General features: G+C 33.0%; 31 protein-coding genes, 1 non-coding gene and 3 pseudogenes across 46 annotated transcripts; 19 read left to right on the top strand and 16 right to left on the bottom strand.

Moving 5' to 3' along the window:
• Positions 1-1,940: 1,940 nt before the first annotated feature.
• Positions 1,941-3,581, bottom strand: LOC114411768 (pheromone-processing carboxypeptidase KEX1-like). Of its 3 annotated transcripts, none has more exons than XM_028375453.1 (3): positions 3,142-3,581; positions 2,762-2,926; positions 1,941-2,662 (listed from the first exon to the last, which is right to left on the bottom strand). In XM_028375453.1, exon 3 carries the CDS (start codon positions 2,659-2,661, stop codon positions 2,227-2,229), a length of 435 nt encoding a protein of 144 aa, XP_028231254.1. In that variant the 5' UTR covers position 2,662; positions 2,762-2,926; positions 3,142-3,581; the 3' UTR covers positions 1,941-2,226. The 3 variants fall into 3 exon arrangements, with proteins under 3 accessions (XP_028231254.1, XP_028231255.1, XP_028231252.1); XM_028375454.1 differs by having other exon boundaries at positions 3,187-3,581; XM_028375451.1 differs by having other exon boundaries at positions 2,762-3,581.
• Positions 3,582-9,378: 5,797 nt separating this feature from the next.
• Positions 9,379-10,597, top strand: LOC114411767 (cysteine-rich and transmembrane domain-containing protein WIH2-like). Its single transcript, XM_028375450.1, has 3 exons — positions 9,379-9,538; positions 9,678-9,831; positions 10,089-10,597. The coding sequence occupies exons 1-3, from the start codon at positions 9,502-9,504 to the stop codon at positions 10,132-10,134; spliced, it is 237 nt and encodes a 78-aa protein (XP_028231251.1). The 5' UTR covers positions 9,379-9,501; the 3' UTR covers positions 10,135-10,597.
• Positions 10,598-16,322: 5,725 nt separating this feature from the next.
• Positions 16,323-21,202, bottom strand: LOC114411766 (probable serine/threonine-protein kinase DDB_G0291350). The gene is made up of 6 exons (XM_028375449.1): positions 20,789-21,202; positions 20,124-20,266; positions 19,049-19,192; positions 18,520-18,705; positions 17,955-18,079; positions 16,323-16,868 (listed from the first exon to the last, which is right to left on the bottom strand). Exons 1-6 carry the CDS (start codon positions 20,991-20,993, stop codon positions 16,643-16,645), a joined length of 1,029 nt encoding a protein of 342 aa, XP_028231250.1. The 5' UTR covers positions 20,994-21,202; the 3' UTR covers positions 16,323-16,642.
• Positions 21,203-23,554: 2,352 nt separating this feature from the next.
• On the bottom strand, positions 23,555-25,397 carry LOC114411764 (H/ACA ribonucleoprotein complex subunit 2-like protein). Its single transcript, XM_028375448.1, has 4 exons — positions 25,089-25,397; positions 24,939-25,008; positions 24,758-24,863; positions 23,555-23,920 (listed from the first exon to the last, which is right to left on the bottom strand). Exons 1-4 carry the CDS (start codon positions 25,204-25,206, stop codon positions 23,759-23,761), a joined length of 456 nt encoding a protein of 151 aa, XP_028231249.1. The 5' UTR covers positions 25,207-25,397; the 3' UTR covers positions 23,555-23,758.
• Positions 25,398-27,831: 2,434 nt separating this feature from the next.
• LOC114411762 (inorganic pyrophosphatase TTM1-like) lies at positions 27,832-36,879 on the top strand. Of its 2 annotated transcripts, none has more exons than XM_028375445.1 (12): positions 27,832-27,958; positions 28,260-28,624; positions 29,914-30,028; positions 31,142-31,337; positions 31,452-31,565; positions 31,658-31,831; positions 32,792-32,986; positions 35,073-35,195; positions 35,270-35,382; positions 35,539-35,662; positions 35,889-36,164; positions 36,363-36,879. In XM_028375445.1, exons 2-12 carry the CDS (start codon positions 28,291-28,293, stop codon positions 36,579-36,581), a joined length of 1,983 nt encoding a protein of 660 aa, XP_028231246.1. In that variant the 5' UTR covers positions 27,832-27,958; positions 28,260-28,290; the 3' UTR covers positions 36,582-36,879. The 2 variants fall into 2 exon arrangements, with proteins under 2 accessions (XP_028231246.1, XP_028231247.1); XM_028375446.1 differs by lacking the exon at positions 27,832-27,958 and adding an exon at positions 27,997-28,119.
• A 924-nt stretch (positions 36,880-37,803) lies between these two features.
• On the top strand, positions 37,804-39,651 carry LOC114411763 (H/ACA ribonucleoprotein complex subunit 2-like protein). The gene is made up of 4 exons (XM_028375447.1): positions 37,804-38,128; positions 38,209-38,278; positions 38,354-38,459; positions 39,293-39,651. Exons 1-4 carry the CDS (start codon positions 38,011-38,013, stop codon positions 39,452-39,454), a joined length of 456 nt encoding a protein of 151 aa, XP_028231248.1. The 5' UTR covers positions 37,804-38,010; the 3' UTR covers positions 39,455-39,651.
• A 1,038-nt stretch (positions 39,652-40,689) lies between these two features.
• Positions 40,690-42,358, top strand: LOC114411761 (protein STRICTOSIDINE SYNTHASE-LIKE 12-like). The gene is made up of 3 exons (XM_028375444.1): positions 40,690-41,006; positions 41,166-41,456; positions 41,788-42,358. The coding sequence occupies exons 1-3, from the start codon at positions 40,762-40,764 to the stop codon at positions 42,278-42,280; spliced, it is 1,029 nt and encodes a 342-aa protein (XP_028231245.1). The 5' UTR covers positions 40,690-40,761; the 3' UTR covers positions 42,281-42,358.
• Positions 42,359-43,495: 1,137 nt separating this feature from the next.
• LOC114411760 (phenylalanine--tRNA ligase beta subunit, cytoplasmic-like) lies at positions 43,496-52,420 on the top strand. Its single transcript, XM_028375443.1, has 20 exons — positions 43,496-43,649; positions 43,754-43,809; positions 43,950-44,050; positions 44,579-44,708; positions 44,796-44,911; positions 45,654-45,720; positions 46,134-46,175; positions 46,386-46,427; positions 46,614-46,690; positions 47,667-47,793; positions 47,887-48,054; positions 48,534-48,662; positions 48,780-48,911; positions 49,201-49,335; positions 49,954-50,028; positions 50,773-50,880; positions 51,148-51,243; positions 51,357-51,440; positions 51,806-51,893; positions 52,074-52,420. The coding sequence occupies exons 1-19, from the start codon at positions 43,511-43,513 to the stop codon at positions 51,872-51,874; spliced, it is 1,893 nt and encodes a 630-aa protein (XP_028231244.1). The 5' UTR covers positions 43,496-43,510; the 3' UTR covers positions 51,875-51,893; positions 52,074-52,420.
• Positions 52,421-53,560: 1,140 nt separating this feature from the next.
• LOC114411759 lies at positions 53,561-56,077 on the bottom strand (annotated as a pseudogene).
• A 2,035-nt stretch (positions 56,078-58,112) lies between these two features.
• LOC114413773 (tetraspanin-11-like) lies at positions 58,113-59,800 on the top strand. Its single transcript, XM_028378317.1, has 2 exons — positions 58,113-58,772; positions 59,480-59,800. Exons 1-2 carry the CDS (start codon positions 58,113-58,115, stop codon positions 59,798-59,800), a joined length of 981 nt encoding a protein of 326 aa, XP_028234118.1.
• A 1,284-nt stretch (positions 59,801-61,084) lies between these two features.
• Positions 61,085-64,669, bottom strand: LOC114411758 (protein CHAPERONE-LIKE PROTEIN OF POR1, chloroplastic-like). Its single transcript, XM_028375441.1, has 5 exons — positions 64,324-64,669; positions 64,106-64,191; positions 62,531-62,913; positions 61,571-61,647; positions 61,085-61,475 (listed from the first exon to the last, which is right to left on the bottom strand). Exons 1-5 carry the CDS (start codon positions 64,380-64,382, stop codon positions 61,325-61,327), a joined length of 756 nt encoding a protein of 251 aa, XP_028231242.1. The 5' UTR covers positions 64,383-64,669; the 3' UTR covers positions 61,085-61,324.
• A 1,414-nt stretch (positions 64,670-66,083) lies between these two features.
• On the bottom strand, positions 66,084-68,941 carry LOC114411757 (calcium sensing receptor, chloroplastic-like). 2 transcript variants are annotated; one of them, XM_028375440.1, is made up of 6 exons: positions 68,553-68,941; positions 68,211-68,435; positions 67,290-67,482; positions 66,978-67,119; positions 66,571-66,702; positions 66,084-66,450 (listed from the first exon to the last, which is right to left on the bottom strand). In XM_028375440.1, exons 1-6 carry the CDS (start codon positions 68,787-68,789, stop codon positions 66,210-66,212), a joined length of 1,170 nt encoding a protein of 389 aa, XP_028231241.1. In that variant the 5' UTR covers positions 68,790-68,941; the 3' UTR covers positions 66,084-66,209. The 2 variants fall into 2 exon arrangements, with proteins under 2 accessions (XP_028231241.1, XP_028231240.1); XM_028375439.1 differs by having other exon boundaries at positions 68,211-68,456; positions 68,553-68,936.
• A 9,896-nt stretch (positions 68,942-78,837) lies between these two features.
• On the top strand, positions 78,838-79,722 carry LOC114411431 (ethylene-responsive transcription factor ERN3-like). Its single transcript, XM_028375119.1, has one exon. It carries the CDS (start codon positions 78,924-78,926, stop codon positions 79,536-79,538), a length of 615 nt encoding a protein of 204 aa, XP_028230920.1. The 5' UTR covers positions 78,838-78,923; the 3' UTR covers positions 79,539-79,722.
• A 14,125-nt stretch (positions 79,723-93,847) lies between these two features.
• Positions 93,848-94,825, top strand: LOC114411756 (probable calcium-binding protein CML15). Its single transcript, XM_028375438.1, has one exon. It carries the CDS (start codon positions 94,179-94,181, stop codon positions 94,662-94,664), a length of 486 nt encoding a protein of 161 aa, XP_028231239.1. The 5' UTR covers positions 93,848-94,178; the 3' UTR covers positions 94,665-94,825.
• A 1,069-nt stretch (positions 94,826-95,894) lies between these two features.
• Positions 95,895-103,041, bottom strand: LOC114411754 (putative phospholipid-transporting ATPase 9). The gene is made up of 11 exons (XM_028375437.1): positions 102,194-103,041; positions 100,386-101,716; positions 100,157-100,267; positions 99,772-100,048; positions 98,778-98,866; positions 98,584-98,692; positions 98,052-98,261; positions 97,652-97,777; positions 97,423-97,521; positions 97,066-97,257; positions 95,895-96,940 (listed from the first exon to the last, which is right to left on the bottom strand). Exons 1-11 carry the CDS (start codon positions 102,584-102,586, stop codon positions 96,260-96,262), a joined length of 3,618 nt encoding a protein of 1,205 aa, XP_028231238.1. The 5' UTR covers positions 102,587-103,041; the 3' UTR covers positions 95,895-96,259.
• A 15,343-nt stretch (positions 103,042-118,384) lies between these two features.
• Positions 118,385-130,188, bottom strand: LOC114411753 (G patch domain-containing protein TGH-like). The gene is made up of 16 exons (XM_028375436.1): positions 129,875-130,188; positions 129,142-129,232; positions 128,959-129,053; positions 128,062-128,165; positions 126,411-126,472; positions 126,264-126,338; positions 124,271-124,422; positions 123,484-123,559; positions 123,321-123,395; positions 123,116-123,193; positions 121,859-122,048; positions 121,103-121,589; positions 120,434-120,718; positions 120,225-120,353; positions 119,858-120,076; positions 118,385-119,555 (listed from the first exon to the last, which is right to left on the bottom strand). The coding sequence occupies exons 1-16, from the start codon at positions 130,007-130,009 to the stop codon at positions 118,764-118,766; spliced, it is 3,045 nt and encodes a 1,014-aa protein (XP_028231237.1). The 5' UTR covers positions 130,010-130,188; the 3' UTR covers positions 118,385-118,763.
• A 2,487-nt stretch (positions 130,189-132,675) lies between these two features.
• Positions 132,676-137,101, top strand: LOC114411752 (protein Dr1 homolog). 2 transcript variants are annotated; one of them, XM_028375435.1, is made up of 6 exons: positions 132,676-132,837; positions 132,936-132,998; positions 133,631-133,720; positions 134,662-134,756; positions 135,626-135,694; positions 136,538-137,101. In XM_028375435.1, the coding sequence occupies exons 2-6, from the start codon at positions 132,944-132,946 to the stop codon at positions 136,697-136,699; spliced, it is 471 nt and encodes a 156-aa protein (XP_028231236.1). In that variant the 5' UTR covers positions 132,676-132,837; positions 132,936-132,943; the 3' UTR covers positions 136,700-137,101. The 2 variants fall into 2 exon arrangements, with proteins under 2 accessions (XP_028231236.1, XP_028231235.1); XM_028375434.1 differs by having other exon boundaries at positions 136,535-137,101.
• Positions 137,102-137,508: 407 nt separating this feature from the next.
• On the top strand, positions 137,509-139,264 carry LOC114411751 (protein MIZU-KUSSEI 1-like). Its single transcript, XM_028375433.1, has one exon. It carries the CDS (start codon positions 138,022-138,024, stop codon positions 138,838-138,840), a length of 819 nt encoding a protein of 272 aa, XP_028231234.1. The 5' UTR covers positions 137,509-138,021; the 3' UTR covers positions 138,841-139,264.
• Positions 139,265-143,343: 4,079 nt separating this feature from the next.
• LOC114411750 (kinesin-like protein KIN-8A) lies at positions 143,344-148,119 on the bottom strand. Its single transcript, XM_028375432.1, has 7 exons — positions 147,103-148,119; positions 146,298-146,571; positions 146,021-146,071; positions 145,814-145,906; positions 145,176-145,541; positions 144,365-145,051; positions 143,344-143,855 (listed from the first exon to the last, which is right to left on the bottom strand). The coding sequence occupies exons 1-7, from the start codon at positions 147,795-147,797 to the stop codon at positions 143,823-143,825; spliced, it is 2,199 nt and encodes a 732-aa protein (XP_028231233.1). The 5' UTR covers positions 147,798-148,119; the 3' UTR covers positions 143,344-143,822.
• A 3,390-nt stretch (positions 148,120-151,509) lies between these two features.
• On the top strand, positions 151,510-157,051 carry LOC114411749 (DEAD-box ATP-dependent RNA helicase 27-like). 2 transcript variants are annotated; one of them, XM_028375430.1, is made up of 12 exons: positions 151,510-151,906; positions 152,057-152,242; positions 152,373-152,558; positions 153,190-153,273; positions 153,720-153,761; positions 154,099-154,170; positions 154,251-154,550; positions 155,197-155,235; positions 155,341-155,445; positions 155,721-155,789; positions 155,881-156,006; positions 156,569-157,051. In XM_028375430.1, the coding sequence occupies exons 1-12, from the start codon at positions 151,571-151,573 to the stop codon at positions 156,740-156,742; spliced, it is 1,719 nt and encodes a 572-aa protein (XP_028231231.1). In that variant the 5' UTR covers positions 151,510-151,570; the 3' UTR covers positions 156,743-157,051. The 2 variants fall into 2 exon arrangements, with proteins under 2 accessions (XP_028231231.1, XP_028231232.1); XM_028375431.1 differs by having other exon boundaries at positions 151,796-151,906; positions 152,008-152,242.
• Positions 157,052-157,250: 199 nt separating this feature from the next.
• LOC114411748 (piriformospora indica-insensitive protein 2-like) lies at positions 157,251-161,097 on the bottom strand. Its single transcript, XM_028375429.1, has 4 exons — positions 160,442-161,097; positions 159,171-160,202; positions 158,150-158,258; positions 157,251-157,759 (listed from the first exon to the last, which is right to left on the bottom strand). The coding sequence occupies exons 1-4, from the start codon at positions 160,652-160,654 to the stop codon at positions 157,407-157,409; spliced, it is 1,707 nt and encodes a 568-aa protein (XP_028231230.1). The 5' UTR covers positions 160,655-161,097; the 3' UTR covers positions 157,251-157,406.
• Positions 161,098-169,232: 8,135 nt separating this feature from the next.
• On the top strand, positions 169,233-175,354 carry LOC114411745. 2 transcript variants are annotated; one of them, XM_028375426.1, is made up of 8 exons: positions 169,233-169,588; positions 169,912-170,128; positions 171,081-171,204; positions 171,284-171,621; positions 172,975-173,745; positions 173,930-174,065; positions 174,262-174,461; positions 174,954-175,354. In XM_028375426.1, exons 1-8 carry the CDS (start codon positions 169,509-169,511, stop codon positions 175,044-175,046), a joined length of 1,959 nt encoding a protein of 652 aa, XP_028231227.1. In that variant the 5' UTR covers positions 169,233-169,508; the 3' UTR covers positions 175,047-175,354. The 2 variants fall into 2 exon arrangements, with proteins under 2 accessions (XP_028231227.1, XP_028231228.1); XM_028375427.1 differs by having other exon boundaries at positions 169,571-169,662.
• LOC114411747 (peptidyl-prolyl cis-trans isomerase CYP26-2, chloroplastic-like) lies at positions 175,288-176,951 on the bottom strand. The gene is made up of 2 exons (XM_028375428.1): positions 175,720-176,951; positions 175,288-175,546 (listed from the first exon to the last, which is right to left on the bottom strand). The coding sequence occupies exons 1-2, from the start codon at positions 176,778-176,780 to the stop codon at positions 175,444-175,446; spliced, it is 1,164 nt and encodes a 387-aa protein (XP_028231229.1). The 5' UTR covers positions 176,781-176,951; the 3' UTR covers positions 175,288-175,443.
• A 5,219-nt stretch (positions 176,952-182,170) lies between these two features.
• LOC114413772 lies at positions 182,171-182,888 on the bottom strand (annotated as a pseudogene).
• Positions 182,889-184,644: 1,756 nt separating this feature from the next.
• On the top strand, positions 184,645-188,868 carry LOC114413771 (annotated as a pseudogene).
• On the bottom strand, positions 188,802-190,465 carry LOC114411744 (peptidyl-prolyl cis-trans isomerase CYP26-2, chloroplastic-like). Its single transcript, XM_028375425.1, has 2 exons — positions 189,234-190,465; positions 188,802-189,060 (listed from the first exon to the last, which is right to left on the bottom strand). The coding sequence occupies exons 1-2, from the start codon at positions 190,292-190,294 to the stop codon at positions 188,958-188,960; spliced, it is 1,164 nt and encodes a 387-aa protein (XP_028231226.1). The 5' UTR covers positions 190,295-190,465; the 3' UTR covers positions 188,802-188,957.
• Positions 190,466-192,610: 2,145 nt separating this feature from the next.
• Positions 192,611-195,265, top strand: LOC114411742 (single-stranded DNA-binding protein, mitochondrial). Its single transcript, XM_028375423.1, has 4 exons — positions 192,611-192,907; positions 192,985-193,211; positions 193,298-193,398; positions 194,888-195,265. Exons 1-4 carry the CDS (start codon positions 192,695-192,697, stop codon positions 194,968-194,970), a joined length of 624 nt encoding a protein of 207 aa, XP_028231224.1. The 5' UTR covers positions 192,611-192,694; the 3' UTR covers positions 194,971-195,265.
• A 922-nt stretch (positions 195,266-196,187) lies between these two features.
• Positions 196,188-200,091, top strand: LOC114411743. The gene is made up of 4 exons (XM_028375424.1): positions 196,188-197,473; positions 197,629-197,750; positions 198,697-198,849; positions 199,706-200,091. Exons 1-4 carry the CDS (start codon positions 197,252-197,254, stop codon positions 199,800-199,802), a joined length of 594 nt encoding a protein of 197 aa, XP_028231225.1. The 5' UTR covers positions 196,188-197,251; the 3' UTR covers positions 199,803-200,091.
• A 5,924-nt stretch (positions 200,092-206,015) lies between these two features.
• LOC114411741 (arogenate dehydrogenase 1, chloroplastic-like) lies at positions 206,016-211,090 on the top strand. 4 transcript variants are annotated; one of them, XR_003666523.1, is made up of 4 exons: positions 206,016-207,260; positions 207,750-208,679; positions 210,093-210,251; positions 210,626-211,090. XR_003666523.1 is itself a non-coding variant. In XM_028375422.1 (3 exons), exons 1-2 carry the CDS (start codon positions 206,131-206,133, stop codon positions 208,675-208,677), a joined length of 2,058 nt encoding a protein of 685 aa, XP_028231223.1. In that variant the 5' UTR covers positions 206,016-206,130; the 3' UTR covers positions 208,678-208,679; positions 210,093-210,493. The 4 variants fall into 4 exon arrangements, 2 of the variants coding, with proteins under 2 accessions (XP_028231223.1, XP_028231222.1); XR_003666524.1 differs by having other exon boundaries at positions 210,785-211,086; XM_028375422.1 differs by lacking the exon at positions 210,626-211,090 and having other exon boundaries at positions 210,093-210,493.
• A 5,813-nt stretch (positions 211,091-216,903) lies between these two features.
• Positions 216,904-217,933, top strand: LOC114411740 (oleosin 1-like). The gene has a single exon (XM_028375419.1). It carries the CDS (start codon positions 217,178-217,180, stop codon positions 217,667-217,669), a length of 492 nt encoding a protein of 163 aa, XP_028231220.1. The 5' UTR covers positions 216,904-217,177; the 3' UTR covers positions 217,670-217,933.
• A 5,803-nt stretch (positions 217,934-223,736) lies between these two features.
• On the bottom strand, positions 223,737-224,494 carry LOC114411739. Its single transcript, XM_028375418.1, has one exon. The coding sequence runs from the start codon at positions 224,434-224,436 to the stop codon at positions 224,008-224,010; it is 429 nt and encodes a 142-aa protein (XP_028231219.1). The 5' UTR covers positions 224,437-224,494; the 3' UTR covers positions 223,737-224,007.
• A 9,302-nt stretch (positions 224,495-233,796) lies between these two features.
• On the bottom strand, positions 233,797-234,721 carry LOC114411738 (protein FON2 SPARE1-like). Its single transcript, XM_028375417.1, has one exon. The coding sequence runs from the start codon at positions 234,326-234,328 to the stop codon at positions 233,972-233,974; it is 357 nt and encodes a 118-aa protein (XP_028231218.1). The 5' UTR covers positions 234,329-234,721; the 3' UTR covers positions 233,797-233,971.
• A 1,792-nt stretch (positions 234,722-236,513) lies between these two features.
• On the bottom strand, positions 236,514-245,161 carry LOC114411737 (transcription initiation factor IIE subunit alpha-like). Its single transcript, XM_028375416.1, has 10 exons — positions 244,893-245,161; positions 244,617-244,739; positions 244,048-244,168; positions 242,750-242,878; positions 242,443-242,552; positions 242,155-242,338; positions 240,554-240,745; positions 238,498-238,734; positions 238,184-238,379; positions 236,514-236,946 (listed from the first exon to the last, which is right to left on the bottom strand). Exons 1-10 carry the CDS (start codon positions 244,910-244,912, stop codon positions 236,843-236,845), a joined length of 1,416 nt encoding a protein of 471 aa, XP_028231217.1. The 5' UTR covers positions 244,913-245,161; the 3' UTR covers positions 236,514-236,842.
• A 2,602-nt stretch (positions 245,162-247,763) lies between these two features.
• On the top strand, positions 247,764-267,120 carry LOC114411736 (transcription initiation factor TFIID subunit 2-like). Of its 5 annotated transcripts, none has more exons than XR_003666521.1 (25): positions 247,764-248,077; positions 248,233-248,575; positions 249,796-249,941; positions 250,064-250,130; positions 251,558-251,757; positions 251,859-252,012; positions 252,164-252,248; positions 252,360-252,451; positions 252,956-253,081; positions 253,212-253,265; positions 254,312-254,380; positions 254,651-254,748; positions 254,840-255,184; positions 255,266-255,353; positions 259,615-259,740; positions 259,825-259,881; positions 260,470-260,549; positions 260,637-260,679; positions 261,616-261,702; positions 263,157-263,246; positions 263,596-263,654; positions 263,739-263,829; positions 263,908-264,073; positions 264,525-264,733; positions 265,580-265,716. XR_003666521.1 is itself a non-coding variant. In XM_028375413.1 (25 exons), the coding sequence occupies exons 1-25, from the start codon at positions 247,959-247,961 to the stop codon at positions 266,775-266,777; spliced, it is 4,071 nt and encodes a 1,356-aa protein (XP_028231214.1). In that variant the 5' UTR covers positions 247,770-247,958; the 3' UTR covers positions 266,778-267,120. The 5 variants fall into 5 exon arrangements, 3 of the variants coding, with proteins under 3 accessions (XP_028231214.1, XP_028231213.1, XP_028231216.1); XR_003666522.1 differs by having other exon boundaries at positions 247,765-248,077; positions 264,555-264,733; XM_028375413.1 differs by having other exon boundaries at positions 247,770-248,077; positions 263,908-263,977; positions 264,550-264,733; positions 265,580-267,120.
• Positions 251,050-251,122, top strand: TRNAF-GAA. The gene has a single exon. It is a non-coding gene; the product is annotated as a tRNA-Phe (tRNA).
• Positions 267,121-271,225: the final 4,105 nt, after the last annotated feature.

Here is a 271,225-nt window from a genome sequence, read left to right as displayed (position 1 = left end):
ATATCCCAAACATGCTCTAAAACAGTCATAATATCACCTCATCATATTTATTACTTATTTTACATATACTTAATTATTGACTTACATTTGCACACTTAAAAATAAAAGGACAGTAAAATTAAGAAACAACAATGGTAAGGAGAAAAAAGTGTAACTCAAACATATCATTTTCATAAATGTTAAATCATAATGCTATTTATAGTGATGTTGTTGAACGAGATGTTTGGGTAATGTAATTTATGTGATTTTGCTTAATATATGCGTGTCGTGTCTCTTTTGACGCTATTCTGAATAGCTTATGGATCCGAAAAAATGATTCTCAATGGATATTTTTTCTGGTTTTCAATTTTATTTCTTTTTCACCTATCCATTCTCAATTGCATGCGTCCCATGAAAAGGAGGAATTGAGCAGAAACGTACTCACAGATAATAGAAAGAATACAAACAATGAACTGTGGAGAACTTGGAAAGCCTTGCAAAGAGTTTCAGATTTCAAAATCAAAACTCAAAAAGTTGTGGGGAACTTGATAGTAGTAGACAACCCTTTGCGGTTTTCAGCAACACTAAAAGGAAACCCATAAGGATAAATGTCCATCTAGTATTCTTATGGATGAAGATAATTAATTCATAACTATGGTCGGACTCTATTATAAATTTCTAAACACATTTTTCATAGGGCCTACTATTTTGACTCATTCTATCTCACTTTTCTTATAAAAAAAATTATAGTAAAATTACTTTTATAGAAATTAATTTTAATTACATAGTTAAGTTTTAATATATCACAAATTATTTTTCATAATCTAATCTTGCGGAAAGTAGTTTTCGTAATCTAACATTATTTTTGTGTTATATTAAGAATTATTGGTCTTTTATGTTTTTTTTTGTCACTTCACTACTTTATAAATACATTGTTATGATAATTTAGATTGCAAGTTTTTATTTAGGCAATGTATTTTATTTCACAAGCTAATATTTTAATTATTAATTTTACTATAAAAATACTTGTTATAAACCTACCTATTTTTAAAAAAATTAATAATCAGCATATCAATATAATAATAAATAATAAATAAAAATACACAAGATATGTACAAATAACCAAAACTCATTTTGATAATTACATACTCAACCAATTTTGATTCAAAGTATTCAAACAACATTCTCTTAAAAAATTAACTCTTTAATATATGTTATCCAAACAAAAATCATGTTATTTTATAATTAATTTTGATTATATAAAATCAATTTCATTCAAAATCAATTTTATCATCATCAATCTAAACACACACAAAATAAGTCATGTCATTCTATCATCTCATCATCAATTTAACATAAAGTTAATCTTGACTTACATAATTAAAATAGTGAAACATCAAATTTATAAAATTGAGAAAATGAAGAGACAAAAATACAATTAAGATTAATAAATAATGACACGCCAAAATATTAATTTAATAAATTAATTTAAAGAGTGTGATATTAATATAAACAAGTAAATTTTACTTGAGTCATTTGGGGTTGTGTATCCTTTACGATTATGATTATGTATGATTTGTGTAGGCGTGTTATAGTACAGTATGGTAACTAATTAATCCGAATGGTTCACTTTCAGTAGCTATAAACCCTTGCGTAGAAGACTTTTGTCACGGTATACAATTAGGACAATCTAAACGAATCAAAATTATTTTAGATCTTGTGAGTCGTCATTTTTCTAGAGAATCTTGGTCCTTCGAAGATGAACATATGAAGACTTCTTGTTTCTCGACAAAACTTTCCCCTTCAAGCTCCTCTCTTGACTAAATCAACTAACCGAATACCATAAATATTATTCAATTCTCTACAACTTGGTGGAGTCTCATGCAATTGGGGAAGCTCTACCTATGCCTTGTTTTACGAATATCAAAGTCTAAACATAAAAATTATAATAATAATGATAATAATAATAATAAAAACCTTCAATGTTTGTAATGCTTATAGACAGCGTACAAAAAGTAACATACTAGTACATATCTGAACAACATATTTCAGAACTAACCAGATATGCATCCATACCCTTTAATCCTTGCATGCTGTAGCTAATATAGTGAAATGGCCATTACTATCACAACAACTATGGAAATGCAATTGACTACACAGTAATTGCAGCTATAAATTAATTATTTAGTTCAAAAGAAAACCTAAGCAACAAATTAACCAGCTGTGGAGCAGGGAAGGAAATACACCCTATTTCCTTTTCCCCACAAAATAATTTTTTCTCACCTTGCCACAACCCTGAACTGGAGACTTATCTTTGCTATCAACCGGTAACATCCCTTTCTTTTCCACCTTTTCCCCTTCCATTTGCTTGTGTTGGGTTTTACTTGCTTTCTTCTCAAAGCAATACTTGTCATGATTTCCCTCTTCAGAATCTCGCCGGAAATCCGCAAAGCCATGATGATGACTTGGCCCAGAAGACGCATCAGAAGCCATAGAATCATCACTTTCATCATCATCTTGTGGATGAGCTTGAGTACCTTCTTCTTTGTCGTCGTCGTCATTGTCATCATCACCATCACCATCATCAGTACTATGTCCACCAGCATCATCTATAGAGGACCCAATATACATGGTCCATCCAGATTCACTGCTGTGACATTCCTCTGCACCGAATGGCTCCATCCTGAGGGAGTGCCAAGAAGGAGAATGAGAAATATTAATGGTAAAAACCAAAGAGCTTAAAATAGAAAATTAAAACAAGTATGTATCTGTTGATAGACACCTGAGAAAATACCACCACTTGAGATATGTATGTATGTGTGTATCAAAGACTCAAAGCAAAACGATCGGAATCTCTTTAATGACCTTGGGACAAGTCTTCACCACACAACACCACCTGGAAGTGCATTAATTCTCTGACTTACCCAGCACCAGACACAGGTAGAAGCTGTCAATGAAAGTGAAATTAACCCTCAGAAAGCATAAATACCAGAGTTTTATAAGGACATAGGGGTTGTTCAGTTAGTCATTGGGTTCCATAAGAGAAGATGCAATCATCATTATTTCTCTGCATAGGTCATTAAATATGAAAGATAGATTAAATGCAGAATAGGTGGGAATGCCACAGGGCACAGGCTACAAAAACTTGAGAGAATATAAGACCTCTTGTTTAGATAGTACACACATGACCTGATTCAGCTTTCAAACCTTTAATTCTCTTGTCCTCTCTTGAGAAACAAGCGGGACTTTTTTCACTTCACAAAAAAATGGCAAAATCAAACTATGCGTTTCAAAGGAGCTCTCTCTGTTTGAAGAAAAATTAAAATTCCTCTGCTTCTTTTTTGGCTTGTCGGGGGAGTAATCAAGTTATTATGATTTCATGCCTCAATTGTTTTTTTCTTTCTTGCTTTGTAGAAAGACATGGTGGCAATAAGGATTCTAATGTTGAAAACTGACTTGTACGTAAGCTTTTTATGATAATAGTATGTATCTAGGAAAATGTTTTATGCGACAAGTTTCTGAGTGACTAGATTGTTGTGTCTATCTATTGGGGAGTGCATGGTTATATAGAGATGCTCAATCCTAATTCCTGTTATGAGAATTCACATGCCCCACGTTTTATTCTTCTTCTGCAAACAGTGTCCCACCCACACCCTAATAATGTCTTCAAAGCTACCCAGAACGGAAATTAAAATAACAAGTATCTGTTTATAGACACGGATGTTTTTTCCATAAACTCATTTTGAAATTGAACTTTGAATAACAGTGTAGTTCATTTGATTGATCCATATGCATAAATTATTATAAATTTCCGATGTCTATCCTTGATTCTTAAAAATAAAAAAGAATTTGAGATTAACAAGGATGCATTAAGTGACAATAATTTTCAGTATAAAAATTTGATACCTTTAAATATTTATGTTGATTATATAATTATATGATTACTTTAAAAAGTTATGTGCATTTTCTTTTTAGCTTTAATTATATAAATAAAATTTAATAATTTATATTTATAATTTTCCTTGATCATAATAAGAGATGTTCTCATTTGACACACACTTGACATATTTTTAATCTAGTCCAATATATTTTTTAAAATCATTCTCATGTTTATCTTTTAAATCATAGTAAGAAGTATTCTCATTTTTAAAAAAATAGACCAAAAGTAGGCAATATTAAAACTTAAACTTGTGATGACTAATTAAACTAAAATAATTTTGTATCAATTAATCTTAATCCTCGCACTTAGTATAGAAGTGTTCTTATTTGATGCACACTTGGAGTATTTTTAATTTTATTCTAATATATGTATGTATATATATATATATATATTTTAAATCATTCTCATACTTATGTTTTATTTGGAACTAGTTTAGAACTGCTATGTAAGTTATGAATTTACATTTCCCATTTGAAAGGACATGTGTTTGGTCGCTCGAATCCCAGGAGCCTGAGCCAAAGTACATTATGAGAAGAAACCTATGCTTGAAAGATTTGCTCAGCTGTCGCCTCAATATGGTTTGGAAGAATACTTGGCACTTTGGCATGCAATCAGCAGTCCCCCACCATATTCTGGTGCTAATTGGCTTCTCCAAGTCACAGGAGGAGAAGGAAGTATCGTTGTGCATGTGCAAATGATAAAGACATGGGACCCTTCGTTGGTAGAAAGAAGGGAACAAAACGAAGTTTTAACAAGTCACAAAGGAAGTAGGTTTTGGACATGTCATACCCCACTATCGCTTTAGGATAGACTTAAAAATGCATTCTTATGCTTCGAATGGGTTAAAATGCTCCACTTACTATTAATTCCATGTGTTTGCCTTCTAAATAGCTCCACCTGCGGGTTGAAGATTTGGCTCTTTTCAATCTGGACAAAGTTTTCAACTTTTTTTCTTCGGTGCTAAGTGTGTTCCATGTCTTAGTTACATCTTTATCCCCGAAATGAACATGTTACAAAACAAATTACCGCCATAAATCGGAACTTTAACCACGCAAGTGTCATATTGTAGTTTCATCCTTATAAACATACTACTAATTTTAGCTAGTTTCTGTTCCGACAAGACAACACAGTCAAATCGTAATTCGTATTTGCTATTTGAAAAAAATTTATGCACCATTCGAACAGTCACGTTACATATATTGAAGTTAAAACTTCAATATAATTATTGTTACTTCATGCACTTTTTGTGTGTATCAGACACGTCATAGCTTGAAGTTGCAACTAATATTTTCAAACGCTTTTTCTGCACATTAGTCACGCCATAACATGAAGTTGTAATTCGTGATTGCAACTTTAGTTAAAATCCTTGATTAAACCTTTGTTGTCCAATTTAACGTGCCTCGACTTGCAAGTCATGTCCTCCATTAGCTTTTCTTTATATATATAAAAAAAGATATGTGTCTATGTAACACTAAAATCACGGATTAAAATTACAGTTTGACCTGACTTACGATTAAAAAAAAAAGTCCTGCCAATAATTAGTTTTGTAACATACCCATTTTTAAAATATAATATTTGCAAAAGTAATCCAAATGGGTCAATCAAACAATTTTACAATCTTACAAATTTTCATTTTTTTTACAAAATTTTCCCCTTTATAAAATATTGTGAAATTTTTCCGGTCGTAGAAAAACTGTTACTATTATGACAATTTTGTTGTGATTTTTCCGTTGAATTACGACAATTAAGACAAATTGTGATTCTTTATAATTTGAGGGGTAAAACTTATGAGAAAAATCATTGAAGAAAGAATTCACAAGTGTATAAAAAATATAATTAAGTCTTTAAAATTTTAAATTAGTATCATGTGGACATACTTGTAAAAGGCATTTTTATATCAAGAATTTTTTAAAAAAATAGTGAAAAGAACGATAGTTATGTTTTTATTATTCCCTAATCTCTAAAAATAAAATAAAAGAAAATAATATTTTACAAAGATTTATAAAAGATATCATCGAGAATGTAAATTAACTAACAACATTATATGCATATGATACAAACTTGACGTTACTTATTAAGTTAGAATAATTTTGTGTCAATCAATTCATATTCTTTGTGGCATTAAGTATTTGTTTAGAATTTTAATGAATTAACTTTTCACTGTGTTAAAAGAATAAAAAAAAAAAGTATATGTTATTTGGATTGATTAAAATAAAGTAAGAAAAAGCATTTGTTTACTTTGCTCTACCACCACTCCTAAATATTCAACTATAAGCCATGGCCACCACGATACCATCTCTAAGCCATTATTCATCAATCCAACTATTGTCCAATCACACATGCATAGACCAAAACCTCTGTGAAGCACCCCTCAACCAACACAGAATCAACCAACAAAATTTATTAAAGAGAGAGAGACGTATTGACGAAGAAGGAGAGTTTTGAATAGAGCCAATGAAGGAGAAGAGTGGGGGAAAGTTGATGAAGGCAAACACACCCACAAGACATGGGGTGAAAGTAGTGTTGAAAGCAGAAGAAGTAAGAGCAAACCCAGGGCATCCAAGGAAATGAGTGAAAAATCCAATTCCAATCCAATGAATAAATGAAAAAAAAATGAAATTGATTAATAATTTAATTAGGAGCACATTAAATTAAATAAAAAAAGACCACGATGAAGAATAAATGACTCTCTGGAACTTGTATAATTTTCTTTTGATTTAACACAATTATCCTTGAAAGCAGACCTGTTCAAAGTACCATTCAGTATTAAATGTGCATTTTTATCAACAGAAATTCCAATATTAGTTCTTTACGTTATGAGATGTGAGTCTCTTTTGGTATACTCAACCCCATTGGTTTAAATTTGTATAATTAAACTTATTATTCTCTCCATTTTATAATAAGTGTTGTTTAAAACGAAAAAGAAATAAATCTTAGAACAAGTGTCATTTTAGTTTTTCAAGATAATATTAGTTTATTTTTCATTTATAGCCTTAATAATACTTTTTAGAATATTGTTGTAGTAATAAGATTATTTTCGTAAAACTAATACACACTTTCATTTGCTTACTAACTTTTAGTCTGTGTAAAAAATTTAAGAGAATACTTATTATGGAACGAAAAAAGTATAACTGTTATCGGATAAATGTATTAAAATATTAGTTTCATACATATTTTCGTAGAGTTAATGAAAATATTTTTTAGGTCTGGTTAACTAGTGTTTTTTTTAAGGAATTCAAAATATTTTTTATTAGAATTTACATTTAAAATGCATTAGAGATCATAATAATATGTACTAATATTATTTTTAATAAAAAATTTCTATCCTTTAATTGATATCTTTATGTCATTGATTAACAATTGTCTACTTTTTATTCAATGAACTGTTTTTCTTGAACCTTGTCAAAGTTCCTCACACGAGAGAAACATTAATAACTAAATGCTCGTGTCAAAACTATAGAATCAAAAACAAAATACTCATGTTTTTTTGTTTGGTTGCTGAAAAATTGGAGGGACGAGAAGGATGAAATTTTTTTATTGTTCGGTAGGAGGAACAAAAAAGAGATAATATACAAATAGTAAAGCCTATTGTATTTTTTTTTTCTCTATTTTTACTTATATCGATCTTTATCTTTTGTCTCATCTTTTTTCAACTAAACACTTTTAGTTTATTCTTTATTTTTCACTTATTTTTATTTTCATCTATTTTAATTATCTTTTCTTTATCAAACACAGGAATTACCGCGTAATTCAAAAGTCAAAACCCTGACCTATATGATTTCATTAGGCATTGCAAGTCTGCACTTTGTATCATTACACAAATTGAACGAACTATGGAAGTACATTATCCCCTTTTGCTTTTGTGAATCCATGCCACCAGCTGTCGAATGTTCTTCATGAATCATATGCCTCATACTCCATTAATAGAATTTAGAACCATGAAGAACACGTGTCATTGACTTATTTGGTAAGGATTTGTAGTAGAAATTTCAACGAGAATGAAGAACAAGAATGAGGGGACTTAGGGGACAAAGTTCACATCCATTGTTCACACTTTATGATAATCGAGTGCTAAGATTTTCTTTTTTTAGTGATTAAAAGTATAAGATTGTCTTGCAACTGTTGCATAAAAAATAAAAATAGTAAAATACGCCCTCTGTCTCAGAATAAATAAATAAAAGACTATAGAATCTCTTCTCTGTTTACAATTTTACATCAAACCTCCTCTATTTGATGATGCATGCACCAAATACAACTACTCCGGTACAAATAAATAAATAAAAACTATATATTTAACTAACCCACCATATGATAGAGCTGATTAAATTGATACTTTATGTATAAAAAAAAATTAAAATGATACTTTTAAAAATATTGAGATTGCATATAATTTTTTGTTCTTTTTAACTTTTGCTGTAATATTTCCCTTTTGTATAAGAATATAGGGTATATCGTGTTTCTTGAGTAATAAAAGTGAGTCACTACACTATAAAAAGTGTTAATGTAATACATTTTAAAAAATAATTAACGGAGCTTTTATATGTATATATAATATGGATAAAAAAAAAAGAGGATTGAAGAATTTTGACGAACTCTAAGGAGTATTTGTGTAATTTATTTTATATTATAATTTGTAACTTTCTATATTTATTATTTATAATACCCATGTATGATGTTTTGTAACGGTTTATATTATATATATATATATATATATATATATATATATATATATATATATATATATATATATATATATATATAAAAGTATTTGACAAGTGTATTGTACTCAGTAAAAAAAACAATTGTATATTGTACATGATAAATATTTATTTTGATATAATTCAAATTTACAATACTTTTAAAGTATATAAGTTATATTCTAATTTTATAATAGATAACTTAAATTTAAATATAAAATTATTTTTAAATTGAAATGAATAAACAAATAAGAAATTTAAATGTATAAAATAAAGATAAAATGGTAATGTTTGAGATGATGGATAGAAATATTTTTTTTATTAGTTGCAAGGAATAAAGGATAGTGCATGAAACGCACCCCTGTTGGGTGTCCCCAAGTAGCAAAAGGAGAAAATATTTTAAAAAAATTAATTAAAAGAGTGAAAAGATTAAAAATTTAACTCTTCAAGTTGTATATTTCCATTTATGGTATAGGAGTAGATTGCATACCTAATAATATTAAAATACTTCGTAACTATTATTTTAAGTAAAAAATTAAGAACATCTCAGTAAAAATATGTTGATATTATTAGATGTTATTTTATATATGTATTATCATTTTTTTTCTCTTCTCATCTCATTTTAATTTCATGTTGCTGTGTTAACAAAACTGTATTAAAATGATCTCCTTTATTAATGTCTAATAAGTAGAAGTTTAGAAAGTCGATCTTATCTCTTATCAGCAACTTCAACCACTCCACAAAAGTAAGATCATCCCTAAATATAATATTAAAGTAAACAATCTCATCGCAATTAACAGATTTTGTTCATCTCCGACTTGTGTTTCTCTAGCTTTTCACTTCACACGTGTTGATCGAAAACAGCATTCTTCAAACTAATTAAGGATGAGTCATAGCAATGATCAAAATTGCCAGCCTCAAGGTACTTAGCATATATATTTCCATTAGACAAGGACGTGTTAATTTGACAACACGTTTCCCTTGAGATCTATATCAATATATTTGTACTTTTGCACTATATATTATATATTCTAATGCTGAATATTCAAACTTTGGTTTAGGTTGGAATTCTAGTTTAGCATATGAGCCGAAGGACATTGCACCGGGTCCTAATTATCAAGCTCCGCCACCTCCACCTGCTATTATTACTCACGAGGAGAAGGTTCCTCCAAACGGAGAAACTAAATTCAAGGGTGACGGATTCTGGAGAGGATGGTAATTATATCTCTCTCATTTATATATGCTTTCTTTCACAACCTGTACTTACCACCTGTTAGTGAATTCAACAGTGATATTTGACAATATTATAGAGCGTCAATAATTTCTATACAAACTATCATTGGATTCTAAATTTCTAATCTAACCGATTTCAAATTCAGACTAGTTATATTTCATATACTCACGTTTTTAGTTACTGTGTTAAAAAATATATGTATAACTAATATTACTTATTAAATTTAATTTCTTGGCAGTTGCGCTGGAATGTGTTGCTACTGTTGTTTGGACATTTGCTTCTGAGATTTCAGGAATACTGTGAATATATAGTATTGGTGTGTACTGATCCTGATCTACTACATGTTACATAGATTGGGTGAAAGAAAGGTATAATGTAATTTTTTTATCATTAAGTATAATGTGTTAGAGTATAAATTTGAGGTCAAATTTTATGTATCGTGTAAGAATAAAAAGTTTTTAAGTGTTATATAAGTAAAAATAAGATTCATAGACCCAACCGATAATAACCCTTATAAATATCCAATAATAACCCTTAGATATCCTAGTTCAGTTAGTCATTACCACCCTGGTTCATTTAGTCATTACCACCGATATGGTTTAGTATCTTGTGCTTTAGTATCTTGTAGCGTTTATAATGTAATTAGTTAGCTAATAAGATAGTTCTGCATCTCTTTTTTAGTTTATATGTAAAAAGTATGTTTGAGTGTGTACTGATATTATATAATATATAAGGTTTGGATATCTATACAATTTGCGTGTATAACTAAATTTTACTCCGGGTGTTTCATATAAAAATTTTCCCGTATCCTAAAAAAGGTTTACGACTATTTTCACATTTGTAATTTATTGTTAACTTTACTCAATTGCACATGCTTCTAAATAAATTAGGGTTGAGAAATGAATTCATTTGTTTATATGTAAAATTTAATCCAATCCATCTAGTTGTTAAAAGAAAGACTATGGTTTTTCTCTCCTAAAAAAAGACTATGGTTTATATAATTAAATGAATGGATGATAATTTATCCTTTCTTATTTTCAAACCTAATTAATACTTTGTGGATGAGTATTTAATTTTGATTGATTTGGGTGCAAGTTTAACCAAACTCAACCAAAAATATTTTTTGAATATGGATGAGAGAATATTTTGAAATAATTATTTTTAAAAATAATTTTACAGATGGATTGGATATCCATTAAAAAGAAATTGTATTGATTGGATGATTTTCATTAAATAGATCATAGACCAATTAATTTTTTTTAGTAATTTTTAATAATTTTTTTAAGAATCATGAATGAATCAATAAATTGTTTTTAAGTTATCTGTTATAATTTCAATAAAAAAATATACAATCTCATACTTCTATTCTAAGCGAAATATGACTCCGGCAATAAAAGTGTAGACCAAGAATATCTCGGGAAGTGTTTGATTTGACCGTTTTCTGTTTTTATTTTTACTGAAAATAGAAAATAATGATCAAAATGTGTTTGGTTGAATTTTTGAAAACATTTTCAGTGAAAATGAAAACAAAAAATAACTAGAAAATGAAAATAATAAAATCTCGTTTTCAGGAATCTCATTTTGAATAAAATGAAAATGCGATGACAAGGAATGTAATTTTAAGCAAATCTAAAAATACAAAAAAGATAAGTCAATATATAATAAATTTTCAATGTTTTTATTTCCTAAAAACAGAAAACAAGAAGTTAAATCAAACATATTTTTAGAATTCTAATCTTTTGAAAATGAAAACAGTTTTCAAAAATGAAAATGCAAACCAAGCACACCCTTAGGGATGTATTGGATTAAGATTTTAAATGATTGTTTTAATATAAATTTTAAAGATTATGTGTGAATATTATAATTTATTAGATTTCTTTACAAGACTTTTATGATAGTTTGGATTTTAATGGATTTATATCATAAAATTTTAAAGAATTTGAAAGGATTTTTATAGATTTATAAGATTTGAAAAAAGTTTATAAATTTTTAAAAATACATTCAAAATTACACGAGTTAGTGAAAAAAATAATAAAAAATGATGAGATTTGGGTAAAAAAAGTAAATCAATATAATTTTTTTAATTTCTTAATAGCTATATTGATTCTAACTTTATCTCATCGTATAATAATCTTTATTTCAACAACATCTTCTTATTTTCACTTTTGAATTTGAATAATAGATTTAAAATTATATGATAATTTTTTGGTTTTTTAATTATTATAATTATTTTATGATAAATTTAATTACATGTTTAAATGGGTGAAGGATGACTATCATGAAAATATTTTAATTATTACAATTATTTTATGATAAATCTAATGACCAACTAATAAAATATCATATCATCATTTAATGGACCATGACTTTCTTTATAAATCAAACTTTGTGTACATTAAGTACACTGCTAGTTATTGCCAAAAACAATACTAATAGAAAATGCAAACTTTGTGTACATTAACTACACTGCTAGTTATTGCCAAAAACAATACTAATAGAAAATGCAAAATTGCGGTCAAAATTAGCAATTAAATGCTTCGGTCGCTAATAGCGACGAATTTAGAGACGACGTACTTGGAGATCAAAATTGTTGCGTAGGAAAATGTCAATCTCTAAGGCAGTTGCAAAATGCTTTAATTTTTAACCAAACCACCAGTGACAGACTAATTAATAATAGCAACTGATTAAATAAGTAGGTCGCCAGAAGTTTAGCAAGTTAGTTTATATGGAACCATACTTTTCATCTAAGGACTATTTTCCAAGTTAGCCACTGATATTTTCAGTCACTAATTTCTTCTTATTACACCTCTCCATCTATCTTCTCATTATGATAGTGAAATTCTACAAGATTTAAGATGCATTCACTAGTTCTCGGAATGCACTTCCCAACTTTTCATCTACTTACATTAATATTTGAAAATTTGGATTGCAACAGATAAAAAAGGATTATTCATTAAGGGATTGAGTTTAATGTAAATTTGTATACTTAATTGTGAAATACATCAATTGAATTAAATTCTAGAAGAATTAAAATTATATTAGAAGAGAATTAATAGGACTCTAATACCATCATTAATAGATTCTATGAAGTTCATTTATAGTTTTTTTTTTTCGTTACAACCGTCTAAATATTTGTATTCTATTTCCATGCTTCTGAATATCCATTATACTTTTACCTTAGAATAATCATATAAATACTCATTTCAAGATTAGTTCAATTCGTAAGTTTTTGATAATAGTTGGTAATTGATGTCAAAGTCTTCGAGGAGTTATCTTTTATATATCATTGTATGATTTGTTGTGTTTAATGTACTTGCCAGATTTGGATTACACACATTTTTTTATTAGAAAAAATTCTTATAAAATTTAATCAACTTTTCTTTTTTAAAAGAATCGTGTGAAAAATATAGTTTCCCTTCTCTCTTTATGTTCTTTTCACACTCTCTTCCCTTTTCTTCTTGTTCTCTTATTATCTCTTTCTCTAGTAATCCTTTCCTCTCTCTCAATTTTTTTTTGGGCTTAAATGCAATTTTATTTTTATATATTTGTGCAATTTTGGTCCCATATTTCTAATAGAGTATTTTTTAGATATATGTTAAAATCAGTCCCTTTGTTAGTGTCACATTCAAATTGTAACAAAATTTATTGATATCAACCATTTCTTACTAATTGACATACTAATACAAGTAAAAAATTATTCTTTTCTCTATGAAATTATTCCAACCGTGAGACGAAGACGATGTGCACAAGAAAAGAAAAGTGAAGAAACTCGCATAAACTCTAATATGATTTTCTTTTTAATTATTTGATACGTCAAAGTTTCCATGTTCAATTACTAATTATACCTTTTTATTGATAAATATTAATTATTAGTTTGTTAATTTTTATTAGTGAAAAATTTGAACCCACTACCTATCTCTTCCTCCCTTCACCCTTTACTTACACATAAGTTGTCAATTAAGTAAAAAGATGGCTAATGTCAACATATTTCATTAACTTTTAGATACAAGACTAATGAAGGAATTAATTTTAACATATAATAAAAAATTAAAGGAGTAAAACGGGACAATTAGAAATATGTGAAGTAAAAATAGGAGGATCACAGTTATATTTAAAAGTCTTTTTCTTTTAGGTTAAAAATTGATATTTCTTAATCAACTTATATTTTACTTCCAAAGCTCTTATTTTGAATAATCAACTTTTGAATCGAATAAAGCTGGACAAACATAAGAAAAGAAAGACATTAGCACGGCAATTAATTACAATATATGTACGTATACATATACAAAAAAATGTAATGAAGCAACTATGCAATGCAACACGCAACTATGGTCATACAAAGTCATGTCATGGTAACGGAAACACAACAACTATGAAGGAGACAGTAGCAGCAGTGTCACAAACTCACACGGATAGGGGCTTTGCCAAATGAGTTGGGTGCTCTTCTCCGGCTAGGATTACCAAAATGTTTGGCCTTTCATCAACTTGAGTTATGTTTGTTAACTCTCTCGACCTGTTCACGTCAACGTTACGCACTGACTCTGTTGTTGTTTGAGACCTTCGATGACCCCTTGAACATGCTAGTACAAGCAACGCTACCCCAATCACCACAAAAATGGGTACTAGTCCACCGTACAAAAATGAATCTGAGGAGCTCCAGCTCCACCGCAACCTCCCCTCGCCACTGTTACCTATCGTGTCGTTCATCTATCTACTCAACCAAGTTTTACCTTTAACTTTTTGTGTTCTTGATTTCTCTAGTAGTAATGAGGTATTTTAATTGCGGTTTTGTAGGGAGGAGGGTATGGAGACCTATTATTTAATTTAGAGCAAGGGTTGAGAGATTCTTTTTACATTCTTGAAAGACTTTGTATGGATTATTTTTTAAATGTATAGAATCTTAGTGTAATTTATTTATAATTTTGGTGTGGCAGATTTGTGGCATGACTTTAGGAGTTGATAAAGGTTAAGAAAATAAAATAAATCTGTATAATTATTAAATATCTGCACTTTTCTTTCTATCTGTAATTTGAATGATGATGTGATGTTTGCCTCACCACAAATACAAGAGGACAATTGTTTCGTGCATCACGGTATTTTTATTTTTCTTTTGTATCTAACAAATTTTTGTAAAATTCGAAAATATTCTTAGTAATAAATATACGGATTCCTAATCTGTATACTTCATATGAATGGTAAATTCATATCTCCATTTAAAAAAATAATGTTTTAAATAAATTTAATTATAGTTTTTTTTATAATTATTACATTAAATAGATTTTTTATTTGGTCTTTTTATAATTAATTTTGATTTAATAATATTTTTTTTACATATATCAATTTTAAATAAAAATTATAGGTTTAATAAAAATTTATATATGTCAAAAAATTAATTATTAAATCAAAATTAATTGTCATAAAATTTATTATGTAAACTTATATGTGCATTAAAATATATTAAAAAAATTAGTGTTATATAAAAAAATTAATTATTTTATAACATAATTGATTTATTAGTTTAATTGATTAGAACGTCGTGTTAATAACGCAAAAGTTATAAATTTGAGTCCTGATATGATACAGATTGTCAATCTGGTAATAAACTTGTATTCACAATCCGTATGAATCATACGAATTATAAATCTATATGTTTATTAGCAGGAATGCTTTCAGAATTTTAAAAAAAAATTGTTGGGTACACAAGAAAAATAGTGGGTGCACGTAACAATTTTCATCCAAGACACTTGATTTGGACATTTCACTTGGGAATCTGGCTAGGATGGGAGGTTAATTGGGTACAGATAAACTTCGGTTTGAACTTCAACAATCTAGTTTTTTTTATATGGATAAATTTATTCATTTATCAGTTTTTAGAATTTGACCTTAATCCATTTTTTGATACTGTCCCTCTAAAATTATTGTAATGTATTTTATGCTGAGAGGAATCCACTTATCCACGTACTTAGAGGCGATGGAAAAAATTGAAGCCATCGTATTCTTTTCCCACTTCAATTTTTTATTCCATTTCAATGACTAGTCACGTGCTATGTTCCTTTTCTATTAGATTTATAATGAATTTAAGTTTCATACGGAAAGCAATAATGAGAGTGTTGGTTCCATGATGCAGATTGTTTTCACTCTAAAGCTGTAGATGGGTTCTTCTTCTGCTGCTGCTGCTGCACTGCAGCAAGCTCTTTTCAACAAGCAGGAAGGGTGGATATCAGCGAAATCTCTGACACATTAGTTTTGATTGGAGGTTAAACAGAGTAGAATAAGCGTTATGACTGGTTGATGAAATAGTGTTGTAAGCAGATTTAATAGAAAAATTGTTAATCTTAGAAAGACTTACTCTCTTGGAATCTTATTTGGAGAATTATGCACAAAACCCTTGAGATAGCCATATTGACATCCCCATTCCAACGTTAACGAAAAGTGATGGTCAAATACTTGCTCATTGAAGGTAGGCGAAATATGAACAAAGAACGTCAATAAATAAATGATATTCCATTTATGCTGATAAATTCTGAAGACACAGGGAGATTGGCCATTTCATAAATTACAAGAAACAAAATTATGTAGAAATGACAAACAATACTTTAAAGCCAACGCCCGACTACCTAGACTACCACCAAAATCGAAGATACATATAAATATATGGTTAACTCCGTCAGGCGAGGAATTGCTATTGCTTTTCTATCCATTAACATATAACTGGACGGCAAATGCACACGAATTTTTTTAAACGACTGCAACATAAAAATCTCAAGCCCCACTTCTCACTTCCATAGTAACTCATTGAGAGAACTTCGCAACTAACTTGTCAACATGGATAATGATATCATCTATCCTGGGCCGCATGGAAGCCGTTGGCTGAAGCATCCATGACACGAACTGATGAAGAGCTTCTGGATATGGAGGCTTGGGTCCTGCTGGCCATTTGACCTGTGCATTTACAATAGCCAATTGCAGGCTTCCACCAGACTCTCCAAGTGCATATTCAAATGGAGATACCCCATACCTGAAAATTTCAGCCAGGAGATATATAATAAACAATTAAAACGTGCACTGAAGTAGCCAAGATATAATTCTAACACAACACACACCAGGAAGAAAAACAACATTTACAGACAAGAATCATTATGATAGTACGAATGGAAGTAGTTTGTTGACCAAGCTATACTTGAAAGAGTAATATAAAATAGCACAATTATTTGTCATGAAAAAACACACCTCTACCATTTGATTTCTCTAGAGAAGAATCAATGTATAATGCCAAGGGAATAATCATGAGACAACAAAGCCAGTCTAGTGTGCACAGCCATAAGATTTCATTTCATGTTGACTATCAAAAGTAGTATTTGATATGAGCAATTGCTCCAAATCAATAATCTATGCAGAGTGACCCAGTGACTTTCACAGTTACACGTGTGTTTTTCTTTTGCATTTATTATTGTTGGTTGAATAACATTACTAAGAACAGTAATATTATTTGATAAGTTTTCTATTTTTATTACACAAATATACCAAAATTTTAAACCAGAGGCTCTGGCTCATAAGTAGGATTTTCCAATAAACCAAATGGCAGTTGGTCCCTGGCTCCTTTTTTTGCGCATAATGCTCTTAACAACGTATCTTTTATGACAAAAATTGGTCAGGGCATAACAAATAAAATAACTTATTCTTCTACTCCCCCTTCTTTTCTCCTTTTTTAGGTTACAGTTACAATCAAGGAACAATGAAATGTGAATTGACCAGATGTTGTTTCTTCACTATAAAACAAACCAGAGTCTGTCGTTGTTTAGTTGAAATTTTTGAGATTATATCTCACACACACACACACACACAAGTCAACAACCTTCTTCACAATATTTAAAAAATCATAATCTATATGTTAATCTGTAGGATCTACATGCACATCAAGGGTTCCAAATCAAATGCATTGAACATATGAAACTAATGATTTTGAGGAAACAATTAGAATTTAAAGAAAAGCCAATAAAAAATGACCAAAAGATGGTTATTATGTTGTATGAAGGCACAATTGGCAAAAGTTCTAAACATAGAAATTAGCACAATCACATGTAAAAGAAGGGTTAATACTCACATTATTGCATATAATGTGCATCCTAGCGACCAAATGTCAGTCCTCTCATCTATATCAGCTTGGCTTGGGCAATCCCACAGCTCAGGAGCTCGGAAAGGAGCAGAGCAATGTTCAGATGCCCATTCCTACATAGCAAGACAAGTAGCAATTAGCAGGTTAGAAAATCCAAACCAGGTGACTGAAATGAAACTTTGATCCTTCAAATTTGTACGACATATTCAAAACAAAAACAATTAAAGAATTAATATTGCCAACATGGAAACATAAGCTAAGCAATTGAGTATTTTTGAATGAAACGTAGAACTGGTTAATGTTCAGTAACAATTTAAAAGGTCCATTACAAGACTGATGGATCCTATGCACCTCTATCATATTAGGAAATACAATTTCACACACTACATATGGAGCAAAAACCTCTAAAACATTCTAAAATATGATATACTTTTACGCACCACATATTCTGAACTGTGTTAAAGAAATTCCCAGTAAGTGCTAAGTCATTAAAACGGTAAACAATCTTTATCAATAAACAACACTTCGTAAAAAAGTGGGAAGAAAGAAGCACCTGCAACTGAAGGGCCTCTGACCTGGAGCTAATTTGCTTCCTTGCAGGACGAGCACTGCCAAAATCCATCAGTATGGCAAGAGGTGGTTGTCCTTTTCTGTGTGTTATGAGAACATTACCAGGTTTGACATCATTATGTGCATAAGGAGGATCAAAACTGTGCATGTGCTTGAGTCCTGCACAAAGCTGTTGATTTTACAGGGTTAAAAGAGTTTAAGAACAATGCTTTTTTTTTATGTAAATTAAAAGCAATAGTAAACCCTAAAATGTCAAAAAGTATATTGAAACTATGGCAAAAAAATTGCTCCTCAGATTCTAAAGAAGCAGACCACAGAAATCCATTTCTCTTCTAAAATATGATTCTTAAGACAACAAATAACCCATGTCACAAGAATTGCTAGTTTGATATTAAAATATGTGTAAGGGTATGAGAAACCAAGAAAGGATATAATATATGTCAAACAAGATATTTAGCACTAAAAATGTTGAGCTGTGATGACAAAATGCATAATGGAAAGATGATTCTTACCTGACGAAATATTTGAAGCACATCTGAGGTGGAATAGAATTCTTTCTTGGCTTTCATTATTTTGGCATTGTCTAGCAATGTTCCATCCAAATGAACTGGAAACAATAAATATGCTTCATGGTTCCAAGATGTTTCATGGGTAGGCTGCTAACAAAAAGTACATCTTCAATGTTAATTAAAAAAACACAGAAATTGAAACAGTAGAAGGAACAGAATTAAACCAAATCTTTAATGGAGGAAATCAGAAAAACTAGACATTCCCACTTTAAGAATAGTGTTATTCCCACTGTAACAGATTGATCACTTTAACAGATTGGAACCCTTAAAGAACTATACGAGCAATGCCACATCACAAAACATACACAGTTCCCAACCAAGTTAAGAAAACCTAGATTAGGTGTTGCAACGTTAGATACAAGTCGGGTAAAACAGTACCAATGGTAGCTCTGGTACATAGATACTTTAAAATTGATATCGCATTTGTATTGCACCCATACCGGACACAAATGGAATCAACAGAAACTTTAAAATTGACAGCATATCTGTATTCTACTCAATACCTGTTCCCATTCAAATAGATTGGTAGTGATATTATATTTTCATAAGATATTATACTATACCAGAAGCACAAAGATTACTCTTACTGAATTGATCAAATTGTAGAATAATAACTGGGACCAACTTGACCATGACATGCAAAACTTCACCCAGTACCCAACCATATGAAAAGTTGTAATGGTGCCTTATTATAGTCTCTTCACAATCACATATCTCAATAAAAGAAGGTAAATGTTCATTAGGATTGTTGACGAAGGACCAGGTATACAAACTTCCAATATATCCAAGAATGACATTTTTTTTCAGATAAGCCCCAGGAAAACAATACAGCAAATTACATAATTTTAGTTCAGGAACAAATTTTTAAGTGACAGACCTTAACAGAAAGGACATGTGTCTTACCTGAATGAATCAGTGATACTCTTATTCTAGTGAACTTTTGTTAACGAAAAAAAAAAATCTGAACTGTGATATACCAAGGAGAGGAGTAAGTGTTTGCTGCAAAAAACCACTTTACCTTGACAGAAATGATTGCATGCTCAAGAAGCGGGAGCAGATTGGGATGATTGAACAGTGATGAAACACGGATCTCCTCCCTGACCAACTCCAGCTGTTCATTGTTCTGAATGAGGACCTTTTTCATAGCATAAGTTCCATCATCTGATAGTATAGTTAATGAATTAATTTCAATCCACAGAATAATACGGTACCACCGAATTTTTTTAGTTTCTACAATAACACGGCACCTTCATCACTGATAATCGAAATTGAACTCAGATTCAAAAAGACAGAACCTCCTATTTTTCAATTGCAGCAAGGAAAATTAAACGCCATATCAATTACTACCACCAAAGCGAGAAATAGGACATTCATCACATCTTACAAAAATAATTTCACGATTGCTGCAACAACAACAGAATTGCATAAAAATCGCTAGGAACAAGCACAAGCTCCAACGACAGAATTCGATAAACATTAAAAAAAAAAAAAGCACGAGTCAGACAGATCCGAAAATGAAATATCCACGGGGAGACGATTCTAACATTTGGCCAAGGAAATGCCATCACAGATCGAGAAAAAAACGACACAGATCAAACAGATCAGGCCTAACGAGGTCAATTTCAGAAAATAAATAAGAAAAAGAGTGAGGGAAATCGAAATAGGTTAAGGAAGGAAGCTGACCGGAGAGATGAGAGGAGCCTTTGAGCTTCTTGGCGAGGCCAGCGGCGGCGGAGTCGTCGGGAGCCTCCTTGACGAGGTAGACGTAGGCGAAGCCACCTTCTCCGAGCTGGCGCACGATGCGGAAACGGTTCTCGTTGATCCAAACATCACCTCCGCCGTTCACGGAGTCGTAAAGTGCGTTCAACCCGGAGAATGAGCACCCCATTTGCTTTGATAGTGTGTGTTTACAAATACAAATAATAATTATTGAGAAGAAAAAGAACTGAAATCAGGTGTCCAAAAGGTGATTTTCGTAGACCTGATTTCACGTTAATTGAGTTTCGTAAAATGGAAGTGTCAACCCCCCCTTTCCCTCTAATTTATTCTTACGCGCCCCTCTATTCTCAACCCAACGCCTGTTTCGTTTATTTGGTGCACACATCCCCTATTTTTATCCATCCATCATACATTTATTTACCTTCTATTCTATAATTTAAATTTTATTATGCCAAATTCTTCACATTACTATTAATTAATGGGTAAACAGTGACTCTGTACTGATATTCTAAACGGTCAACTATTTAAAATCACTTTATAGAAATTATTTTAAAAATTAATAAAATTATTATATATGATTATTTTTTATTAACTGACGGTCGACTTTGTAAAATCTATTTACATTGTAACCCATGTATCATTTACTCATTCCAAATTGTTAATTATTATAATAATTACTTTAAAAATAATTTTAAATTAATCATGTGTTTAATTTCTGATTACACAGTTAATTAATTTTAAAATGTTGATAATTTTACTAATTTTCACAATAATTACATTAATTTATTTTTATTTCTGATTAGTTTATATGTTAAAAAAAATTATACACTGTCAGCATAGATTTTTAACTCATTTTGAATTATATGATAATTTATAATTAATATTACAAAAATTATAATTTTATTTTATATTTTTTATATGTAGGAATAAAAGATAATTATCAGAAAATTTATAAGAACTCAAAGAGCTTAGTTAATCAATTGAGTTATACCTCTTAATAATTTCAATTTACTTTCTTCGAATTAAAATATAAGAAAAAAAATTGAATCACACTTATCAGAAAAATTTGTTAATATCATTTAATTTTGATAATTTCAATAAAAAAGTTAGCTTATTTTTTAAAATACCCTCTACATTAATTACACAAGATAAAAAAAGAAAATGTTGTTGGAAATAAAATTTTAATTAAATGAAAAATATTTTGAAGATACTATCATTAAAAGAGATGATATGATTTTATTTATATTTTAATCCAATACACATTGAATTTTATTTTTTTCCCTTATACTTCAGTTCGGAAGAAATATTTTAGTCCAATTTTCAAAATTCACCTTATTTGTCTATTTTGTTTTAATGAAACTTGCCCAACTTAGGTTTGATTCCAATGTTACGAGTTCAAGATCAAGATTCAAAATTGATAATGAACCCAATAATAATAACTGTGGACATGCACCTATTCACCTAAATGTGGACAACATTCTACAGACTATACTTAGCAATTGTTCAGAAGGATTCACTAATTCAACCGCTGGGTGAGTGTACATCAGTCGCATTAATATGCCCAAAACAATATCTTAATTCCAAAAAAAAAATATAGAACAAAGGCTTCATTGAAGAATTAAGTATGTGTTTTAATATATATATATATATATATATATATATATATATATATATATATATATATAAGTAAAATAAAATTTAATACAAATATTAATATAAAATTCAAACTTAATTACAATTCTCTGTTTTTATTATTTTTATCATTTCTATCAAATTCCTCTAATTAATTGGTATATTTAATAAATAAATATATGACATTCAATCACATGATTTAATTTCATTATATATTTCATGGCATTCAAGTATAAATTTATATATAAAAATAATTCATTTGAAAAAGCAACCCCGTTTGCTTCGCTTTCTCCTGTGTGCGTTGTTGTGTTTACATTTAAGAAAATAATTTTCATATATAGGCCAATTTTTATTAATTAATGGGTAGGCACGCCAAGGCCCGAGATTCAATGCCCAATAACCACTTTCTATCTTATTCTTAGGTCTATGCACCGACACGGCGAAAGATTTTTTATACAGGCAAATAATTAAAAATAATATTAGAAGTAGATTTAATATAATTTTAATAAAAAGCCAACAAAATTACTGTAAACGAATTTTTTTTAATTAGTTGTTAAATTTATTTATTCTATAAAATACTGGACTTATTTATTATAATTGAAAGTTATTAGATGATATAATAATTAATAAATACTACAAAATTATAAATATTTTAAATATACACTAAAAAAATTACTATTATTATTTAAAACATGCTTATAAATAGAAAAAATAAATGTATACTACTAAATAAATAGATTAATAAATATATAAATTTTTAACATTTTATCTCTTAATTACTCTCCTAAATTAAACTACATACCTTGTCAGACATTAAAAAAAAATTACTATTCATGTAATTTTGCATAATTTATACAAGTCATCCCTTTCCCTCTCTAACCGAACCACCAACTTATAAAGGATTAACAATCTCCAGTAATTGAGGAATGGTGAAAAAATCGGTCTTTCTTAATTCACCACACATCCAATAAGCTTCTTTCAGAAACATTTACCTCGACAGCCCACCCTCTAGATGCGATTACGAATCAAAGAAAGAAAAAGAAGATCAAAATCCTAAACCCTGTAAATTGTAGAGAACTATGACCAAAGAGAAGATTCTAAGTTCTAATCAAGATTGCTTCAGCCATCCTCATGGTAAAGCCATGAAGTTGTATTGATCAAGGCAGTGGTAGACTAAATGACAAGAAAATGATAAGCAAGACAGAAAAATAATAAAATCCACACATCAATTGATTGTAAGGTACACTAATACCACATGTTAATCCAACTGGAACAAACAGTACACATACATGTGTGCTTGTTTCAAAATAGTGAAGTTGTAAGCTCAGTAACTTCCGACACAACTTGATCATAATCTGACTTTAGTTTCTCTTGTTCCCCTTGCTCTATTTCTCCCTTTGCAGGCTTTGTCTGTACCAGAACACAGCAAGTAGGCCTCTTTGTTGCTCCTGCGCCTGCAAGATCCTGGAAAACAATATAAATAACAAAAGTTAAATGAATTAGCATAGTAATTGGACTTTCTTGAACATGATATATGAGATAGCATGAACAAAAATAACCACAACAGTTATAGAAAAATATACTTGTTTCTCCACCTCTTACACCCACATTTAAAATGAAATGATAAGTGATAACATAATGATATATTGTGTAGGTTACAGAAGCAACAAAGAATGGTATTGTCAGTAGCACTTTAAGATAGGTATGTTATTTAAAAATTCCCTACAAGGTTCAAATCAGTTGAAAATTGGATATGCAGGGGCAACTAACAAGACCCTTTGTTTCGTAAACTGAGTTAAAAGTAGTTTAGTTTCTTCTTATTATGCAATTCACTGGGCTGGACGGTAGGTGAATACTCTTCTAGTTTAAACATTAGTTTGTTTAAGAACAGATGCCAGAGATATACAATTCAATTCACCGTAGGATGGGTATGTATTAAATTAAAAAATAAAATAAAATTGGACAGGTCAGTTGTGCCGAATTCATTATGACAATTACATTAGTGTTGCTATGAGTGTTAGATGAACAACTAAAAACATGCATTCATTCAAGTTCCTCCAGTAGATGCATCTCACTCTTATTTGGTGCTTCAATATTTCTAATTTGGGAGGGATAAACATCAATGAAAATAAATTGCAAATTGTAATACTAAATTAAACAGAGAAGACATACGAGTAAAAACTAAGGGAAAAAAATATAAGAGAACAATACGAGTAGTCCCTAGAGTGAAATAGGTAAACAAGAGCAAAAGCACATATAAGCATAAACATAAAGATAAGGAATGTAAAGTTGGTAGCGTACTTCTTTAGATGGGACATAAATATAAGGAATGTCAGAGTCTTCACAGAGAATAGGAAGATGAGTGATGACATCAATCGGCGATATGTTCCCAGCAATCACACACAATCTGCATTCACAAAACAAGAAAATTAGGCTAAGGCACAGTGAAAAATGACACATGGGAGAGAATGAGAAAACAGACCCTTTATGACCTCTCCTTATGCTTTTAACAACCTCCTTCACTCCTCTTTTCAGGCATTTGTGTTCGGCAGCTGAAAGAACAGAATATAGTTAACACGAAGCAAATGGAGAAATAAAAAGGCAAATTGAGAATGCGAATGGATAAACAAACCTCTACGAACAAGTTTTAGGGTTCGCTTGCAAAGCTTCTTTCCGGCAAGGGGTTTAGCAATGGGAGCGAGCGCAAGCATCTTCTTCTTCTCCTTCTCTGCCTCGCTGTCACTCCCCATCTCTCTCTGCGATCTTAATTGGAGAAGAAGAAAGAAGCTTCAGAGCTTTAAACCCTCTCCTCTAGCTAGGGTTTAATTTAGGATCACACGCTATGGCGCCGCGCGTGACTTATCAAATGTTTATCACTCGCCCCACTCCATGATTTGATCAGACCCAGCCTCATATTCGCTAGGTGTGGCAACCGGCCCGAACTCGTGGGGTCCATCCTGATTTTGATGAGAAAAATTTGAGTTGATTAGGATCGTTGCGGGTCAAGGATGAGATTATTAATATCAGCTCCCAAATCTATATATATCAATGAATCAACCATGATTTCCTTGTGCATATCATGGTGAGATTCATTAGCTAAGCCATGGTAATAGCAACATCCTGCCATGATTGACACATCAACAATATCAACAGGAAACAAGTTGGCAATGTGTTAAAAGCTACTTCCCCTAATTATAAATTGTCCAAAACCATAGTTGACTATACAACATCCAAACAAAACTCACAAGATTGCAAATATTTAGCTTAGGTAACTGCCAAATTCCCAAGTACTTTGCAAATTGCAAATAGTTGAAAAGTAGCAAACATGTGCAGTAACTTTGGCAGGTATAATTAAAATCTTCGAAGGGGGGCTTGCTAACAAAATTTGTGCCAGATTTCTGTCCTCGTGAAGAACCATCCTTTGTTAAGGAAGCATCTTCAAAATGATTCCTATAATAAGATGATATAAGAATCAAATGAAGTCAAATGCTCTATGACCTATAAAATCAATTATGGAAACAGGAGCAGGAGTCAATTTTGGAACGACCTAGCCAAATCCCAATTAAGCAATAACTCCTAAATAAAGTCTTATTAAAATAAGATAAGTTCCAAAAATCACCAAAAATAGGAAATAACAAAATATTCCTAAAAGAAATAATTGTTCAAAATAACAATCTTGAATATGACAAAAATCAATAAAAATAAATGCAACAGAACATACCGAAATCTTTGTCTGTGTTTGTTACATGAAATATTCCATTGTATATGGATCCATTTTTCAGCTGGACTTCCACCTGGTGCCCGATAAGACATGTTGTTACATATACTAATCGGTCATGTGAAGGGCTTTCATAACTGCCACCTTTACTGCCAGTCACTGCACCTGCGGCAACTAACAAAAAAAATATCAACATTCTGAATGTTGTGACAAATAAAATAATAATAGATTATGCAACTTAGAACTTTACCTGTATTTGTCAATTTGTTGGCATTTAATTTCCCAGAAAAGATCTTAATGTTCATATAGTAACCAAGAACATGGTATGGGTACATCATGAAGTTCATTATAGTATGTGGTTTGTCACCTTTTACATTATTATCACAAGTCTTTCTTTAAAGTGAACCTAGTAAGCAGTACACAAGATGGTGAATTCAGTATCTAGGATACAAGGTTGTTGATAGAACCCAATAACCATTTTTGCAATAGTAAAGATATATGGGAATTGGCATTCATGCCATTGTTAAAATCACCACTACATTCATTGATATTTTATAGTAGATTTAGAAGTATTTAAGTTAAATACAGTATTTCACGTAACTTAATTTCAATTACAATAAATCATCAATTTGCATAATAAAATTCTTCCAAATATAAGATATAAACCAGATCATACAAAAAATCAAACAAATGAAAAATGTGAGGTGAAAAATGCAAAACCAGTGAAGAAGATGCACATGTATCAAAATTTATATTTATATAACTATACAATTTAAAAATTTACTTGTAATTCTAATTGACATTTATTTTTGAACAAAACTAAGGCAATGAAATTATAATTGCCATTTCTAAATGGTCTTTAGCGAGGCTTACATGGCACATGTTAAAAAATAAATGACAAACACTCTGACTTAGTGGAAAACTAGAGGGTTAGGGGGGAAGTATGCCTTCCCATACACGACGACAGTGCGAGATTCAGGGCTTTCAAGGCAACAAGGGTTGGACGCGAGACTACAGGGTTTCAGGGCTTGGGTGCCATAGTGAGATCGAGTTAATAGTTCAGTGATTGAGAACGAAATTAAAACCTGTAATTTTTAGAGAAAATAATCACGATGATTGCTCTAAAAATCGTTCTTAACTCATGAAATAGACAATTTTTTTAAGACAATTTTGATAAGAGAATGGTTAATGTTGTGACATGAAAAATGTTTTATCTAGTAGGACTATTCAGTTTTTCTAAATTGATTGGAGTATTGACCTAACCAATATATTAATGATACCATTAATTTGGCAAGTATTTTAACTGAAATTTGACAAACATTAATTTCAATTTCTCACGCTGATTCAGATGATACCATTAATTAAACGAAAATTAGGCAGATTATGCTTTTATGTGCAAGATTAATTTACTAATTCTCGTTAAAATAGATGGGAAAATAAAAATGACATAATTATCCTAGATCTACTTCCTTTTAATGTAATGTAAGATATAGCTGACAAAAAAAAAGAAAGAAAAAACTTAAATAAAATATCTTGAGATAATCAGAATTTATGATAGACGGGTTGTTGGTGTGACAGGACAAGCTAAGGTATGACTCGTGTCCTTGGGTCATCCTATGATGGCATTCCACGTGTTGTTTTCTAACGAAAATAAAAAATAAAAAAGCGAGAATCCAACAGCCGCCGGCAAATTCCGTTCAATTCTGCTCATTCCTTGGCACCAACTTGACTTGAACTCAGGCATCTCTATTCCTCTTAATATTATATTATTATTATTCCAAGAGGTTCGACTTTGCTGTTTCACTTTATCTACTACCTTCTTTTGATTGCAGTTCATTCTATTTATTTAAATTGGTTCAATATTCTGCTTCATTCTATTTATTTCAATTTCACGTTCCTATTTAATGCGTCGTTTCGTTTGGTTGAAGACTTGAAGTCAATTCCTGTAATGTTTTCCAGATTATTATTATTTTAAATCCATAACAAAAAATAACTGTAATTTATGCAGTTTTGAGTCATCATTTGTCCCAGTTTGGTTCCCATCTTTGCCGTATCACTTTCATTGCAATTTTCCTTTTTCTGCAGCACATGACTTGAACATCTTTGGCTTCCCCTAATGGCACAAGATACTGTTTCTGGAGTTGACTCGCCTCGGGGACGTCTATTACGAGATCAGGTTCAAGTGGTTAAAAAAAAGGATTCTGATCGCTATGAAATTGTTCCTATCCAAGATTCTTTGTCATTTGAGAAAGGATTCTTCATATTTATCCGTGCATGCCAGTTGTTGGCTCAAAAGAATGATGGAATCATATTAGTAGGAGTTGCAGGTCCATCTGGAGCAGGGAAAACTGTTTTCACCGAGAAGGTCCTCAATTTTATGCCAAGCATAGCTGTCATAACAATGGACAATTATAATGATTCTAGTAGAATTATTGATGGAAACTTCGATGGTAAGTTTTCTCTTCTTCTATTTACTTATACATAATCTATAATGACTGCATGCATTTATTTTTCTTGTTACCCGTGACTTCATGAGTATATGAATTTGAACTTGTATTTTGCCAAAGTTATTTCTGCTGCAGCAGCATTATTGCTATGAAGTTCAGAAGAACACACATACACTGAGATAAGAAGTATGGGAAAAAAAAATTAGGGCTCAAAGTGATATTTGTTTATTTCTCTTTATGTTCTCCCTATGACTGTGTAGTAACTATAATATAATGTTATAAACTTATAATTTCCGATTTATTAGTCGTATTGTATCTTTTTTTAAAGCAATGTTCAATGATCTCACTGTATTTTTTTGTCTTCTCCAAATCTTGAAATGGCTTTATGCACATTTTGTTGATTTTCCCTGGACCAATCTCAAGCTTTTTTTTGTTAAGTGAGGGCTAACAATAGCATTTTATATCTCTAGCTTAGCTTACAGGTTCTCTATAGCTGGTGGCAGAACTAGTGTCAATATTTTTTTGGTGTGTGGGGGTTGGAATTGATGAACATCTAGAAGAGGTGGGTGGGGGTTTCTACTTTCTTGGCACATAGTAGATTGCAAGGCCTCTGATCTATTACATGTTCAACATATATTTGAGTTAGAAATCAATTGGCTTTAATATGAAACAATAACATCAATGAGAAATCGTTACATACATTATATATTTAACATAAGTTATAAAATTGGTTTGGTGGTTGAAGGCGAGAAGGAGGGAAGGCGAGGTTGTGGGTTCGAATTCTTCCCACTAACAAAAAAACTAACAAACTAACAACTAACATTTTATATATTTAGAAAATTTTGAAGTAGAATACAATGATGGAGTGAGGCAAGACAATTGCTAAAATCCCTGACAAATCACCACTACTCTCTACGGCCATCTCTTTTTGCTGTCTGGTTAATAATACTAAAATAATTTTACCACACTTAGATGGAGCAACTTTCTAATCATTAAATTTATTGACAGCTGTAGAGATTCCAGATACATTGCCATAATTTCCATGTCACATATGGAGGCCTAGTAGTAAATATTAATTCTTTTGCATCCACTACACAACACACACACACACACAAACAGGCTTATCATCTACTATTGGTAATATGGACGAGTTTCCCATAGTATCTAATCTTATTTTACTCTTCTAATTTCTAAGAAATACTTTTACTCGTTTATCATATTAGTCAATATTCAAGAAATAGGAAGGGATGTTATGCAACACAGTTTTCTAATGTCATTTTTATTTGAAACAGACCCTCGGTTGACAGATTATGATACCCTGCTCGAAAATATACAGGGTCTTAAAGCAGGGAAGCCTGTTCAAGTTCCAATATACGATTTCAAGTCTAGTTCTCGCATAGGTTACAGGTTGTGTACCTTTTTAATTTTCTCATTTTTAGAATATGCATGAGTCCATTTTGTAGCTGTGCCACCTAGGTTTAATCTCACAAATTAGGGAAACTTGGAAAGGAGAAAACAAAACCTAATGGATATGTAACTATGTTTACTATGGATCAAGTTATTAGATTTGAAATGCTTTACGTGAAGAATTGGAAAATCATGGTAATTTCTGCTTCTCTTTATGAGAGTATATGTTTAAACTCTTTGTTTAAAAGGTTCACTGTCTAACAGTAGACCTGTAATAGGCTAGTTTTTCTTCTATAACTGATTTGTGTCTCTAGTTAGTTATTGAGTCTAGTCAGTGCTGAGTAGCTTCTTTCGCACTCTTTGTGTAGCCTATAAATATCTGTACGATCCTCTACTCATTATAGAAAATAAAATACACTCAAAGTTAGTTTTAGTTTTTCTGTTATTCTGTTTGGATCTTAGATTCTTTTAACCTGCAATTTGATTATTTTTGGATTATCTGTGAATAAAAGACTATTCAATAATAGAGTGTGATAAAATCAGCTTCATGTTTGGATATTGTTGAAAGCATTGCCAAACACCCGCCTAATTAATAGTTCACAAAGGCATGTATATTATCAAGAGGCAACATATTGTAGTTTGCTCTCTCTCTCTCTCCCCGTCTCTATCATTAATCATGAGAATCTCTCTCTCTCACTATTATTATCTACTTTGCATGAGTAAATATGCACCTATGTGTGAATTCACCTTTGAACATCCACATACATGCACAGAAATGTCTATTGTGTGGACAGATGAGGTGTGGGACAAAATATGTAAATATGGACACTCATTAGCACTAGAAATGTCATCATTTATTCCAACTCAGGATGTTAGTACTTTTATGTTTATTTGGTTGATTTCTTTTGTACTGAGGGCAAACCCTGTCGCAACGGTAAAGTTGCACCTTGACCAGTTGGTCATGGGTTCGAATCCAGAAAAATCTCTTTGTATATGCAAGGGTAAGACTGTGTACAATGACCCTCTCCCCTAGCATAGCAAGGGCCGAGGAGCCTTTTGGCACTGGGCTATGTTAGTTTTTTGTTGATTTCTTTTGTACTGTTTTCCTTACAGGACTGTTGAAGTCCCTGGCTCTCGTATTGTAATCATAGAAGGCATCTATGCCTTAAGTGAAAAATTACGACCTTTGCTTGATCTTCGTGTTTCTGTCACTGGTGGAGTTCATTTTGATCTTGTCAAGCGTGTTTTGCGGGACATTCATCGTGCCGGTCAAGAGCCTGAAGAAATAATTCATCAAATCTCTGAAACGGTTTTTCACTGATCCCATGTTAGATTTGTTGTCTTTAGGAGTTTTGAAAACTTGCATCTTTAAGACCAAGGCACCTGCTATAATTCTTAACTATTATTGTGTTTCCTTTTGTAGGTGTATCCTATGTATAAAGCTTTTATCGAGCCAGATCTCCAAACAGCCCATTTAAAAATTATTAACAAGTTTAATCCATTCTCTGGATTTCAGAATCCCACCTACATATTGAAGGTGAGCCTATATTATGTTATCATAGTAAGATTCTTTATATTCTCAAGTGTCTTTTTGATGATACATTACATTGATTGTTTCTACCATTTTAGTCAGCAAGAACTGTGACAGTTGATCAAATAAAGGCAGTTATTGCTGCAGAGCATACTGAAACTAAAGAGGAAACATATGACATATTTCTTCTACCCCCTGGGGAAGACCCCGAAGCTTGTCAATCATATTTGAGAATGAGAAACCGTGATGGAAAGTACAATCTCATGTTTGAGGTTAGGTGATTGAAAACTTTTTAGATTGTTATAGTTATATTATTTTTTAAGAGAATGTCTAGCAAGGCATAAATTTGAATTTGAACTTATGAAAGAGGCTTAAGACCTTCCTATAAGTTCTTTTCAACTTATTTCAATAAGTTTCATGTAAAAGCTTATCAAAGTTCTGTTTAGCTTATTTTAGTAAACTTCATAGTCAAGCTTATGAATAAGCTCTTATTAAATATGTGCTTAATCAAGCTGTTCACCCAAATGTTGTCTAATTAGCTAATATTCATTTATTTCATGCTACCGCTTCACTCATGATAATGTCATATTGTATACTTAGTTAAAAGTTTTTTAAAAACCTTCTGCAAGGAAAAACATAGCTACAGCCACTCCATGGTATTGTGACACTCAATGATGATGAACTATGGAAAGAAAAAAGAAAACACTGATAAAATTTTCAAAAGCTGCGACTCAAACTTTTTTTTGTGGTGTATATACCTGCAACAGCTTCTTTGCAAATTGAGTCCTTGTAATTAATGAAACATGTATTCCTGATTTCCTACTTGTTTCCCTCCTTTTACTGCCTTCAGTATGTTTGTCTCAAACCTCTTTCTTTGGTTGATGCTTTTTCCAATGATTTGTGGGTTATTCTCTTTTCTTTCTACCTTTTTTGTTTTATCTCTATGGTTGTGTTATGCCTTTTGTGTGTATGCATATGTGCTTCCAAAAAAACATTGGATAGAAGAAGCATGAAGATTGTTTCAAGAAGTTTGACAAATATTTGAAAAACCCGTGTTTCACAATAGAGCATTGTATTGACATTGCAATTTTCAATCTCAGGGCTTTGCAGATCTTATCTTTCAACATTGTTCCTACTCCTGCCTTCTTGAGTTTGAAATTTGCGGAAAAGTTTGCAGTTAGAAGCAAAATTACTGAAAAACCTCTATAATGTTAGTGCATTTTTGTTTTCAGGAATGGGTGACAGATAGTCCATTCATAATATCACCTAGAATTACTTTTGAAGTCAGCGTGCGCCTTCTTGGAGGGCTGATGGCCTTGGGATACACAATTGCAGCTATTCTGAAAAGAAGCAGCCATGTCTTTCATGATGATAAAGTGACCATAAAAACTGATTGGCTAGAACAACTTAATCGCACATATGTTCAGGTATAACAGCATATCGTTCATATCATTCCCTTAACATTTTTTTACACCTGTTGATTCTGTGATAAGTTGTTTTAATCTACCCCTACTGTTTGTTGTCCAACAATGGTACTATCACCCATACATTCCTGTTCTTTATCTGCAGATATAATTTGTAAAAGATTAAATTTTTCAGTACTAGCTGGACCCTATTTATGGCCTGCTATACACATATACATCTGGTTTACTTTCCCCTTTGCCCCCCTCCATTCTTCTGTTGAGTGTTGTCCTCCCACTAGTTAACACCCTATTTCTCCATTTTTGTAATTAAGATTTGACCTGCTGGTCACGATTCTAGTTGTGGAAACTGCTTCTCCATTTATGAGGGCAAGGCTTTTTAATCCTCCCCTAGACCCCACAAGGCCACAATAGTGAAGTCTTTTGCCTTGGGCCTCCGTTTTTGTTTTTTCTTTATTAACCTTCATTATTGTAAATCACATCTTGCCTCAGGATTTTGTTACATGTGCTACAAACAATAATTATCAGTGTTCACTCTCTTTTCCTTTCTTTATTGGCTTCCATCTTCTCTGCCATATGCCTTTGATTGGGAAACATTTTTAATATATTTATGTGGTGAATGTCAAACAGCTGGTGCTTATGAAGTACATATGGAAGAAGGACCGAATGCCTGTCAAACATATTTGTTGGTAGTTCATAGTATCTTATTGGTTTACCAAAAGAGGCAAAGTATCTTGTTACTAATACAACATCTTACTCTAGAAGATATTGATATATTACTTGTATAAATTGACTTTATTTAGAAAATATCAACTATGATGTGTTTCCTTTTGTAGTTTCCATGGTTGATTCACAGCTTTATTTTTTTTTTTTGATACATTGATTCATATTTACTAATTACTATGAGTAAAGGTTTTAAAAATATGGTCTCTGTTCTGGGTTTCTGTTATGGTCTGGTCCCTTATATTTTTGGTTATAGGACCTTGAACAGTAAAGTGTGGCTGTAAATCACCAGATTTCCTACTTCTTCGTTTGTGGCCTATTTTATTAGTAAAATTTGGGCTTGTTAAATTGAACCAATGATCTCCAAGAGTAATAAGTATTCGAGAACTTTTCTGAAAATTTCTGCACGTCTTATTTTTGCTTCAAACTAGTTAATATTAATATACATCCAAAACCAACTGTTCCAAATTGTCCATCCTAAGAAATAAAAGTTATAGAAAACTGCCCTTCCTAAGTAAAATTAGTTATAGAATTATTCAAACATAAACTGCCATACTAACAGGTGATTGTATCAGTCATTCAGTCTAACACACTAAATTATTTATCATCAAAGCATAAGATTACCTAGGAATAATAGTTTATACTTATTTCTTCAATTCTTTCATTGCCTTCGTTGATAAACCTTGTCAAAAGGTACTACTTTAGCAATCGAGTTTAATTGATCAGAGACCATAACAGTTCCATTCACCGATACGCCCTCACCTGTTTCCTCTCTGAAAATGCATCAACTGTTTTAGTTTCAATATGAAAAGTTATCTCTGAATTGAAATTAATAACAGATGTGATCTGTTCTGTTAAAATGAGCATCTTGTTTGTTTACTGTTGGCAATATTCTTGTGTGGTTTATTGTTGTTTATGTATAAATATCTTTCGTCTATCCTTATTGTTTTCTTTTCTCATGTTTGTTGTTGCCATGTCACCTTGGTTTTGATTAGAGTGGTCACAGGCTAGGTTTAAACATTAAATTAACACTACAGCACTAGCCTGGCCTATATCTAGCCCTGTTTGTGTGCGTAATAAAGCCCAATCTTGGCCACAACCCAGCCCTTATAAATGAATACATGTATACATGTGTGTGTGTGTGTATGTGCAAAACATTATATGTAGCTCAGGTATCCCCTGTTTGTAAATTAGCTCAAAATTAGGCTATTTTTTTTAGCCCTTGGGGACTTATAAACCCAGGCACTTAAAGTTTTTGGATTAGCCAAGTTGTTCCATGGAGCTCGGGACAAATGCCCATACCTATTACATGTTTGTATTTGTTTCTTTTATTGTCAGTAACCAAATTCTTGTTCATGTTGTTTTTAAGGTGCAAGGGAAAGACAGAAACTATTGCAAATTTTTTGCAGAGAAACTGGGGTTGGATGGTTCCTATGTTCCTCGCACTTACATTGAACAAATTCAGCTAGAAAAGCTTGTAAACGATGTGATGGTATGAGCCATCATACAACCTTTTGCTTGTTGTTTACATGTTGTATACTGAATAGTGATCTGATCAAACTGCAGGCATTGCCAGATGATCTTAAGACAAAACTCAGCATAGATGATGACTTGGTTTCAAGCCCCAAAGAAGCCCTTTCCAGAGCTTCTGCAGATAGGAGAATGAAGTATCTTAATCGGTACTTATTAATTTTCATTACCTAGACTTGCCTTATGAAGAATATTGATATGTTTTCTACTTGCTTTTCATGTTTGGGATAAAAAAAATTTAATCTGATTAAAAATTTGTTAAAGTAAGGTTCTTGTGATTTTTTTCTCATGTTTGTCTTCTGCAGCGGTATTTCACAATCCTATTCAACTCAAAGGGACAAGATTCTACCTAAGCTGACTAAACTTGCTATAAATAACAGAAGATTTGATGGAAGAGCACTAGAATCCCCTGCACCAATTGCTAACCAAGTAAGATATATTTGCCTTGAGAAGTCATTCAATTAAAATAATTTTGGCTTCTTCATTCATCAATGTATCACTTAATGTATCTTATTTTGTGGAACATGGAAAAGCTACTTGTTGAAGGTGCTACAATTGATAAATGTCTGCTTTTGTGTCTAAGTGGTTTAATTTTCTGTTTATTTCTCTGCTCATCTAAATTATTCTTCTACTGATATTTGCTCGAGTTGTCCAGGGAGTCATCACTCAACTTTCTGATCAAATTTCAACATTAAATGAAAGAATGGATGAATTCACCTCCCGTATTGAAGAGCTGAATTCAAAGTTCGCTATCAGAAAAGATTCAGCAGGCAGTCAACAAAACTTGGCTTTACAGGCTGAGGCCTGCAATGGCTCAGGCCCCACTTCCTTCTTTGTAACTGGACGAGGCAATGGTTCATTGACTGGATCATTGCTACCTAATTCATCATCATCTTCTCAGTTGGCTAAAGAGTCTCCCCTGATGGAAGAGGTAGGTGATATATCCCCTTATTTCGAATTCACATGACAGTAATAGTGCTGTAAATTACATTTATACATAGTATTTGTTAGAGCTATACGTTTACTAGTCAGTAGAAAAATTTGGAGTGGTTTTCTACTTTGAAATTCCACCCAAGACAATAAAACATATTCGGCTTTTATTTTTATCATTATTATTTTGTCAAAATAGGTATTAGTGATTGCACGAGGACAACGTCAAATCATGCATCAACTAGACACTCTGAGCAATCTTTTGCATGAATACTTTGGAGAAAGGTCACGCCTGGGAAGACCAGACCATACAGGAAGAATGCGTGAAGCTGAATCCGTCGCCGTCCCCCTGCTTCTGACTCTGGCCATTGGTGCTGTTGGTGTGCTTTTGTTCAGAGGTTTGACATCCCAAAAATAATGTGCATATATTTTGTTTCTTGTAAAATTGTCATTACCATTTAGGAGAGAAGCCTCATAAGTATATCTAATGCATAAAGGGTTTATGAAAACAATTGCCAATCTGTGAGGGGCTGCCTCACATTAAGTGGTAGTAGTAGTGGACGACGACCTTAATAGGTATATTTTGGCATTCACTTAAGCTGTAATATATAAGCTTCTGTATATCTTTTTTTTTTTTTTCCTCGTTAAATAATTTGTCAACTTGGTGGAATACTGAACTTGCATATAGTATTATAATTTGTTCTTTATTCTCATTAGCTTTTCCAGTTGACATTTCATTTTATGACTTATGTGAATAGACGAACCGCTTGATTGTTTTAGTAGCTCACCATTCTAGTAGTTTGTTTGCATTTTTCATTCCTTTGCAAACAGAAAAACACTGTCGACTTAGTTTTTTTTTTCTTAGGCGCAGTTCCTTTTCTGGTCGGGGGTTGTTGTTCTCGCCCCATCTCTTTTTACCCCTTATTTTTACAAAAATGTAGCAAATTACCATTTTACTAGCCATTATTTTCTCTTTTCTTTAATCCTTCTGCACATCTCTTGTCCGTCAAAATACATAATCAAAATATATTTTCATTATGTATTGTTCACATGGAAGATGTGCTTCCATTGTATTAGGGGTGCATCCTCCATACACGATAGTGTTTTTATTGTACATAATATATAAAGGAAATGTGTTTTCAGGGCACACCTCTAATGAGGACAATTGTCCATCTTTATACATTTGATAAAAAAATTGCCCCCATAAAAAAGCAAGTGTTGCACCCTTAGCCAAATCTAAGAGATTAAAGAATGAATAATTTGATACCAATTTTATCATTTTATCTTTTTAATTTTTACCATTTTGCTCCTATAATACTAAAAGCATATAGAAAGTTAGCAGCAAATATACATCTTGACTCAATTGTAATTTGTAAAAGCTTATGAGTAAGTTGGATTTTTTTATCATAAAATTGTATATTTTCTAAAAATTTGTAATAATTTTCCTCTTAAAAATGTAACATATTGTTTTCTTGCTTTCACTAAACAAATTTTATGGATCCGCCCTTGCCCCTAATACAAGTATACAACGGAAACACTTTGTGTATATTGTATAACGGAAAGGTGGGGGTATTTTCAGAAAAAGAAATAAAACAAAATATAATGTGAAAATAGCAAAATATTGGGTTGGAATCGCATAGCGCTTTCTGGTCCATTAGATAGGCCCAAGTTTTAAGGCCGATATGAGGCTGGGTTTGATCAAATCATGGAGTGGGGCGAGTAATAAACATTTGATAAGTCACGCGCGGCGCCATAGCGTGTGAATCCTAAATTAAACCCTAGCTAGAGGAGAGGGTTTAAAGCTCTGAAGCTTCTTTCTTCTTCTCCAATTAAGATCGCAGAGAGAGATGGGGAGTGACAGCGAGGCAGAGAAGGAGAAGAAGAAGATGCTTGCGCTCGCTCCCATTGCTAAACCCCTTGCCGGAAAGAAGCTTTGCAAGCGAACCCTAAAACTTGTTCGTAGAGGTTTGTTTATCCATTCGCATTCTCAATTTGCCTTTTTATTTCTCCATTTGCTTCGTGTTAACTATATTCTGTTCTTTCAGCTGCCGAACACAAATGCCTGAAAAGAGGAGTGAAGGAGGTTGTTAAAAGCATAAGGAGAGGTCATAAAGGGTCTGTTTTCTCATTCTCTCCCATGTGTCATTTTTCACTGTGCCTTAGCCTAATTTTCTTGTTTTGTGAATGCAGATTGTGTGTGATAGCTGGGAACATATCGCCGATTGATGTCATCACTCATCTTCCTATTCTCTGTGAAGACTCTGACATTCCTTATATTTATGTCCCATCTAAAGAAGTACGCTACCAACTTTACATTCCTTATCTTTATGTTTATGCTTATATGTGCTTTTGCTCTTGTTTACCTATTTCACTCTAGGGACTACTCGTGTTGTTCTCTTATATTTTTTTCCCTTAGTTTTTACTCGTATGTCTTCTCTGTTTAATTTAGTATTACAAGTTGCAATTTATTTTCATTGATGTTTATCCCTCCCAAATAAGAAATATTGAAGCACCAAATAAGAGTGAGATGCATCTACTGGAGGAACTTGAATGAATGCATGTTTTTAGTTGTTCATCTAACACTCATAGCAACACTAATGTAATTGTCATAATGAATTCGGCACAACTGACCTGTCCAATTTTTTTTTTTTAATTTAATATATACCCATCCTACGGTGAATTGAATTGTATATCTCTGGCATCTGTTCTTAAACAAACTAATGTTTAAACTAGAAGAGTATTCACCTACCGTCCAGCCCAGTGAATTGCATAATAAGAAGAAACTAAACTACTTTTAACTCAGTTTACGAAACAAAGGGTCTTGTTAGTTGCCCCTGCATATCCAATTTTCAACTGATTTGAACCTTGTAGGGAATTTTTAAATAACATACCTATCTTAAAGTGCTACTGACAATACCATTCTTTGTTGCTTCTGTAACCTACACAATATATCATTATGTTATCACTTATCATTTCATTTTAAATGTGGGTGTAAGAGGTGGAGAAACAAGTATATTTTTCTATAACTGTTGTGGTTATTTTTGTTCATGCTATCTCATATATCATGTTCAAGAAAGTCTAATTACTATGCAAATTCATTTAACTTTTGTTACTTGTATTGTTTTCCAGGATCTTGCAGGCGCAGGAGCAACAAAGAGGCCTACATGCTGTGTTCTGGTACAGACAAAGCCTGTAAAGGGTGAAATTGAGCGAGGGGAACAAGAGAAACTAAAGTCAGATTATGATCAAGTTGTGTCGGAAGTAACTGAGCTTACAACTTCACTATTTTAAAACAAGCACACATGTATGTGTACAGTGTGTTCTAGCTGGATTAACATAGTCAGCAACCTGGGCCTATATTTTGTAATTTTTATTCAAAGAGCAAAGAACCAAATGAAGTGCCATGAACTCATTATTTAGTGTAACTCACAATGCAGACAAGCAAGTTGACGAAGAAATTTTGCACCATCATGTTTTGTCATCCAAAATTGCTATATCACCCATTTAAAAAATTTGAGGGAAAATTTTAAGATAGAAATGTATTCTTATAAACTTGCAACAGAGTAGAATAAAAAACAATGAAAAATAGATAAATCAGTGGTAGATTTAACAATGAATTTGAAGTTTGTATCTTTCGGAGACTATGATAGCACACCAATTAAAATTTATGTTCAATTGATGTTTATTTGTGAGATATATGGAAAACCAGAAGCATTTTGGATGTGGCTGGTAACTGTAACGTGTAGGGCTCCTCTTCAAACTTTTTGCAGATCCGAAATGGTCCATAGTATGATAAATTGATAGCAGTATGGAGCTTATTTCTGGTTGATCCTTTGGGCCAGAGGTTGTTTTCTTGTGGGCGTAGAGTTTTAAGATTGTCCGTTGTGGGTTGATGAATAGCATTCTTTTTAAATATACATCCTGATTAAATCAATATATTTGTTCAAAGTGCAAATTTCCGAACACTTATTTAAGGAGAAATATTCTTATTTTTAAAGGAAAAAAATTCCAATCTACAAAACAAGCTAAACCAAACATATACTAATATACTATAATGACCAATATAATATGGTTTAAGTGGTTTTTTATTTGATTTTCTTAAATAAGATTTTAGATTTGAATAAGAAAATATATTTGAGAGAGGAGATTTCACTAAAGTGATAAAAAAATACTATAAACTTTAATGGAGGACATTTTGCGTTTCAGTGTTGTGTACGGCACGAGAGAAATTAGCTCGTTGGGGAGTTACAAGGGTTTATGGATCTGCAACAAAACTACAAAACCGACAATCTCTACTTCCTATTATCGATGCTTCAGTTCACATTTCATTCAATGCACAATCTACACATATTCTACTTTCCCCATCGATAAATCCTTACTCACAACAAACTGTGAGCGTTTCTGACAGTAGGCCTTGCTTAATTGTGTGTCTTGTCACCACTCACGAGGTTGTTACAAGGTTGTGCTCTTTCACGTTTCCTACTATTGCCTATATTGCGTTGCATATGGCATTCACATCACATATTGCCTATAAATATCATCATTGAATACTTAAGTTTCGTGCCTTACATCAAACATTATTGAATAGTATTAAGAATATGTTGTCAAACATTGCAACAATGATAGCTATCTCTGCAATTTTTATGATTTTCTTCTTGTGTTCGCCATCAGTGGCTATATTAATCAGCAGGTTACCACTACCGTCACCGGTGACAGGCCCTGAGTCCGTAGCATTCGACCGGAACGGTGGAGGGCCATATGTTGGTGTTTCTGATGGAAGAATTCTCAAATATGCTGGTCCAGGCGAGGGTTTCAAGGAATATGCTTTCACTTCACCAAACAGGTAAACATTAGTAATAATTAAGTGATACACATGATTCATTCTTTGGTCTCGACTAATCTCTATGTGACACGTGCATTTTCTAATTTACGAGCTCTGCTCTACTACATGTTATGCGAAGATTAATTACTGTTTTTTTTTTTTTTTGTTGGTCTAATTCAGGAACAAGACAATCTGTGATGGGCTTGCTGATTTCTCAGAACTCCAAGCAACATGTGGGAGGCCATTAGGATTACGTTTCAACCATCAAACAAACGAACTATACGTAGCGGATGCTTATTCTGGGCTTATCAAGATTGGACCCAATGGAGGGGCTCCAACCCAATGCTTTAAAGATATACAACCACAACAAGAGAATGTGAACACTACTCTTCAGTTTCTCGATGGCTTGGATGTAGACGTCAACACTGGAATCGTTTATTTCACCCAAGCTAGTGCTAACTACGGTTTCAAGTAATCAATTAATTCCTTCCTCACACTTCACTCTTTTTTCTTTCTTTTTTTCTTTTACTTAAGAGAAATGCTAGTTGAAACTCTTTTCAACACTTGTTTTGTGATCAGCTGAAAATTATTAAAGATCAACAATTTTAATGAGTCTCTCTTGTCATTAATGATTCTATCTCCTAATTTAAATATGACATCAACCAAAGTTGGTGATTATCAACAAATTTTGGTCAATCACATAAACAGTGTGAGGAAGAGTGTCGGTAACATTCTTCTTTACTTAGATACTAACTTTGGCCTAGGCTAGTAAATTAACAAACCTGACACTTCATTTTTACAGGGATGCTCAGGCACTACAAAGCAGTAGAGACCAATCTGGGAGCCTATTCTCACTGGATCCCAAAACGAACCAAACAAGAGTGTTGATGAGGGGTCTTGCATTGGCATCTGGGGTGGCAGTAAGCAGAGACGGGTCATTTGTGCTTGTTAGTGAATACTTGGCAAACAGAATTCAGAGATTTTGGCTAAGAGGGCCAAGAGCAAATTCTTCTGAACTATTCTTGCAACTCACTGGTAGACCAGACAACATTAGGAGCAACCAGAGAGGTCAATTTTGGGTGGCAGTGAATGGTGTTTTAGGACCAAATCCACCTCCTAGGCCCACTATTTTACCTGCTGGAGTCAGAATTAGTGAGAACGGTATCATTTTACGGATTGTTTCTCTTGTCCAGGAGTTTGGTAGTGAGGCAGTGAGTGAGATTCATGAGCATAACGGGACACTCTACTCTGGCTCCTTGCAAGCTTCCTATGTTCCCATTTCTGCTATGATCTAGTTTTTCTACATATGCTGCCTTTGTATGTGAGGGGAACTTCAAAATTATTAATGAATAAAGAATCTATTGATCCATATATTCTTTACTCCTGGTCTGATCATCACTCGCCATCTTTGACTATTTTGAGAACACGTTAAATATTAACAAATATAATTATATAACTATCACATGAATGTTGACTATCATTCAATTGAAAAACAAATATAGGATACACAACATCTAACTATGAAAAGTGAAACTAACATTCACATCATAGAGCTGATTTTGAGTTGTGATTATTGAGTACCACTTTGTTAACAAAGAAAACCCATAAAAGAGTAAAATGAAGTGCAATAAATTTTGCGGCTATGCTGGATAGTATCAATATAATAGTGATCATAAATTGGCAATATAACATAGTTTTACTGATGAAATATTGTTGGTATAAATTTTAAGATAATTATTGCAATTCAATCTAAAATTAAAGACAATTTTTATTTTAAATGTTTGACAAAATTAGCTGAAAATTAAAAAATTATTTTATTGAATTATAAGTGTTTGATAGATTTATCTGTTGAAATAATTAAAAAATATAAAATTATATAAATAGACATAATTTTTTTATACAAATTTTAACATAACTTTTTTAATAAAAATACATTTGTAGTATTTATAATTTTAGTATTAAAGTAATTTTAAACACCTGTAGCTTTTTATTTGTAAAATATATAAAAAAAAACTACATAAACTTATTATACATCACTATCTATATCATATAATAAAAAGGTAAAAATGAGAAAACCCTATCATATATAAAAAAAAAGGGGTAAAAATAATATATTTTTACCTTAAATATAAAATATTAAAAAAGAAAATTTAATAAATGTTTGAAGACAAAAAAGAAAAAAATATAAAAGGCTAAATTTAACGTTTTAAAAAATGCTACTTTAAGTAACATTTGAAAAAAATGCTAGAAACTACTAAAAAGATCATTTATCAAACAAGTTTTTTCAGTTATTTAAAAAGGCTAGAAGCTTACTGAATGTAAAAATTTACATTTTAAAAAGGCTATTTTGGAATGTAAAATTGGAGGTACAGGGAGAAACATTGGTAGTGCAGGAAGCAATTGCCCGCCACGCCTTGGTGGGAACAAGAAGCCCAAAGACAGTGATACCCAGGCTCGCATTGAGCCTAAAATATTCGGCCGTATCTAATGAACCCGAAAAGAGGCCCATATAAATACCTAAGGCAATGTATCCATCGGATTCTGAACATCTCTTTCTCCGTCGTGGTTGCACTTGTACTCACTCAATCCGAGACCAAAACGGCGCCATGCCTACCGTCAGTGTGGGGCGGGATCGCCTGTTTGCGGCTCTAGGAAAGACTTACAGTGAGCTTCCATTCTCCATTGATCTATCTGTTATGTTATCCCTCAATTTTCACAAGGACCTCACTGAAACGTGCATTTTGTTGTTGCTTTTTTTTTTTCTTCAGCGCAAGAGGAATTCGAAGACTTGTGCTTCAGTTTCGGGATCGAGCTTGACGACGTCGTAAGCACTTCACCGCCTTTATTCTCATCCAAACATTTAGCCTCAACTCAACCATTGCGCTTTCCAGCTAGTAATTATTAATTGATAATTATAGTAATTATTATCACCATCATCTGATGAATTCAGTGTGATTGTATCAGACGACGGAGAAGGCAATTGTGAGAAAAGAGAAGCATTTGGAGGAAGAAGAAGCTGATGAGGACGAAGAAGTTATCTACAAAATCGAAGTTCCTGCCAACAGGTACCACTATGATGATATCTTTGATTATTTTTTTTTCTGCATGTGGGAATTGAGAAAATGTTTTAATTATGTTCACATTTTTGTTTTACTTATTCTGTTTTTGACTCTTATGGTTTAATTTACTTACTGTGCTTCCAGTCTAGAGAATTTAATGATTTTCTTGATTTTTCATGCTAATTTTCTTTTTGGATTTGGAATTGTTAGTCTATTGCATCATGAAATCAGCTTTGTATACTTTAGTGGGAGATTCACAAAAAAATTCCAGCGTGTTGTTTTTTCAATAGGAATTAATGCTAGGTGGATTATATACTGTATAAAAACGAAGTTACAAAAGTCATAATGAATGATGTGGCACACCATTCTCTTATTGCAATTGCAAATCCACTGAATTTTAAAACATGCTTGTTGGTTAGTGTATAACCATTCAAAGCATGGTATTACACCTTGGCACAATTCATTTTTTTTTCTGACAAATATCATTATCTTTATTGCAAAAAATGGTTCTATTTTTTATTTTTTTTTGCATAGATATGACCTCCTGTGCCTTGAAGGGCTTGCTCAAGCCCTCCGAGTTTTCTGTGAGTTCCAGGAGATTCCCACTTACAAACTGTCCAAGATCAGTAAGGATGCAATGCTGAAAATGCACGTGAAGCCGGAGGTACTTATGCCATGCTTGTGCTTTTTTTTAGTATGGGTCTTTGCTAAGTGGAAGATGACATGTTTCTTTTCTCTTGAATCATTGTAGACTTCTCTGATTCGTCCATATGTTGTATGTGCTGTATTAAGAGGTATAACTTTTGATAAAGCAAGATACAACAGCTTTATCGATCTCCAAGACAAGCTTCACCAAAACATATGTCGGTAATGTGATTTGACTTCCTGCTTTGTTCATTTTGAATAGCCTTTCAAGTTTGAATGCACCGAGTTTTTGATAAAATAGATGTGTAGTTTTCAGGATATAAAAAAAATCCTCCATGTTCTAAGATGAGTTTGATTAATACTACCTCCGGTTTTTTATATAAGAAACAATTACCTAATTCATCAAAACCAATAAAAGAAGTTAGGTTAGTTAACTTGTCATAAATTTTAATTTTATTTCAAGACTACCCATTACACTAATGATTAAAGAGGGAGGTTATTTTTCAAAAGATAAATTTTCAACCAATGAGAATGTCTTCTTTTGTTGACAACTCAATAAATGCACTCACTTTCATGGGAAAATGAGTGTAATCATTAATAGGCCTTACAATTAATTAGGGGTAAAAAGGAAATTTAGCAATAAAGTAATCCTATGTTTCTTATAATTAGGACCAAAAAAATATTTCCTTTTGTTTCTTATATATAGGACTGGAGGTAGTATATTGTATATTATTTTTTGAATCTCATGCTTTGCCATCTTTCGTAGAAAAATTGAAAAATCCCTTGTGCTGGTAGGTTTTGGTTTACTTTTATTTCCACATTATTCTGTTCTTTTCTAAATTATGTTTTCTTTTTCTCCATCAGTTTATCTTTATGTTGGTTTTGGTCATCTCATGTCACAGCATACTTAAATTTTCTCAATGAACTTTCAGTTGATTTGTTTTCATTCTTTTCTATGTTTTAGCCGAAGAACCCTTGTTGCCATTGGAACCCATGACCTGGATACATTGGAGGGGCCTTTCACCTATGAGGTTAATTTCTTTTATCAAATTGTGGAACATGAAAATTAAAATGATTTAAATTGTGGATAGATAACTTACAACTTTAGGATTTAGATAGAACATTTGGGTGCTATGTTTAAGGAAGCGGGAAGCCTACAGCCTAGTGCTCATTAGAAAAGTAAGTTGTTGCCTTGGCACTTTGGTTGATTGTGATGGACATGCATCACTGTGCTTTGACTCTGAAGTTATTGGTGTCAAAGGAATCACAGTGCTGCTTGATGTGATGTACTGCTGTTTATGACCCAAATGATGTACCTGGATTTTTCTAAAACCAATTAACAAGAGAGATCTTAATACTTAATGACCATTTTCTTGTGTAATTTAATTATCTTTAATTCTCTACATCTTCAGTATCAATGACTTCAGTCTTATGTAATTTCCAGGCTTTGCCACCTTCAAGTATAACTTTTACGCCACTAAAGCAGGTAATATGTTTTTTTTTATTACCTTCAATTTCTTGGTAATCAAATGTTTGAAATCAGGTGTTGCCTCCTATAGTACAAAAGCACATGATTCAACTCATACTTTCTCACCTAATACTCTGCAGATAACATTATTTACTGGACTTTGAATATTTAATGTGAATTGCCAAGCTCATCTTTAGTATTTTAATCCTTTTGCTTTTGGCATGATAGGAAAGAAACTTCAGGGCTGATGATCTAATGGAGTTCTACAAAGTGAGTTTTGTGTGATATTTCCCTTTCTGTATATCAAAAGTTTTTATAAACATAGCAGAAGTAGGCTTACAAGTTATTATAGGCCATCAAACCCAATTATGTTTTTGTTTCATCCGTGATTATCTTTTTCTGTGTGGAAGTGCTTCCTTTGAGATGTGGCTGAATATTTGTTGATTTGTTTGACAGTCAGATTTGAAACTCAAGAAATTCTTGCATATAATTGAGGATTCCCCTGTTTTCCCTGTTATATATGACAGTAAGAGGTATGATGTTTTCATAGAACCCTTATATTTAAATTTTCAAAGATCTGAAATCTTAGCTCTCATTTGCGTTATGCTATGAAATAGTATTGTCCAAGATGTTATTCTCATTTATTCTGGTTATGAAGATTTGAAATCTTTTATCTCTCATTTGCATTATGCTGTTAGAGTCTTGTAAAACTCTTCAGGTTATGTATTTTGCACAGAATATTTGTGTAGTTTTAAAAATTTAAATTTAACAATTAAAAATAAGATTATATATATGTATTATATTTCTGGTTCATATCACATTCGGATGGGGATGGCAACCCTATGAGGCTGTTACCAAGTTGGGGATTTGGGGAGGGTAGATGTATGTAGAGTTACTCCCAACAAGCTGTTTCCAAGGGTCAAAGCAGTAGCTATATTGTTGTGCCAACTGCCAGTGCTCACCCTCAAAGTTGAGGAAATATGCGGAGAAAAAATTCAGTTAGAGAATGTAAAGAATAATGATAGAAATTCTGGCATGATAATAAAAGATTACATTTTTATATGTGATTGATCTGTTGGCTACTTAGCTGTCTCAAAGTTATATTTAGACATCTTATAGGTTGAAATTCTAATTTATAAAATTAACTGACAGATTCTGAGCATAAAATAAACTCATTATATGCAATATTGCAATGTAAAGGTGTTGGAAGTTATTCAACAAAACTCTCATATTAACTCATGAAACAAGCACACCCATGCACACTAGCCAGTCGCCTTTGTACGGATGCATAAACTGAAAAGAACTTTCATGTTTTCATCAACGAGATGCATTCCCAGTTTTCCACTTAATTTTGATCAGGTTAACTTGCTGAAATGCTTTTATAATTGCTCCTTGTATAATTTCTATTATTTGTGCGCTTTATGAACAGAAAACTACTGTTGTCAATTTTCTCTAATATTCTTCTTACATGTTGAATTCAGCTATTAATATTCTATAATGTTTCGACAGAACTGTGTTATCCTTACCCCCAATTATTAATGGTGCACATTCAGCCATCACTCTGGAGACAAAGAATGTATTTATTGAATGTACTGCAACTGATCTGACAAAAGCGAAAGTTGTTTTAAATACAATGGTAGAGTAGTGAGTTTCATTGTATGTTTTTCTATTTGCATTTTGTATGTGATACAATTGGTTAGACGATGACAGAATATTTTGTTTTCTTTAGGTAACAGCCTTCTCAGAATATTGTGAAAACAAATTTGTCATTGAACCAGTTGAAGTTATTTCTTCTGATGGCAAGTCAAACATATACCCTGATTTATCTGTCTACAATATGGAAGTTTCTCTATCTTACATTACTGGATTGATTGGGGTATCATTGGAAGCAGAAGAGGTAATTATTTTGCTGCTTCATATGAGTGGCGTGATCCTGTACTTGCAAATTGACTATTCATAAATCATTTAGGCTTATTATTAACATATTTAATATCTGACATCTGAGACATTCATGTTAAAATAACGAATACAATTAAGACAGCTTTCTGCCCCTGTTCTTTCCAGATTTTAATTGTCATTGGAAATTTGCCCATGTTAATTTATCTTAAGGATTTAAATTCTGTACGTATTTGAACAACCAAGTTTTTTTTATACATTTACCAGGTGACTGCTTTCTTTTATGCAGCCATTTTACTTCTGTGGTTGAGTTGTTCTTTTGTTCATGTGAAATTTCCTTAATTTCTATCTAGTTAATCTTTATATTGCAGTTACTTGTCTCTAATGCAAGATTCAATGCTCTCATGTTTGTTTTTAACAGCAAGTGAAACAAATATTTTTAACTTGTTATTGTTTGATAATCTTCCCACCTTCCTTCAGGTCACTAAGTTCTTAAATCGGATGCAGTTGCATGCCAAACTGTCTACATCTGATAATAAGCAGTGTAACTTTGTGGTATCTGTACCTCCTTCTAGAAGTGATGTTCTTCACCCATGTGATGTTATGGAGGTATTGATAGTGACAGGCTCTGTCATTTCTGAATGCATATTGGATCTATTATGTCATTGTGTGTATATTTCACTGACAAGGCATGCCTTTTTTATTCTTGTTTTCTTTAATCTATAGGATGTGGCAATTGCTTATGGATTCAATGCTATTAAGGATCAAGCAGTAGTAGATAATAAAGGCTCAAAGAGGTTGGCTGCTTCCTTGACTCTACTTCCTCTGAATGAGCTCAGTGATCTTATCAGAAAAGAGGTATAAATCAAAATAGCAGAACACATTACTCCTGTTATTGAAGCAACCAAAATTCATTTTTTTGTTAGATTTTATCACATTTATTTTTGTTGAATTCTGTGAATGAAAACGAATAGTTCAGTTAATATTTCATGCTTTAATTTTTCTGAAAATGTGGATCATTTTATTATCTTTGATTAAACTGATGCGATAGAATAAATTACTATAGCATAGCATATTCATGAAGGTTACTGTTAATTATTTGAAGTGCCTAATTATCTGAATCCTTTTATTCATAACTTGTTTTCAGGTTGCATTGATTGGTTTCACAGAGGTCTTGACATTTATACTCTGCTCTAAAAAGGAAAACTTTGCCATGCTTAACCGCAATGATGATAAATCTAAAGCAGTTATCATTGGAAACCCTAGGTCTTCAGACTTTGAGGTTCATACACTTTATCTTCCTTTATCAATGACAATACAATGTTAAGGTTTATAATGAAGTTTATTTAATTGCAATGAAGAGATTGCATGTCTTAAAAGAGCTTTTTTTTGTGGCATAGTTCTTGCAAGAGGTTTTTATTCTTTCCAGTCATCCTTTCAAGTTTTTACTGTTTCATTTGGGTAACTCTTCTGAGTTCTGATAGCTTTTATTTATATTAATATTTACTTAGATACACTAATCGTGCTAAATTCTATTTAAAAAATAAAATTAAAAATAATAGCATGTCACAGCATGTATCTTAGAGGATAGCAGTGCTGATGCATCCAGGCTGCCATCTAGAAATCAATGTGACAGCTTACTGATCATCTTTACTCATTACATCAGACTGTTTTATTTGCCTTTTTTGTCTTTATGCTGCATGGACATGGATTATGTTCCCAGTATTGAATTGCAATCTGAAGTTGCGCATTCCCAGCTTACTGAATTTGCACCTATATTTTGTCTGCTGTCTGCTCTTTAAGTTTTTTAACTAGGATAAAAATGATATATTGATATTATTTTCTTTATTTTTTTACTTGAATTCATATAATTTAATTTTTAAATTTAACATGTATTCAGGCTGTGCGGACTAGTCTTATGCCTGGCATTTTGAAAACTGTTGCTCACAACAAGGATCATCCAAAGCCCATAAAGGTACTTTTTCAGTTCTTCCTTTGGGTGATTGATCTTTTTATCACCGGTCTTTTCGACGACCATATTTTCTATGATGGAAGTGTGATCCTCACATGGTAATTCAGTTCTAGTTATAGTAAATTATATGGGATTGTTGATTTTTGTTATATCATTTTTAATGTTACATTTTATGAATGTTTTAAAAATTATTTCCAAATCATTATGTAATTTTCACATTTCTATGATTAGAGATAACATTGAGCATGCCTTGGTAACCTGAATCCAAGGTTATCGATGTCGGATAGAGGAATATCACATTATCACAGAAATTCCACCATATAAATATGTCATTGCGGCCTATTGTGCCTCTATAGGGGGCCACTCAGTCCAAATTTTACCATGCATTTGATATTCAATGTTCTTGCCGAAAATGTATTTTTTTGCTTCTATCGGGCACATTTTGTATAAATTGTTGGTGTGTATTAACTAATGCATATTAGTATATTGCCTTGTAAGTCTTCTGCCAAATACAATTTTTTTTATTGGCTCTAAATTGCCTTAGTCCAGCAATCAATTGGTAACCAAGGTAGTCTAGTCTTTTCTCCTCAAATGAGTTGTTAATTAATTAACATGTGCAATTCATAGTCCTTGTCATTACAAAATAAATTCAATGCCTAGTCTCTTCTAAAGAAAGATTCAAACTTCAATGCCTACCACTTTGTTGCTAGTTTGTAAGTATAAATTTCTATTATAAAATTGTTTCAGATTTTTGAAGTGGGTGATATAGCAGTTTTGGACGACAAAAGAGATGTTGGTGCAAAAAATCTTCGCCAACTTGCTGCTCTGTACTGTGGTGCTAATGCTGGATTTGAGGTATACTAAATAATGAGTGCATGGCACTTCATTTGGTTCTTTGCTTTTTGAATATAGGTTGTTAAATGTGCAGTATTTGATGTATCCTTATCATCACGTGATTAATCAGAGCTCCAGAAGAGATTAGAATTTAAACTGGCTTTAGTCGCAACAAAAATTGATATTGAAAATAAATATTACTACTCTTCACAGTTAGAACTTATTCTTTCTATACATGGTAAAAATAATTTGATGATTGTATTTTAATGTTTATCCAATGATATGCAGATAATTCATGGCTTGGTCGACAGAGTAATGGAAAAGAATGGGGTTCCCTTTGTTTCACCTGGCGATAAATCGGGTTATTATATTGAGCAGTCAGATGTAAGTGTATAACACTGCATAGGAGTTGTCTGTATTTTATTTTGTCCTTCTTTTGCAAGGAAGATTCGTTCTGCTTCTGATAATTTGTGTATGAACTCATTTGCCTATTGAAGGAGCCTGAGTTTCTTGCCGGTAGACAAGCTAGAATCATTTACAAAGGAAAACATATTGGCACTTTTGGCATTGTTCATCCAGAGGTACTTTTGATCCCTGAAATTATTGTCTGCCTTTTTTAATATGACCAATTGTTAGCTCATAATTTTCAATTCCTCTGTTCTTTTAATATTTTCTCTGTAGTCAAAAGCTATATGTAATAGGGATATTTTTTGTATGCGTAAAATAATTGCTAAATAGGGATTTGCAGAATGAAAATCAAGTGATCCATATTTTTTGTCGAATGGTTGTTTCTTACTGGCAATAAATTATCTGTTACGCACGAACCTGGCACTGTTTTCTTCCTGTGATTTTCCTTAAAATATCTTGTAACTTATTCTTTCAAAACGAAGTATTCTTGGAGTAATATAATACATTTATAATAATTGTGCTTGTTATATATTTTCAGGTATTAAACAACTTTGACATTCCTGATCCCTGCTCCTTTGTTGAACTTAACATCGAAAGTTTCCTATAAAGATTATCTGTATCAATTGGTAAGTGTATCCATCGAAAACTATTTCCTTAGTCAGTCTGTCATGGTGCAGTTTGTATTTTCTCCATGCTGTTGCTCGTGTCATTCACCTTTCTTCCCCTGACTTCTACACTACATTATCTCCTTCCTCGGGGGTAATTTTGGTTAGGCTGATTGCTGATATGATTTCATCTCTCTGTAGGTAGGGAATCAAGATGCTCAACTGCTTGAGTGACTATATGGGAATCAAAACACTTCGTGGAATTTAGAACTACACTATAGCTGGGGAGCGGAATGTTACTGATGTGCCCTAAATTTGGGTGTTTAGTTTGATTATATACCCGTAAAATTTTCCTAAGTTTCTCCGTTGTTAAATGTTTAGAACATCAGAAGCTACGAATTGGTTAGTAGGGATAATCTCGACCATAAATTATAGTTATTTTTTAAAATAGTTGATTTTGGCCTTAAAACCAAGATAGCAAGGATATTTATTCGTTTGAAAATTTTGTCAATACAAAAGTGAGTCACAAGCCACATGTCTACTTCAGCGATAGTTTGTCATCCTTGTCTTTTGACTCTTGGATGTTTTATGTTTGATAAATTTATATTGACGTGGCAAAACTTAAGCGTTGTCTTAAAAAGATGTTATGGTTTTTAGGGTAATTAAAAGTTTTTAAACTAGCGTGTCACCAGTATAATAATTTTTCCATATATGTGGCTATAAATCAAGTAATGATATAAACTTTTAATGACATCAAGTATTACTGTTTTGAAATTGAAAGTAAATCTACATGCTTGTTCAATTGTAAACTCAAATGGTAAGGATGCTAACGAGCTAAATTTTATCTTTTTTTTTAAAGGTTTAATGCATAACACTAGAAACAAAATACTACTCGTGGGATTGTATAGGTAAGAATCAACAAAGTATTTTTTTTTCAAGTAGTTTGGACACTTGTTCCAAAATGACTTTCGTGCCCATTCTTTGATATTGTATATTTAGACAAGTTTTTTTTTTTTAATTTATTAGTTTTATGCCTTTTTATTCACATGATTTTTTAAAATATTTTAAAAGTGTTTTAATCCATATAAATAACTTATTTTTAATGAACTTGAATAATATGCACATATTATCCAATAAAACAATACTTTCAGAATCTAAAGAATATGCGATCATATCTTTTAGCATAAATATATTTTTGATTTATAATAAATATTTAATTTTTACGTTTATTTTCTAATATTTTTTGTTGTATTAAATCTTATTAAAACAATATTTTTGTTTTATCATTGATATTTTGATTTATTCTCCCAAAATTTAATGATTTTTTTGTTTGTTCCATAATAAATTAACAAATTTTATTTTATTACGGATTAATAACAAATAAATATTTTTATTAGGAAACGGAAATAAAATTGACTAATTTATCAGAAACTAGAAATAAGTGTCAAGAATAAAAAAAAAAATTGTTATTTTATTAAGTACTCAACACAAAACAAAAATTTATTAGAAAATAAACACAAAAATTAGATATTTATTAGATATCAAAGACATTCAAGCCTAATTCTTTTTTATATGCTTGATGACTTAAAGCTTTTCAGCCCGTTGTTGGACTAATATACTTCACTTATAGCACAGCTTTATTGAGAGGACAGCAACCCACACTGCAAGTGGAACTGGAACACCTTGCATTTAGAATGAGCAACAGAAAGTTCTGCTTCATAAACTCATTTAGCAACCACTGAATAGTTTTAATATACAGTATATAAATCACGCAAATTCAGTTTCATAATTAAATTTGTAGGTAGTTATACGATTCATGAAATTGCCCACAATCGTTTCAGCATTATTGGGGCAAATTCCAACGATCAGCGCGGAAAACGATTAGTGTGTACAACAATGGGTAAAACAGGCAAATTCCAGTCCAACTAGATTGATGAAAAAGACAAGTTCACATACTCTTCATAACACTTACAAAATTCTTCAACATCGTCTAACTTCATGTTTGAGAGGCCTGCAAAGAGGAATGATCAATTCTGAACTAATGAGTTCAACCAGCAAAAGTTAATGCAAGTTGTACTACAATGAGGAGTGTTTTGGTTACCTTTAACAGGATTTATAGCAGATGGATCCATTTGTGTGCTGTAAATCCTTTTAGTTTTTGTTTGGTCAGTCTCTTCAATCATGCTGGAGTTTAGCTTTCCCATCTTCGTTCCAAGTTCTGAGGCGGTCGTCACAATCTCTATAGGAATCAATAGTTTAAAGATGTCAACCTAGACACTTAATATAAATATCAGCTATATTTCGACAATAATTTCAACCAGAAAATACAAAATTCTCCCTGCCTATCTCTATAATATTTCAATCCATGGCACCTAGTGTGGTGCCCCCTAAATACTTGATGCGGCTTTTAAGAAGCTATAAGGAAATAAAGTAACTTTGCTTACATTAGATAAGAAATGATGTATAAAACTCGGAATAAAATGACAGATGTTGTCATGAACGTACATCATTTGACAAAATGATAGGGTATGTAAAAGAAAAAACAAAAGGAAACGACCTTTGCAAAGACTCCTAAAAAAGAATTTCTAAATAATCAAATCACATTCTAACTTAACTGTATGTATCCTAAGCATTCGATGTTCTTTTGCTTCATCAAACTGCACATAAAAAGCAACATACAGCTGTTTTGAAACACAGATACAGTTTGAAATTGGAGTATCCCCTGCTTAATTATAATGGAAAGCATACGTTTGCTATCAAAATAAGTTCAGTGGAACAGGATTGTATATATTGAAGGTCAATATATGAACAAGAAGATGGTGAGCAGCTCTTTAATTACCCTGAAACACCTCATGCATTGAATTTTGCTCATACAATTGTACAGCTTCATTGATATGTCCAGCTGCATTGACAATAGACTTTCTTTCTAATGCTTGAATTTCTTGATTAAGCATTTCAGACTCCTTCCCCACCTGACAGTAATCAGTATCAAGATAAATTAAATGAGAAGCAGCAATAGTATCAATTCTGCAAAAGAAAGAATTTAGCAATCAGCATTGCAGTTACCTCAATTAGTTTTTCTCTCAATGAATCCAACTGGGCATCTATATCTGGATCAAAAGGAGCGCCTGAATCAAGAGCATTCTCATTTGCATCATCCTGGAAGTACACATTCTTCCAAGGTCAGATAATCAACCAAGAATGAAAATCTATACTAAGGAAGCAATATTTCTCAACTAGAACATATACTTGTCATATTAAATTGCATATATACTTGGCAGGAGAGAAAAAAAATTAAAAAACTTTGTGCCAAAACAGCATGAAATAATACAGAACAAGTTTCTTTAGCATTATGATATCTTTCCTATGTATCATGCATTTAGGATTTAGAAGTCTGGTTTTCTGGTATGCACTTCAAAAGAGACATCCACCATAGTCAATGCTGCTTATGTAGTTATGTAATCTTCTCAGAATCCTACTCCTCTATGGTGCATATATTATTAATTTCATACATCAATATCGAAGAAGGCATATATGATCCTGGGTCATATTGACAACCAAATACTATGGCACTGTATAAATCTGACAGGAATTTCATCATAGTCTATTGCAATATCTCAATCACAAATGCTATAAAGGTCAACATCAACAAATAACATAACATACTGTGTTTGGCACACGAAAACCTTGGGGAAGAGCAAAACAGTGACGAAGGATGTAACTCTCCCAAGTAGCAAGCTTTTTGTCCAAAACAGATTGAACTCTCTGCCGAACGCAATCAACACCCTTTCATAACACACCGTTATAATTAATTACCCTAATTATTGTGTCCAATGCAAAAAAAAAAAAAAAAAAAAAGACTAACCTTTTTCAGAAGCTGGGACCTTTGGGTGCTTTCGATGTTGAGCTTCCTCGATGCGTCCCTGCAAAGTCGTATGATTTCCCCAACCAAGTTAAAAAAAAAAAAAAATAGAAGAGAAAAACAAAAGAAAGGAATTGGGGTGCTACTGGAAGAAGAAATTGAAAGCTTCTTGGAGCACATCGTCGATGATGTTGAGAACTTCGTTACAGAAGAGTTGCGGGTTCAGATAAAGAGCACCAAACACGGCCTCACTCTCACTCCCTTCCATTCCCGCCAAACACTTGTGCGTGTAGGGCTCTGGAATGAAGTTTAGAAAAAAAAAATGAGGGAGAAGTTAGAAATTTAAAAGCTTAACACAACAATTATACCATAAATTCATTATTCAGATAAAATATGTTTTATTTTCTTCTTTTTTTTTTAAATGCATGATTGTTGTCTTTGAACTTTTCGACGACGGATATTGATCCTCAAACTTTTATTCCGTCATATTATTTTAGTTATTTTGGTTTATTTGAATGAAAAGTAATGACGTCACATTTATTTTATTATTATTTTACTGTTTCATTTTTTGTGGCTATAATTCGTCACGAATTGGTTTATGAAACTGTTTAGTGGAGAGGTTAACTGCACCTTGAATATTACTAAGAACTAAAGTTATAATAAATCCTTATGCAATTAACTTTCTTAAAATAAAACATACGTAATTAACTTGCATTGAAATTAACAATGATTTGAAAAGAATAGTACTAATGAACACCGAATAACTGGTAAAAATAATCTAACTCATGATCCCATCGACAATATTCACATAAATCAGCATCATAATTAAGCATCGTCTAGAAATATCCATCGACCTTTCTTCACACTCCACCAGCATTCCATTATTTTTCCATAAAGATTTTGCAAATTGTTCTACCTTTTTCCTACATTTTATAATACACTTGTTTTCTCAAATCAATCATCATCTTGGGAGCAGAATAAGATCATACCATACACATATTTTGCTTCTATATGACCCTTTTCAGTTGCCATCTTCAGTTCTAAAGGCCACTAATTAATGTTTCCTTTCGGATAATTGAAAAATTCCCGCAACCCTTCTCTGTACAAGCTTTCAATATTGTTGGTACACACTCTTTTGGAAGTGATTTTATAGGAGCTGAAGAAGAAGATCCATTAATACAAGTGTGTCGTATCTTGTTGCTTGTCTTCTTCATCATTCTTGAATTAGTCGTGTTTGGATTATATTGAGGTTGAAATTTGAAACTCACAAGTGAGAATTGTACGTTGTGGAAGGAGGGATTTGGTGTGTTTATATTTAGGAGGCTATTTGGACGTTGTAGAAGAAAGGATTTAGTGTGTGTATAGATAGGAGGCTATTTCCTTTTTTACATGGAGATGTTAAATTCTATATCTTATCTTTTATTTTATTAAAGCTTTAATATATCAATAGTTTATGACAAATAGATCCCGTTAATCTTATTTTACCAATTAATCTTTATGATAAATTCTATCGTACCTTATTTACCAAATAATATTTAAAATAAAATAAAAAACTGAAAAGAGAAACAAACATACGTTAAGTTTTTAATAGGTTTCCAAAATATTACTAAAATTTATAACTATTAAGACGAAATTTTCGATGATCAGCATGAGCAAAACTCCATTGATGTTCCTGTCTTTTCTTCAATTTCTCTGTTGAATAATTAAATCCGAGCACCCAATAATTTAAATATCCACTAAGATTCATCATTTATCTTTATATCTCTCTTTTTATTACAATATATAATATATTATACTTATATTTCTATTAATCAATTTTCTTCTCTCGTTCCTGCTAAGGTGTACATTAAGGAAAATGAAAACCATTATACGAATAGGCATAAGAAGAAAAAGATACAAACATAAGTAATATAAAATAATATTGGGTTAGAATACTCGACCGACATCCCTAATAAAACTAATAAAAATTAATTTAATCGGTAAGGATTAAAAGATTAATTTCTGATCATGATGATTCTATTATCAATATAAAAATTCTTTTTATGAACAATTTATAAATATCTTATTTGTAAGTTTTTTTGTGAGTATTAAGATATGTTCTTACTTGATGAGACTCCGAAATTCAATTTACTTAAATTTTTAATTCAACAAAAAAAAATATTTGTCAGATTAAAAAAAGTACTATAACTTGATGAAAAAGAAAGATGAAAGAGTAAAAAAAAAATCTTTAAAAAATTAAGGAGAACAATGAAATGAAAGCCCATTCTTTCTGACCCAACCCAAGGCAATAGTGGACTAGGAGAAATCATACAATATAACTGACATTGCTGACGTGGTTTATCCAGAATGTGCCACCTAGGACACCCCACACCATCACCATGCAACCGCTTTCGTTCCTTCCCACTTATAAAACAGTTACTATTCCATCCACAACCTCCTCTTCTCTTCTTTCATGCAACAACCCTAACTTCATTTACTCATTCCATGCTTTTGTCTCCTCAACCATATCACATCCTCGTTTGTTCCGATCGAGCATGTTCCGCATAAGTAACACCGTGGTCGGCGCCCTCAACGTGCTGTCCCTGCTGCTGGGCATCACCGCCGTGGGCTCCTCCGTCTACATCCACGTCCACGGAGGCTCCGACTGCCAGAAGGTGCTGCAGGTGCCGCTCCTTGTTGGCGGCGTCTTCGTGGTGCTGGTCTCGGCCTTGGGAATCGTGGGGTCGCTGTGCCGCGTAAACGGGGCACTCTACGCGTACCTCTTCGTGACGTTCATGGTAATCGTGGGGCTGGCGTTCTTCACCGTTTTCACGCTCTTGGTCACCAACAGGAAGGTGGGCCGGCAGGTTTCCGGCAAGGGCTACGGCGAGTACCGTGTCGGCGACTTCTCTCAATGGCTGCAGCGCTACGTGGTTAACAACGAGAACTGGGACGAGGTCAAGAGTTGTTTGATGGACACCCACGTCTGCCAGAACCTCGCCCTCAACGGCGGCCGCAACAACGACTCTCTCATTTTCAAACACTTTTCTACCACCCAGGTTCTCTCTTATTTGATTTCCTTTTAAGTAACTGAGAATAATGATAGACAAACATCTATATTTTAAAGATCCAACCAACGTCCATAATTTATTTCTCTCTCAACATGTTATGTTATAATATCTATATTTATTAACTTAACTAATTTCAGAATAACATATATAATACATGCATTTACACCATCATCTATGATTACAAAGTATCATATATCATGTATATGATAAATTTGTTTATACATATATATATATATATATATATATAAACTACTTTATATGTATGGTTCAGTGTATAAATTTTTATATATTTTTTATTGTTTAGATTCTTGTAATAGTTACTTAGTTTTATTGTTTAGATTTTGAGCAATAATGCTCCGTTGTAGAAGTCTTATGATACTTGGGACAATTGTTGCAAGAATTGAACTAACGAACACTGAATTACGCTCTGATTTTTTCAAACTTGCTATTCTTTAATTCTTATTTAATTTTTGGCTAATAAAATATAAAAATGTGGCTTTTTAATAAAGGAGTCTTTGAAAGGAGTACTCTAAAATTTTTGAAATGGATGTCTTAATAAGAAATTAAAGAAAGGAAATCTAGTGATTAATGAGTATGGTTGTGACATGCAAATATATTAATTTGAATTTCCGGTTCTCTCTCTATATATACGTAGCGGTTACTTAATTAATTAATTTGTTATTTAATTTGGTCAGGCTGGGTGCTGTAAGCCACCAGCGTATTGTGGATTCATAATGAAGAATGCTACGTTCTGGGAAGTGCCAAAGAAGGGTCCAGCAGTGAATAATAATAGTGACTGCAACACTTGGAACAATAGGCGGGAGAAACTGTGCTACGATTGCAATTCATGCAAGGGAGGAGTGCTGGCCAACATAAGGAACCAGTGGAAGCGTCTCACCGTATTCAATGCATGTGTGCTTCTGCTCGTCACCGCCATATACGCCTTGGGCTGCTACGCCATCAAGAACAACAGATCCCACTCCCACTGCAACCACCGCAAAACACCCATCCCTTGATTAATTAATTAATACATGCATATATATATGTTGATGAAGCAGAAAACTAGTTTTGTGTCTTGAATATCTATCTAGGTTAATTAATTCATTAGTTATGTTTCAAGTATATTCAGTCGCTTTTAGGCTTCATGTATTATGTGTGTATGGCTTTGCGCTTTTGTATGTTGGATCTAGTCATTCGACTTCTCTGATATTTCTTAACATTGGTGGCATTTAGCGCTTAGATCGGTTAAGTTTGTAGTATTGTGTTTCTTCAATTATTGTTCAGGTTCAAGATTTCAATCAACGCTAGATAAATAGAAAATGTTTAGCGTTCGTATGTTTTCTACGTAAACTCCCCATGCGTCTATCATATTCATGCATCTTTCATTTATTTATACATGATATCATGCAAGTTTACGTTATTAAATTAATCATTTAAATGACATCAGATTAGTTCACTCTGAAAGAATAAGAATGGACATATTAATTGCAGTAAATAAAAGAATCGACATTGTGAAAACTTTTTTTTTAATAAAGGACATTGTGAAAACTTTTTTTTTTAATAAAGGACATTGTGAAAGCTGAACGAATTAAATATAACTTCGTCCAAGAATTGAAATGCGAGTAACAAGCTATGGTGATCTTTCAATTACCTAAACGACATACCTTGCCCTTAAAATTGATATTGAAAAACTAAAAATGCTTCTTAAACATTTGAAAGTTAACACCAAATAAATCTTTCAATACAATAACTGTTGCTCGACAAACCTAGTTAATAATCCTAGCAACTACTTCATTCATTTTCCATCTTTCTTTAAATTGCATTTAAAATATTGCGGGCGTCAGCCTACAAATTCCATTTGTGCACAAGTTATTTCTAAATCAAACAACCAAGTTACGGGCAGAGAAAGGAATATCGGCGATTGGAGGTTAGGAACTCGTTATTCACCTCCATCTGAATAAAATTTATACTTCAATATCTTTTTATTCTTTATATTTTAATATATTTTTTATTTTAATCCTCATAAATTATGTTTATTTTATTTTTTTATTCTTACAACATTTTTTTAATGTTCAAAGTACTATCTAAAGTATTTTAAGGGTTAAAAATAAAACAAACATAACTTACAAGAATTAAAAAAAAATTATAAAGATAAACCTAAAGATTACAAGATATTATAAACCTAAAGATTAAATTACAAGATATTATAAACATAAATTACAAAAAAAAAATTAAATTACAAGATATTATAAACCTAAAGATTAATGCTAGTTAGTCACAAATTAACAGAAGAATAAGAATAAGATTGAAGTCACAAACCACGGTGGAAGAACTTCTTGCCCCGTAACCAACGGAAATTTAGGCAAGGAGTTAAGGCTCGGTAATAATATATCTGCTGAATATTGGCAACTCAGACAATTGTTTTCATAAAAAAAGACGACACTAAACAATTTGGCTCGCTACAACAACAAAAACAAAAAAATTGTTTGATCACCTATAAACTCATCACCGACTATAACGTTGAAAGAATAGTTTCCACTTCACTTAAGAAAAGTACAAGCAACGAACAAGAACAAATAAACTACCAATGACGTTAAGAGTTCAAGTGTCCAAGTTGGCCGCAGCAACATAGATGGAATATTAGGTACCAGCAATGAACCAGAGACCCATCCAGCCACTAGAGCTCCAAACCTATAACAGTGCAAAAATAAAACAATGTAGACGGTGATGGCGAATAGTAAAAAATCAGAGGAAAAACATAAGTTGAATTAAGTTACACCACTTACCCAATAATGAATGCTCTAGCCAAGCTCTTTGTCTTTTCGTTGAGAAAATATATGCAAGCAGCCAAAGAGATTGCCACCTGTAGCAAAACAATAGTTCAGTCAACAAGCAACTATTCATGCCACAAAGGAAGCAGGAAGAGGAGGAAGAGGAGAGACAGGCACAGCAATGCAACTACTTCAAGTCTTCAGTAATGTTCCCTGATTACATGTATCTTGTAGAACATAATCACCTTAATATGTCTTAAAACACTTGTGAAAAAATGAAAGGATAAGTAGACATGCATTGACAATGGTAATATTACCGAAGTTGATTGATCCAAGTAGAAAGCAAAATCTCAAGTTCAAGTCTTTTATGAATGGGTATGCACGCACACAGAAGGAGCACAGTGTCGCTTAAATGGGCCCCCACCTGATTCTATTTGAATTAGTTGGGACCCAAAGTGACTACTTATAATACTCAGGGTTTTAGACCAAAAAAGACAATATTGACACTTTATTGAAAATACTGAAAACCTTAAATATGGGAATGGCCAAGCTGCAAATTAAGAATAAAATTATGCTTGATGGTTAAAGTACTAAACACCATAACCTGAAAGTCCGGTAGGCAGAAGACATAATCTGAAATTACTAAGCAACCTTTGACGATAGTCAAAGACATACCTTGTGTATACCAGGCATCCTATAGCCTTTCAAGCAAGGGTGAAGGGTATAATCTAGAGATTGGTAGTTGACTTAATCAAGCAGTAAGGAGAAAAACTCTGTTAATACATGCCTATTGATTAAATAATTTGGTTCTCTTTTAAAATTTATGGTTGTCACAATCCATATGTTCTTATAGAAAATGACACCTACAAAGTTTTTTTTCTTTTTGAAAAATAAAATACAGTTTTATTCTAAAATAATTATGCATTTGATTATACACCACAGAGAAGTGAAAAACATAAGAAATTCAGAGCAAACCTGAAAAGCAGGTCCAGTTTCAGCAGAATTCATAATACTCCAGCCACCCATGAAGCCAAAGAGAAACAATCTTCTGAGGATAACTTCAGTTGGTGGAAGTTCAACAAAGCTTAGCAAGTTCTTCACCCATGGTGGAGACTCTTCTACTTTCTTTTTCAACTTGCTTTTCAAATTAATTTTTGTTTTCCTCCTCTGTACGAAACTTGCCATCAATATTTTTTCAAAAGCTGCTTCTATTGATTCTTCACTCCTCTCGTGCCCAGAATATTGTTGCAACAGAAAATTTCTTGATCCCCAGATTTCTTCTTCAGAGGCATCAGGGCTAATACCAAGGCGTCGGTAAGGATTCCAGACATTGATTCGAGGGAATTTTTGGGCATTCCCTGCGGGCAGAGAAGAATTACATATAAATACACATAACAATAGTTTAATCCACAAGGTGGAAAATAATAAACATAAAAATAAACTAAGTAGCACAAATGCAGACTTTACGAATTAATATGAATCATGATCCAGTTCAGTTAAACTTCAGCTGTCAGACAATGACCAATGACCTAAAAGTTATCAGACCTTTTCAAATCATTCAACTAGCTATAAGAAGGGGAATAGTACTTAGTAAAGGCATGCAGTACATTGGATCAAGTTCTAGAGCCAAAGTTTTACTACTAGGTGCAAAAGATATCTCTCAAGAGTTGAGACAGAAATATTTATGTATCTAATCGACTCAAGCCTGACTGAATACTCATACCTATATGCCCCACCCCATCTAATCAAGACGACCAAGCTCCCCTTAAACAGAGAGACAGTTACATCCCACAAAAACTCATAGACAATGAAACTGTAGTGTTTATTTTTTTGGTGAATCAACACTACCTTATTTCCCAACCATTGTGTCTCACCTCAACCTTTAGAGATGAAGTTTCTGGTGAATGTTTCTATAAGTGCCGTCCACCTTAACTTGGGCTTTTGCCAGATCAATTAACAGTGACATTCATTACTTTTCTTTATTTCTCACCATGTATTTAGTCAGAAAACAGTAATACATCTGAAATAGTTCAGGAACATTGCTGAAAATTCCAAACATTTTAGTAATTAATATATTGAAAAAGGAAAACTGTATTAATTCATATTAAATGTCAAAGTTCGAGTATAACAGTTACATCTGAAGGGGAAGAGAGGAGAGGGGAGAACAGAGGATGACTTGTTATTGGAAGTCCTATAAATAGGAATACAATCCATCTCAAATTCCCATTTCCCTACCAAAGCAAAGCAAAGCCTACCTTGGATTTTCCTTTTACTTATGCACAAAAGGGAACCTGGCTTAAGCTAAAAATAAAAAATAAAAAAATCAGAAGCTTAAGCAAGGACTAGAAAACTAAAAGAGTGGACAACTGAATTGAAGCCTAAACAACCCAGTGAATAAACAAACACATTATGATGTACAATAGCGAAACCTAACTAAGAAAGCAAATTTACCAGCTCGCGACTATCTTATTAATAGGAAAAAAATGTTATACAATTGATAGAGTTGGGTGTTTAATTAAATGAATAAATTTGAGAGGCTTGAGGTGATACCTCCATAGGGCGTGTCCACCGCGCATCTAAAGCGAAATGAATTGTTGCGAAAGGTCGCTAGCTTCACCGTGTGTTCTCGGGGAGGCCTAAAGAAACCCAAATTTATGGGTTATGGACGAAACCGAAACAAATAGAATAAAATCAAACACAGATAAATTTGAAAATTAAAGCCAATCGCGCAAAGGAAACAGAGAGAGAGAGAGAGAGTGGCAGCGTACAGCTTCTTTGCGAGGAGAGCGGTGGAGAGGCTGGGAGATGAAAGCGAGAGAACAACCATGTTGGCCGTTGTTGAAATTAACGGAGCGAAAACAAGAAGAAGCCCTAATTCCTAACCCTAATTGAATAGCATGGTGGAGTCGATGGAAAGTTCGAAAAGCAGAGGGAAAACCGAACGTCTTCTTCGTTTGGTTCCACCAGGCAGGGTGGAGCAATAAGAAGAAGAAGAGGAATAACGATAACAGAATACTTGTAATCCACTTCCTGCTAGGGTACGCACTACGCACCCGTGCGCAAACTACAACAAACCTCCTTATTTCTTAACAAAATTATATATTATGTTTAATCTCTTTAATGTAGTACTGTTTGATTATTACTAAATATATTTTCTTATTGATTTGTCGCCATTTTAGTTTTATTATTTATATTTTCAAAATATATCAATTAGTTATTTTTTTATTTTTTCGTTTAAAAATTTGGTATTCTCTTAACATTTAAATTCTGGAATAATTATTTTAACATCGCCACTATCTTTGTTTTACTCTACTTCATTCATCCCAAATTAAAGCAAAACCAGTAGCACATGGTGCGTCGGGAACAACAAAACGAGAAAGAAAGGAGTATGGACTTGCGGTGGTGCGAAGAGTAAGAGGTTGCGGTTCAGGGTTCGCGACGGTGGACAGAAAGCGGTGCTAGGAGGTCCTGCGGCGGATTGCGTAGCGGCAACGGGATGTTTCGGGGTTTCAAATCGGGCTCTGATTGTAGGTTGATAGTTCTATTGCGTTTTTGGTTAGATCTGTTGCAGGTTTTGGCTATGAGTCTTCCATTATTTTTAATTACATTTTTTTCTTGATAAAAAAATACACTTAATTAATTTAGGATTTTTTAACCATTTTATAAGAAAAAATACAATTGAAATAATTTGTATGTTAAAAAATTAATTTGTATGAATTTTAATTATATGAAAATAAATAGTACCATTGTAATTCACTTTTGTTAACATACTCACTTATTTTTTCTAGAATGAACTAGCTCCACGTACAAAAAAAATATTAATTTAGGACAAAAAAGATTGTTTCTTCTCTTTTAGTTAATTTCTTATAGAGATATTATAGTAATTTTAAAATTTTAATCTTAAAAAAATATTTCTTTCTTATCACTCTAGTAAACATGACCTTTTAGATGTTTTATCTTCAAATGCACATACAATTAATTTCTTTTAATTATTGCAATGGGACACAAGGCTTACATAAAAAATCATACGAGGGGTAGAGACCCTGGAACTATTAGTTAAAAGCAGTTGCCTCGAACAAGGCAAAGGCTGCTATTACATCATAAACTCAACTTCCAACTCGCCTGCATTTCAATTAGACTAATTAAGTTACTCTGCCTCCGAAAACTCATCACCATTTTAGTGTTTTAGATTTCAATTAAACTACATTTCTAAATATCCTCTCATTCGCAATCAAGTCATCAATCAACCATTCCTCAAATACACAAAGTGGTACAGTTGGGATTTCAACTCCAACCCCTTGGTTTAATATTAGATTGAACGGACACACATTCTTATATATGTCTTGTGAGAATTAAGAATTTGAAGCTTTTGATTCAACGGCTGTTTGGAAACCTTCCAGTTTTAAATCAAACACACACCCACTTAAACATCATCAACTTCAACCTTTTGGCATTCTCCACAGTCGTTGCAACTTAGGGGAAGACCACGTAGCCGTAGCCACTCAAAACACCCACAGAGGGAAAAAGGTTGGAAATAAAAGACTTAGACATTGATGAAATAATTATGGGAAATAATCAAAATAAATATATTGGATGACTCAAGCATGCACAAGAGTGAATTTCTATTTGCACAAGATTTTAGAACAGAAAAAAGTTAGTCAGCCCCAGGAAGAAGCTTCGTGCTAGATTGGCTGGTTGTGCCAAAACTTCTCACAGCCGCAGGGATGACCCTAGACGGTGACAGCACCTCTGCAAACGAGAAGTTATACGAATCTGTTCCTAATCTACTCTGCAACCACCCTTTGTTCCCAGAGAATCCATCAGCAACAATCCATGTGTTCTTAAAGCCAAGGCTGGTTAGCGTTCTTCCAACTGTTTTTGCTACGTCCGAGTACCTAATATTATCACAAAAGGATATAAGTTGATATGAAGAAGAACAGAATCCACCACAAAGTGAAAATGATGAAAAGCAAACTTGGATGGTTAAAATAGGGTAGACATGGAAGGGAACTCACGAGTCCAAGATCACAACATTGGTGCCTTTGTTGATTTTCTTGAGATATGAAATCTTCAAAGCGACTATTTCAGCTTCCAATTTCTTAACATTCTTGACCTGCCCCCTGAGCTTGCTTTGCAGTTCTTCCAAACTGAAAGGCCACAACAAGTGATAGTGGGTGTATCATGATAGAGTTTTGATTATTTTTTTGTCCTAGTAAGTGCTTGGTAGTAGATAAGGAAATAACTCAAAAGCTAAAGTTTTAGACCCTGATTTAAATTTTTCCACAAATACTTATTGACGAAGAAAATAAGAAGGTAAAATGAAATAAATTTGTCTTCTAAGCTAAAACTAATTTCTGCATGAGTTAAAATTAACTTTTAGATAAACTAAATGAGAGAACTCCTTAGTATGAGTAACACTTACGGAATGGCAGCCATCCTGTTTTTAGCATTAGAGGGAAGGCGAGGGATACCAGCCCTGTCCTTATCTTTCTCTGACCTAATATCAATCAAAACGTAGTTCTGTGTAGATATCAAATCAAGGGCTTGAGCAGGAGTTAGGTCTCCTACAAAGTAATAGAAGCAGAAGTGTTAGACTCGGTTAAAGAAAGATAAAACAAAAACTAACATTAGTTACTCCATAATGAGGTTGTGGGGATTCAAAATTCATCAATATGAAACAGTTTTGTTCAACCATAGAAACACGGTAATTTGCATCAAATCATGTCTAAGGTACCTTTGTAACCACGAAGATTAGACAAGATGACAGACCCGATAGGAGGAATTAGGAGGTAAGCAACAAATAGTGCTCCTGCTGTTCCAGCAATCACAGTAGGGTCTGAAGAAGATATGGTTTCGACGGTTGAGGAAGCTATTGGCTTGGCAACTTCAATCACCTTGGTTGTTTGTTGTGCAGCATCTGCCACTGTCTGAAATCAAAGAGAGTATCCTGATCAAGTTGATAAACTTGGTTCTTCAAATGTCAAGCAAATTACCAAAATGGTGAAAACTTTCTGAAAGTTGAGACAAGTCTTTTATTGGGTACTTGGCCTACGCAAGTTCAATTGTTCTACAAAGCCTCAGTTATAACTATTGATTAAATCAATTGTTAAAATTATAATAAAATGCACACATATAAGATATAAGTATATAACGAATAAAAAAAAGTAAATAGTTTATACAGCGACAGTGTAAAGGATATTTACATTGTAATTTAATTACAAATTGTCATTAGCTTAAGTTTATTGATTTTTACTTATCTTAAAAGTCATATGTATCATGATTTTTTATAGGTTCGAATTGTATAGAAATTAAACCCATTATCCTCTGAAATGCATCTCTTCATTTTAGGAGAGTAAAATTAAAAAAATAATAATAATGGTTTATCCAAACTTATTAGGGTGTAATTGGCAGGCACAACTAAAAGTAGAAAAATGGACCTCAAAACCCATGATTGGTTTCCATTTTCCAACCACTAAAACCACAAAAGGGGAATGTTTTTGCATCCCAAAAAATTATTTAGTACACATCAACAATGCAAATATCTATAGTTCAGTTAGTGCGGATACAATCATACAACAAATGTTCCTATGAAACAAAGCTTAACCACAGAAATTGGGCTCAAATAAAGTAGAAAGAGAAAGTTGAGGAATAAAACCTTAGCAGCAGTGATAACAGGTTCAGTATCAACACCGGAGCTTTGGAGTGCTTCTTGGGCCTTCTTGGAAGCTTCGGAGATGGCAGGGGAAGCAATTTTCAAGGCCTCTTCTCCAGCCTGCTGCACTATCGGCAACGCCGTTTCGATGCCAGGCTTCAAAGCGTTCCCTATCACTTCAGCAACACGCTGTGCCGTGTCCAGCACACCCGAACCCATTTCCTGAACCTGATCCAGCGTTTTCTCCACCTATAAATAAATTTAGAATTTTTTTCTAAAATAAATAAATAAATGAAATTATATTCCTTCTGGCTAATGGGTATGCGTGGAATTTGTTAGAATTACTTGGGTGAGAGAAGAGACAATCTGGTCCTTGGCGATGCTGACAGCGGCTTTGGCTTCGTTTGGAGGGGCGAAGAGAGCGAGCAATGAAATGGTGGTTGAAGTTGGTAGTGCTATGTGAGAGCGTCTGAGTTGAGGTTTGCTAAAGGTGGTGGTGACTACTGTGTGTGGAGAAGTGGAAGGAGTTGGAAGAGAAGGTCGTGGAGGAGTAGCTGAAGAAGCCATGGCAGTAATTTCCATTGCTAGCTGCTACTCACTCACTCACTATTCACTGACTTTGGAGGCTGGTTGGTTGATGAAGAATGATAGATCAACGAAGTGGTCTATAGAGTGATCAGAGATGTGTGGCCAAAATCCAAAGGGCTGCCAGAGTTTTCATTGCTTTTTATGTCCACCTATGCACCATCTATATTTGAGGCTCCAAAACTATCACCACTCCACATGGCATGCTCTTTGGTGGACAAAGGAAAATTCTAATATCCAACTTGGAATAGACACTTGTGCCAGTTTGAGTCTTGATTATATATTAATATATTTTTGTTTTAGATAATAAATATAAAAAATTGATCTAAAGCTAAAGTCTTGTGTTTTGATTCTAAAATCTAAAGCTCTTTACAAGGCTTTCAAGTCTTGTGTAGTTCGTTGCTCGTACTCTTTTTATTACACGTGGTGAGTGTGTTTCTGCTCAACTTTTCCTTCCCATGAGACGCACGCGATTGAGAATGGGTAGGTGAAAGAGGGACAAAATTGGAAATCAGAAAAAAAATATTCAACGAAAATCGATTTTGTCGGATCTATATAAGCTACTCAGAGTAGCGTTAAAGGAGATGCACATGTTTTAAACAAAATCACGTAAAAGGAATTACTTAAACATCTCGTTCAACAACATAACCCATGTTTGACTGAGATGAACGCATGTTTAATGGATAGTAACACAGAATCAAACATACACTTAACTCGTTGTTGGTCTGCCAATGGAGTCAAGTTAGACTAAAAAGATATTGACTAAATAGAATTGGGTTTAATTTATTTGGGCTACTATGACCTTGTCGAGCTAGATTAGGCTCAAGAAATATATGTTTGAATTTAATCGACCTATTTTGTCTTTAGGTTGACATATAGACTCCCAAGAGATAACATGTGTCTTCTTGAGGTTCACATCACTACCCCAAATGAAATCTTTGCAAATTTTCTCAATGTCTTTACACACCAAGACTGGCAACTTGGACGCTTGAAGCACCTATGCAGGAATATTAAACAAGCAAGCTTGTGCCAAAGTTACCCTGCCAGTCGTGGATAGGATCTTAGCTTTCCAGCTAGTAATTTTTCGCCAGATATTTCTAATATGGGGTTTAAACAGCTACTCATTTCTCTTATGATCCTATACTAGGAAACCCAAATAGGAATCAAGATTATTAGTAATAGTCACCTGAAGCTGTTGACTAAGCTCCCTCACCTTAGCTTATGAGACATTAGTTGAGAAGAGAACCTTTGATTTGCTCATGTTGATCTTCTGGCTAGATGCATTAGCAAAAGGGTTTAATATCTGGTTGACTTCCCCAGCTGCTACACTGAAGCTTCAGCCACCAAAATCAGATCATCCGCAAAGAATAAGTGTGAGACATTAACCCACCGAGAATGGATGCGAGTTACCATTCTGAACTGAATCTTGGATGAGATGTGCCAATCTCTGAATACACAACACAAATATATAGGGAGAGAACGGGTCCCCCTATCTTCTCCCACACATGGGGGTGAAAGAATCAAAGGGAATACCATTCCAATTAATCGCCATAAATGTGGAAGACATATGAACATGAATGGCATTAGCCATCCAAGGCGGAATACCAACCTTGCTGAGGGTATCAAGAGTAAAATCCCATTCCACCTTATCATACGCCTTTTGAAGGTCCAAATTCAACACCATGTAACCCTCCTTACCACGCAAATTCTCAAAATTAATGAAGCATGACAAAAAGGTTAATGAGTATTTTTTTTTTCAACTTTGGTTAAATGATATAATAAGTTTTGGGGGTCAAATTCCACTACCTAGATTGCATTGAATTGCATTCCAGTACCATGCAGTTGTTCTGAAAATGTGGAGTTATAGGGTTGTTTTAGTTTGCCGATTTTCTATTTCCATTTTCTCCGAAAATAGAAAACAAGGTTAAAAATATGTATAGTTCAAATTTTCAAAATGATTTTAAAAAACAATGGAATTTTGAAAACAATAAAAATTGACGTTTTTGGAATTTTGACTAGAACGTCAACAACTCAATTGAAAACACGGTGACATTTAAAAATAAAAATTATTTTCAGAAAATGAAAATAGAAAATATTTTCTCAAACTAAATAATCCTATGTTATCAAGGCTAGTTTGTACTGTATTAATATCAATCATTTCGAGATACATCTATATAGGATTTTAGGGATATTCGGGAGTTCAGGTCCAAATATACAAAGTTAGATTTTTGATGTATTAGATCTATCTCAATTAAGATCAAATCATAAAAAAGTTAAGAAATATTTTTTTTTTAACTCGATCCAACCTATATCATATAATTAAATTTATTATTATATATAAATTAATTATTAAATATAAAACACCTTAATTTTTAACTCATATAATTTATTAAATTAAATCACATATGATTTTTTTAAGTTGTTGTTTTTATCTCTTTCATGATTTTGTTTATGTTTTTTTATGTTAATATAATACTTTATTTTTATCTAAAATTAAAATATCGTATTAGCATTGAAATCATTTATTCTATTAGTTAAATATGATCAAAATTTGATTTCTTTTGAGTACATTTAGTCATTATATAATTATAAAGTTTTAGGTAAAAACAAATGATTATTCTAATTTTTTGGTACAAAATAAAAAAATATTTTTAAATATGTATACCTAATTAACTCAATTCATTGGTTTGGATTGGATTAAAAAAAAATTACACAAAACTAACATGTACAATTTAACCAAATCCAACCGTGATAAATGTCGAATTTAACCAATGGCGGGATTTATACACTAATTTTAGGCTCAATAAAAATTTATTTACTCGATGAACACGCTTGCTTTAGATTTTGGCAGAAAATCCGGTGTGTATTTGACTTGAAATGTAAATTTGGACCGAACAAGTCCGTGATAATAGTAATAATAATAAGATAAATAAAATGAAATAAATATAGATATGATAAAAAATGATTGGATTTAGTGTAGTTAGGTCTGTAGTTCTAATGCTATGTTGACCAATAATTTGATTACTTTACCACGCGTTATAGCATTTTATTTTAGAGGATGGGTACTAAATTTTACATAGTTTTTAGTTATTCAATTAATAAAATTTTAAAACTATAATCTTACTAATAAACAGTAATATAAAATATACTATATAATAATTTAATTTAATAATAAATATACTTTAAAATAGTATGAAGTTTTTTTGAGACCTTAAATGATTTGGGGGCCTAAGGCAACTGGGGCCTTACAGTTGCCACCGCCCTGACTATTATTGGACTTGAGACCTGGACATGCATGAACCTAGTCCACAGCTTTGTGGAAATTACTTTGCGCACCCAAAGCTTTTCTTGTACATCCAACACTTTTTCATTTTTTTCAAAATTACCCCTTTTTAAAAACAATTGGATTATGAATCCGTATGAATTATATGGATTTGCAATCCATGATGGCAAATCCGTAAGGCCATTACCTTTCCCACCTCCTCCTCACCAACTCCGCTATGCCACCTCTGTCACACCCCAGCACCGCCACCTCCTTACCACTGTCATCGCCCTTCACTCCAACCTCACCACCACCACCACCCGTTGCTCCAACCTCCGATGCGCCGCATCACCGCCACCTCCTTCATGGCCATCGCCCTCCCTCTGGTCTCGCTCAATAACATCACCACACGGGAGTCGCTCGAGGCTACTGAGGTCACTGCCAGCTCCTTCATCGTCGTGTGAGATCACCGCCACCTCCTTCATCATCGCATGAGGTCACCTCCTCCTTCCTCATCGTCGCATGAGCGCCTCCCCCTCACACCTCGCCGTAGAGTGTCTCCCTACGCTCCAACCTTGCCGTGGAGTGTCTCCCTCTAACACCACTTGCGTACTTTGTCGCCACCAACCTTGTCGCAAAGGTCCATGGTCTTACGAATTGTGAATCCGTAATGACCTTACGGATTGACAATATGTATAGGTCATACATAAGAATGTTTTTTATTTTTCACCCTAAATGCTAAGTGTACAAGAATAAATGCTGGGTGTAAGAAGAAAGAGGTCAGCTTTGTGCATCCTCGGGAGTTTCTCTTTCCTTCCAATATTCTTTCTTATATATATCACACATATAGAGAGAGAGAAAGAATCATAAGTTGTTCAGATTCAATTCGTTTGCCATACAGTGCCATTTAGATGGCTGGAGTTCTTACTCTTTAGCCTGCTTGACCAATTGGAATACTGATAGTTTTTAGAGTTTAGCTATCATATATATATATATAATTTTTTTTACATTTATTCTATACAATAAATTTAAATACTTAATTTAGAAAGTGCTATTCCCAGTCACATCATCATTTTCAAACTTTTTTTTTACTGTTCTCTCTTTTTCTTTAGAATATGCGTGCATTTATGATATTATCTCGTAATTAATAAAAAAAAAACCCTCTAGGATCATCTGAAACAAATATCTTTTCTTAATTAACTATCTATACAATTAAACTTAAAAATAACAAAGGTTAGATTTATTAGAAGGGATTAGTCTCTCATAATGTGATGAACCAAATCAAAAGGTTCAAATCTCTGGGAAAAGAAATATTCATATTTAGTGTTTAATTATATCTCAAATATAATTATCTCCAAAGGAAAAAACTTGTAGGAAACAAAAAAAAAACTTAAAAATAATCTTATACCACACTATGAATTATTTACTATAAATGTAAAACATAATCTTCATATGTAAATAATTATTTGTTATGAATTTTAATAACAATATAATATATGAATAAAAATATTTATTTATTATGAATTATATGTAATTATATAGAAATAAATATTTCTATCTTATACGATACATAAATTAAAATACTAGTTATTATAAAAATTACGTAAAAAAAATTATACTAGTAACATGTTAAAAGGAAAATCTAAATAATATATTGTATATTTTTTTCTAAATGCAATGATAAATTAATTAGTATGAATTAAAAATTATAAATCACTTTTTTTTTTCTTTTGAAATTCCTAATATAGAAGAAAAAAGAAGAAGAAATCATTCTCTGTCTTCTCCTCTTTCTTTCTAAATTGTTAAATAAAAAGGTTTCCAACCAAATATTGAGTGGAACAAGAACATGGTAATTAACGTAGAGCTACTAATCACTTAGTGCTTGCATTAATGTCTAGTGGTTCTCGACTACTCTTGTGACAACGACTGGGAAGAGCTAGGGGATTAGAGTAGAGTATAGGTTATTAATCTATCACTATCAATACTCAAGAGCATTTCCTTAGTTCTATGCAACGTCGTTTTGTGCTGCTCGTTCTCTCATGCACGCATGACGCATGGATATGGTGCATGATGCATCTTCAATCAATTTATAAATTGTTACAAATATTGATGCGAGTTTAAAGACAATTGCTTAGTGATGCTTGATCAAGGGTCTTCATCTCAGCGTACAATGATAACACAAATTAATCATCTGAATTTAAGAATCTTGTACAATTGTCACAAGCTCTCGAGATTTGCTTTATTTCTATTTCATTAAATTTCGCATTGTTAAATTAAACACTTCTAGAGTATATGAATTAATTAGAACTGAATTCATTTTAAGTGAATGATTGTATAATTAAGAAGGTTAGTCTTTCCAAGTTTGTCAAATGTTGAGGGAGAAGAGAGGTCTTCATGACTTCTACTATAGGAACTATCACTCATTGTTTATAAACCTAATTTATAATATTTATAATTTAGTCGGTCCAAAAAATGTTGAAATATCATTTTCATTTGGTACGATTTTACATTTTTTTAGGTCATTTATGTTTTAATGTTTTTTTAATAAGATTTTTTATGTTTACGAAAAAACTCAAAATGATTGTTCTATCTATTAAATAACAATGTGACTGTTAATTTTATTAGTATTATTTCATTATATTTTTTACAATTCATTTTCTATCAGATCAAAACCATAAAGAATTACTTGTCTGAAGCATTTGATAGGTATTAAAAAATTTAATTAAATTTAGAGTATAACAATTTTCCGTAATTTTTAATCATAATAAAATAATAAAATTAACACCACATTATGAAATTAATGGAGGGAAGGACCATGTTAAGTGCATTGGGCAAACATAAAAGAGCAAGACAAAAATATAATCAACCAAAATCACATCTTAGCGGATTAAAAATACTTCTTTGGTCTTTACACATTAATTTGAATAATAATTATACCCTTAAGCTTTTAACTTTAATTCTAAAATATTTCACTTTATTAAAGCCTATACTATTTACACAGACCACAAAAAATTAATAAATGAATGATAGAGAGTGATAATTTTATAAAATTAACTTTATTAAATAAATGAAACACAATAATATTAATATTAGATTCAAAAAATAACATTTATTAGGGGTATTGGTGGAAAAAAAATCCATTAATGCTACATTGCAAAATCAAATGCAAAACTTATTCGGATAATGTTTTTTCCAAGTGCAAAACTTATGATGAAGGAGGGAAAAATAAGATTAAATTATAGTTTTGGTCCTCTCTCATGTCAAATTCATGATCTTGGTCTCTTATTTCTAAATTAGCACATTTAGTTTTTATATTTATCAAAATAATCAATTTTAATCCTTACTTGATCGTTTAAAGTCAAACATTAACTTTGATACGATGCATTGGTGTTGCCATAAAATTTATGTAAGTTATTAACATGACACATATGTGACACTTATATAAGAGTTGAACTCATGACCTTTTTTATTCAGATAAATTGTAATAAATTACTAAAATACTTATTTTATTTAGTTAACTTTATAAACATTATCTTGTATGTATCATAAGTAATGAGTTATTAATTTATTTTTAATTATAAAAAATTATAAATAAAAAGATGTTTAATATAAAAAAAATTTAATTTAATTTTATATCATTTTATATATTTTTATTTTGAATAGTTTAAATATTTTTATTTTATCAATTTATAATTAAATTTCATAAATTAATATATAAATTATTTACATAAATTTTTATGAACTATTTTAATATACAGATTATTTTTACTCTAATTATATAAATCAATATAATTGCATAAATGAATATATAAATTATAAAAATTAATTAAATTTAATTTAATATATAAATTATTTTTATTCTAATTATATAAATTAATAAATTTTAACATTTAATGTTTTAGGAAACGCACGTGTTAATATTTTCGTTTTAACCATGAAAATTATTTAGTAAATAAGTTTTTCAATACCAATTATATAAATAAAGAAAATTAGATAAATTAATAGATAAATTATTTTATGTAATTTATAAAAATTATGTAAATTTATCAATGTATATAAATAATACATAATTTTATTTTGACTATAAAAGGAAATAAATTTTTAATTTTTTAGATTATTTAAATATTATTTTAAATTGAATAATTTTTTAAAAAATAATAATAGAAAATAAAATAATTTTTGTATATAATAATTTATTTTAAAAAAAATTATAACAAAAATAAATATCTTTAAATATTAAGTATTTCATTTTAATTTATAAGCTTTTATAATTTGAAAAAAAAAAAGTCTTCACTAATACATATAAAATAATATTTAAAAAATTAACTAGAAAAAAAATAAGTATTTAATGATTTTGTTTATTTGTTTTTAAATAAAAGGTTATGAGTTTAATTCCTACTAAAATTACAATTTAGTCTTCTAATAATTGCAGAAGCTGCCACACATTGAATTTAATTCCAACATTCTAGGCTTCTTAAATGGATCGATTAGCTGGGACTCCAGCCACTAGTACACAGATTTATGTACTTTTTATTTGAATTATTCTTCTTGTCGCAATAAGTAGCTTATTCAATATATATAAACAGAGTTTCGCAGTAGGAAATTTGAGGTTTTGGTATTAACTTCTGTGGATTGTGTAATATCATAGCCTTAAGGGAAGTAAGACAAAGGAACTTTGCTTACAACAGCAGGTATAATTGAAGCTTGGCATCAACCCATATGATTTCTGTCCCAATTGCATCCTTTCTCGCGTCTGTACTATCAGATTCGGTCATTAGCGTTGTTTTATGTAATATACTCGATAGCATATAGTGATATACCTCATACTATACTAGCGATGTGTCAGTAATTGCAATTGTTGGTCATTCAACAGAGTCAAAACAAAAATTTACTATTAAATTTTACATATAAATCAGGATTGGCAAAGGGTTTTAAATGTATATAAACAGAACTTTAGATAATCCAACAAGAAAACTACCCACTGATTCATCTGATAATTTGCAGTGTGCACCAGAATTGAGAGGCTATTTTTATAATTGAGAATAAAAGCATACTTGGAGGAACTAACAAATGACAACAAAGACATCCATTATGTGACAAATGTTCCATACTAGTTTTTAATTTGAGTATGAAATTAAAAGAAACACGTGGGTTCTGTTTGTTTTCGGGCTTTTGAGGTGTGAAGTTTGTTTTTAGGCTGTTGGAGTTTTGCCTCGAGGGTACTTGATAGCCAAAGAGTTTGGTTTTCAAATATATTTATCAGAACAAAAGTTGCTTATATCAGCTCATTACCTTGGATTTTTCTTCAGCAACTTGAACCATAGCTCCATAAGAAATCGCCTTCTAGTAACAGGTGTCAAAGTACCATCATGCCCTGATTTTCGTATGCATGTAAACTGATAACCACCCTCGTATGGAATTCCATAAAACAAGGAGAATTAATACACGGGAAAATACTAGGTAGTTTTGGACCCTATCTATTTATGGTCTGGATCAACCTCTGTAATACGACTAAATTTTCAAGTTACGAGAAATAATTAACGTGTCATATGGAGATTAGTCTAGATCATGATGGTGTGAAGATAACTTATAGTTTCTTTTAATACACAAACATAATATGTAAATAGTAATGTCTTTCAATGAAAGTTTTTATGTCATTGGATTGAACTTAAAATATTGTTCAATAAAATTTTAAATTAACTCTGAAAATACCTTGAGATTTTTCCTTAATTATGTGGTATCCGTGTTTAGTTGCCCGGAGTAGGTGGGAGAAGTATAAAGAAAAGATTGCTCTTCTTATTTTTGGTTTCCTTTGCGGACAAGAAAATAACCTTAGGGAGATTAATTTTTCAGGGGAGAGGCATGAATCGGTGAAACGTTGTAGTTGGATTGCAAAACTATGTAATCATGTAATGTCATAGTTTCTTTTATGACTTCTGTTTATTCTTGCTATAGAAACTATACTCGGTAATAAAATGGTCCAATTATTACGTAAAACAACTTGGGAAAATGGAATTACAATAAGTCCGTAAGGGATAGTATTAATTTGTTGAGCTGTCAAAATCATTTACCATGTTCTTGCTAAACTGGCATGTTAATTGTTCTTGAAGCCTCTTTTGGAGGACTCAGACTCAAAGTTAAGAATATAGCCAATGTGTTAACTCAACATCATCAACATTATCAATAACTTATTTCACAAGATTGACCTTAGAGCCATTTCTCAAACCTCATCGCGTATGTCTTAACCCATAGAGGAATAAGATAAAATAGGTCATAGAGGCTCTAGGTACATTTTTTAACTTTACACTCATTTTTCTCTTGAAAATATTGACTTAAAAGTCAAAGTTTATAAAGATATACCACTGAAATTTAGCTTGTACCGACCTAAAAAGATTTTATTAGGATATTCCTCCGTCCTGATGAACTGGTGTTGAACATTAACAATTTTGTTTATTCTAATGTTTATCTTCATCCAAAGGCTAAAATAAGCCTAATTCCCCCCTGATAAATATTTATACTGTTCAAATTTATGCTTTATAAAACCATGCCACATTTTAGATGCGTCCATTACAATTTAAAACAGGAGTTATAGAATCTCTCACTATTACATGTTTCCAATCTGAATCAGATGCCTTTTAAAAAATATTTCTTTCTGATAAGATTCCACAATTCTTCTCTTTTATTCGCCTTTAATTATTTCTGTATAATAACCTTTGGAGAAGGAAACAAACCCAAATCCGACAAGTAGCATGCTATTACCTCATCATCGACTTCATTGTTACATCAAAGGCTTTATTAGTCATAAGTGCTCACCCTCTTCTCTTATCTATGCTAAAATTCAACCCAACCCTTTTTTTCTTCCTACTCTCATGGAAAACATAGACCCCTCAAAATTTTCACACCAATCTCAAAACCAAAACAAGAATAATCTTCCCTTGATGCCTATTGAAATAGACAAGTCCTATAAGAAGAGAGCCATAAAGGTTCCAAAAGTAGCAAACAAGAGTGAGAAAAAGTTTCTTGGGGTGAGACAAAGACCTTCAGGAAGATGGATTGCTGAGATCAAGGACTCCTCACAGAAACTAAGGCTTTGGTTAGGAACTTTTGACAAAGCAGAAGAGGCTGCCCTGGCTTATGACTGTGCTGCAAGGCTTCTTAGAGGGAGAAATGCCAAAACAAACTTTCCAAACCATGGAACCATGAACACTCATGAAGAAGATTGCAGCCTTTTGGGTAAGAATCCAAGGGCCTACCAACTTCTTAAGCATGCAGTCATGAAGAACCATGCACTTTCATCATCGCTTTATTCCACAGTCGTGCCTTGGAAAAACCAGATCATGATGAGAGACGAGTTTGACTCCCTTGTTGAGGAAACTATAGTTTGTTCCATTCCTGAACAAGGTTCTGGGTGTTGTGGAATTTCATTTGGAAGTTCTAAGGTTTATTCTTCTGTTGTTGTAGCTCCTTCTTTCAGTGCTTCCTAAACTAGTATGTCTTATTGCAATTATTTCTTTTTATGTCTTCCTTCAGCCCTATTTTGCTTCACAAACAGATATCAAACTCTAGTTATCTTCACTACATATAACATATCTGATATCTGTTACATGCATGTTGTCACCAGATGATGATATAATATAATCTACTCCCATGTGATCTTTTTATTACTTATATGGGCGGGCTAAACATTTTTACTTTCATTTCTTGATGTAATATTGCTGTATGTATCATAAGATTTGTCATATTTCATATTTACTTTTGGAATAGATGTAGTGTAGAGTCTTGTCTTCCATTGCATATATATGGAGCTCTTCTTTTAATTTCTAAATTATAGCTAATACTGGCAGATGGGGATGATGGTTACATTGGGCCAAATCAGTGTGCTCATTCCCAAAAGACAAAAATGAGGGAATGAGATACACAATATATTTATTATAGTAACTTATAAAAATTTTAAACCGAGCTGGAAGGCCACTACATCAAAGGTTTCATGCATCCTACTTTTGTTAAGTTAGAGTTGTTATTAAAGTCACTTGTTATCATTTCACCTGATAATCTCATGTTTTGAAACCTTTGTATCCCCCCACATTCTTTCATCATAACTATATACGATTATAATTACTACAAATAAGATTTACAATTGCACAAGTACAAGAACAAATAACTTTTAACTGTCATACACAAAATCAAATCGTTACATAAACAAAAGACTTTTGCCAATTACAAATTAAAGGTTGTTTTGCTGCAAACCAGTGCCGCACTCTCCACCAACTCTAGACCCATATGGAAATATTGACCATAAAAGACACAAGCTAGCCACCAATCCAGGGTATAAACGTGTGCAATAAATTTGCAGTTGATGGCATTCTTTTTTTTTATGCAGTTGATGGCCTATTCCATTCAAATGTTATATACTACACTATGGTGTAACTCTTTCAACGGAATTATTTTTTGTACATAAGGCGTGAACCCAAGAGCATTAAGGAGAATACGACATATATATCGCCTAAACTAACGACCCATTGATGGCATTCTAGTATAGAATATATGGCTGGTTATAAGATTTTAACCCTTAATTAAGATAAACTGTCTTCGTATGATATCGTACTTTCAACAAAATATGAATTATTGCGTGATTAATTTCAACTTTTTTGTAGAATTTTGTTGCTTCAGAGGTAGCTTAGCTCCAAATAACTTTGACTCTTTAATAGTATGCCTGTCCAAATAAAACCACTCCCGAGTCACATATTTATGTTTAAAATAGGTTATGTAATAACAATGTTTATATTATTATTCAATTATAAATTACTATATATATATATATATATATATATAAAATAAGTTTACTTTATTAAATATATGATTTTGGTGCTGTAAAAATGGTGTTTTATTTAATTTAGTCTTTTAAAATTTAAAATATTTTTTTTAGTTCTTATCATCAAATAACAATATTATTTCATCACGACATATCAATATTATTAAAGAAACAGTCACATCTACTTTTTTTTATTTATAAATTATGTTTTTTAATCTTCATCTACAAATACTATTTAAAAAAACAAATGACTAAATTGTCAAATTTCTTAATGACATAACAAGTTAATAGGTCACAAATATTGTTGTTATATAATCATTTAATGTTATTACTTGCCAATAAAGATTAAAATAAAAACAAAAACTTAAAAAAATTAAATATTTAAATGTCTAAAATCAAAACTCTCATTGTAGCCACTAAGGATCAAAATATTATTTAAGTCTTCATTAGAAAATAATTGCAAGATATGGCATCAAAATTATTACCTCTCACATTGAATTTTTAAATTTCTGAAAGAAAAAAACTCGTGTTCTTAGAAACCAATAAAAAATAATGATTTTTTTTTATAATTGTAAGTATTTTTTACTAGAGACAATCTTATTCAAATGAAATAAAATTATTATAAACCATAAAACTCTTTCTAAATAAGTTGCTAAAACTTAAACCAGGTATCATTGATTAAGCGAAAACAATAAATCTTTTATTATCATGGTTATAAGGCACCCACATAAAGCACTGATATAAATATTGCTTATAGTTTAATAAGTTACTGCTATTTTTAATGAATTAAACGCAACTATTTAATTCATTACCCTTAAATTTAATTGGCGTAAATAGTTATGTTGATACCAAATGTTTCATGAACTAAATTATTAAGTATGTCCACGAACTTCTCTATTTCACAAGTTTTACAATTCAAAGAACATAATCATTCATATATAATTCATATACCCTTAAATGATTTTTTATTGAAAATTGTCGTCAATACAACATCGAGAAGTCGTATAATCATATAAAATGAAATGAAAAATGGTAATTATAAGCAAGTTAGTCAGACCACTATTTATTTTTTCAATTTTTCTTCGTAACAAATAGCATCACTGTTGAAATTCTTGAGTTATGGCACTTGATCTATGGAGAAAACACTCCAATTTGTGCCATATAAGTTACAACTTTTCGTCATTATCACCATTTTATAAATGACAAAAGGCCGTTGTGATGGAATTTGACATCTAGTAATGGTCATTTTCTTTGGTAGCAGCCACTGCAACCGCAAACCCTCTTCTTAAAAAACAAATCCTTGTTATTTTCATCCTCACAATGATCACTAGCTTCGACTTATTGCCCCAACATAGCAGACACGATTAGCATGCGCCAAGTCATGGCCATCATTGCATATATATCAAGGCCTAAACCACCACTGTCTCTTCAATAAATAATACGTAAAACAAAAGCCTAGAAGTCACTCAGCATACAGCCTGGCATACGTAATATGAAAATTTTACATTTTAGTATCGTTATTTTATAATAAAAAAATAAACAAAAGGCCCCAAGGATATCAAACTTTTTATTTAGTCAATATAAGTTGCAACCCGATTTTAACGATCTTTAAATCTCTTGTACTCTCTTGGAAGTGAGACTTCAATAATCATGAATTGTTACAATCATGTTCTCACTTTAAAATTTGTTACACTAAAACATACTTCTTACTTTTAGCTAAAATAGTAAATATAAAAGAAAACTTATTCCCGTATGAATTGATGTTGAAATTTAAGTTTAAATCCACTCTAACAAAAATCATATATTTTTTTAAATTTGAATCTTTAGGTAATTGACTCGTTCGTAACTAAATGCAGGAGGAATGACAAGCATCTAGATATTTTCAATTTTCATAAAGAGCCTTCAATATTTGTACAATCTTACCACTAGATATTTCCATAAATAATCCATATGTACATACCAACTTATATTTAAATTACTGTTAGATTGCAAATACTAATAACCAACCCCTTTTATTTTTTGCCAAAGAAAAAGTTAACAATTTATTGTTGACAAACACTGGATGCCAATTTTTTGGTTACTTTGTAGCACTACTTTTACAGGATTGAAACGTAACACGACTCCACTATTAAGCGTAGGGGAACAGAAGGGCCAGCGAGAAGTGAATATGAATATATTATGTTAAATAGAACATGAGAAAATTGTGAAAAAGGGAATACGAACATGGGATGAAATGTCAGAATATCCTTGAATTGATGACGCTTCCCTACATTATTACCCTACTTACTCAATATGTACACACCGTTCCTAGAGTCAAAATTTGTGCTCCGAATAATACCCAAATTGCCTTATCCCATCCTGCTTTACTTCGATTTCATTCAACAAATGCAAAGGAAAATTTGATACAAGATTCCCTTAAACATCAGCTAGATGATTCTCTGGCAAGTTGGACTCCCTTTTTATTGACTTTCATGCAGCCAAGACCTACATACAGTACAACTAGGTGGAATGCAGTGTGTTGCCTATCACTTGGAAACCTACATTCCATATATACCTTTTCAGGAAAGAAAAAAGCAGAGACCTTTAGATCACATGGTGGAGACAATGGCATATTTATATTAAGGGACTCCCTTGAGCTTCTTCAAAAAGCTCCAAGTAATAAAGATTCTAACAAATTTCTAAAATGAATATAGACATTTCTTCCGTTTTGTTACATTGTCAAACCAAAGGTTTGTCTCCACTTATGTGTAGAGGTACACTTTAGAAAATAAAGTACAATAATATAATAGCCATTGATTTCAAAATCAACCGTGGTAATTGTGATCACATCAATTGATTTTCAAATTAACTGTTATTATTGCTATTTATTCTCTAAAATGCACGAAAAAATCAGTATTACGAGCATCGGAATAAACCGGAAAGGAGAGTGCATATCCATTTCAAGTATCTGGTTCACAAACTCCAACCAACCAAAACAGTAGTTCTTTCAATTACTGACTGTGAAAACAAGTGAGTCACAATTTATCACCATAAATTATGCTATGCACACTAAGGACTGAAGTTTCAGAGGTGTAATTAAATCCCCTCTTCAATTGTAATAATACCACTAAAAGGATGTATAATCACAAGGAAAGGTTATATAACTTCTTCACAAAGACAAAATAAAAAACATGCGATTCAAACATGTTAGCCTAGCGATTTATGAAAAGGAAGACCTCACCGAACAGGCAAGAATGTCCCATTAACACAGAGCTGAAGTTTTAAAGGCTTGGGAAGCATTCCTATTTCGGATAAATGGGTTGGTTTAGGGAGAGAACAAGGAACATAAGCACATAGCCATAAAAGAATAATCTGCAACTGCAAGGACACTACAATCTCACTAGGACTTAGTTCTTGTTAGGAAATAGACTATTTTTACTTCCTTTTTAGAAGCTTTCCAAAAAATGAGATTATTCATTATAAAAAAAAAATTAATCAAACAAGCAATTACTTTAGAGTTTAAACTAGTTAATCAACGCACAAGGAAAGAATACTGAAATGGAAAAATTAACAGAATATTCCTCAAAATTTAGCAGCAATAAACAATAACGCATTCTGTTTAATACAACAGCCGATATTATATTTATTTATTTTTTCCCTCATCTCATAGCAAAATCACCACAAATCAGAAAATTAGCAGCTGCAACACTACAGGCATTATCTCGGAAGAAAGCGCAAACGAAGTAATATAAAATTATTTCAAATAACAGCAGAGGCATCTAGATTTGAGTACTCGCTACGAAGAAGAAAAATCTTTCATAGAAATGCTGATACAGAGAATTCGTGAACGCTAACTAATTTTTCCATATGAAAACAAGAGGAAGCATAAAAACAATGTTATTTAAGAGAAGAAAGAGAAAGGAAATTGCTGGTAAAGAGAGGCAAAGTGAGCGCTGGATGCAGAGGTTTATCGACCGATTCTTGCTTTGTGTTCTTCCACAACCAAATTCAGGAAGAGATCGATGAACCGCTGCCTCCAGTGACTTCACCTCATCTCGATACACCTCCAAAATTAAAATTATCCGTGAAATAACAAAAATCAAAACAACAAACACAGCTTTGTAATTTTTTTGTGTGTTTTTGGATGAGATATTGGACACGCAAAGACGGTAGCTAAAAACAGCAAATACGATCCGTGATGTGAAAAACATAGATCTGAACATAAAGAGAAAATTAGAGCCAATTTCTCTTCCATCACAAGTCACACATACACACACACACCGGGGGGAAATATGAGTAATAGGAAGCTAAGCAATAAATAGTATTAAAGAAAAGAAAACAATATGATACAGAGGGAAGAGAGAGAGAAAGAGGAATATATGTAATATGAACCAGGAATCTGTGGAGTCACCATTGCCGCAAGTGTGTGTATCGCTCTCTCTCTCTCTCTCTCTCTCTGTTTTGAGTCACAGATCCACCACAGTGACTTTTCAAAGGCCGAATCCTTCTGCATTTTTTGTTTGTTTTTATCGTAGCATGAGAATTACTAGACGGCACCCTTGTTTTCTTAACTCAAATCCGGCCCTACTTTTTCTGTAATTAACGGCTTTTTTTATCCGATTGAAAATATTTTTAATTTAATACTATTCAATTACATAAACACCCCTAAGGTTTGTAAAAATTTTCTCACTATTCCTCATTTTTTTACCTATATTAACTATTTTATTGTTTAAAAAATATTACACTACCACTCTTTATACATTACATTAATCCATTAATTATTTTAAAACATCACATCTTATGCCTCCATAAGGGAAATCGTTATAAATGTTAATAAAATAGGAGACTTGCGTGTAATTTTAAAAAATGCTAGTGTAGTTTATTCTATTAAATGTGTATTTTTTTAAAAATTATTAAATAAAAGTAAGTATTATTTCTTAAAATCAAGATGTGTATTTCAAATCTCAAAGTTGTATTTAACTGGAATTTTAATTCAAACAAGAGTAACTTTCATGTTTTTATTAATATTTGTAAGAAAAAAAAATATTAAATATAAAAAATAATCTTAAATTTTGAATAAAAGTATGAAAAATCTAAAAATATTGTTTAATTATTAATTATTTACATATTATAATTTAAAATAAAATAATAATTTCATATGAATATACGATAAGTATTATTATTTGAATCGAGTTGCATGAATTTATTTTAAAAAAATAAAAATTTCTCAATATTTTTTTCTATTAAAAAAATTTGAATCCAAACCTTTAATAGAAATAAATGGAACTAATTGTAGTAATGTATAACTTTATTTGAAAAATAATAGTTTTTTTATAAAAGTTAATAAAAAGTTCATAATTCTAAAAAATAAAGTCAAAATTATCAAATAAAGAGACTTATTAAATGAAAATTATTGTTTTTATGAAAAATAAAAACTAAAAAATTTATTGTGAGAACATGTTTAAATGATCGAGATTAAAAAATAAATGTTAACTAACTTTTAATCTTGATGATCCATCTGTAGAACTTAAATTTATAATTCATATTTCTTATAATAACTGCCTTTTTTTATATAAAAAAATCCCAGTCCGTGGTGTTCCAATAAATAAATCAATAAAAATATTGGCATGGCTTCTTTAGCCTGTCATAATTAACACAAGTGTAAAGATTAGAGTTAGTATCTTTTTTAATAGCTTTTTCTATAAGTACTTTTAAAAAAAAATTAAAAAAATCCATATGCCAAAAATAATTTATGGCATATGGATTTTATTTCAAACTAGCTTATCCAAAAGTTTATTTTAATAATACTAAACACAATCAAATTTGTGTTCAATCGGTGGAGAAAACTCAAATTCACATCCAATTGTTGTAAGTTTAACTCATTTAATCTCAACTTTTTTTTCTTTCTCCAATCCAAAAATCTGTAGGGTCCATTGAATATGTCCGTCTCATTCATGGTAAAAGAGAAGAAGTAAAAACTATGGTTTGATTTCTACCACTAATAAAATACTAACAATTAATAACTATAAACATTTGACATAAAAGAAAAATGTCCATCTTATTCAATTTTCAACCCTAATTGTTGCTAACTTTCATCTAAACAATTTTGTACAGCATGACAGTCCCCTTTATGGTTAAACCAAAAGATCCAAAGCAGCTTTGTGGATAAAAGAAATTAAACAGGACACTGGTCAATTGTCACTACAACAGACAAAACAGCAACAGTTGGAGGCTTGGAGCTTGAAAAAATTAATGGATCTACTGGGATGGCCAGATGGGTATCTCTTTCATTCATCAAATAATTGAGTATTTTATTTAAAGATTAAATTGTCTTTATTGATAAATGCAAGAACCCAAGACATTAATTATAAAAACTTCTTTTCATTTAAAACTCATAAACTCAATTCCATAAACTTTCAAAACACGCATATATGCTAGTGTAAATTTAACCATTTTTACACGAAAAAAGTTTAAATGCTTTTGCCATTTATAAGTTAGCATTTTTTTTTATTTTTGATAACGGTAGATTATTTTTTGTCATTTTAGTTTTTGTAAGTTGACATTTTTTCAACTTTGATTTTTATAAGTTTCCTTTTTCATTTCTAATCCTTGTATGCTTGTATTTTTCAATTTTAGTCTATTTAAAATTTTAATTTTTGTATAGTCTCCATAATTTGTGTTTACAGGGACCATTGGAAAAATATAAACTTACATGAATTAAGAATAAGCAAAATATCTTATATGAATTAAAATTAAAAAAATATAAATTTATAAAAAATAAAATAAAAAAAAACGTTAACTTACACGCGTTTAAAAATATATTTAAACCCGTAGAAAACTACTTGCTGAAGTTAACACACGCACTACGTTTAGGGTTTATCCCACGGCCCCACACACGAGAACTATGTGGCATTGTGTTCCATACTTCCATCTTCACGTCTTATTGGTCAAGGAATATGATAAAGACATGAATGTTAAAATCCAATTTAGAGTTTTAAATTATTAAATTAATTTAAAGAAAAACCAATCAAATAATTAAGTAATATAATAATTGAAAAGAAACGTATATTTTTTATTCATTTTGTTTCAATTTCTTTTTTTACAATCCAACTGATCTATATCGAATTACATCTCCTTGTAATACTTACTATACTTTTCCTATAATCATTATTTTTTTTACAGCTCTTATAGTCATTGTGGAAACAGCAAATAAGGTCTATTCAATTATTATATGTTATAGGAAGGTGGTTATAGTAAAACTGTAAAAGTGAGGATATGAGTCTGCTTGTGACCCGTTGGGTTTTGGTGGTTAGTATCTATTTATATTCTTGATTGGCATCTTAATAAGGACTTTCGTCCAATCAATTAATCTCTGTAATGTTATTTACAAGCTGATAACTAAAGTTCTTGTAAATAGATTAAGATCGTTTCTTGAGGATTTAATTAGTCCCATGCAAAGAAGTTTTATTCTCGGATGGGACACTACCGATAATGTCATCATTCTATAAGTAATTATTCATTCTACGTCCAAGTCAAGAAAAAAGAAAGGGGATGCGATCTTCAAATTAATTGGATTTGGAAAAGGCATATGATAGAATTAACTGAGATTTTCACAAGGAGAATTGTGAGCTTAATTATGCATGGTATCTCGTCCTCCTTCTTTGGAATGGGAAGAGATCTAATTTTTTCCTTCCTAAGAGAGGCTCTCTTTTTGTTGTGTATGGAAAGACTGGGCTACATGATCAAAGAGGTTGTGGATAGTGGTGTTTGATCAGGAGTGGCCCTAGGTCATCTCATTTGTTCTTTGCGGATGATGTACTCCTCTTCACAAAACTCATCAAGCCTTCCACCTGGGGGAGATGCATCAACTGATTCTTGCGGATGCTATGAACATGCCTCACATGAGATTCCAGCTTTTTGTTTTTCTTATCTTGTTTACCAAATATTCTTGATTGATACAAATGGTTTCTAATTATGTAAAGCTCTTGTTTTTTGGTTTACTTGTATATGGGTTACGTTCTCCTTGTACAACCATTAATATATTTTCTTTGCCGTTTTAAAAAAATGTAAAGGTTTCCTAAATAACATATCATGTACAAACAGTAATTGTACTGTACAAACTTACATTTTCAAAAGAAAAAATTAAGCATAAATTTTTTAGCACATATTTAATATAACTACTTCATAATAGTCAAATTTGACTTAAACACCACTGTCTCTTCTACTTCTAGAGAATACATATGATTTGTACTAAAAGACTTCTACTTCTAGAGAATACATATGATTTGTACTAAAAGAGGAATATAAATTATCAATAAAGTATAAACAATTAGTATAGATAAAATTTACCTACACCAGAAAGCTCAGAGCATAAAGCCCAACCATATACTTAATCTCTTTTAGTATTTGTTGCATTTCAAGATTTTTCTATTTTGACTAATATTTTATGATAATTGGTACTTTAAATTCATATTATATTATAATTATTATGTACTTTGAATTTTAAAATATTAATAATAGATTTTAAAAATAAAAATAAAAAACAACTTTTACAATCTAATTCATGTTGGGAAATTGGAGGGGAGTAAAGACTTTGTGGTAGCGACATTGTATCCCACATTTTTAACTCAAAATTTTAAAATGTAAGTTTATGGGTCTTTTCCTTATTTATATGGTGCTCAATCTTTTTACTTTATTCGATATGTGACTTCAACTCACACTTATATTCCAATAATTTAGACCGTTAATAATTTTATTGTGTTACATGAATTGTAGCTAGCATTGGATTTGATTTAACAATTTAGACCGTTAATAATTTTATTGTGTTACATGAATTGTAGCTAGCATTGCACTTGATTTAAACTTAATAAATTATTTTTAGGATTTCATCACATAATTTTTTACCTAAAAATTTATGCAAATTAAACCATCTATGTCACCCTAGATATGTGTTAGAATATAAACAATAAAATGTGGCTCATTATCAGAATTTGATATAGTTGTTACAAGTTTTAAATTTGTATATTTGACTTTTAGTAAAGGAGTCAAATTAAAGAGACAACTACATTTCTAAGTTTTATGAAGAGATATCTTGCCCTCTGATGTTTGATTAATCAAAAATCCTTTAGAAATAATGACCCTAAATTAAATGGAGGTACGTTTTCGGAGTTTAGTCTTTTATATTTTTATATTTAAGAGTGTTTTTATTCTTACCATATGTATCACATTAAAACCAATAACAAAATAATGAATATATTTTTGTATTGAGATCCAAGAGGTCATCTGTTTGGCTGTGAGACTTTGTCATATAATGAATTAGTGTCTTTGGTTAAGTTTTTCCCTTTTACTTAAGTCCTAACATCATCAAAGGCCACACAAAACAAGCAAACAACAGGACAACTTCAAAGTACTCCATGCAGCCAACATCTATGTAGTGAATGAAATATAAAAAGGATAAAGAAAAAAGATCACATCTCACATTCACATGCAGTGACGTGGGTGTGGCTCACTTGGAATTTTGAAGTTTTAACCAAGGTATCGAGGCCTTTATTATTTATGATAAAATGAAGAAATTAAAGCCCTACTTTTCGCCTAAACTAGGGCACAATGCACAATGAAGTAAGGAAGACATGCATGCATGTAAACCATCTGCAAAAGTGGAAAGTTAAAAAAACAATCAAAAGGAGTCTCTGCTTCATTTATCCCTTTCCACTGTTTGCTTTTCACACCCCGCCAAGGAAGCTATATACAACTTTCTTATATTAACCAACCATCACTTCCCTTTATATATATATATATATATACGCACACACTCACCTCTTACGTTGATATATACTTAGCAATTAGCATAGCTAGATTACTTCATTATTAATGCTAATAATTAACCATGGCAACAGCAGCATTGTCTTCAATTGTACAGCAGCAACAAGCAGAGCCAGAAGCTGTTGCTGTTCCAAGCCCTAGTGCGTGGAAATCCTCAGGATCTTTTGGTCCATTCTTTGCCGTCATAACTGTGTTTATAATTCTCTCTGTTCTTTCGTGCTATTTGGGTCGCAAGTGGAACCGAAGGCCGATCGAAAACACCATTGGAGAGTATCAGAGGAAGTGGCTTTTTTGAGTGGCTAAAGCGCGTGTTAAGGGAACGTATTGGCAAAGATGTTGAAGTTGGAGGCGTTGGGGCGAGGGTGATGACCATGAGGAAATTGATCATTGTAAGGTCAAAGATAGTGAGGTTGCTCCACAAAACACAACCCAAGTTTGATTATATGTTCCAATGTAATTAACCGTGTACGTGTTACTACTTGTGGGTATCGAACCTATGTAATTCGTGCACGTTGTCGACAATTTAATTAGATTTGACCATTTATATATATATGTCTTAGTATAATGTATATTTTTACTAGTAAGATTTTTAGTTTAAATCAATGAGGATTTTTTTATTTAGGGATGTAGTATATCATTAACACTTGGGAGTATAGTATGAAAAACGTTGCTAGATGTTAAGTGGAGGTATTTAATTTAGATGACTCATAACTCCAATTGCATCTGCCCGTTTCTTTTATTGAAGACTTTTTAATAAATACAAGAAGGTCTAATTCATTAATTAGATTGAGTAAAAACAATAATTAATGCCTATAAATACTTCCAATAAATAGTCCAATAGTTAATACGCAATGTCTTCTATGTCTCGTGAAGGTGATACGTATAAGGCTTGAGAACAAGACATAATCATCGTTTTCTCGCAATAAAAAAAGGAGATGATGAAATTAGTTAAGAACGCGCGGCAATTTGCTGTACATGGAAACGTTGGTGATTTGCGAAAGAACATCATTAATGCTAATATGTCTTTGTACATGGTGTGTACCTTACTTACAATAATGAACGATTAGATCGGAGACAAACCCAACTATATATGCTTTTCTTTAATTTCAATGAATGATCCATTTTTCTAACAGAAAAACAGAGTATGAATATAAAGCCAACTCAACCTAGCTGTAGACATCAGCTGGTATAGAGGGAGCATCACATGGATGGTGATTGAGGATGTGTCATGTGCCGTGTCACTTTCATTCAAATATGATGAGTATAGTAAAAGTATTTAGTACTTGATTATTTGGTCAAACTTGAAACCAAACCAAAGCCGAATTAACCATTTAACTGGAAGAACGTCGCATACTTACGGATTTATAACGATCCATGTGCGGCATAAATATTACGTACTGTTATTTTCTTATTTACTAATCCGATTAATTATTCAAATCCATATTCAAACATATATCTTAAAAAGAATTGTAATTTTGGTGGCCTATAATTTGTAATTTGTAATTTTAATTCTCCTATTTTTAAATTAAGATATCTAATCTGATATTTATTATAATAAACAATTTTAATCTTTGTATGTTTCCGTTAATTGACCAGTAAAAAATAAAGAGATATTATTAGGAGTTGAATTTATGATCTTAAGATAATAAGTCAAATATTTTGTTTAATTAACTTTATAATCATTACTATCACTAGTGAAGAGTTATTAATTTTTTTAATTATAAAAATTTATAAATTAAAAAATATTTAATATGTAAATATTTTAAATTTATTTTATATCATTTTATATATTGTTATTTTGAATAGAATATACATATTTTTATTTTAATTTTACCAATTTATCATTAAATTTCATAAATTAATATATAAATTATTTACATAAGTTATTTTGTAAATTGATTTTAGTATATAAATTATTTTTACTCTAATTATATAAATATAATTGCATAAATTAATATGTAAAATATAAAAATTATGTAAATATATTTTAATATATAAATTGTTTTTATTCTAATTATATAAATTAATAAAATTTTATTATTTAATTTTGTAGGAAACTTACATGTTAATATTTTTGTTTTAATTATAAAAAATTTATTTAATAAATAATTTTTATTAATACCAATTATATAAATCAAGAAAATTACATTAAATTAATATGTTAATTATTTCATGTAATTTTTAAAAATTATGTCAATTTATTTTATATATAAAAAATAAAATTTTATTTTAATTATAATAAGTAATAAATTTTTATTTTTTAGATTATTTATATATTATTTTAAATTTACATAATTTTTATAAATTACATAAAATAATTTTTTAAATAATCTATAAATTATTTTATGTAATTTTAAAAAAAATTATAATAAAATAAGAACAAATTTTTATATGTAATAATTTATTAATTTGTATTAAAATAAAATTTTATAATAAAAAAAATTCATGTAAAATTAAATATTAAATATTTTATTTTATAAATTTTTATATTTAAAAAATTAATAATTTTTTTACTGATGATATATTTAAAATAAAATTTATAAAATTAAATAAATCAGGTAAATATCTCAGTGATTTATTATTTTATCCTTAAATAAAAAGTCACGATAAGTCTGAACTCAAATTTCACTTAGCAAATTTTAATAATAATATACATTTACACAGCAATTCCACCTCTCTTTACACTTTTTTTTTTCTCTACCTCTCTTTTTCCGTCATATTATATTAGTATTACATATTTTACACCTTTTCTCTTTTAATTTCTTTATATCTCAACAAGTGTATACACGCCTAATCGCTTATCACCGCAGGGCGGTGGAAATCTCCTATATATAGATGGTCAAAAACTAGTATTTTATTTCCTTTTTTTGTCTGTCCATCTGAATTCTGACATATATAATTATTATGGACATGCATACAAGATATTTAAAATTATTGCCCTATGCGATTCAAAGAGCAAGGTTTACCATGACTAGCTAACATTAACTATCACCCTTTTAAAAAATCGTAAAAGGATCCCAAAATTACGAGGATGACAATTATCGTGATTAAATTAGTACTACTATAAGAATTATGGAGTCAAAAAGAATCTAAGACAACGGTGCCTCTGAGTTTCCTAGAAATCGCACATGAAAAGCTTTATAGTTTAGTATTATATAATCTTACATACATGAACCACCGACGACGCGTTTTCCGTTCCCACTCTTTACCTCACATATCCCAGGATACTAAAATAAGCCACATGTCCTCCTCTTCTCTTCTCAACATAACTGTTGTTCCCTTCTTTGCACTGCAAATTCCCTGTGCATGTATTAGTTTTTGATTGATTTTTTTTTCTCTGAGGGGGGCACATTAATTGTGCTCAATACTCATACATTGCGGTTCCTTTATTATTTTGTAATTCATTACATTGATATTGATTAACATGTCATTTGTCAAAAAGAGTCTAATTTAGTTGGTTGATCAGAGTGTGTGATAGTCTTCGATTCCACGGATTAAAAGAAAAATTAACATGTCATCAAAGCTTCAAGTTCAGCAGCTTAATCAGTTAAGGGAGATTTTCGGTCGATTTGACATGGACTCAGATGGAAGCCTAACAATGCTAGAGCTAGCAGCACTTCTTAGGTCTCTGGGGCTGAAGCCCTCGGGTGACCAAGTCCAAGCACTGTTAGCCAACATGGACTCAAACGCCAATGGCAAAGTGGAGTTTGATGAATTGATAAGAGCCATATTACCTGACATAAATGCACAGGTTTTGCTGAACCAAGAACAGCTCCTAGGGGTGTTCAAGTGCTTCGATCGCGACGGCAACGGTTACATATCGGCCGCAGAGTTGGCCGGGGCAATGGCCAAAATGGGCCAGCCACTCACGTACCGAGAGCTCACGGAGATGATCAAAGAGGCTGACACGGATGGGGATGGTGTTATTAGCTTCACTGAGTTTGCCACTATCATGGCTCGCTCTGCTTCTGATTTTCTAGGCCTCTCGTTCTGCTGACCGTATAACATATATTCATTTCATCTAAGTTGTACAATATTCTTGATTTTTTTTCCTTTTGAATGAATGAATCAATCAAATAATGATATTTGGTTTGTACTGGGTATTACTAATACTAATTACCCACAATTCCTGCCAATTTCTAGCTTTTTTTAAAAAAATTTAAATTGTAATTAAGCTAATTATATCAAGGTTTATATATGCTTTGTAAAGAAATTCGTACTAAACTTTTTCATACCATTTAGAGTGCATTTCTTACCGTGTGTTTGAAATGGCTACATATTTTCAAGTCAATTCAGAGAAAGATGTGAAAATGAAAGAGAATAGCTTCTATGTTAGCAGACACGCCGAGCTTAATTCATATAGTCGTGTTTCTATCAGTTTACTTTTAAGCCATTGGCTTCGGTGTTTTACTTTGAATAATGTTATTTTATATTTAACAATATTTTGTTATCACTCTTATTTACACATTTTTTTTTTCTTTTTTTACCTTTTAGTTGAAATTGTTGTTAAAATATAAGAGTAGAATAAAATAACTCTTATCATTAAGCACGCAGATTAATTGACACATAATTATTTCAATCTAATTAATGATCTTATGTTTGAGTTCTAAAGTATGTGACTACTTAAATTCTCACCTCTTCAAGGATAACTAGTTTGTAAAAAAATAAAAACAACTCTTCCCTTTCAATACAAAACTTGTTGGCATATATGAATTTTATTGTACAGGATGATCCATCCTCTTTCTGATGATTAGAAATTTAAAACTAATGGACCCACTTAAGAAGTCAAACTCCTAAAGTATGAGTGATTTATCAATTATCAATAAAGCGTTTTAAAATCAGTGTCAGAACTAAACAGCTTACGTTAGTGTTAGATCTCATTCAGGATTTGTCCAATTGTTCTCCAGGCTGAAGGTATAAGTGTTCCTGCATGTACGGGTAGGCGATTGTGTTAGTACGTGATTTTTTACTTTCTTCTTTAAAGAAAATTCGGTATAGAATTCGTGACATGGTGAATTTGATGCGCACGGCAGAATTATCGAGAGATTTAAGTAACTATGCAATTGCGATCCTATTGTTTTCATTATAATAAAGCCAATTTGTGCCTTTTAAAAAGCCAGAAAAACTTTTGGGCTTAAAAAAAAATCGGTAATCCTATTCAGCCAATGATGGCATGACAAAGACGCAGAATGTTAGGAAGTTGAGAAGAACTTAGATGTGAAGCCAATTAGAAACTATTGATTATTATTAACCAGCAAATTGCACCTAAAACAAGCCGGGCTCAAATGCCACTACATTTGTACCATGAAAGAATGAACCAATTCTGCTATCCTACAATAACATACCTTCATAGATTATTTTTTTGCCATTACCTTCTTTCTAATCTTGAAGCCGCCAAATTTTATCATAATCTTCTGAACAAAAAACCAACGAACAGATTGCTTTATTTTGCTTCCTTTAAGGATTCTTGTCACGCAGCGGAAGGAAATCGCTCCTTTACCTTAAATATGTACAAGCTTTGTAACCTATGGAAAAATTTACACCTCGTTTTGACTAATGAATTTAACATCCAACAACAACAAAAAAATTCGGCTATCTGTCCTCAGACTTCCCTTGGGAACGTTTGGAAGCTTCAAAAGGATTGAATGCTTCAACTCTTCTGGATGCTTCAAAACGTTTGGATGCTTCCAAACGAGCTGTGAATCCAACTGTTGTGTGTCTAATCGATCGCTGCCTTACCACATTACAGTATTCTGGATCACTTGTTTGCCTGTCGTTTCTCATCCACTGAATCATTTGGTGATACATAGGGAAGAAACGCATTTGGATGGAAGCATAGATGAAATAGGGAAGGAGGGAAGCAATCAGAATGAGCAAAGTTATGATCCAGAAAAATGGGGCTGGTGCAAGAGCTTCAATGAAGACCTTATAGGCTGTGGTTGAGAAGGAAGGGTCTATGGCTCCATATGCCAGGAGGAATATATACCAGAATAGAATGCTTCCCCAGATGAATATATGTTGTATGTAAGTGAAGTAACTGATAGATAATGCCATTTGGCAATTCACCACCCACACAACACAGGTGTACATGGTGGCACCAAGAACTTCCAGCCCCATGACTTCACCGCCTTTACGGAATGCCTGGTATTCCATACTACGGATGCAAAAGAAGAATACGATGGCAGAAGTCACAACTCCATTCAATGCCCAACCGATGATCCGTTTCCAGCTAAATAGGATGTTTTGGACGCCTTCTTGATATAATAATGGAAACTGAAAAATGAAATCAAAAGAAAGGATTCATGAGAAGTGAACAATCATGTAGCTTATACTTATATCACTGAGGAACTGAATTTCAACTATTAGCCATCATGAAGCAACTGAGATTGGAGGCCTACCTTGAGACATAATTTAGAAGAGACATCCTGATCAAACACTCCCAATGCAATTACAGGAAGTGAAGTGAAGAATACATTGTACAGCGACATGAACCAATCATTGTATGCAGCTTGCCCTGAGAATGAGGCATAAATCTCAAAGAAGAACAGAGTGAAGCCAAAGGCAATATTCTTGTAAAAGAAATAGCAGATCTGCCAAACAAAAAGTCAAGTTTGTCAGAAACCTAAATAATTTTATTGATCTTAGTTGAACTAAGACTTTGCAATAGGTTACAGATCAGTATAAATATATGCCAAATAAAGAACTTTATGATATATTATTTTGTAACATATGTGAAGACAAGACAAGATTGTTACCATTGATGAAATCCTTCTGTAACACCAATGTCCATGCACAAGAAGTAAGCGCTCTAGAAACCGAAATTGGGCTATTGCAATATCACTTGACATAACTGCCTGAAAGTTTTAATGAAGTAAAAATGTAAGAGACAAGAAAAGTAAAAACAATACAAATTTAGGGTCAGGGTTATAGAAAGGTATGGGGGGAAAAGAAAAGAAAATAATATGCAAGATATTGCAGATTTACCTGCATTCCTTCCACGCCACTGATACCAATTCCAATGTCTGCTTCTTGGAGCATTCCAACATCATTTGCCCCATCTCCGATAGCTAGTGTTGTACTACCAGTTCTCATCTTCACCAGTCTTGTAACCTGCATTATTAGGTAGAAGATCTTTCAGAGACTGAGCATGAAAAACCACCAAAGGATGACACTATGATTTGCCCTTTTTAATATATTGCTTTGCAGTAATATTCTCTTTGCCTGTTGATCATTGTAAACTTTTAAGAGATTTATGTCAAGTGAGACATCAAATCCAAGCCTAACTGTAACACAATAATTAGAAGCCAAACTTGTGCAACCTGAACTTTTACCTATGAAGAAAGAAAGGGCAAATACATCGCTGGATTAAAAAAGGAAAACTCACAAGTGCTTTCTGTTTGGGAGATGAACGACAGCAGATAACAGATGCACAGCCAATGGCAAGTTCAAGAAACAAGTCCTTTACATCATCTTCTAGTGCATAAGTAAGAGACTTCCCATCAATGATCAGGGCTAAGGCCTCATAGTTTTCATCTGATGTCGAAAGTAATGCTTTTGCCTCCCTTAGTTGACGAAGAACACTTGATTTAATCGCCTGAATAATCAGTAAGATTCCATCAAATTTGAAGCCATCGATATATATTGAACTATAAAAACAAGATAACCTCTACCCCACCCCACTCCCAATCCAACATGTCATGTAATCTAATTGATAAGTGTGGTGCATGTAGATATAAGTGCTATATATTCAGTTTCGCGAGTCCTTTTTTCATGCACTCTTATTCATATATGTTATATACGGGATTTCCTTGCTGCACTTGTGTAAAATAACAACCTAAAGAGCAAACAATCATCCCATGACATGCTAAATGGAAACCAGTGCCCGTTGACAGAATTTAAGGATCAGAGTTGTTTACCGCTTCAGCAGCAGACTTGTCCTCCATTTTCTCCAATGACTTAGTTTCTGGAGTATCTGAGCTAATTATAATTTGTTTCATTCCTTGTCTAAGTAAACTACAAGCAAATCTGCAACCACAGAAATTTGCAAATCAGTGACATCAAATCATTTGCACACACAATTCCAAAATTTATTGATAATCTTTGCAATTACCCAATATTAATTGCTGTCTCCATTTTATCACCAGTTAAAACCCATAGCTTAATCCCAGCCTGTGCTAGCTTGTCAATGCATTCAGGAACCTGTGCAACATGAACTGATTCATAAGAACACAACATATAGAACTACTATAATCAAGTTATTATAATAGACTAGGACAAGGATAATTTCAAAAGATAATGACTTGACAAAGAGGGAAAAGGTAATAACTCTGTGATTATTAAAGTGATTTCAATTATGTGTACACAAAATTATGAGTGTAAGCGGATTGGACGCAATCTGTGAATCTGCCCAATCCAATCCAATTCAATTAGATTTTTGAGGGTTGGATTGGGTTATTGGATTTGATTGGTTTTAGTTTAATGAACCTGATTAAAATTGGATTGGCTAATGGGTTTGGAGCTGGGGACCGACCAAAACCCAACCCAACCCTCATACAATTAAAATTACTCATGTAGAAATCCTAAACTAAGCATACCTCATTCTTAAGGTAATATATTGTTTATCTTAAGATAATACATTATTTGAGTTTATCTTTTTTTGTTTATTTTAAAATAATAACATTGTTTTGTGAATGATAGTGTGAGTACATATTTATGTTTTTTTTATGTTTATCATATGAACAGTACAATGTTTTATAAATATTGATTTTTAAAATATTCTTATTATCCTGTCAAAAAATATTCTTATTATTTTTTACTTTGAGGATTTTTAATTTTTTTCTTAAGACTTAAAGATGTAACATGTTTTTAATGGTCCAACCACCAATCCAATCCAATTTTAATTGGATTGGATTAGATTGGGTTGACAAAATAAAAAAAGGGAAACCCAATCCAATTAAGGGTTGAAAAAATAGACAAAACTCAACCCAACCTGGACCACTTACACCCCTACACAAAATTGTATTAGGTTGAACACTCCGGCATAAAAAGAGAGCAAGCCTTGCTTCCCTCTACTTTCAGAAAATAAAACAGTATTTAGAGCATACCCCATCTTGTAGTTTGTCTTCAACTGCAGTAGCACCAAGAAGAATTAAATCCTTCTCAATATTTTGTACTATCCCCTCAACAATCTGCTCCTGGTCTTCACTTACTAAGTTCTTGGCCTCTGTAAACTCTTTACTAAATTTATTGTACTCTTCCTCATTAAGTTCACGATATGCAAGTATCAAGGTCCTCAAACCAGAATCAGCATATTCACTAATGTGCTGCTTTGTTTTCTCTTCAAAATCCCTTCCATTCTTTGCAATTCGTTCAAACATTACACTGATTGTGAAAGCCAGAAAAGTAAAGCAATTTAATGTTATGAACTTTTAAAACAAATTGAATGATGCTCACAGTGTATTTAGCATAGCCAAACATGAGATTACAAACCTGTCAGCCCCTTTGCTAAGTAGCAATAGTTTTCCCTCCGCATCTCTCACAATTACAGACATCCGCTTTCTTGCACTGGTAAACTCTAATATATTCAAAAGTTTGTAGGACCTGCAAAAGTGAAATTATATGCAGTTTTTAATACATAACTCAAGCTTCAATTTTATATGTATATGTATAAAAAGATATTAGAAAATTAAACCTTCACATATAAGAACAATAACCTGACCTGTTGATTTTCTGGCCTGATATGGGGTCCAATTCATGCAGTGAAATAGTTGTATGTGTCCTTTCATAAAATTCAAATCCAAGTTCCCTGGCTGCTATCACAAAAGCTGCCTCATCTGGTGATTCAGCTTCATATGAAACCTTACCTGTTTCTTCATCAACTTCAGGTATTGCAGTATGGCATACAGCCAGCAACTGTAGGAAATTCTGGATTACATTGGCATTGGGTTCTTTGATCCAATTTCCATTCATGACCCTTTCATCCATAAAGTTAAACCCTTTAATGGATGACTTTGATTCACTGATCTTTTCCAACACTTGGCCTGGATGTGATTCATGTCTCCCAGATAGAGCTCTCTCAACTTCTGTAACTCTTTGTCCATAAGCAACCCCAGCTATAGAACACTTAATGAATTCCATAGAATTGCAAGTCAAAGTTCCTGTCTTATCTGAAAGTATGGTATCAACTTGGCCAAGTTCTTCATTCAAATTTGATGTACGAGCATGTGCTGGCTTGTCAGTTTCCTCATAATACATGTGCACATCCTGGTTGATGAAAACGCTTTGAAGAACCTTTACAATTTCAATGGATACATATAAGGAAATTGGAATCAAGTAACCATACAACATAAGTGCTGTGAAGAAATGCAGAATTGCTGCAGCTACTGGTTCATTTGGATCATAGTAAATTTCGGTATCATCTGGTCTAAGGTACCATCTCTTCATTCTTCCATTTTCAAGGTCATCATTTGTTGCAATCCCAAAGAATATGGACCCAATGAAAGAAATTAAAATAAGTACAAAGAAGAGGCAGTAGATAATCTTATCCATCCTTTTCTCAATTTTGCTTCTCTTGGATGGAGGATCTGTTGCATTCTGCATAACCTTTGTATCATGTCCAGTAAATATTACCACGCCATAAACAAAATCTGTGTTCCTCAGCTTAGAGTCCCTAAGCAGTAGCTGTTGAGGTGCAAGAGGGTACTGTTGATCCTCGAGCTCCATACTACCAACAAATGTGTACAAATTTGCATTTGGATCTTCACATTTGATGACAGCCCTGAAATTCTGAAAGTTTGAGTCTTCATGCAACTTTGAAGTTGCTTCCAGTGCTTGTTTCAGTTTCAGATTTGTCTCGCCATCAAGATTCATGGTCTCAACATAGCAAATTGCATCATCGTAGTTTGATGCAAGTAAGATGAGATCAGCAGGAAAAAATTCATCTTTTTCCACCCTCACTACATCTCCTACTTTCAAATCCCTCCATTTAGAATAGTCAAAAACACCACCTCCACGATGCAGTTTAACTTTTCTGTTATTCATCTCTATATCCTGATGAAATTATAAAACAATATTAAACCTAGGATTAATCAAGAGTAGCAGGAAATATAACCTTTATGCGTTTTATGAAACAAAAAAATTTACTAACAATAATGCAACACTATTTACCTATTTGTCAAAGAAATTCTGCACTTGCTAGGAAGAAAAAAAGATATCTGGCCCAATGTGCACATTAATCTTAACACAATTCGAAGCATGGATTTAGCACAGAAACCACTTTGCCTCTCACAATTTCCTTACCACAACAACTCTCATCATAAATTTCCAAGCCAATTAATAAAGATTATATTTCACAAATCTGCAAAGCAATCAATAGCCACATGTTCTAGTCTAGAGATAATGAAATGAACATTGCAAAATTTCTAGCAAAAAAGTCTATATCACAGATATGCATTAAGATAAGAGAACACCATATGAACCAAAAATTTGCAGCAGAATGAATCTGATGTAACAATTAGAGAACATTACCTGTTTTTTCCTACTAAAATCCTCAATGAACTCTTTGACCATTGTGGCGGCAACCACAACCAGTAGAGGGACAACGTTACTGATGCCTGAGTAAGGAGACACCGGAAAGAAAGACAAAACTGCACAAACGAGGAAGTAGAAATTGGCAACCCTCCTGAACTGCTCAAACAAGGACTTGGGGAGGAACGTGGCCAATGTATACTTAGTTGTTCTGACATAATTGTCACCATAATTGAGAAGACTCGCTGTGGCATGTTCAGGGTCATTGCAATAGACTTTCCTTGAGAAGCCAGGGCCTCCTATTAGTGAATGCTCCTCTTTCATAGAAGCTCTCCCACACGTGAATGCATGGATTCTGCTGAAGTGGTGCCTCCTCCTTCTCCCCCCAGCCATTCCTCCAACTATGCCAAAACCTCACAAACTTGTGTGATTCACCCTTCAACTTACAAACCAAGCTCCAATGACTCAAGTGATCCTCGAAAACCAAGTTTTGAAAACCCAAGAAAGAGATGGAATGTTGAACCAATGAAGAAATGGAACCAACAAACAAAAGAACAACCTTAACACAAACCAAAACAAAAAAAACTGTTTTTTTATATGTATCTGTACAAAAATGATAGACCCAGAAATGAAAAAAAGAAAAACACAGGTTCCCTGGTGAGAGCTGAAAGGTATAACTTTGGAATGAAACTGAAGAGAAACAAGGCAACCTATTATGTGTTTGATTGGGTTGGAAGCTGAAATCTGACTGTCATCCCAGTTTGACTCGCCGTGGCTAACAAGAATAGACTTTTCAACATGCACACGGGAATTGATCCCTCTCTCTCTCTCTTTCTCCTCCAAACTCGGTTTTAAGACTATAAACTACTAATAAACTAAATAACTAATATAACAAAAACTAATAACTAGTAATATCTATCTAATGCTTTGTTTTATTCTTCTTGAACCATATGGGAACATTTCGTAACAAGTACGAATCAAATGGGAGTGTCAATTCAACATTTTTTTGATTAATTAAAGTTGTGTTTTATAAATTAGCTAAAGAAGTATTTTTGGCAGAAGAAAAAAAACAAAGAGTAATTATTTTCTTGAGAAGAAAATAGTGGTAGTTAATAGGGATGCGTGGAATCTGCTTTCGGGTCTCAAAATTTATGAAAGTCAAGCCTGATGCCAACTGTGAAATAAAATACTACTCGCGGCCAAGGCTACAAACGGAGGCTTCTAGAAAGTTTTTGTTTAGAAAATAAAACAAGGCGAGTTCTTAGTTTCGGAATGATTTCAAGAAATAATTTAATCAATAAGATAAAACTAATTGTAACAGCTGGGACTTACAGTTTTTTATTTAAATTCTGTTTTGTTTTGGAAATGTATAAGAGAATTTACTTAAATACAAATTAATCGTTGTAATTGTTTGACTTGATATTTTTTCCTATTTAGTTAAGCCTCTTTTTTTCTTTCTTAGTTAAGCCTTTTACATTTGTCATGGATGATGAAATAAATCACAAATATATCATGAGGTGAATTCATCTTTCATGTGTTTCAATCGTGAAAATTATTTTATAAGCCAATTTAAATATTCTTTTTACGATAAATTCCAGGGACGATAATTAATTTCTGACTAAAGTAATGCACTTATTTCAAATCAAATTAAGTTAATTTCAAATAAAACATTTTAGAATATTCATTAGAAATTTTATCAAAAGAATATTACCAGAAATGAAAAAGAATAGTTTTTTTTTCCATGTTGATTTTTGTTTCCTGGCCTTTCCATGGTTTCATTTGGTTTTTCTTCCCTTTAATTTTTTCAAAGCAAGTAATATTATTTGAGGGAAAAAAAGACTATGCAAAAATATGTAATTAATTTGATCGTATATATATATATATAGTGAACTCTATGTATATATATAAGAATCAAATTAAAAATGTATAAAAGAATCAACGATCAAGATGTGATCCTAGGGATCAAATTAATAATTTTTGTGCATACAATAATGTATATAATAACATCTGTAGATTAAAAAAATAGCACATTTAATAAGTTTTTATATATAAGTCAAAACTGAAAAAAAAAATTCAATGTAATAATAAGGTAAAATAATTTTAGTCTGTTATCTAATAAGAACTCATGATAAATTTATCTATTATTAGAAAATTATTTAAAAAGTTATAGAAACAATGATTACTCAAATCCAAAATATATTTAAAGAAAAATAAGCATAATTGATCATTTAGTTGTGTGATACAGACGCGCACGAATATTAGATTCAGAGTTGAACAAAACCAAGTGGATGGATGGAAAGAAAAGGTTTTATTTTCGTACTTGATGGCTGCTGCTAGAAGAATAAAGAAAAGTTGTTGCAGGAAAAGCGAAGAAATATACTAGTTTAAGGATGCGTGGGAAAAGTTCAAAGAAGCCCTTCACATGCTCTTATTACTATTCTATTCAATGATGCTCTTGTTACTAATCAATGAATTTCTCTCTTTTCGTCAATTGGATCCTGCTAAGCTTATGAACATCTTTAAAGTTTAAAGTAAGTGGTATTACTAATTAATTCACTAAAGGCTTTACCCCCAAATTTCATATGATAATGCATGGATGCTTCTTTAAATTAAAGGTTTAATTATTTATTTGAACTTATAATTACCAAAACTTTAATTTTTAGTCTCTAATCTTAAAAATATCTAATTTTAGTTTTTATACTATTTTTTAGTCTTTATTGTAGAGATAAATGATTGAAAATTATATGTGTAAGAATTAAGAGATTAAAAATGATAGCGTAAGAACTAAAATAGATCTATAAGAATTAAAAGATAAATTTTTTGTATCTATATAGATCAAATGATGAATTAAATCTAAACGGAAAAATAAATAGATAAAGGTTCTTGTTGGTTATAGTAAAATCCATTACGAGTGAATATAGAAATTTTGAGCTAAAAAACTTACATCCACTTTTCGTATTCTTAAAATGTAAAATTAAAAAATTAATAAGGTGTTGTTTGTCTTAGATATGATTTGATCTTTCTTCCATTTATAAAACTTGTTTTGAGTAGTCAAATCGAAATGTCTAAAATCTTATGCATATAAGTTATAAATAAACTCACTTTTAAAGCTTTTCCTACGTAATTAATTTTAAAAAGAAAAGCAAAGAAACACCATCTTAAGAATTCTATGAAAAGTCCATTTTAAAAAAAAAATACCAAGGACAACTTAACTCTTTCATTTGCAATGCTCACTTTTTTGTACTCGTGTGTTTTAACATTAACAGTCTAGGCACAAGTTGTACTTAAATCTGTTCTTTAATAAAATTATTCATTTTGCCTTTAAAAAAACAATTTAACTTTTACAGTGTCTTTGGGTAAGGAGAGAGAGGAAAGGAGAAAAATATGAAGGCAATGATGTATTTTCTCTTATTCCATCAAAGAGAGAAGAAAAATAAAGTTGACATTGAAAAATAGAAGTTTTAACTTTTTTTGTTTTATTTTTTCTATTCATTTTTAATTTTAAGTAAGTCCCTCTCTCTTTTTAATTTTTTAGAATGTTATTTTGTTCATGAGTTTATTAATTTATTTGAGATTTAAGCCTCCTTTTAGTTTTATTGTTTTCACCTTGTTCTTAGATTACGAACTAATTTATTAATGGTTGTGGATTAATAATTAATAAAGATCTGTCACATGTTATTTAGCCAAATGTTTTAACAAAATACTGGGATGATGTCATTAAGTGAGAACTCTTATTTCGAAGGTCGTTGCATTAATTTTTTTTTATACAGTGCACTAAATATTTTGAAAGACTTGTATTATTGACAGAGATATATATGAAGTTTGGACTCAAAAATAGTAAACTATCAGTTTCGGACATATATGAATACTAATATTTGTATGATACGAATATGAAGTTTGGATAATGATCTTTATTTTGTTAAACATACAATGGCAGCAATAAGAATCCGAGGGTCTTTATTAACAGCGCGAACACAATTATTTATACTATTTTTATAAAATAAACTTAACAATTTTAAAGTTCAAGATTCATGCAGTTTTGAAAGCAACTCTAAAGGATCTAAATCACGCTTGAATATCTGTCTAAGTAACCACTTAATTATTTTTTCTCAAAACAACATATAGGATATATGAGTTTTTTCTTTTTTTTTACTAGCATGTTATTAATATGGAATAATCATCAATTTTACCAAATATTAATCTCAATTGAGAAATCATGTATTGGATATGACTTTGATACAACTTATATATGACTTGGCATACACAGAAAATACAGTGAGTTTTAAATAAACAAAGTAACATTTTATTTATAATAATAGTATTTGAAATGAAATGAAATACGGCGTCAAATATTAAGCTGATGTCAGCTGTGATTCAGTCTGCATTAATTATTTGACAATGTAAGTGTCATTTGAGCATGATTATTTAATATTTATTCTCATTCTTTAACCATATAGTATTATTTTATTATGTGATGGAATAATATGAGGATCAGAAAATAAATCATACTGTGTTTCTTGGTTTTTCTTTGCATGCAAAAGAAAGTTGAAAGGGTCGTTGGTACCCATTGAGTATGACCATGCCAACTTCAAAAACAAACAAACAAAAAGACAATAGATCCATTTTACGCGGAAGATTACGTTTAATTGCGGATTCACCACAACTAGTAATACAATATAAGCAGAGAACCACCCAGCAAAATAAAAAGTACAGGCAACAGTCAACAGTCAAATAAATGAATCAATCCTCTCACAAATCCTGATTACTGAATTTAGTTTTCTTCAACAATGTTATGAGCAAGTTGTGAATAAAAAAATTATAATTACAAGATAAGATCTATTAAAAATAATCAATCAAATTTATTGTCAGAAATTAATATCATGAAAATTTGTGATATTTTGGATCAATGTCATTATAATAAATAAAAAATACCAATCAACATGCGTAATATTATAGGCCAATCTCTATTTATCTAGTTAAATTACTTATGTTTACAACTCAACCTGTCATTAATGGGTGATACGGAAATAAATCCTTGTTAAAACTAATTATTTAGATTAGACTGAAAATGAGAAGAAGAAAAAATGTCCTCTCATCATAATTAATTTTTTAAGAATTACGTAATCAAATATCCTTAATATTAATCACATAGCAAAACATAATGTCCTTACAAACAATAATAAGTGTGATTATAAATTTTAGAAAAATAAACTTATATATACGTATGGTTGTAAATATTCTTTGACTAGATTAATATTTTTATCTCTATAACCGTTATTCTTATCTTACATCCAATTGATAACTTAAATTAACAGCAGCTGCTAACATGAAATGCTATTTTTTTTTATTAATCACTAGCTAACAGTACTAACAACAGGTAAAATTGTTAGGATAAAATGTCAAATTTTAATTGAATAACATCGTTAGGCCTGCGTCTTTGAGAATTGGTCAATTAATACTGATACTGAATGAGAACATCGTCCATTCTTATTAATTGATCAATAGATGAGCTCAGGATGTTGCTCAAATTTTACTTTGATGCTTTCAAGAGAGAGAGAGAGAGAGATTCTCGGACACATCATGCTTAAAATAATATCTTCACACAAAACTATCAAATGTGTATTGAACTTTTATTTAGTTGATTCATAAAAATAAAAAATAAAAGTGTAAAACTGAAGAAAATACACAGTGTCAAATAATTTATACTATAATTATCCAAACACAAATTTATTAATTTTTATAAAAAATCACGCTAAAAATTTAGCGGTAATTTTTCATTGGCATATAATTATAGGCAATTTATTAGAGAAAACCAATTTACACACAAGAAATACGAAATTGGCTAAACAAAGAATACATGATCATTAACTCTCAAAAATATTTCTTTTTTGTTTTTTATTTTTCTGGTGCAAATAATTAATACTCTCTCTAAACTCTAAGGAAAAAAAATATTATATGATGGAATTAAATATAAACAAATTTAACTAATTTTATCCCATTTAATGCTATCATTCCTAAAATATTTTTCATTTAATTCTAATTATATTTTCAATTACTCTTTTTTATTTATGATAACAATTTCAATGAATGATATTTTAGAAATAATTTTTTTAAAGATTAAAAAAAAAAAATAATATTAATTAACTTTCTCAATTAATATAAAATTAGTTATTTTTACTTATATATAAATCTAAATGGAGTATAAATAGTATTCACAACACCTACACTTTTTAATACACTTATTTTAATATACCTCTTACCATTAGTTAAAATTTATTAAAGTTAAAAATAAAGTAAGAGTACGTGATAACCATTAAATAATATGTAGAATTTATAAAAATTTATGATTTTTAATAAATTTTAATTAATAATAAAGCATATTACAATTTGAATCATTTATAATAAATTTTAATTATCGAAAAATTAACCTTTATAATACACGGATTCAAACACTAGTTTAAATTATTAAAAAAAAAACTAGTAATTAAGGAACGGTCAAAATTGAAATGCCGCATACTTTTAGTTAGTTTGAAAAATTAGTAATGCTACTATAACTACAAACCGGTACATAATCATGTTTTGAGTCTGGCTTAGGTGATCTGCCACCTCAAAATTTCAATGGCTGCTGCTGTGGAAATAGAAAGCCCTATTTGGTGTACTTGGCATCATTCTTGAAAGGACGACGTTAATGATCTAATGATGAGATTGATAGTAGAAATCTATATATCTAGAAAATTATTCCATCAGTCATATATAGTTGCAAGTAATCTATCTAATCACAACTACTTATAAATTAGTCATTAGATGTCAAAGATTTTTTCAAAAGAAATTGTCCACCAAGTTAATAAAAATTGGATATAAAAAACAAAATCACATTTATAAGGAAGGTAATAATTTATACCAAACCCTTAGCCGTTTGTGTGAACCATGAAGTGATGTGTGTGACATCAGTTTTTTATTTTTTGAATTGTAGAAAAGATATTTTTCAACTGATATCTAGAGACTTTTTTTATAAAAAAAAAAAATAGAAATCATCAAAATAACTTTTACCTCTTCTAACAATTTTTTTCTATGTGCACATTGCACAATACGAAAATTAAACCCTTGTGAAGATGTTTAAAATTTTTAACTATCGAATTAGATTGTGTCACTCTTTTGATGGTGATGGACACCGCGTTTGATGATATTGGACATGCACAGTAACGTCACATATATTACTCCTAATACTTAACGTGCTCTGTTATTAATTGAATTCCAAGGAATGTATATAGCATTGCCAACAAACAAACCTTTAATTTCTCAATCAACGCGTCAGACGAGTTAGAAATATAGGGATAAGCCCAACCCTAGCTAGCTTCATGTGTAATTTATCACAATTCGTGCATGCTTTATTTGCTGTTAAAATTATTACAGCGCATATTTCAATACAATTCAACAAATAAAAGTATAATGAAAATAAAAATAGGAATCATGATCATTTTGTAAAAGGACTTTTACCAACTTTTACCTCAAACGTATTTTTTCACTTAATTTTCAATCATCATCGATAGTGCAATGGAAATCCAACGCCTATTCTAATGATACCCGTTTTCCTCATTTGCTTTAGACTGGACTTTGTGAAACCTTCTAGATGACGAAAAATCATTAATTAGCTTGTCTGTAGTTTTATTGTTTTCATTAATTTTTTGACAGAAAGTTTTCATTAATTTTTATATATTGATGTAACTGATATTATTAATTTTTTAAAATTTTAAAATCTAAATTCATGTTATATAAACGATAATCAAAACATAAATATCTGATTGAAAAAGAAGATTGAAAATATCATTAAAAATAATCAATCAAATTTTTTAATAAAAATTATTTATTATTAAAGTCAATAAATATTTTATATTAATATTATAATAAAAAATATTAAAACATAGACATTCAGTAATCTTAAACTACCTAATTTCTCATAAATGTCTCTGTCTTCCCTCCCCAAACACATTCAATGTCCTGCAGTCTTGTTGCATTTAAAGCTCTTATACTTCGCAATGAATGAGGTGGTACTGCTTTTTGACAAGTATATTAGATTAGATTGTTCATGTAATTAAAAAGTAGAATATTATCATGTAAGGATTAAACGCAACTAAGCATTTTGTGGTTAAATTAGTATGTAGGTATTTATATTATTACAAATTTTTATAATTGTGAAATCTGTTATACTTGCTAGAATATTTTATTATATATATATATATATATATATATATATATATATATATATATATGGATGTGAAATCAATACACATCATGTTAATAGAAAGATGTAAATTTTAAATCACAAATTAATATAGAGGTAATTAAGGAGATGTAAATAATATTACAAACAAATTAAGGAATAATCATACATTAGAGTTAGATTATGATTTGAGAGATAATGGTTAGGTTGAAAATGAAATGCGAAGATGTTGAAATATATTAGATAAAAAAAATTAAATAATTTTATATGTAATGACAACATCCTTAAACTAACATGAAATAACATTTGACATGATCGTGTGTATATGATTATATTCTGTTAAGTCTAACATATTTCTTATAACAAATTAACATAATGACTTCAAAACAAATTTAAAATTAATATAGGAATTCAATTAAAAAATAAAATATAAAAATCTAATTAATTTTTTTTATAATAATTTGAAAACCTACATAGTAATTTAATCACATTTTATTAAACTCACACTAGTTGGACTAATTAATTGAATAGATTGAAGGGATCTCTTAAAAAAAATCAAGAAAATATAGAAAATTAACAAACAGGGAGATTTAACAAAATTAACACAAATTCTATGTAAAAAAAATTAAAATGTATAAAAAATAAAGTTACACAAATTCTAAGTCGTTCTTCAGATCTAAGCAAGTAGTGGAAGAAAAATTCAAATTCAACCTTCAATATGAGTTTTCCAACTCAATCGAGGCTCCAAAATCAGCGGAAGGGTAATTAATCAAGGAAGCAGTCAGCATCAATCAGACTTCTCAAATCAAATGAAAATGAACCACCAAACTGTAGATTAAGAAAGCAGTCAACATCAATTAGACTTCTCAAATCAAATAAAAATAAATCATCAAATTATACATCAATGAAATTATTTTAATTTAACAAAAAAATTAAACATTTAATAAATAAATTTGTCACTTATAATAATTTTACCTATACCTAGATCAAACAATAAACAAATTATGAAAATATACTATGGTTTATGCCAAAAAAAATCAAAGGAAAATGAGCTTAGAATTAAAAATCAATATATAATTGATATAATTCTTAAGAAATTGTAATACTATCCTATAAATAGTTCAGTTATAATCTACGCAAAAACTAAAAAAAGGAGTAAAAAAAAAAAGAAGAGGGAAGTCTATCAAGCATGATTGATGGAAAGATCACTATCAATTTTCAAAGAGAAGCTTCTTCATCCATCAAGAAGACCTGATGGACTCTTCCTTAGGTGGGAAGAAGGATGCGTTACAAAATGTAGATGGAGAAATATTCTTAATTTTTTTATACTATTTGTCTTTTTAAGGTGTTGCAAGTATTTTAAGATAAGGAGCAAAATCTGTTTTTTTTTTTCCCCAGCTTTTGATGATTTTCATTTTCAACCTATAAATAAAAATTTGATTGGCTTTAGTTCTTATACAAAAAATTCGTGTTTATTTTTGTACTTTAGTTTCTGATGTTAGATATCACCGATGACATGACAATCACATTTATAATTATGTCACGTACTAATCTAATATGACAACACATGTCAAATGAGATTCTTACTATTCTCACCCTATTAATTATACGTTTTCAATATTATTTCTCTTCACTTCTTTATATGTGTGGATTTAGTTCAACGCTCAATGCCGCGAAATTCCAATACTTAAGGCTGAATATTAGTAATTATTACCTAACCCTCAAAATAGATCCTTGCAGTCATGACCCAATGCCTAACATTATATTCTTTTTTGAAGAGTAACCCAATGCCTCCTAACATTGAAGCTTTGAAAGGCCTAGGAAATTTTCCCTTCTTTATATCATTTCATTAACTTCCTTTCCATGTGACTTTCAAAAACATAAAAATACCTAAAATAGTTATTTATAACTTTATGCAAAAATGATCACAAAAGAACCCAATAGTAAGTATAAAAATAATTAACTGATTCATAACTAGTGCCAAAAATACTAAAATACTAAGCATGATTTGGATATATCACAATGCATGCATGGTTTGCGATTAATGAGTAATAAAATTATGTAACTTATGCAAAAATTGCATTATGATAATTGGAATTTAAACGGAGGTTAAACTAAACTTTGGCCAGTAAATGAAATAAAACACGGCATTGTTTAAAAAAAACAACTTGATAATTCTTCAAAATTAAATTTTTTTACTATTCACATTGAATATAAAATTTTAATTTTAATTTTTTTTAAATTAATTGTTCTTAACAATAACTATCTTAAAAAAGAGTTTAATTTCTACTGTCAATTAATAAAAATATTATATGTATAATTTTTGAGATAATTATTATAAATATCAAGAAAATTTTCATATATTTGTAATTAAATAATATTGTAAGATCCCTTTATACTATTAGAAAAAAAAAAGTAGTTTGGACGGTTGAAAACTTGAAATTGACAAAACCAATAATTTACATGATGGCAATTATGTTTGTAGGTGAGACTTTAGAGAACGGGTCAATAATTTCAATTTTTTTTTTCTGACAATAATTTTAATTGTTTTACTTTTACGTATATTGAGATTCATTTGAAAAATCAGATCTAAATGATTAGATCTGTCCTTTTTTCTCTCTGTCTTTAACGTCGATGCCGCAGTTATTGAACAATTTGCACATAGCATATGATTACGAAGAGTAATCATGTCATGTATAAAAACTCGAGTTGAATTTCATATATGGTCAAATGCAATGATTTTTATTTGTCAATTAACTAAAAAATATTTAAGTATAATTTTTTAAGATAATTATTATAATTTATAAAAATTAATAAATTTATGATGAGGACATATTACGTTATTAAATGATTTATATTACCAGAGTGTATTCTAACTAAATTTTAAAAATATTTTAAAGAAAAGTACAATAACTGAAGATTAACCGTGTTTATTAATTAAAGTGCAAAGCACATTCGTGAATTTCAAGAGTTTAAACTCATTAACTGTGTTCCTAAAATAATCATTATTGAATTTCGCTCTACATAAACAGATTTTACCCACTTTTGAATGTATGTCCTAAGAAGCAGAGATGATTTTTATATAATATTATATTTGATCTCTTTTCAGTTTTCATTACATTTTTTATTTTTTTTATCTCCCATATTTTTATTTAAAATACTGTACAAAAGTGCTCTACAACAAACGTTTCTTAAGACACAGTACATGCGAAGATATTTAGATGATATATACCAATGTTTGTCGGCGGCGTGATTTCATGATATTCATAGAGCATGGAATTATACATACTTTTGAAAATTACGTTGTACTACTTGATAACAATATATGCCAATCTCTAATGCCCAGATTTCTTTTTCACGTTCCCCACAAGCTTTCAACATTTTCTAAAACGTTATTTTCATAAATGAATTTTTTAGCATGGCTTCAAAAAAAGTTTCGGTATCATAAGGGCATCAACATCGCTGAAACTAAAACGGGTGCTTCCTATTAAGCACCTTATCCTCGTAAGATCCAACTGTTGGAGCGAGACAAAGTGGGGTTTTATTAAGAACATGATACTTATATAAGTTGCCTTGTGATCATTTATGGGACCAGAAAGTACCAAAAAGAGTTTTGTAGTAGTATAATAAAAATTTAGAAATGTGAGGTTAACTACGGAACCATTTAATTTTTGAAGTTGTTGAATTGGAGAAAGATATACTTAAGATATAGTAAATTATAAAAAATAAATGATGTCTAATAATAATAAAACTCATTTAAAATGTGTGAAAAAAAAAGAGGTGCTAAATTAGAGATGGCCAGCAGAGTGAATGAGTAAATGCTTATACGGTATTTTCATTACAAGCGAGACAGCTTAGTTTTACAAAGGAATGAATTATTAATTTAGTTCGTAAAATATTGTATCATTTCTCCTAAATAGTCTTAAATTATAAGTAGTTCCTAAAATATCAGAAACCATGATATATAGTTCTTTTGAGTATTTAAAAAATCTTCAGATTAGTCCGTCAACGTTAGAAGACCAAACTAATGGATATTTAAAACTTTAAGGATTCCTTATCTAATTTTATTACTTTAAGGATTATTTAGAAGAAAAGATAATACTTGAGGGATGGTGTTCATTTACAAGGTAACAAATTTATTGATTTTTGGTTAGTGATTTATCCCCTTATTAGTGTTCACTTCCTGCCTCGTTAATGTAAATAGACATCACATTAACGGATTAATATATTTGGGTTGTGCCAATTTAAAATCCTCACACAAGGTTGAATGCCTGATATACTCTTCTTCAACATGTTTAGGTTGGAGAACTCGAAATCCATCAGATGTCCTGTACTTTTAAGATATACATAGAGTTTAAAGAAAAGGAGAAAAGAAAACATTTTTTTTATCATTAAACTAAGTTATAGAGTGCGTCACGGTGAATCCTGCCTAGGTTAGCTTTGTTATTCTTAGCCGGTCCCAAGCCCGGATAAAAGGAGAGGGTTGTGTTAGGCTTTCGACGGCCAATGTAAAACTTTGTCGAATCTCTATGACATGGATCAATTACGTAATAATGTGAATGCTAGGTCGTTGCCCGGAAGCAACGTGCTGTATGGCTCGAGTACAGTGTCAAAAGAGCAAGGGCCGCTGCATCGCCGCCCAGATGCAGTGAAAAGTAGGCAAGGGTTCCCACATTTTCGTGAACGGGTGTGGGTAAAGAAGCTAATTCATGATAGGAGGATTCGCTTTTGTACATGGAATATAGGCACACTTACTGGAAAATCTATGGAAATAGTGGATGTTATGGTGAGGAGGAAGATCAATTTTATGTGCCTACAAGAAACTAAGTGGACAGGTGAAAAAGCGAAAGAATTAGACAACTCGGGATTTAAGCTGTGGTATACGGGCAAAATCAGATTAAGAAATGGGGTAGGGATTATTGTGGACAAGGAGTGAAAGAAGGATGTCGTGGATGTAAGAAGAGTAGGAGATCGTATCATAGCCTTAAAATTGGTAGTGGGACAGGACACCTTTAATGTTATTAGTGGGTACGCACCTCAGGTTGGGTTAGCAGAACACTTTAAGGTAAAATTTTGGGAGGATCTAGAAGGGGTACTTCAGGATATACCCCAAGGAGAGAAAGTTTTCCTAGGAGGGGATCTCAATGGACATGTAGGTAGCGTGGCTAGAGGTTTTGAGGGGGTGCATGGGGGTTTTGGCCTAGGGGAGATGAATGGGGAGGGTAAATCCATCTTGGAGTTTTCGGAGGCTTTGGATCTTTCTATAGCCAATACATGGTTTAAGAAAAGAGCGGAACATCTTATCACTTACAAAAGTGGAGGGACATGTTCTCAGATAGATTTCTTCCTTATCAGGAAGTCTGATAGGAAGTATTGCTTGAACTGTAAAGTTATCCCGGGAGAGAGCTTGACTACCCAACATAGAGTTTTGGTCATGGATGTAAGAATTAGAGATAGGGCAAAGAGAAGAAGTCCTATGGTAGCACCAAGGATCAAATGGTGGCACTTGAAGGGTGAGAAACAAGAAATCTTCCAACAAAAGATATGGGAGGGATGGTGTGGACAATCACAAGGAAGTGCAAATGATATGTGGAACAAGATGTCCCAAGAGATTATTAAAGTGGCTAAAGAGACGTTGGGTGAATCTAGAGGTTTTGGACCTAGGGGTAAAGAATCGTGGTGGTGGAAAGAAAGTGTTCAGAGCAAAGTTAGAGTAAAAAAGGAGTGTTTCAAGGAGTGATCTAGGTGTAGAAATTCTGAAACTTGGGATAAGTATAAGATAGCTAGAAATGAAACCAAAAAGGCGGTGAGTGAGGCAAGAGCCCAAGCTTTTGACGGACTATACCAAGCTCTAGGAACCAGGGACGGAGAAAGATCTATATATAGGCTTGCTAAGGGTAGAGAGAGGAAGACTAGAGATTTGGATCAAGTAAAGTGTGTTAAGGATGAAGAAGGCAAAGTCTTAGTGCATGAAAAAGATATCAAGGAAAGGTGGAAGGCGTATTTCCACAACTTATTTAATGATGGATATGGATATGACTCTAGCAGTCTAGACACAAGAGAAGAGGACCGGAACTATAAGTACTATCGTCGGATTCAGAAACAGGAAGTAAAGGAAGCGTTGAAAAGAATGAGTAACGGTAAGGCGGTGGGGCCAGACAACATACCTATTGAAGTGTGGAAAACTCTTGGAGATAGAGGTCTTGAGTGGCTCACCAAACTCTTTAATGAAATTATGAGGTCAAAACGCATGCCGGAGGAATGGAGGAGAAGCACGTTAGTGCCAACCTATAAGAACAAGGGGAATATACAAAATTGTGCAAATTATAGGGGAATCAAGCTCATGAGTCATACCATGAAATTATGGGAAAGAGTGATCGAACGGAGATTAAGAAAGGAGACTCAAGTTACTGAGAATCAATTTGGTTTCATGCCGGGAAGGTCGACCATGGAAGCGATCTATTTATTACGGCGGGTGATGGAGCAATATCGCATGGACCAACAAGACTTGCACTTGATTTTTATTGACTTGGAGAAAGCGTATGATAGAGTGCCTAGAGAGATTTTGTGGAAAGCTCTAGAGAAGAAAGGGGTTAGGGTTGCATATATTCGAGCTATCCAAGATATGTATGATAGGGTATCGACTAGTGTTAGGACACAGGGTGGAGAGTCAGACGATTTTCCCATCACAATTGGTTTGCATCAAGGGTCAACCCTTAGCCCCTACCTTTTTACCTTAATTATGGATGTCCTCACGGAACAAATCCAAGAGATAGCGCCGATATGCATGCTTTTTGCAGATGACATAGTCCTCCTTGGAGAGTCGAGGGAGGAGTTGAATGAGGGGTTGGAAACTTGGAGACGAGCTCTAGAAACACATGGTTTTCGCCTAAGCAGAAGCAAATCGGAGTATATGGAATGTAAGTTCAACAAAAGAATGAGGGTTTCTAACTCAGAGGTGAAAATAGGAGACCATATTATCCCTCAAGTCACACGGTTTAAATATCTTGGGTCTGTAATACAGGATGATGGAGAAATTGAAGGGGATGTGAATCATCGCATTCAAGCAGGATGAATGAAATGGAGAAAAGCATCGGGGGTGTTATGTGATGCGAAGGTACCGATCAAGCTAAAGGGAAATTTTTATCGGACGGCGGTAAGATCGGTGATTTTGTACGGAACAAAATGTTGGGCGGTCAAGAGCCAACATGAGAATAAAGTAGGTGTAGCGGAGATGAGGATGTTGCGGTGGATGTGTGGTAAGACTCGACAGGATAAAATTCGAAACGAAGCTATTAGAGAGAGGGTTGGAGTAGCGCCTATTATAGAGAATATGGTGGAAAATAGACTTAGGTGGTTTGGGCATGTAGAGAGAAGACCGGTAGACTCTGTAGTGAGGAGAGTAGACCAGATGGAGAGAAGACAAACAATTCGAGGTAGATGAAGACCCAAAAAGACTATAAGAGAGGTTATCAAAAAGGATCTCGAACTTAATGATTTGGATAGAAGTATGGTACTTGATAGAACATTATGGCGGAAGTTGATCCATGTAGCCGACCCCACCTAGTGGGATAAGGCGTTGTTGTTGTTGTTGTTGTATAGAGTGCGTCACGGTAAACCCTGGGACTAAGCACCATACCTCAACTTCCTAATTAGTTTTTGTCAAAGGACTCCCTAATTTTTACTCCAAATAATCAGGTACCAATTCCATTTGACACATTACTTGTGCACCCAACATTAAAACAAAATTCCAAAAATATTATTAAGTATTTTTATTTTTACAAATTACATAATCCATATAACTCATACTTGATTTGCAAGTATTTTTTTAAACTTTTTAATAAATTATTTTTTTAAATAATAAATAATTTTTATTTATAAAAAAATATAAAAATTAAATAATTTATATGAATTATATCAAAATTAATTATTATAAAATTTATTATTTAAATTTACATACGCATTAAATATACATTAGAAATTTTAATATTATATATAACAATATTATTTATTTTACAACATAATTAAACTATTAATTTAATTGGTTAGAACATCATGCTAATAACTTAAAAATCCCAGGTTCATAAAATTGTTGGGTGTACCAGCAATTTTGCTAGGTATGCCTATTCCATTTCTTTACGGCCAAGAAAGGATTGAATTAAGCAGCGTCACTTCAAACCAGTGAAGAAAACCTATGCAAGAGGCTTGAGTTTCGATCGGAGCAAATGAAATCCATAGGATGCACCTCAGTATCACAAACCCAAAACCTACTAACATCTTTTAATACAACAGCAATCCCCCAACATAATTCCAAAAAATTCTCAAAATCAAAGGAAACAAGTCTCTCGCTCATTCTCCCCGCCTTTTCTCTTTTCTGGAATGTGAATTGTCTTTCTCTTTGCTATAACGAGAGGATCTATTTGGAGATTCATGCTTTCTGTGCTTGTGATGTTTTGAGTGTTTTTCACTCCTGCTTTTTTCTTGGGAAGAACCTTTCCTTCTCCCTTTTGACCTTGAACTGTGTCTATCTCTTCTGTCATCGTCACTAGATGAATGACTTCCTGCATGGCGCTTCTTATGCCGATGATGTCTGGAACATTTTCTGCTCCTTTCCTCTTCTAACTTAGAACTGCTGCTATAATCCCAGCCGTGTGTTACAGGGGTTTTATCTTTCCTGTACTCATTGTATTTTTCCCTATTAGATTGCTTTTTGCTCCTTTCTTCTGAACAGCTGTCATTGTCTTGGCTGCTGGTTCCCTTGGTTTTGTTAATACTGCTCTCAAGCATATTTCCATCAATGGTGTCATCACCTTTTGATGGCCCACCCTCATGAGCAATGTGCTGCTGATCATTTGGCAAATCATGATTTAAGGACATCACACCGTTGTTTTCACTCTTCAGGATATCGGTTCTTGCATCTTCATTAAAGATGTCTTTCTGAGGTGCAACATTCCTGGACTTTTGCATAGCGTAAGGCATATCAGGAGGAACCTCAATTCCTAGTTCCTTGCCCAATGATTCCAGAAAATCACCAGCAATCAAACGGCTCAGTGCTGTATTAGCTACTTCAGCTTTCTTTTCTTGATTCTCCACTCTCCTATTACTAGGGCCTTCATCATCTGAATCATCGGAGAAAATAGCCTTGCAATACATGAATGTGTTATAGGTTGCCATGCGCAACATCATATAAAATATGCATGTAATAAATGACATAAGAATTCGTTAAAATAGATTTCTATGCCTAGGATACATGCTCAGGACTCGAATCAAATTAAATCTGTATTGTCATCAAAAGCTACCCGAGATTTTATGGTCACAGACAAAAGAGGCAATAAAAAACATGTATAAAATATGCTTTGTAAAGGACAAAATGGTTTCGCATGAAAGTATTAATCAATAATCATAAGTAGAATGTTCAGAAAGGGTTAGAAATTGGGTGTTACCTTGTATAGGTCAACTGGCCTTTCAATATTTTCCACTTCCACGTCCCCTTCCATTTCATTTTCAGTAATACTTATGGTTATGTCTTTATTAGTAGATAGCTGCAAAGGTGAGATGTCTTTCTTTGAAGTAACAGGCTCGTCCACTTTGGCACCTTTGACCGAATCTGATGTAAAAATCAAGGTATCCATCTTACTCCTAATCCGTGGAGCAGGTGGTGGCTGCAAAAAGCAAGGAATATGTCTAAGCTTGAAACATTCTTTGACAATTTAGAACGTAATTTAAATATTGATAAAAAGTGAAAAATGTTTGGACTACAAAATCAATACAAGAATATAACTACAAAATATAACGGACTACTTGAAGTACCTTCCCCATATAAGGATCAATAAGATCAAAGCGTTTGCACAGAAGAGGTGAAGGGCGCCATTGAAACTCTTCCCTCTTAGGGTACATTTTCTTCTTCAAAATATCTTCAGCTTGCAGATCTTTCTTGGGCTGTTAGCACAGGATACATCAAATAAGATTAGCCAAAGCTATAGGGAAAGAAACAAAAGGAACATCACCTTAGTCATTACCTTTACTTCACCAGAAGTAAACTGCATAACACCACCTGGGATAAAATCCACGGAAGATGGAATTAAAGGCTTGCTTCCCCTGACCTGTCGTCCCTTTTCTATTGCCTCAGCTGCAGCCTCAAAACTTAGTCTCTCTTGAGCACGAGCAACTTCTGACATATCACCAGCTAAACTAGAACTAGCAGAGCGTAATCCCCCTTTATATTTCTCCTTAAGAAACTGCTCAAATCTTTCTTGCTTTGCAGGATCATCTTTGAAAGGCTTTTCCACATTCATTAACTCACTCTGGCTCAAAAATAAGGAAACAAAGATGAGTAAAGATCCATTTTTTTGGGGGTATTTACAGTCTGGGGAAGGAACAGAGGTCTCTGCAAAAGGGGGAGGTTAAAATCACATTTTTTAAATTCTTAGAATATGTACAGAAACCAGTATAACCCCAAGCCTAATGGTATGGGCAGTGACCACTGTGCCAAAAGTCTGGCCATCAAAGGTTCAACTATATCCTTATCATTAAGATTCCACAGAAAGGAATCTAAAAATCGTGTCAAGGGAATTAATTATCTGAGTTGAAGGCACAATCTGGTTGGCCAACCAAACTACTGGAAGCAATACAGAAATATTTATAATTTTCTAATTAAGACTTTAATGCAGAAAGATTATGCTACTTACAAGTGATGCAGACTCGATAAATGTATCAGTAAGATTAAATTGGAGATGAATATCTGTAGAAGCAACAGACGAGGATAGATCTTGGGAGCTTTTTTCTAGAGGTTTTTCCCCTAAGATCTGGCCTCGACTCTCAGCTGTTAGCCTCTGCACACTGGGAGGCATTTTTCTATCCAATTGCCGACTAGTCTGATTATTGTGTTTCTGTTGTGCCTCCCACAATTTCCTTGCATAATATTCATGGCCAGTTCCTCCAGAAAGAAAATTAAACAACGGATTTGATTGATTCTTTTCTCTTGATAAATCCTCATATAATTTACCACATTTAGCTACCAGATTTGCAACCCCCTCAATTAATAGTTTTAAATTTCCATCCTCTGGAGGAGGAACATCTGGTGGATTGACTTCATAGCTCTTGCGGTTAATGTCGAGAGGTCCAGAAAATTCATGGTGGGGCACAAAATCCTTAGGGATCAGAGGAGCCTCAAATCTAAAAATCAGTTTATACAATTATGGTTTAATGTGCAATCGTATAAATACAAAATAGGCAAAGGAATTAAACAGATAAGCATATATAGAATTCATAACCCAAAAACTGTTAAAATGGTATTTATGCTATTAAATCCCTCGGCCCTAGAATTACTACTAACCCAAATCAGGGGTTAATAGAAATGTGAAACAATAAAAGTTATAATATAGAATTTTAAAAATAAAAAACCATATCAGTTTAATAGTTTGGCAATAAACTGCTTCTGTAACCTTTCCATTTTATAGTCAGAATTGGATGCAACTCTAAAACCAGGCAGATCACCCTGGTCCTTCTGCTCTTTTTTTCTATGGCTTTCTAATCTCAGCGTCGAAGGTTCTTCAACTTCTTTTCTCTGGTTTTCTAATCTCAATGTCAAAGGTTCTTCAACTTCTTGAACATAAGCATCTTCAAATTCGTAACCTTAAAAAACAAAACAAAACAGAGAAAAACATTATGCCTATTTTTTCTCATTTTTATAGGAGAACATTTACACTCTCAAGATTACCTCAAAGAAATTGTTCTCTTAAAAAAATTAAAGCATATAAACATCCATATGGGGAAAACAATCATTATCTAAAACATGAAAGCTGAAAGTGGGTCCTCAGAAGGAAGCACTACTTCTAGTATTCTACAGACAAAAAACATCACTAAGAGCCCAAACAAGTGAAATCAGATATGATAAGTTAATACAATATGACTTTATTAGTTGTGGTGCAAGTACTATATTGCATAAACTTCTTATCCATTAAACCCCTCTTATACATTATAATAATGAATAACTTATTCAGGCCTTCAGATCGAGATTGGGCTTGAGTTTATTTTTGATGCATAAGCTCATGTAGAAGAACTCAATTTCAACCAAAACACCCGAATACCCCAAGCCATAGTTTTTTTAATCACACTATAAATGAAAAAGAACAAAATGATCACTACTAAATGAATCCTATTTGATTATTTCATTACATTGTTTTTATTCTTCTAAGGGGATTCAACACTCTTTGCACCCTATATGGTTGTTCCATAACTCCATTTTCATTCTTCTGAATTACAGAGGCTTCACATAGTCACTTGCTCACTCTATGCATCTTATTTGGTTAACATTGCTCTGTTTTCATTCTTTTGACTACATTATGTGGCTTTAAGTTAAAGAAAGGGAACAAAGCTATTACTTGATGAGAACATTGTATCATTCTTCACAATAGATTACACATCAAATGTAACTATCGTTTAATGTCCCCAAACAATGTGGTTTAGTGCACTTTAGATGAACTGCCATTTAGTAGGAACACAAAGAATTATGATTCATGAGTTCCCTTGGTTACTTATACATGGGCTTTTTATTTATTAGCTTCTATATAAATTGATAGCAGGATTCACTTATGACTTATGATTTTGTTTTATGAAACTTATGGTTATGTTGTTTTAGGCAACTTTTGTGTATCTGAATCTTGTGATTTGATAAATTTATGACTCATGATTCTACTAACCAGTGGCATAGACATCCTCATCCTCTGCATCAAGCTCCTCAAGAGCTCCAATACCAAAACCGGGGGCAGCCTTTCCTGCTGATGAAAGGATGCTGCGAGTTAAATCAACTTAGAGCAATATATTTTTGTGACAATGAATTACATTAATCAGCAAGTGGCAAATAAGATCATGGATTATCATACACTCAGTTTTTAAGTATCTTACACTTCAAACCAAAAAGACCATCTCTAGTGGAGAAGCCAGGTCCCCCCTTGCTGGCTAAGCGTGATCTTTTTTTCTCTGTAAAAAACAGAGATAACGAAGTTAAATATGAATTTCTAGCACCCACATCAGCGGGTTCCACATATAGATCAAGAAAAAGGCATACCTCTAAACTCAGGAGCATGCTTATAAGGATCAAAACCTAATCCATGCAGGTCTTGCTTTGGGTTAAGTACGTAAACCTGAAGAAAAGATGTATATGAGACATGCCTGTTATCAATACAAATGTACTTACAAGCAGCTAAAATAGGAGACAATTGCTAAATTTAATCATAATAATTAAAACGTCTGTTTGTTGAGGAATGAGAGGTATATTCAACACAATCCACCATTGGATTGGAAGTTTGTATAATGCATATAATGCAGCAATTCAAGATTGTTTTTACCCCATTATCTTATTATCTTATAATAATTAACACCAATATAGTTTTCAAATATATTGAAATATCAACCATCTGATCACATTATGCTTGTTTGAGTTTTCCAAAATTTGGCAAGCAAAATCTACATGATAATTTCTTATCATTTAGAGGGAAGGCCTAATAGGCCAATAGAAGTCATTTTCTGTAGGCAATATTGAGTGGTCTAAATGTCAACTGACACCCCTCCCCCCTTTCTCTCGCAATTGGCACCAATTTAAAGCAAGGAAGGGAACTTTTACTAAAACAGATGTTGAAACTCAAAGATACAATTATTTATTATATGCAAAAATACCTCACCTTTCTCTAAGGAATCATTTTAATCATTTATCAGAATTTAGTCTAAGGACTAAACAATTAAACAAATGTTTGGGTGTGCTTCTTTCTGGTTTATATATGATTGGTAATGCTATTAGAAGATAATCATATGAAATCTACTACATTTATATATGATTGGTAACAGAAACTTCTCACAGGTGTGCTCTTAGAAAACCAAACATCGTCATTCACAGGTTCCTCAGGAAAATTTTCAGTATCACCCTCGATGGGTTCAGTCTCAGTAATCTTCACTTTTGGATCATCAGAAGAAAATGCTAAGAAAGCTCTACGGGCCTGTCTTCTGGCATCTACACAGGCAGTACAATTACATGAACTGAGATATCATTGCATGGAAGCCTAGTTAATTAGATTGTAATTGAACAAAAACATAAAATGAAAAAGATTTTATATTAAATTTTATATTAGATTAATATATTTTCTGGATAACAAAAAAATAATACAACAAATTAAATAGCTCATATAATCTTTACCAAAAAAAAAAATGGACAAAGCCTGACTGAGGATTACACAAGCGTAATTTCGGAGGAAAAGGATGAAAGGTCAAGAAAAAGAACAATAAGAAACAAAAAGATGAATGTGAAACTCTTGAACAACATAATCCAGCTAGCAACTCTAAAAACTCAACCAAAAAGCCCATACTACAAAAGAAGGTAAATACCTGGCCCATTTCCCAATTATAAAAGGGAAATCACAACTACCAGAAAGAAAGGAAGGTTATAGTAAGACAGTAAGGTGTATAGTAAAAGAAGAAAATATAAATTAAAAGAGCATTAATGCAAACTGCATTCCCATCCTATAGAAAATTGGTGCATGTAATTATTTGGATTAGATTGATTTGCCCTTTAGAAAAGATTTCCCTAAAAGAAAAACAAACATCCAAATAGGGAAAAAAGGACTTAATTGCAATTCTGGTCCCCTTTAATTGCCGATCGGTGACTTTGGTCCCCCTTTATTTCCTGCAATTTTAATCCCCAGATTTAGAACATTCGCAATTTTGGTTCAATCCTTAATTTTGCATTAGTTGAGTGTTTTTAAGGGTTGATTAATGATGTGACAGTATTGTGATATGGAAATTAAAATGCAAAAAAAAAGAAGAAATAAATGTATGAAAAATTAAGGAATGTACAAAAATTGCAGATTTTCTAAAATATGGAGACTAAAATTGCAGAAAAAAAATAAGGGGACCAATATCGAGAATCAGGAATTAAAGGGGGACCATAATTGGAATCTAGAAAGAAAAAAAAAAGATGAAAACCTTAAAACAACTAATGAAAATATTATACACTTGTTATAATTTTCTCCTAAATTACTTTTCTTTATAGTGCTGAAAGCAATTGTAGCATATACATAACAATCTACACAAATACCTATTGAATCTCAGAGAATCATAAATATATTAAAATCAATATTAAATGCAATTAACAAATGAGGGAAGGGAACAAAAAGGAATCTTGATCCAAGTCCAGCAACACATGAATCTGAAACTAATGTGGTCCTGTGATTTTATCCAGAAAAAGGAAGAACAACAATCTGATTTCTACAAACCAATTGATAATTAAAAGGGGTAAAACTTAAGGGGGTTTTTGGTTTGAGAAAACATTTTGTTTCACTTTGTTTCCTGTTTTCTGAAGTTTATAAAGGAGAAAGAAAAACAAAAATAGAAAAATAATTTTTTTTACTATTTCCTATACAAACTTCTAAAAAAAGGAAATAAAGTGAAAACAGAAAATAAAAACAAAACATTTTTTCAAACCAAACAGCCCCCTACAAACCCTTCTTCCTTACAATCCAACTTATATTTGGTGAATTGAGGAGTGCTAGCGACACTCTCTCTAACACTCTTTTGGATACTCTCTCTCTCTGTGATTGGTTAGAATTTATTGAAAATCATTAATTTTAGTAGGTTTTGTTTCTAAATTAATGTTTCTCTCTCCTAATTTATATTAAATGAGAAGCAAAACCTACTAAAATTGGTGATTTTCAATAAATTTCAACCAATCATAGAGAATATCATAAAGAGAGTGTCAGAGAGAGTGTCGCTAGCACTCCTCTTGATGAATTTGTATCAGAAAGTATAAAATGGACAACGAGGAAATAACTAAATACTAATGGTAATAGGAAGCCATACCATACAGTGCCTCAGAATGTGAATCCTTGATTGAGCGACCATGACTCCATCCCATCTTCAAGAGCAGTTTTACCCCTAAAAAACATGAAGGGGGTAAGAAATAAAGTATTATTAAAGAAGATGTTAGTCAAGTTAAGTGGAACAGACCAACAGATTCAGTGGCTGGAACAACTATTTCATCAGGAGCAGGTCCAGGAATTATGGATGGCCTACAATGAAAAAGAAAAACGCAAACAAGCACAGTCCAATCAGAAAAATTACAAAAGCAAAAACAAAAATAAAAAAGGGGCAAACTATGGAGAATAAAGAAAAAGCGGTTGCATTTTGCTTTGAGGACAAAATGCTACAATTCACGTGAATAAGATTGATAATTAGTTAATTACCCAAAAGATTATAATGATTGCTTATTAAACATCCATGTTCTGTAACATATTCAGATATAAAAATGGAGAATGGCGACACACAGAGAGTATTTTCATTAAAGGAACGAAAATCAGACTATTTCAAGGAGATAAGGATGAATGCATTGAAATTTCAAGCTTCTAAATTCTTTGAACTCAAAAGATAACAGTGCATCACATTTCAAGGGATCAGAAGTTCAAACATTACTCTCACCATTACCACCACAAAGGAAAAAGAAATTAAAAAGTGAAACTTTTGTTTACTATTTCCAAAACCATGAAAAACTATTGGTAAGCCTAACAACCATTTGAATTAAAAGTCAAAAAGCATATACACAGATAACTAGCATGCCTTATCTTCTATTCCTCCTCATTACTGAAGATGAAAAAGGGCAGCCCAGTGCATGAGGCTCATTCCCACCTAGTGGAGTGGGGTCTAAGGAGGATAAATGCACACAGCCTTAGCCCTGCAGGCAAGGAAGCTGTTTCTAGGATTTAAATCAGTGACATCCAGGTCACAAGGTAGCAACCTTACCATTGCACCAAGGTTCACCCACTCTTTGCTTAAATGAAATCAAAACTTAAATGTCAATACTTTCTCTATAAACATGATTTACAAGAGAACTTTATGGTGTCATTTGATCCAAGTAGCCGTCTCCACCTAGTGAGAAAAGGTTTGGTGATGGTTGTTGACTTGTTGCTATGGTTGTGTTGTTGACTAAAGATGGAACGGGGAATAAAAAACCTCACCCTTTGCTCACTAACCAAGACTAAATAATGGTTAAAACTTAAGCACTAGCTGAGGTGATACCAGAGACTAAAAATGTACATGGCACTTCATACAAAAATGGGATCAAACACAGTAACTTGATGAAAAGACGAAATCATTTTTTGATTGACTTTACAATGAAATTTTTCATTATTTGTTAGATGAATCAGTCCACTTTCAAAAAAAATATAATAAAAAGAGAGCATACACTTTAACAAAAGAGGGACTAAACACAAATACAGAGTGAAGAAATCAATACAGCAAAGCTCTCCAATCCCTTGAATATTTATAAAAGAAATTTCCCAAGAAAATTTACCATGGATCAAGCATAAAAAGATACTGAACAATACTCCATTTCTCACACAATTTTTGTAATACAAGAGAATCAACAGGCACAAAAAAAACGAGTGCATATTGATAGTTTGACTGTAAAACCTCATATTATAATGTAAACACTAAAGCTCTAGAGAAGCAAAAGCATTTTAAAATCCACTCTTGTTTTTTTATTACTATGGATAAGGAACTTTTTTCTTTAAAAGGATAAAAAGGTAGCACAAATAGTTTTCCTCCCTATAGAAGTTATTTGCCACCATAGGACCATAATAACAATTAGAGAAATAAAGTGCACCTCTGTTTCTGTTCCTTCTCAGCTTGTTTGCGAGCAATTTCAGCAGCTGTGAAACCAAATGTGTCAAACTGTGAGGTTGTCCCCAAAAAACGACCTTCCAATTCCTATGATACATGTAAAGGGTGTGTTAGAACACATAAAAAAACTTAATCTACTAGCAAAAACTGAATCCCCAGCCACCAATTGTGCAAGTAACCTACCTACTTGACTTCATCCACATCATTGAAATGTTGTAGTTGGGTTAATGATAGTATAACCATTTTTACAGCATAGTTTTAGTTGCGATTCCTTCAGGCAAGCAAAGAAGAGTATATCCCTATCCTAGAAGCATCATAATGTTTAACGATAAATACATAGTCCTCTCCTGAGATTTTTAAATATTACAAAGGTCACCCACTCTGCCCCCATAGCAACTAAAATTGCAAGAAGATAACAAACTTCCCTTTGTTATGAAAAATTAAAAAAATTTATGTATTCATCAAAGGATATGCTTCTAACTTTTTCCATATTAAGTGGGTACTTGTAATATTTCAAAATCTCAAGGTGATATATGGATGAATGTATGCTACCCTAATATTGATAAAGTTTCACATGCAAAAGATATTGAAAACAACATAAGATGCAGAAGCGTGTAAAAAGGAACCAATGAAATTGATCATAAATGAATAAAAAAATATATTAAGTTTAATAGAAGACAACTAATCAATATTTACAGAAACATCCAGCAAGAAATTGTTCTAGCGTAAAATGCTGGATCTGCCTGGTATCACACCTCTAATATCTACATTTATACTGCCTTAGAAGTGAACTTATAATAGGAGGACTTTGAAGCATATACATATAAATATGTTAAAAATCATAATAAGACAAAAATTTATACTGTATTATTCAACATACAGTTTTCTCATCTTCATCTAGAAAATTCAGTATGTTCTGCTCTTTGAATTCAGCCCTGTTCTTCCTTGATGATTTAAATGACTGAGGTGCCCACCCTGCACAGTATTCATAAAGCTAACACCCATACCCTTAAAAAATTCAAATTTATAACAGGATCATTATGGCTTCCTCACAAACTTATACCTTCCTTTGAGCCCACTGTATTATAGTAACCCGCAGAATAGCCTCCTGTAAACGCTCCATGGAATCTTCTCCGCCCTTCCTCATCTCTAACCTGGAGATGATAAAATGAAACTTGTAATGAAGCTAGGTTAGGATCAAGCAGCATTAGTTAAGTCATTCCAAAATATTCTCTTTTTTAATCGGTCCTCAACAATGAATTTAAACATTAAGACCAATAACCAACTTTTATTACCAACCGCTTACACCACATCACTTCACAACTACAGAAGCAATCAACTACATTTCCTTGAATAGGGTTCAAACACAACAGAAGTTGAAATGTTAATTCCGAATATAAATGCACCATACAACCAAAACAGCCTCACAGAAGAACTACTATAGTGTACAAAAAGAAGACTGTAACAACTAACAAGGATCACTTCAACCTTCAGACTAATATTCCAACAGCTTCTAGTCAATTATTTTTTCTCGAGTAAATATGTTTTACACTTTTAACCAAATATCTCAAGGAACATAGCTGTTTGCAACAAAATTGAACTCCTCAACGAATCAAGCTCAAGAATTCAGACAATTCAATCCGATCCTTGATACAAACACAATCAGCTTCAAATTTTTAATTTCACAATAAGAAACAAAACCAAAACCCTTAGTCTTTTGCAGTGTGCATTCACAACCAATCCCAATCAATTCATGCCGACATAACAGAACTTCGGTGGAAAGCGTAAATGCTTACCTCTTGCTTCCAAGCGGGGAGAGTTCGGAGCTGACCGGAGGACTCGGCAATGGCCTTCTTCTTGCGACTGATTGAATCATCCTCACGCTCTATCGGCGTTCCGTAGAAAACAAAATCGTCTTCATCTGACTCCATTTATCTCACTGATTCGTGAAATTGAAAGATTGTTATTGCTCAATCCAATTCCAAACGTATTAATTTATTGATATTGAATAGCAAAAAAAAAAAAAAGATAGGGTTTTTCAGAAGCTTGGCTTGGGTGTGCAAAATCCATTGAAATGCAGAGCGAGAGCGAGAGTGAGCATGGCTCGGATGGAGAGATATAATCTAACAATATTTTGTTTTGAGTCCAGATATTACTTTTTTTTATTTAGTATTATTTTTCCTAAAATTTATAAATTGCAAGGCAGTCCCTTGGCCATGATATCCTATAGTGTTCTGTTCGTGGTTTCATAATTACAAAAATAATTTTTATTTAGACTTATTTATTTTTTATTGAATTTTGAATTAGTTAGAATTATTTTTTCATAATGAAAAGAAGGATTTAGATAAAAAATAATCATGATTACCGAATAATCAAATTATAAAAGTAAAAAAATAAATAAATTATAACTTATTATTATAACTATAACCAGTTTTGCATGATTAGATGTCGTTTTTAAAAACTGGTTATATAATCGATTATACAACTAGGTATATATTCATAACTTTGTTTGATTCATGCAATCTAAGAGCGGTCATTCCAATACAATATGCAAAGCAAAGACTAAGCAAATCCGGAGGCCAAACTATCAGCAACAAAGTTACCCTTATCACAGTAAGACCTTATGCTATTAACCAGAGCTGCAAAAGCATGAGTAATAGAAACACCCTCAGAAATCATTTTCAAAGCCATAGTCGAATCTGATTCAACAACTAAGTTTCTAATACCCCCTTGTCCACGCAATAGTATTAAGTTTGACAAATCCTTGAGGAGGGTAGTGCCAAAAAGAGATGAGATACCCGAGACTTTTCTAGTAGGAACCACGGGGTGCCACAAACCAAGTTGAACATGCTCCTGGATCAAAATGGCTAACTTCTCCATACATAAGACGAAAACATATGGAGACATGTGATCACCTTGGAGGAGAAAATTGGTCAAGAATCTCAGTATTCAATTCCACTTAAGAGAAAGGTTGGTGGCAGTAGTGCAGTTCATTATCAAATTAATAATAACAAAATTGACAAAAAATCTCATTCAATCCTATCATAAGCCTTCTCAATGTCTATGTTATTAAGGAAGAAACCTTCTTTACCTTTTTTCCTATGCATAGAGTGGACAATCTCTTGGGCCAAAGTAGCATTATCACCCTAACTTGAACAGGGATGAAATTGCTCTAACAAAGGCCAATCAAATCATTCAATAAAGGATGAATTCTCTGGACTAACACTTTGGAAATAGTTTTTTGAACAACACAATGCAGAGGCTAATTGATATGAAATCTTTAAAGTGCATAGGATTATCAACTTTAGGAATTGTAGGAATAGGGACAATGAGGATTTCTGTCAAAGCTGAATTAATGTCGCCTATCTTAAACGCATTAGATACTATCTTCCAAACATCATGACCAATTGTATCCCAATATTTCTATAAGAAAATAGGCTGAAATGGATCAGGGATATATTCTTAACTGATTATTGGTTATAAATAATAATTAGTTTTAAAAACAAAAATTGATTTTTATATTTATTACATTTTGATACCTAATTTTATGCATTAATTATGTCATATTTAATTAAAGTTAAAATTTAGATTTTTTTTCTGTTCTTATAGTTAATCTTCGTTATAAAACTGATGATGTTATTATGATATTAGCTTGATAATGTTATTAGCCATGTCATCATTAATAGAGACTAAAAAACAATTTATAGATACAGAAACAAAAAATGACATAAATTTGGGGATGAAAAAATATTTTCATTGTATGTGTAAGGGATGGTAACAGGACTGGTTGAAAAATGGATTTGATTCTCCTCATTTCTGTTCTTGCAAAAGGCGAGGTGGGTACAGTTTTTAAGGTTTAAGTATGAAAAGTGATGGTTTAAAATTATTATCTATCTCCATCTCCGTTAAATTTTATCGGATTTGGATATATTTACGAATAATCCATTACACTAGTTTTTTATAGTTTTAATGTACTTATATATTTGTAAACACATTATATTTTATTTTTTTAATTATATTTCAATTCAAACAAATATATAAATATAATGAATAAAAAAATTAAAATTAAAAAAATTAAGAATTGAATTATATTTTTAGTTAAATAATTGATTTACATTTACGAAAATTATAACAACAAAATATTTTATATATATATATATATATATATATATATATATATATATATATATGTTAAGACAAAAAAAAACTTATAAAAAAATATAATGATAGTAATACAGATATAATGTGATACTCATTTTCATATCCACGTCAGCTTAAGTTTGGATAATATTTATACCTGCATCTATACTCAATCAAAATAAGTAATTAAAGTTATGAGAAGTCTGGAGTCATATAGGTGGGTATGAAATTATTTGTCATGCCTATTATATATAATTTTAAATAATTAAAATACATGAAAAATAGTATAAAAATTGTGAACTTATAGTTAATTGCACGGGTTTTAGATAAATAATTGATTGATAGCTTACTAATAAAAAATTAGTAAACTAAGGAAATATCAGCCCGACGCGCAGGATGAGAGCGCGTGGGAGAAGGTAACTGGTAAACGCGCTTTGGGCAGTGTGGGTTGCCCTAATCGGATGCGAGCGAGAACTGGTTCTCTTATCCTGTGAAACCGTCATCATAAATTCATATATCATCAGCCTCAGCCATGTCTTCTTCGCTCTTGCACCTCCTCTTCCTTCCACAACTACGATCTTCGATAGTGCTTTCTCAGATTCTTCCTTCGTGGTAACCGGTGAGTTCGCTTTTCCCTCGCCCTTTCAGATCTGCACTTTTTTTCTCCCTATTCATCTACGTATTTGTGCCCCAATTCTTCGCTTCGTTCGATTTCAGGTCGAATCATGGAGCCCATGGACATTGTTGGCAAGTCAAAGGAAGACGCTTCGCTTCCTAAAGGTTTTCCCCTCCGCACTCCTCTATTCGCGAATTTGATTGAATAGTTAGTGTGTAGTTATTATATTCATATCGAGTTCTCTGGAATTAGTTTGTTATTTGCACAGGTGTATTTTGTTTCTCCGGAGACTGCTAAAAATGATAACATAAATTGTCTGAAATATGTCTAGGTTTTTGTGACATTGTAGGGCTAATTTCTCGTGATGCATTTTTTCTTCTTCTTTGAAAATGCTGAATACGAGTTTTCAGCAAGCTTAAGTGACCTGATAAAACTGTTTTTAAACTATAAGGTAGTTTCATGAAATTTGTACGATTTGCTAATTGATTTTGGTTTTGCTATTATAATTAATTAAATAATTAATATTTCTTGCATGTGCTTATTTTGTTATCAATTTATAAAGCTTTAAAGTGAATTGTGGTCATATCAAAACAATCTCTTCTTAACATTAATCATCAGAAGACGGGTTGATGTTTTTTTTAATAGGTTTAATTGATATAATGCTCCTGATTAATTATGCATTGCGATGTTTGGTTACTTTAATTCTTATTGTACTTGGTAGTCAATCTCAATGTTCTCTCTTTCTTGGTAATGCATCACTGTTCTATTGCTTACAGAATCTCTGATTTTTTGGCAGCAACAATGACAAAAATTATTAAAGAGATGTTACCCCCAGATGTACGTGTTGCAAGAGATGCCCAAGATCTATTGATTGAGTGTTGTGTAGGTCAGAATTTTGTTTCCATTATATTTGATTTGTTGCCTTAATTCTTTTATTTGAAGCTATATTTAGGGTCTAAATTCAAGTGTGCATCTTAGTTGTGCACATAATTGATGATTTTGCTATTGTTATTTTTCTGATGTCTGTTAAGGGTAACTGCCAAGTTTGTGGCGTGGATTATAAGCAGAGCTGTCTATAGTGGTGCTACACCGTTGTGTTGCGGCTATGGGCCCCTCCATTGAAGCCCATCCGTTGCCTGGGGTGGTGTGAATTGCAGCCACATTCACAGCTATTTGCTTTGTGGTATCAGCGGGCACAACTTTGATTAGTGATTGAAAACCCCTGTTTACTCCCACAATACTGCATTTAAGATTTATTTTGGGGGCCATTTTGGTGATTTTGCTTCCCTTATTTGGGGTTCGAAATTGAAACTCTATTCTAAAATAATCATGCACCCTTGTGTCTCTGAAACATAACCCAGTATTCTCTGGCACCATCTCTGTCCATTTCTGATGTTTTCCGGCACCTTCCTGGTGTTTCTGGCCTTGCTCTGTTCTCTGGCACTATCTCCGATGTCATGCCCATTCATTTTTGTTGCAGTAAAAGACTCTCACACACAGCTCTTTCATGATTTCATCTATGTTTGGTGTTACCTAACCCTAACATATTGTATGAGCTGGGAATTACTAGAATCTATAGTGTAATAATATCATTGGTAATAAGCACTTTTTGAACTTGCTGTCTAATTTTTCATATTTGGTCATGTCGTAATAACATCACTGTTTGCTCCTGTTTCTATGTTATAGACATGCAAAACATGTGTTTCATTTCTTATATTGTCTGAAAATTTGGGCTTGGATTCCAATTAGTGTTTCCTGTTTCATAGTTCATATTCTTACTTGACTTTTCTTAAGGATTAAGATGTTGTGGTTGATTTGTCATTGTAGAGTTTATAAACCTTGTCTCGTCAGAATCCAATGAAGTTTGTAACAGAGAGGATAAACGGACAATTGCACCTGAGCATGTATTGAAGGCTCTACAGGTATTTGTCCATCCTTTGTATCTCTAAAGATCTGGATGTGGATATTGCCCACTTTATATTTGCGTGTTCATGTAATCATATGACACCATGCATTATCTTGGGTCTTGGGTGGTGTTATGTTTGGTTGTGAAATATATATTTCGTCTGACAAAGGTTTCTTAATGATGCAGTTTAAGGAAGTTGAGTTGAAAGGATTCAAGATTAATTATTAATATTAATATTAACAATTTTTGCTTTCCTCTCTTTACGGAAATTTCTGTGCATGCATTTATGTCTTCATGGTCAAAATTGCCATAATACAAATCATTGCATTCTTATCTATAATGAAACTAAGCACATGTTGCTAACACCTGAAATTGAAATACTTAGTGACTGATGAGGCTGTCCGTTGTTGATTACAGATTTATTAATTTATCTCACCTTATGAATAATTTTATATCCTCATAATACTTCGCAAAAAAAGAGTTAAACGAAAAAGTAAATGCATTTAGAAACATAAAAAAGCATGCTTTCTTCATCTAGTAAGTAGGAGGATGTTGTAACAAGATTTAGAATTATTCCTAGCTTACCCTGAAGCCAAAGTAGTTGTTGGCCTTTTCCTTGAAGAAAAAAGTCTGTTTTGATTTTCTACAGAATTTTGATAATAGAACATACAACATACCTGCTTTCTATTATATATTCTACATGTATATTTTAGCCATTAGGAGTGCCTTAATTAAAAAGAAAAAAAGATTGTTTCTTTTAGAATGAATTATTTCAATTCTATTGTCGGTAGTGTTCCAAACTCGGCATAGGTTCATTGGATGTTTTTAAACATACAACATACCTGTTTTTGATTTTGTTTTTTGATTTGCACCTTTAATCCCCAGGTTCTTGGATTTGGTGAGTATGTTGAAGAAGTTTATGCAGCATATGAACAGCACAAGCTGGAGACCATGGTAATTATGAATATTAATGCCCCATATGTATGTTGAATACTTGAGTAGTACAATACAACTTTGCATATTCACTCTCTTCTATCCCTTGCCTCACCACCTTAAATTTGTTATGCGCGAACACTTGAAAAATAATAGTGAAAATGTGGAGTGCTCCCACAGATGAACGATGTTTGGTTGTTTATCTGACCTTCTTGAACAATATTTGTGGAAGCTGAATTTCTGTTTTCAAACTGGGGTCTGTTGAAAGATGGACTGTCTTGAGGGAGCACCTGCTGGATTCGTTGATGACTTGATGGTCCTCTAAAGGAAGTCCCCAAACTAATCATGGCTCCCATCTAATGTATCACCCTTGGTAGGGACTGGTGGAAATGGTATCCTATAGGTAAATACGCTGGAAAGATCTTAATGGGCTGGTAATCTGACTTACCTTCCCACTTCTTTCCTCTCCCTTGGGTGTTTCCAACTTCCTGTTGAGAGCATAGCCTGTGCCACGGTTGGCTGTTAAAATTGAAATTATCTATTTATTTAGTAGTTTCTATATTGCCCTACAGAGTTTTTAGATATTCAATCAAAACTCTGAAGTAAATAATTGGGTGTTCTAAGGTTGTGGCATAACATGACTTTCTGATCTGGCAAAAGATTATCCATCCAGGTTCAATTGAGTTCATGAATGGTCTGGATTTCACTACATCAATGCCCTCTGGCTATCAAGAGGCTGGAGAGCCTGTATTGTTGATCAGTTAATTTGGAAAGTGAATTTCGAAAAAGTTAATTATTTTTGCGTATGAATTTACTTTGGAAAAGAGAGAACTATTTTCTGATTATTTTTTCGTCTTCCAGCAGGACTCTTTAAGGGGTGGTGGTAAATGGAGCAATGGAGCTGAGATGACTGAGGAAGAAGCATTAGCAGAGCAGCAAAGGATGTTTGCAGAGGCGCGTGCTAGGATGAACGGTGGAGCCATTGCTTCCAAGCAGCCAGATGCTGACCAAAGTTTAGATAGCTAACTTTAGGATCTTCATTGAAGCATAGACAAAGCACCACCCTGACTCCTGTCTGTGCTTCCAATGAGCTCGATGGTGTACAAAAACCATTCACTAGTTTGCTGGCCCATGTGGATGTGCTCATTTGTATTCTTTCGATAAATCCATATTTGTAAGTCAATGTAATTAGTGAGAGATCATGAAAACCCTCCCGTTTAGCATTTACTTGTAATTATTTAATTTACGTTTTTGTATCTTCTACATACTAACAACTCCTAGCTTGATTCTGACAGTAGCTACTATGTTAGATTGTAACAAATTATTAAATATGTAGAAGCAATAGTGCTCTGTTTATTTGTTACCTTGATGAATACGGGAAATCTTGAAACTGAGGCATATCAGTTCAACCTCAGTCAGTTGTTTGTATACACGTGAATATGATTGTGTAAACTATAACCTGAGCTTGATAATCGCTGTCTCCCCGTCTTTTGAGGAAATCGTTTCCTCAGATAATATATTTATGGATATCCCTATCCGAGTAGTGTCCCCCCCCCCGAATCTTCAATTCCGCGTGAGATCTAGCATCTTAAATCTAATTAAAGTATGAAAGATTATTAGAGCCAAACTTATGTCATTTTTCATAGTGAGTTAAACCTTAAATGTCAATTTTTCATCACAGCGTTAACAGGATTGAGTGCTTAGGGGACTAACCTACAATGAGGTGTCAGTTCGTAAATGCGTGTAATGTTGTCTCTGTAGCCAACATGTGCCACGAGAATTCAGTAATGGTTAACCTGATGTCACCATGGTGCGCCTTTACACTAGAAGACATGGATGCAGCAGAAGAGTGTGCGAAGAGCATGTCGAGTTTCAACAGTGATGGCTTTGTGTTTTGTTTGTTCTTAGTTCTTACTTTAGTTTATTTTAATCCTTTTTTTACCGTTTTGGGGCACCAAGTCAAAAGAGTTTAGTCAAGCACAATTGCACAAGGCTCTCGCTCTGTCTCTCTCCCCCCTGTCCCACAAGAAAGTGAAATAACAAACACATTGTCTCCTTAGATTCCTTTCTTTTCTATTTGAAGCGCACTCTATCCCAGTCTCTCTCTGATTTCCTACATCAGCTGGTGGGACTGGTTATGTTTCTTTTGTCAGGATTCTCTTGCTCTCACTATATCAAGGAGGGGAGATGGCTACTAGAATAACAAAGAAACAATTAAAATAATAAACCTAAAAGCCCTAACATATCTATCCCCAACAGTAAAAGAAAGCAGATTCATACTCTCTCCCTCTCTCTTTAGTCTTTACCACCACCTGGCCTGCTTTTAAAACTTGTTCTTCCTCTCTCACATGAAGACACTAGTCATGGACACAACCTCATCAACCCCTCAAGACTCATCATCCTCCAAGAGGCACTTCCACTGGACGAACAAGGTTGGAAATGAAGACCCCCAACTCGCCACCTCAGAAACGATGTCAAAAATCATAGAAGAAGAAGACACAAACACAAAGGAAAAAGAACAAGAAGAAGATGACAAGGCTGTTCCACTTCCAGGCCCTGCCACAAAGAGAAAGATTCAGGCAGTGGCAATCTCAAGGCTCCGATCTGTTCTGACTGTGTTCAGCAAAAACCACCGTTCCAACCTCCCCTTCGGCCTCGGCTCCAGAGTCGTTGGCACCCTCTTCGGCTACCGCCGCGGCCACGTGCATTTCGCCTTCCAGAGGGACCCCACTTCGCAACCCGCCTTCCTCATCGAGCTCGCGACCCCAATCAGCGGACTTGTCCGCGAAATGGCGTCTGGGCTGGTGAGAATTGCTTTGGAGTGTGACAAGGACAAAGACTCAGAGGAGAAGAAGACGACGAAGAAGAACAAGACCCTGAGGCTGCTTCAGGAGTCCGTGTGGAGGACCTACTGCAACGGTAAAAAGTGCGGCTTTGCCACGAGAAGAGAATGTGGAGCCAAAGACTGGGACATACTGAAGGCAGTGGAGCCAATTTCTATGGGTGCAGGTGTTTTGCCTAACAGTGATGGGTCTGATGGTGAAGTCATGTACATGAGGGCTAGGTTTGAGAGAATTGTTGGTTCCAGAGACTCTGAAGCTTTCTACATGATGAATCCTGACAGCAATGGAGCACCTGAGCTCAGTATTTACTTGCTTAGAGTCTAGTACTGCTGCTGCCACTACCAGCCCCCCCCCAGTCATCTGTTTAGTTATTTATACTTTAACTTTCTTTCCCTTTTTTAGTTTCTTCTTTGTGGATGATGTTAAACACTAGGCTATTCCTATACTACTTGTTTAGCTCCTTAATCATGAACAATGGTGACCTAGTTTTCTTCAGCTTTTTTCTTTTTTTCCCCCTCTTCTTTCAGGAGGAAGGAGAAGTGGGGTTTCTGTTATTTATTTATTTATTTATTGGGTTTAGGATAGGTGGGTAGGGTAAAGGCAGAGGGGGGGAAATTTAATTGTGGGTAACCAATACTTTACAGGGTGATGGTGATGGTGGTGTGGGTGGGTTATGAAAGGTGTATATGTATAGTTTCCTTTTCTAAAACCTATAATCAGTGGATATGAGACGGAGGTTAATGCAAAATCATCATTGTCTTCCCATTCTTTTTTATTTGGTTTTATTAGCTTTTGCAACTTCCTTGCGCCGTGTTGTTTTATTTGATTCCACTGGATGAGTTGCCTTTTTTGTACTGTTCTCCCTCACGCTCTCTTTTTTCTCATTTATTTTTCTTATTTGCTTGATGATTATTAATTCAGTCCCCCATATTTAAGTGCTGCTTGAACTTGTAAAATTTAAGATTTCACGCCTATTATTGTTACTCTAAATGGTTAAACATTTTTACTAGAGACTATTATGTCAGTTCTATGCTATTGATCTGTAAATTTTGATACTTTGTTTGCTTTGGTCTAGAGGAAGATTGCCATACTAGAATCTCACTTCCTCACCCCTCTCTCCCTTTGTGCCCGTTTTTGGATGATAACTTCATCATTATTTGGTTTGAGTGCCGTTTCATTTGTTTCTTTGTGCTCTTCTTTCCCTGTTTAGTTAGGATTCTTTTGTCAGCTCGTTCTTTTAATACAACACAATTTCAGTATTTTGGTCTAAAAGATAAGATAGTTCCAATGATTGCTTTTTATGCACAATTTTGTTTGTGAAGTGATCCCAAGAATTTTTGTTGATGCCTAATCATAGAAGTCATCAAAAGCAAAATAAGAAAAAAGAAAAAGAAAATTCATATTCGGATACTAACAATCTGACAACAGACCCATCTTGTCCTCACTTTTCCTTTGTTTATACACTCGATCACTTGCTTTTCCTATTGTTGACTGCTTTTCTATTGTTGGCCAAATTCAAATCGGAAACATACTCACCAGGTTGTGATTCTTAGTAATTTGTGCAAGCAAACTGTAGACTATAGCCCACTACTGTCAACATTTAAGACCACTACCCCTGATGTTTTTTTTTTGGGCTCTCACACATCTCTTTGGAAGGCCATCATATTCAAGATACATTTGTACAGTGATGATGTGTTTCGGAACCCTTTTGCATTGATGCTAACGGAAGTTTCCACTTTTCAAAGCACAAAAATAGGAAGCAACAATTTGTTTCTTTTCCGTTTGAAGATTTGCAACAGCAAACCAAAAACACACTAAATGCAAACCAAAATCACTAAATGTAAACACTTATTCTAATAAGAGTTCAAATCTTAATTCATTACACTGCGATACTAGTTCCTTTTGCTAGAACTGTTCCCCGTAAGTACTACCCTTTTATTTAATCCCCAAAAGAAAATCCTTTACCAGGATAATTTGATCATAATAGTGATCTTTCCTTTTACCATTCCCCTCCTAGTTTTCAGGCTTTAGAAAATTCCTACTATTTCCCTGCAACTTACGAGAGAAAAAAAGATTGAAGATGAAGAACATATGTGGCTTACAGCTAGGACAAAATAAAATTCTTAAGATATCTTTCACCGAAACCAAAGTCCTTTTGGTTTTTTTAATCATCTAGTCATCATTTTTCCAAAGATGTAAAAGATAGTGGCTTCACATAAAGTTGAACCACTGATTTACATCATTATTGCTCAAATAGTGCACCAAAACCTCCCTCAACCCACCACTGAGAAAAGAAAAATAGTACTAGAAATTGGAATAATGCATTAAGGTTGTCTGTGGTACATGACCATAGGTCATTACAAAATCCAACTTGTTTGGCCTTTTACATTTGTAATTGTAGAGATACGTAGTCCGTACCTGTGAACCAATTATGAGCTTAATGGCTAACTAATTTATTTCAATAAAAACAGACGAATGAATGAAAGTATGTGATATCCACCGTGGGTACGAAAGTGGGGGCTGCATGTCAAATACACTAATTATAATTGAAGAATCACTTCAGATTGATATGATGTGTGTGTTTTCTTTTGATCAGGCAGGAGAGACTTTTCTCCTACCAGGTTTAGTTCTTATTGGAAAATCTAAGGGATAAATATATTTTTACTAAAATAATGGGTCATGAGTAAGTTATTTAGATGAATTTGACAACATATTTTAACCTAAAACTCAAGATTATGAGTCTTATTATCATTTATATGGTATTTAACTTTTTCCTTCTTACCTAATGTGGAGTTTTACCTCACTTGTATTTTAACAATTTTTTTTTCAAATATGAATGTCTTCCACATAATAGTCTCTTTCTTGAACGAAAGTTATTTTCATTTATGAATATTTCATGATGGTCATTAAAACTTTAATCATGGCTACCTCGACTCGTCTAACCATTATTGCCTAACATGCTCTAGTATCTTTCATCGTCGCAGTGCTTACGGAACCCGTTGCCTGCCTCCATGCATGGATTCAATTGTCAAGAAAACTTTTGATACAAGAGATCCACATGTCCATCATTTCATTACCATCATCTTACTCATTTGTGTTAGTTATCAAGTTGAATTATCGCCTGATATCAATTATTGTGCAATCAAAGGAGGATAAACACCAAAGAGATATTTACCAATGGGACATAAACAACTTGTCTCATACTTATATTCCAACATTTCTCTTCAGATCTCATCACCTCTCAACACCTATAAATAGTAGAAACCAACCCATTTAGATGTAGATATGCTATCTCCCTAGAATCGTTACTAATTTAGGTGTTGAAACTTCGAATGTCTCCTTGTAGGAACTTCCCTTTCAACCACTATAGAGTAGAGAACTCAACACCAAAGAGCAGATCCCCTAGCTAGAACCTAGGACCGAGGAACAATCTCTAGAGTTGCTCAACTTGTTGAGAACTATGTTATTTTTCTAAGAAAATTATATCTAAGTTGCTAAGGAATGGAATCATGGTACCGTCTGGCTGTCTCCATTCTATAATTAAACGCCCTATACCAGTGTGAATCTGCCTTGAGGCCACGTACCCTCTAAATGTGGTGGTCCGAATCATCTCCTAATTAGCAATTTCATTTGGTGAGACATCTCTAGATATCTAGAAGTTGTGATTAACTAGTAAATTTGCCGCACATTACACGCGTATTTTTAATTTTTAAATTTAAATAAAATTTATGGATAAAAATTAAAAAAAGTATATGTTTTCAATATTAATAATAAAATTTTCTATCCTATTAAATAAGACTAAATTAAAGATAATATTTTCAAAATTGAGGAGAAAATTTATAAATAAATTATTAAACCTAAATCACCATTTTTATTGACATGACATGTCAAAATTCAAAATTGATAAAACAATTTTAAATTAAGATTGATTAAAATTACAATAATATTACAATTAAGTTTATCTAAAAATCTATTCTATTTAATATAATATATCAAGTTCAAAATTTAAATCAAATTAAATTTAAAATTAAAATTAAGAAATAATATTAAAAATAACAATTTTTATTGCATATCATAGTAACATATCATTTTTATTACAAAATTTGTAAATCCTTATATATCTTTAGTAAGTGTACCATTTGCACCCCACGCCCTCCTTTTTGGATTATAAATGTTAAGCTAACTTATCTAATATAATATCTATTATATTGTCTTTTCCTAACTAATTGCCTTTAACAATCACCAACCTAATCGCTACTGAATTTGTAGGATATATCCGCCATAAATGCACGTTGGTTTTATCTAACTTCCGTTTTTTGATCATACATTATTTTGAAAGATGATTAGATGTTTAAGTCTTCATCATGTAACCAAATAATGTTAATGTTGGTTAATTAGAGGAGCCGAAAATATCCGACACTAGAATCATAATCATTTTATAAAATTATTGTCGTGTATAACCATAGTACAAAAAGTCCACGTTACTTGGTTTTGCATACTTTAAGTGTTTACATATCAACCTTTTGTTTAAATATTTAAACAATTTAATAGAAATATGAACCTACATGCATGAGACTGGGCAATGCGAACACTTGTAAATTCTTAAATTTGTCCTATCATATGAAAAACCTGCTATATGTTGAAAAGTTACAACATGTGAATAAGTTCTTAAGGACAATGTGAGGTATGACAAGCCTCAAGTTTTGAATCATCATACAAGTTCCTGTCTAGAAACTAACTATTTGTTTTTCTTTTCCAATATAACGAATTTTCTTATTTCACACATGTAAATAGTACAATTGAGAACAAATTTTGTCCACATTCAACTTAAAAAACTAGTTGAAGAGGATATGATTGCCCAAATCATTACAAGGATACTTTAAACATACACCCTACCGATGTGAGATGTCAATATGCCTTCACAAGAGTCGGCCAAAAAATCCAAGACAGAAGAACTTGGAAACATCAAGCCTAACAGGAAATTAATTTAAGAAGCATCACCAGCCCATAGACAAATTCGTACAAGAATATAGGTGTATCTAGGTTGAAAAAACAATGAATGTACAAACATGATAAAAGATTTTGGAGTTTTCTCCATAAGCTTTAATAGCCTGCAATGATGAATATGGTGTGGGGGAGTAAGGTAGAGAATGAAAAAGCATGTAAAAGATACTCGAGTCTGCAGCTGACTACACACAATCATCCTTCGAATAAATAAAAAGATGGCCACAAAGGAGGTTTCTCTATATAATACTGTACTTCACTGTGCTCTGGCAACTTCCTTTTCACTGCTTCATAAAAATCACTTAAATATTGGGTTTTTGACGAGCAAAACCAGGCTGAAACAAACAAGAAACATGGATAAGTTTGTTAGAGTTTTCTGGGTTAATTTGGACTAATATATTGATTAGTGAATTTCTTGTGTAAAAATGAGTTGGTTACGTTCAAAACCAATTGGTAAGTGTATTTAATAGATGATATGGTATAAGGACCTAGTGCACACATGAAGGGTAGAAACTAGGATTACTGTTACAATTTAATGTCAGGATCCTTCTCTGCTAATAACACTCTGATTGTGTACTTCTACCGTCAAGTGTGTAGAGGAGTAGGAGTAGAAAATCTTACTCATGACATATACAAATGTTAACACTTGTGTAGTCGATTAAATCACATTCTTGGAAAGATAATTTCAAGAGGTATGAGGTTTATTGTAATTTTCTTGGTGTTCTAAATCCTAGTATTAATCCAATTAATTCTAACAAAGTCATCTGCCACAGTTACAGAAGAGGACAGTGGATACATATGCAGGTGAATAAATAAAGGAATAAAGAGGGAAGGATCACTGTACCTGAAGAAGCATCGATGGAGGAGGTGCAGCAGGTTCAGCAAGAACATGACTTCTAGTTTTTCTACCATTTAATGTAGTAACTGATGGACTATTAGTTGTGGTTATGTCCCAAAAGCTTCGTTTCTTGGCAGTTGGGGCTGGTGATCTAAAACGTTGGCTTGGACTCTTCATCTCACTATTGTTTGGTTCCTTTGGCCGTAGGCTAGACCTGGTCACCACTCCCTTCCCCAGTTCTCCAGTTGTTAATGCCTGTTTTCCACCCTTTTGCGAAAGCTCGTGAATAAGATCATCTTTTTGCTTTAGCTGCAAGCTATGATTCTTCTTCATTTTCTCTATCTCTGCCTCTAGTGTTTTCACCGTCTGTTGAAGTGTCTTGATGGCTAGTTCAGCTCCCTTTTTCTTGGCTTCTGGAGTGAAACAAGTTCCAGCCAAGAAAGAGGATCTAGTCCTTCGTTTTTCAATTGGTTGGGCAGACGTTGGAGGAGTGGAAAGAGGTCCAGCTGAAGGTGGTGGTGTTGGGGAGGATTGGGAAGCTAAGGATTGTGCTTGGAGAGTCAACAACTTCTGTTGATGTTGTGCTAGTTGTATTCTTAATTCACGATTCTCTTTTTGCAGCTCAAGTACAAGCTTTGCCTGGTCAGTTTCTATCTCAGGTACTGGCAATTGATCCTCATTTGCATCGCTTACCTGTGTGCACAAATATAACAGATGACATTATTCAACTTCATCACAAAAAATGTCAGGTTTTAAGGTTTATGTATCAACATAACATTTGGAGAATCACTAGCTTGAAATGGTGTGAGGATTCAACCTTTGCCCGAATCTCCTTGGCTCTATCAGCCCAATGAACTGTGTTCTGAGTTTCACCAAATGAGAGGTTACTTGGGCTTATGTTTGCAATCATAACAGTGTTACAAGTTCCTCCTAGTGAATCCTTGAGAAGTTGAGTGAGTTTTGAGTTTCGGTATGGTATGTGTTTCTTGCCTTCTACCAGAGCATTAATACAGCTGCTTAGTGCAAGAAGAGATCGGTTTATATTGGCCCCCTCAAGAGATCTAAGTGTTCTTTGATCCGTAGCAAGAGCTCTCTCTGACCCTGCAAGATCAATTAATGAGAGCTTACCCACTCGGTTAATAATATTCATTGCAGCATCTCTAACTCGGTATTCTACCACAACCTAACAAAATAAGGTGCATTGGGTTAGTAAGAATAACATGCCAGTCACAACATAAACGATAAAACTTAAAGCAATACCATGTGCTATTAGTGCCATTCTCTAAATAAAGTTAGAGTTTCACATAAGCGACTCACAAACCTCAAATGCACATATGATCAAGGTAAAACTTCAATTTTAATTTGAATTAGTACCAAAGGTACTTGAGCAGTGCACCTAAGTTTTACCAAACGTTAGATGGATCATTCACTTTCATCAAAAACCTTGACGGTTACCTGCAAAATTGCATGGGAACGCGAAGATGTTTCATTTGCACGGGTTGGTTCTGTAGTTCGGTTCTGATTTCCTTGTTGAAGCAATGCCATCACCTGAAGCAACAAAGAAAAAAAGAAAAGTTAAAAATGCCAAACAAAGGGTCAATTCAAGCTTGAAACAGCTGTCTAAAGTTATATTCTTCTCAAAAGAATAGATAAGAACATTACTTCATCCGTTGAATAAGCTCTATATTGTGTAAGTCCTGCAGCCACAATCCCCTACAACACAATTCAGCAAAGTATCATCAGATATCTTTGCACTAGAAATTCAAATCCAAGGCAAACATGACCATTCAATGCTATTCCCTATCAAAAGTTTATCACACATTAGTAGACCAAACTGTAAACAGATTTACATAAGCAATAACATGAACCATCTACATTCTTTCAAAAGTAATGAATTCAACACATCAACAGCCAAACTTGGAGAACTTAGAAAGGGGACCTGTTTATCTTCTCTAAGAACGAGAGGCCTTCCAGGTGAAAGCAAATCCCTAACAGTTTCATTATAAACCTCAAGATAGGACAAATGAACCACATGGTTTCCATCACAACTCCTCTGCTTAATTTTACTGAAAAGATCCTTAATCGCCAAAACCATAACCCCAGGATTCTCCACCGTCCCAAGCATTGTGTAAGTCTTCCCAGCTCCTGTTGCACCATAACAGAAAACTGAACCATTCCTCCCTTGCAAAACCGCTTCCACAAGCTCTGAAGTCCTGAAAAATCAAACTCAATGTTCACTAAAGCTGAATATCATTATTAAGCATGAAATTGTCTAAACACCCTTGTCAACAATGTTTTACCTACACATCACATGATAATATGAACTTGTTAGATAAACTTCTCCTTAAATACTTATTGTATGAGAAATTAAGGCTGTTACAGGGAAAAAAAGAAGAAGAAATGAAATAAATTTCTCTAAAGGCTAAAACTAACTTATGCATAAGCTAATTTGTAGAAGTTTTCTCACATTAGCTACTTTCAAAAACTGATTTTTAAGTAGCTAATAAGCTAAATTTAGCTTATGAAAAATTTTACTTCATTATCTGTTTATACTTTCTTTTCTTAAAGTGTCTACAGAGAAATTTATTAACAGATCCTATGAAAGTAAGATGAACCGAAATTCTTCGACAAGTGAAAATGAACCTATGCAATTCAGTTTCTATATCACGCTGCAAAAAAAAAAAAAAAAAAATCAGCATGAAGAAAAGCAAAACATGAAGAATTGTGAATTGTGAGGAACTGACGAGGTGGAATAAACTTCCTGCTGAGAAGCGGAGTCTGGAAATGCAGCGTCGAAGGTAAAGTGGCGTCCGCGGAGCCTATTGAGTCTGAGGTAATCATTTTCAATAGCAAACTCCGTTAGATAAACGTCACGGCGATTAACGACTCTGACGCAGCACCGTGAAGCCGCTTCCTTTTCCTTCTTATTCATAGGTCTCACCCTCACAAACACCAGAATCCTGCTCCCTAATTTCCCATGCTTCTCCGAAACCGCCTCCACTCTCACCGGCCCCATCGACAGTTTCCGTGCCACGCTGGCAGACTGCGAAGCCAAAACATTATTATTTGCTTTCATTGTCTTTCTCGGACACGAGAACGCCACAATTCGATCTGCTCCCATGATTACGTTTTCCTTTGCATCGTCATTGTCGTTTGAGGGGGGCTGGGGTAAGACGAAGGTTCTGGTTATTGTGGTGTTAGGCATTGTGTTCTCTCGCATCACGGCCTTCTCTGGAGGAGGAGGCCTGAAAGTGAAAGACGCATTTCTGAGAGATGCAGAGGCTTGCTTCTGCTGCTCGTATAAGAGAGTGAGTGTCTTCAGCTTCTCCTTCAGCCCATGGTGTGGGTTTCTCAGCCTTGTCGCTGCCGATGATGGATTCGGTTCGCTTTCGCCGTTGTTGTTGCTGACGCTGATCTGAGACCGCGTTGAAACCGGCATTCTCGGATTTTATTTTTTTTTGTTGTTGCTAGTTACACATGCGTGCTCAGAATGTTTCGGATTCACGAAGTGAAAGGAAAAAAAAAACTTTACGAGGTGGAGTGGAAGCTGGAAGAAGAAGAAGAAGAAGAAGACGAAGAAGAAGAAGGAACAGTGTTGAGTAGTGTGAGAGTGTGTTATTTAGAATTTGATTTTGGGTGAATCTGAGGCGTTGATTTGGGAGGGAAATGGACGACTGCGGAGTGATATTGGGAATGGGGAACTCCGATTTCTGCTAATTGCACTCCTTGAGTTGGTTGACTTTTTGGGATGTTGGGAGTGGAAACAGTAAAAAAGGGAGGGTGGTTAGAAGTATGGGATTTGAATGATGCTATGAATGTATCTACGTAACGGTCGAGTGTCAGCGCTCAAAAGGTTACATCTGGAGTTGGGTGTGGTCCCTCTTTCGAATTTTCCTAAGGCACGAGAATCCTACCAAAGTCATTAATGACCAATTTAATATCCAATTCCAAAAGCCATAAATGTTACAATTAGAATTTAGAAATGTATTTTTTTAAAAAAATATTTATTTGTTAATTTTTTTAGTTGAATAATTTGAATCCACAATCTATTCATTTTTTCTCTACACTCTTTATCATCAAGCTAATTTTGCTGCTTTATATCATTTTATTAGGTGTAATTACTCTGTCACACATGCTGCTAAGATAGGTTTGTTTTCATTTATTTTGTTAGGAAAATGAAGTAAATAACAGAGGACTTGTGAAGTATAATGCGTAACTAAGGTGGGTTACAAGAGGAATAGATGAATTACCCAGACAAGACAGAAAATAGGTGAAGTCTTGGAGTATAGAAATAGAACTCTTGGATCTTGCTCAGTTAGTTTATGTTTGGATTAGAAATTGTAAACATATGTTTAAATAAAAATTATTTTAGAAACTTAAGTTTTAAAAGCAATTCTAATATTGTTCTCATTTTTTTTTAAGTTTGCGTTTAACTTCAGTTATCCATTAGACGAGTAGACTGTGTGATCAACATAACATAAATTTTTGTACACTAATATTATATTAATCATTGTTAACATGTGGTGTCTAATTTAGCTACTCTCTCACCTAATTCCGATGAAAGGTTTTTATTCTTGTTACCTTCTTTGCACAAGACAATGAATCAACACATAAATCTTATTAGTAACTTTAGTCCGTCCTTTCTTTTGCACCTGCTCCTCTGTGGATAAATTTTAACAAAAACCATAATTGTTTCAAATTTGTTCTTTCAAAAAGCCAAAAACCTTATCGCCTAAAGAAGAAAAGTCATTATACTAGTATTCTTTTCTCACTTCCAACCCCCCTTGCCCTCTCTCTCACACACAAACACAATATCATAAACTTATAAGAATATTTCACCTAACATGATTTGAAGGTGTCATTGAAAAATATGATTTGAAGAAGTAATAGTCAAGCAATACATATAATTCACTGTTTTTTAAAAAATATGATTTTGTTGATATCATTACTTAAACTGATTTTAAGCATTGTTGATAATTATTTATTAAAAATATGTCATCTTAGAGTTGATTTTAATAATTTAAAAAAAATATTAAGAAAAAACTTGCTAATATTTTAATCATATAATACATAGTAATAAATAATCATGCCCCCCACAAAAATTATAATGCAGACGATGCAATTATAAGTCCCCCAATGCTTTTGCAAGTGACTTTTTTTTCTATCAAACAACCTGACTATTTAGTGGGATATTTTGATCCATTGAACAATGATGAACTACATGAATATTTTTTTTTTGGTCAGGAATTATTTGAACATCCATCAATTAGTATTTCTTGTGGGGCTTCATTGCCTAACACTGTTTGGTAGCTGTTACCCTTTTCTTTTTTCCTTTCGGCTTCTGAGAAACAAGAGCAATGAAATGTAATGGGCCAAGCCGACAATGTTCTTGACCACTATATAAATATTTGCAAAATCGACTAGTTTTCCTTTTCTTTCTTTTTCATATTTTATTGCAGTGGTATAATCAAAGTTGTGACCAAATTCAGCTTATTGCCTTTCAAGTAATGACATGAACCAGGGCAATCCGATTATGATAGTTTGTGTGTGCGTCTAATATAGAGTATTAAGTATTTCTTCATCATATTGTTTTCCCCCACGTTGCTCTAGTGTTCTCCTGAATGATGTCACCTTCCTGTCATGAGTGTCAATGATTAAAGAACTACAAAATGTGTAAATACTGTTATCAATTTCTGATATATATGTTGCACCTATCCTTTTAAGTTTATTTTATTTTTTATATCCATCCTTTTAAGTTTTATTCTGAAGCAAAAGAGTTCTGAAATAGAATGTACCAAAAAGACAGACAGGTCTTAAATAGAAAACAAGCATGCATCAATAATATTTTAATTTCCAAGAGTTTAATAAAATTTCACAAGATTTTACATACACAGAAGATCATGCCAGATGCCCTGTTTTCCGTTTACCAACAAATTATAATAAATTGGTCTTTTATGCATGTCTTTCAGGGTTTCAATTCTTAATTGTGTATACGAAAGACTATTTTAATTTTTATTTTAATAATTTCTACGGGTAAAAGAATTTAATTTTTTAACAGTTTAATTTTTATGTACCAATGTAAAAAGATTTATGCTATTTTTTAACTAGATTTATGCTATTAATTGATTAAAAATTATAGCAAATATAACTTTTAAACTATTTAATGTAATAGTTAATAATTTTTTATTACATCATAATTTGTGATTTTACGATTATTAAAAATTTCTTAAATAAGGGATTGAAGAGTGCTTTTAATGCACTTTTTTTTATTGATATCCGTCATTCACAATTTTGTACTTATTTTTATTTTCTCTTTTTAAGGATTGTATATTGTATATTTGTCTGCAAATCCATGTCATATTATAGTTATTGATATCCATTCATTCACATTTCTATTTTCCTTTAAATAAGAGCATTTTTAAAAATTAATTTAGGTTATTAACTCTCTTTTTAGTGGGTCTCTTGTTGTCACATAAAATTTAAAAATATTCATTAATCTTCACTCTAACGTAGGACTCAACTAGAATTTTTAATTTATTTTTAGTGAATCTCATTTTATCTTTCCACTTGCACAAAAATTCTCATTTTGACTGGGAAATTTGTTTTTTAATTTTTAAGCAACTTTGGAAATAGTTGCTTGTATGACCAACTTCCATAAAAACGTAATAAGAACTCATTTTCTCCAAATGATATTCTTAAGCTGCATAATTTTTAAGGACCAACATAAATAATCCCATTACAAATACTCTAAGTCTTACATTTAAATTTTATGTATAACTTTGTTTTTTGGTTTTGAAAAAGTTAACTTTATCACATCAAGAATATTCCTTATCCAGTAAATTTGTCTTATATGAAGGATAGAAAAAAAATCTATATTTATATATTATAATATATTATTATATTACAAAGAATAAGAATGAAGCAAAAAATCACTGTCGGCTCAATATTAGCAACCTGAGCCCAATAGGCTTGTTTGGATTAAATCCACCAAAATTGGGCTCACAAAGTCGGCAAGGCCTGACCTACTTTAATTGGGCCTAATTAAAGCTTCATTGACCCAATCCTTCTACTATTGACCCCGTCCATTTCCATTTGAACACCCACACCCCGCACGTGCACACGAAGCGTGCTAAACTAGGGTTTAACGAGGGGCAGAAGATTGAAGAAAATACTGAATTAGCGATTGAGGTTGAGGTGGTGCAAAATCTGATAATGGCAGAAACAGAAGACACCCTTCAAGCCTCGCCTATGAACGAAACAGAGAAGAAGATGAAGAAGAATAATAAGAAGAGCGACAAAAAAAGATCTCGGGATATTGCTACAGAGGAGCGTCCAGAGGAAGAGGAGAATGAGAATAATACAGATAGCGATGGAGAATCCTCGAAGAAGAAGAAGAAGAAGGTGGAAGGAGAAAGTGAAGTGGAAGAGAAAAAGGTGAAGAACAACGGTGGCTCTGGAATTATGAGCACCGAGTCATTTGAATCTCTGGGATTGTCTGAACCTACTTATAAAGCCATTATGGATATGGGATTCCACCACATGACTCAGGTAATGCTACCTTTTCTGTTGAAATTTGATCGTTTTATGTTCCACAGTCCTAGAAAATTTTGAAGCAAAACTTTCTTTGGTGACATTTTGTACATAAATAGTGGTAATTGCATGCAACGCATCAGAATTGATGCTAAATCAAGAATGCAGATTCAAGCGAGGGCAATTCCGCCACTTTTGATTGGAAAAGATGTTCTTGGTGCTGCAAGGACTGGTTCTGGGAAAACTCTTGCCTTCTTAATTCCTGCTCTGGAGCTGTTGTACAATGTTAAGTTTACGCCTCGTAATGGAGCTGGTGTTATTGTTATATGCCCAACTAGAGAGCTTGCAATACAGGTATTAAATTCCTGTGCTCATTTGCTCCTAAAATGTGATGTTGGTATGGTATTTTCTTTGCTTCATTGTTGATTTTGTTTGCGGGTATTGATTAAATAGCTCTTATTTGTTGATTCACCGTTTCTTCTAGACGCATGCTGTGGCCAAGGAGCTGCTCAAGTATCATTCTCAAACTCTTGGATTAGTTATTGGAGGTTCAGCTAGAAAAATTGAAGCTGAACGCCTTGCTAAAGGGATAAATTTATTGGTAGGAACTCCTGGTCGTCTTCTAGATCATCTTCAAAACACAAAAGGATTCATGTATAAAAACTTGAAGGTAAGTTATGGATTGTTCATAAAATTGTTTCTCCATTTTACCTCGTTATAACATGGATGGGTTTAATTGCCAATGCTGACAAATGACAAGTTGACAACAAGCAATGATAGTATTGATTAATCACGTCTTTAGGTGATCGTAATAATTTTTCTGTTTTTAGCGCTCATCAGCAACCTTATAATTTCTTGTATAATATCCATTTTAATGCTTAATGAATGCTCATTAGGGCCCTCTCTCATAGACTGCTTGACTACACAATATTCATTATATTTCAATTGGAACTTTAGTCATCTTGTATTTTAGATGATATTTTATGTTCACGCTACCTTCTAACATTATACATGTGTCTTTACTTTTGCTGTTTGCTCTTGTCACCTGCTCAGTTTGGTGTTGTTTTGAGGGGAACCAGAAAATCAGAACAATGCCTGCTTATTTTTGGTTCATGAATCTCTATTTAGTGCTGAAATATTATAAATAAATTTTGGTGTAAGAGGTTTTTCTGTTTTACATTTTGGACTTTCAACTTAGGGTCTTTCATTCAAATATCTGGAATTCTAGTAGATGCTTACATACATGTGCAAGTCTAGCTTTGGGCTATTCTCTTACTCCGAATTCCTGCATGACTTGGCAGTGTCTCATGATTGATGAAGCTGACAGGATTTTGGAAGCAAACTTTGAGGAGGAAATGAAGCAGATCATCAAGATCCTTCCAAAGGTATATAGAATTTGTTTGTCTTTCTCCTCTCCCTTCCAGTGATCCAGGAGCCTACGAAATTATAATGGTGCCCTGAAACTGCTTTGCATCCTCCCTATGTGGGTTGGATTGTGTTTCTGGAAAGCTTCTAACTAAATGGACTTCAACAAATATAAATTTACAAGTATCACCTTTTTCTTATCATAGAGGAAAACTAAAATTATGAATTCTGCGTAAGAGTCTATTTAATTTGAATTTTGGTAGCTGGTTGCAGTTAGCTTGATACTACAAGAAATACTGTTTTATTTGCCTCAACATATAAACTGTATTGTTCCCCCAGATAGTTTTAAGTATTCTGGATCTTATTGCTCATATTTTTATGTAGGGGTATCAATAAGTTTATATCCAGTATGTATTTTAAATAATGTATGAGGGGTTGACTAATTGATCCTTTTCTCCATCAACAGAATAGGCAAACAGCTTTATTTTCGGCTACACAAACAAAGAAGGTCCGTTCTTTATTTTCCATCCTTCATAAAGTTCTTTCTCTGAGATAAATTCCCAATTCCATAGTTTATTAGTTTAAATTATTAATGATTTTTGCACATTAGCACATATACACACATATTTGTATACACTAGAGGTTGATATTTGAAAATACATTACTTGATAATGGGTATGTAGTTCTACATTCAATTTTTAATTTCCTTTCTTATGCATGTAATTTTTTTCTTGGCATACTAGCATTTTGTTGCTTGATAATATGGGTTTTACTTGAAAGTAAGAATAAGGAAACATAAGCATATTGTTTTTGGTTCTGAATAATATTTCTCTCTTAAAATACAGGTTGAGGATCTTGCCCGGTTGTCATTTCAGACAACTCCTATCTATATTGACGTAGATGATGGGAGAACCAAGGTGATGTCTCCCCACTTTATCATAATATCTGATTTTTTTTCATCATAGTTATCATTATCATTATCCCTTCATGAATGCAGGTCACAAATGAAGGATTGCTTCAGGGTTATGTCGTGGTTCCCTGTGCCAAGCGCTTTATTGTTCTCTATTCCTTTTTGAAGAGACACCAGTCAAAAAAAGTGATGGTCTTTTTCTCTTCATGCAACTCTGTCAAATTCCATGCAGACATTCTTAATCTTATTCAATTGAATTGCTCGAGTATTCATGGAAAACAAAAGCAGCAGACCCGAACAACTACCTTCTTTGACTTCTGCAAAGCAGAAAAGGGGATCTTGCTCTGTACTGATGTTGCTGCTCGTGGACTTGACATACCTGCTGTGGTATATATTGGTTTTCCTTATCAACTTACATGAATATGTCTCAATGGAAAAATATGACTCATTTGTATTAGACTTTTAAGGTTTTTCCTCAAACTACATGCAATCAGTCAATTTAGTGACTGGCTAAAGATGAAAATTAATGGCAACATAAGACACCTTCAGGAAAGAAATAGAAGAGCACAGATGGAAAACCTTCCTACATAAGATAAAGATCAGAATAAACATGAAAATCATATCAACTCAGCAATGCTTGTCATATTACCTGTATGTCCAATGACACAACCCCTCTAACAATTAACTGAGCAGCATATTTAGGTTCAAAAAACACTTTATCCCACAAATAGATACAATGACTATATTATCCTTGAAAATTCTGACCTGTTTTGATTCTTGTAAAATTTCTGTGTTTAGTTTGGTCTTCTATACTAATACTAATGGTAAAACATTTAACGTTGTCCTTGAAAATTCTGTCCCGTTTTGATTCTTGTAAAATTTCTATGTTTAATTTGGTTTTCTATACTAATACTAATGGTAAAACATTTAACAACACTTGAATGAACCGTGTTTATTCAGCATTCTGTTCTGTTAATTGAAAATCATTAAATATATAAGATTTATGTTTATTGTCTCCTTATTTGTGCTGTAGGACTGGATTGTGCAGTATGATCCACCTGATGAACCAAAGGTACTTTTCATTCTTCTATTTATCAATCAATATCCCTTTTCATTTGCTTCTTAGAAGTCTTATACTTTGATGTACTATGTCACATTTTTTTTATACTGCTACCAGGAATATATCCACAGGGTTGGTAGAACAGCTCGTGGTGAAGGTGGGAAAGGAAATGCTTTGCTTTTCCTCATTCCTGAAGAATTGCAATTTCTTCGCTATCTGAAGGTCAGTTTCTCTCATTTAACTATGGATTAGTAAGCCGGGCTGATACTGAATTAGAGTTGATTAGAAGCTTCTAGCGTATGCATGTACTTATCTGAGAAAGTAGGATTACTTTAGGAAGCCTTGTGGTTATCATGCCTAGAATATAATGCAAGTGGGGGAAGCAATGGTTGTCTGGTTGCTACTTTCCCTGTTCCCCAGGACTCTAACCCCATTTTTCTGAAAAACTATTCTCAGCTTATCCCTAATCATAATTTTATATTTATGCTTAATTTCAGGCAGCTAAGGTCCCTGTTAAAGAGTATGCATATGATGAAAAGAAGGTGGCAAACGTACAATCTCACCTGGTACTTTCCTTTTCCTCATGCTTAATTAAACTTTTGTTTAATATAGTACCAACTGCAAATTATCTTACAAAGGATTATCTGGATAATTCAGGAGAATTTGGTGGTCAACAATTTCTATTTGAACAAGATGGCAAAAGAAGCTTATAGATCATACATATTAGCTTACAATTCTCATTCTATGAAGGATATATTCAATGTTCACCGTCTTGATTTGCAGGTACAGCTTTCAAATTACGCTACTTTTTGTATTATCTTTCATGATTTTTTAGTACTACATGAATATCTATAAGTTGATCTAGGTAACTTTGTGTTTTTATTTGCAATTGTGCACGAATACTGCAGCTGACATTTTAAATAATTTTTTTTTATCAGCTGACATTTTAAATAATGTTATGTGAAATTTTGAATTCTTATCTTTTTCCTTTCATTTTGAGCAAAAAATTCAGGATAAGGGGGCATATCATGTTAAAGGCAGCATATAGATTAAAGAAAGTTTGAATTTGTAGTTAAAGGGTACTACATCATCTCATGTTAGACATTTGCCGATAAGTCCATAAATTGGTAGATAGTAGAGACTGGAAAAGGGTTTCTTCAGATCCCCAAAATTATAATGAAATTGATTGATCCTCTAAATTTTGAAAGAGAAAATTTAATGTTATTGATAGTCTTTTTTCACTCTTAATTATGAATTATGAAAGAGAAAATTGATTGATCCTATCGTTTGAATAGTGAAGTATGTTGCATACAATATGATAATACTGGGTTCGGTACTTGAGCAGGCTGTTGCGTCTTCGTTCAGTTTTTCAAACCCACCAAATGTGAGTCTGAACATAAACAGTAGCAAGCAAAGGAATAAAATGCGTAAAGTTGATGGAAGTAGACATGGATTCAATGACAACAATCCTTATGGAAAGAAAAATGCTGATGATAAGCGGCAGTTTGTGAGGCACTAGCAGTAGACATGCCGTTTTATAATGTGGGTTTCATGGTTGCATTTGGATCTCCTCTAGTACACCCACAAAAAGTTTTGCCAATACCCCTAATTTTCTAGTCACCCATTTATTGTATTATTGTATTATTGTAAACTAGTCACCCAAGTTTTGGAAGTGAAATATGGAGGGATGCAAAGAAGTGTCTATTCCCGTATATTTTTACTACTGTGATGATATCAACTCATTTGTAAAATATACACGTTTATGGTGTGTTTGGAGAATTTCATTACCCAAAACTCATTGTGTATTGAAAATGGTAACTTAATTTTAGTTTATTGACCATAACATTAAAAATATTTTACGCGTTTCAAAGAGCGAGTTTTATTCACGCTCCGGGTCACAAAATGGCCTCATGGTGATTTCTTTTATTGAAACCACACTCAATATAATAGTATCATCTATTCATTATCAGAAAGAAACATGATTTTCAATAAAATAAAATAAAAATCACTTTGACTCAGGAAAAATCAGTAGTTCAATCTAACCACCATAATAACATTACCTAATAATGAAGTCCAACCATGACACATGACCAAAACAACAAATAAACTGCTACTTAAATCTCCAACAACAAAACACCCATGACACTCATAAACCTAGCTAAGACTCTAATCACTCACAAGAATCAAGCATAAAGCTGAAGGACGAAGGTTGACAAAACAAAAAGTGTGGATGTTGTTATTATACTCATAGGAATCATTTCAGCAACTCCATTTTTTTTATGTGGTGGTTTTTGTGCATCCTCATTTGCAGATTGAGGTGGGGGTGCTGCTGGCTCCACATCCAAAACCTTGATGATCATCCGCTGCCCTCTGTCACAGTGACCACTCACCCCACTAATGAAGTAGAACAAGCCTGGCCGGTCAAACTTGAAGACTGTGTCACCATTGTTAGAGAAAAAGAGGGGACGAGAGGCTTTGCATTTTTCATACTCTTCTTCCGTCACCACCATAACCGAGTCTCTCTCGTACTTGAACACTATAACAATCACAAAAGTTAAACAAAAAAAAATGTCTTCATGTTATGTTCTTGCTTCTTTCAAGATATTTGAATGGAAAATAATGCATGAACTCCTATGTGTTACTAAACGCTCGAAAAAAGAGAGAAGTATAGATATAAGAGAAAAAGGGTTATATGTAAAATATTTAAAAATCATATTAGTGGTGATTTGTAATTAAATAACTTCATTAAATCTATATATAATAGGTGATATGATGTAATAAGACAAAAGAAAGATAAAGAGAAATAAAAAGTATTAATTAAGTGTATACACTTTATTAGTGTCATGTACCATTACTATTTTTGAATGCATAGAAAATGAAATGGTTATGTGTAATATAAGGATACTTGTTAAGAAGTGGTACTTACGAAGAGTGTCATTAACTTTGAATCTGTTTTGGGATGCCCACTGATTGTACATTTGATCATCGTCCTTTGGCTTTGGAACAACCCAACCATCGTGACCTCCAACTTCAAACTCAGAGCAATTGACAAGGGAGTCACCACATGAAAGAATCAAGCAAAGGAAAAGTGGGCTTGAGGCTTTGTAGGGAATAGCCATATTTGGATTTTTAGATGCTCTAGTGTATGTAGTGTTGTGTGTTTTCTTGTTGCGAAAGAGTGGAAGTGTGCTTTGGGAGAAGATGGGGTTGGTTACGTTGGACTTAAAAAGAGACCTGAAGTTGAAAATGAAGTTTGTTAACGAGGAAGAGGGAGAGGATTGAGGAGCACGTTTTGGGGGTCGTGGGTGGGCTTTGCTAACTGAGTGTAATAGTGGTCTTTGACTTGGTCTTAACTGTTTTTAGAGCTCAGGTTGTTGAATGATATTAGCTGATTAGGTAATGAGATTTAAGGTTTATTTTTCTGTTTTCTCTAAATTAATTCTAAAAGTTATTCAACCTTGGAAAAATAGCAAACAAAATAAAGGGTCAACGAAAATGAAAATAGATTTTTTTTTTTAGGTAATGAAATAGCTACTTGCATAAGAAAAGAAAAACTGTATTCAAAGAAGATCCTCTGTTTATTTGAGGGAGGATGGGTAACAAGCACGGAAATGCATGTACTTTTTTTTTGTCATCATAATGCATTTAATAGGATTTAGAAGTTATAAATTTGTTTAGCAATAGATGACAAAAGTGTTAATTGTGATTACTTCTCTGGGGTAAATACATGTGGTGCTTTCAGATTTCTCTGAGATGAACTAAAATAACATATCCCACAGGAAAACATAAAGAACTCCATTTACAGTGAAAAGACACCAAAGTCCATAATAAAAGCCTGAACCTCCCAAAGAGGCCACTACAAAGGAATCCTCGTAATTCCCCTCACTCATCTTAACAGTTGAAACCCCTTCAGATATTGTGATGTTCTTCTGCACACAAGGTTTTACTCCATAAGGCATTTCGTGCGTCGTTGGTTTGGCCATGCAACAGAGATTTGTATTATTCCAAGCTGCAAAACGCATTCCCATTTTCATGTAAAACCTCTCTGAGAACTCAAGTCTCCCTGTCAAGTTGTTTCCATTTACATGGAGAGCTGTAAGACATGGCAGTTTTTCCAAACTTCTAGAGAGACTTCCACAAAGGTCGTTGTTGCTGAGGTCCAGAAACCTAAGCCTTTTCATTTTTGCCATGGACTTTGGGACACTTCCTTCCAAACCTATGTTGGAAAGGTCCAATGCTTCTAAGTTTTGGAAATTTTCCCACTTAACCCCCAAGAGATCACCCCCTATAGGGTTGTTGGACAGAACCAAATGCTTTAAGGAAACAAGTTCTTTGATTGTCCTAACCAACCCACCTCTAAGTTTGTTATGACTTATATCAAGTAAAGTAAGATTCTTTAGCCTTCCTAGCTCCCTTGGCAACTCTCCCTCAAGCATGTTGTTACTAAAATCAAGCTTTAGAAGTGAATCCAAAAGTCCAAGTGTTGATGGAAAAACTCCTGATAGATTGTTCCTGCTTGCATCAAATATTAAAAGCTCAGAAAGCCTTCCATAGTTGGCTGGAACCTCACCTTCCAAATTATTTCCTGCAAGGACTAGTTGCCTCAACTTGACCAAATTTCCAATACTTAGTGGTAGTTCACCACTTAGCCCATTTTCTAGAAGTAGAAGTGATTGAAGATTCTTGAGGCTGCCAATTGCTGGTGGGATGGTGCCAACAAGACCAGGGTTTGATCTAAGTGTTAAAGACTCCAAACTGTGTGAGAACTTGTCCCACTTTGAAAGAGGGAGTTTAACAGGATTTTTGGTAGGAGAATGGAAGCAAGTGGACAGTGAGAGGACTTTTAGGTGCTTGAGGTTGAATAGTTGTTGAGGGAATTGAGCCTCATGGCTGCACACGAGAGAGTTGTCAAAAACTGGTCCAAAGTTTACAGTGCTTACATACCAGAAGCCATCATCATATTGCTCACAGGAAACTCCCTGCACATTATCCACAATAAAAGGTTTAAAGTTGTCAGAGACTCTGAATAGAAACTATATGAAATGCAACAAGCATTGCAGTGAAAAAACACAACCTTTGTTTTCCTTTGTAACAGTTTAGAATCAAGATAGTACTGTTCCATTAAAGTCGGTAGTGTTCAGACAGAAAAGGGAATCAGAGGTAATTAAAAACATTATATGATTGATCTTTTTTGCTTTGAAAGTTAAGGATTTCAAACCTGTACAGGAGTCCACCCACAAGGATCTGGATAAAGATATGAACCGTTCCACCACTTTCCAACAAACCCTTGAATAACAGAGTAAATGGCTTCCTTCTCTTTGTTCTTCATTGGTGAAAATGAAGAGTCTTGGCCCTTACAAAGAAAAGACAAAACGAGGAACACAAAGCAAAGAACATAGTGGCACTTGCATGATAAAAACCTTATAGCCATTCTAAGTATCAAAGGCAGAAAATGTTACTCAGGAAAATATATAGTTTCAAGGAGCAGATTAGGCAAAACTCATCGTACTATGACATGCAAGAAAAAAAAAAGGATCAGTAATAGAGTGTTAACTAAAACGTTCAGTGCCAAGAGCAATAGAGGATTAAGGGTCTAAAACGAAGCCTGCATATTTCTGTTTCACGAGAAAGAAAAGGAAATAAAAGTAATAATACCAATAGTGGACTGAAAATGAGACTATAAAATGGAAAGAGAAGCATGAGTGGGGGATGCAATTAAGAGGTTTCTAGCTAAGAAGTTCAGCTGTTCAGCCTATATAGTGCACATGCATGTGCTTTTCTGTTATGAAAGGCCAACTAATCATGGATTATAATAATTTCCTTCTGCTATTTTAACCAGACTGAGTATAGTACCTTCACATTTATTGCCTAAGTGACGCAATCAAAGAATTTAAATATTTATAAACATTTTTTTTAATGTTTAAGCATCCAAAATAAACTTGTTAAATAAATGTGAGAGATGCTACGTGGTGAATGATTGTATTAGTAGATTTAATGTTGCATGACTCGGAAAAGAAATCAAATATTGTGTGATTACGGAATCATATTGTAGGCAAAATCTACAAGCACTTTGCATGAGATGTTTACATATAGAAAGAAAAAGGAAAATGAAATCAACGGAAATAAGGACTAGTCTGGTTGAGAATTGATTATGCAATTATTTATAAGGTACAGTAGAGGCAGAAAACAGAATATTAGTGTGGGGTAAGGTTTGACTGTTTGAGGTTGGGGACCCTGTATATAACTTCTGAAATACTCACATCAGTCACATGCACATTATTTATACCAACTACAGCAATCGTCTATTATTGAGTGCTAATTTTATGAAGTATTATGATAAGTGGTTAAACATTTTATTAGCAACGAAAAGTATTTTTAATGGTGCAATTCACTAGAGTTGCTTATCCATATTTTGCCTTGATTTTTATGTCTTGCAACGTTATACATATATTTCTCAATAGTCGATTCGCACTTTATCCAACTTCAGCAACTCTTTATTCTAATGTGTAATTCTAAAAGGTTCATCAAATAAGTATTACAACTAACAAATCACCCCACATTTGACCATTCGTTTTTGTGTGAAATTTTACTTTTCTTTTCTTTTTTATTCAGCAACTAAACATTTATTACTAAACTGCCCATCAATGAATACTTATGTACCTCACTGATGTGACTGAAGTATTAAACTTATGAGGATATTTTTTTATATCATTGAGAAAATAATGAGAATATTATAACAGATATTATCAAATAAAAATAATAATGATGAATACTTGGTGAGTTCATTCCTAAAATAAATAGTAAAGCTATAGTTGTTTAAGTTTTAATAAATTAAAATCATAATATATTTTGAATTAAATTAAAGTCTTTTTTTCATTTAGAAAATTACATGCTTAGAAGCAAAATTTCGTAAATTAAAGGGTCAGTGACCTTACTGAGTACGGAGAGCTATAAAATGGAAATGGTTCTGTAAGTGATGTTGCAATTTGCAAATACAAGTTTGGACCACCCTATGGCATAGGAAAGGGCTAAAACAGAAACTGAGTACTTACTGCATCAGCATGCACCTGCTAGCCAGCTCACAGTCACCGTCCAAAGTCCTTTTCAAGCTCCCTTCATCCAAGACTAGGAATAAGGCTTCTCCCTCGCCATCAGTTTTCATATCAAAAGATCGGTTTCAGAGGCACATGTAAAAGGGTATGGCCTTTTTTAATGAAAAAAGCTCTTGTTGAAAAAAAAATACTAACTAGTGTAGGGGCTTTGGGAGAACAAAAAAAATGCTAAATGTGATTAACAATATGTTGTTAAGGTAATAGAGAAATTGAGAAAAGTGTACACCCAATGTAAAAAAAGAGTCTTGTTATCGAAATTTCCTTTTATCATATCAGTTGACATTTATTTAAATTTAACATTTTCTTTTCCTCCCATCACACAACTCTGACAATATTATTTATTTGAGAGTAAAAAAGAGAAAATAATTGGGAAATGTAGTGTACTCTTTGTTTAGATATTTCAGTGTTATGATACAAAGAACAAGAAATTGATAAATATAATTAATGGTATGTAACAAATAGAGAGATAGAGAAGATTGCACAATAAATTGTTATATTTTTTAATAGAAAAAAAAATGACTGAGCAATGTAATTTATTCTTTATGATAAAGTGATTTAAAGATATTAATTAAGGAACTTAAAACATAAATATTTTTATTAAAAGACAAAAAATATTTTATTCATGATCTTTCTTATGATTTACACAATATTTTTTTTTTAATTTGCCTTAAGAATGCAATATCCATTCTTTATTTAAGCGGCTAGTGAAACTAAAGAAGACGAGACACTTGAGAAAACAGTTATTGCTTGAATATTGCCAAACATTTTACAATGTAATTTATACATAATCTTTTGAACACACACATCAAACTTCATTGATGCTGGCAAATGACGACTATACTTAATTGTCTAGCAAGTAGGAGTATGTTCACTTGCCAGCATTGCCATCATTATCATTTATCACAGAACAACCATTATCTACTTAAAAAACTAACGATTATTATCTTTTTATAATAAAGCAAATTACACTAATACTTCCTTCAATTCTCGATATTGCATATGATTCCATGTTTTTTTTTCAATGTTTACAGCAATTCTCCTTATGTTGAATGCTATATTTGCCAGAAGCTAGAATCAAAAACACATTTAGAAGGGAACCAAAAGGAAAATTTCGTGTCAAGTGTAGAACATAGAAGTTACAAAACAGAAATTGATTAAATCCAGATGTGGAGTGTACGTGCATAAAGATCTCTTGTTGGCCTGATTAATGGCGTCGGTTAATAGTGGATAATTCACTGTACCTGCCATTCAAATCAAATTCACTAGTCACCTTACAGCACTTCATGGCTTCTACAAATCCTAAGTACAGTACAAATCAAAGAGAGCTAGTGCACTTCCAATATATACATTGTCCTCCATGGATCCAGATGTATTTTACATTCTATTTGTGCTCAAATTGATTTGTAATTATCCTACTTTCTCAAAAAAAAAAAAATTAATTAATTAGTGAAGAAGAAGTTATAGGATTAATGTTATTTGATTGTGCAAATCAAATACTCCCTTAACTCCTTTTACATTGAATTCGAGAGCTTTTACATAGGAAACTCAGATATTGCAAGAGCCCCAAAATAACTAAAACTCAGTGTAGGCTTGTAGTTGTAGCTGAAAATTAAGTTGGTGAACTTTGATATACCATTGAGAGTCCACACATGTCATGCAAGGAGGAAATACAGTACAAGTAACAGGATAGTGAGACACATAAATAGCACTCACTGATTTGTGAATTCAACACATTCATCTTTTGCAGAAGATTTTAATGGGTTATTCGTGCTTTAATTGCTTTAAGATATTTCAGTTAATTTCTTTCTAAATAGGTTCTAATTTCGTGTAATCAATAGACAATAATAATAAGCCACGGCAAAATTTATGTACTAGTAGTATATTTGAGGGGGTATCAACAGTATATTCCTATGCACTTATCCAGTTCTTTTCAAAACAAAATGAACTTGGTTTTATTTAGGCATCAAAAAGTCATCTGCCACTAGTAACAACCAATTTATTAACAGGGGAATGATATTGCAATAGAATTGAAGAATGAACAATGAATCTTCAATAATTCATTTCCAGAGACTAAAATCCCTTTCAGCAACACCTGAGCTTGTAAACATTACAGTGACTCTAGCTGAATACATGCATTTTTATAAATAAAAAAACTGACACTCGACCAATTTGTTATTTTCTAATTAACCATAAAACACCCTAAAGAACACAACTTTAAGAATCACAATCTTTTCGTGTATAAATTTTTTATGATGATCTGCATTTGGCTACACAGAACCTTCTGCAACGAAGTCACCATCACTGGGAGGATGAGGATGGTTCCAGCCCTTGCCTGAATCAATGATATGTGAAATAAGATGTCTACGCATAGCAGTAATGAGGGGAAAACAAAACTTCAGGAACAGATACAAGTAAATTAGAACTAATGCTTTTCACAATATGGTTTTATCATAGTCTTGAGTTCCTGCTTCAATACTCAAATTGTACCAAATGATTTGAAATAACTAACAAATCAGATACACATCCTTCTTTTGAAAAGCAAACAAAAACTGGAATAAAAAATAACTGCTTTTCGTAATGCTTATCTAAGAATCATTTCCCTAACCAAAAATACATTATAAATATAATATGAGTTAATTTGATAGTCAATTTTAATTAATAAATGAGTATAATTTTTTTTTTATTATTATTTTTAAGAAAATAATAAAAAAATTAATATGTTTGTAATTTTTTATTGACAAAATTCAAAAGAAAAATATTGTATTTTAAAAAAAAAATTGATACAAAAACTATAAAAAAAAAATCTTAAAAAATTTGAAAGAATTGGACAATTGACAATTCTTTCATCCTTAATTATTACAAATCATTCAGGCCTTTTTTTCATTTCTTTCATCCTTAATTATGACTAATCATTCAGGCCTTTCTTTCATTCTTAGAATCCAGTAGATGAAGGTAAAAAAAAAAGTTTCATCAACATTGAATTATTGTTTATATTTCTTGTTATTTTTTTTTTGCATTATTCTAAATTTGACACTTAAAAACTTTTTATTTCTTTCTTTTTATTGCTTAATAATTAAATTTACAAGTCTATGTAGATTCACAGTTGAATTTTTATTTTAATCTTTACTACTTATAATAAAATTAGTACATTTTATCTTTTTAATCCCTAAAATTTAAAAATAATATTGTTAGTTCCTATAATTTACATAAAAATATTTTTTTTGTCCCCTATAATTTCCTGTAACAAAACTATAAAAATAAAAAGATCACTTTTAAAATTACAGAAATTAAAAAAAATTAAATTGAAAAAAAAATTCAAATTTTAAAAACTAAAAAAATAAAAATGATAAAATTATAAGAATTAAACGAGTAATTTAACCCAAAAAAAAATATGTTTAACTCATCATTCTTTAAATTTTTCTAATAAATAAAAAGATACAAAATCAAGAAATTCTAATTGTAGGCGAGTTTGAGATTAGAAAGGACTACCCGAAACAAAACACGTAAACAAAATGACAATGTGTGAGATTAAACCCCACACGAGTTTCAAATTTCAAAGAACTACCCTATTTGAATCTGTGTAAACAAGAAATTTGTTTGTAATAAATAGAAGGAAAAAAAAAGACAATTTAGAAATTGGAGATTAAATCTTAGGCGAGATTCAGAATAAAAAACTTCCCCGAATCGAATGTGTAAACCCTAAACAGAGAACAACAATTTGTCTCCAGTTACAAGTAACCGAAATAAAACGAAAAGTAAAAAGAAACTGAAGTGGATCCCCGATCAAGGACCTCCAGCGAGTTTCAAACACTAAAACAAAACAAAAAAACATTAATTATAGTTTATGCGCAACAAACTAAAATCAAATGAACATAGCAACAACATTAGATCGGAATACAGAACAACGAAAAGGGAGAAAGAGAAATTATTATTGTAAAGCCAACGTATAACCTATGATCCAGCACATATCTTTAACCAAGGAAACACAGTGGAGAAGGAAAACCCGGAAATCTGAAGCCACTTTCTCTCCTTCACACTCAACCGTGATTTCCTTGATTAAAAAGATGCAGTAAATCAAAACACCAGATACTTGTTTGCAACTACACTACAAGTGGTTAACTTGTATTTATATGGGTAGAAATTAGGGTTTAGTTTCATGCTCTCTCCTGCGCTTGGGAGTTGTTATTCCAACCCTCACAATTGTTATTTTCACCGCCCACGTACAGTAGGTAATTTTTTTATTTATTTCCAAAATAATGTCTTTTTCACCAAAGCGTATTTCCCCTCTACAACACATCCAACCAAATCATGTTCCATTGTTAAAAAATCTCATCCCGAGAAGAATCATGACTTTATTGTATGTTTTGATCTATTCTTTAATGTCTTGATTATTGGGCCTAATGGGATTACTCCCATGTACTTATATCTGGCCCACTAACCTTATTGATTATAGAGTAAAACCTTATAATATGCAGAACACTTAGTTTCTTATACCCTATTGTTGTTACTATTAACCTATTTTGGGGGGATGTTATACATAACATACTTGACAAGCCTTTCAACAATTGATAACTTGTACTTTCAAAACAATGATAGTAAAAAATTAGATAAAAGGAATCTAAAAAAAACCTAAAAAATTAAAATCATATTCATACTTGGCTAAACTAATTTAAACAACCCAATGAGACGTCTAAAAAATTAGAAAATGTCAAAGCCAATTTAATAAATTTTGAAGGGAGGTTAATATGTACCTCTAGAAACATAAGAAAAACAAGAAGGCAAACAAAGTAAATATATGTGTTCGAATTTTTTATTTAAAAAAATCTTGATCATTTTTTTTCATTATAGACCGTTTTTTTTTTCATTATAGCAACGAACTCTTTGTGCATTGTGAAAGTCATGAATTTGAACTGTTATTTTAGTTTAGGCACATGGAAGGCAGTATGGTGCTTTAAGTAACATGTGAGAGTTTTTGTTGTCCTTAATTAATTGAGATTAGTGAAAGATATAACTTGATTGACGATTTACAATTTTAGGGATTATCTTAACATTTTAATATTTTTTAGAGGCTAAACTGCCTTCACGCTGCAACTTCAACGATTAAAATGGTGATTCACTCCTTATACACCTTTTCCCTATTTTATATTTTTTTTCTCATAATATTCTCGTTTCTTTCTTGTCCCCTATAAACATTTTTTTATTATAAAAATCATCTTCGCTTTCGAAATTTTGGGAAACACTAATCTTATTTTCCCATTAATATTCTTTTTCACGTAGTTTCTTCCCTTTCTGACATCATAGATAGTTTTTATTACCCCTTTCATTTCATTATTCGCATTTAGGCACGACGATAAGCATTCCATATATATATATATATTTTTTACTTTTTAGGTTATTCCATAAATTAAATGCCGAAATGTACTTAATACATTCTAGAAACTAATGTTTGGAATATTGATATGGTACTTAATATGATTTTTTATTATTTGTGAAAAAGTTTAAGAATATTACAAAGATATTATGGTCAAACCTTAATAGGTGAATGATCATCGAAGACATTAGCACTTGACATTTGTACAAAAGACATTGTACATAACACGAAGTGGGAGTGGGGAAGGTCTTTTATGTGGAGAAAGATGACTTCTTACACTACCTGAGTTTTTCTTTTAGTATTACTTGTTCTAAGTGTACACAATATTTGTATTGACTCTCTCCCCGTTATTCAACCATTTGTGTTGACTCAATATTTATGTTGACTTTTTTTCAATATTATTATTTGGGCAATATTATTACAATTCTTAAAATATCACTATAATTCTCGAAGTACTTAAATATTCTTATATGTTCTTAAAATTAAGCTCTAAAATCCAATATAATACATTTCGGAATATAAAAACATTCAACAAACATATTCTATAAATTTGTTTTTGAAACACTACCAATATTGTTTTGGAAATTAAATTTCAATGCTTTCCCAAATTCTCAACAATAAATTTTAAAACTAAATTATGGAGCATGTACCAATTAACAAAAGTAAATTCTAAAAATTAGTTTGTAATTTTTTTATATATAAAAACACAGAAATGTACAAAGTAATAGTCGTCAGTAAATAATGGTTAAATAAGATAAAGGTTCACGCTATTTATATTCCTATTTTGCTTTTTCACAACCTCGTTTTTTAGAGGGCGTTTACTTGTAATTTTGTTTTTATTTTTATTTTATTTTCTATTTTCATTTTTTAATTACAAAATTATTACATGGTTTTCATTTTGTTTCCTATTTTTAAAGTTTTGTACACGAAACACTAAAAATAACTTTTTTTTGTTTTCTCTATTTCCTTTACAAGTCTTTGAAAATAGAAAACAAATTGGAACGTATAAAAAAAGAAAACAAATTGAAAATAATGTGACAGTTTTATAATTAAAAAGTAAAAATATTAAATGAAAATAGAAAATAAAATTGTAAGTAAATGCCCCCTTATATTCCCAAAAATATCTTCTTCTTTTTTCTTTCACCGTAAACTCACTTTTTTTAAAATAAAAAACCATACAAAAACCCATATTCATAATGTAGTTATGTATAATACATTATGAAAATTAGTTTTTCATAATGTAATTTTTTTATACATTACGAAAATTAGTCTCCATAAATTACCTTACAAAAAATAATTTTCATAATGTAAAATTTTACCTTTAAAATATTTTTTCTGTAATATATTAGAATATGACTACATTATAATGATTATATAAACTAATATCCTTAAAAAAAATTATTCAGAAAAAAAGTGTGTAGAGCATGGGCCTACGATAAAAGGAGTAGAGCCCAGCTCAACCCAATTTAACAGGCCTGCCCTATTCGTCCGACGCGAATCCAACGTTTCTGATACATACATCAGTTCCTGCTAAATGCTACTAATTGCTAAAGGCTAAAGCAAAGGCACAATCCAAACAGGGCCTTAAATTTGACGCAGGAAGGCGAGTCCGGAAATCACCGTACTTTAGGCAAACGCAACTGAAACAGACAGAACGCACTCGATGCGAAACTGAAACGGGCGTTTGCGTTTGCGTTTGCGTTTGCGTTTGCATTGTTGTTGCTGTTGCTGTTGCTGCTGTTCCTATCTGTTGCTCTGAAATCTGAATTCAAGAAATAAAAAATAAAATAAAATAGCATAACATGGCCCAGGATTCTGAGAAGAGATTCCATTCCATCATGGACAAGCTCTTCCATCCTCCCAAACCCCCTTCAGCCTCCAGGTTCTCTCTTCGATCTTGTTCTCCGTTTGCAATCCATGAAATTTGATAACAACACGATGGGAATCACGTTAAGCGTATATATCTATCTTCATTAGAATAACATTGCGTAACCGTATTTTGCTAAATTGTAGTTACTGCTTATTAGTGTTGCTTCTTGCTAGTTTTGTTAATTTGTTTGCTCTGGAGTTAGATTTAAAGTGTTTGGCGTGTGTGCTTGTTTGTCATGCACTCACAATTGGCTTTATTCTTGGTTTTTGTAACTTTTCATTTTGTAGGAAATAGGGATTAGAAATAACTAATAACTAATGTGTTTGTGTTTGTAGTTCATCTGGAGTGCAGTTACCAGGGAGTAGTAAGAAACGTCCTTACCAGTCAGGGATAATGGAGTTGAATTGGAGAGGTGACGTTGCTGAGGGACAGCAGTCCTCCTCAGCTGCGACCATGGCACTGCAGGGATCGCTCTGCCGACCGTGGGATCGTGGTGATTTTATGAGGAGATTAGCCACATTCAAATCTATGTCATGGTTTGCTAAACCAAAGGTTATTTCTTTCTGTCCACTGGTATATTGTATCCTTTTCCTTACTGATAAGGGTTTGTTTGGGAGTGGGGTTTTGTAGTGAAACACGAGGTTATGGAAATAAATTAAAAAGATCATGACTTTGACTTTATGTTAATCTATCATTTTGCTTCTTTTATTTTAAAATATCATCAAGTTTGATGGTATATATTGAAAATGAAAAATTTTCCCTCCCGTCCCTGTCAAAATCTAGCTCCTAAACACACCCTTAGTGAATCCATGCTTGTGCCTTTATTACTGTATACCAAAATTTTAGTGTCATGGTTATAATTCAACACTTTTAGTACATGTGTGTGGGCACGTGCGTGTTGCTAAAAACATAAGAGACAGATACACAATAATAAACTGGAAACAATGTTCGAGGAAGACAAAGAATAGAGTGAACCTTTTATTGATTAATAAGAATACCCTGCATTTGGTTAATGGAGTGTTTTGCTCCATTAACAAACTATCCGGGGATTTTTGATAAGGAACACTTTGTGGTAATGAAGCAAGAACACGTGATGCCTTATACGATTTGTTAATCCTTTTATTTATACATAAGCTATTGCTGAAGGGTGAAAAACTAAATTCTATTTGGCTTTTTGCTATTTTATTTTATTTTATTTTAGAATGACACTAGTTCTGTTGAAGTAAAAACTTATTCTTCTTTGACAATATCTGGCAAGGAATATAGCATCTCCTTTGGTAAAGAAAGCTTCTTGCCTCATGGTCTACTGCCGACCATGAGGCAAGAAGCTTTCTTCTTTGACACTAGTTCTGTTGAAGTAAAAACTTATCCTTCGTCAATAATGATTCAGCTGTCTAATTAATAAACTTTGGTCTACTGCCGACCTCCTTTTGCCACCTTTCCCCACTCTGTTTCCCTCAAATTTCACGGCATATCATTTGATTTCTGATACTTACATATACAGGTAGTTAGTGCTGTAAATTGTGCTAGTAGAGGTTGGATCAATGTGGATATTGACACCATATCTTGTGAAGCATGTGGGGCACGTCTTCTTTTCTCTACTCCAGCATCTTGGAATCAGCAACAGGGTATGTTGTTCTCAGTGATTATACTGTTCACAGAAACATTCAATTATATGAATTTTCTAATTAGATGTCTTCTATTCAGTGGAGAAGGCAGCATTGGTCTTTAGCTTAAAGTTGGATAATGGACATAAATTACTTTGCCCATGGATTGATAATGCCTGCGATGAAACACTGGCACGATTTCCTCCTGCAACTCCTCCAGTATTAGTTGACAATTTCAGAGAACACTGTTTTGCTCTCTTGCAACTATCAGCTCTTCCACGTATTTCGCCTTCAGCAATAGACTACATGCAAAGCCAAAGCACACTTCTGGAAGACTTTCTTGGACAATCTTTAATGCTGGAATATGGAAATGGATCTGCTGAAAATTCTGGGATTGGGGATGTTAGTAGTCAGGAGGAACTGAAATTGTATTATCAGGTAATAACTGATTTTCTAGTAAGTTTAAAATTCTTATTTTCTGTATCAGTATGGCAACATTTTCTTCAGTTATTGATATGTGACCTGGAATCTCTATATTGATCTTGTTTTACGATCATTATTTTTACTGCTGAATGAACATGACTCTTGTTTGGCATGTAGAATTTGTCCATTGTAATTTTCTATGTTTGCTTGCTGTCTTATTGCATTTCAATAACATTCTTAGGAGATTCTTCATGTCTTTTTTGGCCTTAGCGGCTACTTTATTGGTTGATGCTTGCCAAAAATGAATCTGTCTTGAGCTACTATTGATTTGCAAATGAATTAGAACTTAGAAGCAAGGTTGCCAAACTCATGAGTATGCAAACTTATGGAGGGTCTATAGACTTGTAAACTCATATTAAAAGAAAACCTATTTCTGGGGGCATTTTCCCTAGTTTTGTTAGTCGGTGTTGTAGTAATGTTGGTTGAGGACCTTGACCCACCAATTTCCGATATTTTGTAAAATGTGGAGTAACAATACTATACAATATACTTAAGTGCATGCAAAATCCAGACAAACAATTTCAGAGTTAAAACAGAACCCACAAATTGCAGCTGTTACTACTGGGTCATGCTGTTTTGGAGATTAGACACAACACGTAAGTCACACGATGGAGTATACTCTATACTTTTTGCACACAACAGGGTTTTTTTTTTATCAAGTGGTACCTTGTGCTTGCACACAAGAAATTGGTACCTTGTTTGGTGCAATTCATTGGAGTTGTTAGTGGCAGATCATACACTGCCATACAGTCCTTTCAGGTTGATGCAAACTCATTCGAGGCTCGTTGCACTTTGCAAATCAGTCAGGCTGGTTGGAGGCTACATCAATTGTCATAGGTCTGGGTCTTTTGTGGAGGCTTAGTTGCAGAAGAATGAAAAAATGGAGATGGAGTGCTGTCATTTTGGCTTTGTGTGCAGTTGTGCTCAAATTCACAATTTTGACCAAGTCTGACTGAGTTTGCTCAATTTCATCAAGTCTAAATAAAAATGATTGTGTGCGAGTTAACACATTTTTCACTTCTTAAAAGTCAATTCATGAGTTTGATAACCATGATTAAGGTGAAAACTTGGCTGATGTTTGTATGTGTCTTCTCCAAATATTTGTTCTTCACTTTTCAGCACAAATAACGGTTTATCGTCAATTTTTTTTCTTCGCTAAATGGCTAAATGCATTTGATGAATGTACTTATATCAATAGATTTTCATTATCTCTCCCTTTTTACCCCTCAGGACATATTGGTGTATACATTAGCATTTCTTTGTTCTCCTCTTTTAAATAATGATTAAGGGTGCTTTTAATTTTTGCAGGCTCAAAAGCTTATAAGTTTATGCGGTTGGAAACTACGTCCTCTACCTTATGTAGTTGATTGGAAGGATATGTCAGATCAGTCTCTTAATAATACAACTAATCTAGTTGTCCATTCTGCTGGAACCAATGAACATTTGAAAACAGATGAAAGTTCCAAGGATTCTATCGGGGAACAAATGGATCCCAATTCTGCAGTATTAGATTGCTCCCTATGTGGAGCCACTATTGGATTGTGGGCATTCTGTACAGTTCCGCGACCCGTGGAGTCAATCAGATTAGTTGGATATGCTGAAGTGAACGGTGAAAATGCTGATCTTGAAAATAGGCAGGGTGTAAATAATACCATGCCTGATGTTGCAAATTCATCAAAGGATACTTCTTCAAGTCTAAATATGACAATTGCAGGGGGTCCTCCCCCAACAAAGCAAAACTTTAAAGCAATAATATCTCTGCCTATTATTGGTCAGAATTTAAGGGCTCGCCTTTCTTATGATTCTGATTTTAGGGATCATGTTTTTGTTGACAGAGGTGGTATTCAATCAGATTTACAGGAGAAAACTGATAATATTGTTAATGCTTTTATTGGACAACTTGTTCCTGTGTCATCTGAAATCAGGGAGATATCAAATTTTGAAACTGGCTCTCAATCTAGTCTTCATGATTCAGATGTTTTAGCGGGACAATCATCTGCTCTTAAGGATAAGATGCCTGTACACACAGATGCTGATAAATTGAATAGTTCAGCAGCAGGATATCCTAGTAGTTCTCAGGTTAGAGATTTTTTATTTGTCAAATGGATAGACATAAATAAAATAATCAGAGAAAAAAATTGCGGCCTAGTTATTATTGTGTTTGGTTATCATAAATTAGTAACACTAACAAAATGCTTGATCATAAGTAGTCTTGCTATGACTTGTTTGGAAGTGCACATTAACTAAAGATATTGTTGCACAGAAAGACTCTACAGAAGGTGAAGCACCTTCGGTTTCACACAAGACTTTGGATGGCCAAGTTGGTAGTCTTGAAAATTATGGGGTCAAAGACAGAGAAGAGAATCCTATTAGCAGGGACAATGTACTTTATAGTTTAGGTAAGCACTATGTTATGGTTCATTGATAAATCATTAACATTGAATGTTTGAATGTGAATTAGAGTATGACTTACATTCTGATTGGCAGTTGTATCATTATCTGTTTTAGCATGACAATGTGTAGTTCACTTCTCATTATGACTTAAATTATAAGAGAAATGGAAGGTTTTTGAATCTTCTTCCCTTTGCTTTCCAGGGAAGTTGAAGAATCCCCCAGTGTCCGATAAAGCAATGGAATTTGATCCAATCAGGCAGCATAGACATTTCTGCCCCTGGATTGCATCAATAAATGATGGGGAACCTGGGTGGAAGCAAACATTATCTGCTCTGTATCATCAGAAAAATCATTTGCCACATTCGCCAAATAGATCTCCATCATCTATGCCCATTGTTAAGGTATTTCTTGCAGATATTATTACTCTTATTTAATCATTGGATGGTTATTATATAGCATAGAAAATGGGTGGATACTGGATAACATCATGGGCAGGAGTGCTTGGAGTGCCCCTGCCTTATTTTTATAACATGCAATCCGTTCATTGACAAAACTATGATTGGTACTTGGACAAAAACCAAAACCCTAAATATATGGGATTAAATTATTCAACAAGACCCCAAGGTTAGCATGTCACTCAAATTAGTCTTTTCTATAATCATGCAGAAGTGAGAATAAATGATTATACTATTGATAGAAAAGACAGAAAGCCTGATATTCTGAAATTATAGTCTTTCATATTGTCTCAATTTTATCATGATATGTTTGCCAACTCTGGTAGTTGCATCAAACTGTTCCTTTCAAGGTCTGTGAACATCTGCATATGCCTAATTGATTGTGGAATATTTACCAAGGGATGTTCAGTGTCTTACATATAGCATGTTTATGTGCAGGTGGATGATCCTGTAGGTTCCATTAGAAAGCTTTTCATGTCTCCACCAACAAAAAGATTAAAGTCCACTCATATTACAGGCCAAAATACATAACCTCTTGAACCCAGGGGATATGATGGGTCCCTAATCAAAGAACACTTCCCCTTCCTCCAGCTAGATGTTGTGTATACTGTCTTTTTTCGCGGCATATTATTCTATTTAAAAACCTTGTAATTGTTGTATCAAAGGTTTAATTGCTTTTTTACTGAAGATACATGGGGTTCAATCCTGCTCCTAACAAAAGCAAGTAATTTGTTGCACCTTGATACCTGTGATTGACGATTACTTTGCCATCTGGAACCCAGCTGTAATATTTTTTTCCTCATTTGTAATACAAATGGTAGACGTTACATAGGGTCGAATGACAATGGAGATTGTTATGAATGTGATATATGTTCTCTAATACGTACACAGGAAATCAACTAGAAAAGGGAGTGAATACGATTTTGTGTTACTCCATTAAACCGCAGTTTGTAACAATGACCTTTGAATAAGGGCGGTTGAATCCTCTTTCTGCTACAACAGCTCTCTTGTCTCCTATTAGCTTTGCCACCCTGTAATTTCAGTATAATTAGCAATATATCAAAGGTACACGTTCAACTGTAAATAGCAGCAGACATATTGGGTAGAAAACAAAGACAACGTGCCTCAAGATCTCAGAATTTCAAATAAATCATACACGATTTCTATAAATAAAATGGCATAAAGTACTGTCTGTTCTACTCACCTAAAGTATGGAGATCCTGTATTCTCTTGTACAGTTTTAACCAGACCGATCCTCTGCACAACCTCCATCCCTCCTATTACTCTTCCAATTACCAGAGTGGATGCATCCAGTTCTGGTGAATCCTTTGTAGCTATGACAAATTCTGTCCCATTGGGATCAGTTCCTACTTCTTCTTGATCAATCTCCAGCTTCCCTTGTTTTGCAATCAGCTTCAACTTTGGAGGCGGTTTTGATGGGTTTCTCACAATAATCCCTACACTTCCAGCCACGTTTTTAGTCCCAGGACATCTCTCATACTCCCTCTCCCATTCCTCAACAAGTCTACCAGCTCCCAAGTTGCTACCTGTCTTCGAAGCAAGTTCAACATCCACCCCATAGGATCTCAGGCCGCCATGTTGGACGTAATTGGGCATTATTTTGACAAACTCCTTTCTTCTGTAGCTAATGCCAGCAGCTCCGCTTGCAATCTTACTAAACCTGTCAACTCCTGCAGGAACATCATCTCCATAGAGCCCTATAGTAATGCGACCAACAGGTTCGCCGTCAATAGATACGTCTAAGAATGCTTGTTTGGTAGGTTTTCTTTCAGTGCAGCTGGGAGTGGTAGCCACATTCTCTTCTGGTTTATCACTACCTGTGTTAGCAACATCTTCTGCTAAAGTCAGATTCTCTTCTGGTTGATCACTGTTCCTTGTGTTACCAACATCATCTTCTGCCAAAGTCAAATCCTCTTCTGGTTGATCACTGCTGCTTATGTTAGCAGCATCTTCTTCAGCAAAAGCCAGATTCTCTTCTAGTTGATCAATGTTACTTGTGTTACCAACGTCTTCTTCTGCTCTTGCTCTGGATCCATCCACTGCCTGAGAACCCAAGAGTAGTAGCAAGCAAGAGTTGCTAAAGATTGTGAGCTCTCTACGTGAGAATCTGCATTGCTGTTTGAGGATTGGAAAAGATGGAGAAGTGGGTATTAATTGGAATGGAGAAAGTGATGATGCTGCCGTGCGAGTTGGAGGATTGAATGGCTGAGCGGAATATCGCAATACTCTTGGGTTTTGCAGCATTTCTGCGTTGTGGTACTTGGCACTATTTGGGGATTGGTTTATGTTAGTGTCTGCATCGGCTGCTCCGTTTCATGTATAGGGAGATCATGAGATTTAGAAAAGAAAACGAAATAAGCAAGAACAATAGATACTTAGGAGGTTTTCATGGATAAGAAATATGTTGTATGGCAGCCATTTATTTGTTTCATTTCATGTCATAATTTTAGGTACACTAATTTTCGTGGTTCCCTTTAGATATTGAGAAACAAATATGCGGAGGAGGTCCCGAAAATATAGTAATAATATACACACATTTGCTCCAGCTTTTCGCTTCGCAGTCATTGTGTCATTTAGGTTTAATTACTCTTTCTAAAACTTCAATATGCCTGGTTTAACTTTTTCTATAATTATTTTACCACCTTTTTTTTTTTACTTCTTTTACACACCATTAATCATTTTCATGTGCAGAAAATAATGTATAAAGATTTTATTGGAAATATCACGAAACCTCCTCACATGGAAATATTTTATTGGAAAACTAGCATTTTAACTCCTGCAGTTCAGTCATTTAATTATATAAATTTAAAACACTTTATTATATTTTTTAATGAACCAAAAATTAATATAAAAATAACATTTGATTTATTTAAATTTCAAGATAATAGTATAATTATAATTATTACTATTATTATTGTGATATTTTTAAAATAATAAGATTTGTTACCACTTAAAATAAAATAGGATTTAATTTAATTTTTAAATTGATTATATACTAGTAATAACAATGATTGATACTAGTGGAATAAAGATACTTTGTGCACACAAATTTTCTTTTGATATAATTAGGAGATATTTAGTATTTTTATTTGACATTTAATTAATTTTTCTCTCACTAGATAATTCAATTTTAAAGGTAAAGTAATATCTTTAGTGGTGATTTCATTTCTAAATTGAGAATTGAACCTCAATCATCTTTGGAGAAACACAAGAAACATCAGCTAACAAATCTAATGAAATAAAAGCAAGCGCAACATCATATTGAAATTAACTAGTTGAAACTAACGTTGTATTTGTCAATGGTGACTATGAGGCGATGGACGACAATGGAAGTTTGTTCAGTGGCTTGGTAGAGCTGATTTGTGAGGGATTTAATTGGGGTAGAGGTGGATTCCACATTTGAAATTTGTCATTGGTAAAGGTATGTAGTGTATATTTATGTTTTTACCCTTCTTTTTTTACTAATAAAACTTATTCGTATTGGATAAAAATACTTGTATATTGATAAGAGTATATTAGTATTTTGCAATAAATTTATCATTTTATTTTCACCTATTTCTTTTAAACTTAACAAATTGAAAATCTCACTTTATTTTTATGCTATTTCTCTTTTATTTAATTATTTATTTTCTATTTTCATCCATTTTATTTCTCTCCTCACAACTAAACATAATGTTAATGTAGGAAGATTGCTTATAGAATTAGTTGAGGAAAAAAAAAACGTGTAAGCAAATATGGAGATCAAATCAGGTTATGAGTTCTATTTATTGTTATGAATAATTTAATTCAAATATAAAAATAATATGTTCATAATAAAAAAATAATTTTAGAAAATATAAATCTCGAAAAACTAATTCTGCTCGTGTGAAACTTACAATGTGACGAGAAGATAATATAAAATGTTGAGTTAATTTTTCTTTACTGCAAATGCTGACTTAATTAAAAAAGTAAGTAAATTATATTGATACTTTTGAAATTTCGTAAGATTTATACAAACTTTCCTCTCTTTTTTATCCCTACACTTTACACTGTCACCCCTTAACTGTATAACGTTAACAAAATAGAGGGATAGTATTATTTACTTAAAAAGAGTGTTAGGTTCACCATCTAAATTGGCCTTAGCGGCTACTTTATTTGGTTGATGCTTGCCAAAAATGAATCTGTCTTGAGCTACTATTGATTTGCAAAATGAATTAGAACTTAAGAAGCAAGGTTGCCAAACTCATGAGTATGCAAACTTATGGAGGGTCTATAGACTTGTAAACTCATATTAAAAGAAAACCTATTCTGGGGGCATTTTCCCTAGTTTTGTTTAGTCGGTGTTGTAAGTAATGTTGGTTGAGGACCTTGACCCACCAATTTCCGATATTTTGTAAAATGTGGAGTAACAATACTATACATATACTTAAGTGCATGCAAAATCCAGACAAACAATTTCAGAGTTAAAAACAGAACCCACAAATTGCAGCTGTTACTACTGGGTCATGCTGTTTTGGAGATTAGACACAACACGTAAGTCACACGATGGAGTATACTTCATACTTTTTGCACACAACAGGGTTTTTTTTTTATCAGTGGTACCTTGTGCTTGCACACAAAATTGGTACTTGTTTGGTGCAATTCATTGGAGTTGTTAGTGGCAGATCATAACACTGCCATACAGTCCTTTCAGGTTGATGCAAACTCATTCGAGGCTCGTTGCACTTTGCAAATCAGTCAGGCTGGTTGGAGGCTACATCATTTGTCATAGGTCTGGGTCTTTTGTGGAGGCTTAGTTGCAGAAGAATGAAAAAATGGAGATGGAGTGCTGTCTTTTGGCTTTGTGTGCAGTTGTGCTCAAATCTACAATTTGACCAAGTCTGACTGAGTTTGCTCAATTTCATCAAGTCTAAATAAAAAAATGATTGTGTGCGAGTTAACACATTTTCACTTCTTAAAATCAATTCATGAGTTTGATAACCATGATTAAGGTGAAAACTTGGCTGATGTTTGTATGTGTCTTCTCCAAATATTTGTTCTTCACTTTTCAGCACAAATAACGGTTTATCGTCAATTTTTTTTCTTCGCTAAATGGCTAAATGCATTTGATGAATGTACTTTATCAATAGATTTTATTATCTCTCCTTTTTTACCCCTCAGGACATATTGGTGTATACATTAGCATTTCTTTGTTCTCCTCTTTTAAATAATGATTAAGGGTGCTTTTAATTTTTGCAGGCTCAAAAGTTATAAGTTTATGCGGTTGGAAACTACGTCCTCTCACTTATGTAGTTGATTGGAAGGATATGTCAGATCAGTCTCTTAATAATACAACTATTCTAGTTGTCCATTCTGCTGGAAACCAATGACATTTGAAAACGATGAAAGTTCCAAGGATTCTATCGGGGAAACAAATGGACTCCATTCTGCAGTATTAGATTGCTCCCTATGTGGAGCCACTTGGATTGTGGTCAATTCTGTACAGTTCCGCGACCCGTGGAGTCAATCAATTAGTTGGATATGCTGAAGTGAACGGTGAAAATGCTGATCTTGAAAATAGGCAGGGTGTAAAATAATACCATGCCTGATGTTGCAAATTCATCAAAGGATACTTCTTCAAGTCTAAATATGACAATTGCAGGGGTCCTCCCCAACAAAGCAAAACTTTAAAGCAATATATCTCTGCCTATTATTGGTCAGAATTTAAGGGCTCGCCTTTCTTATGATTCTGATTTTAGGGATCATGTTTTTGTTGACAGAGGTGGTATTCAATCAGATTTACAGGAGAAAAACTGATAATATTGTTATAGCTTTTTATTGGACAACTTGTTCCTGTGTCATCTGAAATCAGGGAGATATCAAATTTTGAAACTGGCTCTCAATCTAGTCTTCATGATTCAGATGTTTTAGCGGGACAATCATCTGCTCTTAAGATAAGATGCCTGTAACACACAGATGCTGATAAATTGAATAGTTCAGCAGCAGGATATCCTAGTAGTTCTCAGGTTAGAGATTTTTTATTTGTCAAATGGATAGACATAAATAAAATAATCAGAGAAAAAAATTGCGCCTAGTTATTATGTTTTGGTTATCATAAATTAGTAACACTAACAAAATGCTTGATCATAAGTAGTCTTGCTATGACTTGTTTGGAAGTGCACATTAACTAAAGATATTGTTGCACAGAAAGACTCTACAGAAGGTGAAGCACCTTCGGTTTTCACACAAGACTTTGGATGGCCAAGTTGGTAGTCTTGAAAATTATGGGGTCAAAGACAGAGAAGAGAATCCTATTAGCAGGGACAATGTACTTTATAGTTTAGGTAAGCACTATGTTGGTTCATTGATAAATCATTAACATTGAATGTTTGAATGTGAATTAGAGTATGACTTACATTCTGATTGGCAGTTGTATCATTATCTGTTTTAGCATGACATGTGTAGTTCACTTCCTCATTATGACTTAAATTATAAGAGAAATGGAAGGTTTTTGAATCTTCTTCCCTTTGCTTCCCAGGGAAGTTGAAGAATCCCCCAGTGTCCGATAAAGCAATGGAATTTGTCAATCAGGCAGCATAGACATTTCTGCCCTGGATTGCATCAATAAATGATGGGGAACCTGGTGGAAGCAAACATTTCTGCTCTGTATCATCAGAAAAATCATTTGCCACATTCGCCAAATAGATCTTCCATCATCTATGCCCATTGTTAAGGTATTTCTTGCAGATATATTACTCTTATTTAATCATTGATGGTTATTATATAGCATAGAAAATGGGTGGATACTGGATAACATCATGGGCAGGAGTGCTTGGAGTGCCCTGCCTTATTTTTATAACATGCAATCCGTTCATTGACAAAACTATGATTGGTACTTGGACAAAAACCAAAACCCTAAATATATGGATTAAATTATTTTCAACAAGACCCCAAGGTTAGCATGTCACTCAAATTAGTCTTTCTATAATCATGCAGAAGTGAGAATAAATGATTATACTATTGATAGAAAAACAGAAAGCCTGATATTCTGAAATTATAGTCTTTCATATTGTCTCAATTTTATCATGATATGTTTGCCAACTCTGGTAGTTGCATCAAACTGTTCCTTTCAAGGTCTGTGAACATCTGCATATGCCTAATTGATTGTGGAATATTTACCAAGGGATGTTCAGTGTCTTACATATAGCATGTTTATGTGCAGGTGGATGATCCTGTAGGTTCCATTAGAAAGCTTTTCATGTCTCCACCAACAAAAAGATTAAAGTCCACTCATATTACAGGCCAAAATACATAACCTCTTGAACCCAGGGGATATGAGGGTCCCTAATCAAAGAACACTTCCCTTCCTCCAGCTAGATGTTGTGTATACTGTCTTTTTTTCGCGGCATATTATTCTATTTAAAAACCTTGTAATTGTTGTATCAAAGGTTTAATTGCTTTTTACTGAAGATACATGGGGTTCAATCCTGCTCCTAACAAAAGCAAGTAATTTGTTGCACCTTGATACCTGTGATTGACGATTACTTTGCCATCTGGAACCCAGCTGTAATATTTTTTTCCTCATTTGTAATACAAATGGTAGACGTTACATAGGGTCGAATGACAATGGAGATTGTTATGATGTGATATATGTTCTCTAATACGTACAACAGGAAATCAACTAGAAAAGGGAGTGAATACGATTTTGTGTTACTCCATTAAACCGCAGTTTGTAACAATGACCTTTGATAAGGGCGGTTGAATCCTCTTCTGCTACAACAGCTCTCTTGTCTCCTATTAGCTTTGCCACCCTGTAATTTCAGTTAATTAGCAATATATCAAAGGTACACGTTCAACTGTAAATAGCAGCAGACATATTGGGTAGAAAACAAAGACAACGTGCCTCAAGATCTCAGAATTTCAAATAAATCATACACGATTTCTATAAATAAAATGGCATAAAGTACTGTCTGTTCTACTCACCTAAAAGTATGGAGATCCTGTATTCTCTTGTACAGTTTTAACCAGACCGATCCTCTGCACAACCTCCATCCCTCCTATTACTCTTCCAATTACCAGAGTGGATGCATCCAGTTCTGGTGAATCCTTTGTAGCTATACAAATTCTGTCCCATTGGGATCAGTTCCTACTTCTTCTTGATCAATCTCCAGCTTCCTTGTTTTGCAATCAGCTTCAACTTTGGAGGCGGTTTTGATGGGTTTCTCACAATAATCCTACACTTCCAGCCACGTTTTAGTCCCAGGACATCTCTCATACTCCCTCTCCCATTCCTCAACAAGTCTAACCAGCTCCCAAGTTGCTACCTGTCTTCGAAGCAAGTTCAACATCCACCCCATAGGATCTCAGGCCGCCATGTTGGACGTAATTGGGCATTATTTTGACAAACTCTTTCTACTCGATGCGAAACTGAAACGGGCGTTTGCGTTTGCGTTTGCGTTTGCGTTTGCATTGTTGTGCTGTTGCTGTTGCTGCTGTTCCTATCTGTTGCTCTGAAATCTGAATTCAAGAAATAAAAAATAAAATAAAAATAGCATAACATGGCCCAGGATTCTGAGAAGAGATTCCATTCCATCATGGACAAGCTCTTCCATCCTCCCCAAACCCCTTCAGCCTCCAGGTTCTCTCTTCGATCTTGTTCTCCGTTGCAATCCATGAAATTTGATAACAACACGATGGAATCACGTTAAGCGTATATATCTATCTTCATTAGAATAACATTGCGTAACCGTATTTGCTAAATTGTAGTTACTGCTTATTAGTGTTGCTTCTTGCTAGTTTTGTAATTTGTTTGCTCTGGAGTTAGATTTAAAGTGTTTGGCGTGTGTGCTTGTTTGTCATGCACTCACAATTGGCTTTATTCTTGGTTTTTGTAACTTTCATTTTGTAGGAAATAGGGAATTAGAAATAACTAATAACTAATGTGTTTGTGTTTGTAGTTCATCTGGAGTGCAGTTACCAGGAGTAGTAAGAAACGTCCTTACAGTCAGATAATGGAGTTGAATTGGAGAGTGAGTTGCTGAGGACAGCAGTCCTCCTCAGCTGCGACCATGGCACTGCAGGGATCGCTCTGCCGACCGTGGGATCGTGGTGATTTTATGAGAGATTAGCCACATTCAAATCTATGTCATGGTTTGCTAAACCAAAGTTATTTCTTTCTGTCCACTGGTATATTGTATCCTTTTCCTTACTGATAAGGGTTTGTTTGGGAGTGGGGTTTTGTAGTGAACACGAGGTTATGGAAATAAATTAAAAAGATCATGACTTGACTTTATGTTAATCTATCATTTTGCTTCTTTTATTTTAAAATATCATCAAGTTTGATGGTATATATTGAAAATGAAAAATTTTCCCTCCCGTCCCTGTCAAAATCTAGCTCCTAAACACACCCTTAGTGATCCATGCTTGTGCCTTTATACTGTATACCAAAATTTTAGTGTCATGGTTATAATTCAACACTTTTAGTACATGTGTGTGGGCACGTGCGTGTTGCTAAAAACATAAGAGACAGATACACAATAATAAACTGGAAACAATGTTCGAGGAAGACAAAGAATAGAGTGAACCTTTTATTGATTAATAAGAATACCCTGCATTTGGTTAATGGAGTGTTTTGCTCCATTAACAAACTATCCGGGGATTTTTGATAAGGAACACTTTGTGGTAATGAAGCAAGAACACGTGATGCCTTATACGATTTGTTAATCCTTTTATTTATACATAAGCTATTGCTGAAGGGTGAAAAACTAAATTCTATTTGGCTTTTGCTATTTTATTTTATTTTATTTTAGAATGACACTAGTTCTGTTGAAGTAAAAACTTATTCTTCTTTGACAATATCTGGCAAGGAATATAGCATCTCCTTTGGTAAAGAAAGCTTCTTGCCTCATGGTCTACTGCCGACCATGAGGCAAGAAGCTTTCTTCTTGACACTAGTTCTGTTGAAGTAAAAACTTATCCTTCGTCAATAATGATTCAGCTGTCTAATTAATAAACTTTGGTCTACTGCCGACCTCCTTTTGCCACCTTCCCCACTCTGTTTCCCTCAAATTTCACGGCATATCATTTGATTTCTGATACTTACATATACAGGTAGTTAGTGCTGTAAATTGTGCTAGTAGAGGTTGGATCAATGTGGATATTGACACCATATCTTGTGAAGCATGTGGGGCACGTCTTCTTTCTCTACTCCAGCATCTTGGAATCAGCAACAGGTATGTTGTTCTCAGTGATTATACTGTTCACAGAAACATTCAATTATATGAATTTTCTAATTAGATGTCTTCTATTCAGTGGAGAAGGCAGCATTGGTCTTTAGCTTAAAGTTGGATAATGGACATAAATTACTTTGCCCATGGATTGATAATGCCTGCGATGAAACACTGGCACGATTTCCTCCTGCAACTCCTCCAGTATTAGTGACAATTTCAGAGAACACTGTTTTGCTCTCTTGCAACTATCAGCTCTTCCACGTATTTCGCCTTCAGCAATAGACTACATGCAAAGCCAAAGCACACTTCTGGAAGACTTTCTTGGACAATCTTTAATGCTGGAATATGGAAATGGATCTGCTGAAAATTCTGGGATTGGGGATGTTAGTAGTCAGGAGGAACTGAAATTGTATTATCAGGTAATAACTGATTTTCTAGTAAGTTTAAAATTCTTATTTTCTGTATCAGTATGGCAACATTTTCTTCAGTTATTGATATGTGACTGGAATCTCTATATTGATCTTGTTTTACGATCATTATTTTTACTGCTGAATGAACATGACTCTTGTTTGGCATGTAGAATTTGTCCATTGTAATTTTCTATGTTGCTTGCTGTCTTATTGCATTTCAATAACATTCTTAGGAGATTCTTCATGTCTTTTTTGGCCTTAGCGGCTACTTTATTGGTTGATGCTTGCCAAAAATGAATCTGTCTTGAGCTACTATTGATTTGCAAATGAATTAGAACTTAGAAGCAAGGTTGCCAAACTCATGAGTATGCAAACTTATGGAGGGTCTATAGACTTGTAAACTCATATTAAAAGAAAACCTATTTCTGGGGGCATTTCCCTAGTTTTGTTAGTCGGTGTTGTAGTAATGTTGGTTGAGGACCTTGACCCACCAATTTCCGATATTTTGTAAAATGTGGAGTAACAATACTATACAATATACTTAAGTGCATGCAAAATCCAGACAAACAATTTCAGAGTTAAAACAGAACCCACAAATTGCAGCTGTTACTACTGGGTCATGCTGTTTTGGAGATTAGACACAACACGTAAGTCACACGATGGAGTATACTCTATACTTTTTGCACACAACAGGGTTTTTTTTTATCAAGTGGTACCTTGTGCTTGCACACAAGAAATTGGTACTTGTTTGGTGCAATTCATTGGAGTTGTTAGTGGCAGATCATACACTGCCATACAGTCCTTTCAGGTTGATGCAAACTCATTCGAGGCTCGTTGCACTTTGCAAATCAGTCAGGCTGGTTGGAGGCTACATCAATTGTCATAGGTCTGGGTCTTTTGTGGAGGCTTAGTTGCAGAAGAATGAAAAAATGGAGATGGAGTGCTGTCATTTTGGCTTTGTGTGCAGTTGTGCTCAAATTCACAATTTTGACCAAGTCTGACTGAGTTTGCTCAATTTCATCAAGTCTAAATAAAAATGATTGTGTGCGAGTTAACACATTTTTCACTTCTTAAAAGTCAATTCATGAGTTTGATAACCATGATTAAGGTGAAAACTTGGCTGATGTTTGTATGTGTCTTCTCCAAATATTTGTTCTTCACTTTTCAGCACAAATAACGGTTTATCGTCAATTTTTTTTCTTCGCTAAATGGCTAAATGCATTTGATGAATGTACTTATATCAATAGATTTTCATTATCTCTCCCTTTTTACCCCTCAGGACATATTGGTGTATACATTAGCATTTCTTTGTTCTCCTCTTTTAAATAATGATTAAGGGTGCTTTTAATTTTTGCAGGCTCAAAAGCTTATAAGTTTATGCGGTTGGAAACTACGTCCTCTACCTTATGTAGTTGATTGGAAGGATATGTCAGATCAGTCTCTTAATAATACAACTAATCTAGTTGTCCATTCTGCTGGAACCAATGAACATTTGAAAACAGATGAAAGTTCCAAGGATTCTATCGGGGAACAAATGGATCCCAATTCTGCAGTATTAGATTGCTCCCTATGTGGAGCCACTATTGGATTGTGGGCATTCTGTACAGTTCCGCGACCCGTGGAGTCAATCAGATTAGTTGGATATGCTGAAGTGAACGGTGAAAATGCTGATCTTGAAAATAGGCAGGGTGTAAATAATACCATGCCTGATGTTGCAAATTCATCAAAGGATACTTCTTCAAGTCTAAATATGACAATTGCAGGGGTCCTCCCCAACAAAGCAAAACTTTAAAGCAATAATATCTCTGCCTATTATTGGTCAGAATTTAAGGGCTCGCCTTTCTTATGATTCTGATTTTAGGGATCATGTTTTTGTTGACAGAGGTGGTATTCAATCAGATTTACAGGAGAAAACTGATAATATTGTTAATGCTTTTATTGGACAACTTGTTCCTGTGTCATCTGAAATCAGGGAGATATCAAATTTTGAAACTGGCTCTCAATCTAGTCTTCATGATTCAGATGTTTTAGCGGGACAATCATCTGCTCTTAAGGATAAGATGCCTGTACACACAGATGCTGATAAATTGAATAGTTCAGCAGCAGGATATCCTAGTAGTTCTCAGGTTAGAGATTTTTTATTTGTCAAATGGATAGACATAAATAAAATAATCAGAGAAAAAAATTGCGGCCTAGTTATTATTGTGTTTGGTTATCATAAATTAGTAACACTAACAAAATGCTTGATCATAAGTAGTCTTGCTATGACTTGTTTGGAAGTGCACATTAACTAAAGATATTGTTGCACAGAAAGACTCTACAGAAGGTGAAGCACCTTCGGTTTCACACAAGACTTTGGATGGCCAAGTTGGTAGTCTTGAAAATTATGGGGTCAAAGACAGAGAAGAGAATCCTATTAGCAGGGACAATGTACTTTATAGTTTAGGTAAGCACTATGTTATGGTTCATTGATAAATCATTAACATTGAATGTTTGAATGTGAATTAGAGTATGACTTACATTCTGATTGGCAGTTGTATCATTATCTGTTTTAGCATGACAATGTGTAGTTCACTTCTCATTATGACTTAAATTATAAGAGAAATGGAAGGTTTTTGAATCTTCTTCCCTTTGCTTTCCAGGGAAGTTGAAGAATCCCCCAGTGTCCGATAAAGCAATGGAATTTGATCCAATCAGGCAGCATAGACATTTCTGCCCCTGGATTGCATCAATAAATGATGGGGAACCTGGGTGGAAGCAAACATTATCTGCTCTGTATCATCAGAAAAATCATTTGCCACATTCGCCAAATAGATCTCCATCATCTATGCCCATTGTTAAGGTATTTCTTGCAGATATTATTACTCTTATTTAATCATTGGATGGTTATTATATAGCATAGAAAATGGGTGGATACTGGATAACATCATGGGCAGGAGTGCTTGGAGTGCCCCTGCCTTATTTTTATAACATGCAATCCGTTCATTGACAAAACTATGATTGGTACTTGGACAAAAACCAAAACCCTAAATATATGGGATTAAATTATTCAACAAGACCCCAAGGTTAGCATGTCACTCAAATTAGTCTTTTCTATAATCATGCAGAAGTGAGAATAAATGATTATACTATTGATAGAAAAGACAGAAAGCCTGATATTCTGAAATTATAGTCTTTCATATTGTCTCAATTTTATCATGATATGTTTGCCAACTCTGGTAGTTGCATCAAACTGTTCCTTTCAAGGTCTGTGAACATCTGCATATGCCTAATTGATTGTGGAATATTTACCAAGGGATGTTCAGTGTCTTACATATAGCATGTTTATGTGCAGGTGGATGATCCTGTAGGTTCCATTAGAAAGCTTTTCATGTCTCCACCAACAAAAAGATTAAAGTCCACTCATATTACAGGCCAAAATACATAACCTCTTGAACCCAGGGGATATGATGGGTCCCTAATCAAAGAACACTTCCCCTTCCTCCAGCTAGATGTTGTGTATACTGTCTTTTTTCGCGGCATATTATTCTATTTAAAAACCTTGTAATTGTTGTATCAAAGGTTTAATTGCTTTTTTACTGAAGATACATGGGGTTCAATCCTGCTCCTAACAAAAGCAAGTAATTTGTTGCACCTTGATACCTGTGATTGACGATTACTTTGCCATCTGGAACCCAGCTGTAATATTTTTTTCCTCATTTGTAATACAAATGGTAGACGTTACATAGGGTCGAATGACAATGGAGATTGTTATGAATGTGATATATGTTCTCTAATACGTACACAGGAAATCAACTAGAAAAGGGAGTGAATACGATTTTGTGTTACTCCATTAAACCGCAGTTTGTAACAATGACCTTTGAATAAGGGCGGTTGAATCCTCTTTCTGCTACAACAGCTCTCTTGTCTCCTATTAGCTTTGCCACCCTGTAATTTCAGTATAATTAGCAATATATCAAAGGTACACGTTCAACTGTAAATAGCAGCAGACATATTGGGTAGAAAACAAAGACAACGTGCCTCAAGATCTCAGAATTTCAAATAAATCATACACGATTTCTATAAATAAAATGGCATAAAGTACTGTCTGTTCTACTCACCTAAAGTATGGAGATCCTGTATTCTCTTGTACAGTTTTAACCAGACCGATCCTCTGCACAACCTCCATCCCTCCTATTACTCTTCCAATTACCAGAGTGGATGCATCCAGTTCTGGTGAATCCTTTGTAGCTATGACAAATTCTGTCCCATTGGGATCAGTTCCTACTTCTTCTTGATCAATCTCCAGCTTCCCTTGTTTTGCAATCAGCTTCAACTTTGGAGGCGGTTTTGATGGGTTTCTCACAATAATCCCTACACTTCCAGCCACGTTTTTAGTCCCAGGACATCTCTCATACTCCCTCTCCCATTCCTCAACAAGTCTACCAGCTCCCAAGTTGCTACCTGTCTTCGAAGCAAGTTCAACATCCACCCCATAGGATCTCAGGCCGCCATGTTGGACGTAATTGGGCATTATTTTGACAAACTCCTTTCTTCTGTAGCTAATGCCAGCAGCTCCGCTTGCAATCTTACTAAACCTGTCAACTCCTGCAGGAACATCATCTCCATAGAGCCCTATAGTAATGCGACCAACAGGTTCGCCGTCAATAGATACGTCTAAGAATGCTTGTTTGGTAGGTTTTCTTTCAGTGCAGCTGGGAGTGGTAGCCACATTCTCTTCTGGTTTATCACTACCTGTGTTAGCAACATCTTCTGCTAAAGTCAGATTCTCTTCTGGTTGATCACTGTTCCTTGTGTTACCAACATCATCTTCTGCCAAAGTCAAATCCTCTTCTGGTTGATCACTGCTGCTTATGTTAGCAGCATCTTCTTCAGCAAAAGCCAGATTCTCTTCTAGTTGATCAATGTTACTTGTGTTACCAACGTCTTCTTCTGCTCTTGCTCTGGATCCATCCACTGCCTGAGAACCCAAGAGTAGTAGCAAGCAAGAGTTGCTAAAGATTGTGAGCTCTCTACGTGAGAATCTGCATTGCTGTTTGAGGATTGGAAAAGATGGAGAAGTGGGTATTAATTGGAATGGAGAAAGTGATGATGCTGCCGTGCGAGTTGGAGGATTGAATGGCTGAGCGGAATATCGCAATACTCTTGGGTTTTGCAGCATTTCTGCGTTGTGGTACTTGGCACTATTTGGGGATTGGTTTATGTTAGTGTCTGCATCGGCTGCTCCGTTTCATGTATAGGGAGATCATGAGATTTAGAAAAGAAAACGAAATAAGCAAGAACAATAGATACTTAGGAGGTTTTCATGGATAAGAAATATGTTGTATGGCAGCCATTTATTTGTTTCATTTCATGTCATAATTTTAGGTACACTAATTTTCGTGGTTCCCTTTAGATATTGAGAAACAAATATGCGGAGGAGGTCCCGAAAATATAGTAATAATATACACACATTTGCTCCAGCTTTTCGCTTCGCAGTCATTGTGTCATTTAGGTTTAATTACTCTTTCTAAAACTTCAATATGCCTGGTTTAACTTTTTCTATAATTATTTTACCACCTTTTTTTTTTTACTTCTTTTACACACCATTAATCATTTTCATGTGCAGAAAATAATGTATAAAGATTTTATTGGAAATATCACGAAACCTCCTCACATGGAAATATTTTATTGGAAAACTAGCATTTTAACTCCTGCAGTTCAGTCATTTAATTATATAAATTTAAAACACTTTATTATATTTTTTAATGAACCAAAAATTAATATAAAAATAACATTTGATTTATTTAAATTTCAAGATAATAGTATAATTATAATTATTACTATTATTATTGTGATATTTTTAAAATAATAAGATTTGTTACCACTTAAAATAAAATAGGATTTAATTTAATTTTTAAATTGATTATATACTAGTAATAACAATGATTGATACTAGTGGAATAAAGATACTTTGTGCACACAAATTTTCTTTTGATATAATTAGGAGATATTTAGTATTTTTATTTGACATTTAATTAATTTTTTCTCTCACTAGATAATTCAATTTTAAAGGTAAAGTAATATCTTTAGTGGTGATTTCATTTCTAAATTGAGAATTGAACCTCAATCATCTTTGGAGAAACACAAGAAACATCAGCTAACAAATCTAATGAAATAAAAGCAAGCGCAACATCATATTGAAATTAACTAGTTGAAACTAACGTTGTATTTGTCAATGGTGACTATGAGGCGATGGACGACAATGGAAGTTTGTTCAGTGGCTTGGTAGAGCTGATTTGTGAGGGATTTAATTGGGGTAGAGGTGGATTCCACATTTGAAATTTGTCATTGGTAAAGGTATGTAGTGTATATTTATGTTTTTACCCTTCTTTTTTTACTAATAAAACTTATTCGTATTGGATAAAAATACTTGTATATTGATAAGAGTATATTAGTATTTTGCAATAAATTTATCATTTTATTTTCACCTATTTCTTTTAAACTTAACAAATTGAAAATCTCACTTTATTTTTATGCTATTTCTCTTTTATTTAATTATTTATTTTCTATTTTCATCCATTTTATTTCTCTCCTCACAACTAAACATAATGTTAATGTAGGAAGATTGCTTATAGAATTAGTTGAGGAAAAAAAAAACGTGTAAGCAAATATGGAGATCAAATCAGGTTATGAGTTCTATTTATTGTTATGAATAATTTAATTCAAATATAAAAATAATATGTTCATAATAAAAAAATAATTTTAGAAAATATAAATCTCGAAAAACTAATTCTGCTCGTGTGAAACTTACAATGTGACGAGAAGATAATATAAAATGTTGAGTTAATTTTTCTTTACTGCAAATGCTGACTTAATTAAAAAAGTAAGTAAATTATATTGATACTTTTGAAATTTCGTAAGATTTATACAAACTTTCCTCTCTTTTTTATCCCTACACTTTACACTGTCACCCCTTAACTGTATAACGTTAACAAAATAGAGGGATAGTATTATTTACTTAAAAAGAGTGTTAGGTTCACCATCTAAAATAAACAATACTTAATTAGAAATAGATAAAAATTCAATAATTTTTTTTATTGAAAATGATTTATACAAGATTCATATAAAATAATTTATCAAACACTTTTAGTTTCATCGTTCATTCAGTATTATTTTATTAATTTAATTTAGTTTTGGACATTATCAATGAATTAGAAAATTGTAATGAGAGTCCAATAAAGCATAAAGTATGAATTAGTTGAATTAGTTGAGAGTGTTGTTAGGTACACCTAGTATCATTGCTGGTGCACCCATCATTTTTTAAAAATGGTCAAATTATTCCTGTTTTCTTTCTTTTTTTACGGATCAAGTTGATTTTTAAGACTTACAGATCAAGTTAATCCTGTAAGAAGCTTATGGATCATTATGTGGATCAACTCATTGCATATGCATATCTCTAGGTACACAAAAATATTTTTAAACCTTTTCCCATTATTTGACCGGTAGACACTACACATACACATGATTTGGTCCCCAAGTAAGTTACTAGGGTTTTAGAAGCCAGCAGCAGTAGGCAAAAATGTCGAGTTCCATGATGACGCTCTCAAGGAGGCTCTATTGCTCTCTGCTTCGAACCCCCAATGCATATCGCCACTTCTCCACCGATCACCTTTTCGACTCGGACGAGGCCGACTCAGCACCCGACCCACCCGCACCCGACGCCGTTCAAGAAGAAGAAAAGTTCGTCATCGATCGCCCCCTCGAGAATGGCCTCGACGTTGGCATCTACAGGGTATCGTATTCCTATTCGAAATTCAATTTCACAATTAGCGATTCATTTTCCCATTCAATTGTGCTGTGTTGTGTTAGGCTATTCTGGTAGGGAAGGCGGGGCAGGCTCCTTTGCAGAAGAAGCTTAAGAGTGGCACCTCCGTCACTCTTCTCTCCGTCGGCACCGGAGGGATTCACAACAACCGCAGGCCTCGCGTCGACGAGAACCCTAAGGACTATGCCAATCGCTCTGCCATTCAGTGGCATCGTGTCTCCGTTTATCCTCAGAAATTGGGAGACCTTGTCACCAAACACGTTGTTCCCGGGTCAGCCCACTCTCTCATTCACTCGCCGCTTTTTCAATTAACCAATTGTCGTATTGCACCTTACTGATGCTGCTGGCCTTTTGCAGTTCAATGCTGTACGTGGAGGGGAACCTCGAGACCAAATGCTTCACCGATCCGATAACCGGCATTGCCCGCCGAATTCGAGAAATTGCTGTTCGACGAAATGGTAACTCTTCAATCAATCTTTGTTGTTTTAAATGACTTTGCTTTTGTTCTTTGTGACAATGGATTTGTTCTTGAGTATGGTTTTGTAGCTTTATTCAGTTTGCTAGTAAGAATTAATGTGTGGGAAGATAGGTGAGGTCAAGAAGCCTACTCTTATGATTATTTGTTTACATGAAGCAAATGTGTTCTTCTGCCTTTTATCCTTCACGACTCTTACCACCAGTAGGCTCAGCAGCATTTTATTCTATAGTGTCATGTTACTAAGTTAGTTGTGGCTTTATAACATCTAAAACACTAGTGCCTCCTGTGCCTTCTTTTATAAATCATAATCCTCTCACCCTCTTGCTTTGCAAATTTTTTTCCTTTTTTCCTGTTACAGCAGTCTCTCCCTCTCCCCCCAACTCTCACAATGTTCTGCTACTAGATAATAACAACATCAAAAGCCTTATCCCACTAGGTGAGATTTCTGCAATTAGGTACTGGAGACATAATATTGAGAAGAGAATACCGTAAGTTTTGCTCAAAAGTTGAAAAGGAATTGGAAATAAAGTACAGTGTCCTTCTGTGAGTTCTGTCTAAATGTCTTATGGAGCAATCCTTAATGTTCTAGAGGCCCAAAAATTCATCTAATAACCAGTCATTATTACCTATTCTTGGAAGATGGAATTGTTTAGATATTGCCACTTGGCTGGAAAGTAGGGTTAGCAATGTGTCTCTGACTCAGCTCACAAAGAAATCAAGCCCTGTATTTGACTCAATCTTGTCTTACCTTAACATATTAATTGAACTTTTTATATTCAATAAGTTATGCCCAAATTCATAATTCAATACAGTGAATATACTATGATATGCTTTTTTGCCCTCATTAATCTTGCACTTTTTAAAAAAAAAATAAAAAAGAAGAATTAGTTGTTAGAATCTCATAATATCTTGCGAGTTATTTGGAATATATTAGCATATCTACATAATATATCTAATAACATCTTGAAATCATTCGGTCATCTGATTGGGGAAGCAATTATGGGAGTTGTTTCCCATCTTCATTATAATTTCAGATTTGTTTTCTTATTTAATTAATTAGGCTAATAATGTTATTGTGTTAGTGGGCTTTGGCGTATACTTGTACTTGTACAATTGGGTTAGAATTTTGTAACATAATATCATTACTCGCTATATAAATCTAAGATCTTATGATTCAAAGTCTTTATTCTTCCTTCTCTCGCTCCCTACTCCGTACAAACACCCTGTAATTTTAACATTGTTTTTTAGCGATGATTGATCTGCACTCCATATCTATAAGTTCTTCAGTTTCCTCTTCTAACATAGATTGGCATGATATATATCTCACTTTCTCTATGGATTATCAGAGGCTAAAGATTTAAGGTAGCTTATGATTAAAATAATGTTCGGCATGTGACAGAAGATTACTTGAGAATCTTTAATTCTTTACCGATGGACTTGATGCATACCACACTTCTTGTGCTTCACAGGTCGCATTGTATTTTTAGGTGAAGGCGGTGATGCTGAGCTGCAGACACTGCCAAAAGACCTGAGAGCTGTTGGCTATTACTAACGTTAGATGCTTGAAATGGGAACATTGCATTTAGTTCATAATGGAGATTTTTCTATTTTGTAATTATACTCTGATTTTTTACCGCAAATTTGGAATTATTTCGCAGACATTTGTCATGAGGGAAACTCTAGGTTTGAGCGATCTTGTAGTTTCTACGTGTAATTCATAATCAGGGAATATAGAGCTCAACCTTCCTGATTTTGTATGTTGGTAAACTTGTGGTAGGGCAAGTATTTCAATTTTCTCTTTGGTTTTAAATTGGAGGAATGATTGCTTTATGCTCAGATTTTGGACAGTGCTTTCTTTGTTGTTGGATTCGGATGCTAAGGTGTGAGCTTCCAACAGGCATAGTTTTTGTTGTTTCTTTGTTTTTCTACCCACACCAGAAAAATATATAAATTTTGGATTTTTTTTCTTTATTTTTATACAGTAGGTGTTCTGGATGGGAACTACTATTCCCACTGTCAGAAGTGTCAGTGGCACTATTAAATGGGATGAAATGTCTCTTTTGTCCACCAATCTAAATCCCTACATCTGCTGACCCCTCTCCTTTCCTACGACTTCTCACACCCCTGACACCATGAACCAAGCACCGTTCCACTGTCATCCTCCTCCAAGCACTGTCGCATCGCGTCGCCCCTAATCAAGGATCGCACTGCATAGTGCCACCCTTCCCAGTGGAGATCTGGTCAGATTGCGCTGTGCCACCCTTCCCCTTCAAGGCTCCACACCGCCATGTCATTCGCGCACCCCACCACTGTGGGCGCAACTCCCCTACCCCACCATTTTTGCATTTTGTTGCAGGTTTTTTTTAGGGGTTTGGGATGATGATCTGGTTTAGGAAGGGGGACAAGGGGTTGCGGTGTTGGGGGAGGAAAGGGTTGGGAAAACATGAGAATAAGTAATTCTCATGAGAATAAGTAATTCTTTTTGTCCGTGTAGGGTGCGGTTAAATTCATTCTCAAAGAAATAAACGTTCAAATTTTAGCCTTAGAAATTAAAAAAAATAGGATAAATCTATTTATCTGATATCTTTTGTCCTTTAATGAAAGAACCTACTTACATATTTAAGGATAAATTTATCAGTATTCTATACATTTAGGGATGAAAAATAATTATTTATCTTAAATATAATTTAATCTTTTTCTAATTCTTTCTTTTTTAATTATTGCAAAAATATCATTATCATAAAAGTGAGTGATGTTTTGGTAGATAAAGGATAAGTGATTTAATTTCATCCGCATGCAATTTATGTTCACATAAATTAACATTCTCGTTGCATCACCTATATTAATTGTTAATAATCGTGACTTCATGGAAGCTGAATACTTATACGAACACGACAAACTACGACAAAAGCATTTTCAATGCCATATGCCAAGCAACTATATATTTCGCATACATCATCCTTTCTATTATATTTTCGTGATGAGCACATACTTGATATGACATACTAATTAAGAGCACTATTCATTTATTCACCATTCAAATCTACCTAATACCACTTCCAACCATATATTATTATATCACAATGGAATATTTTTCTATGCTGAAGCTGAAAATAGAAAAGTTATTATTTTGGTACGTCGAAAAATTCTTTCGATTGAGATGAACGTGGCCTTTAATTGGAGTGGGTGAACGTGGTCCATATTTTCATGTGTTAGTTTTGAGCCTGTATTGCTTCAAATCATAATCATAATTTGTGTAAAAATCTAGTATCTCTTACTCTCAGTTTTTTCAATCACCATATTAGGACTTTTGATTTCTCTTTTAAGTTCCTTAGGCATTTCACAGACTTCAATCCTTTAGGTCATTTATAAAACTGACTAATCCTCGAAATTATTTGGGAATCGAAACCCAGATTCTCCTCAACAAAGTCAGTGTATTGACAAGTATTGGTCTTATTATAGTTCTTGTCAAAACCATAATTTAGAGAGGTAAAACAAAGCAAACCAAAAACCAAAACACAGAGAAACATCAAGCAAGTTCTTTCCGTCTGGGTGTCTGTCTGTCTCTATGGACATAAATCTTCAACTTGTGAAATGGACAGTACATTAATTAATACGGCAACTACTTTTTTTCTTTCTTTTTTTTTCTTTTTCCCATTTAATATGGTAGAAGCTTAAGGTAGCACAGACAAACCAACGCGTGCTTTTGCCTTGTGGAGTTGTGGGCTAATAAATTTGAAGGCTACAACTGTACTCAGAACAGAAACCATCTCTTATCTCAGAGTTGATGATGATATAAATAAAGGGCAGAGAAGAGAGAGAGAAAAGAGAGAATGGATGTGAGAAACATTGCTGTGGTGGTGGAAGACGTGGATGCTGCGAGAACTGCACTGCAATGGGCACTTCACAACATCATTCGCTATGGTGACATAATCACACTGCTCCATGTCTACCCTTTAACAAGATCCAAAAGCAAAAACAAAGCTCGTGTTCTTCGCCTCAGGGGCTTCCAGTTAGCACTTTCCTTCCAAGACATTTGCAACAACTTCTCCAATGTAACTAACCCTCTTTGTTTTTTTTTCTCTCGGTTGATTTCTTATTTCTCATTATTACTACTACCATTTGTCTTTCATTTATTTTCACATATTTTTGCTTGTTCGAATTAATGGGTACTATGTGTTATAATCTTAGGATTGTGTTAGTGTTACAGACAAAGGTTGAGATTGTTGTCACGGAAGAGAACAAAGAAGGAATGAAAATTGTGGCTATGGTGCGGCAGATTGGAGCTTCAATGCTAGTGGTTGGGCTTCATGATCAGAGTTTTCTTTACAGGTAAGTCCTTTGCCAAGTTTTTTCAGTTTTCAACACAATTTCATCAGGTATATTAATTGGAAGGAATTGTTATTAGTATAAAGCAATCAATGATATTGATGATATCTGGTGACCCTATCTAAATAAAAATGGGTAGTACTTCTCATTCAAGTTGGACTTATCTGTCATCATAGCCAGTTTAGTGTTTGGATGTTGATTAAATTCAAGGTCCACTTGGTTTTGTTTGGGGCAAAGACAAAGGTTGTGATCAAAGGTATTGGGGATTTCACTCTATCACACACGGAAAAGGATACTGGTTCTGAAAATTACTATTACTATTCATTTTTAGTTCTTCCTAGAATCACTCTACGACATGGGATTTATAGGACCTGGGTTGATTTATCTAATCTGGATTCTGCTCAACATGAAAATGAGAGTGCTGTTGCCAGTGAGCTTCAGAAATTGGTCACTGAAAACCTTGGCACTTGCACGTGCCTTCTTAATGGTGATAAAAAAATGCCAAAGGCTTTTGGGCTCCACTTTTGAATTGGCCTTGCCCATATTAGCAGCACCCAAGTTGAACTAGTGTTCACAAATTATTTTTGTCTAACCATGCAATATTTATTTATCCCCTATAGTAGTTAGCATCCTCCTAAAACATATTATTAGTTAATTTAATATTTTGAAAACACAAAATTACTATTTTTCAGTAAGTAGTAAGTACCACTGAAACAGGAATAATGCTATCCGAATAGGGCAAAGATAGATACATTTGGGGTAAGATAATTAACCATTCAACGACATTTGAAGCATCCATTCATTCGTACTAGTTTGTGTCATAATCAAACTAATGCATTCAATTTTTTGTGCTTTGAATTTTACTTGTTTCCTGTCTAACTTTGTACAGTACATTGATTGCTAAATCTCACTACTCAAATTAAGCACTGTTTTTGCTCATATTTCACAGCTTGGCTATGGTCCATAGCAACATAGCTAACTACTTTAACTGTAGAGTCCTTGCCATCAATCAGCCTCCTGCGTCCCCACTGAGTCCAATGGTAGGAGTCCAAGGAAGTTCAGCCAACATGGACTTTTCACAGATCGACATATCTAGATTACAGTAAGTTTCTTCAAAATCTATCTTACTGACCATTACTATTTGTCAACATGTTAGATAAATTCTGTGTCCACCACCCAAAAACAGGGGGTATATTTTACTTAGAATTTACCTGCTCACTATCCCTTCTTTATGCTATTTAAGTATAAATATACATTTGAGGAATGTTAGGGTTTTAGACAGTATTGAGATTTGAGACTGGCCTAGTGGCTAGTGTCCAAATGTCACATTTGAATAAATGATATTGTCAATTAACCATCAATAAATTTTACCGAATTAATGATGTCTTCTTAAATAGATATGCATTTATCATGAGAAAAGTGAAAACGCAATTATGAACTAATCAGTATCGAGTTTTAAAATCGACCTATAGTCCTGAGCTTGATATTAACTGAAATAGTTAGCAATAAGTTTTCTAATTCTTTTGACAAAACTTAGATGTTGTGTTTGCTGTTCTCCAATCAGAATTTAAATTTTATTTTGACAATCTGTATAGTTTTTTAATTAATGCAAACTAACACCTATTTTTCTCTTTTCTAATACACTTTTTTTTTATTGAAATTTATGCAGCTCCCATTAGTTTGTGAATGAGACTTACATATTTAGTGAAATTCATATTAATTTTACCTAATATGAAAAAGTATGTTGAAAATGGAGTATGAGATAATGTGTTTTGAATTGATCAATGTACATTTAGTGTTTTTTGCTTTGGTTATATAAAAAAAATTAGTTTTTTTTTTGTTTTTTTATCTAATGGACTTTCTTTATAAATTTTATTGGGTTTTAAAAAATGGAGCAATTGAGAATTGGACTGAGAAGCACAATGACCCAATTAAAAGTGTTTAACCTTGCATTGCAGAGTTCCTGAACGCCCTCCACCAAAGGTAAAATATCGGATTTGTCCTGATCCGACTGCAATTATCTACAGATTAAGGAGGTCAAGGAGAAGAAGATGAAAGGAAAGATCAACACCTCAAACATCTCTCGAAGCTGACTGAGTTAATTTTGATTAAGAAAAATTTATTTTAATTAAAATGGTCCCTGAAAATTTGGGATCATGATCTTTTTTATTTAACTTTTAAATTTCTTATATATTCGCCTGCCATAAATACATAAAAAAGTGCAATTAGCTTTGTATACATTTATTTTGATTGTATAGAGTATCTTGTGGTAACATTACTTCGGTACACATTTGAAGATTGGTGACATTTTTCTGCCATCTTTAACCAGCGGCTGCTTTCCTTATATTGCTCATATAATGGTACTGCTCTTCCTCCTTTTATATTTGTATTTTTTATAGATAAAAATACTAATTTCATTTCATTTTAACTGCATAGATAAAAAATGATATTCACTCAAACAATTGACGGTTAGTATCAAACCTTGATGTCCTAACTAAGGAATATGCAATTCGGTTGGTTTACTTCTTTACAAAACTCACCATAGAATTAAAAAAAAATTGATGACAATTTTACATTTAAATAAAAGAGAACTAAACTCTGAGTTTTCTTTAGAATTTGCAAATATAGCCTCCACTACCACTTTGCAGTCTAACTCGAAGACGACCCTGTCTACATATAAACTCTATGCCCAGTTTAAAGCTTGCAAAAGGACCCAAGTTTCTGCTTCTTTTGGTTCTGAAATTCCTTGGACACAACATGTTTTATATTTTGTATTATGTATACGTAATTAAGAAATTTATTAATGGTTATTTTAATATGATAGTTAAGAGATTTACTAATTAACATAATATTAAGAAAATGCTTTACATCAGTGAGGTATTTAGTAGTTTGCTGTGTGACAATGATCTTGATCACATACAAAATAGTTAAAAATTTAAAGTTATTAAAAAAATTCTAAAAATAATAGAAAATTAGATAATTTAAGAACATATTAGCATTCTAAATTTAAAGTTTCGTTTGTCTCCAAACAAATAAATTGGAACTAGAAAATGAGTGGAATAAACTTTTGATTTACTTTTTCATGTATGATTCTTTTATGCTCAGATTTAAACTAATACAATGATAAAACAAAAACAAGATATAATAAGCATACAATTAAGTCGATCACTTATCCTCTAAGAATGATGATTATCTCATAATATGAATCATGACTCGACTAAATACAAATTGAGTTACTTTAATTTATAGCTTCTCATATGATTTACTAGTATTTTTTTTACTGCATGATTTACTAGTATTTAACTCGCTCTTATATGTATAAGCTAGCTCTTATATGTATATACAAATTGAATCCTCTACTTCCATTACAGCCTCTTGCAATTCATTCTCTCCTCCCATTCCCTCTCATGAATAAACTCTTCCTCTCTCCTTTTCCTTTCCATCTCTTCGTTTTCCTTTTCCATGGCTTCCCACTCTGTCATCCTCTACCTCTTAAGCTTGTCCCTCCCCTTAGATTTGCTACTTCCACTCTGCCATCCTAATTATATAACCAAGCACAGTGCACATGTGTCCCCTAGCTTGCTTGTCGCCACTTCCCAGTAACGCAAGTATTTTCAGCAACTTAATCTACAAAAGGATCACATCAGCAACATCGTAATACAATAATCGGGCCGTACAAAATGGAAATTGTACACAGTAACACTGGTTCACATTATATGCGTGGGAACGTTATCTTATGTGGTACAGTTCTATCGTTTTCACTTGTCTGCAGAATTGTGATAAATTATTCTACCTATGAAAAAAGAATTTAATTATAATTACCAAATTAAATTATAATAATCATTTTAAACTTTATAATGTCATCTAAGATTCTTAAGTAACTAAAAATATTAAACGTATAATTATCTGTATTACTATACAATGGTTTTGAATAATTAATTATTGAAATGTTGAAGGCAGTGGTGGACTTTTCTTTTTGTGTAATTAGAAAACTGCAGTCTCTCGTTTTGATAAAATTATATGTAAATAAATTGTGTTTTTTTTAGTCTCTTTTATTTTTATATATTCTTTTTGAAGGTGTTTCTTTTGTAAAATTTTATAAAATACAAATTTTCATTCTTTTCTCTCATTTGTAAAATTTAATTTTCTCTCTTTTATTTTTTGTATTTTGATAAAATATTATTTTTTTTATATTTTTTTTGAAGTTTTTCTTTTGTAAAATTTGAAATTACTCTCTCTCACTATCTCATGAAAGTTAAGCTTTTATAGGCTACTGAAAAAGGAAAGGAAAAGTCAAGTTTGAAAACCAGTTGCAACAATTTCAAACATATTTAATTGATTATTTTTAATTATAATTGATTCGTTTAATCTTTAGAACTTTTGGATTCTAGTATGAATAATTATTCTTTCCATGCCAATAGTTTACCACTGTAATTAGTAAGGGGTGGGTAAGCGGGCCGGCCCGTCCCGCGTAAGGCTCGCCCGCACAAGTCCACATTGGCAGCGGACCGGATCAGTCCGCTCCGCTTCTTACACGGACCAAATAAATTGGTCCGTCCTCGCCCCGCAGACCTTGCGGGTCAAACGGGCCGGTCCACAGGCCTAGTTTTAGAAGAATTTCAATTTTAATAAAAATATAATACAATCAAATTAAGTTCAATACAGATATAAATAAAATCTCAATAATTAGTCAATTACATTAATAAAATAAATAATGTCTTAACAAAAGAAAATCCAAGCAATAAATCTAAAATATGAAATTTAAACATCTCCAACAACAAATGATTCCATATTTGAAGTAACTTGAGTCTTCTCCATCTCCACATCTAAGACTATAACAACAATGAATCAGCCCCAACAAAAATGGGATAAAAACAAATTCAAGAGAGAAAAGAGATGTACTTTGCGTGGTGGCGGGCTGAGGCTGTGCCGCTGTGGTGTGTCGCGTGACTGCGTGAATGTGAGTCACGTTTTATTTTCCTTGTAAGGGAAAGACTCGCATGACTTGCGTGCGTGCATGACTGCATGGTGTAGAAAAATCGTGAAGAGAAAAAGTGTTCTTAGCCTGCTCCAATGATAACTGCTAAATATGATGTGACCCATTTTTTATAATAAAAATATATTGAAATATCTTTAAAAATATTTATTTAACAATTATTTTTAGCTTAAATGATAAGAATTGATATTTTTATTATATATGGCTTGCAGATATGAAAATGATAGATTAAAAGAAAAACGATCGAGAAAATATCAAAAAGGAAGATTTTTAGCATGTTATTACTTATCTTTTTTATCTTAATCTTTTATTTTTCTTATCTTATCCTTTTTTATCTTTATCATCTTTTAATTTAAATCTTTTATTTTTTATCTTTAAATCTTTATCTTATCTAATATATTTCTTTATCTGTTATTTTAAAAGAAAGTTTAAAGTGAAAAATAAAAAATCAAACCTAATATAATTGGGTCAGGGTTACACAAATTAAACCTGATGAGGGTTGCGGGCAACCCACGGATCCCGCGGGCCAAACCCACATAGTCCGCGGGTTAAGCCGGGCGAGCCCAAAAATATGACATAACCATAGACCGTTTAAAAAATTTGGTCCATAACCCGCACGGACCACGAGCCCCGCGGGCCAGTCCATGGACCTGGACCCGTTTACCCACCCCTAATTAGTATATTATTATATGCAATTAGTATATTTTTAATGTTTCTCTAACTTATTCCAACATACATATAGATGTCATGTAAGGTGCTGTTTTGGGGACAAATAAGAACAAAACAAGGAAAGAAGAAAAGTTGAATTACCTTATCAGACAGGATGGGGTTGTTCTTCCATGTCTCATCAATGTATTCAACAACCACAAGAGACTCTGTTATGGGCTTCTCATTGTGAATAAACACGGGAATGGGTTTCGATCTTGCATTTCGGAGTGTCGGTGTCGTTGATGCGGCATTTTAGGGTTTTGATCTCGAAGAGGACGATGCGGTCCTCCTCGACCTTAGATCGGGACTCGCCGATGGACTTTATAAGTTCTAGAAACTCCTTCGAGTTGCCATAATCATTGGGCCCCATTGCTATTGCTAGCTCCCTCCCCACCAGTGTCTTCAACTGCTCCACCTTTGAATGTATGAGAAGAAGAAGAGACTGAAAGAATGCTGCAACAATAACACACGACGTCGTTTGGAACTTTCAGGTGTCGGAGAATGAGACAGTGATTTCTACTACGGTTGGCTGGGTCCCCCACTGTAAAAACTGCATTTGGATAGTCTATGTGGCACTAAAATTGTCAACAATACACCTCACTAACGACGTTACCTTCAAATTTAACGACAAAGAGTATTTTGCAATATTTATGCAAAGATAGAGACTATTTTTTACATTTCAAAAAGATAGAGACTAATTTGCAAAATGGGTACAAAGACATAGACCAAAATGCCTATTCACTCCATTAAAAACAAACCTGGATAATATGCTTGTCATGTATATCCATACATCATATTTGCATACTTGTTTGTCAATATTATATGAAACATACAATACCTAAGGTATATGACCAATACAACTAATTAGTCACTCCATGTTGAGAGCTTTAGATTATCAACAAAAGTCATTTTTAATACAGACAACAAAGGGAATCAACACCATTAGACACTAGTTGGTCTGATATGAGCAAAAAGATCTAAATGTTGGTAAAGATCATAGAACCTATCATCTAAGAAAAATAAAAGAAATAAAACATAAAAGGAAATGAGGTTCTAACTTAAAATAAAAGAATCAGCATGGTGATAAACAAACAAGGGGTTTGGCCTACCATATAATCACAAATAACAAGTAAATAAATTAAATTATATTACAGATAATACTTAATCAAATGCAATGTATGAATGCATATATGTTGACTCATCTGCATGGAAAACATTTCAAAGACCAAGTAGCATAACCAAGATATTACATCGACATACGCACACAAAATCAACATTCAACCTAATCTGCAATGGAACAACATTAATTGTAGTGACCGGTCAAAATAATTAGGGCATTGTTATGTGCACCAACGAAATTACTGGTACACCCAACAATTTTGTGATTTTTCCATTTTGTCCTTCCGTAAAAGTGATACAAATCAACATCTATCTATCAAACAACATCATCATGTCACTGCATAGTCACACCGCGACTCAGCACCAACATATAAATTAGAAATCTTAGGTTCCGGGCATGATGAGAAGCTTCAAATATGATGTGAGGGTGGTGATTTTAAGTCTTATTTTGATTTTTAATAGTACTATTTTAAATTAATTATTTAAAATTAAGATAACACTAACGTTTGCTAACTGAAATAAAAAATATTAAAATATAAAATTTAAAAATATAAATGATCAAAATGAAAATTTAAAAAATATAAAAAATCAAAATGAAATTTTTAAAACTTCATAACCATGACAGCATAAACAATGCAACCACTATTCACTCAGATCTATAACCTTCTCAGCAATATCAACAAACAAATTAGATCTGCAACATCCATCCATCAAACAACATCATCATGTCACCTCATAGCCACATCGCGTAATTAATTTAAAATAGTAGTGGTTAAAAACAGTTGTTTTTAAAATACATTCAATCACCTACTTCCCTAATCTTCATCATCTTTTTTTGCAAACTTCATAATCATCACACCATAAACAATGCAACCACCGTTCACTCAGATCTATAACCTCCTCAGCAATATCAACAAACAAATTAGATCCACAACATTCATTCATCAAACAACATCATCATCTCACCTCATAGCACCAACATAAATTAGAAACGTTGGATCTCGACGGTAATGAGAAATTTCAAATATGATGTTAGGATGGTGATTTTGAATCTTATTTTAATTTTTAGTCGATGATTTTAAATTAATTATTTAAAATTAAGAAAACACTAACGTTTGCTAACTGAAATAAAAAATATTAAAATAAAACTTTTAAAAATATAAATGATGAAAATGAAATTTTTAAAAAATATAAAAAATAAAAAATGAAATTTTAGAAACTTAATATGTCAAAATGAATTTATAAAAATATGAAGAATTAAAATATTTTTAAAAAATAATGTAATAAAATAAAAAATAATGGACAAAAATAACGTTTAACATAAATTAACAGAAGAATAAAGTTTATTAAAAAGAAACGTTTGTCAAATTAAGCGAGACAAAAAAAATTGGATTGAGAAGGTGTAGCATGCATGTGCATATAAGTTTAAAAAAGTAGGATTAGGAAGGTAGCCGTGAGCCCCACTTACTTACATTAGCTGGTGCTTGTATTTTCTTTTTATTTTACTTTACCGTGTGGGCGCTAGAAGAAAGGTTTAGTAATACAAATACATCTCCGGCGATGGCTGTTTCCACCTTTCAGGCGGCGCCACCGAAACCCACATTGGGTTCCAGTCTTCTTAGCCGTCGTATGAAACACGTTCCCTTCTCCTTGTCATTTTTCTCCGCTCCTAAGACCATCTCTTCTTACAGACCCATCCTACGCATTCGCGCCATCGACGCGGCCCAGCCCTTCGACTACGAGTCCAGAATGGCCCAACAGTTCCACGACTCCCAGAAGCTGAAGATCGCCATCGTGGGCTTCGGCAACTTCGGGCAGTTCCTGGCCCAAACCCTCGTCCGCCAGGGCCACACCGTCCTGGCCCACTCCCGCTCCGACCACTCCCTCGCGGCCCAACAACTCGGCGTCACCTTCTTCCCAAACCCCCACGATCTCTGCGAGGAACACCCCGAAGTGATTCTCTTATGCTCCTCCATCATCTCCACCCAGCGCGTGCTCCTCACTCTCCCCCTCCAGCGCTTAAAACGCAGCACACTCTTCGTCGACGTGCTTTCCGTCAAAGAGTTCCCCAAAAACCTCCTTCTCCACGCGCTCCCCTCCGATTTCGATGTTCTCTGCACCCACCCCATGTTCGGCCCACAGAGCGCCCCCCGCGCTTGGACCGGCCTCCCCTTCGTCTACGAGAAGGTCCGAATCGGCTCCGACGAGCACCGAATCGCCCGCTGCGAGAAATTCCTCGGCATTTTCGCGAGGGAGGGGTGCAGGATGGTGGAGATGAGCTGCGCCGACCACGATAAGTTCGCTGCCGGGTCGCAGTTCATAACTCACACCGTTGGTAGGGTTTTGGAGATGCTTACGGTGGAGTCAACTCCGATTAACACGAAAGGTTACGAGTCGTTGTTGAATTTGGTGGAGAACACTTCCGGGGACAGTTTTGATCTCTTCTATGGGTTGTTTATGTATAATAAGAACTCGCTGGAGATGCTGGAGAGGTTGGATTTCGCCTTCGAGGACTTGAGGAAACAGCTCATGGGGCGTTTGCATGATGTTGTTAGAGAGCAGTTGTTTGATAATGCTGGAATGGGAAAGGTGCAGAGTTTGCCTGATGAATATGTCCATCAACTGCTGCTCAAGAATGGTCAAAATGGTTCTGCTGCACCTGTGCTATCACTGCCCTCCAATGATCTGAGGTGTTTGTTTGTTTTTAAAGGCTTACTATATAATCTAATGAGTTTAATCTCTGTGTGCCATTACTGTCTACTAATGAAAGTAGTTATTGTAAATGCCAACAAAGTTATCTTATATGATAATTTGTGGTTGGACGATAGTATAACTACCTTTGACGCTGCGGTTGAATGACAATGTATAGACTATTTTGCTCTAATCTTATAATGTTGTTTAGTTTATTATGGGTACATGAATTTGGTTTTTTTAATATTTGCTTTTTTGGGGGTATGTCAGGGCAACTTAGCTTTGTTGTTATGATTTATGCTGTTTCTTGTTTTGCATTGTCTTAATCTTTACGTGATGTAACAGAGCTAAAGACTGTTTTAGCGATGCAGTTGCTAATAAATAATGACCATTTGCTGGGAGGATTAAAACTGCTACTGTTTTGTTTTATTTGCGGTTGTTCTTTCTGATCAAGTCTAATTATAGTTACATTTTATGCTAATCTTCAGATCCAGTGATGTTGTTAAACTCTACAACTACAAGTCAAATGATGCAAACCAGTCTGATGACAAAACCAAGCTCAAGATTGCAATTGTTGGTTTTGGCAACTTCGGACAGTTTCTTGCAAAAACTTTTGTGCGTCATGGTCATCAAGTGTTGGCATACTCTAGATCAGATTACTCTCACGTGGCTCAAGAATTGGGGGTTTCATATTTCAATAACATTGACGATCTTTGTGAACAACATCCAGAAGTGATTTTACTTTGCACTTCAATCCTTTCCACAGAAAAAGTTCTTAAATCATTGCCCGTGCAAAGATTGAAGAGAAGTACTTTGTTTGTGGATGTACTTTCTGTCAAGGAATTTCCTAGAAACTTGTTTCTTCATCATTTGCCACATAATTTTGATATTCTCTGCACTCATCCTATGTTTGGGCCAGAGAGTGGAAAAAATGGGTGGAATGGTCTTGCTTTTGTTTATGATAAAGTTAGAATAGGAATAGATGAATCAAGAACATCACGGTGTGATCAGTTTCTTGACATTTTTGCTAGTGAAGGGTGCCGAATGGTTGAAATGTCATGTGCTGAACATGATTGGCATGCAGCTGGATCACAATTTATCACGCATACTACCGGAAGATTTTTAGAAAAACTGGAGTTGGAGGGAACGCCAATTGACACAAAGGGCTATGAGACTTTGTTGAGTTTGGTGGAAAATACTGCTGGAGATAGTTTTGATCTATACTATGGTTTGTTCTTGTATAATATAAATGCCATGGAGCAACTAGAAAGATTTGATCTGGCTTTTGAGTCTGTGAAGAAGGAGCTTTTTGATCGTCTGCATGGCTTCTACCGACAGCAAGTATTTAAACATGAAGAAAAACTCCATGATTTGCCAGAGAGGCCTATGTTGTCTAAGATATCTGAAGATAAATAAATGTAGGGTCATCTTTTTCTAATACTGTGGTCTGTGGACACTAAATGAAATTGATTTCGCAGATTTTCCTCTCATTGACAATTATTGTGGATCTTGCTTATTTTATTAGTTGGTTTAAATGAATTTTTTATTTCTAAAAGTTCATACTAGTTTTCTTGAAGTTATTTTCATCTGCTTAATTGAGATGAAAACAAAAATGATTTTGAAATTTTGGATATATATCTTAATTATCAGATATTTTTGTTTTTTCAATATATTTTATTTTCCTATTTCTATCTTGCTGGATCAACACTTAAGGGAGCTTGCATGTTTGTGTTCGGTTGTTATTTTTGGCAATGAATGTAGACTAGAAAGTTTTGGATTTAAAGAAATATTCAATTAATGCAATAGAGTTATGAATATATAAAATCTTTAGGTGAGAGTTTGATCACTCTAGGAATGATTTAAGAATGCAAATATTTACTTCGTTGTTATCCATCTAAAGTTGGATGAGATCATTTAAACTAGTATGATCATGTATTCATGTATGATACTGATACTGAATGACTTGGTACAAAAGAGCTTAGAAAAATGAAACTGGAAATCTAGAAAACATCACTAAATATGTGGGTACTTCTCATTCAAGCTGGATTTATCTGTCATTATAGTCTGCTTAGTGTGTTAGAATGTTGATTAAATTCAAGGTGCACTGGATTTGGTACGGGGAAAAGAGCGAGGTCGTGATCAAAGGTCATCTTCTACATATATGTATTGGGGTTTCGCTCTTTAATTATTCAGTTGAGTTATCACATGGAAAGGGATTCTGGTTCTGTAATTGCTATTGTTTTTTATTCTTCCTGGAATCACTCTACAACATGGGATTTGTGGGACCTGGGTTGATTTACATAATCTTGATTCTGCTCAGTATCAAAAGGAGAGTGCTGTTGCCAATGAGCTTATGAAATTGGTCACTGAAAGCCTTGGCACTTGCACGTGCTTTCTTAATGGTGATCAGAAAATGTCAAAAGCTTTTGCGCTCCACTTTGAAGTGGACCTTCCCCATGACAGCAGCACCCAAATTGAAGTTGCGTTCGGAAATTATTCTTGCCCATGCAATATTTTATTGATCCCTTGTATCCTCCTAAAACATTAAACATATTATAGTTAATTATTAAGATAAAGAAGTACTCATAATTTCATATTATGAGTTGTCTTGCCAATGATAGATACATTTGTGTAAGATAACTGAAGCGTTGCCTCCACCAACTACAGTTACAGAAAATATTCATTAACCCTAGTTTGTGATAATCAGATACCTAATGCATTGAGTTTAGTCTGGTTTGAATATTACTACTTTGTTTCCTATCTATTTTTGTATGGTCCATTACGAAATCTCAGAACTCAAATTAAGCACTGTTTTTGTTCATATTGCACAGCTTGGCCATGATCCATAACAGTAAAGCTAACTACTTTAACTGTAGAGTACTTGCCATCAAGCTGAAGTAGCCTCCTGCGTCCCCACTGAGTCCAATGGTGGGAGTCTTAGACAGTTAAACCAACATGGACTTTTCACAGATTGACATATCTAGATTACAGTAAGTTTCCTGAAAATCTTCTCACCATTACTGTTTGTCAACATGTTAGATTAATTATCTGTACACCACCCAAGAACTTATTTTACTTAGATTTCACCTGCTTACTATCCTTTCCATGTGCTGTTTTAAGTATAAATATACATAACTTTTAACACTTTTCTATTAATTGAAATTTATGTGGATCCCATTAGTTTGGGAAAGAGACTCGCTAAACACGAAATGAGACCCAGTTGGATTCACATGAATTTTACCTAATATAGGAGAATTCTATTGGAAAGAGAGTATTTGAAAATGTGCGTGCTATTAGAATTTCTCATATACATTTAGTATTGCTTTTTGGATTGTTTTTCATCTGAATGGCTTTCTTTATGAAGTTTATTGAGTGACAAACAACGAAGTAATTGAGGACTGAGAACGCACAATGACTACACAATTAAAGTTTCTAATGTTGATGCATTGCAAAGTTCCTGATACCTCTCTCAACCAAAGGTAAAGTAACGGATTTGCCTTGACACGATTTCAATTATTTGTAGATTAAGGCGGTCAAGGAGAAGATGAATGGAAAGGTCAATACTTTAAGCATTTCTCGAAGCTGATTGAGACACCAAGTAAATTTGATTCAGGAAATTTTCTTTTAATTAAAAATGGTCCCTAAAAAATTCGAGCCATGATCTAATTTTTTTTTTCAATTTCTTATAATTTATATTCGCCAACCATAGATACACAAAGAAGATGAGTACAATTAGATTGGTATAGTTTTGTTATTTGTATCTGTATTTTTTTTTATTGTATGAAGGATCTTGTGGTAACATTACCTCAAGGCATATTTGAAGAATGATGTCATTTTTCTGCTGTGTACCGAACAATAAAATGACCAAAATTCCAGGCTGTGGCAATGAAATTAACCTCAACAGTATACCAAAAGATATCCACCTCCATAAAGCCACGACTAAAAATCTATTGAGGACCACGTAGAGAAACTAAAGCCACCAATAAGTGTAAAGTGCCTCAGATCAAAGATACCTCCACCAATAAAAATGAGAGAAACATTAGATTAAAAAAAAACGAAATGAATCTCTCGTTTTTGAGAAAAAATTGAACCAAATTGTTTTATAAAAACGGTTATGTTTAACTATGTTTTTATATGGGGTTTGGTTTGATTTGATTGGATTCTCGAAAAATTTTGATCCATATATGTGTATAAAATGGATACTCAAATTGATCTGTGCTAAAGCATTATGAAAAAATCGAAATGATCCACTTAATAAAAGTTGTTTGGTTAAGGTTCGAAAATAGAACGGTTCAGTTTTAAAAAAAAATTCAAATTTTTCTCAGCTCAAACATCTATTAGGTTAGAATTCACAACTTGTAAAGTGAGCCTTTCATTTTGGCCACTTTTAGACATTTTTTTCTTCTATCTTTCAAATATACTTTTTTTCTGGTAAGAAGAAAGGTATTTTCATATCAAAAAGTCGTGAGACCAACCTTTAAAAAACATAGATCATCAAAGTGAATTTTATTTTTTTCAACGAAATCTTTTTTATATATATAATAATATTTATTAACATGTTTTAAAATTCAATCATCTATTAACTGTGTTGTAACTTATTGGTTTCTAAAAGAATTCTCTCTCAACTATATGGAACTATTATTTTTTCTTTCTTTCTTTATGTGCATAGTGTAGGTAAGAATAACTTTTACCGTGCCTCTTTGTAGATGAGAGAGGCGAGTTGAAGTGAGGGAAATATGTGAGTGAGTGAGTGCGAAAGTGAAAGGGTGTTACTCTTGGTTGCATCTAGCATTTTTCCATTTTTTCAATTTTGCCCTTCACTTTTACGAAAAAACTTCTTTCGTACAAAAGAACTTCTCCCGTAAGAATCTTACGAAAGATGTTCTTCTGTAAGAGTTTTTTTTTTTATGGAAGAACCTCTTCCGTAGGAATTTTACGGAAAAAGTTCTTTCGTAAACTCTTACTTCTTCCATAAGAGTTTACAGAAAAACCTTTTTTCGTAAATTCTTACGGAAGAAGTTCTTCCATTGTGACTTTTAGGTTATTAGCACAACGCTCTAACCAACTGAAATAATGAGTCAATTATATTATAGAATGAATAATGTTGTTATACATAACACTAAAATAATGACACATTAATAATATATATTAAATTTTATAATAGTAAATATTTTTTATTTTTAAAAATATATACAGATTAAATAATTTGTATGATTTATATCAAAATTAATTGTTACAAAATTTATTATTTAAATTTACATGCGCATTAAATATACATTAGAAATTTTAATATTATGTATAACAACATTATTTATTTTATAATATAATTTGTTCATTAGTTCAGTTAATTAGAGTGTTACACTAATAACTTAAAAGTCACATATTCAAGTCTTGCTTGAATCATTAATTTTAAATTAATTTGTCACAAATATTTTTAAAAAAATAATTTTTATGAAAGAAGTTCTTCCAAGGGCAAAATTAGAAAAATAGGAAAATAACTAGCGGAAAAAATGAAGCCGACTGACGTTGGGTTTAGGTGAAAGCTCAAAGCTGGCAATGGCTAACTCCAACTCAACTCAAAAACTTCACTCATTTCCTTTGTTTTTCTGTTCTCTAGAAAATATTAATAATTGAAAAGAAAAGGGAAGCGAAGCCGTGTTAGCAACAACACAAAACTAAAAACCCCAGAAGATCTCATCTACCTTCAGCCACGCCGTTCTCTCTTTCTCTCGGCTTAGATCCACTCCACGCCGATCTTCCTCAGCTTCAATCGTTTTCTCTCTCTCTCTCTCTCTCTCTCTCTCTCTCTCTCTCTCTCTCTCTCCGTGATTACAATCGCAATTCAATTCTCCGCCAAAATTGAATTATGAGTCTCATGAACTCTCCCTCACGGGTATGCCCAGTTCCTTATTTTAACTGAAAATACTAACACAACACAACACTTCGAAGTTAGAAATATATGCATATGCTTATGCTGTGTTTGTTGCTGATCAGACAGGTGACGGTTGGTGATGCTCATTACATGGACTGGGGTGGTAGTGTTAACCATCACTACAGAACTACTTACAAAGGTATATATACAAACAGTTACCTACAACCAACTGGGTTTTAAAAAAAAACTTAAACTTGCCCTTCTAATATTGCCGTTGAAGCTTGAAACAGACATGGAGCAAAAATATTTATTGACAACTATACCTGGGGTTTTAGCTTACTGTCTTTATTGCTTGATCGTGTATGTAGCAACAAGGAATCACTCAAGTCATGTCTGAACTATATATAGTTCCAACATAACGTAGTGTGTCGTGTGATCAAACAAATGAGTAAATAGTGTAAGGAAATTTTCACACTAATAGTGTCATTTAATTACAAACTGTCATAAACGATAAGTATATAGACTAATGACTATCACAATAACTACATTAAAACTCATGCTAATATTGATTTTTGATTGGTTGATAATGTAAAAAAATTTCACATTGATAGTGTGGAAAAATTAAACTCCCAAAGAAATAGACCTGGTTTTCAGCATTCTAACTTTAACATAATTTTTTGGTTTTGCTTTTATGAGTAGACGACCAAAAATCCATGATGGAGGTGGCACTAATTTCAAACATGGATCCTGTAAATATTGGGCTGGGCTGTTCAGATAAGCCAGGTCCTGTTACTTCACTGAAGCCAAGAAAGAAAACAATGACTTCAGTGTATTTGAAGTTCTTTGAGACAGCTGCTGATGGCAAGACTCGCAGATGCAAGTTTTGTGGACAGAGCTATTCTATTGCAACCGCCACAGGTTACTTTCTACCTTATCTATTGCTCATTATTACTTTCTGTATCATTTCATCACTTAGGTTTATTCATCACAACCCATTGTTATGTGAAGATTACAAGCTATTGGCATTTTATCAAGTTAACTGTTTCATATTTGCCCTTTTATTTTCTTATGTGAAGCTTGCTCAATTTTAAATTGTAGCATTCTTGGTTACAAATATTTTACTGCCTAGTAATTGTTCTTCCTTGCACCTCCATCCACTAACGTTCCTTTGCTCATGAAGGCAATTTGGGAAGGCATCTTGCTAATCGTCATCCAGGTTATGACAAGTCAGGGGAAGCTGTCAGCAATGCAGCGGCACGACCTGCCACTGTGGTCAAGAAGTCCCAACCTCATGGAAAAGCAAACCAGGTGGATTATGATCATCTAAATTGGTTGCTCATTAGGTGGCTTATTTTAGCTTCTCTCCCTCCTTCAACTCTTGAAGAGAAGTGGCTTGTGAATTCCTACAAGTTTCTAAATCCATCAATACAATTGTGGCCAAGTGACAAGTATAGAACTGTACTTGATGAAGTTTTCAGAAGCATGAGGGAAGATGTAAGAGCATTGTTGGAACAGGTTTCTTCCAAGTTGTCCATTACACTTGATTTCTGGACCTCCTTTGAACAGGTCTACTATATGAGTGTAACATGTCAGTGGATCGACGAAAACTGGTGCTTCCAGAAGTTGCTTCTTGATATCTGTCGCATACCCTATCCATGTGGGGGTGCAGAGATCTATCGTTCCCTCGTAAAAGTTCTTAAATTTTACAATATTGAAAACAGAATCCTGTCTTGTACCCATGATAATAGTACAAGTGCCATGCATGCCTGCCATACTTTGAAAGAGGACTTGGATGGTCAGAAAATAGGGCCGTTCTGTTATATTCCCTGTGCTGCTCGAAATTTGAATGCGATAATAGATGATGGATTGAGATCCGCAAAACAAGTCATTTCTAAGATACGGGAGTTTGCCATAGAGTTAAACGCCTCACCAGTGATCTCTGAGGATTTTATTCAATTATCCACAGCTTATCAAGAAGGTATTTGGAAATTTCCTCTTGATGTTTCAGCAAGGTGGAGTGGAAACTACCAAATGATTGATCTTGTTCGCAAGGTAAACCTTCATAGTTTCAACTGCTTTAGTTAATTAGCATAAGAATCATAAAAGAAAAGGTACTGCTAGACAAAACTTGGATTTTGAATGGCTTTTTTTGCATGAAGTGTCCCATATTTGCTTGTCTAATAACTGCAAGAATTTTTCTCTGTTTGCTGATGAGTTCAGCCTGTGTTGATGTTGATCTGATTTCAATTTGTTTACTACAACAATATAGCATGTTGTGTCACTTGTGTTAATTGAGTTGAATATATTAAACGTCAGTCACTCGTGTGAATTGAGTTGTAAGAATATATTAAGATATCTTTTGAATTTGTGATGCATCCCATGTATGACATTGCCATCAAAATCAGAGCAATGGAACAGTTAAAAAATAATGTATATATTTCATGGTGCAGGCAGGTAAATCAGTGGATGCTGTTATTCGTAAATACGAGGAAGTGCTAGGCAGTAGGATGTTGCTGGGATCTTCTGACAAAAGTGCGGTTAGCATCATGCATCAATATCTTGAACCATTTTACAAAACCACAAACAACATCTGCACAAGTAAGGTGCCAACGATTGGGCTTGTCCTTTTCTTCATGGATCACATCTCAGAAACAATTACTTCCTTCAGAGAATCACGTCTCAGCCCAGAATGGCTAAAAAATGCTGCAGAAGAAATGGCTAAAAAAGCCAGAAGTTATATTAATCAAGTTTGCAACGTGTTTACTTATATGACAGCAATTCTAGATCCTCGAATAAAGGGAGACCTGGTCCCTGATAGTTTAAACTCAGAAAACTTTCTGGATGAAGCAAGAACCCATTTTATGAGAAATTATTCAACCAGCCATTTCTCATCCATGAGTTCTGGATACAATGCTCAAGAAATTGAAGATGGAGGAAGCTTTTCCTTTGCTGAGGAGATAGCACGCAAGAAGCGAAGGATAAGCATGAGCTTTGCCACTGATGAGCTTACACAGTACCTATCAGAGGCTCCAGCTCCAATACCAGCAGATGTCTTAGAGTGGTGGAAGGTCAACAGTACACGCTACCCTCGACTATCTGTGATGGCTAGAGATTTCCTGGCTGTGCAGGCAACTTCAGTTGTGCCTGAAGAACTTTTCTGTGGCAAGGGTGATGAAATTGACAAGCAACGAATCTGTATGCCACATGATAGCACACAAGCTATTCTTTGCATCAAGTCATGGATTCAGGTTGGCGTCAAGTTTAAGTTTAAATCAACTGAGATAGATTATGAGCGGTTGATGAAATTGGCAGCTGCAGCTGCTGCAACAGATAATAGTCCTTCAAGTTCTGACAAGAAGCAAAAATAGTGATAGAAGATGGCAGCACTGTTAGATTATATCTTGACTTTGGCTCATTGCCACTTCAACTTAGAAGAGGGGTAACTGGTGGGTGTTTTGTTCTTAAGAACCTGTATCATATTAATATAATCATGTACAGTTCGGAATTCTGGAAATTTCTAACCCAGAGAAAAATCAAATATTCAACTTAACGATGGAACTCTCCCCATTTTGTGCCTGCTTGAAAAATCAAATATGAAAAAAAAAGTGTCCCTTTATTAATATTGTCTGTTTGTTTGTTTGTTTGGATACAGCACCATAACTGAAAAGACTATATGTTTATGGGGAAAAAATGACAGTTAAAATAGTAAAAATAATAATTAAACATTTAGCAAACGATAATAAACAGCTTAATACTATTGCAATTGCAAAGTAGTAGTAGTAGTAGTAGTAGTAGTACACGCAGAGTTGTTGAGTGTGCGAGAATAGAGGTGATATTCTTGGAGAGAAAAAGTAAAAAAGAAAAAGTCTGAGTCTGAAGGAGTGATCTATCCCAGCACCTCCACGTAACCCCTTGCATGTCACCAAAACAGCACTCTTCAGCCCACACGCCACACCTGTCCGTTTTAGATACTCCCCCTTCATTCCCTTAATCACTCCCTTCCCTTCTCGATCTCACACAACAGCTCCAACCTTCCCTTCCACCATGGCGGACCAATACCCAAGCCCGGCCCAAGCCCACAGAGCCACTGCCCCACCCCCCTCCCTCTCAGCCGCGTTTCTCCAAAAACTCCAGGACCGGGCCCCCAACTCAACCCAGCTCGCCGGCATCTTACCCCTCCTCGTAACCGCCTCCGTCTTCCTCCTCCTGACGGGCCTAACCGTCGCAGGGGCCGTCCTGGGCCTCATATTTTTCCTCCCCTTAATCATCGTATCAAGCCCAGTGTGGGTCCCAGCCGGCACCCTCTTATTCATCGTCACCGCAGGGTTCTTGTCCGTGTGCGGTTTCGGCGTTGCACTCGTGGCCGCGCTGTCGTGGATGTACCGTTACTTCAGGGGGCTCCACCCGCCCGGTTCCGACCGCGTCGACTACGCGCGGAGCCGCATTTACGACACCGCCAGCCACGTCAAAGACTACGCCAGGGAATACGGCGGCTATTTGCAGAGTAAGGTCAAAGATGCAGCTCCCGGTGCGTGAGGACCCACCCGATTAAGATCGGATCGGGTCATATCCACCAACTTACGGTGTGTAACTATGGATATTCCGTCAACTTTCTTTTATTTTTTTTCTTTTCTTGTGATGCTGCCTGTTCCTCGATCGACTTTATTCCCTCCACTAGGGTTATCGGCGTCGTTGTGTTTTATATTTCTGAATGCCAATGCTAAATGTAGTTCTGTTAGAATTTTGGTCTTGTACGAGAATGTGCTCAAGACTTTACGATTTTATTTTTTCTCACTAAAATGACGATTCCACAATGGATGAGTGTATATAACCTGGGGGAAACAGACAGACAGGAACGCAATAGAAAAATAAAGCTTCAATATATTTTTAAGACCATATTATAAATTATGATGTGGTAAATAGACTAATAATGAATATGATATGTCATCCCTTGATGATATTAGTACGTCACCTCGACATGGGATGTCATATTATTATTAACTTAGCGTAACAAAAATTGAATCAAATATAATTTTTAGGAATTAAAATAAAAAAAGACATATTTGTTGGGATGAATAAATATTTAAATTTTAATTATGTATTAAATAAAATAAATATTTTAATATTAATTTATTTACATCTTTCCTTTCATCTTCGAATTCTTTTTTTTAATCTCTTTTTTCACATATTCCTTCAAACTCCATCATTTATTGTCTTCTCAATGAAAGTGATAATAATAATAATAGTAACAGTAATCAAAATATTACTAATGGTGTTGAAAGTGATAGTAATAGTGATATAATAATGATGACTACAATAATAATGATGATAATAATGTAGATACACTGGCAACCGCAAGTGATAGTAATAGTGATATAATAATGATGACTACGATAATAATGATGATAATAATGTAGATACACTGGCAACCGCAACCACAATATAGTAATAGTGTGACAACAATAGCAATCCTGATAAATTATTTTTCATAATAGGATTTTACAAAAATTTGATTATGTTAAATTATCACATTATTAAATGTACATATTTTAATATTTAATTTGAGGCTCTATTTTAATATTTAAGTCTTTACTTTAATATTTAATGTGAAACTTAAATAATCTTTGTCCATGCAAATATGTCATTTTGTTTTATTTTAATCCTTATAAAATATATTTGTTTATTATTATTATATAATATTTTTTGTTTTCCTTCACGTATCATTACATTTGAAGGTATGTTCATCACTAATTTCATATATTATACACTTTAATTACAAAGTAAAGCTATTGATGATGGTTTCTTTCTTTTAAGTTTGTTCATTTATTTTTTAATCTAAGTATACATCAATGATTTAGTACCATGTGAAGTCGGTGATGAACGTATCTTAAAACACATTATCACATGAAAAAAAAACATAAAAATATATAAGAATGATGAAAAATATAATATTATATAATAAATATATGATAAAGATACTTTAAAATTATGATTTAAAGAATAATGTAGATACGATGGAAATAAGATTTTAGATAAAATTTATAGAACACTAATGATATGATGAAAATAAGATTAACGAACATAAGTATAAGATAAGCGTTTATTATTTTTTATTTCTCATTAACCATCTTAATTAAGTGATATTTTATTGAAAAATATATCCCTATTCCGAAAATATATCTCTAGAACTATGAATCAGAGTTCTAGAGATACATTTCCAGAATAGCTATATATAATTCCAAAAACAAATTTCTAAAAAGCAAAAGTGGTGTACTTTTTTAAGAAAAAATGGCATAAGGGTAGAAAGGGGTAAGGGGGTTTACTTAGGAGAAAAGGGGGTGTAAATAGTAGGAGCCTTTTCTAATATGAAGTTGGTCTTGGTCCAATGGGGAGAGAATAATTATACCTTTGTTTTCTAAGTACACTCCTTCCCTTCTTTTTATGTTTTGTATTGCTAACAATATCTTTTTATTTGTTAAAATATAGTTCTAAAAATCAATTGTTTCATTCATGGTACTAGATAGAATAAATATTTTTGCTCCATGATTGATTTGAAAAAGATTAGAAGACAGCACAAATCAAGTAGACGAGTACAAGACAAAATCTCTACTTTTTGTTACTCATAAAATCACAAGATATTTTTTTGTCTCATTTATAAAGTATTAAAAAAACACATGTATATTTGTTTCTATATCTTTAATAACAAAAAAAATAGTAATTAACCAATGTAATCATTTTAACAAGGAAACACTAGATTTTATTTATTCTAATCTCTATCTCTTTTTATTTCGGTAAACACATTAAATTTGATATATATTATATTAAGATATTTAATATTATGTATTTTAGTAAATTTTATATTATTTACTTGTATGATCCATTATTTGTCAAACAATGCATAAGATAAAAAATTGTGTTTTTATTTTGTGTTGTTCTTCTTGTCCTATCTAATATTATAATTTTAACAAATCAAATGGGTTCATGGTTCCAAAAATTAATTTTCGTAACAACATAAAGAAATTCTGGAAATTAATTTTAGAAATTATATGTATATTTTGTTAAAATATAGTTTGGCAAGTTACTTGCTGAAATATCAATTGTGGAAAGAAATTTCTATGACTACGTTTTAACAAAATAACAAATAGTTGAAAAAGTTACTTTTTGAAATTGATATATATTATTCTGGAAAGTAAATTTTGATAGATATGGAATGTACTCTCCTATAGGAGTTGCAATAATCACTAATCTCTAATGGTTGGACACATTCTTATTTTGATGTTAGATATCGAGATATTGATAACTTGTATTTGAAATTCTCAATGGATAAAATGTGAGAAGAAACCTCATAATGATAATGTGTCAACAACTTTGAACTGTGATTGTGATTATTTTTATTGTGTAAAAAATAATATATTATGTACATTGCTTGGTGAACGAAGATTGGCCTATTAAAAATTATAATTATTTTCGTAACAACATAAATCAATTCTGGAAAGTAATTTTTAAATTATACATATTTTGTTAAAACAGTTTTGAAAATTACTTTTCAAAAAATAACATGTATCAATTATGAAAAGAAATTTTAGAACTATGTTTTAACAAAATAACATAATTCTAAAAACTACTTTTTAAAATTATATGTACTTGTATAAACTACTTAAAGTGACGTGTAAAAATAAGTTATAAGTTATTAAAATAAATTTATATATCGAATAAAAATTAGCTAACAAGCCAATCAAAGTATCTTATAAATTAGTAAAATGCCTTAACAAACAAATTATATATATAATAATACGTGTTTATGTAAAATATTCTTCCTTATTATGAAAAGATTTAAAGGAAAATGAGTTTGCCTCTTCTCATACAAAGGAAAAAGGAACGTGTGACTTGCAGCCCTTTGACTTTGTACAATAACCAGATTTGATGGTCAAATTTTTTAGGTGTCCTTGGTGACATTGCTGAAACAAAAGAATAAAATTAGAACTGAAACAGGGTGAAAAAATTTCACAAGTTAAAAGTGATCTTCATCTACATTAATGACACTATCATACGTACAGTAGCAGTGCTTTGCACGGCCAATGCTCAATATTTTCAAAAAAATAATGTAGAAAGTAAAAGAAAAAACAAGGAGAAAATATGGAATAAAAATGACAAAAAATGTCACATGACATCTATATATCTTTCTGGATAATTATAGATTATTATGCTTTTCTTTTTGAAGGGTTCCCCCAACTACACGCAAGAAGCGATTTGAGCATTTGACTCCGCGTGATGCAAAGGACAATTTTCTGTATGGTGATTGATGAACGGGTCAGACACAAACTTTTCTTCAATGGCTTATGTCAACTACACACCAAAATTTGTAGTCAACTACCGACTTAGATTTGACCAGAATCATTAAGGAGAAGAGGACATGCCAGAATAGAATGTACGTCCATCAATGTTCCATATTTTGTTGATAAAAACTTGGTTTCATCTTCATATGTATTCATGTTTTACCCGACTTATAATTTTAAATCATGTGCACAGATTTATATGTCATTTTATCATACGATGCAACTTATAAAATACTAGCATTTGTACATTTCGTCATACTATAGATATAATGTAATTATTAACTCTTGTGTCCTTGACCCATTCAACAAAATAACATATATATTGAAACATTTTGCAGCTTAAACAGCATTTGAATACTTGACAAAACAATTACAAAAGATTGTAATAAGTTCCGTTAAACATAAAACAAAATAAAATATTTAAGTGTTGAATTTGTAGGTTTCAAACTTCGAAGTCTCAAATTAACAGAATTTCGTTTTCGTATTCTCATCTTAGAACATAAATCGTTAATTGATGCTGTGTTTGGAGATGTTGTATAACTGGTAAGATCGTTATAACGTTGTTTGGTTTGGGGAAAAAAAGTGAAAAGAAAGAAAAATGAGATAGTTTTTAAGTTGTTTGATAAAAAAAATTAATAAAAAAATATCTTCTTTTTTTTGTTTGATTGTGTGGAAAGGTGAAAGAAAGAAAATGTGTATATATAGAATGACATAAATATTCATAATAATAAAAAAAGTGCATAAAAATATGGGTAATTTAATATTTTACTTACTGTGCCGTCAATTTATTTATTTTTTCATCCAAAATGGACGAATTGTTGTGGTGGGAGTCCGATAAACTTCTTGCCAATCCTTTTCCCCGTGACACAAATGCCAAAACAGAAAAGTATTTTAGTTTTTTTATTCTCTTACTCCATTCTTTCATCAATCGCCGCTACCAAACATATTTTCGCACGATAAGTTTAAATTCCCTTTTAGAGAAACCAACAAAAGCATGCTACAACATATTGGATAAATTTTAACAAAATCAATTTTAATTATATCCAAAGTTATGTATGGTTTTGGCAAAAACAAGCATATAAAACACATAGCTGGCTAATTATATGTGTATTAACCATAATGTTCTCATGATTTAATATTAAAATATATAATATAGTGATATTTAAACTTTTTTAAGATGTAAAGATTTTCGAAATGACTTTTGCATCTCTTCACTTGATAGTAATTAGAGATTTTGAAAATGAGTTAAGAATGAAAGAAATCAATCGATTAAAATGATAATGATTAGATGTTTTGAACATAATAATAAAAAAATGAAATTCATGAATTAGGATGATAAAAATTAGTAATTTTTTTGAAATTATTCAATTAAGATTAAATTATATATTTATGTCAAAATTGAATAGAGTAATAATTATTGCTCTAAGAGAATGAAAAATGAATTAAAATTAGATAAATTAGTCAATTAAACAAGGTAATGATTAGAAAATTCAAACATGAAAATAGAAACATGAAACTTATTAATTAGAGAAGTTCAATAGATATGATAATAATTAATAAAAATATAAAACTAATCAATTAAGATTAAATTATACATTAATAGTTTTTTACTTATATATGTGGAGTTATAGACATAAATATTTTTTGTTTACACATAAAGACATAAATATAGATATGAAAAAAACTTATTTATTATAATATTATATATATATATATGTATATTCATGTAAAATTTTATATTTTATATTTAATATTATATTATTCATTATATTTACTTTTAAAATATTTTTTCACCCAAAATAATGATAAAGGTTATCCTTATGACTAGGTAATAATAAAATCAAATATTTTAAAACACGTTTGGTCTGAAAAAAAAATGTTGAGCGACACAATGGGTTTTACGGTTTTTTTTTTTTGGAAGGCATAATGGGTTGTACGTTGTACGTTGTACGTTGTACCCGACCAAAGAGCAATATGACAAATCTTCCATTCCTCTTTCTAGCTTTTTAAATTAAATGACTTGGTGCCGATGCCATTGTAAGAGAATCAAAGTCAGATTAGACCTAATCAAATACAATTCTCTTTGAAATATATATCTTACTCGCAAGGAATCACCGAATTTATAAATAAATAAAGTCGTGTTTGGAAACCGATGTATTTCATTATATTATCTGTATTTCATTTTTCAAAGAAACAAATACTGATTGTTTGCGGCTCTCTTTCTATCCTTCTCAATTAAAAATATACATCGCTGGAAATGAAAAAAATAAAAGAAGAAGAAGGAATTTCATAATAATTACTTTTTTAATAAAAAAAAAGATATTACCTCATGTGCCGGAATAAACCTTAGACACGTTAAAACTATAAAACGACGTCTTCAAATATTGTTTCCAACAACCTAAAAATTAAACTAGCTAAACAAACGGAAGGGATTTGAATCTGCAGCATTTATAAAACTAATAAACTAACATTTACTCAAAAAATAGAGACATGCACAATCTAAGATCGGCATGGCGGTGGTGATGACTCATTCAGATTTCAGAGGCGGCGCGTGAGGTAACCGGGCATGGGGCTAGCGCGTGGCGACCTGAGAGGGATTTCGCTGAGCTGCTTCCCGTTTCCATCGTAATAAATCACACCCGAGAAATCCAACGGCTCGCACTTGCCACCCATGAGAATCTCCTTCTGCCAAACGCCGCCGTTTCCCCACCCTTGTTGTGTCTCTTCCACGCTTCGCAGCTTCTTCTTGTTGTTGTGGTTGTGACCGAAAAGCGCTTTGCTTCTTATGTTGCTGAGAAGCTTCTTCGGCCGCGACTTCTTCAATTCCTTCTTCCACTCATCCTCTTTGGTCGGCTTCGCTGCTCTGCGCTTTGTTAGCAGCGCCAGAACCGCCGATATTGTTACGAGGAAGCCGTTGTTGTGGTGGCGCTTCGGCGAGTCCGAGGTTCCAACGTCGACGTCAACCATCGCGTTTTGTTTTCTTGTTTCTTTTGTTTCTGTTAGGCTTCAGAGTGTTGGGAGGTATATATAGAGTTTGCGTGTGGGTGCAAGTGGAACTGGCACAACCGTGAGAGAGAATCCATGAGAGATTGGACTTTTGATATTTAAAAAGTAATATTGTTAGAAAATTTTAATTTTTTCCTTTTTTGGCTAATTCATTTGTCATTTGTGAAATAAAATAATTAAAAATCATACCTAAATTATCAAGGTAGAAAATGTGCTTCATTGACTAATTGGTCAAATTTTAGATTATGTCTTACCATTTATGTAAAATAAAACAATATTTTGATTAGTCCGTGCTTTATGCATAATAAATATTTATTTTATATAATTAAAATTTATAATAAATAAATATTGTGTGTTTATTATTTATATATTTATTCTCTTTTATTTTATTAATTATTATATCTATCACTTTTTTTCTTTTTGTTTGGCTCTTCCATCTATTTAATACACTCTAGCTAAAATTATATGTAAGTTTCTAATTTTTCTTAGAGCGCTAATACAAAAACATCGCATTTTAGAGTGCACGGGGTGGGATCCAACAGAAAAAAAAATGTACGAGGTGCAGAAAATATTTAAAAATAAAAATAAAATAATAAATGTGATAAGTAATTATTTTGGATTGGACCTAAGCCTAATTATTAGAACGAGTTTTCTCGTGCACAATTTGTGTAGGGTTAACTAAATCAACACTCATGTATAAGACTTCTAACATGGAATTAGGAAAATTGAATCATATCTAGGTCTAGAGTAAGTTATAATGTTGCTACACCAAGACAAAGAAATATTATGCCTACGAGGCCTTGAGCATCACATTAAATAATTTATCCTAATTTTGACACCTATAAATATAACTAATGTAATTGTAGCATATAGATGGAGTGAGATCTATTTCTTTCAACCATCCTTTCCCATAACACTTAGTTGTGACAGAGATAATAGATTGGTATCTGATTAAATCCTTTACCCATAGAGCCTTACACTAGAGATAAGGATCCTAGTAAACACTTGGAAGTTTTCTTGAATGAGATGTTATTTATATTGAGGCTCCAAATGTGATATCGTATGAAATTATAAGGTTAATTTGGTGATAAAGAAAAAAGAAAGGAAAAATTATGAATTCGATAAAAAAAAAAATGATAATTCGCAGAGCTTTTCCAGAGAGAGAGAGAGGGTCTCAGCTCATTCTAATATATTCCTCAAGGGTCAGTCTATAGCTAGGATAATCTCATGACAACTTTGGTTAGGTGTTTTATCATAAGATTACTCAACAGCTATTGTTGAAGAGCCTTTCGGGAAAATTCTACAAGGAGGTGCTAACTTTGTCTGAAGATATCCAAATCCATATAGTAGTTAACTCAATAAAGAGACACCTTTTGTCCTATCTTTGACTAAGGGCATACCAAGGACAAGGAGCATAGAGGAGTTTAGAATCAGAGTTGTTAAGTACAGTACGTTAGATAGGAGCACCATCTTGAAGTCAACCGCACGGAATTTCAACCCAAAATCTACATTTTCCCTTCAAAACTCAAATTAAGCCTTAGCCATAGCTCTAAAGATAGTTACCAAAGGATTTTCCCCTTCAAAGCTTAAGGATTAGGGAAAATCATGATCCCACTCTTAAATTTTTAAAGATCGATTTAATTTGGGTTTAGGATCACCATATTGCAGCACGAATTCAGCCTGTGAGCTTCATCGTGAACAATTCCCTCATTATATTCTTAAAAATCTATAGACCAATCCTGTCAATACTTAAAAGTTCGTTTGTAAATAGCAAGGTATATTATTTATGGAAAAATAATAATCAACGAAACAGAGTTTCTTGGCCTCTTCCTGAAGTTTGCCACTAGTTGATTTTGAATTTTAATAGTTGTAAAGTGAATTTTACCGAACATAATTTTTTTTTTATACAGAGACAATGAATGAGTGTGAAAACTAGTTAGCGAGCATCAGATTATGATTTCTAAATGTCACGATCCGCGTGTCATTCCGTGTGCGAAAGGTAACACAAGTGGTCGAGTCAACGGTGGTGGAAGCAGCATTGCTGCAGTGTTGTCAACCTTGTGTGTGTATATATATACACTACCTGACCTACATTTTAAGAGGGTGTGTACCTGTATCTCTTATTTTTTTAAAATTTATTAAGTTTATAAATAAAATCTTATATTTTTATATTTTATTTTATTTATATTTATATAATTGATTTTATTTTTTTATAATTTATATTTACTGACAAAGTATCAGTATATATATATATATATTCAATAGATTATTCGACAATACAAATTGGAAATGCCTAAGTCTTAGCTTTTAAAACACCTGGACTTAGTGAGCCAAGTGGGAGCTTGTCTGGACCAAGTGTTGGACCCATCACCAACTTTACAAATCAATATTTTGCGCTTCTGGTTGCTATTGCTCCCTGACCCACCAACTTGTTACTTGTCACAAACTAATCACACTAATTAATTTCTCTTTTAAATAACTTTTGTCTTTTAAAAAAATTGTGTACCATAATATACGTTATTAAACATGGATTGCGATCATCTAATCACAGTAATTCGGTTGATAATATATGTTGAATTTTTTGAAAAATAATTCAATCCCCGGAAATCATACACTCTTGGAAAGGAAAATAAAAACTTTACGGTGATTAAAAAAAATGCAATTAAGACCCTGTATAATAAACAATTTTTGTCTGTTCGACTGGAGTGCCTATAATTGTTTGATGTAAATTATAATTAACGGCACTGAACCGTGCACGCTTTCATTTCAACTTGCACCACATCTTTTTAGATAGCTATTAGCCAATTAGTAATATCACACAATAATCTCTTTATTTTTAAGGTAGAGAAGAAGGTTTATGCACGGATAATATAACATTTTTTACGATTATTCAGTCACAACGTATATTAAATTTGTTGACTTTTAAAATAATTATTTTAAAATAATTTAATGATAGTTTATGATTAAACAATAATAAATAATATAAAACTGTTTTAGTAATATTTTTTTCAATTGATATCTTTTTTCCTTCGGAAAAAATTTGAGACAATTTATTTTAGTAGCACTGATCAGTCATGAAAATATCCTATTACAAACTATTGTTTTGTTTGATTAATAGAGAGGGAAAAAAAGTACAAAAAATACCCACCCACAGACGCATGCAAATGAAAGAATGATTTGTTTTTAATTTTCTTTTTACTTTCGATTCCTTTCTTCTTCTTCTTTTTGGACAAAAAGGAAAACAATCTTTCCTTTCTGATCCTCCCTCTTTCGATCGATTCCAAACATATGCTACAGCCTACATGTTCCAACATCCTAAATCGGATTAAGTAACCAAATTAAACAAGAATATTAGCTTCACGTTCAGCTAAAACAATTTGTTATCGTATATATAATTAATTTAATTGGTTACCTGTAAGAGGCCTTATCGTACAAACAGAAGGGAAAACAATTCATTGTTATCTTTCAATTGTGGACAGTGGTGAATTGAACTGAACTTTAATTAGTAAGGTATTGATTGGTAGGTTACCTTCCATTTTTACGTGTGCATTTGCCACGAATATTCGATGAGTTTGATTAGGTCAAGGGCAAGTGTGTGGTCTACGCGCGTTTTTGTGTTCGTCCACTAGAATCCTAAGATCCATGGTTCAACTCTTGCCAAATTATTTAAAGATTTAAAGAAAGAATAAAAGCTCCATGTGTACCCTAGTTTCAGTTTGGGTCAATCTTAATTATGCCCTGTATTCTGACCTACCCTTTTAATGATTCCAAGGGGGCATCTTTAGATGATTTATAGGGATCATTTGAATTCAGCATGCAATTACTGTTAACATAAATTTATTATAGGTATATGTCATAATCATTCATCAAGATTCAAGAATTCTGATTTAATTGCAATCTCTTTAAGGAAATATAAGATTAATTTAATAGTAAAAGAAAAAGAAAAAAGATGGTAAAGTTGGAATCTCTCGCTAATAAAAATTAATATTCATTGATAAAAAAATTAACTTAATTATATATAAGGATGGTTAACAAATTATGGGATTAAAGCCAAACTAATTACTGTTAAAAAAAAGCTAAACCAAATGCTGTTTACGGGAAAAAATCTAATGATAATGATAATAGTAAATATACATATAAGATGATAGTAAAAGTTTTAGACTTGTCTGGGTTCTCATTCGATCTTTTTTAATTTGTTAGCAAGTTATCTCATCCAATCCAAAAATTGTAAAAATGTATTTTGGATTTCTTTTGTAAATTAACCCGTTAATTTGACTTTTTTTCATTATTTAAGTGCTTAAGTTTTATTAAATTTATATCTATCAACAATTATAATTATTAAGTTTTCATTTGATTCTTAAATTGGCTCTGTCCTTAATTATTGTGGATAAGAGACTAAGTTTGTTTCGTACTTTTCATGCTCTTTTTTTATTTACTAAACACGCCACTTTCATTTTTAATTTTTTTGTCCAAAATATCTTCTGTTATTGCTACATTAATTTCCCAATAATTAATATTTAAATTGTTAAAGTTATGTTTGATTTAGAAAAGAAAGTAAAAGAAAAGGAAAGAGAAGGAAGAAAAAAGAATAAAAAGTGATATGATTTTTTAGATTGTTTGGTAGAGAAGTGAATAAAAGAAAAGGAAAATAATTTTTGTCTTTCTTTTGGTTTGATTTTGTAAAATAAGAGAGAGGAAAGAGAGAAAAATCTACATAAAATAACATAAATACCAGTATACAACTAGTATAATTAAAGAATAAAATGTTTTATAAATAAGGATATTTTTGTCCCTTTGTAGAAGACACTCTTCCTTCCTTTTCCATTCACTTTTAGAAGGAATATAAGAATGACATGAGATCCACCTGCAAGAATCTTTTTTTCTTTGTCTCCTCTAACCAAACAAACGAAGGATTAAAATTTTGAAGTTTTTTCTTCCTTTCTCAACTCACCTCTCTACTTTCTTGCATACCAAATGAAGTCTAAATCTCTAACGTCAGACTACACTCTTTTCTTGGGAGGGAAGAGGGAAGTTTCATGGTTTGAAAAAAATTTGGAGCGGAAATTAGGTGATGGGAGAAACCTTAGTTTTTGGCATGAGAATTGGTTGGCAAATGAATCACTTGCCTCTAAGTACAAGAAGTTTTTCTTGAATTCTTGTCAAAAGAAAAATTTAGTGGGTGATGTTGGTGTGTGGGAAGATGGTATATGGAGGTGGCGGTTAAGTCGGAGAAGACAGTGGTTCACATAGGAATTATCATTGGTGGAGTCATTTATGAAGGAATTAGAGGGCATTAATTTGGTGGAAAATGTGGAAGACAAAGTGCTTTGGAAAAGTAACTCAAAAAAGTTTTTCTTGGTTAAAAGTGCATATGAGTTCATCACTTCTAGCTATCGTTTTGTTGAAAACCTTTTCTACAAGCACCTTTGGGATTTATTCGTGCCAAGGAATGTTAACATATTCATTTGGAGGCTTTCGGTCAATAGATTGCCTACATTGGATAGTTTATTGTCTCGTGGTGTCACTTTGCAACAATTGGGAACTTCTCTATGTCCTTTTTGTAAAGTTTATGATGACACTTTGGAGCACCTTTTCTTTACTTGTACATTTGCATCTAAGGTGTGGAACCAATGTTATTCTTGGTAGGGTGTCATCACTACACTACACAGGGATGCTATAACACACTTCCATCTTCACGATTGTAGCTGGTTGGTGTGCCACGGTGTGGGCTTTGTGGTGTCATAGGAACTATATTATTTTTCAACAAAAAGATCTTGGTCTGGATTCGATGGTGGAGACCATAAAATTCAAAACTTGGGCATTGCTGGAAGTTAAAATTAAAGATTTTCAGTTCTCTTATTTGAGTGGTATTCAAATCCATTAATATGCCTTCAATGCTTGTGATTCTGATAGTTGTTGGTTGTTTATAAGTAGCTACGTACGTTTATACTTTATTGGGAGGGCTGCAAAATGCGGGTCTGAGTTAATTATGGGGCATGTAATATCAGGTTGAGTACATGGATTTGAGAAATGTTGTGAGCTCCAATATCAGGGAAACAACATGTAGGAACGGATTATATTTCAATCTCTCTAAATCCTGTATTATCTTGGTACTTCTGGTACCCATTATTAATATTATCATTTTTTGCAGACAAAAAAACTTTGTAGTAGTATGAAGCAAAATTTCATGATTATTTAACTTGATAATCCAAGAGATTATACAACAAAAGCTTGAATAATTTTGCACATGCCAATCCTGTTCTGGCCTGTTTGGAAATCCTATTAGGTGATTTGTAATGGGATATGATGATCCTGTGTTTTTTACGGAGAACATAGTTTTAATTAAAATGTATTATATTAGTGGGAATGATTAGAATGTGGACCAAGATGTGATGTATTCTTAAAAAAACATGGCATTTGGTATTGGTGGTGGATTTTGCGGTATTATACTTAAAAGCTCAACTAGACAAAAATTTTAAAAAAAATGCCAAAAACAATCGATGGTTGTCTAAGTAGATACTATTACTTTTTTTTATAGTTTTTTTTATTATAAAAAAGTTAGGTAAGTTGAATCCTAAGGGTTCAATAGGATTATGACAGATCTTAAAGTTTAGAAAATACTTACAAAAATACTTACTGATTATTCACAGACAAGAAGATCTTTATGTCGCCAATAAAAAATAGATTATCCACTAATAATGGATGGTTGTCTAAGTATATATTACACTTTTTTTGGTTCTAATCAAACGATGCATGAAACTGGGGTGCCTCTTACCAAAGAAAGTGGAAATATATGGTTAATGGAAGTGGGGATGTGATTTTGTTGAAAGAATGCGAAAATGTGACCAGATAGGTGGTGGTATGTTTTTTAAAAGAAAACTATTAGGGTGGTGTGTTTAATAAAAATGAATGGTATAAAAAATAATTCCCCTAAATTGTAGGACATTGAGCCTAAAGTCCTATTCTTCCTACACCATTCAAATTTTTTTTACATCAAATATTTTTAAAAATTCTAACTTTATTCTTTTTTACTTCTTTGTTTCTTTCTTTTTTTATTCTCTTCATGTAGCCTATATGGATTTGGCAACTTTTACGTTATTAACACAATGCTCTAACCAACTGAGTTAATAAGTTAATTATATTAAAAATAATTAACATTGTTATATATAACATTAAAATTTTTAATGTATATTTAATACACATGTAAGTTTACATAATAAATTTTGTAATAATTAATTTTAATCTAATAATGTATTTTTTTGTATATATAAATTTTAAATAAAAATTATAGGATACCAATCCATAAGTTTCTTATGGATTGCCAATCTGTATGTAAGGGCATTTTTTATTTTTCCCTCTCATTGCTGGATGTATTGAAAAAATACTGGGTGCAGAAAGAAAATCCCAAGCCCAAAACCGATGAAGAGTAATCCAAGCCAGAATTTAACCAGTCTCAATCTCTAAATAGCCCATTTAAGAAAACGAATGATTGGACCAAGGACTCGGATGTATTATATCATTAAGACTTAAGGATTGTTATTTTCTGTACTAACTTTTGGTTTTAACTACACCACATATGTGCTTAAAAAAAAAAAAAACAATACCACATATGAATATATTTATTATTTCTTCCGAAATTATAATTTGTAATGTATTATTTTTCTGAAATTTTAATTCTAAAAATAATTTGCAAAACACTTTCGAATTTTTCATCACTAGGAAAGTTAAAGACAACAAAAACAGAAAATAAATTATAATTTTTAAAAAAATCAATCTCACTTCTTATGTTTTCTGTGCTTTACATATATTTATATATTCTCCTTTATATACATTCCCTTTTTCTTTTTGTGGTCACTTTTTCTAATCAAACGTGATAAAAAGTATGTGCCATTATCTATTATATGTTGAACCAATATTTTTTTATATGCTATTTTACTTATGAAAGGTTTGTTCATATATATATAATTCTAATTTTTAGTAGATAATTCTCTTAACAAATGGAGAAATTATTAATATTCATGTTTTAAAGACATTGAATGTATTTATTGTTTCATTCAATTATTTTTGTTAAATATTAAAATCATTAACAAAAGAATATTGTAATTTTTTTTCTTTTGTGTTTATATGTAGGTTAAGGGACTTGGGTAACAATGTTTTCAAATGATTTAATCTTTTTAACTTATTTGATTAACTTAAATATTTATTTAATCAATCTATTAAAATGGGTTAGCTCAACACCTAAAAGCTTCATACACAAGGCACAATAATAAAGTGAGATTTGTATAATTATTAATAATATAAAACGAAAAATAAAAACCATAAAAATAGTAAAATAAAATCCCCCATGGACAAAAAGTGGAGTCTCCACTATTTCAGAGTCAACTCCATAGGCTAGCAATAGTTGCAAGAGAGGGTGAACGCATTAGAGAGGGTGAAAGTACAAAGCAAGAGAAGGGAGGGTCCCCAACCCTATAAAGCCACAATTAACCACTCCACCAAACAGACTAAAAAGAGGCCTAATTTCACTATCCTTCAAATGAATCAACACTCATCGGATGCCTCTACTCCACTGAGCTTTTAAAGATGGCATTGAATTGTGAGGACGGAAATGAAGTAGTTAAACTTTATCAAACTAATACCCACCCCGCTTGAAATTAGAAAAGACAAATTAAAATTTTAGAAAGTGATCGAATGTGACATTAAGCACAAAAAGTCCGAATTTGATGGTAAAATGTTACTTAAAACAACCATTGAAGCAAATATTTCCTAAGTAAAGGAAAAAGAGAGACAATTACAGCAAAGACCTACGTGAGCATCTATGTGGAGCAAGTGTGCTTCTTTGGTCCATGTGTAGTTTAAAGTCAACCCTATTCTAGCAACATCCCTGCATGATCACATGTATTTTCAAAGCCCCTTATTATCATAACTAACGCCAATATTAAAATGCATGTCTTTTCGGATATCTTGTTAATTAACTTCTTCTTCCTTGATGCCGTGCCGTCACAACCACTACAAATCAAACATAATATAGTATTTTTTTTAAAAGGCTTTTTTCTTTTTCTTTTATCAATCAGCATAATATTTAAGCATCTCATATTGCTTCAAGCCAATTAATTAATTAAGTAGGCCATATTGGCGCGCGTGTTTCATCAAAACCAAACTATATATATAATTCGAACAACATTAATAGAATTAATTGTTCCCATTGGATCAATTATGGCGCAAATTCTATATTACAAAAACATAATAGATATTCAACGAAATATACATTTATAAATAAATGATAACAATAATATTCATCACACACATGTACACAGAGAATTAAGTATAATATGAATAATAGTAATAATAATAAATTATTAGTTTATAAAGAGAGGAATTATATGTATATATAACAAATTTTTTTACTAGAACTAGACAAATTCTCCTTTTATGAATACACAAAATTACATTATATCACGGTGAAAAATTGAAAAAACAAAGTATGTGAACCTCATTAATGGTGCAATGGGTTTGGACCAGTTGGAACAAGGCGTTTCTCAACACCATAGCGTGGATCAATCTCGGTCTCCTTTGACTCCGGCACGCCACTCCGGTGGTGGTGATGCTGATGATGATGATGGTGGTGGCGGTGGCGGTGGCGGTGGCGGCGGAGAAATGGGGTGAAGTCAAATCCTCGGCCAGCTGCTAAGATTCTTCTATTTCTAGACAGAGAGAACTGAAGTTGGTTGTTGCTTATGATGGCCTTATCATTGTTGGATTTGGAACCAAACCAGCCATGAAAGAGTACCAAGAAGAGGAAGAGCCAAAGAATGAAGCTTAGTAGATGTTGGAATCTGATGATCATGGCCATGATGATGGGTGAGATAAAGTAGAGAGAGATATGAACGATTGCATGGAGAGAGAAGTGGTTTGAAAGGACAATTTGAGGACAAACAAATAATGGGGTTTTAGAAGAAGTTGGACTTTAGAATAGGTTTGACAGCTTGAAGGTGCATAAGAAATGCTGCTACGGAAGCTTGACATGGGGGAGTGCTTGCTTCCATTAGACTATAGCTTATTATTTTTATACACATATAATATAAGGTATAATTAATTTGGAGTGAGAGAGAGAAAGAGGGGTTGAGTTAATTTGGAAGGTCCAGTAGATGCGGAGAGGGGGCAGAATTGTCGAGCATTCTTCTTCCAATGAAGCTTCCTTTGCGCTCAAGGAACAAAGTGGTCATTAAGAGCACATTGTCAAACCTTCAATTATATATTGCACACTACCACCATACTTGCCCGAGAAATTTGTAACTAGGGAATATATCTATTTATTAGATAAATATATTATGGCAAAATTTAAATTTTGTGCATTTGGTATGTGTTGTTATCAGTGATTATGAAGTATTCAGCAAATAAAAAATAAAAAACAGGGATTATGAAGTTCCATTAACTCATAAAAAGCTATGATATAATCGCTTATAGCCTAAAAAGATAGAGATGGAGTGTTAGAGGACGTCTCGAAAAGGTACTTTGTCTAGTAAAATTTGGTGGGTTTTTAAAATTTTCAAAACCATCAACTCCGAGTTTCTAACCTTCATCTATAAAGAACAACGACACCTTCATTATGTACCAGAGATGTGGAGCAATCGAATAAGGTAAAAAAGATAAAAATAAATGGAAACACAAAATTATAAATGCAAAATGAATTCGTTTAATTTGATATATCTCCTCTTTCTCTTTTCCCGTTTTCCTGGGTAAAATATCTATTCTTGAGATATACTTTGTCTGAACACAGGTTACGGCAACAAGCTGTATAGTGACCGGCAGAAAAAAAAAGAGAGAAAATAGCTGTGAGATTATTTTGACTAAGATTTTTGGTTTTTTTGGTATTGACCGACATTTGATTTTAAATAAAGAAAATAAACTTATATACCTACATTTGAAATCTCCCTCTTTTATGTTCTATTTTTAACCATATGTATAATTATAAATTATATCATTGGTATTTGACCTTTAGCTCAGCTTCAGCATAAACGAGCTGGCATTAAGTATTCAGATACGTTTCATCAATATTTATTTATATATAATTATGCTAATTCACACTTCTGCACTCTACATTATATATATACGTTGGAACACGCTAAAGTTGCATAGGAGAGCTGAAAACACTTGCTTCAATTAGACTCTTCTTTCCGTCCTCTTTCAAATTATATTGTTTGATTGATTTACGCTGACAAATGAATTGATAACATGTTCACACCCCATATATCTCTTCTGATGGACTTCGGGCATGTGGATGTGGGTCTTAAAATTTGTTTCTAGCTTTCTATGACTTTTGAGTAACGGACGCATGTTACCTCCAAATAGTATAAATTTATTTTGACCTCTATATTTTACAGTCCAGAGATAAATGTACGAAAATTTGCATCTTGAATCTTGATTATCATATTAATGCAAGGAAAACAACATTGAAGCATTCAAATGCTTGCAAGGTAGAGTAACCTATACAAAAGACAGAGAGAAAAAGAGACGCAAATTAAATGGTTAATGATCTTGAAAATTTAAAATTGCAATCACTTCCAAATTATACGTCGGTGTTTTTAAATGAACTTAGTGTTTAAAAAGAAATGTTATAAACAAATTGAAAATACTTGTTAACAAGTTACTGATTACTAAAGTCAAAAAGAGATATATAGTTTGTTTGGTTATTAGAAAGAAGGGTTTTAGAGTTGAATGAAAAAGAGGGAAGGAGAGAGATGTTGGTTTGAATTTCCCACTAATATTCTAAGAAAAACTAATAATGGCTGATAAAAAAAAAATTACTAAAGCCAATTTAACGGGATATAAAATTTGACTTTAATTCTAGACGCCAGCCAACGAACACACTGCCCATCTCTCATTACACCTTTTGTACATTTTCGGGAAATGGACAACTAGGATGAGTTTTGCAAAATGAAGGCATTGTCGGGAATAGCAGAGGAGATATAATTCAGGGCTCACCATTTTCTTCATTGGTGTGAGCAACACCACAGGTAAAACGTTGGGATGTCCCATTACTCACAAATCTAGGTATCCATTGGTAAATAGTATGTGATCACGATGGAATAAAGTTAGAGACACTATTTTTGGACGGCTAAGTTTCAAACTAGAGTTGTTGTTCATCCAATATGCGACGAATACTGATGATTACCAACTAAAAAGTCAACTGCGCACCTTATCTGAAGCCGTTGACGCATAACACCACAATAAGATGCACAAGCAATAATATATGAGCAGTTAATTCTGGTTTTGTGGTACATAATTTGAAGCGATATTATTAATTAGCGCTGGCCTTTGCAAATCAGAATAGGCCATTACATTCTACTGACCAGATAATTTTTCATCAACCTTCCTCCCAGTCAACGTCGTCATCGTCGTCATCATCTTCTGCTGCAACTTCCTCAGCTTCAACATTCAAATCAACCGTGTAACCTCCATTTCCATTGCCTTTTAAAAATTACACCCAATGCATAAATTAGTGGACACAAATAACACTATCAACCAAAAGAAAAAATAAAATAAAGTTATGAGCGGAGTTGCTAACTAGGAAATTTCAGATATGGACCCAGTCAATATTAACATTGGCATAAACATACAAAAAAAGTTTTATTGGTGTCAGTCAAATCTGGGGGGGAAAAAGGTGTTCAGAGCAATAGCAAACAAGCTCCTACTCAATAGCCCCATCAAGCGCATCTTAATGTCTGATTCTCAGACAAGGTTTCCTAAGACTTGAGTTTGAGAACAGAGAATAGTCATGACATTTTGTTTGTGACTTGAGTTTGAGAACAGAGAATAGTCAGAATACTTACGACTGTAGTATGTAATTTCAGCTTGTTTCAATAAATGATTTCAGTTCAAATTTGATGTTCTATCACAATCACAAACATAAATCACAAAATTGATCCTCAATTGCATCAGTGTAGTCTCTTAAAAAAAGAGTCTTAGTTTTCTAATTCCAATCTTTTAAAGTGTCTAATCAATATGAAAAACCCAGCACAAGAAGTGCCATAATATTACTGAAAAATCAACTTAATAAGACCCAGACAAATTAAATGGGTCCATAACACAGATATGACTTCATATTTAAATATTACTAGCAACACATCACCTCAAATAACAAAGTAATCCTTCCTATTCACAACACTTGACACAATTTCTTGACAGTAGTTCCTTCCATATTATTCAAAATAGTGTTTAAGGGAACCAACTTTTATGCTGGTCCAACTAACACCAGTCAGTCAAACATGATCCAAACCAAGGATTTAAATAGCAGACCTTATCAGTTGGTGCAGCACAACACCATATTTGCAGAAAATGTCACAAACACATTACAGTGAGTACAGATTGCACTAGCCTGCAATGGCTGCAACACATACTGCAACTGCAATTTAAAATCCCAGTATGGCAACCAACCTAAGAAAACTATTAAAGCCATTGTTTCCTGGTTGATGTTGAGAACATTGATGGAATACAAAGGTAGCATTTGACATGCAAATAGAATGGAATCAAATAGTCTGTTCTATTCTCAGATCTACCCTTTTAGTGAAATCAAAATTTATTATTTAAAGTTTTATGCTTTTTAGAGGGGACTTGGGAAGTAGCATTAAACATATGTTTCAAAACATTAGGGATTACTTGAGGATCCAAATTTTAGTCAAATCACATTAGAAGACAACAATTGTACCTGCAATTGGAGCCTCCTCCCATTCAGTATCATCATCGTCTTCCTCACGTTTTGATTTCATGCCAACCTGGCGAATGGAAGTACTGCTAGAAGGATTAGCAGCAGCAAGTGTATTTGACAATTGTTTTTTTGCAGCTTCTTCCAATTCGTGTTGTTGTTTAAGTAAAGCAGCATAATAAGCCTTAATATACTCATCCTATAATAATAGTAAAAGAAACAGAAATATTTAGCGAACAAAAATGGTCTTATACCTTTGGGATGAAGGGCAACGGAACTCAAACAAAAAGGGAAAAAGTTCATCTTATTTTAAGAACCTGTATATTTTGATTGTTGTCATGTCCAATTGTTGACTTCTTGTCATCTGTGTACTGTGCTGCTGTGGAAGTTGAAGTCCCATCCATCTTTGTTTCTTGCTTCACCTCTCCACGTTGTTCCTTTGTAAGATTCATACCTGATGTAATCATCCATGGAGGCAAAACCTTTAAAGATGTACTGTCAGTTTCAGACTTAACACCCTCTCCTTTGCCTTCAGTATTGAAGTCAACTACAACCTGTCACATTCATCAAAAGACTAAGTATTTAGAACTATTTAAGGAATATATGCCGGATGCAAAAATTGAAAAGCTTCGTATAAGATTCATTATGATATAATATAACTTGTTTCAATAAAGAAAAGGTTAAAACTGTTTTTAACTGCAAACACTATAAGAAAGGAAAACAGGCATGAAACCAAGACAATCAAGCAAGTTGGCAAGGATGTTCATGATACACTTGGACATACAAACTACCATATTACCACCACAAACAGAGAAAGATCCTATTTCATTACGGGCCAATTTAAGGCATGCTCTACTTTTTTGTATTAATCCACTCCTTAATGAGTAGAAAGTTGTCCTTGAAAATCCAAAACTCCCTCCAATATCTTCAGGCAGTGGTTCAAAAATAACAACAATAATGTGTGTGGTTCTAGTAGATCAATGTCAACTTATCAAGTAGGGTATTTGGCAAGTTTGGTGACCACTGTATGCCCCCTTTTCTTTGGATCAGTTTCTTTTTAAATTCAAAGGCTTTAGCAGGACTGAGAAGGAAGTTTATTCGATAGTGGGGTGTTATCTTCTTTGGTGTCTATTTGGTTTTAAAATGCTTGTATTTTTTTTAAAAAAAACACTTCTCAGCCCTCAGATCTGATTTGGTAAAAGATATTTGTTGGAATTATAAACCTGAGGCTGAGTGATAAAAAAGGCTCAGATAAGGATCAACTATAGGGCTTGGATCCTAGCAAGGAACCTATACCAAAAGTGTACTCCAGAAGGAGGTAGGGACAGTGAGGGAATTTTCTGTCATGGGGATTTCGTGACGTGGCTGAGTTAGTTAGAGGATATTATGAGAGAAGGGTTGGAAGGGGGGAGGAAAGCACTAATTTGCAGGACTGAGAGTAGTATCTTGGAGGGGCCTTTGGTTCCAGTAGGAGAATTGTTTTCTCTGGTTGGCATTAATAAAATCATTTCCAGTGCTCATTTTTCTGTTATTTCCTGGATTACATATTGTTTTCTATCTTTTTTCTCCTTGGTATTTATCACTATCCCAATTTCCAAATTAGCTTTATTGCATTGTACAACTCAGGTTCATTGTATCTTAAGAAATTGAGATAATTACCCTTTTTTGTGAGTGTACTCTATTAATAATCTCTGTATATATATCATTTAACTGAGTGTGTGTAACTGTGTATTGACCATTAAAGAATATTCACTCGAAATCAATCTTATTTTTATCTTCAACTATATTTTTCAGGCCTCACTTAGGTTCTTGGCAAATGGTTTTTAAGAGTGGTAGCAGGCAGATATGTAAAGACACTAAAATGCTTTATTTGTTATTATACTAATGTTTTTATCTGATTTCTCTTTGTTTCTTCTTGCAGAGTCTTTGACTCCTTGTTAAGTAAGGTATTATCCTCTTCCATCATATTCTTTCCTCCTTCTAACAATATTTTTTATTTTAACACCCCTCCCCCCCAAAAAAAAGGTGCATGCTATGAGATGCAACCCAGAGATTCAAATTCATCCAAGTGATAAATAAAAACAATCAGCTCCATCTTTTTTTAAAGTTGAGATATCGGCACTATTTGATCACCAAAATGGAAAGGACAATTATTTTGTTCCAACTAAATGAAATCAATGAGTTTTTAATTTTCTTAAAGATAAGGAAATTTTATCAGAAAGAAAAGATGGAATGTATGATATGAAGAGAATAATACCTCATTCACAACAAGGAGGGATCAATCTAATAAAATTGGGGAGAAAAAAAGTACAATGGTTGCCCAGTCTTTGCACATGCCAGAAATAATAACACCCTTAAACAGGATAATGTTACCTTAGTGTCTCCACTGTAAGGCACTCCATTATATCCTGGCTGCGAAATTTTAGAATCACCAGCATTGATATCTCCATTAGCTGCACGGACAGCAGCACTAGCTCTAGCTTCCCATGCTTGAAGACTGCCAAATTCAGGGACAGGCAAGTCTTTTACCCGACTGAGTTGGTCCATTAAAGGCTTGAGCTGTACCTGCACTAGCACAAGAAGTACAACAGTCATCACAAGATTAACTGTGGACCAGTAGCAACCACAAAATAAATGTCACCAATATGTAAAGTCTAACAATATATCATGAAATTCAAATGAGATTAAGATACCTATAGGCAAGGTCGTGACATTCATAAACTGACCCAAGTTTTGCACCTATACTGAATACTCACCCAACAAAATGTGCCCAACATATATATTATATACTAGCATAGAATATGATGGTTGGTCAAAACTAGTTAAGTAGTTGACCTTCTAAAAACTTGAGTGTGTCAGGTTTAGCTCAAGGTTATCTGGTTGTCTTGGGCCATTTCTAAACTAAAGTGGGTCATACATTGGATTGGGCCACTAAAAGAAGGTGTCCAATAATGTTTTGTGCCAAAATGCTGCATTCAAGCTTGAACTAGCAGCAAATTCATTGTTTTGATCATCTCCCAAGTCCCAATTAGGGCTGGACTGGAATGATGTATAGAAGAATGGAAAACAGGGATGCTGCCTCATGGTTCTTTCTTCTTTGTAATTTGTTGCAGTTGGTAACCTCCCCATGCTGCTACAGTTACGAATTTCTTATATTGGTAAGATGGAAGCGCTAAATTCAGTTTTGTCTTTTTCTTAGGCAGTGATTATCATTTAGCAATCACGTGGGTAGAGAAGAGACAGGTTCAAATGCATGAAACCTAACACATTTATACATGGGAGGTTTTTTTTTACTTTTCATAATGTTGGCTTCTGGTTGAACTTAGAGTGGTATCCAGTTCCAAAGTGAAATATTATGATTGAGTGTAAGTTTTTAGTAAAAATGGGTTTCAAACATTCTTTAGATTTGGACTCGTACACATGCAAATCAGGCTTACAGGGTCTATATAAATTAAATTCTTTCACCTAAAATATCATGTCTGTAAAATTAAGAAGAAAAAAATCACTTTATTATGCAACATGAAATCAATTAGAAGTGGCATTTAAGCTTACTACCAAATGACAGGTCTAAAACTGAAATCCATTATCAGCATGCAATTACACATCCTACTTTTGTTTATTTATATTTCAATTTAGTTACTCCCCGGTGCATCTTTAAGTAGGTGAATCACATTACACAACTTAGCTCAACATTAAGATAAAGAATCATAGAGATAGTCTAATGATGCATGAAAACAGAAAACAAACCCTGCAATCATCGCCCTTAAGGAAAATATGACTTGGCATATTCTAACATTTCATACATAATAGCACAACCATTGCTTGCTACAAACTATGTTAATTAAGTTTCCCAGTTCTTGAAAACAACAATGATAACCAATTAAGCATCATCAACAATAGCAAATCTAAGTAAAACGATCCATCATATGAAGCAACAAATAGAAATAAACAGCATAGTAAAATCAGATAAGAACCTCCATCTTTTGAAGCATGTCCTTTAACTTTTCGCGCCGTCGTCTTCTTGCATTATCATCTCCATCTCCCCTTTCTTGAGCAGCTATCTTATCACTTTCAACCTCTAGTCTTCCATTACAACTTTCACAATGGAAGTCCTCATCTTCAAATGACACTAACCGCAGAGCATCCAAAGCATTATATCTAAAATAAGTCATAAGCCCAAGTGTTATGGAACAGAAATGCATCAACACAAACAAAATAACTATGACATATTATGATCTTGATATTACAATGATTATTGAAACCTTTTTCCACAGTTTGGACATATGTATTCCTGAAGTGTGTTTTTGTTCTCCAACTCATCTTTCAGCTTATGCTTCATGCGATGTAGTCTGTACCTAATCACATCGTATATCTGCAATGAAAATCAACATAAGATTTCCTAAAATCTATATAAGGAGGGGGCATAAATTTGCTGTACACTTGTAATGGTTCAAATAAAATGCTACTAAAATGGGTAAAATAGCACCATTTCCACTTCTCCCTGCAATAAAACAGCCAAATATCCTTGGAAAACCACAATTCTGGAAAAATTAGAGAGAAGAGATGGACCTGTGCATAATCTAGACAACAGTAAGAGTGTGTGTGCAGCTTGACCTTTTCTTCTCCCTCTTTTGCTGTCTGTTGACCATCAGCTGTAGCAGCTACAGCAGCACTATAAATTTTTGCACCTTTGGCTGTCTGAGGTCAAATCAGAAAAAATGTACTTGACTATATACATTCACCCACACTTCTCACATACAAGCAAATCTAACAACGAAAAATAATTAAAACAAAACTAATAAAGCACACATCTTAGAATTTGGGCTAACAGATCTCTTCTCCATTACTTTATATCTTCTCCACCTCATTCTCAGCCCGCTGCCCCAATACCTCTAGTTTCCCCACAGGTCACTATCCCCTCTTCAGTTCTTTCCCCTCCTTCTTCCTCCTCACAGTCCTTCAACTTCAGAGTCTATTTCCTCCTCTTCTCAATCTTGCTCTCACATTTCTTCTCCACCAGCTTCTCGTCCTGTCAATACTCACCCTATGCAAACCAGATCCAATTCTGGCATTGTCATGCCTAGATTCTATCCAACTTTGGTCATGTGGAACCAAGGAATGTCAAACAGACATTAAAAGATGAGAATTGGCTTGCTGCCATGAAAGTGGGTTTACTGCTCTGAAGCAAAACAAAACCTGAACACTAGTCCCTCTTCCGCTTATAGGGGTTTTTTTTAAAAAGGGTTAGGGAATTGCCCCCACCCCCCAAAAAAAAATGACATTGTTTTGAAACCCAAAATGGGTTTTCCTAAAGCCTCACTCTAACACCACTACTTTAACCATGAAATGCATTGCTATTCAGACTGTGTAGTGGTCCATGGCCGCTTCTCACCGCTATTGCACACTATTGATAAATGATAACTATGGTGGGTTAGCACAAAACAACATGACTAAACATTAAAAGTTTATTGCACCTTATTGGATAATAATCTATCGGGTTGTTCTATCTTTTATTAAGTGAAACTCTCAAGTATCCCTACCTTATATTCTTCATTAAATTACAATGGGGAGGAAAAAGCATTAAGAGTTAAGATATGAAAATACCATATTAATATAAAATGAAATATCCCATTTTATTTCTTTCCTTTATAGTGTTATTCTGCAGTTTTCAACTTATATGAAATATGGTCATAAATAATCTGTCAAATTGCTATGTAAAGGGATGACTTAACACCAGTCAGCAATAATGAGTCTGTTGAGCTCATTCAAAAGAGAAATTCTAAGCCATTTCTCACAATCAAGATATGAATCAGACAAAAGAAATTGTCTATTTGATTGGCTAATGCAAAGACAAACCAAATAGTTACCTCTCTCCTATGATCCCGAGTAATGATCTTTTCTTCTTCAAAAAACCTCAGAGTTCGACGAAGTTGTTTTGTATGTAATTTGAGGTCCTTTGCCAAGTCTTCTTCTCTAACCCATTGTCGTCTGAAATAAATGTTAAAAGGGTACAGTTAAACACCAAATTCAACAAATAATGAGCCTGCATTTTTTCAACTACAACATATAGTCAAGTTCAACCTATATCATTTTTGCCATTTCTTTCCCTTTTCTTTCATTTAATCTATTCTGCTTTCCCATCCACTCTATTTCACTTAAAAATTCAAATAACTCCCATTCTCTTTATGTTTCCCTTTCTTTGTAATTGCACACATGTATAAGTTCCATGGTTTTAAATTGCAGTGAGCAATCCAATATTGAGCTTCTTAAAGTCTAAAAATAGCATCGTAACCACAATCACAGCAGCATTAGTCCACAACTATCCACAATTTAGCTACTCAGCCACCTTAATTCAAAACCACGCGTTCTACTTTCAACAGAGCAAAACACAAAGGTATGTCTTCAAAAGCTGATAAAACAAGATGGAAAGCCGAACCTCGTGAGCGCGTCAAGAACCACCACAGCTATTCCCCTGTTATCACTCCTTCCCGTTTTGGGCTGATTATCTCCTTTGCTGGTAAGATCATCGTAAAAAGCCCTCGCCGCTAGTTTAACCAGCCTACGCACATTCGTTCAACAAATTAAAACAAAAATTAGCATATCCTGAATTCAGTGAATTGCAGCTCAAAACCGCTTATGTTTCTTCTTTCTCCTTGTTGTTTGATTAAACGCAATTTCGATGCACGGGAACTAGAAAGAGAGGAAGCATTACTTGTTGTAGGGTTCAATCATCGATTCGACGTGGTTTAGGGTTTTAGCACAAAAGTTAGGGTTCTAGAGAGCACAGTGAGTGCAGTTCGTTGAATGGTGTGAAGCAAGGTCGAAAGATATCTGCCCCGAGAATTTGGATTTCAATAACTGCCACAACAAATGTTAGGATTTTGTCAAAAGCGTTTATATGGAGAGGGGAATGGAACGAACTAGCGACGCTTTCGTTGTCGTGAATGATGGGCCTTTCGGGCTTTATCCATTTCCGCGACTCAATAGCCTTACGACTCTTGTACCTACCTAGGGGGGGAAAAATCTTTGAATTCGTCGATATTTTAAATGAATTTATTTAGGTATTGTAATTTTTGAAAAACAAAAACTGGTGGTGTTGTAAAATCTAATTCATCTTAATATATTTAAGCAAACAAATAGTACAGACTAAAACATAAAAGGAATTACATTTTTTTAAAACCATTAATTAATTTTTTTTAAAATGTTAAAGTCTAATATATCTAACTCTTAGTGTGAAGCACTGGTTTAGAGGTTTATTTTTTTAAGAAAAGTAGCTCTATGCTATGCAAATTATTAAATTTCCACTTGTTTAGATTGGTTTAAATGAATATAGTTATAGTTATAGTTATGTATATAATTATAGGTTTAAAATTATTGTACTTCTTGAAAATAAGCGACTGATGGTTGGGGATACTTGCATTTCTAAGGTATTTGGTTCGATTTTGTAAAAATTCTTTTAGTTAAAAGCGTATATTTGTAGCAAAAAAAATTACAAATTGTTCTAATGCTTTTTATAATAGCTTAAAAAAACACTCTACAAATATTTGTTTCACAAAATTATTTTTAAAAATATTAAGCAAACCAATTGTTTCATTGTGATTCTTGTGTTGTTTTAGTTATAAAGTGGGTTTAATTAAAATCAACCTCATGAATTTTTATAAATGCATTTGAAATTCTCATTTTACACATAACTAGCGTAACTCTCCGTCTTGTACGGTATGAACCGATTTTATAATTTATAAATTTTTATATTATTATCATTTTCAAAAAAATTGTAAAACATTATATGTTTTCGATTTATACGAATAAAAAGAAATTCATAAATTTTTCAATTCTTTATATTTTTATAAGAACATATTAGTATATATGTTTGTAAATATTAAAAAAATATATTAAATTCGTTATAAATATTAATATTTATTTAAATAATTTAATACTCACACACACACACATATATATATATATATTATCATTTTAAATATACATACATAATTTTGTATAACTAAAATATATTTATTTTTCATAAATGTAAAAATTATTATATCTAATTTAAATATTATAAAGTGTGGGATTATAATACCATTTCATCATATTTATAAAATTGATTAATGTCATAACGCGTGTGTCTAGGACCTTATTTACTAATTTTCAATAAATATTTCCTATTCTTAATTCTCAATTCTTCCATTTTTAAATAATTAGCATCATTGTCAATTTTAATAAAATATGAATGATTTTTATTGTAGACTCGGTTTAAGATATTGAATGTTATAAAGTAAATTGGTAGCATCTTCCTTGAGCTAATTTAATCCATTAATTATGCATAAATTTTAAGTGTGAATTTAAATCCTACACTAATTTTTATTTTTTCTTTTTCATCTTTCTCATAAAGATTAATACATATTTCCTTAAAAATAACGTAATTTCATATAATAGAAGTTTGTCACTTGTCCGAAGGCTAAGCGAGGTTTGATTTCATCAATTTACATACACAACGATTCATCTTGTTATCATGCATTTAATTTTACTCTCTGCTATGTTTTGAGTCTAGGAATGTCATGTATTAAAAAAATATGTCTAGACAAATAAAAGACATAAACTTATTAATAAAGAAAAATAAAATGAAAGATGATGAAAAGATAAAATAGTCGGAAAAAAAAACAGAAAGATACATCTTTTGTAAAATATTTTGTATTATTTCAATAGGTGAAACGGAAGAAACTATAAAACTTACATAAAAATGGATAGATTAGTTTTTCTTGTTTGTATTTATCTTTTCCATATGACACAAAAAGTTATCAAATAAATATTTTTGAAAGAAATCATGAATATGAAACAAAACACTTCTCCCTTGAATTCTGGAACTACAACATATCTTATTAGAACAAAATATCTCTAGATGTCTTATATATATATATATATATATATATATATATAAATGTTGTCAGACACCTTATTAAAGGAAATTGAGTCATTCATATCTTTTTGTAGGACTCAAGCAACATTGCCTTATTTTTATTTTTCAAGGTTTCGTAGACCAAGGATGGATACTCTTGGTGCACATACCATGTTGCCTCAAATCTAAAAGGTTTTATTTCTTTTAAGGATATCGAGTTAGTGTGTCTCAAGAACAATAGATTATGAATATATTGTTTCTTAATTAAGTGGTCCATTATAGCCTATAAAAAATGCATTATCCAACTATGGTCACAAACTCACCTAGCCAACAAAAGAGAAACCAAAACAACCTGCTCAACATTATCATTGCAATGTATATTTGCTGCTAAATAACTCCTTGTATATAAAACTACATCTATTTAGGCCCCTTAGCTATCGTATCTACCCTAACCATGTCGCTAATTCTTTTAACTGAACAATTGAAATTCACGTGAAACCCACCTATGTTTCACTCTCATCTCCTCCGTAGTACTTTCTACTGTATTTCAGTTGTATTAAACAAAATTCACAACTAATGTAAGTTTTTTTTATTATTATTATGAAAAGGACAACCATACCCTTTTATTTCATAATCAACATTAAAAAACGATTTTAGCCAAAAAATTGAAAGCAGTGGCACATCTTAGTTAAGGAGGCATTTGGCGTTGCGTTGCCAAAGTAGGGCACACAAGGCGTTACCCAGGCACCCTACTAGCGCGCTACATCCTCTATAAATAACGCATCACTTCAGCTATCTCAAAGGGGGAGACAAACACACACGCGAAGAGAGAGATTCCCAGATTCGAAATTCGATTCCCATTTCTCACTCTTTCTTTCCCCCATGGCGAAGCCTCGCAAGCCCAAGAACAACGAAGACCCCAAGCCCGAAAACTCCGGCGCCGTAGTTCACCACCAAAAGCTATGCCTCTCCATCGACATCGACAAACGCCAAGTCCACGGGTTCGCAATTCTCTTTTCCCCCTTCCGTTACTCGATAATTAGCATCTAATGTTCGCTGCTATTGCAAACTAGGTTTTGTCACTGCTGAGATCGTGTTCGAGCTCGCGTTATCAAAATTGACCTAGAACTTGATTCGAGTTTATTTTAACATGCAGGTACACTGAATTGGAGATTGCGGTACCGGAGATTGGGATCGTAGGGTTGCACGCGGAAAATTTAGGGATTGAGAGTGTTTGGGTTGACGGCGAGCCCACGGAGTTCGAGTATTACCCGCACCGTCAGCAGCAGGCCGAGGATGACAAGAGGTTTAGCTCCGTGTGTTCTCCTAGCTCTGCTGCTGATGCTGCTGTCTCAGTGTACATGTCCGCTCTCGAGAAGGAACTGGTTCCCAATTTACTCATTAATTGTTGCAAACCTTCAAAGGCTGAAAGTGAACAACAGCAGGAGCGACAACCCGCTTCTGAGAACGGGTTTCACTCCTCGGCTGAGCCCAAGCAGGTTATAGTTGCTGACTTTGAACTCTTGCTTTCAGTGCTTACCCGGATGCTGAGCAATATTTGAGAGTTCTGTAACTTGAGATTCGTAAACCCTATGCATAACAACTGAATTTTAAATAATGGAGTAATTGGCTAATTAGTCCCTAAATTTGTGACTCGTTGTCACTTTAGTCCTTAGATTTAACGAAATTAAAAATAAAATGTCTTCGTCTCATCTCCAAGGCCCGGACTGTCATTTTGGTCTCTGAACATATGTTGATATTATTACTTAAGTCGCACGTAGCATTTAACTTTGGACCAAAGTGACTGACAAAATACAATTTTGGGGACATTTTTTTGAATTTTGTTAACTTTAGGGACTAAAATGACAACGAATCATAATTTTAGGTATAAATTGGCTATTCACTTGTAAATAATGTGTACATATTCGTAATTATTATGATTTATTAAAGTATTTAGTCAGTGACTGAATTTTATAATAATTTAAGTATTCATGTATCAGTTGAATTGGATTTTATAATGCATGTATATATTTATAATTTTGATATAATTATATATTTTTTAATTATTTATAAAAAGACATGCTGCCAGCCTGCCACGTGTAGGGCTCAGCATGACCATATGTAGTTAAATTGCAGTTGCATTTTTTTCGCAATCCTTGACATTGTGTGAAATAGTAGACAAATGCGGCCACAATTGCTGTTGTGATGCTCTTGCGTCGTTGCTGAGAGTCCACCAAAAATCCTTGATGTTATATGATTGCATCATTGACTTTGCGGGGAATTGTGGACAAATGCTGCCACAATTGCAGTTGTGATGCAGTTGCAGAGAGTTCAAAAACCTTGATGTGTCTGAAATTGTAGTTGTGGATGATTTTTTAAAACCTTGTACCTAAGTCCGTAGTAACAACTAACAACCTAATTTATGAACATTCTCCTCTGCTTGGATTTTTCACATGTTTTATCAAGATATTGCATGCAATTATTTATAATGGGTTACCATGGCTGATGTTTTATTGTGTTTTTCAAAATATTCTGCCTATTTAGCCTTTTGATATCTGTGTTTTTCGCCTACTCATTGTAAGGAATGGGTTCTTGTTTTTTTTTTTTGTTGATAGTGTAGTATCCTTCCCTGAAAACATGGCAGTGAAATGTGAGAAATGAGTAGTTGTGGTGAGGTTTACTATTTGTGTTTTCTCATGTAGGTTGATGTTGGGTGCAGAATGTCAGAACTGTTCGTATTGACTATTGGATAGAGAAGGCAGAGACAGGAATACACTTCAGAAATAATCTTCTTCATACCGATAATCAGATAAGGAGAGCAAGGTGTTGGTTCCCTTGTATAGATGACAATTCGCAACGATGCTGGTATGAACTGTTAACACTTCCCATTTGTGTATGTCCATACACCAGGTCCATGCTCACATTTATAATAACAATATTTACTTTTCAATGCTCGAAGTAATTATTGTTGTTTTGTTCATGTTCAGCTACGACCTGGAGTTCACTGTAGCACATAATCTTGTGGCTGTCAGTACAGGAAGCTTGCTTTATCAGGTAGCAATGAATGATACTGATGTTCTGTTATTTTAGTTCTGAAAGCATGAGAAATACTATTTTTAACAAGCTGATAATATTTTGGAGCTGTATTTTGTTGATAAGCACATTAATGTTCTGTCAAGTCAGGTTGGGAATTGGAATTTCTTTTGTTTCCAACCACTGGGCAATTGGAGTATGGCTACTTTTGGTTTTTCTTTTCTTATAATCAACAGCTGTTAGATGATGATAGGCTTCAAATTCAGTCTATTTTTTTGGCAATATTCATTGTTGAAAATGACAGGCTTTTGACTGCTGTGATAGAACTGTAGAAAAATGCAAATCACTAATTTTGTAAATATTGGAAATAGTTATTTCCTTTGGATGGTTAGCGTTGCTCTCTTTTGCTGCCTAATACTTAAGCTTGAGATTTCTGGTAAAACAGTGAAATAGCTGCTATTGCTTTGTTTTTATATACTGCATTTTGTGGGTTTCCAATCTATTTATTCATAATTTGTTGACTGGACCCTTGAAATAGTTTAAAGGAAGAACTCTGTACAATTTGAATCGCTACTTGCTTTTCCAGTAAGTTATGTTTTTGGATATTGTGAGGCCCTGGAAAACATTCGAGGATTGAACCCACCATTATCTGATTTTTCCTCTTCCTCTTTGGATTGGATGCAACCTTCCCCTTTTCTTTCTTTGTTTCTTATTTTCTTTTTCTTCGATGATAAGATTCATCCAAAATATGCCCTTATCTGTTCCTGTATCTGTTATTTTGACACAACTCTGACATAGTGATATGACCTGGATTTCAATTTGTGGCTGATGCTTGATTTGCGGGTTTACTCTCAGTGAGCCATATTTGGTTAACACGTAGTTAATGCAACTCTGCAACACTCTGGGCTGGATATTGGTTTCTGGTTGGTGGTGTTTATTTGCAGTGATAGCTTAGTTGGGAGAGCATCTGATTGAAGATCTGAAGGTCGCATGTTCAATCCATTCTCACTGCACCTCTGTGGTCAAGGATTTATGTAGCCAGAGTTCTTATCCAAGGGATTTGGCTTGTATTATTTAGCTTCGTTTTGAAGAGTTCATTTAATTTTCACAAAATTTTGAAGCAGCACCACACTTTTTCTTCTACTACCATTTCATGGAAGAGAAGTAGAAAGGGGAATGCTTTTTGTCCAAGTTGGAAAACAAAATTATATTTTTGAATATTTCTTTGCTCAATTTCATTCTCTACATGCAATGGGATATAAACTACGTGTGATACCCTGTTCTGCCCCACCACCCTCATTTTAGGGAATTTCTTATCCTCTCCTTTGTTGTAATTCTTCTCTTTTGTCACCAATAAAATTTCTAGTTCTATATGAAAATTTATTTTCATGTGTTATACGTCTTGCAGAGTTAAATTTGTATATGTTTGAACCTCCTTTATTTTTCAGGTCTTAAGCAAGGACAATCCTCCTCGGAAAACATATTTCTATAAATTGGATGTTCCAGTTGCTGCAAGGTGGATATCTTTGGCTGTTGCCCCATTTGAAGTTTTTCCTGATCACCAATTTAGTCTTATATCTCATATGTGTTCGCCGCCTAATCTGTCAAAGATGCGGAATACAGTGGATTTTTTCCACAGTGCCTTCAGGTTTGGCATGTGATAGCTGCAATTTAACTAGCCTGAAACAGGCATTTTTTTATCTTAAAATTGTATAATGATTGGATAGTTGGATTTTTATTGGTGAGCAGCTGCTATAAGGATTTTCTTTCTGTAGACTTCCCGTTTGACTCATATACGCAAGTTTTCATAGAGCCAGAGATGGCAGTGTCATCATTGAGTTTGGGAGCCTCTATGAGTATATTTAGTTCCCAAGTTTTGTTTGATGAGAAGGTTATTGACCAGGTCAGTTCATTACTTGAATTCTTTTATTTGATTTTCTATATTTTCTAATTAATCTCTTTCTGAATGAATGAAAAACTGTTTTTCTTGCTCATGAGGGTTTTTCTGCTTATAATATGCCAGCTTAATGATCAGTTTTAGTCTTTGTTGACAGACTATTGATACAAGGGTTAAACTTGCATATGCTCTCGCAAGACAGTGGTTTGGTGTGTATATCACTCCTGAGGCACCAAATGATGGTAACTTATCAGAGGATATTTTGATTGTTGTTTTAATTTGATTTGTTTCTTTGTAAATTCAGCAGATTGTGTTTCCTCTAGTGTGATTGGTGAATGCTTTGCACTTTGCAGAGTGGCTCTTGGATGGACTTGCTGGTTTCTTGACAGATTTTTTTATTAAGAAACATTTGGGAAACAATGAGGCACGGTACAGGAGATACAAGGTTTGTTTTCCTTTCTTGGTTAGTCTGATCTATGTGAAAATTAACTTATCATGACTGTCAAAAAATTATGAACTTGTTCTCTTGATTGCTGTCTAAAAAAGTTTCTGGTGCAATGCTGCTATTGGGGAGTGGATGCTCTGGAGTTTGGAGTGTTCATGTATTCTTATAAATATGTTCTTGTGCCTGATTGCTGTTAATGGTCTTTTTCTCCCACTGTTTTTATTTTTCTGCTCTGCAGATTTGTTTCAATTTATTAATATTCTACAGCAACTTAATTTCAAATCCATGAGGCATTCTTTTTTTTTTTTGCTTAGATTTTTTCTTCTAATATTTGGACATAAATGACTGTAGCAAAGTTTCTCATTTGAATTTCATTTCATATTTGAACTTGGTTGATTTGTGTCAGTCTAGGTTGAGGCTGTAGAGCATTATGATATTAGTTGAAAGTGCATCAGTTAATATGCTAATTACATTTTTTGCATGCTTGTGTAAATCAATCTACAGGAAAATTGTGCTGTTTGCAAAGTTGATAATGATGGAGCAACAGCTTTGAGCTGTTCAGCTTCCTGTAAAGATTTATATGGAACTCAGTGCATTGGTTTGTATGGAAAAATTAGATCATGGAAGTCTGTAAGTATTTTCCTTTCCTGTACTTGTCCCCCCTTGTTGTATTCATATGCAATAAGCTTGTGCAGTAATGTGTTTCCTACTTTTCTTATTTACTATTGAATTAGATATACAATTTTTTATCCCTTTTCAGGTGGCAGTTCTTCAGATGTTGGAAAAGCAAATGGGTCCTGAATCTTTTCGTAGAGTAAGAGTCCTTGACATTTGCATTATTTGTCCTCCTGACCATTTTCATATACTGGACGTGTCTTAATTTGTCATTTGATTCATTTTTGGTGGTCATGTATATTTGTAATTTCTTTTGGATATTTGCTTTGAGACTATCTTATTTCATGTAAACCTTTCCTGTTTACTTATTTGACGTGAGACTTAGGTTGGAGAAATATACTAATATATTTCCTCTGTCCCTAAATATAAGACACTTATAACTAATTCTCACATTAAGATAGTTGGTTAATTTAGTTAAATAACATTAAATTTGTTTGTAATTGTAATATTTTTCAAAATTACCCTTAAAATTATTGGGACTAATTATATCACTTTTCCCACTTAATTACTTTCCTCCTAAACAAGGAATTTATGGAGAAAGAGTAATTGTACTGGAGTTTTAATTTTTAAAAGTAAACTCTTCAATTCTCCAATTATCATAAGTGAGAGAAACACAATTCATAGCATTTATTATTTATGGAGTAAAATAATTAAGGGTATTTTGGTAAAAAAATAATTAACTAAAGGGAAGGCTAGAAAAGAGTCTTATCTTATAAAAAGGGACAATGAAACTTAAAAGAAGTGTCTTTTATTTAGAGGGGGAGAGGGAGTATTATTTTGACTTTTTTGTTATATTGTATGTGCTAAATTAATATATTTCGAAATAATTTTGTCCTCCTCTCTTTACTGATTCAATGAGTCAATGACATTGGTTTTGAAAACATTGATGTGCTTGTTCACTGAAAAGTAGAAAAATGGGTAAATGATATGTGACAAGTTACTTGGGTTCTGGTTATTTGTTATGCATTATCTGTAGACTATGTTGAAGAATGTTCAGATGATGGTTGCCAGATACTCTGACAGATGTCAAAGACTAGTTGTGGAATCTAGTGTGCTAGTTTTTATGTGTATTAAATATACTTATTGATTAATTTAGGTGGCAGTATTACTTGAGATATTTTTAGTGGTCTCCTTGCATTTGACACCTTTTCCTGTTGTTCATGGATTTGCCATAACCTTGTGTAGATTTTGCAAACTATAGTTTCTCGTGCTCAAGATAAAACACGTTCCATAAAGACTCTTAGTACTAAGGAGGTAATCTGCTTTTGGTTCTGTAAATTCTGACTTATTACCTGCATGTAGCTTCTTTGAAATTATCTTGAAGATATAGAGCTTCAAAACATTTTTCTGAAATTAGCTTCATTTACAGAATTTTTTTCCTTGTTTTCTTTGTAATCTCACTTTAAGCTGAGAAATATTTAGTTTAATCTTCAATGCTGTATTAGCTGAAGCATCTAATTCTTGACAGGTTTTGGTTCTGTCAATATACTGTGGATTTGATAAAAAAAAAATTTCAATATGCAGTTTCGACATTTTGCTAACAAGGTTGGGAATCTTGAACGCCCATTTCTTAAAGACTTCTTTCCTCGGTGGGTCAGTTCTTGTGGATGTCCTGTTTTAAGGTATAAAATAAGGATTTACTCGTTACTATTTATTTCATTTTTAGAATGCTTTCTGCTCATGCATTCTGATTAGTTACTTGCTGTTGCTAAGGATGGGGTTTTCCTATAACAAAAGGAAGAACATGGTTGAATTGGCCGTGTTGCGGGGATGTACAACATTGCAGACTTCAAGTACATCCATTCTTGATATTAATCCTGACACAGAAACTCGAGATGGAGATATTGGATGGCCTGGTATGATGAGCATCAGGGTATATGAACTTGATGGTATGTATGACCATCCAATTCTACCAATGGCTGGAGAAGCATGGCAACTATTGGAAATACAATGCCACTCAAAGCTTGCCGCTAGGCGCTTTCAGAAGCCCAAGAAAGGTTTAAAACTTGATGGCTCTGATGATAATGGTGATGTGCCTTCCATGGATATGCGCTTGAAGTATAAATCAGTTTCCTATCATTTTCTTTTTCATTCGTGGTTGTTGTCATTGAGTTTCTGACAATTTCTCTGTTATGGCAGTACCGAGTCCCCTTTATTATGGATTAGAGCAGATCCTGATATGGAGTACCTTGCTGAGGTTCATTTTAACCAACCAGTTCAAATGTGGGTAAGGATAAAATTGTGGTAGCCCGGTAGAGGTGCTGCCAGTTGATTCTTTGGAGTTATTGTGATATAGTATTTTGCTATCCTATGAGAGGCACTGCATATGCCCAATTATTTAGGTCCTCTTTCTGGATTTATGTGTACAACTAGTTTACTTATCCTATCATAAGAACCTTAGGAGAACCACATAATAAAATCTAGTTATTGCAATTGAAGAGCCTAGTGGCACCACAAACCCCACACCAGAAGCCCATACTTCCAATCTGGGAAGTCCCATACCTTGCAATTGAATCCTGACATCCATCATGCTCTTCAGCCTTGACGCTCATGTGAGCTATCTGTGGACTGGCCCTTTGACTATGGCCTGGATAATGCCATTGTAGTTGGATGGAGAGTTAGAGCTTTATAAATCCCACACAAGAAGTTCATACTTCCGATGTGGGATTCATAGATTGCTGCTCGATCCTAACGTCCAACTCTACCCTGGTTGCAAATTTTTAATCTTTGTTGTTGTTGGAAAGTGGAGCATTTAATGATAACTCTACCTGAGGGCATTATTGTTTCAAAAAAATGTTCCAAATAGTTTTTGGGGGGAGACTGTTCTCACAGCTACTTATCTTATCAATAGATTACCCTAAAAAATCTTGGGATATAAGAGTCCTATGGATGTGCTTTCTTCCTTCTATCCTAACTTATCCACTTCCAGTAAACTTCCCTCAAAAGTCTTTGGGTGTGTCTCATTTGTCCATGTTCATGGTCAAGATAGGGGTAAACTTGATCCTAGAGCTCTTAAGTGTGCCTTTTTGGCTACTCCTATAGTAAAAAAGGGTACAAGTGTTTTCATCCTCCTTCCAAGAATTCTGTGTCTCGGGATGTCACCTTTCATGAGGATCAAAATTATTTCAATCATCCTTATCTTCAGGGGGAAAGTCTTTGGGAAGATAAGGAGAATAATTTTGATCCACTTGTCCTTCCCACTCTTGAGTTAAATTCTTGTGATCTTTACACAAAAACCTGAGCAAGAAACATTAGCCCAAAATGAATCCAACAAGGATGCACCCACCAGACTTGAAAATGATACAAGGTTTGGAAAGAATTTGGTTTACACAAGAAGATCAAAGGCCATTTCTGAATCAACAGACGCCCAAGAGGCCAATCCAACTCCGGTAGATCAGGTAACTAACAATGATTTTCCAATTTTGAATGATAATCTTTTAGCTTCTCCTAATGAAACGGAAATTTCAGAACATATTGATGACCTTTATCTTCCCATTTCCTTTAGAAAAGGAACCAGAACATGTGCCAAAAAGCCTCTCTATCCTCTCTCAAATCTCATTTCATAAATTTTTTCCAACCCATAAAACCTTTCTTGCAAACCTAAACTGTATCTCAATTCCCACTAATGTTTTTGAGGCATTATCTGATAAAAATTGGAAGTAGGCCATGGATACAAAAATGGAGGCATTACAGAAGAACAAAACATGGGAGTTGGTTTATTTGCCAATAGGAAAGAAACCAGTGGGTGTATACAGTAAAATATAGGACAGATAGGTCGATTGAGAGGTATAAGGCGAGATTGGTCGCTAAGGGTTTTACACAAATCTATGGGATAGATTACTCGGAGACTTTTGCTCCTGTTGCAAAGATGAATACTGTTCGAGTAATATTATCTCTTGCTGCGAATTATGGCTGGAAATTACAGCAGTTTGATGTAAAGAATGCTTTCTTGCATGGGGAGGAAATCTATATGGAGGTTCCACCTGGATATGAAGGTGCTGCCAATTCTATTTGCTGATTAAAAAAGACTTTATATGGGTTGAAACAATCCCCTCGGGCATGGTTTGGGAGATTCACTAAGGTCATGACATCCTTAGGATACAAACAAAGCCAAGGAGACCACACTCTATTCATCAAACACACGACCTTAGGGAGAGTGACTGTATTATTAGTATATGTGGATGATATCATTGTTATTGGTGATGATTGGAAGGAACAACGACTCTTAAGTCAACATCTAGCAAAGGAGTTTGAGATGAAAACTATTGGGAGGCTGAAATATTTTTTGGGAATTGAAGTGTCCCACTCCAAGAAAGGTATTATCATATCCCAACAGAAATATGTCATAGATTTGCTGAAGGAGACAGGTATGACAGCTTGTAAACCTCAAGTACTCCCATGGATTCAAACCTTAAATTGGGTAATGAAGATAACAGTGCAGAAGTGGATAAGGAGATGTATCAACATCTAGTTGGAAAATTGATTTTCTTGTCTCACACAAGGCCTGATATTACTTTTGCTGTTAGTTTGGTGAGCCAATTTATGCACTGTCCAAGAGAAGTTCACTTACAAGCTACCTATAGCATTCTCCATTACCTTAAGGGGACACCAGGAAGAGGAATTTTGTACAAAAGAAATGGGAATACAATACTTGAAGCTTATACGGATGCTGACTATGCTGGATCAATAACTGATAGGAGATCCACTTCCGGATATTGTACGTTTCTAGGAGGAAACTTGGTAACTTGGAAAAGTAAAAAACAAGATGTTGTAGCGCGATCTAGTGCTGAAGCTGAATTTTGGGATATGGCACAAGGTATTTGTGAATTGCTTTGGTTAAAAATAATCTTAGAAGACTTGAAGATTAAATGGGAGGGACATATGAAGCTCTACTGTGATAATAAGTCAGCAATCAGCATAGCCCATAATCCTGTACAACATGATCGAACAAAACACATTGAAGTGGATAGACATTTTATCAGGGAAAAGTTGGATAGTGGTTTTATTTGTACTCTATATGTGCCTTCACTAGGTCAACTAGCTGATATTCTCACTAAAGGATTGCACACTCCAAATTTTGATAGATAATATTCAAGCTGGGATTGGATAACATCTATTCTCCAGCATGAAGGGGAGTGTTGGAAAGGGGAGTAATTAATGATAATTTCCTTTCCAATTACTTTAGTTAATAGTTAGCTGGGTTCAATGTATCTTAGGAAGTTGTGATATTTTAATTTTTCTCTTGAAAATGGAATTAGTTATTTATTATCCATGTAATCATTCTGATTATAAATAAATCAATCTGCTGGGTGGAAGATTAAAACCTAGAGAGGCATATTCAAAATAGCTTTGCTTCTCTCACTCTCTTCTTAACAGTTGTCTTATACTAACATGAATATCCAAATGCTTTCCTTTTCTGGTCTTTTGCATTTGTGGTGTTTGATATTTATATGTTGAAATTTTATCCTATAATTTTTTTTAGTCGAACTATAAAAGTTGCTCATTATACCTATAAAAGCTATCCCATATTGCGATTAGAACTATGAATAGAGGAAGAAGCCAACCTACTAGAAAAATCCCAGCCGCAGTAGCAGCATTTATAAGGGCGGAAATAGTAGGAGGCCCTTCCAAGCATCTGTTAGCTATATACATGAAGAGGAAACTGGGCAGATTTAGCAACTGAGCCAGAAAATAGCAAGAGGGCAAACACAGTAAAAAAAAAATATTGACTTCATCTTGATAAATCAAGTTATTTATCATTCAAAACAATTCCCAAAATACCACTTTGTCTCACCAGTCATTTAATCAATTCCTGGTTGAGGGCAGGGAGTAAGTTAAAAGCCTGACTGGTGTTATTTTGTATTATCCATTTTTGCTTCTGAATGGCAATGTTTGACATATCATGAAGAATTTTCACTGTCTAGGGTTTTTAATTGCTTGGGGGTGGGGATGGACTAATTATTGCAAGGATAATGGTATCAAATTGGTATGTTATGTTATGATGCTTAATGGCTGATCTGTGGAAGCTGTATGCTGGTCATAATGCATTTGTTGGGATTCTGGGCATTTTACATTATTGACCTATTGATTTCACTTTTCATGGTGAAAGATTAGGTGAAGCGAGTATTACATGGAGCTTTACAAGTAGATGAATTTGATATGAAGTGTTTGTAAATTAAGAGATTGAGTTGTCTACCTGAATTATCTGTCTGTTTCTAAGTGTTCCTTTTAAGTTGTGCATCATGCCACTAAACTTTTTTCATTCTATTGAGGAAACAAGAAGGCATGATAACATAAAACATGCAATGATGCAATGTTTTTGTAATCATGCTCTTTAACCTTTTTTATTCTCTCTCTCTTTTTTTTAAGAAACAAATCGTGCTCAATTCATTTGTGATGTTTGTATTTAGTATCTTTCTCTATCATAGCCTTTTGTAATTGGTTTTTTATTGATTTATTGATTCTAGATATTTGGTTTCTTCTTTTAGATCAATCAATTAGAGAAGGACAAAGATGTTATTGCTCAGGCACAAGCAATTGCAGCCCTTGAGGCATCCCCACAGCTATCATTTTCTATTGTAAATGCCCTAAACAATTTTCTCAGTGACTCAAAGGTGATTTCATTTCTGTTATGTATTTTCAATCATTGTTTTTAAACCTGTAACTAATATCTGGGAGTCTTTTGGTTCTAACTCCAGGCTTTCTGGAGAGTACGGATTGAAGCGGCATTTGCATTGGCAAATTCAGCATCTGAGGTATTCGAATGCTAGGATACTTACTGCGTTATAACTTTATATGAAATACCGGTAGATTGTGAAATTCATATTACAGAGCCATGAGCCAAGAGGGAATCAACTAGGCTGTCCTTAATTTAACTGAATAATTCCAGTGTTGTCAGATCTGGTTTTGATATAATTATTGAATTTTGATAATTTGTGAAGCGCTGGTATATTAAATCTCTGCCCCAAAGAAAAAATATTCACTAGTTTTTTTTTTTCCTTCAAAATTTGGTATAATGTTGAACTCAAAATTGAATATTTATGCCTTTTAAGTATACTGTGCTTCTGATTGCATTTACATCTTTGAAATCCATTTAAGAGTTGTTCATGTTCATGAATAACTGTGTTGCCATATAGTATATGACTAATTGTTGCCTTAGTATCACTGTATCAATAAATTTCGTGGATATAGTTATTTAAAATGTGAATCTGAATAGTAATTATACATGTCATATGGACTACAAATTCAAATCATTGTTGATGCTTGATTAAAAAATGCAGATGGTTCTTTCATTTTCACCATAGTTTCTTATCTAATGATGGCATGATTTCATTGTTTAACAGGAAACTGATTTTTCTGGTCTACTTCATTTGGTGAAATTTTACAAGAGTCGAAGGTTTGATCCTGACATTGGACTGCCAAAGTAAGACTACTGAAAATATTATTTCATTTTCTCTCATTCAACTTTGGCTATATGAAGTGACTACTCTTATTGGTATACTATTGCCAGGCCAAACGATTTTCAAGACTTTGCTGAGTATTTTGTTCTTGAGGTAATGCAAGGAGGTAGGATGTGTAAGTTAGATCCAATGTGATGTGATTGAAAAATGTTTGTGATTACATGTGTTCTGAATTTGTCTTTATATTTAAAATATTTAAAGAATATAGGAAAATACTAATACATAATTATATATTATGTAATAGAGACGCACACACACGCTGAGATATTCAGAATAGCGTCCATCCAACAATAGCATTTTTTGTGGGCAGCCGCTCCACCACCCATTGATTACTATGCTCCTAAAGTTATTTACTTCTATGAGCAATTCAAAATGATTTCCACATATGTGCTTGACATTTCTTAGATACCGTATGATCTTATTCTTCATAGTCATTTAAATTTAATATTGTTTTATTTATTTATTTTATGATTCTCAATCTGGTTCTCTTCTTTGTTTAATTGTTTCTGCCTTCTTTTAGTGGCTAAAGGCTGAAGCTTACTGTGCTTTGTTGTTGGGTTGTAGTGGGTTCTGCCTTCTGTGTGCTCCTTTTTCTTTTATGTTTTAATTTTATGCTGTCTAAAACTTGTGTGCAGTATGAGCTATGTATATTATTTGAAACTTACGGTTTGTGTTATGATATGATGATCCCACGGCCTCTTCCCTTTCAATGTTGAAGCTTGATTTTTGTTTCGGTGATTGCTCTACCTACACAAACTCTCCTGCCCCTATCCTTTGTACAAATTATAATCTTATCCATGGACTCTACCCGTATCGATTGCTGTGATTATTTGTATTTTTTTTTTCTTGGTCAATGGTTTGTTGTTTTTCACAAATGAATATTGAATGTCCCTTGTTTAAAATCTGTTACCTTTGTATATTCTGACGATTTATGCATATTGTGCTTGTGGCTAAATAATTAATAGCTGTCTATTGATTTATTTTTAAAACTTGCCAAGTCATGTTTTGTTTAATAAATGGCTGTTGTAGGCTATTCCTCATGCTGTTGCTATGGTTAGAGCAGCTGACAAGAAAAGCCCAAGAGAAGCTATCGAGTTTGTTTTACAGCTATTGAAGGTAATTGTTTACTTCCTGCTGCATGCATTAATTTCTTAATAGTAACTAATGTGACATTGGTATCAAGCGTTATATCCATGAAATGTAAATAGTGAATTATCATCATAGGACATATTATAGTGTCTTGTCTGAATAATCCTCAGCCTGATGATGTGCATGGAATTTCTTTTAAATGAACTTTATTCATCAAGTTATACTTGTGATTTTAGGAGGGAATATTTGAGACTGAAATGCTTGAGTGAAATGAGCACTCAACAGAACAATATATATATACACAGGCTGATTAGATACTACTTAAAAAACTATTTTCAAGAGAAAAATAATGGGCTAATAATTACAATCCTATGTCTAATGTTATAATGCATGTAGGCTACTTGGTATAATCATGGTAATCAGAACTGAGTGTTAAATGTTAACTCGTAGAATTGTATGAGTTTACGATCCCAGATGCCTCAGCCGAGTCAAAACGCTTGCAGAATCATTTTTTGGATAGACGATTATTCTAATCCTATGTCTAGGTTTTAGGAGCGAATATTTGAGAACGAGTGAGCATTTAGCAGTGTAATATTAGTAAACAGACTGATTACATGGATAATAGTTACAGAAATCAATTTACAACAGAAATAATGGTCTAAAAATTGCAATCCTATTTCCTATGTTTCAATGCACCTGAACTGCTTGGTGAGTGGGATAATAATTAAATTATGCAATTACTGACAGTTATTCAATTGATTTTGTTGGATATTTAGTTGAATTGAAATTAATACATGGCAGCCACGGGGGACCATGGCTGAAATGGCAGTCTAGTTTTTGTGATTCTTAAAAAATGGGTATCTGAATTTGTATGACCTACTTTGCTAAAAAATTGCTAATTTGTCCAGCAGTTCCATCTATCCAACCCACACCTCAGCATTTTGAAGTCTACAACCTCTGTCACTAGAGGTTTCTCCTTCAGTGAACATCACTGTCTTCATTCTCCGATTCTCTCTAGTACTTTATTTTTCCATTCTGTTGTCTGTGTTTATTTTTGTTTCTGTACTGTCTTGTTAGCCATATATAATGAATGTCTTGTTCTACATATAAATCCACCATTTTCCACAATGCCATCTTTCATAATTCTATGGCTGATTTTTGAAGTCTCTTCACAAACTGCAATCTACCATTGATAACACTGTAGCTGGCCAATTTTATCCTTATTTTATATTATTCAGCTACCCAAAACAACGGGTAATCAATTAACTTTCACTGATTCTATCTGCTTTTTGCTCCCTTATGCTCGTGAAATATTGCACCATTTTTGGTTACTCATATGGCTTTCATCACTGCACTATGGATTCATGATATGTTGGTTGGGCAGGATTGTTATTATTGGCAAGTTTTATTGCTTTTAGTTATATAAAAGTTGTATGATCAGCTTTGAGGCTCATGTCATTTTTATCCTCTTATTTTTTCAGTACAATGACAACAATGGGAACCCTTACTCTGATGTCTTCTGGCTTGCTGCGTTGGTCCAGTCAGTTGGCGAGCTTGAGTTTGGACAACAGGTTCATAGACTATTTCTTTGGCTGATTCTCATGTTCACCTTTATGGATTAATATGTTGATCTGAGCTTGCTGAGTCTATTTTGTTTTATATTTACCAAGTACAAGGCTCCTTAAATACCTTTCAATTAACTAAAACTCTAGTTCAATTTTGTTGGTTGAAGTTTGATTTTGAGCTGTGCAATTTCCATTCCTATAACAACTATGCACAGGCTGCTTGCTTTGTAATCTGTATATTTTTTTTATCAGTTGTTGATTTGTATTTATCATTGATATAATAATCTTAATCTTTGGAACATTACTCAACCTGATTTTGAGTATTAGGCTTCTTTCTGACTCAAACTGTTGACAGAGTATTCTCTTATTGTCATCACTCCTCAAACGCATTGACCGGCTTCTACAATTTGATAGGTGAATGACACATTCCTTACTATGGTGGATTTATCAATTTTATTTGTAACTAAAATTTACATTTCTGGTAATGTCTTCTGCTAGTCTCATGCCAAGCTACAATGGAATCTTGACTATCAGTTGTATCCGGACATTGACCCAGATTGCATTAAAGCTTTCGGGGTTCATTCCTCTTGTAAGTACCTTGTTATTGAGCATCAAAGTGCGGTTCAAAGGTTGGCATAAGATACTTAATGCTTCAGCTTTACTACAGGATCGAGTTTATGAACTTGTAAAGCCTTTTCGGGACTTAAAGGCATTGTGGCAAGTTCAAATTGAAGCAAGTAAAGCACTCCTTGATCTTGAATTCCACTGCAAGGGCATGGATTCAGCTTTGCTTTTATTTATCAAATACATAGAGGAGGAGCATTCCTTAAGAGGTTGTAAATCTTTTCACTGAGAGAGGATCTATAGATGATGTGTGGCAAACTAAAAAATTGGTTCAGAATAGTAGAATTAAAAGTATTTATAGAAATGTTTCTAAAGTTGGATAAATTTCAAAACATATGTAGTTTGTCCAAAATAATTGTTGTTTAAATCTTGATATAAGTTTTACTTTAAAAAATTCTATAGATCAAGGGAGAGAAAAATATAGTAAATAGCTTAAGTATCACCTAGTAATGGATACCTTTGAACTAGTTTTGATTTTTTTTCTTTCTTTAATTCAAGTTTTAAGTCATTATCATACACGATTTTGTATCTGATCAACTGATCTTGAGGCACACAATTATCTTGTTTTTTTTAAGGTTGACAACCTTCTGAAAGAAGCACTCCTGTTTCTCTATTTTTTCCCTTTCATTTCATCTATAGTTTCCCCTTTTTTATGTGTAGGAAATTTTACATTCCTTGATTGCAGGGCAGTTAAAACTGGCCACCCATGTTATGAGGCTATGTCAGATGAGGGATGGATTGAATTCAAATGACGAAATTACAAGCCAAACTCTTGTCTCTATGCTTAATTTACTAGAAGGGCGTATAGCTTTTAATAATGTCTCTCTCCGGCACTACTTGTTCTGCATATTACAAATACTTGCAAGAAGGTACATGCTTTTTTTAGAAATGAAATGCTAGCTTGCTGATTTTGTAGCTAATCTGTTTGGATACCGGTAACTGCTAAAACAAAAGCAATTCTTTTGTTATTTTTAACTCACCAACTGTTTCATTTCGCTTTTCAAGAAAATTTGTTGTGAAATGAATTCTTTTTTGGTCTTAGTCCAGTCTTCTATTCACCATTTTTTACCAATATATATTTTGTCTATTTTTGTAATTCAATGAAATTTGACCATAGTAGAAATTTTTTTCCAGCTGATGTTGAGAGTAACTTCAATACTTTAGGATCTAAGCTTAATTTCTATTGTAAGGGTTCCTTTCCTATGTTGTTACTAGTTTTGATTTTAATTGATAACGTTCCTTAAGGAAATGAATCTAATCTAGAATATAATGGCCTGTTTGGTTCGACAAAATGTTTTTTTTGTCTCCTGATTTTACCAAAAACAGGAGATGGTGAAACAGTATGTTGTTATTGTAATTTGATATACACGTCTTAGGAAAGCATGAAGTAAAATGAGAACAAATTTGATATTTTTGTCATTTGATATACACGTCTTAGGAAGCATGAAGTAAAATGAGAATAAATTGATATTTTTGTAATTACCGGTGAAATCTGAAAACATTTTCTCAATCTAAGCATGTCTTAATATTTTATAGTGGGTAACCGTTTTTCACTTTGCTGCTATTTCTGTAAAATTTAAGGTCCTGTTGATGAGCTTAGGTGATGCTAAACAATGCCACTTTGTTCTGGGTGTGTTTATAGTTACACTTAAGTTTTTGTATGCATTTTGAAAAAAGAAAAATTTACTACAACTTATCTGTACTTTTGTCTGTAGACCCCCAACTCTTCATGGGATTCCCAGAGGAAACAGAATGCTGCATATGAGTCTTGCAGAAGCTTGTAACTATCAGAAGAACATATTTGCTCTTGATTCAGAAAGCAAACCCTTGGATCTGCCTAGCTCTACCAAAAATCTTACACAAAATTTGGGCCCGACAATGGAGGGCTTGAGGGATGCAGTTGATGAAGCTCCTAAGGACCAACCTTGTGAAGCTTCCACACAGGTGCACCTTGAAGCTTTAAAGGAAGCATCTCTAGAGAAGCCCAAAGAGGTATTTACTGAATTTCCCCAGGAAGCACCAATTGAAGCTCCAAATCCAAATGAAGTTTCCAAGGAAGTTGATACTGTATCGAATAGCCATGAAAGAAAGAGGCCCATTAAAATCAAGGTCAAGCAATCTTCTGCCACCAGTAGGGCTGATACTGATAATCAAGTGGTTGAATGTTCTTTAGGTGGTCGTAATGAAATGGATCATGGAGCTAGTAGTTCAGTTTCTGTAGATGCACCCCAGAGGAATTTTGCCGAGACTGTTAGCATCAGTAATCATAATATTGACGAAGTTAATTCTTGGCATGATCGTGGTTCTCGCATGACTGCCAGCATTGGCAGTGCAAAGTTTTTGAGTGATGGTGATGAATTGGTCAAAGAACTGCAGTGCACTGCTGATTCAAGTATAGTTTATTCACAACCTCAGCCAGAAGATCCATCATCATCCAGTATTATCCAGGATAACAATATAGATGCTGATGCACGACGATATGCCAGCCTTCAAACTCTTTCAGTTGCAAGATTTGATCCTGACGGAGAATCATTAGGTAAAGAAATTTCTGCTCGGGGGAAAGAAAAGCACAAAAGCAAGGAAAAGAAACGGAAACAGGAAAGTAATAAAGGACACCATGATGATGTAGAATATTTGGAGCGAAAACGACTAAAGAAAGAGAAAAAACATCGGGAAAAAGAGCTGGCAAAACTTCAGAGTGATGAAGCAAAGAGATCCTCCATTGATTTGTCAAGCAAGAAAGTGGAACCCGTAGTGGACGTTGCTAGACAGGTTAAATCTGTTGAACCCAGTGGATATAATTCTAAAGTAGAAATAAAAAAGATAGATACCAAACCGGAGCCATCTGAAGGCACATCTGGTGCACCAAAAATTCGAATTAAAATTAAAAACCGAATGCTCAGCAAGTCCTAGGGAATATAATGTCCTTTATTTTGTGGATGCTAGAATGAAAATCACAACTCCTTCATATTTTCTAGGTTGTATTTTTCTTTTCATTATCCGGCGTAGTAGATCATTTAGGTACATACAATTATTGATTCAATGAGCTTTATTCGCTGGTAGTTCTTAACTGATTTTAGAGATATATATGATTGCAATTTCAATCATACATTTAGATTGCTATCGATGAATAGGATTTGGCTTTCTTTAGAGCGGCATAATTTGTAAATGAAGCTTATTAAGAGGTTGTTTGTGATATTGTTGTAAATTTGTAACTTTTAAGTTGTAAATTTATAATTTTGTTGTGTTCTTTCAAGTGTCGCCTTATTTTTGGTCATTTTTTAGGTATTGCTTGCAATGTTAAATCTTGCGCAGATCCTTTGCTGGTCTAGTATTACACTGGGTTATCCGTTTAGGACCAGTACTACTAGATTTATGAGTGCTATCTTGAAGTTTCTCTCTCTATGCAAGAGATGGTAAATCATTGAGTTTAAGTAGTAGACAACGACTGAGATGAGCGAAGAACTCCATACGTTGTTTTGTTTTTATCTGCCTAGTAGGTACCAATTTAACCGGATAGTGTCTTCGAATACCTCTATACATACCACCATGCCCAGGCGAAAAGAATTCATTCTGGCGTCGCAGGTGAGTTTATATGGAGATAGTTAGTTTCAAACCCACCCATAATTTATGTGGCTCATGAATAAGAGACCATGCATGTTTCCTAGTGATGCAAAATTAGTGGCTCCAGATTTTGGATGACCAACCCCCCTTTTGAGTTGAGTAACCGCAGGGGAATTTCCCTAATAAGAGACCATGCATGTTTCCATGAATGCTCTTATCTATGTTGTCACAATTCTTCCGAGAGCCACATATTTTGCATGGTGTAAGTGGGAATGACTAAAAGAATTGATTTTGCCAAAGTTACTCTACTTGCACAGTTAAGCAACTTACTTTTCCAACCCTAAAGTCCACCATTAATTCTGTCAAGAACGAAGGAGAAATCATTCTTTTTCACTCAACCAGATAAAAGGGAAAATTCCAAATATTTACCTAGATGAGTGGTATTATCAAAGTCGATTATTGAGGTAAATTTTGAGATTTTCTTCTCGAAACATTCTTAGAAGCCAGGGAAACAAGATTTTTGAGCATTGACTTTTAGGCCCAAAGCTACCCAAATCTGATGAAAAAATCCTTAACTACCTTCACTTGGGCACAATTTGCCTTGGTGATGAGGTGGCATTCATCAGCAAAGAAGAGATGTGACACCGTGTGTTCTTTTTTGGTAATTTTCATTGGTTGCTACTCACCATTGTTGACTCTTTTTTAAATTATGAGAGCAAGTTTCTCCTTACAAATAAAGGAAAAGATATATCGTGACATAGGATCCCCTAACGGAGACCCCTCCTCGGAGCAAAACTCTCAAGATTCTCACTGTTCCACTTCAAGGATAATTTTATAGTGCAATTTATGATTAGATTAATTATTTGCTCCATAAAACCAAACTCGGTAATAGTTATTCACAAGAAATCTCAATATACTTTATCGTAGGCTTTCTTAAAATAAATTTTAAAAATGAGATAGCTTGTCTTTTCTTTCTTTTTGTGCATGTGATGAACCACTTCTTAGGCAATAAATACACTATCGGTGGTTCCTCTCTCTGGAATGAAACTTCTTTGAAAGGAGCCTTTACGGAATCCAAGTGTGGCCGGATCCGATCAACCAACACCTTCGAGATAATCTTTTAAAGTTACGAGTTGAAATTCCATAGGTTATAAATATTAGTGACAAAAAATTTTCTTAGTATATTTAGATAAGTAAATAGGGAACATTTTCATTACGAGTTGCACTTGCACCGTTAGATTACTCACCTATACAGTATTAAGATACTTCGTTAGAGATATGTACTTTAAAGTTAATTACACATTCTTACATGTTATTCTTAATTGCTGCTTTTAAGCCGAAAATATGTGGTCACTAAAAATGTCTTTTGCTAGAAAGCTAAATATCGACTTAAAGCATCTTCATGAGGCGAGTGTTGTTAATGAATGATTGCCAAACAAGTACTACCATTATTAGGTAATGAAGTGGGAGTGTGTGTAAATTATTTCTATAAACAACAATAGAGACCACGATTCTGTAAATATAATTTACAAGAGGGGGAAAAATTAAACAATCCAAAACTATTATAAAAATAAAGATAATCTGAAATAAAATGTCGATATTGTTTTATGGATCTTTTGCCGTTAATACTATCGGTTGATCTTCAAATGGAATTTATTTGCAACAAAGAATTGAATGGAGTCGTCATTTCGGAAAACATCACATATAGGTCCATTATGCATTCGCATGACTGTATGTTCAATTATAAAAATTATATGGGTCTCTCTCTCTCTCTGTGTTTTTTTTTTTACTAACAAAGCCTCTTGCAGTGCAGCCTGCTACTTATCATATGCCATTTCTAACTCAATTAAAGACCATGATATCTGGCAGTTGAGTCTTGATGATGATAGATTCAGGGTTGGTGTAATTGTATCATGTAAATGGACGATAAATTTTGATAATTTGGGACATTTTATTTTATGTGGATGAGGATGACAAATAATGACGAGTAGCTACTCACGATTCACGAATCATAATGTGACAGTGTTTAAGATCTGCTATTACAAATTGAATCCGATATTTCTGAAAAAGGGGATTGACGTGTGTTCTTTTTAGCGGCTTTGGGGGGTAAAGCATGCATCATTGCTTAAACATGCATACGACCCCAGATAGGGATGTACTAACCATAGCTAAGAGCTGTCTCATTTAGCTGAGCTAGTAGCTACATACAGCTTATGAGTATTTATTGGCATTATATATACATATATATATATATATATATATATATATATATATATATATATCCTTGTTTCTAATGTTCCTCTTTACTCCACAAAATTTGGTCCATAATTAAAGCATTGCCAAAGGTAAAAAAGGGGCAGTACTACTGGTGCTCTTCTTCCTGTAAAAAAACGCTTGCAGTGGGGCCACTAAACTATGCATATATAGCCTCTAGAGTTATAAAGGTTCCCCCAAGGAAACGTCTCTACAATCAAAATGAAAAAAAAAAAAAAAAAAGAGCTTTCGTAACATTTTTAAGATAAATTGAACTAATCAATCCACCAAAAATGATTTTGAAGTCGGGAAAAGTACGAAAATTGATGCGATATAAAAGAAAGAGAAAAGGCAAGAAGAAAATGAAATGTGAATGACAGAAAGATAGAGAATATATATAGTTATAATTCTTAAAAAATAAAGTGAAAGAATTGTTTCTCTATGCCTTTCTTTGGAACAAGTGAGTCACAATAATGCCAAATTTATTCCTTCTTTATATTGGTATGGTTTTAAGTGGGAAGAAAAGATTGAAATATAAGGTTCAACTTAGGATCATTTGGTAGAGGAGAAAGAAGAAAGGAAAAGGAAAAAGATTTTTTAAAAAATTTAGTGGATCACACCTTTAATACACTATTTTAATTTAAATCTTTTTTTCTTTATTTCATTCTTCTCAACCAATATATGCTTATTATTTTTTTGAAACTTTTTTCGAAATTCATTTCCATTTTTCGAGGAAAATAGATATTCTTGAACAATATTTTGAATTCAATGTTTTTTTTTTCTTCTTCTCCAATATTTAAAGTGATTAGTATATCTACTGTGAACAATACTATTGTTATGTATCATTATGAAAGTAATGTGTATAATGCTACAAGATTGGGTCGATAAAAAAAATCATACAAAAAGAAAAAAGAGGATACAAAATAACTACAGTGAATATATTGGATGAGCTTGAAGTGATTGATTTTATAAGATTTAACAAGTAATGCTTTTGGATTGAAGAGAAAAGAAAGTAGCTAGTCTCAAGATATCAAAATGACAAAATTAGCTTGTAGTTGTTTTTTTAAGAAATTTATATCATTCTATATACATATTATTTTATGTTTTTATTACTTTTTTTTATCAAACAACCTACAAAACCATTCCAATCTTTATATTTTTTACTTTTCTTCTATTTCTTTTTTATAAAGTAAACATATCCTGTATAAAACGAAGATGTAGGCGGAAATATCGATCATGCATGTGGCAAATTATTATGAGCTACGTACGTGTAGCACTATTACTGATGAACTCAATTGAAGTGAGTGCTGAAACTTGAAAGGGACTTCTCTATGAGATAAGGCCATAACAGTCTGCATAATTAAGCCTCAATGGTCAGCCAAAAAAGCATAAATGAGATGCTATACGCACTGGACTGAAGTCTTTCAGTTTTAGCAACAGATGTACGAATGAGGTGCCATGGAGGCGAAAATAGATGGTCTTAATTAAGAGAATAGAGTCAACAGACATTGATTAAAAACTATAGTTTACTACGTACAAAAAGA

Source organism: Glycine soja, chromosome 5 (genome assembly GCF_004193775.1).
Source record: "Glycine soja cultivar W05 chromosome 5, ASM419377v2, whole genome shotgun sequence".
Classification (NCBI taxonomy): Eukaryota; Viridiplantae; Streptophyta; class Magnoliopsida; order Fabales; family Fabaceae; genus Glycine; species Glycine soja.
The sequence above is the reverse complement of the archived record's forward strand: the minus strand, read 5'-3'. Positions and strand labels throughout refer to the sequence as shown.

Excerpts from the sequence above, each read along its gene's own strand:
- LOC114411768 (XM_028375451.1), bottom strand. The coding sequence starts at position 2,661 with ATGGAGCCATTCGGTGCAGAGGAATGTCACAGCAGTGAATCTGGATGG.
- LOC114411767 (XM_028375450.1), top strand. The coding sequence starts at position 9,502 with ATGAGTCATAGCAATGATCAAAATTGCCAGCCTCAAG. Across the intron at positions 9,539-9,677 it reads TCAAAATTGCCAGCCTCAAG|GTTGGAATTCTAGTTTAGCA; the intron begins GTACTTAGCATA and ends ACTTTGGTTTAG. Across the intron at positions 9,832-10,088 it reads GACGGATTCTGGAGAGGATG|TTGCGCTGGAATGTGTTGCT; the intron begins GTAATTATATCT and ends ATTTCTTGGCAG.
- LOC114411766 (XM_028375449.1), bottom strand. The coding sequence starts at position 20,993 with ATGGGGTGCTCATTCTCCGGGTTGAACGCACTTTACGACTCCGTGAAC. Across the intron at positions 18,706-19,048 it reads TGCTTCAAATATTTCGTCAG|CTTTGTGCAGGACTCAAGCA; the intron begins GTAAGAATCATC and ends TAAAATCAACAG. Across the intron at positions 18,080-18,519 it reads CAGAGGCCCTTCAGTTGCAG|GAATGGGCATCTGAACATTG; the intron begins GTGCTTCTTTCT and ends CTTGCTATGTAG.
- LOC114411764 (XM_028375448.1), bottom strand. The coding sequence starts at position 25,206 with ATGGGGAGTGACAGCGAGGCAGAGAAGGAGAAGAAGAAGATGCTTGCG. Across the intron at positions 24,864-24,938 it reads ATAAGGAGAGGTCATAAAGG|ATTGTGTGTGATTGCTGGGA; the intron begins GTCTGTTTTCTC and ends TTGTGAATGCAG. Across the intron at positions 23,921-24,757 it reads TTTATGTCCCATCTAAAGAA|GATCTTGCAGGCGCAGGAGC; the intron begins GTACGCTACCAA and ends ATTGTTTTCCAG.
- LOC114411762 (XM_028375445.1), top strand. The coding sequence starts at position 28,291 with ATGGCACAAGATACTGTTTCTGGAGTTGACTCGCCTCGGGGACGTCTA. Across the intron at positions 31,338-31,451 it reads TTCATCAAATCTCTGAAACG|GTGTATCCTATGTATAAAGC; the intron begins GTTTTTCACTGA and ends TTCCTTTTGTAG. Across the intron at positions 31,566-31,657 it reads ATCCCACCTACATATTGAAG|TCAGCAAGAACTGTGACAGT; the intron begins GTGAGCCTATAT and ends CTACCATTTTAG.
- LOC114411763 (XM_028375447.1), top strand. The coding sequence starts at position 38,011 with ATGGGGAGTGACAGCGAGGCAGAGAAGGAGAAGAAGAAGATGCTTGCG. Across the intron at positions 38,279-38,353 it reads ATAAGGAGAGGTCATAAAGG|ATTGTGTGTGATAGCTGGGA; the intron begins GTCTGTTTTCTC and ends TTGTGAATGCAG. Across the intron at positions 38,460-39,292 it reads TTTATGTCCCATCTAAAGAA|GATCTTGCAGGCGCAGGAGC; the intron begins GTACGCTACCAA and ends ATTGTTTTCCAG.
- LOC114411761 (XM_028375444.1), top strand. The coding sequence starts at position 40,762 with ATGTTGTCAAACATTGCAACAATGATAGCTATCTCTGCAATTTTTATG. Across the intron at positions 41,007-41,165 it reads GCTTTCACTTCACCAAACAG|GAACAAGACAATCTGTGATG; the intron begins GTAAACATTAGT and ends GGTCTAATTCAG. Across the intron at positions 41,457-41,787 it reads AGTGCTAACTACGGTTTCAA|GGATGCTCAGGCACTACAAA; the intron begins GTAATCAATTAA and ends TCATTTTTACAG.
- LOC114411760 (XM_028375443.1), top strand. The coding sequence starts at position 43,511 with ATGTATCCATCGGATTCTGAACATCTCTTTCTCCGTCGTGGTTGCACT. Across the intron at positions 46,691-47,666 it reads GTTATATATGACAGTAAGAG|AACTGTGTTATCCTTACCCC; the intron begins GTATGATGTTTT and ends ATGTTTCGACAG. Across the intron at positions 47,794-47,886 it reads AAGTTGTTTTAAATACAATG|GTAACAGCCTTCTCAGAATA; the intron begins GTAGAGTAGTGA and ends TGTTTTCTTTAG.
- LOC114413773 (XM_028378317.1), top strand. The coding sequence starts at position 58,113 with ATGCAACCGCTTTCGTTCCTTCCCACTTATAAAACAGTTACTATTCCA. Across the intron at positions 58,773-59,479 it reads AACACTTTTCTACCACCCAG|GCTGGGTGCTGTAAGCCACC; the intron begins GTTCTCTCTTAT and ends TAATTTGGTCAG.
- LOC114411758 (XM_028375441.1), bottom strand. The coding sequence starts at position 64,382 with ATGGTTGTTCTCTCGCTTTCATCTCCCAGCCTCTCCACCGCTCTCCTC. Across the intron at positions 62,914-64,105 it reads GGTGGACACGCCCTATGGAG|GGAATGCCCAAAAATTCCCT; the intron begins GTATCACCTCAA and ends CTCTGCCCGCAG. Across the intron at positions 61,476-61,570 it reads GCTAGAGCATTCATTATTGG|GTTTGGAGCTCTAGTGGCTG; the intron begins GTAAGTGGTGTA and ends GCACTGTTATAG.
- LOC114411757 (XM_028375439.1), bottom strand. The coding sequence starts at position 68,789 with ATGGAAATTACTGCCATGGCTTCTTCAGCTACTCCTCCACGACCTTCT. Across the intron at positions 67,483-68,210 it reads CTGTTATCACTGCTGCTAAG|ACAGTGGCAGATGCTGCACA; the intron begins GTTTTATTCCTC and ends CTTTGATTTCAG. Across the intron at positions 66,703-66,977 it reads AACAGGATGGCTGCCATTCC|TTTGGAAGAACTGCAAAGCA; the intron begins GTAAGTGTTACT and ends GTGGCCTTTCAG.
- LOC114411431 (XM_028375119.1), top strand. The coding sequence starts at position 78,924 with ATGGAAAACATAGACCCCTCAAAATTTTCACACCAATCTCAAAACCAA.
- LOC114411756 (XM_028375438.1), top strand. The coding sequence starts at position 94,179 with ATGTCATCAAAGCTTCAAGTTCAGCAGCTTAATCAGTTAAGGGAGATT.
- LOC114411754 (XM_028375437.1), bottom strand. The coding sequence starts at position 102,586 with ATGGCTGGGGGGAGAAGGAGGAGGCACCACTTCAGCAGAATCCATGCA. Across the intron at positions 97,778-98,051 it reads CTCCCAAACAGAAAGCACTT|GTTACAAGACTGGTGAAGAT; the intron begins GTGAGTTTTCCT and ends CTAATAATGCAG. Across the intron at positions 97,258-97,422 it reads ACAGAAGGATTTCATCAATG|ATCTGCTATTTCTTTTACAA; the intron begins GTAACAATCTTG and ends TTTGTTTGGCAG.
- LOC114411753 (XM_028375436.1), bottom strand. The coding sequence starts at position 130,009 with ATGGAGTCAGATGAAGACGATTTTGTTTTCTACGGAACGCCGATAGAG. Across the intron at positions 126,339-126,410 it reads TCCAGCCACTGAATCTGTTG|GGGTAAAACTGCTCTTGAAG; the intron begins GTCTGTTCCACT and ends CATGTTTTTTAG. Across the intron at positions 120,354-120,433 it reads TTACTTCTGGTGAAGTAAAG|CCCAAGAAAGATCTGCAAGC; the intron begins GTAATGACTAAG and ends CTGTGCTAACAG.
- LOC114411752 (XM_028375434.1), top strand. The coding sequence starts at position 132,944 with ATGGAGCCCATGGACATTGTTGGCAAGTCAAAGGAAGACGCTTCGCTT. Across the intron at positions 133,721-134,661 it reads ATTGATTGAGTGTTGTGTAG|AGTTTATAAACCTTGTCTCG; the intron begins GTCAGAATTTTG and ends TTGTCATTGTAG. Across the intron at positions 134,757-135,625 it reads ATGTATTGAAGGCTCTACAG|GTTCTTGGATTTGGTGAGTA; the intron begins GTATTTGTCCAT and ends TTTAATCCCCAG.
- LOC114411751 (XM_028375433.1), top strand. The coding sequence starts at position 138,022 with ATGAAGACACTAGTCATGGACACAACCTCATCAACCCCTCAAGACTCA.
- LOC114411750 (XM_028375432.1), bottom strand. The coding sequence starts at position 147,797 with ATGCCGGTTTCAACGCGGTCTCAGATCAGCGTCAGCAACAACAACGGC. Across the intron at positions 145,052-145,175 it reads CCAAGGAGATTCGGGCAAAG|GTAAGCGATGCAAATGAGGA; the intron begins GTTGAATCCTCA and ends TTGTGCACACAG. Across the intron at positions 143,856-144,364 it reads CTCCATCGATGCTTCTTCAG|CCTGGTTTTGCTCGTCAAAA; the intron begins GTACAGTGATCC and ends TGTTTGTTTCAG.
- LOC114411749 (XM_028375430.1), top strand. The coding sequence starts at position 151,571 with ATGGCAGAAACAGAAGACACCCTTCAAGCCTCGCCTATGAACGAAACA. Across the intron at positions 151,907-152,056 it reads GATTCCACCACATGACTCAG|ATTCAAGCGAGGGCAATTCC; the intron begins GTAATGCTACCT and ends TCAAGAATGCAG. Across the intron at positions 152,243-152,372 it reads CTAGAGAGCTTGCAATACAG|ACGCATGCTGTGGCCAAGGA; the intron begins GTATTAAATTCC and ends CGTTTCTTCTAG.
- LOC114411748 (XM_028375429.1), bottom strand. The coding sequence starts at position 160,654 with ATGGCTATAAGGTTTTTATCATGCAAGTGCCACTATGTTCTTTGCTTT. Across the intron at positions 158,259-159,170 it reads CGCACGAAATGCCTTATGGA|TTTGAAGTTGGAGGTCACGA; the intron begins GTAAAACCTTGT and ends AATTGCTCTGAG. Across the intron at positions 157,760-158,149 it reads CAAAGTTAATGACACTCTTC|TGTTCAAGTACGAGAGAGAC; the intron begins GTAAGTACCACT and ends TGATTGTTATAG.
- LOC114411745 (XM_028375426.1), top strand. The coding sequence starts at position 169,509 with ATGGCCCAGGATTCTGAGAAGAGATTCCATTCCATCATGGACAAGCTC. Across the intron at positions 170,129-171,080 it reads CATGGTTTGCTAAACCAAAG|GTAGTTAGTGCTGTAAATTG; the intron begins GTTATTTCTTTC and ends TTACATATACAG. Across the intron at positions 174,462-174,953 it reads CATCTATGCCCATTGTTAAG|GTGGATGATCCTGTAGGTTC; the intron begins GTATTTCTTGCA and ends GTTTATGTGCAG.
- LOC114411747 (XM_028375428.1), bottom strand. The coding sequence starts at position 176,780 with ATGCTGCAAAACCCAAGAGTATTGCGATATTCCGCTCAGCCATTCAAT. Across the intron at positions 175,547-175,719 it reads ACAGGATCTCCATACTTTAG|GGTGGCAAAGCTAATAGGAG; the intron begins GTGAGTAGAACA and ends CTGAAATTACAG.
- LOC114411744 (XM_028375425.1), bottom strand. The coding sequence starts at position 190,294 with ATGCTGCAAAACCCAAGAGTATTGCGATATTCCGCTCAGCCATTCAAT. Across the intron at positions 189,061-189,233 it reads ACAGGATCTCCATACTTTAG|GGTGGCAAAGCTAATAGGAG; the intron begins GTGAGTAGAACA and ends CTGAAATTACAG.
- LOC114411742 (XM_028375423.1), top strand. The coding sequence starts at position 192,695 with ATGTCGAGTTCCATGATGACGCTCTCAAGGAGGCTCTATTGCTCTCTG. Across the intron at positions 193,212-193,297 it reads ACCAAACACGTTGTTCCCGG|TTCAATGCTGTACGTGGAGG; the intron begins GTCAGCCCACTC and ends GGCCTTTTGCAG. Across the intron at positions 193,399-194,887 it reads AATTGCTGTTCGACGAAATG|GTCGCATTGTATTTTTAGGT; the intron begins GTAACTCTTCAA and ends TGTGCTTCACAG.
- LOC114411743 (XM_028375424.1), top strand. The coding sequence starts at position 197,252 with ATGGATGTGAGAAACATTGCTGTGGTGGTGGAAGACGTGGATGCTGCG. Across the intron at positions 197,474-197,628 it reads TTTGCAACAACTTCTCCAAT|ACAAAGGTTGAGATTGTTGT; the intron begins GTAACTAACCCT and ends TTAGTGTTACAG. Across the intron at positions 198,850-199,705 it reads ATCGACATATCTAGATTACA|AGTTCCTGAACGCCCTCCAC; the intron begins GTAAGTTTCTTC and ends CTTGCATTGCAG.
- LOC114411741 (XM_028375422.1), top strand. The coding sequence starts at position 206,131 with ATGGCTGTTTCCACCTTTCAGGCGGCGCCACCGAAACCCACATTGGGT. Across the intron at positions 207,261-207,749 it reads CTGCCCTCCAATGATCTGAG|ATCCAGTGATGTTGTTAAAC; the intron begins GTGTTTGTTTGT and ends GCTAATCTTCAG.
- LOC114411740 (XM_028375419.1), top strand. The coding sequence starts at position 217,178 with ATGGCGGACCAATACCCAAGCCCGGCCCAAGCCCACAGAGCCACTGCC.
- LOC114411739 (XM_028375418.1), bottom strand. The coding sequence starts at position 224,436 with ATGGTTGACGTCGACGTTGGAACCTCGGACTCGCCGAAGCGCCACCAC.
- LOC114411738 (XM_028375417.1), bottom strand. The coding sequence starts at position 234,328 with ATGGCCATGATCATCAGATTCCAACATCTACTAAGCTTCATTCTTTGG.
- LOC114411737 (XM_028375416.1), bottom strand. The coding sequence starts at position 244,912 with ATGATTGAACCCTACAACAA. Across the intron at positions 240,746-242,154 it reads ACATGCTTCAAAAGATGGAG|GTACAGCTCAAGCCTTTAAT; the intron begins GTTCTTATCTGA and ends GTGCTAGTGCAG. Across the intron at positions 238,735-240,553 it reads CTTACAGTGGAGACACTAAG|GTTGTAGTTGACTTCAATAC; the intron begins GTAACATTATCC and ends TGAATGTGACAG.
- LOC114411736 (XM_028375412.1), top strand. The coding sequence starts at position 247,959 with ATGGCGAAGCCTCGCAAGCCCAAGAACAACGAAGACCCCAAGCCCGAA. Across the intron at positions 259,741-259,824 it reads ATTTTCTCAGTGACTCAAAG|GCTTTCTGGAGAGTACGGAT; the intron begins GTGATTTCATTT and ends TTCTAACTCCAG. Across the intron at positions 263,247-263,595 it reads AGCTTGAGTTTGGACAACAG|AGTATTCTCTTATTGTCATC; the intron begins GTTCATAGACTA and ends AACTGTTGACAG.